Raw genomic sequence first — 288,358 nt, 5'->3', positions numbered from 1 at the left:
ACATCCTATCCAGCTAATATCCGAATCACAAGAAACATTTTTAGGGTAGAACTACCATGGATGGAACACTTCCTTCAGTGGACCACCCTGACGAAAACCTGCGTATTTTCATGATATAAATCGGAATTTGAATTCACACGATGATCACTGCACGTGAACGAAAGTCGAACTAATTTGAATACTGGTAATTTGATGATCACGGCAAGGTGGCGAAAGGTGAATCTTTTTTTTTTCAATATCATCGTATGGCCCTGCCATCAAGTTTTTAATATCCTTGCACGGTGCGGCCATCTAATTTTCAATAACTTTATATGATGCTGCCACCTAGTTTTTATTTTCATCTGGCGGATTATGCACGATAAATCGATTTTGCTAATAACCAGTTTTATGCGCATTCAAGTTATCAGATGGCAGCACTAATCACTGTAAAGGTGTCGTGAGCAAAATGTGTGAAAAAACTGGAACTGGAAATCCTTCAAATTTTGGCTTAAATTGAGATAATCACTTTTTTGCGTCACCTGAGGATTCGCTAATAATAATAATTTACTTTTAACCGTTGATCTAGTTGTTAATTTAATTTATTAAGGCGTCGTACGCAAATTACGTAACGCATGAAGGGGAGGGGGGAGGGGGGTTGAGGCCGCGTTACTTACATAGGGGATAGGGGCGGTAGTTGAAACAGTTACGTGACTGTGATGTTTGCTCAAACTTGTAAATTGTTGTTAAGTGTTAGGGGCCATTCACATACCACGTGGACAGAATTTTAACGATGTTGACCCCCTTCCTCTCCGTGGACAAATGCCCATATAAATTCTTTTTTTTTAGTAGGGACCGTGGACATTACACAACCCCCCGGGGGTATTTTAAGAATATTTTTCTGTGGTTGTAGAAAATAATCTCAAAATGTACGCTGCAAATTGATAGGTATCTAAAATAGGACAGTTTCCTACCCAAATTTTATGATGTTTAGTTGTGAGCTTCACCGTAGCGAACAAGGTATCTCGTTTGCTGTAAAAATTGATTTCATTAATGACATTAGAGGCTGTTTGAAAGCCTTATCAAGACTTTGCTGTTTTTAGTGCTCTGTCATCGTCACCGCCAACGTACAACACCAATAGTAAGGAAATTTAAGCAATAATCAAATTATCTGGTGAACTGGGGTTTGATGATTCTTGATTGCAATTCTATTCGAAAGTGATAATAACATCAAACTGGGCGAGATTGTTGTGAGTGGATCTCCTAAAATTATTTATATTAATTTGTTCTATTGGATGTTTTGTGTACGATCAAGTTAATTGATTGATCGAGATAAAAGATACAACCTTTTGATTAGGGCTATACAGAATAAACTGTTTCTAACTATTTGTTGTGCGTAGGGTTGGTCTATAATTTGGAAACATTATCTGAGTTTTGTTCTCAATCTAACTTTTTTTTGGTAATCCACATTATATGTTCAATTTTTGAATTGACGTTAATGTTCGACATTAAAACCTCCAAAAGCACATAGGACAGTTATACTTCCAGCAGTGCATGAGGTGATCAAACCAAGAAAAAACTAGTTGCGATTTATTCGTCATGCAAAAGTGGGTTGGGTGCGAAGATTACATATATAACTGCGCACCTTTTTGAGGCAAATTGCTGTGCAGTGTCGTTCATAAACAGCCACTCTGTCACCTTCGGAAAGTTTTACAACCCTAGCAAACTACTCGTCCGTTTTATATCCGGCATTTCCTAAGCTGACAGCCACTAGTCTTATGGTGAAACGAGAAAATTATGAGAAACCGCATCAGGCCGAGATTTACGGGGGCCTCGTCACATGTTTTGTGCTCGCACTAGCACACATTTACACGAATAAGGTGCTAGGAAACGGGTGATTTTTTTTTCTGCTAAATCGAGTTAATTTTCCATTTTCTTTTCATTAGGCTCAGGAAACTGGATTCCGTAAGTTTCCTCCGAAGGGAGCAGCCTTTACGTGTGGCTGGAATACCATCTCGCAGTAATCCTGAAGGCTAGACCTGATAAATTGTGATATTTGTTAGACCGTTAAAATAAGCTTGAAATAAACGATGAAACGCTTGTTAGGGTAGCCGAAACTAATTAAAATCAAACTATCAATTGGCTCGGAACGCTGTGCACCAAAATGGAATTTTATTTTTAATTCCGATACAACATGAAAGCAATTTGCCTGCACAGAAAAAAAAATAAATTTTTTCACCAATTAGTTGAAATTAGTGTAAGCTACCATAAAGGAGGCAGAGGACTAAATACGATTGCCGCTGAGAGCGCTCTCGGGACCGTTGACGGACAAATCTGCACCGTTTTTCCGTTTAGTTATCCGCATCACAGTGCAATTAATGCCGCACTACGAATGACTGCTTTCGCAGTTGTTGAAGCGGGAGCTGGAGAGACCTTTTCCGATCCGCTACCCGTAAAGTCAAATTATATTTTTGTTAATTAAAGGCTTTCTCATTCGAATGCTGACTTTTTTTCGTTCGTTCATTTTTGGAAAGGATTCATCCTGAAGAAAATTGTGATTTTGAAGCAGAATACTTCTCTCAGGAAGTTCGGCTACATAGGGATGTGAAATGAAAATCTCAAACTGAACTAAGTGAGAAATATGTCCATTTTCAAATGCTAATAAATCGGTTAGTTTTCGATGGATTTCCTTCGTTTTTGCAGCAATCAATTAGAAAATCTTCTTAGATTCCTACCGGATGCATGGAATTGCAATTTTATTATTCGAACTATTGTACTATTGAAAATCCTTAAGCCTATTCAAAACACAAAATTCGACCTCTGATTGGTCGTTATTCGATTGCCTTCCCAAGCACGGTCGGCAGAGTTATGGACCTAGTAAATTGGAAATGCATCATTTCATCGGATATTAAATTGAACAACTGAAATTTGAAGAACACAAATGAATAATTGAAGAGTTAAAATTTTCTCGTTTTGCGGTATTATCCAAATTAAATTATCTTCATCTACATGCATACTCTGACTATTATTACGTGTTACGTGCGTCGCTTAGTGTTTGGATACGGTTATGCAGAACGCAAATAACGGCGCGATGCGGTTCGACAAGACGAAATCTGTTGAAATGTATAGCTCTACTTCGCCTTAAAAAGACCTGTATATTTCACCACGGTAAGGCAAATTGCATCGCGCCGTCATTCGCGTTCTGCATAACCGTAGCTTTTGTTCGTTCCCGTTCAATGATGTCGTATTAAATGTGCATATTACAATTCGGTAGCACTTCAACTTCTCATTTGCACAATATTTAAAAATATTCAATAAACTTCATTCAAAATATCAAACAAAAAGAAATTACAATACTGCCAATGAACGGTCAACGTTTATTTACTAGAAAAAATGACTGACACGCAAGCAGCCGAGTTATCTTTCTTGTAAAAGTATTCTACTTCAACCTTGCGGTCGTGGCTTTGCATACAACCTTCCTGTGATTTTTTTTATACCGATGACAGTTATGCGTCAATACCTAGTTCTATTTTGAAAAAGAAAATTTTCTATTTATATTTGCGAGTGGGAATTGATGTGAAATATTCATAAAAGTTTGAACAGTTATACTAATTTGTCATAGTTTGAACAACATTTATCATTCTGCAGTTTTATTTATCCAATTCCGCTCAAGTATTTGCTTTACTTAGTACGAACGCAAGTTTTTTTCCTGCACAAGTTCCGCAGTAAGTACACTTCTCTGGTATGTACGGGATGACATTCAATGATTGATGAAGGTAACGGGAGCCCAGGTCAAACGAATGAGGATGTTGTACTGTAATAAGATTTCCGTCCTCTAATGAACTTCCCATGGGCAGCCCGCACCGGTTTTGGACAAGTGGTTTCAGTTGTAATTTCCTTCTTGGTTTGCCGCCTGCCGGTTGCTGAAAGACGCTGTAAATTAGGATGGTTCAAGCCAATTATCATTGCGGTGCGAAAAAAAGCTGAAGCAGTGCATATGAAACACGTTACTAAAGTGAAATACGTTCCGAGTATTTCTCATTAGATTATTCCTCTTCTTATGATCCAGTTTATCCTACGCTATGCGCTATGACAGTGGAAAGATATACGCAGAAAATTTGATTTGGTCAAGGTATTCGCACGGTGGAATTGTAATGCTCTCATCGCTCGTCGCTTTCTCATTCAGGATACTACGCCGGAATGGAAAAGTCTCTTGATAATAAGTCTAATTAATTATCGCATCATCTTCTTCTTCCGACTATCGGTCAATCTCTTCTTTTCCCCAACCCCAGGTGATCTGAGAAGGACAAGTCCGCAAACATCGAATCTTGTCATCCGGAATCAATTCGGATCGGGATAACTTCCTTTGCCCACGCAAACAAATTTGCTAATGAAAGAAAAACAGTGACAATTCGAATAGAGTTAGGTATTGCATTTTTTTGTGGCCAACAGAGTAACGTTTTAATTTTCCTAACCCAATGTCAATTATTCATAAACTTTCTGTCAACCCTACTTTGTTTGCAGATTGTTTCTGATCATAACCCTTCGTTATGGTAATCGAAATAAACAATGAAAGAAGAAACACAGCAATATATGTGTAGAGAAATGAGAGCAAAAAATCGGGAAAAAAAATGTATAGAGTAGATGTAAAAAGGCACCGGGAAAAATAAATAAGAAATGATAAATGATGGAAAAATATAAACGGAAAAGGAAAAGGAAAATTTAAAGCAAAAAAATAAGAACGGAAAATGCGAACAATAATTTCTGAAGGAAAACAATAATTTCTGAAGGAAAAAGAAAAACCGAAAGTAGAAATAAATCGGGAATGGAAAACAGGAGAGTAATCAGAAACGGGAAAGTGAAAAACAAAAAAGAATTAGAGGAAATGGGAAAAAGGGTTGCAAGCAAAATGAAAAGGCAAAATAGAAAAAGTGGAACCATGAATAAGTGGGAAAGAGAAATGACTTTTTGGACACATGAAAATGAGACCGACAAGAGGAACTTGAGCAAAGGAAGTAGGACAAGTGAAAAAAGGAACGAAATATGGAAATAGGACGTAAACGTTAGTCATGGGATTTGTGTTGGAAAACAAACTTTAATGAAAATGAACATGAATAAGTGTAAACGGAAAGGTAACAGGTAAAAGGGAAAAAATAAAATAATGTATTAAAAAGATTAATAGGTGAGCGAGATTGCAGAAACAAATGGCAGAAGGAAATAAGATAGGGAAATTAGAAAAGGTGCTGCAAAAAAAAACAGCAAAGGAGAAACGGAAAAGAGAAAGTCTATTGGAAAAAGATTTAGGAAATTGAGAAACAAGAAGAGAAAAAAGAGATGGAAGAGAGAAAAATGGCGTAGTAAAATCACAAAAAGGAAAAGGTTATTGGAAGAAAAAAGGGAAACGAAAATCGGAGAATGATATGGAAAGGCATAGGAAAAAGAGATATGGAAATTATGTGATAAAGGAAAAATCAATGAAAATCTGAAACTGTAAAATTTAAATAAAATGGAAATGGGGAAGCAAAATGGGGAAATAAAATAAGATAAAAAAGGGTAAAGTATGAAATGTTAATGAGGAAGACAAAAAATTGAAACAATAAACGGAAACTTCAAAGAAAGGAAAAGAATTTTTTTTCTTTAAAACACCAATGAAAAATGGAAAAAGAAATAGAAAAAAAACTAAACGATTGAACGGAACAGAACAGGGGTAAGTAAGCAAAATATGTATCAAAATACACGCAGAGAGTATGGAAAAAAGAGCTGATAAATAAAAATAAAAAAAAAGAATAAAAACAATGAAACACAGAAATGGAGAATAGAAAAAATAATGCAAAATTCCAAGGAGAAATCATAAAAAAATAGTAAAAAGGATACTAGAAAATGAATATGAGAAAGAAAAATAGTAAAAGGAACCTAAGAAAACTGGACTACAGTTATCTGCAAAATTAAATCTAAAATGAATTTGAGAAAGGAAATAGCAAAATGAGTTCTTGAAATTTGAAAGGAAACGAAGAAAAATTAGAAAATAAAGATAATAAACGAAATAACACGAGCAAAACGAGTAGAAGAAAGAAAACGAGTAGAAAGTGGGAATAGAAAAAGAAAAGAAAAGGAAGAGAAAGAGAAGGAAATTGGAAAAAAAGAGTTATGTGGAATTGAAATGGACAAGGTAAATGGGGAATGGAAAAACCAACGGGAAAGAACTATAAAAAAAATCAAAATGGCGAAAAGACTTATTCTTGTTGGGAATAAATAACGAGCAATAGAAATCAGGAGTGGATAATGATAACGAAAAACAACAGGAAACTGGAAAACCGAGAAGTGTGAAATTTAAGCAGAAAAAAAAGAATAAAATAAAAGTGGGGAAGCCAAATGGTAAAATAATATATGGTGATGAAATGGAAATTATGAAACAAAAATGCGAGACAGAAAAAAAGCAATCGAAAAGCAGGGACGCACATAGGAGAAAATACGTTTAAAACCTGATCAAAAGTGAAAAATTCAGAGTGAATCAACTTGAAATTGTAGTGGTTGATTTTGAAGTGTGATGTATGCTTGATCACTTGATCATCAACTTGCTCATCAACATCCAAAAGTTATGCAATTCAACAGTTTTTTGTGCATGATAATGACGCTTTGATACCGTGAGCTAAAATATAACGTTCCGCAGATAAACAAGTGATTTTTAAATTAAACAACGATGGAGATTGTTAAAGAATCGAACAGAAATGTGTACTTAGTACGTATGCTAGTCTCTCCAAATACCCAGGTGTTTGTCAAAGTCAATATAACAAAACTCAAAATATTTGTTTTTATAAGTTAACTCAAAATGGGATATAACGTTTCCGGCAAAATCCGGTTGAACGGCATATGTTACGTGAAAGTGCTAATATTTTTGGTTATAATGGTGAAGAAAAATCTTCCGGATGCTTCCGGTTTCGTGTTTAATCGCTATGTGAAAATAATCAAGAATTTCTTATTTTTTCGTTTCTTGGATAGTTGTAGCCTTGGTTACCCAAATGAAACTTTGTCTAACGACTGAAATGTGTACTGGAAAGTCATTTAATGATAAATTCAAATATTTGGATGACCCGAATATGACTGAATTTAAATTTCATTATAAGAAATGTCATCCATCACTTCAAGGTGGGTTACTCCATGCAAAAAATTATCCAGATCCCACCATTAGTTTTTATTATCACAATATGATACGATTTCAGTGCAAAAATTTTTTTAAAATAACTATGATCGGGTTTGATATTCTAAGTGTTCCACTGTGGGACGTGCAGGAAATGAGCAATAGAATAGAAACGCAAAGAGATAAAATAAAAAGTAAAGGATATGAGGAAATTTATAAAGAGCGAACAATGAGAGAGAGTGCGGAAAAAAGGAAATTGATGAAAAGGGAAATTGACAAGGGAAAAGCGAAAGATAAATGGAAATAGTAATTGGAATCCCGTAAAAAATAATTGAAAAGAGAACGAAATATTGAAACCAAAAAAAAAATAAGCAGGGACAACTGGGAAGAATAAATTATACATAGACGGAAAATGAGAAAGAAAATCTGAAAAAATATATCAAGAAATGCAAGAGAAAATGTAAGGGAGATTGAAAAAAAAAACAGAGGAGCGTATTTATAGGAGAAATTTGAAGTAGAAAAGTGTGAAGGGAAAGTAGAAGAAGAAAATGGGGAAAAAACAGGCTGCATGATTTAAAATAGGAAACAGCAAAACTGGGAATATGCGAAAGAATAAAATTTAAAACGAAAATGAGAAAAACAAAATGTGCGAAAGGAAAAAAATAGATATATAGAAGAAGATTGTGTGAAAAATGTGATGTCTGTGTGAAAAATAAGGTTCAAGACATGTAAAAGAACATAAAAAATAGAATCTGCAGAAATGTATCAGAAAAGGTGAGAGGGAATGAGAAAGAAAGGGAAATTGGAAGAGTTATGAGAATTGGAAATAAAAACATGTTATGGAAAAGGAAAATGAAAGATGAGCAAATAAAAGAAAAGAGTTATGGAAATCGGAAATAAAATAAAAGAGAAATGCGAAGCGGTATATGAAAGAAAAAATGGACAGATAACTGGGAAAGAAAATAGTTGAGTAATATTAGAAGAGCAATAGGATTTGGGATACGGGAAAGAAAATTGGATGCAAATACGAATTCCAATCGCGATTAAACACGAGCAACAGAAATTATGTAAAAATACTGGGAAAAAAACAAGAAACGATAAAGAAACTGAAAAATGTGAAATTAGAGTGGAAGGAGATAAATTAGGAATAGAAAGTAATAAATGAAGAGGCGAATTAAATTAGAAAAACCTAAATTAATCCACCTAGCGGTCAGACCCAGCCTTTCTCATTCAAACTTTTATTTGTAAAAATAGATTTACATGAACGCTTCTAACCAATAAATGTATATTCACTCTTCAGGTTCTAAAACATTGATGTTGTAATCTATACATATAAAAATGTAGTCCGGTCTGTCTGGCAGTCTGTCTGTCTGTTTGATCTGTCACTACCCTCTAAGTAGGGTAGCTTCCCGACAAACTTCAGCAGCACGAGACCTGGACTTAGTCACAAGGCCGGCGCGCTACTTGGCAAACTGGAGGGATTTCGCGATACTAAATTTCACTGAAACGCTCAACTTCTTTAAAAAGTGTTTTATTGAACGGTGTGGTGTGTGCTTCGACGGGTGTCACGACAGGTACGTACCGCTACTTCTCTCGACTCTCCTGGCTCGATGTGCGGCGTCCCGCGTCGAACGATGATTTTCCGCCGGTCAGCGACAGGGCGGCTGCAACTGCGTGGGTGGTGTGTAGGCGACCTGGAAAGGCGTTCCAGGCAAGGGTCTTCTCAGGCGCTTCCTTCGTTGGCGTGGATCGGTTGGCGACGGACGATACCGACTTCTGCCGAACCGAGAAGGGAATCCTCTCCTTTACGGTTAGGGCCGTTGCCCGAAAGCTCGTTGGTCTTTTACGGTTAGACGTAGGCAACTTAATGCTGCCTAGGCCGAAGCGGGTGCCGAGTGCTATCGCGATCGCCAATTGCAAATTTATTAAATGCAACAAAAAAGATCCTATGGGCGGGAAATTTTCCCAAAATTAGCCAGGTTCAGAGGTATTTTACGGTGGCGAATGAATTAATCACTTATTTCCGTGGTTACCTGAATAATTCTTATGATTGTCCTCTTTTACTCCTCGGTTTCTCCGGTTCAACAATCAATTACCACCAATTACCTCTTTTTTTTAAAAAAACTCGCACCTCTTTATCATTCGCTCGCCTGAATTCAAATGCGCTGTTGGTGCGTACTCGATAGCCGCCAATGCTCGTAGTTCAAATTTGGTATGGCGGCTAGTCGACTCATTTCGCCCCGTATGCGACAGCCCATCGATTTTGTGTAAGAGTTGAACTGTGGAAGCTTAGTACGTTACATGAAAAGTAGGTGAGCGTTTACTAGGTACATTTCATACAATTAAAAAAACATTTGATTTTACTGTAAAGATCGGTTACAGATCCATATAGGCTCGAAAACTACCGAACCGATCGACGTGAAAATTTGTATGCAGGGGTTTTTGGTACCGATAAAGATTCCTATGATAGTTTGAGACCCCTCCTTCTTCTTGAAAGGAGGGGTCCAATACAAATGAAACATACATTTCTGCTCAACTCAAGAACAAACCAAGCAAATGAAACCGAATTTGGCATGTGGATGTTTTAAAGGGTAATAAATATGTCCATAATGGTTCGACGCCCCCCTTCTTTCGGAAGCACATATTTCTGCACAAATTTCTGCACATCTCGCGAACTAATCAACTAAATGGAACCATATTTGGCAGTTAAATGTTTTCAGTGGTAACAAATATGTTCCAAAATCGACCTCAGGCAACATTTTAGATTGTAAGTTGGCAACTTCCGGTTCCTGGAAAACAGCCAAAAATGGACGATTTCCACCCAATATAATAATATCCGGATAAAGAAAGATACACAGGAGCTAAATTCGACCACAGATACCATTTTGAATTCTAAGATGGCGACTTCCGGTTCCGGAAAACAGCGTCAAACGACCAAATACCACCCAATATGGGTATTTTCGGAATCGCAATGATGCACTGGAGCCACAAATCGACTTCAGATACGATTATGAATTGAAGGATGGCAACTTGTGGTTTCTGGAAAACAGCCAAAAATGGCCAATTTCAGTCTAACATGAGTATCTCCGGATCTAGAATGATACACAGCAGCTGAAATTGACCACAGATCCCATTTTGGATTCTAGGTTGGCGACTTCCGGTTCCTGGGAAACAGCGGAAAATGATCGAATTACACCCAATATGGGTGTTTCTGCAACCAGAATGACGCTCAGAGGCCAGAAATTATCTTAAATACCATTTTGAAATCCAAGATGGCGAATTCCGGTTTGTGAAAAACAGCCCAAAATAACCAAATACCATCCAATATGAGTATCTCTGGAACCAGAATGATGCAATGAGCTAACAATTGACCTCAGGCACCATTTTGAATCGCTAAATGGCAACTTCTAGGAAACAGTCGAAAATGATCAAATAATACTCAACATGGATATTTCCGTAATCGAGATGATGCATAGAAACCAAACATTGACCCTTGACACCATTTTGAATTTAAAGACGACCACTGTTTGTTTCTGGAAAACAACCAAAACAACTAAATACCTCCCAATATGAGTATTTCCGGTGTCAGATTAAAGCCAGAAAATTTGCTGAAAATGACCGAATACCACCCAATATGAATATATTCAGAATTAGGGCGATGTACAGAAGCCAAAAGTCGAGGATGTTGTCATTTCGATAAAACCAATCATTTCAAACGATTTGTTATTTGACTTTGATCATATCCTTTGGCCGATTCTTCGTGTATTTGCGGACTTTAAACACATCGCAAGGAATCAATGAATTTGGAACGTTCAAATAGTACAAAACCACATTTAAATTATGTTTAGACCACATATATCAATCAAAGCAGGTATAGTTTCAAATAGCCTTTGAATTTCTTTTCTGTCCATAACTTTTGAGCCACAAATCAAATTGTTATGAAGTTTGTTATTTGTAAGTTTGAGAGATGACTCGTTCGTATGACACTAGTTATGTTCAAATAAGTCATGTCATCTTTGAAATAGTAGACTTTCGTTGTTTTATTAACAATTTAACTCATAACGGTGGCATAAGTTCAATTATAATCGAATGAAATGGGAACTTATAGGGCAGCCAAACCACGCGTTCAATCATAATTCATCAGTTAACTTTTCACTAGCCCGCTCATCTGATAATAATATTGATCAAATCGGTTGTGTAGTTTCTGAGATAATGAAGTTTCGTGATTTTCACTATTTGGTACTTTACAGACGAAGTTACAGTCCGATTACAGTAAAATTCAATAGGGTGTTACGAAGCAGCTAGACATATTATTTGACTTTAATTTTGTGTAAATTGGGTTAGCCATCTCTGTTAAAAGTGAGTGAGTTCAAGTAGTCTTCGGAATATGTTCCTTTTCATAGCTGGATTTCACATTTTGAAATATAACAGGCAAAGTAATAGTCTGATTGCAAAACAAATCAATAGGGTCTTATGGGGCAACTAGACCTTCCATTTGACACTGATTTTATGAAAATCGGTTCAGCCATCTTTGAGAAACATGAGTGAGATTAAGTATTCTCCAGAACACGTTTCTTTCCATAACTTTCGAACCACAAGTTCAATCTTTATAAAATTCAAAAGTTAAGGGTTCTGCATGTAGCCCGTTCATTTAAAACCAATTTCGTTCAAATCGGATGAGGGGTTTTGGAGATATTGATGTTTCATGAATATTGATACATAACCTCTAAACTAAAAATGCGATTACAATAAAATTTAATAGGGTCTCATGGGACAACAAGACCTGTCATTTGCAATTAATTTCATGAAAATCGGTCCAGCCATCTCTGAGAAAAGTGAGTGAGAATAAAAATCTGCACATACACACACACACACACACACACACACACACATACACACACACACACATAAGAAAATGCTCAGCTCGTCGAGCTGAGTCGAGTGATATATGCCATTCGGCCCTTTGAAGCACTTTTATACTTTCGGTTTTGCAAGTGATTGCTATACCTTTTTAGGAGAAAGGCAAAACGTGTTCTAAAGACAGTTTAATCTCACTCATGTTTCTCAGAGATGGCTGGACCGATTTTCCTGAAATCAGTGTCAAATGGAAGGTCTAGTTGCCCCATAATACCCTATTGATTTGTTTTGCAATCGGACTATTACTTTGACTGTTATGATTAAAAATGTGAAATCCAGCTTTGAAAAGGAACATATTCCGAAGACTACTTGGACTCACTCACTTTTCTCAGAGATGGCTTAACCGATTTCCACAAAATTAATGTCAATTGATAAGTCTAGCTGCCTCATAACACCCTATTGAATTTTACTGTAATCGAACTGTAACTTCGTCTGTAATGTACCGAAATGTGAAAATCACGAAACTTCATTATCTCAGAAACTACACAATCAACATTATTACCAGACGAGCGGACTAGTTAAGCGTTAACTGATGAAATGGTATCTGTGGTCGATTTGAGCTCCTGTGTATCATTCTAGATCCGGATATTATTACATTGGGTGGAAATCGGCCATTTTTGGCTGTTTTCCAGAAACCGTATGTTGCCATCTTACAATCCAAAATGTTGCCTGAGGTAAATTATGGAACATATTGGTTTCCACTGAAAACTTTCAATCACCAAATATGGTTCCATTTAGTTGATTAGTTCGCGAGATGTGCAGAAATTTGTGCAGAAACATGTGCTTCCAGAAGAGGGAGGGGCGTCGAACCATTATGAACATATTTGTTACCTCTCAAAACATTCTCATACCAAATTTGGTTGTATTTTCTTGATTGGTTCTAGAGCTGTGCGAAAATTGTGTTTCATTTGTATGGGACCTCTCCCTCATAGAAAAGGGAGGGGTGCCAAACAATCATGCACATATTTGTTACCTCTAAAAATATTCACCTGCCAAATTTGGTTACATTCAGTTGGTTAGTTCGCAGGATATGCAGAAATCTGTGTTTCATTTGTATGGCAGTCCTCCCTTCCAAAAGAAGGAGGGGTGTCAAAACATTATGAACATATTTTTTACCACTAAAAACATTTACCTGCCAAATTTGGTTCCATTTAGTTGATTAGTTTTCGAGATGGGCAGAAATTTGTGTTTCATTTGCATGGGACTCCCCTCCCTTCCAGAAGAAGTAGGGGTCTAAAACTATCATTGGAACCTTTATCGGCACCAAAAACCCATACATACAAATTTTCACGCCGATCGGTTCGGTAGTTTTCGAGCCTATATGGGTCAGACAGACAGACAGACCGGACTGCATTTTTATATGTATAGATTACAACATAAATTATGTAGAACCTTAAGAGTGAATATAGATTTATTGGATTGAGGCGTTCTTGTAAATCTATTTTCATAAATAATAAATTTGAATGAGAAAGGCTGGGTCTGACCGCTAGTTGGATTAATTTAGGTTTTTTCGTAACTTTTGAACCACTAGTTCAGTCTTTATAATATTCAAAAGTTAAGGGTTTTTTAGGTAGCCCGTTCATTTGAAACCAATTTTGTTCAAATCGGTTGTATGGTTTTAGAGATAATGATGTTTCATGATTTTTACATTTTGATACATAACCTCTAAACTAAAAATCTGATTACAATTAAATCTGATAGGGTTTTATGGGACCTTTCATTTGCAATTAATTTCATGAAAATCGGTCCAGCCATCTCTGAGAAAAGTGAGTGAGAATCAAAATCTGCACATACACACACACACATACAGAAAATGCTCAGCTCGTCGAGCTGAGTCGAGTGATTTATGCCATTCGGCCCTTTGGAGCACTTTTATATCTTCGGTTTTGCAAGTGATTGCTATACCTTTCTAGGAGAAAGGCAAAAATGCAGTCAAGTCTGTCTGTCTGTCTGATCCATATAGGCTCGAAAACTACCGAACCGATCGACGTGAAAATTTGTATGTAGGGGTTTTTGGTGCCGATAAAGGTTACTATGATAGTTTGAGACCCCTCCCTCTTCTGAAAGGGAGTGGTCCCATACAAATGAAACATAAATTTCTGCACAACTCAAGAACAAACCAAGCAAATGAAACCGAATTTGGCATGTGGATGTTTTAAGGGGTAACTAATATGTCCATAATAGTTGGATGAAACACAAATTTGTGCACATCTCGAGAACTAATCAACCAAATGGAACAAAATTTGGCAGATAAATGTTTTTAGTGTTAACAAGTATGTACATAATGGTTTGAAACCCGACTCCCTCTTCTATAAGGGAGGGATCCCATGAAAATGAAACACAAATTTCGCACAGCTCAAGTACCAATCAAGAAAATACAACCAAATTTGGTATGTGAATGTTTTTAGAGGTAACAAATATGTCCATAATGGTTTGAAGCCCCTCTCTCTTCTGGAAGTACATGTTTCTTCACAAATTTTTGCACATCTCGCGAACTAATCAACTAACTGGAACCATATTGGCAGGTGAATGTTTTTAGTGGTAACAAATATGTTCCATAATCGACCTCAGACAACATTTTGGATTGTAAGATGGCAACTTGCGGTTTCTGGAAAACAGCCGAAAATGGCCGATTTCCACCCAATATAATAATATCCGGATCTAGAATAATACACAGGAGGTAAAATCGACCACAGATAGCATTTTAAATTCTAAGATGGCGACTTCCGGTTTCTGAAAATAGCAGAAAATGACCAAGTACCACCCAATATGAGTTTTTCTTTAACCAGTATGCCGTTCAAAATCCAGAAAATTGCCTCCAAATGCCATTATGAAATCCAAAATGGTGACTTCCGGTGTCGGAAAAACAACGGTAAATGATTAAATGCCACCTAATATGGGTATTTCCGGAACCGTAATGATGCACTGGAGCCACAAATCGACTTCAGACAACATTTTGAATTGTAAGATGGCAACTTCCGGTTTCTGGAAAACATCCTGAAATGGACGATTTCCATTAAATATTAGTATTTCTGGAACCAGAAAGATGCACAGAAGCTAAAAATTGATCACAGACACATTCTTGAATTTTAAGATGGTGACTTCCGGTGTCTGGCAAACAGCCGGAAATGACCAAATACCATTTAATATGAATGTTTTCGGAACCAGAATTACGCCCAGATGACAGAAATTGATTTCACAGGCAATTTTAAAGTCCAAAATGACAACTTTCGATTTCTTAAAAACAGCCCAAAGTGACCAAATACCACCCAATATGAGTATCTCCGGAGCCAGAATGTTGCAAGAAGCTTAAAATTGACCTCAGACACCATTATGAATTGCAGGATGGCAACTTCTGGTTTCTGGAAAACAGCCAAAAATGGCCGATTTCCGTCTAACATAAGTATCTCCCCCCGGATCTAGAATGATACACAGCAGCTGAAATCGACCACAGACCCCATTTTGGATTCTAGGTTGGCGACTTCAGGTTTCTGGGAAACAGCCGAAAATAATCGAATAACACCCAATATGGGTGTTTCTTCAACCCGAATGACGCTCAGAGGCCAGAAATTATCTTAAATACCATTTTGAAATCCAAGATGGCGACTACCGGTTTGTGAAAAACAGCCTAAAATAAACAAATACTATCCAATATGAGTATCTCTGGAACCAGAATGATGCAAGGAGCTAACAATTGACCTCAGGCGCCATTTTAAATTGCTAAATGGCAACTTCTAGGAAACAGTTGAAAATAACCGAATAATGCTAAATATGGATATTTCCGTAATCGAGATGATATATAGAAACCAAACATTGACCCTGGACACCATTTTGAACTTAAAGACGCCCATACAACACTGATAGAACGAACACGTAAACGGGACCAGACAACAACACTTATTGCTCTTACTTACTAGTGTAAAGATGACCACTTTTAGTTTCTGGAAAACAACCAAAATAACTAAATACCTCCCAATATGGGTATTTCCGGTGTTAGATTGATGCCAGAATATCTGCAGAAAATGACCGAATACCACCCAATATGAATATATTCAGAATTAAAACGATGTACAGAAGCCAAAAGTCGAGGATGTTGTCATTTCGATAAAACCAATCATTTTAAACGATTTGTTATTTGTCTTTGATCATATCCTATGGCCGATTCGTCGTGCATTTGCAGATTTTAAACACGCAAAGAATCAATGAATTTGGAACGTTCAAATAGTATGATACCACATTTAAATTATGTTGAGGCCTCTTTATCGATCAAAGCAGGTATAATTATAAATAGTCTTTGAATTCCTCTCCTTTCCATAACTTTTGAGCCACATAACAAATTGTTATGAAGTTTGTTATTTGTAAGTTTGTGGGATGACTCGTTCGTATGACACTAGTTATGTTCAAATAAGTCTTGTAATCTTTGAGATAATAGACTTTCGTTGTTTTACTAATAATTTAATACAAAACGGTTGCTTAACTACGATTATAATCAAATGAAATAGGAACGTACCGGGCAGCCAAAATTTTTTGAAACCACGTGTTCAATCTTAATTCATCAGTTAACTCTTAACTAGCCCGCTCATCTGATAATAATATTGATCAAATCGGTTGTGTAGTTTCAGAGATAATGAAGTTTCGTGCTTTTCACATTTCGGCACATTACAGACGAAGTTACAGTTCGATTACAGAAAAATTCAATAGGGTGTTTTGAGGCAGCTAGACTTATCAATTGACATTAATTTTGTTTAAATCGGTTAAGCCATCTCTGAGAAAAGTTAGTGAGTCCTAGTAGTTTTCGGAATATGTTCCTTTGCAAAGCTGGATTTCACATTTTTAAACATAACAGTCAAAGTAATAGTCCGATTGTAAAACAAATCAATAGGGTCTTATGGGGCAACTAGACCTTCCATTTGACACAAATTTCAGGAAAATCGGTCCAGCCATCTCTGAGAAACATGAGTGAGATTAAACTGTCTTTAGAACACGTTTTTTTCGTAACTTTTGAACCAGTAGTTCAATCTTTATAAAATTCAAAAGTTAAGGGTTTTGCATGTAGCCCGTTCATTTGAAACCAATTTTGTTCATATCGGTTGTGTGGTTTTAGAGATAATGATGTTTCATGATTTTTACATTTTGATACATAACCTCTAAACTAAAAATCCGATTACAATTAAATTTAATAGGGGCTTATGAGACAACAAGACCTTTCATTTGCAATTAATTTCATGAAAATCGGTCCAGCCATCTCTGAGAAAAGTGAGTGAGAATAAAAATCTGCACATACACACACACACACACACATACACACACACATACATACAGAAAATGCTCAGCTCGTCGAGCTGAGTTGAGTGATATATGCCATTCGGCCCTTTGGAGCACTTTTATACTTTCGGTTCTGCAAGTGATTGCTATACCTTTCTAGGAGAAAGGCAAAAAGATATGAATAGAAAAATTGGAGATGAAAATCGGAAAGTAAATAGAAAAATAAAGTGAAAGGATTAAGAAAATTTCAATGAAGAATTTGTATGGCAAAATGTAATTAAAAAAATATAAATGGGAAAACAAAATTGGGGAAACGAATGAGATAAAGAAATGCAAAATATTAAACGATAATGAGAAAAAGGAAAAAAAGAAAAATGGGAATGGGACGGAGATATGTAAGTCGCTTGAGAAATTGAAAACTAAACATAACAGAGCAAAAAAGAAAGAAATCAGGAAAATGAATTGGAGAGAACAATGGGGTAAAAAACACAAAAAGGGATAAAAATGTAAAAACTGTTGAAAAATATATAAAGAAAAAGAAATGAAAGTGCGGATAAGTGAAAGGAAAACGGAAAACGAAATCGGAATCAAGAAAAGGGTACTGGAAAAGAAAACGTAAAATTGTAAGAAATAAGTAGGAGGTTGTATCCAAGACACGACCGCATAATTGACGTAGAACTTCGTACACTATTAACAAATGCATTGAGTTTTTCATTACCCTAGTAACACAACTGGTTTTATCATAGTTTCATAGCGCTTTTTTGGCTGTATTGAGCGCTATAAAACTTTGATAAAACCAATATTTTTACTTGGGTAATGAGTTATAATGTCTACTTATGAAGGGTTGTGAATTTCGTGAACCGGATTCAGCAGTTAGCAGAACGTGCCGAGTTGAAAACCATACACAGCACACACAGTGTGGTCCCCGTGGCTCTGTGGTTAGCGATGTCGGTCGGCTAGCTCTCCTACACGGTTGCGATATCGGATTCGATTCCCGATCGAGTCGACGATCTTTTCGAGCTGGAAATTTTCTCGACTCAGCACTGGGACACGGTGTATCGTTGTGCTTATCCTGCACATGCAATATGTGCCTAAAACAATATCGATAACGAATTCTCTCAACTAAAATCGAGTTGATCGAGACCGCTTTTAGCCCCCATGCTAAGCGTGCGATATTGTTGCTGTTACACACACACACACACACACACACACACACACTCACACACACACACACACAAATCATACCATATCATAGACACACACACATCATACCATATCATACAGACGCATTTTTTTTTCTGTGTGGACTCATCACTGCGACCAGAGATTGGATCTCTTGTTCTATTGATATTGCCCAGGTGTTTTCTGTACTCCGCACTTCATATTATTAGCAGTATCACTATTGAAGTAAGTGATACGTTTATCGTTCATATCCGTGCTTGTGTGTAAGTTGTACCTTTCCGTTTCAAGCTTACTGCTGTACTATACCGAGCCTCTATCCATCCCAACAATATCGCCTAATTACAATTCCCTGGAGAGAACTTTCATATGTTACTCACACCAGTTTTATTATAACAGGGACTTATTTTTGTTAGAAGGAGAGTCAACAGTGGTACTGTAGAATTCAGATTGAAGGAAGGGTACAGACGCATACACATCATATCATATCATAGAGACACACACACATCATATCATATCATACACGCACACACATCATACTATATCATCATACCATACACACATCATACCATATCATACACACACAGCAAGCAACCCTAGTAACAATATTGGTTTTATAAAAGTTTTAAAGCGCGTAGTACTGTCAAAATAGCGCTATAAACCTTTAATAAAACGAGTTTTGTTACTTGGGAAGCGACCAATCAGAGGACGTTATTTTTATTTCAACAAGGATTGACAATTTTCAATAGTGCAATAGTTCGTAGATTCAAACAACATTTTTCTGCATTTGGGCAGATGCGTGTATAATTTTCCAATCGATTGCTGCAAGAATGAAGAAAATCGGTTGAAAACCAACCGACCTATAAGCATTTGAAAAGGGACAAATTCCGTCCCAGTTTTTCAGTTTGCATCCCTGTGTGGTATGTTGAAGTAAAACATAGTTCTACGCCAAAAAGGCATTTTGTTGTTCAAAATCGGTTGCTGATCGCAACCTTTGTGCTGCCCCAACAGTGGGGGAGTTAAGATACACGGACAACATGCACTGTGGAAGCTATTTCACCTTCTGTAAATTATACGGCCGCGACAGATGTAACTGCTAGAATCCGCACAGAATGCTTGCTTACGTTGTCAAAAATTATTAAATTTCAATGACTTGTTTATTTTCCTTGAAAAAAGGCATTTTGCTGTCCAAAATTGGATTTGGTGATGACGATCTTTATGCTGCCCCAACAGTGGGGGAATGATGGCAGTCTGGCAAGGCACGCTGAGAAGAACCGCGCTGCTACTGAGACATGGTGACCAACCACAGCGCAAGTGATTGATTTATTTGAAGGCAGCCACAGGCGCAACGCGCTGTTACTTCTGAGTGCTGTATCTGCTTCTAATGCTGTCAACGTTGTGGACGGTCCATCCAGCTCACATTCCGGCTAATGAATGTAGCTAGTTTTCCCAGAAACACTCTTTTATAGCCGAAGGGTGTTACGTAATAGGCCACGCCCTTCTGTTCAGTTGTCTAATTCTCTAATATTCTTTAGATGAATTATTCCACAATTCGCATTCGATATTTGTTTCCTGCGAATAAACATGGGTGGTGCTCCCACGCACGCAACGGTTTTAACCCGTATTTTATTGCGGTTTGTAACATCAAGCGATTTCGTTCGCTCGTTGTTGCGTGTTGCATCATGTTGCAACTTGGGAGCTGGGAGACGACGAAATTCTGTTAATGCTGATTGATAGAATCGACTTCATATTAGCTCTGCATATTCGAATTAACTGCCTTTGTGAATGCGTTCTAACAGGGCAGTTTGTTATTCAAAATCGGTTATGTTGATCGCAGCCTTTGTGCTGTCCCAACAGTGGGGGTATTAACTAAATAAACTACAACAGAATTTGATTGCTAGGATCCCGCGAAGAATGTTTGCTTGTGTTGATGCTAGGAAATTTTCACCCTTCAATTACTTGTTTATTTGCCTTGAAAAAAGGCATTTTGCTGTTCAAAATCGGTTGCTGATCGCAACTTTTGTGCTGCCCCAACAGTGGGGGAGTTAAGATACACGGACAACATGCACTGTGGAAGCTATTTCACCTTCTGTAAATTAGACGGCCGCGACAGATGTAACTGCTACAATCCGCACAGAATGCTTGCTTATGTTGTCAAAAATTATTAACTTTCAATGACTTGTTCATTTGCCTTGAAAAAAGGCATTTTGCTGTTCAAAATTGGATTTGGTGATGACGATCTTCATGCTGCCCTAACACGGGGGAATAATGGCAGTCTGGCGAGACACGCTGAGAAGAACCGCGCTGCTCCTGAGACGTGGTGACCAACAACAGGGCTAGTGCTGCTGCTAAGGAAGGACGACTGCTGTTGACAACTTGTCGCTGTCCAGAGCTATTATGAGCGGCTTCGGCTGAAACAGGCTCTTATATAGGCCAAATAGCATGTTTTCAATTGCAAGGTATATGATTCTGTCGACCGTGCTTGGGAAGCAATCATATAACGACCAATCAGAGGACGTAATTTTCGTTTAAACAAGGCTTGACAATTATCAATAGTACAATAGTTTGCATAATCAATCAACAATTTTCTACATTTGGGTGGATGCGTGTATAATTTTCCAAACAATTGCTGCAAATGAAGAAATCGGTTGAAAACAAACCGATTTATAAGCATTTAAAAAGGGACATATTTCGTCCCCTTTTCGTTAATTGTTTTCCTATTTACATTCCTATGTGGTAGGCTAAAGAAAAACGTAGTTCTACGTCAAAATGAAAACGAGCAATAGGAAAAGATACTGAAAAAGGAAAATGAGAAAGAGAAATCTAAAGAGGAACCTGAGAAAATTGAGAAGGATGAATTGTATAAATGAAAATGAAACGATATAAACAATATCGCACGCTTAGCCTTGGGGCTAAAAGCGGTCACGATCAACTAGAGATTAGTTGAGAAAATTCGTTATCCATATTTTTTTGGCACATTTTGTATGTGTACATCGATAGACCGTGCCCCAGTGCTGAGTCGAGAAAATTTCCAGCTCGAAAAGATCCTCGACTCGATCGGGAATCGAACCTGATATCACAACCGTGTGGGAGAGCTAGCCGACCGACATCGCTAACCACAGAGCCACGGGGACCACGAAAATGAAACAACATGGACATATAAAAGAAAATAAGGAAGGAAACCTGAAAAATGTATTAAGAACTGCGAGATGAATTGAGAGAGAAAGCGAAATTGAAAAATCATGAGAAATAGAAATAAAAAAGGGAAAAAGAAAACGAAAATTTGAAAATACAATGAAAAAAGTTAATAGAAAGTGAGAAAAAAAGATTAGGTTACAGAAAACGAAAAAGAAAAGAGTTGAATGATATTAGAAAAACAATAGGGAATTTGAAAATAAAAATATGATGAAGGAAAGACGTAGGGTATTCGCTCCATTATTCATCTCAATAGCCAGGTGCACCCATATCCATCTTATTTCTCTCATTTGTCCAATTTACCGTCAAATTTCTACATATTTTGGAAGTAAATCTATTTGCTTCTCGATTTTGTTTGGATTTTAAAAGTTTTACGTTGAAAATATGGTAACATTTGACGATAAATTGATCAAAAAGGCGTGATGAGATAAATATAGGAGTGATTACCCTATTGCAATTGGAAATGAATAACGAGAAACTGAATTTACGAAAATAAATAAACATGAAACGGAGAAGGGACCGCGAACTGTGAAATCGGAATGGGAGAAAAGAAATGAGAAATAGAATTAGAAAACGATAAATGATAAAAGGCAAGAAGCGAGAAAAGAAATCAGAAAAATTGATAGTAAAAATCGAAAAAAGTGGTTAAAACCTTATTAAAGAAACGAATGGGATAGAGAAAATAGAAAAACAAAAATAGAACAAGTAAGTAAGAGACAGAGAATTGGAAAGGAAAAGAGAGAAAAAGTAACGAAAAGGAGAAATTGATAGCGTAATTGAATAGAGACATAGAATGACGAAACAGGATGAAGAAATGTCACGTAATGGACAAAGGAAATGGTAATTTAGAAATGAAGGGAAATTTCTCTATTTTCTTGCACAGAAAGAAAATGAAGATAACAATTGGGTTGGGCAAGTAAAATTAAAAGAAAACCGGAAGGAAGACCGGAAGGAAAACAAAGAGAGGAAGTAATGAAATGGGCAGTTATAAAAAGAAAATCGAAAATGGACAGGAGTAATTGAAAAGGGAAAATGAAGAGAAACCAGAGAGAGAGAGAGCAACTAAATTTGAAAGATAAAGAGAAGAAAATGGGGAATGGGTATGAAAAAAGGGAGAAGAAAAGGAACATGAAAATATCATTGAGAAACTAGTATTGCAAAATATGATAACAATGGAAGTGGAAGAAAATATGGGAAAAAATAAAAATAAAAAATAAATTATGAAACGACAATGAGGAAGAGAAGAAACAGAAACGAAAACGGAACTCTTTTCTGAAAGAAGGATGTAAAAAAAAGTTAATTTGAAAAACGAATAAAAAATGGAAAAGGAAACAGAACAGAAGAAAAGAAAAAAAGAAGACATCAGGAAACAAGAAGGTAGAGAATTAAAAAAGGTAGAAGGAACGGAAATGAAAAGAGACAAATGGGAAATGAAAGAGGAACCGAGAAAAAAGTGATGGAAAAAAAGAATGCAAAATTATAAGGAAAATGAAAACGAGAACTGGGAGAAGATACTGGGTAAAGAAAAAGAGAAAGTGAATTAGTAAAAGGATCTTGGAAAAAAATAAAAATGAACTTCAAAAGGAGAACACTAAAGTGAACTATGTAGATAAGGAGAAAAAACAGGGTAAATAAAAACTAAGACCAAACACAGAAAACACAGAAAAGCGCATTTGAAAAAGGAACATGACAAAAAATGCAAAATGAAAAAAAGAAAGGGGAACATTACTTACAAATGTAAACCGAAGAAAATTAGAAAACATGATCTACTTGGGGACTAGGAAAACTGGCAAAATGGAAATAGAAGTTTCGAACGAATGTAAGACAATCAAAAAGAGCGAAAAAAATGAACAGCAAAAGAAGAAAACAAATCCGCGTAAATTCTGTAATCTGCGTAAAACATTTTCATATTCAAAAGCCTTTTAATTATTTCTATCAAATATTTTGGAAAAAAATCAACAGTAGTATTACTTGACCTACTATTTGAGATGAAAATCAGGGAAAAAAAAGATAAGTCAGATTAAATCGGTGAATATTCAGAAATTTTAAAAAGCAAACTCATAAGCCACTATAAATAACCGAAAATAAAAATCCATTGAAAACACGCTGCGTAAAAAAGGAGGTTTCCTGGAAATTTCACCCAAAACAATTAAATAATATTGGGACGGTAACTAGGGAAAGGAAAAAAATAAAGTGATATGAGAAAAGCAAAAATGAATAGGAAAAAGTATATTAGGATGAAAAAACGTGTTCCAAATGGCACTGAATAACGAGCAACGTATATTACGAAAAAAATACAGGTCGGTCTCGATTATCCGGAGACTCGATTATCCGGGGGCCCGATTATCCGGGGCTCGATTATCCGGAGAAAATGGCTCGATTATCCGGAGTATTATTTTTCTTCTGTATTTCTATAATGTACTTTTGTGTTCCGGCTCATTGGGAGTTTCGGGGTTGTTCAAAATTGTAACAACAATGCCTCGTTTTGTTTAGGTAGTTCGTTTTTAGCAGTTTTCTCATCGTTCCTTCAACCAATTCTTACTGAACTGTCTCCAAAAGCGAGGTATTATGGTTTTTAGTTGCCGATGAGGACAACCACTATTGGTCAACCGGTTTCGAATTTATGACCGAAAAATATTTCTGTAATATAATGGCCATGATCAATGCAGTACTTAGAGCTACAAGCTGGCCTTTTTCGGTGGTGTCCCGAATACTCCTGGATTATTGAACCAAAACTCATCAAGCGAAATCAATAACGGTTTGAAATCCGCAATGTAGCCCATTGGTAGTCAAACGTCTAGGTCGTTATAGGTCACTTAGGAAATAAAAAAAATCATGAGTGTTGTCAAAATCGAACAGGGTCTGTATTTTTTTTTTCTTCATCTATAGTTTATTTGACACGGCACGAATACAATTCAATGTTTAACGGCGCCAATTATATCTGGTAGCTTACTTTCTAAAGTATCTTAATAACTAAAAGCAAATTTTTTATCCTCGCTGCCGACTACGAGCTGAAACTAAATCTAACTTAAAGCTAGAATATTTTGCATTAAAAGCACAGGTTTGCTGTTTGATGGTTTTCATTGCCATAGGTAAGCAGCATATTAAATTTGTTCCGCTGCTGGGCCAAGATATTACGGACTGGCATATTGGGTGCGGGTCTGATTGCTGTTTGGTTGGGTGTAGGCGGAAGGGGTTTGGTTGGATGTAGGCGGAAGGGGATAGGACTAAACTGGGGCGTGGATGGATTTCAGGAAAACGTATATAAGGGACATGTAGGATAGGTCACGGCTCGCCAAGACATCACGAACAGGAACAGCCGGCTGCCTACCTTCGGCCTGCAGGGAAGCTATTAATCTAGACCTGGCGTCACGGTGTACAGGGCATGACCAAACAACGTGCTCTATGTCGCGATAACCTTCACCACAGGCACAGATACCACTCTCCCCGAGCCCAACACGACGGAGATGCGCGTCAAATCTATAGTGATTGGACATAAGCCGGGACATCACGCAAATGAAATCCCGACCTACATCCAACCCCTTGAACCACGGGTTCGTCGATACCTTGGGAATTATGGAATGTAACCACCTTCCCAGTTCCCCCTTGGTCCAAGAATTTTGCCAACTGATGATCGTATTCTGACGTACAAATGCGAAAAATTCATTAAAGGCAATTGGTCTTACATAAATATCACCGTTTGTTGCGCCCACCTTAGCCAAAGAGAGGGTCTGTATTTGTAACTCCTCAATTCTTCTTAATATTTAAGATAATAAAACAGATAAATACCCAAATCAAATCAAATTCTATTATATTTTCTGGAAAATATTTCCTTTAATCTCTCGAAGCAAAAGCTGTCTTTCAAATGGTAGTTAAAACTCCGGTTAATCGAGTCCTACCTGTATTTAGAAAAGGAAATACACAAGAACAAACACGAGAAATGTGAAATTGGTATGTGCAAAACGAAATGGGAAATAAAATGAAAAATGGTAAACGAAAATAGGAATCGAAACAGGAAACTGGTAAAGAAACCATAGAGAAATGGAACTCGAAGAAACTACGTGGTAGAAATATTGCCAAGGAAAAATGGGAAAAGGAGAAGAAAGTGATTGTCAGGAAAAAAGAGTAGAACAAAAAAGAAAACTGCGAAAGAGAACTGAATAGGAGAAACTGGAAGCGCAAGTTGGATAGAAAAATAGAAAAGACAAACCTAATATGGGAATGCGAAACAGAAATGGACGAAGGAAATGGGAAATCTAATGAGAAAAACAAAAAAATGGGTACGATTAATTGAAAGGGTAATGGGAAAGAGGAGCCTGGAAAGGAAAATGAATTTGAAAGATAAAAAAGTAAGGTTAAGAGATATGGGATATGGGATAAGGAAACCAGAAAATGGAGAGAGTTGACGGGAAATAGAAAGAACAGTGGCTTATGGGAAACGAAAATTCGGAAATGTAAATGCCGAGGAGAGCTAAGAAAAAAAAAGAATTAGAAAAAATATTGAAAATGGGAATGGTGAATAGAAATAGGGAAAGAATAGTAGAGGGAAATGGATAAACGCAATAGTGAAAAAATGGGAAAATGTAAAACAGAAAACCCCGTTCTGGGAAAACGGGATGCGACAGAGAAGTGTCAAGTCTGAACGGAAAATGAGAAAGAAATAAAGATAAGGAAGATGAGAAACGGAAACAGAAGAAATTGGAAATCGAAATGGAAATGAAAAAGAAGAATGCCGTATCTCATTAACGGTAATACAAAAGTGAAATAGGAAAATAAATCAGTCAACAGGATACAAAAATATGCAATAGAAATAATGAAGAAAATAGGAAATGAATACAAAAAAGGGAATCCAAAGAGGATAAATGGACCATAAAGAGATATAGAAAACATAATAAAGAACTGCAAAATATAAACTGGAAATCGCAAAGCAGATGGAAAATAGGATGGAGAAATGTAAGAGAAAAGTGAACAAAGTTATAGTAAGGTCGCAGAGAAAGTAGGGCAAATGAAAGTAGGGGGAAATGAAAAGGGGTAATGGAAAAAGTATTTGTGAACGGTATCGTTGTGACATGGGAAAAATATGAAAAGAAAACTATGGAGAAATGTTTAAAGATGGTAAAAAAAAGCAAACATCAAATAATGCAACCGAAACTAAAGGATAAAAAATGTATACCAGAACAATTTTGCAAACTTCAAGTTTCACCGGTACAACGTGTAACCCATATCATATTGTTTAAATGGACTTTTTCATTTACTGCATTGAATAGCTGGGTTTTTTTTTACTTCGCCAAATGCCTCATTACAATCCATTCTTCAGTATCGAGTACCGAGCTCTACGATAAATATTCTGACATACATGTAATTCAACACGGTACCGATAATTGCACAACAGCCAGCAATATATAGCAATTTGACCTTGAGGAAAATATCTCATTTCTTTGCATCAATTTAAGCTATTAGGCTTTTCCTATGCCTTCCGAGCTTAATTATCCCTTCGAATATTATTCTTATCACGCAAACATCAACAGTCGCGTCATCATGCATTGAATGCCTTCGAATTGATAGCCATAGCCAAGCAGCTTAACGCAGCTTCGATATTCATGCTGAGAGCCCTCGTATCGAAAGCCCATCAGCAAACGACCAACGGCGGTGACAACAACGACGATGACGACGGCGAATTCCGTGTCAGAGTCGTTTATGATCTGGTACTCATGAAACGAAATTCCCACAAGCCTCTCATATCATTTTCCTACCACCAGTGGCAGGGTGGAGGAAAAACAAACTGCAGAAGTCCGCAGTGTTCTCAGCGCCCAGCACCCAAAGTGCCTCTAGAAACTTTCACTGCTTGCCAATTCGAGTGGACATGTGTTATTATAACTGAAGGCTGAAGGAGGTATTAAATGGCGCCATTCGAGGTAAATTGATATCATCTTCTCGTGCGCTTCGTCTGCCTTCATCCCTCTCTGCTTTCATAAATAGTCCTCTGGGTCTGTTTTCTGTCGGCTTACACGTGTGGAGCTCGACATTAGGGAGTGATTTGCTGGTAATCAGTACTGGTGGATGGCATGATACACGTGATCAAGGCGCAAAACGATGTAGTTCAATGTCCGGTGTGTACGATAAGCGATCTTAATCATATGTTGTTTAGTGGATTTCAATTACATTTTGCTCAACACAAATGGGTTGAATGATTTTGTCTCGGTTTTTCTGTGACACTCTATTTCTTTAATTTCTTTTTTAGCTTTTTATAGACATAGTCAAGCGTCTATTTCCAACACATCGAGGAATTTGCATTTCCATCGGAACGGCTTTGAAATCTGGTGATTATTTAGTACAAATAAAAAAAACAAACTTGAAGGCTGCTTTCATTGGGTGCCGACAGCAGCTCGCAAAATAAGACAAAATATTAGTCCAAACCGTGCTACGAAATCATAAAACCTTGGACAGCAATCGTAAAAAAACAACAGATGAAGAATCGGCGATAACATAAATCTCCCAGATGGCGGAGCAAAGTTGTTCGACTTTCAACTCAAGTCATTTGAGCGCCCTCGTAATCGTAATCGCTTAAGTTCCCATAAAGTTTTCCGCATCTGGTTGCCGGAGTGAGTGACTCCAAACAACAGCGCGTTGATTGATTGGAAAAGTGATATGTATCTGTTCTTTATTTTCACTTCACTATCGTTTGTTCTTGTTCCCTGTGCGGAAAAAGCTGATCGTCGTCCGAATGCGGACTTGGGCCGCAAATTTTATTGTAGAATGGAAAATTATTTTACTACACCTGACGAAACGACATTCAGCTCAGATTGGTTCAAGTCAAGTGGAATGGATCACGTCGACACAGAACCCACCGCCGGCTGCTAACTACGCAATCAGTTTTGGAACGCTTTGATACACTCCATAAATGAAATTTAATGGAGCTTTAAATGCGGACAAATTGCCTGCCATCTACACGCAGGTAGATAGTCCATGGCAGTAATTTGAAGTGGTTACGGTTCTAGCCGGAGTTTGAACACCTAACTGATGATGGGAGGCTTTACTATTAATGCATTTGGGCATAAAAAAGGCATTGGTCGAATGGGAATGGGGGTTTCCGTATGAGTTTTGTCACACTTTAACGTGGACTAAATTATACACAGTCACAGTTCAAACATGTTGAACAGAGGAGTATGTTGAAGTGTTTCAGAACTAAGAGCTATAATCGATTATAGTTTTTTCATTTATTATTGATTAGTTCGCTCCTAACTGATCTCAAGGTACGATGTTGGCCTAACAAGCCAGTCGTCGTATGCTCGAATCCCGGCCCGGGAGAGACTGGTGGTGTCAATAGGAACATAGCGCTAGCCCCACAATCGTCCTCTACACAAACAGTTGACTACGGAGTCTGTGTATTATAAACAGCAGGTCGAGTTCCGATACGGAATGTAACACCAGGGCTTCACTATGCTATTGTGTTAGTATTTGTTTTCTTCTCGTTAATTTCATCTACAAGCTATAAATATAATAATATCAGCTTTTGTTTTTTATTTTTTCTCTCACTCGTAAGTTGAGAGCAATCAATAGCACTATAACTACTTTGTAAGGAGGTGGAACCAAGAATGCAAAACTAGTTGACGCAACATTCTATTCATGAAAAGTTTACGGCGGCTTTTATAAATTCTCCACGTAAAAGTTCGTGCAAAAGTCCGCAAAAAGAACAAAAAAGTCTCACAACGTTCTGCAAACAATTACTGGGAATGAAAAAACAGAAACTTTACAAAATCGAAAGAGTAATAAGTTATCCAACAAAGGGGCACCGAGTTTCAATTAGATAGATGTCCGGTACCGGGCTACGTTAACGATTGTTAACATTGTAAATTTATTCAAGTTTCCCCTTTTTGTACTCTTTTGTGTACTCGTCTCTGATACTATGACTTCGAAGTAATTTTCAGGTACATTAACCTGCTGGTTATTTTCGTTCAATTCTTACAAAACACACGTCTAGGCGATTGAGAAAAAAACGATGTGGTTTTCTCAGATAATTGTATTTTTCATTGTGTTATTCAGCGGAGATTTTCAGCAAAAACTACTCTCGCACCTTCGGAAGGAATATCGGTTGTTTGGTCTTGTTGCGAGACCTTCGTATGCACACATCAGTTAAGGCATTGACATGTGCATGTCATCAAAGTCAGAAAGAAGTGTTATTTTTCAAATCACGAAGCTTCAATCCAACAACAGCTATATTGTAGGTTGAAGGTATAATTAATAAGATCAACAGCACTAGCTTTCTGAATTCAGTTTTTGAGGAACAAATTGGGAAACATAACCTTGCAACTAGGGGGCTTTTCCTCAAATAGCGTTTTAATAGTGATGCGATCAACAATTTATTAAACAGTTTTTCGGCGGGAAATTAAAAAATAGGTATGTGAAGAATGATGCATTCAGAATTGCTCTTTACAAATGAACGCCAATAAACGAACCCTCATTTTATCATGTCGATTTTAAATGGAATCCACGGTATTTTGACGTGTTTTTGCATTGTATTATGAATGTTTGGAGATTGAATTCGGTATGCATGACATAGCAAACCGAAATGTGGAACACTTTATTTTGTGCTGTGTCTGAACCGCAAGTGTATTTCACGTAAACATGAAATATTTAAACTATTAGCACAGTGGAGGTGGAATCCACTTCGCAGTAACGTGTTTATATTTTAAATTGTACTTTAAAATTGCTTTCTCAACATGAAAATGTCGAATTCAGTGTTTTTGAAGTAGAATACTTCTCTCAGGAAGTTCGGCTACATAGGGATGTGAAATGAAAATCTAAAACCGAAAAAAGTGAAAAATATGTCCAATTTCAAATGCTAATAAATCGGTTAGTATTCGATGGATTTCCTTCGTTCTTGCAGCAATATATTGTAAAATCTTCTAAGATTCTTCCCAAAAGAAGATAATTATAATTTTATTATTCACACTATTGTACTATTGAAAATAGTCAAGCCTTGTCGAAAAGAAAAATTCGACCTCTGATTGGTCGTTATATGATTGCTTCCCAAGCACGGCCGACAGAATCATATACCTTGCAATTGAAAACATATCATTTGGTCTTTATAAGAGCCTGTTTCAGCCGAAGCCGCTCATAATAGTTCTAGACAGCGACAACAGCAGTCGTCCTCCCTTAGCAGCAGCACTAGCAGTGCAGTGGATACCAGCGATGGCGGAAAGCGGCCACAGCTGTGGCGTACCAACGGCTAGTGCACTAGTTGCAGCGGATTCCAGCAACGATAGCAGCTGGGCCAGCTGATGCAGGAACAGTGGATACCAATGGAAGCGTATAGCGGCCACAACTGTTGCATGACTACGGATAGCGTAGCAGTTGCAGCGGATCTCAGCATCGAAAGCGGCTGATGCAGTGGGGCACTTTAGTGAAATGCAGTCTCTGTGCGATAGTGGGCACTAGTAAATGCATTCAATGAAAAGTTGACTCATTGTGACAACACGTGAGCCGTCTAGTTTTGAGTGTTATATCAGTATTTCATTGTTTACTTTATCACAAGGAATATTTTATTCACCCTGTCAGTTATAACGAAAAGATGTGATCGGCATCTTATCCAATACTAAAATGAACAACAAATTGTCCTTTTCAGGATGAAATAAAAACTTGATTGAAGAGTTAATATTTTGTATTGAGTTAATTCACATTTTTAAATTTGTACAAGTTATAAATTTTACTTCACCTCCGTGTCTCAGAACGTACTGAATTATATTTTCCTTCAGTTATGAGCACGACATCCGAAAAAATTTCATCTCAAAATTTAAAAATTGTCAAGCCCCAACCATGACAAGCAACTTACTACACGCAAAAGTTGGATGGTGCGAAACCAGTACAAAATTGTGCGTTTCAGCGCAATTGTTGATGTAATTCAGAACCAGTACAATGATTGCGTGTTGGGCATAACGCAATTAATGCTCTAGTGTTTCTCCAATGTATTTGGCAGCTCCAAACTACTACACCTAAACAGTTTCAACTGGTATCAAGCAGCATTGCAAAGCGAGCGAGAAGCAAAACCATTCTCTTCCTTTCTGCTTGAGGACGAGACATATGCTACGCTTTTCAAGTCTTTTGCACACACGCTTTCGAGATACCTACTTTTTCTTCTTCATGCATTCCTCTGAATAGCAGCAAGCACGCACCGACAGTATGAGTGAGACTTACAACATTGGTATCAAGTATGTACAGCACGGGTGTCTCGCTCATTTCGTGAAGCAACGAGATATCGCCTTGCGCGTCGCAATCCGAGAAGCGAAAGAGCAACCTGCAAATTGTATGTGACGGTTCTAGTCTTGTCGCACATACATGGAAATTCTACGAGCGAGAGAGAAACTTCTCTCGTTGCTTGAAAAAAAGCGCGTGCAAAGGATGACAAATAATAATTATTCACAATTTACAAGTGTTGCCATAAAAATCGGCAACTCTTTTGTGACTTTGTGGAATGAAGGGTTTTGCTAGTTTTGCGGTGAAGCTAGCGTTGATTACAAAATGCTGTGAACAGAATTTTGTTTCGTTTTTTTTTTGCAAATCATTCAATGGTACTTTTTAATGACCAAATCCATCGAGATAAATCGATCGAGTATTATAGCTATTTAAATCTAGTGAGTTCACAAGTTGTTGTTTGCTGCTTGCACTGCTCCATGAGTAGCAGTCACTAATACACTCGAGAAATAAAGTGTCGGTATATGATACATATTCTGATTTCATTCTTTGTCAATGTATTCGCAGTACAACTGTTGCCTCATGCATTTCACACATTTATTGTGCGATTTCTGTGCAACATTTGTGCGAATCGGGAAGACACAATGATTGTACAAGACTTCAACTTTTGCGTGTATGTTATTGAAAATGGTCAATCTTTGTTGAAACGCAATTTACTAGAAAAAAAGACTGACACGCAAGCAGCCGGGTTATCTTTCTTGTAAAAGTATTCTACTTCAATCTTGCGGTCGTGGCTTTGCACACAACCCTCCTGTTGTTTCTCCCCCACCACCTAACGCTGCACAGTGTTTTGTTTTACTGATTTCGTACTCTAAATTAATAGCATCCCCACATTGGTTTCTGGGGATGTAATTTATTTGAAAACGTTGTTTTTTGGCTAGCGAGGTTTACAGACAGTGTCTTTAAAAAAAGTGTTGCAGATGCAGATATAGCAACTTTGTCGAAGATGTCGAATTTATATTTCTTAGATTGAAAAAGACATAAATAGTATTAAATAGCATGTTTACTCAAATAAGAATTTTCAATAAAACTTTTTTCAAAGATTTTCTGTAAATTTTATGTCTTTTAAAAAGTTATTTGAGGCAGTCGTCATGTGCTAAACTCTGAACAAAAAAATCGCATTTTTTGTTATAAATTTTTCTCACGTTTTTTTTTACATTTTCAGTTCACGTAACCTGTAAAAAAACTGAAAATATCTAGAGTGTCACGAAAATCATCCATTCTCAAATGTTTGAAACTCAGTTAGTTTCCAACCGATTTCCTTCATTATTATAGTAATCGATTGCAAAATCATCTATGCACCCACCGAAACGCAAAAAATTGTCTTGGATGATGCAAACTATTGTACTATTGAAAATTTTCAAGCCTTGTTGAAACGCCGGTTTCGACCTCTGATTGGTCTCTTGATGCACGCTCGCCCTAGCACAGTCGATAGAATTATATAGCTAGTTGATCGAGAATTCACTATTTGGGCTATATACGAGCCTGCTTCTGCTCAAATAAATTAGTTTACCAGTGGATGGGCACGAGCACGGTCCTAACTATTCCTAACTACTATATACTTTTTCATCTGTACGTTTACTTCCGAAAATCTGTACCAAAATCTGTACCTGTAAAATGCATGGTGCTAAGAAGGATCACTTTTGTTAACCTTGAAAAAATGCAGAAGTGGCAAGTTTTTCATTCAGTTGATGTTGCTAATACGTATTTTTATTGAATTTGGAATTTATTCTAATAGTTTAAACATTAAAAGATTCAGCAGCCAAAGAGGCAGTTTTCCATGGTTGCCCTTGCAAGCAGATTATGTTATTGGGAAATAAATTTGGCTTCAATTGTATGTTATGTGAATTTTCAGATTTCTTGGCTTATTATTACTCGTCTAGCGTTCATTTTTTCATTGATTTGAAAGTTTGTCTGTGTAGTGTGTTCTACAAAACAAAAAAAATAAAGACTAGAGTGAAATAACTTCCCAAATTTGATATCAATGCGCTTAGCTGTTCAGAAGTGGTGAAAAAATATTTCTACCCAAATTTGAAGCCGCTTGAACGTAAATGGGTAAAATAGTGTTTGGGACACATAAAAAAAAAAAAAAAACATTTTATTAAAAAAATGTCAGGGTGAACTGATTTTCTATTACGCTTCAATATTTAAGATATTTTTCATAATTCTGTGTATCATTCTGGATGCAGTTGGATGTAGTTCTGGATGTTATCGTGCGAATAATTGAATAGTGATACAAATGTTTATTATAACCGTATAATATGTTCGGAGAAGTTTCAAAATATTCGAAAACGCATCTTTTGATGTCGAAAGCTGGGTGATCAATCCTCCTAAAAGTGAGATAGAACATTTACTTTTTCATTAGATAAAGATAGACGCTTGGTGTCTTAGGCAAAGTATTAGGTGATCTCAAAACAAGAAACTTTACAGAAGACATCATGTTTCTATCTCTTACATATTGCAAGCAACATAAAGTTTTCTATGAGAAGGCATTAAAAATCGTTATTTACATTTTAAGATTTTTCTGGTTGCAATATGTGAGAGATATCAGCATACTGTCTTCGACAAAGTTTAGTGTTGTGAGAACATCCAATATTTTGCTTATGGTGCTGTGCTACAAAAAAGCAAGTAATTCATTTTACCAATTCAAACAAAAACATGAACGAATAAAAAACTTAATTGTAATTTATTTGCAACTTTACATCAATATTTTTTTAGGTTTTTAATTTTTTTAAGGTTTGTTCGGAAAAGTTTTAGGCAACTGAATTATCTATCTAAAAAAATGTTTTAAAAAAATAGTGATGATCGATTTTTTATAGTCACTTTTTGTTTTTGATTTTTTTTCAGTACAGGATCTCAAATTGAATTTTTTAAATATTTTTTATAAAAGCTCAGACAGTTTTCTCAAATTCATCCCTTGATAACTTTTCTCTATCTTTTGTCATTATTCAGATATATCGATTTATGAAAAAACAACCGCAGCTTTTTTCATATGTTTGTACAGATAAATTTTCCAAAAAAAATTAAAATCGCTGATTTTACGTATTTAGTTATTGATTTAACATCTTCAATAAAAAAAAATAAAATTCTAAAAATTTCACGATTTTATCACTTTCCCTATTTTATCACGCCAAAAATCATCAGGGTGAGATTTAATCGGGTGATCACTGTATTTCCGGAATTGTTATGTCGCACTGAAGCCACAAATCGACCTCAGACAACATTTTGGATTGTAACATGGCAACTTCCGGTGTCTGGAAAACAGCCAAAAATAACCGAATAACAGTAGGTTTTTTTATATCAAAAATACTAACTTTTTTGTTTTAAAAGATAGTGGAATGATTTATTTGGCAAAGTCTTAGAACGTGCAAAAATATGAAAATTTGCTGAACAAACAAAATTCCTATCTTCATTGGGTACAGGGTTACAGAGTATTTTATAAGAAAGTAACTCAAAATTTAAACTTTTATACTTAACTTTTGTTAGTTACATTTTACAAGAAAACGTTGTTCTAGAGAAGCATTTTGGCATACAAAACACACGCTCCAGGACTTTTCCTTACAAAGTTATAGCATATTTTAGTTTATTTTTAAATAAGCTAAAATATGCTATAACTTTGTAAAGAAAAGTCCTGGAGATGTATGACCTGCAACAAAAACGTGTGTTTGGTATGCCAAAATGTTTCCTTAGAACAACGTTTCATTTTTTTTAACGTTTTAAAACTTAGCTGGATGATCCGTTCCTCTATCTCTTAACACAAAAAAGTTAGTATTCTTGATATATGAAAACCTTTTGTGAGATAAGGGTGGATTAGGACAAATGGAACCTGAAGAAGTTTATGATACTTCAGCTTAATTTCAAGGAGAAATTTTGACATCATGATTCCACTTGCCCCTATTTAACCTATACGTTCTTGAAGTTATCGAAAAAATAAGCTAAAATATGATATAACTTTGTAAGAAAAGGTCCTGGAGATATATAGTCTTCGGCAAAAATGTGTGTTTTGTGTGCCCTAATAATTCCTCCGAGCAACACTTTCGTGTAAAATGCAACTTACAAAAGCTAAGTACAAAAAACAAATTTTTAAGTAAGTTCCATACAATATAACACATAACTTTGTGCCAAAAAGAGATAGAATTTTCATTTGTACAACTAAGTTACATATTTTTGAATCTTCTACAACTCTTTTGAACAAACCATTCCATTATCTCTTAACACAAAAACCTAAATTAATCCTCATAGCGGTCAGACCCAGCCTTTCTCATTCACTCTTTTATTTGTAGAAATAGATTTACATGAATGCTTCAATTCAATAAATGTATATTCACTCTTTAGGTTCTAAAACATTGATGTTGTAATCTATACATATAAAAATGCAGTCCGGTCTGTCTGTCTGTCTGTCTGTCTGATCCAAATAGGCTCGAAAACTACCGAACCGATCGACGTGAAAATTTGTATGTAGGGGTTTTTGGTACCGATAAAGGTTCCTATGATAGTTTGAGACCCCTCCCTCTTCTTGAAAGGAGGGGTCCAATACAAATGAAACATACATTTCTGCTCAACTCAAGAACAAACCAAGCAAATGAAACCGAATTTGGCATGTGGATGTTTTAAAGGGTAATAAATATGTCCATAATGGTTCGACGCCCCCTTTCTTTTGGAAGCACATGTTTCTGCACATCTCGCGAACTAATCAACTAAATGGAACCATATTTGGCAGTTAAAAGTTTTTAGTGGTAACAAATATGTTCCAAAATCGACCTCAGGCAACATTTTAGATTGTAAGATGGCAACTTCCGGTTCCTGGAAGACAGCCAAAAATGGACGATTTCCACCCAGCATAATGATATCCGGATAAAGAAAGATACACAGGAGCTAAATTCGACCACAGATACCATTTTGAATTCTAAGATGGCGACTTCCGGTTCCGGAAAACAGCGTCAAGCGACCAAATACCACCCAATATGGGTATTTTCGGAATCGCAATGATGCACTGGAGCCACAAATCGACTTCAGACACCATTTTGAATTGTAGGATGGCAACTTGTGGTTTCTGGAAAACAGCCAAAAATGGCCAATTTCAGTCTAACATGAGTATCTCCGGATCTAGAATGATACACAGCAGCTGAAATTGACCACAGATCCCATTTTGGATTCTAGGTTGGCGACTTCCGGTTCCTGGGAAACAGCGGAAAATGATCGAATTACACCCAATATGGGTGTTTCTGCAACCAGAATGACGCTCAGAGGCCAGAAATTATAAATGGTGAAAAACAGCCCAAAATAACCAAATACCATCCAATATGAGTATCTCTGGAACCAGAATGATGCAATGAGCTAACAATTGACCTCAGGCACCATTTTGAATCGCTAAATGGCAACTTCTAGGAAACAGTCGAAAATGATCAAATAATACTCAACATGGATATTTCCGTAATCGAGATGATGCATAGAAGCCAAACATTGACCCTTGACACCATTTTGAATTTAAAGACGACCACTGTTGGTTTCTGGAAAACAACCAAAACAACTAAATACCTCCCAATATGAGTATTTCCGGTGTCAGATTGATGCCAGAAAATTTGCTGAAAATGACCGAATACCACCCAATATGAATATATTCAGAATCAGGGCGATGTACAGAAGCCAAAAGTCGAGGATGTTTTCATTTCGATAAAACCAATCATTTCAAACGATTTGTTATTTGACTTTGATCATATCCTATGGCCGATTCTTCGTGTATTTGCGGACTTTAAACACATCGCAAGGAATCAATGAATTTGGAACGTTCAAATAGTACAAAACCACATTTAAATTATGTTTAGACCACATATATCAATCAAAGCAGGTATAGTTTCAAATAGCCTCTGAATTTCTTTTCTTTCCATAACTTTTGAGCCACATATCAAATTGTTATGAAGTTTGTTATTTGTAAGTTTGAGAGATGACTCGTTCGTATGACACTAGTTATGTTCAAATAAGTCATGTAATCTTTGAAATAATAGACTTTCGTTGTTTTATTAACAATTTAATTCATAACGGTGGCTTAAGTTCAATTATAATCAAATGAAATGGGAACTTATAGGGCAGCCAAACTTTGAAACCACGCGTTCAATCATAATTCATCAGTTAACCCTTAACTAGCCCGCTCATCTGATAATAATATTGATCAAATCGGTTGTGTAGTTTCTGAGATAATGAAGTTTCGTGATTTTCACTATATGGTACTTTACAGACGAAGTTACAGTCCGATTACAGTAAAATTCAATAGGGTGTTACGAGGTAGCTAGACATATTAGTGGACACTAATTTTGTGTAAATCGGGTTAGCCATCTCTGAGAAAAGTGAGTGAGTTCAAGTAGTCTTCGGAATATGTTCCTTTTCATAGCTGGATTTCACATTTTTAAACATAACAGGCAAAGTAATAGTCTGATTGCAAAACAAATCAATAGGGTCTTATGGGGCAACTCGACCATACATTTGACACTGGTTTTATGAAAATCGGTTAAGCCATCTTTGAGAAACATGAGTGAGATTAAGTAGTCTCCAGAACACGTTTCTTTCCATAACTTTCGAACCACAAGTTCAATCTTTATAAAATTCAAAAGTTAAGGGTTTTGCATGTAGCCCGTTCATTTAAAATTAATTTCGTTCAAATCGGTTGAGTGGTTTTGGAGATAATGATGTTTCATGAATTTTACATTTTGATACATAACCTCTAAACTAAAAATGCGATTACAATGAAATTTAATAGGGTTCTATGGGACAACAAGACCCTTCATTTGCAATTAATTTCATGAAAATCGGTCCAGCTAGCTCTGAGAAAAGTGAGTGAGAATAAAAATCACACACACACATACACACACATTAGAAAATGCTCAGCTCGTCGAACTGAGTCGAGTGATATATGCCTTTCGGCCCTTTGAAGCACTTTTATACTTTCGGTTTTGCAAGTGATTGCTATACCTTTCTAGGAGAAAGGCAAAACGTGTTCTAAAAACAGTTTAATCTCACTCATGTTTCTCAGAGATGGCTGGACCGATTTTCCTGAAATCAGTGTCAAATGGAAGGTCTAGTTGCCCCATAATACCCTATTGATTTGTTTTGCAATCGGACTATTACTTTGACTGTTATGTTTAAAAATAAGAAATCCAGCTTTGAAAAGGAACATATTCCGAAGACTACTTGGACTCACTCACTTTTCTCAGAGATGGCTTAACCGATTTCCACAAAATTAATGTCAATTGATAAGTCTAGCTGCCTCATAACACCCTATTGAATTTTACTGTAATCGAACTGTAACTTCGTCTGTAATGTACCGAAATGTGAAAATCACGAAACTTCATTATCTCAGAAACTACACAATCAACATTATTATCAGACGAGCGGACTAGTTAAGCGTTAACTGATGAAATGGTATCTGTGGTCGATTTGAGCTCCTGTGTATCATTCTAGATCCGGATATTATTACATTGGGTGGAAATCGGCCATTCTTGGCCGTTTTCCAGAAACCGTATGTTGCCATCTTACAATCCAAAATGTTGCCTGAGGTCAATTATGGAACATATTGGTTTCCACTGAAAACTTTCAATCACCAAATATGGTTCCCGTTAGTTGATTAGTTCGCGAGATGTGCAGAAACATGTGCTTCCAGAAGAGAGAGGGGCGTCGAACCATTATGAACATATTTGTTACCTCTCAAAACATTCTCATACCAAATTTGGTTGTATTTTCTTGATTGGTTCTAGAGCTGTGCGAAAATTGTGTTTCATTTGTATGGGACCTCTCCCTCATAGAAAAGGGTGGGGTGCCAAACAATCATGCACATATTTGTTACCTCTAAAAATATTCACCTGCCAAATTTGGTTACATTCAGTTGGTTAGTTCGCAGGATGTGCAGAAATCTGTGTTTCATTTGTATGGCAGTCCTCCCTTCCAAAAGAAGGAGGGGTGTCAAAACATTATGAACATATTTTTTACAACTAAAAACATTTACCTGCCAAATTTGGTTCCATTTAGTTGATTAGTTTTCGAGATGGGCAGAAATTTGTGTTTCATTTGTATGGGACCCCTCCTTTCCAGAAGAAGGAGGGGTCTCAAACTATCATTGGAACCTTTATTGGCACCAAAAACCCATATATACAAATTTTCACGCCGATCGGTTCGGTAGTTTTCGAGCCTATATGGATCAGACAGACAGACAGACCGAACTGCATTTTTAAATGTATAGATTACAACATCAATTTTTTAGAACCTTAAGAGTGAATATACATTTATTGGATTGAAGCGTTCTTGTAAATCTATGTTCTCTCGTACTTTCTATTTTCTCTCGTACGAAGAAGCCAGGAAGCTGGCCCTCCTTCCAACAGAGCAGCCTGCCCAATCGAACCAAGTCGCCGTCAAGCGACAGCGGTCGGACGACTTGGTGTCCCCAAATACCAGTACTAAGTGTCCACAGCCTAAAAAACTGCGGAACGGCACTGGTTTGGGGTCATCGGGTACGAAGCCGCTCTTGAAGGCCACATATAGGGACATGGTGGGAGCTATAAGCCTTGCGGTTACTTCCCACTACCCACCCCAGCTCCCTACTCACAACGGACCAGCTTCAGGCTGTCCGGACCTCCATCCTCGATCACATTGCGGACCAGGAAAATCCAACCACCAAGCCCAAGTTTAACGGTTGCCATCTAAAAAATGGCTTCCTGCAACTTGCCTGTGCCGACAACGACACAGTGCAGTGGTTGGAAAGGGAGGTACCTTCTCTCGTACCATGGGAGGGAGCACAACTTCGTGTATACCACATGAAGGATCTGCCGAAGGCCAGACGGTATGTCGGTTACTTCGCGGACAGTGCGAACTCTCCGGACGAGAAGATTCTTCGTTCACTCCAGAATCAGAACGACCATCTCTCTACCAAAATGTGGCGAGTCTGTAACCGCAAATTGGTAAAGACCTTGGTCGAACTAGTTCTGGATATTGACGTAGAATCGGCCAAACTCGTTGACAGTAGAAATAATGAACTGCACTACGGTTTCGGCAAAGCACGCATCCGAAAGGTAAGCGGAAGGCCGAACGTCACAGGCAGGAAAGACTCCGTCGCAACGTCAGGGAAGGTACGTGCGGGTAACTCCTCCGGGAGTACTCTGCCACCACCCAGGCAAAGCGATCCTGCGAATGGGCTAAAGGTTCGCGTGGGAAACTCCTCCTGCCCCACAACCACCCAAACGCAACCCTGCGGTTGGGAAGGTACGCGCAGGATGCTCCCCCGTGAGTGCCCTGTCACCACCCAAACAACGCAACCCCGTGGCTGCTCGGACGGTTCCGCCGAAGACTCGCAAGAGTGTGAAGCATCAACCACCGAACAGTCGCACCCCCCGGAGTCAAAAACCGCCACAGTGTGCGCGACGACCTTCTGTTGCCAATCGACTGCTGCAACCGAAGCCGAACAGTGAGGAATAGCAACTTCCATCAACCAGCCAATCCGCTGTTGGCAGCCGTCAGCCAATACCAGGATCATCTTCCGATTCGGACAAAGACGGCAACTTCACTGCAAAGTGAGCAGCCTTCGCTGCGTGCAAGCGAATCTCCATCACGCAAAAGGCGCCTCGGGTGTTCTTTGCAGGAGATTCGCCCAAGAGCAGCTAACGGCTGCATTCATCCAGGAGCCGTGGATCAACAAATCCAAAGTTCTCGGACTTAACGCTCCTAACGGTAGGTTAATCTACTGTGACACGCAGTCCAAACCAAGGACTGCAATTCTGCTAAATAGAGAACTAAAATTTTTACCTATTACAGAATTTATCCAACGCGACGTCGTTGCCGTCACGGTTGAAGTACCGACAACCAGAGGAAAGCAGGAAATGGTTGTCGCGTCGGCCTACTTCCCGGGCGACCAAGGTGATATACCGCCATTCGAAGTTGCTGCGCTCGTGCGGTACTGCAAGGCCATCAACAAGCCGTTTCTGATCGGCTGCGATGCCAACGCTCACCACACGATCTGGGGCAGCTCGGACACCAACACCGGGGGTGAGTACCTACTTGAATACCTTACTTCTAACGATGTCAATGTATGTAATGTAGGGAATAACCCCACTTTTATCAACGCTGTCAGACAGGAGGTCCTTGATCTCACTCTGTGTAGCGCCTCTATTTCTGAAAGGATTAAAAATTGGCATGTCTCCGATGAAACTAGTTTGTCGGACCACAGACACATCGTTTTTAAAATAGACGCTAACCCTCTGAAAAGAGAGTTGTTCAGAAATCCTAAGAATACAGATTGGAAATCCTTTAAGGAACACCTGATCGATTCACGAACTTTCAGTTACAGCAACATTCGAAATTCAGTTGACCTGAATTCGGCAGCAAATGATCTACAAAACAGAATCATGGAAGCTTTCGACGCTAACTGTCCACTAACACAGCGGTCAGTATGCCGTGACGTACCCTGGTGGAATGATCAACTTAGTGACCTTCGTCAGAAAACTAGGCGGTTGTTCAACAGGGCAAAAGTCACGTCTAACTGGGACGACTACAGGGCGTCCCTCACTAAGTACAACGCCGAGCTACGCAAGGCTAAACGGAAATCCAGAGTTAGTTTCTGTGAAAGAGTCCAAACTCTGCCGGAAGCTACGCGGCTCCAAAAGGCGATGTCCAAAGACCATACTAACGGTTTAGGACAAGTGAGGAAAGAGGATGGATGCCTTACTGTCACTACCAAGGAAACGCTGGAGGTTCTTATGAACACCCACTTTCCTGGATCGACAGAGACCGAAGAACTGAATAGTGATGGGTCGCGACAGGACAATTCGAGACATATGGCGTCTCCGGAGTCCATCCTGCTGGCCCGTCGACTGTTCACGGATGCTTCAATAGGCTGGACTCTAAGCTCATTCGACCCTATGAAGTCTCCAGGTCCAGACGGCATACTACCCATCTTTCTACAAAAATCGGCCGCAGTTATCATGTCCGAACTCATCAACCTCTTCAGAGCCAGCTTTATCCTGGGCCATATTCCGGATAACTGGCTGAAGGTGAAGGTAGTGTTTATCCCCAAAGTAGGAAGAAAGGACAAAACCCTACCTAAAACTTTTAGGCTCATAAGTCTGACTTCATCACTTCTCAAGTTGATGGAGAAAATAATGGATAAATATATCCGTGATGAGTTTCTTAAAGACTCCGCGCTGAACAGGAACCAACATGCCTATCAATGCGGCAAGTCAACAGAAACTGCTCTTCACAGCTTAGCGACGTTGATTGAAAAGTCCCTGAGTTATCAGGAGACGGCGCTATGTGCCTTTCTTGATATTGAAGGGGCCTTCGATAACACGTCCTTTGCATCAATTGATACGGCTCTTTCTCATAAGGGAATCGACCACACTTCAAGGAGCTGGATACACGCAATGCTCTCTAGCAGAGTGATCACAGCAACCTTGGGAGATTCGTCTGTAACAATGTCAGTGATCAAGGGATGCCCGCAAGGAGGAGTTCTCTCGCCCTTATTATGGTCACTAGTTGTCGACGCACTTCTCAACAAGCTTTCACAGCTTGGTTACGAGGTCATTGGATACGCCGATGACATCGTCCTCATCGTCAGAGGTAAAGATGACGCAACTCTGTCGAGCCGAATGCAAACGGCTCTGAATACCACCATGTCATGGTGTTTACAGGAGGGTCTAAACATAAACCCCTTAAAAACAGTCATAATTCCATTCGGCAGACGAAGGAAGATCTCCATCATTCCTCCAATACTGAATGGAGTTAGACTGGGCTTCAGAAATGAAGTCAAATATCTCGGAATTATTCTGGACAAGAAACTGAACTGGTCTGCACAACTGGATCATGCCGCTAAGAAAGCGATCTCAGCGATCTGGGCCTGCAGAACTCTGTTCGGTAAGACCTGGGGACTGAAACCAGACTTGGCACTCTGGTCTTACAAGACCATTGCCCGACCAAGAATCACCTATGCTGCCCTAGTGTGGTGGCCTTTTTTTTTTTTTTTTTTTTTTTTTTTTTTTTTTTTTTTTTTTTTAAAGGTGGCGGGGAAATCTGCAAACAGACACCTGAGAAGAGAACTCAGGGTGTGGGGATGAGACTAGGGGAGAGATGCTGGGGTAGTTACACTCCCCCAGACACCTACTTATCCCTGTCCCGACCCACTAAAACCCCTCCAGTCTCCAGCCCTGGTCTTCCCGGAACGACGGTTAAGTATTACGTCGGGAAGTGGCTTTTGTGCGTGATGCACCCTCTTTACTCTTATAACCTCCTAGCTAACTACCTGGAGACTGGTAATTAGCTACCACTGGCGTGTTGGTGGTTGACCCGCCACACACGTTGCAGCTCCAGAACAATCTGAGAGGCGGCCGCACAGACCGCGTTCCAGATGTCCGGGTCGTCGCACATCCTCCGGACTAGATTGTCCGGAGTAGTGCCAGGCCCGCTCACAGCCATCATGTTGCTCCTCGCTCTTACGAAACGGGGGCATACGAAGAAGACGTGCTCAGCAGTCTCCTCCTCCTCCACGCACTCGGGACACATGGGGGACACCGCGTGTCCGAACCTGTGCAGATATTGCTTGAAACAACCATGGCCTGACAGGATTTGTGTCAGGTGGAAGTTCACTTCGCCATGTCGTCTCCCGACCCAGCCGGATATCTCCGGTATGAGTCGGTGCGTCCATCTGCCCTTTGTGGAATTAGACCATTCCCTCTGCCAACGGAGCATCGAGAATGACCTTCTGGTACCTCGTATGCCCCTTGTGTCACGTTGGTCGAAACACTCTCTGTCCTCCTTGATGGCGATGCTGATAGGCATCATGCCGGACAAGACACATATTGCATCGTATGACACCGTACGATACGCACTCGCAACTCTCAGGCACATGAGCCTGTAGGTACTTTCCAGTTTGCCACGGTAACTGTTAGTACCTAGCGCTCTGGACCACACTGGCCCACCATACCTAAGTATGGACGAAACCACGCTGGCAAGAAGTCTTCGCTTGCTGCCATAAACCGCTGAGCTATTGGACATCATACGAGATAGTGCTGCAATAGCCGATGAGGCCCTCTTACAGGCATAGTCGACGTGACTCCCGAACGTGAGCTTGTCGTCCACCATAACCCCCAAGAGCTTCAGGGATCGCTTCGAGGTGATGGTGCAGTCTCCGACTCTGACCACCGCCTGTTGCTCCGATTTACGGTTGTTCACAACCATGACCTCCGTCTTATGATGCGCGAGCTCCAGTTTCCTGGAGCGCATCCAGTCCTCGACCTTGCGTATACAGTGCGCGGCCGTCAACTCGACCTCCTCGATAGACTCGCCGTAAACCTCCAGCGTTATGTCGTCTGCAAAGCCGACGATCACAACCCCTACAGGGAACTTGAGTTTTAACACTCCGTCATACATGACATTCCACAACACCGGGCCCAGGATAGAACCTTGCGGAACTCCTGCGGTAATTGGGACGCACTTCTGACCCTCCTCTGTGTCGTAAACAAGTACTCGATTCTGGAAATAATTTTCCAGAATCTTGTACAGCGACACCGGTACATGGATGCTCCTGAGCGCGAGCGCTATGGAGTCCCAACTGGCACTATTGAACGCATTCTTCACGTCGAGCGTGACGATTGCGCAGTAGCGTATTCCCCTTCTCTTGCGCTGGATTGCTACCTCCGCCGTCTTGATGACGGAAGAGATTGCGTCCAGCGTGGACCTGCCCTTCCGGAAGCCGAACTGGTTACTTGCCAGACCGTGTACACCCTCCGTGTACCTCACCAGTCTGTTGAGGATGATCCTCTCAAGCACCTTGCCCGCGGTGTCCAGCAGGCAGATAGGCCTATATGCCGATGGGTCCCCTGGCGGTTTCCCAGCCTTCGGCAATAAGACCAGTCTCTGCCGCTTCCACCTGTCCGGAAAGAGACAGTCATCCAGGCACCTCTGCATGACTGCCCTGAACAGCCCGGGGGCCGTTTTTATCGCCAGCCTGATCGCCAGGTTAGGGATACCATCCGGTCCCGGTGCCTTGCTCACCTTTAGGGATTTGGCGATCACGATGAGTTCCTCATTCGTAACCCTTGCCTCCTCCCCTGCCTCGACACGGCTGTCGTCGCTCACGGATTGGATGCTCGGCAGGTTGGCCGACCATCTCTGGTCTATGTCTGAGATACTGGAACGTCGGACGTGAGACTCGCCAGCCGGAGGCCAAGGACTTGGCTCGTGGCGTGGAAAGAGTCCCTCGATGATACGCTCCAGCATCGCTGGTGATCGCTCTGCAGGCGCCAGCGCGCCTTTAGTCTTGGCCATTACGATCCTGTAGGCGTCACCCCACGGATTTGTATTGGCACTCGCACATAGCCTATGTGTGGTGGCCTAAGGTGAACGAAGTGACTGCGCAAGCCAAACTCAAAAAAGTTCAAAGACTTGCATGTCTTTCGGTTACCAGCGCTATGCGAACAACTCCAACTGCAGCCATGGAAGCTATGCTTTGCCTACTGCCTCTACATCTTCATGTGAAAAAGGAAGCAGAGCTTGGCGCTCTAAGGTTGCAAAGGAGGAAAACTATACTTGAAGGGGACCAAATCGGCCACCTTCGCATACTTAGGGAGTTCAAACTAACTCCGCTATTAACCACAGTCTCCGACTGAATGGACGTTAGGAACAACATGGATATTCCATATAAAGTGATTGAAACAAACCGCTCTATGTGGGACAATGGAGGGCCTAATCTTCCACCTGGCATCGTCAGTATTTATACGGATGGCTCGTAAATGGGATCCCTAACGGGATCTGGTATATACGGACCCGGTATCAGGGAAACGTTTTCCCTGGGAAAATGGCCCACCGTTTTTCAAGCAGAGGTATATGCCATATATATCTGCGCAAAAATATGACTGCAACGCAACTACAGACATGCGAAAATCGGTATATTCTAGGACAGTCAAGCAGCACTACTAGCACTTAAGTCCGTCAAATGCGCTTCCAAACTTGTTTGGGAATGCATTGAAACTCTACGGGAACTTTCCCGACAGAATTCAGTTTTTCTGTTTTGGGTGCCCGGACACTGCGGAGTCGAGGGTAATGAACACGCTGACTACCTTGCAAGACAGGGATCAGCTCAGCGGTTTATTGGCTCCGAGCCGTTTCTGGGTACGTCCATTTTCGCTATAAAAAGCGATCTACTAACTTGGGAAGGGCTAGAAATAGTATCCCAATGGCAACAGGCACAGGGCTGTAGACAAGCTAAACAGTTTATCTATCCGAACCCTTGAACCGCCAGAAAGCTACTTAGTCTAAATCGTAGTGACCTACGGATAATCACGGGACTCCTCACCGGACACTGTCCCGCTTTTTATCATTTAAAGAAAATCGGCGTAGTGTTGAATGACACCTATCGATTCTGCAAATCTGAACCAGAGAGTTTAGAGCATTTGCTTTGCTCTTGCGAATCTCTTGCTTCCTCTAGGTACAACTTCTTAGGAAATTACCTTTTAACTCCATACCAAGTATGGAGCTCCAATCCCAAGCAGGTCATTAGTTTCATCAACTATGTTGTACCTAATTGGGGTACAGGTTTACAACAAAACAGTTCTACTCCATCAATGAGTACGAGCAATCTGAAGCCTGTGCACAGCAATCGTGGCCCGCCACGAAAGACAATCAGCAAGAATGTCGCAGTGGCATTTCAGTACCCAGTACCCTTCAGGCATACAGCAAAAAAAAAGTTTGAATGAGAAAGGCTGGGTCTGACCGCTAGGTGGATTAATTTATGTTTTTTCGTAACTTTCGAACCACTAGTTCAATCTTTATAAAATTCAAAAGTTAAGGGTTTTTTAGGTAGCCCGTTCATTTGAAACCAATTTTGTTCAAATCGGTTGTATGGTTTTAGAGATAATGATGTTTCATGATTTTTACATTTTGATACATAACCTCTAAACTAAAAATCCGATTACAATAACATTTTATAGGGTCTTATGGGACAAGACCTTTCATTTGCAATTAATTTCATGAAAATCGGTCCAGCCATCTCTGAGAAAAGTGAGTGAGAATGAAAATCTGCACATACACACAAACACACACACACACACACAAACACACACACACACACAAACACACACATACACACTACACGCATACAGAAAATGCTCAGCTCGTCGAGCTAAGTCGAGTGATATATGCCATTCGGTCCTTTGGAGCACTTTTATATCTTCGGTTTTGCAAGTGATTGCTATACCTTTCTAGGAGAAAGGCAAAAATGCAGTCAAGTCTGTCTGTCTGTCTGATCCATATAGGCCCGAAAACTACCGAACCGATCGACGTGAAAATTTGTATGTAGGGGTTTTTGGTGCCGATAAAGGTTACTATGATAGTTTGAGACCCCTCCCTCTTCTGGAAAGGAGCAGTTCCACAAATGAAACATAAATTTCTGCACAACTCAAGAACAAACCAAGCAAATGAAACCGAATTTGGCATGTGGATGATTTACGGGGTAACTAATATGTCCATAATAGTTGGATGAAACACAAATTTGTGCACATCTCAAGAACTAATCAACCAAATGGAACAAAATTTGGCAGGTAAATGTTTTTAGTGGTAACAAGTATGTACATAATGGTTTGAAACCCGACTCCCTCTTCTATAAGGGAGGGATCCCATGAAAATGAAACACAAATTTCGCACAGCTCAAGAACCAATCAAGAAAATACAACCAAATTTGGTATGTGAATGTTTTTAGAGGTAACAAATATGTCCATAATGGTTTGACGCCCCTCTCTCTTCTGTAAGTACATGTTTCTTCACAAATTTTTGCACATCTCGCGAACTAATCAACTAACTGGAACCATATTGGCAGGTAAATGTTTTTAGTGATAACAAATATGTTCCATAATCGACCTCAGACAACATTTTGGATTGTAAGATGGCAACTTGCGGTTTCTTGAAAACAGCCGAAAATTGCCGATTTCCACCCAATATAATGATATCCGGATCTAGAATAATACACAGGAGCTAAAATCGACCACAGATAGCATTTTAAATTCTAAGATGGCGACTTCCAGTTTCTGAAAACAGCAGAAAATGACCAAATACCACCCAATATGAGTTTTTCTTTAACCAGTATGCCGTTCAAAATCCAGAAATTGTCTCCAAATGCCATTATGAAATCCAAAATGGCGACTTCCGGTGTCGGAAAAACAGCGGCAAATGACCAAATACCACCTAATATGGGTATTTCCGGAACCGTAATAATGCACTGGAGCCACAAATCGACTTCAGACAACATTTTGAATTGTAAGATGGCAACTTCCGGTTTCTGGGAAACAGTCTGAAATGGACGATTCCCATTAAATATTAGTATTACTGGAACCAGAAAGATGCACAGAAGCTAAAAATTGATCACAGACACAATCTTGAATTTTAAGATGGTGACTTCCGGTGTCTGGCAAACAGCCGGAAATGACCAAATACCATTCAATATGAATGTTTTTGGAACCAGAATTACGCCCAGATGACAGAAATTGATTTCACAGGCAATTTTAAAGTCCAAAATGACGACTTTCGGCTTCTGAAAAACAGTCCAAAGTGACCAAATATCACCCAATATGAGTTTTTCTTTAACCAGTATCCTAAATACCATTTGGAAATCCAAGATGGCGACTACCGGTTTGTGAAAAACAGCCCAAAATAAACAAATACTATCCAATATGAGTATCTCTGGAACCAGAATGATGCAAGGAGCTAACAATCGACCTCAGGCACCATTTTGAATTGCTAAATGGCATCTTATAGGCAACAGTCGGAAATGACCGAATAATACTCAATATGGATATTTCCGTAAACGTGATGATGCATAGAAACCAAACATTGACCCTGGACACTATTTTGAATTTGAAGACGACCACTGTTAGTTTCTGGAAAACAACCAAAAATACCTCCCAATATGGGTATTTCCGGTGTCAGATTGATGCCAGAAAGTCTGCTGATAATGACAGAATACCACCCAATATGACTTTGATCATATCCTATGGCCGACTCGTCGTGCATTTGCAGACTTCAAACAAACCGCAAGGAATCAATGAACTTGGAACGTTCAAATATTACGACACCACATTTAAATTATGTTGAGGCCACATATATCGATCAAAGCAGGTATAGTTTTAAATAGTCTTCGAATTTCTCTTCTTTCCATAACTTTTGAGCCACATATCAAATTGTTATGAAGTTTGTTATTTGTAAGTTTGAGAGATGACTCGTTCGCATGACACTAGTTATGTTCAAATAAGTCATGTAATCTTTGAGATAATAGACTTTCGTTGTTTTATAAACAATTTAATACATAACGGTTGCTTAAGTTCGATTATAATCAAATGAAATGGGAACGTGTAGGGCAGCCAAACTTTTAAGCCACGTTTTCAATCATAATTCATCAGTTAACCCTTAACTAGCCCGCTCATCTGATAATAATATTGATCAAATCGGTTGTGTAGTTTCTGAGATAATGAAGTTTCGTGATTTAGTGATTTTTAGTAGTCTTCGGAATATGTTCCTTTGCATAGCTGGATTTCACATTTTTAAACATATCAGGCGAAGTAATAGTTCGACTGCAAAACAAATCATTAGGGTCTCATGGGGCAATTACACCTTCCATTTGACACTGATTTTATGAAAATCGGTACAGCCATCTCTGAGAAACATGAGTGAGATTAAACAGTCTTCAGAACACGTTTCTTATCTTTTGAACCACTAGTTCAATCTTTATGAAATTCAAAACTTAAGGGTTTTCTAGGTAGCCCGTTCTTTTGAAACCAATTTTGTTCAAATCGGTTTTGTATTTTCTGAGATATTGATATTTCATGATTTTCACATTTTTAAACATAACCTCTAAACTAAACATCCGATTACAATGAAATTCAATAGGGTCTTATGAAGCAATAAGACCTTTCATTTGCAATTAATTTCATGAAAATCGGTCCAGCCATCTCTGAGAAAAGTGAGTGAGAACAAAAATCTGCACATACACACACACACACACGCATACAGAAAATGCTCAGCTCGTCGAGCTGAGTCGAGTGATATATGCCATTCGGCCCTTTGGAGCACTTTTATACTTTGGGTTTTGCAAGTGATTGCTATACCTTTCTAGGAGAAAGGCAAAAATGTAAAATCTATGTTGTAATTGTGGCTGAGAATATTTCGATTTATGCCCAGTGTATTTAAAGTAAATGTGCAATTCACAAGTGTTTAGCGGTTTATAATCCTTTTCTGCTTCGAAATTGGCTGCCTTGAAGTTCAGTGTTGTGTTCGTGATTTTTAAGGGAGATTTTTTTTTCCTCTCTAGTGCATTGTATAATCCGACAGACAGCAAGCTAAGAGGCAGAACGCGGAGTGAACCATGGAAGGGGTCTACTTATGTTTGGTTCTGTGAAGGCAGCGGAAAAAGTCTGCGCATACGTTGGATTTGATGGTGCGCAATGAAACAGTTCGTTGCGACTAGAATGGTTATACCCTATATACCTATATACCTATGTACCTATATACCTATATACCTACACGAAATATTTATTTCTAAATTTCTAAATTCAGGTCAGCTTCAGGGTCAGCTACAATAATGGGTCACTATTACGCAAATACGTCTATCCTCAATGGTATTTTCTATAACTCACTTGTACTGTAACTACAGGGTGACAAAAAAGTCCGGTCACACAGTAAAATCTCAATATTTTAAAGTATAAGAAGAAGAAACTGAATCTGGCTTTCATAGCTTTATTCAGTAACTCATAAAGATACTTCACAGACGATATCTCAGAATTACACCACCTTTCTCTGATCGAACCAGCTTCAGACGACTCGGAAAGTCGTCGCAAGCGGCGCGCACGTGCTCCATCGGCATCTCGTCCCAGATTTTCGTGATAACTCGCTTGAATTGCTCCAAATTTGTTATTTTATAGTCGTTCAGCTTCGACATCATGTATCCCCACACGAAATAATCCAGTGGATTCAGATCCGGAGACGACGGAGGCCATTCATTCTTCGAAATGAAATCGATCAAGTTTTCCTCACACCACGCGTGAACAACCTTTGCGGTGTGGGATGGGGCGCCATCTTGCTGAAAGCAGTAGTATTCGTCTTCAAACAATAGTTCAGCTTGAGGCAGAACATTTTTATTCAAAACCGTGTCCAGGTAGTACGCTGCGTTGATTTTGACCCCTTTATCGATAAAAATATGAGGCAGTTTACCTCTCTTGCAAATGGCTCCCCAAACCATCACTGACATCTTATTTTGGAACCGGGAAACGTTCAGCTTGTCCGCTGGAGCTTGCTGGAGGCTCACACTCCAAACTCGATCATTTTGGCGATTAACTGTTTGCTCCAAAACGAACAGCTTCTCGTCCGAAAAAAAATCTCGTCATCTGCGCGCCAACCGAGCAACTCCCGCGACCGTTGGTACCTCTTGTCCTTTGTAGCTTTGGTAACCCCATGAACCACCTGTTTTTTGTACGGTGTAAGTTATAAGTTCTTGCGCAGAGGCAGGCGGATTGATTCTCGGTTCATTTTAAGGTTCCTGGCCAGCTCGCGTGCAGATTGGGCGGGATTCCGGCGAATTCGGTCTCGTATAATCTTTTTCAGCCTTGGAGTTCTCACAGACCTTGGTCGTCCAGATCGTGCCTTGTCCTCGGTGCCTCCGGTCTCTAGGTAACGATTTATGGTCCGGTACAGGAATTTCTGGTTGATTCCGAGCGGTTTTAGGTGTTTGAATATGTGTCCGGGTTTGTACCCTTTCACATATTCAGCTGCTCTTAACTCTATTTGAAGGTGAAAATCAATCTTGAAAGTTTCATGAATATGATTCGCGAGAAAAGATGGAATAATAGAAAATTTTACAGATGAATATTCAAACGATGGATCAATACACTGTAACATATATAAACTTTAGATTTTAATTATCTTTAAGGACATGAAAATGTAAAACTGTCAACTGTTATTGTAAATATTTTTGTAGAATGAATAGAAAAAAAAACCTCTCGAATAAAAAAAAAATAAATTGCCATGGCTCACAACTCAACGTAAACAAACTGCTCAGAAACGAAACTCTGCCACTTTGGGCAGCAAAGTTAACCCTTTCATTTGACATATAGATGGCACCGAGAGATGCAACGTGTAGGCTACAGGTGACCCCAAAAAAGTGACCGGACTTTTTTGTCACCGTGTAAACTAGCTTTCTTCAAAGAAAAAACAATCGCATATTTTTAGGGAAAATGGTTACCAATGATCACATGCTTGCTTCAAAGATGTGTTCGGCAGCATAGAAATCCAAACAAGCGGGAGTTGAAATGCGGTTTTGCTTAAAAAACAGTATACGCAGGTAAACATTAAATTATTTATTGAGGTTTTTATGTGAACGTAAAATTTATTAATAAAAGCAAGAGAGCAAATCATGCTAAACTGGCTGTTAATCCGGAGCCGTAATCTATCTTATTAAAAACTTATGTTACTAAGTGATTTCCCAGCACCTAATCCGTGAGATGAATTTAAACGACTAAATGCATCCTTTTTCTCTATTAGGAAGGTACGGAAAACAGCAGAAACCATATTTACTTGGAACCTCACATTTCGTTTTGAAAAAATCACAGGAGGGTTGTGTGCAAAGTAGCATTGGGCGATACGACGGAGAGACGAGGGAAATTTTTTTCTAATTCTAGTCACACCTTTTATTCCCGTTCATCTCCGCATTCCCGCGAAACTACATACATTGCCCGCTTTACTAAACTTAAAATGTAAGTCAATATCACAAAAAATGAAATCAGTTCGTAAAGCGACTTTTTGTTGTTTTTCTGGTATCTTTCCGCATTCTCTAGAGCAGCATGAATCAAATGACTTCACAAACAAATACATACAGGTAATGCAGAAATTCTGAGCCTCGGCAAACAAATGAATTAAACAACTTATATCTTCAAGATTTGTATTCACTGGCCCAATGGGCTGTGAAGCTCCCGTCTTATTTGTATAAATTATTGACACACTTCCATAATAATTGATGAGAAAGTTGATGACATAAAAAAGTTAGATATGTCTACCGCTGAATTTTTCTAACTAATAAATATTGCAATTTTTTTTTCTCTTGTACTCTAACTTGTGTCGACGGAAAGCATGAGTTAGTTTCCGCTTGCAAATATTCGATCGGAACAGTGTAACCAGAAAACTTATATTTGTTTTTAAAATACAGTCAAATTTCGCTCGTTGGACTATGTTTAGTTGAACTACGTTTTAGTTTGGCTCCCGCTCGTTGGGTAATAGCCCAACTAAATCGAAGCCAAACATCATTTCTGATAACGTTGAATTTCGTTTGAGGGGTTTGTGGATGCATTTAAACGCAGAAAGTAGAATTAATTGAAATAAAAACAAATGAAGCTGAGTATAAATGTAAACAAACAATATTTTAATCAATTGTCAGAGAAACAACATAAGTTTTGTGCCTTAATAATGCAACGTAGAGCTATGCCTATTTTTGAAAGTATTTGAGAACACGTTATTATTGAGCACTCCTTTTTGGCTTTATATGTGTGACAAATTTCGAATTTGGCCCTATGCTGCGTTTGGCTCAGATTTTGACAGTTCGTTTGGCTCACAACATTCTCTCTATCTATTTTTCCATCTAAAGCCTGTAGTACACTCTTTGTCTAATGGTCAAATTTTTGACCTTCTGACATAATGGTCAAATTTATTTGACATCATGGTTGTTGTTTGCCTCATGTTAAAATTGGAGAGTGACAAATAATTATCTTCGACCAAATTTTTATCTGTCAAAAAGTGCCAAATATTTGACGCTTGGTCAAAGAGTGTAATACAGGCTTAAGTTTTGCTAGTGCAAATAGACTTGTGCGATACTTATACTGACAGTGGCAGCTTTTCAGTGGTTCCAGCTCGTATCAACTAGCTGGCATCTCCATCCGATTTGCTTTGCTTTATCGCAGCCAACATCGAAGCGGTTCTACGATGTGTGGGCTCCACTGACGCTGACAGACAGCATAACATAGCGTATCAAAAGTGGCGGTGATCTCGTGTACACATTGAGATGTTAGCCCTTGTAACATGTCAGCTAGCTGGTCCGTATGCATAAAAGAATATCGATACAAATATCGCGGTTTTCAGTATCGATACGGTCGAGTATCGGACGCTTGTGTATCGATCCAAAAAATCGAAATATCGTCACAAAAGTATCGATATTTCCGATACCGATACAATATCGCCCATTGCTAGTGCAAAGCCACGACCGCAGGGTTGGGGTTGAATACTTTTACAAAAAAGATAACCCGGCTGCTCGCGTGTCAGTCATTTTTCCTAGCAAATAAATGTTGACTGCCCATTGGCAGTATTGAAAATTCTGTGCAAATGAAGTTGAGTTGAGTTTGCACATATAAATGCGACCTCACTGTAGGGAAAAAAACAAACTCTTACGGCGCAAACAAGTTTCAACAATCAGAGTATATGTACATGTGAATTCAAATTAAGATATATAACTTTTGGTTAAAGCTCAGAACGAGAAAATATTAAATCTTCAATTCATTTGTTTCGTTGTCCTAAAAAGGACAGTTTGTTGTTGAATTTAAAATCGGATATGACGCTGATTGCATCTCTGTGTTACATCGATATCGGGAGTTATGGTGAACTTGCGTATGACGAAGGCATCGTATTACCTATTTGATTGAATGGGAGGAAGAGGAATATTGTAAAATTTTGTAAACATTTAACTCAAACAATATTACCAAATCGTAGTCAGGCACTCTGACAACAAAGTTGAAGGCTGTTTTCACACTGAAAATCAGACAGCCAGCAGAAGTTTTGATTGCCAAAATTCAGAATGCCGAACAGCCGTAAAGAGAGCTGTTTATTCACCTACGGCAAGTTTCTCGCCTCATCGCTCGCGTTCGCGTTAACCATGGCAGAGGCCTAAATGTCTTTGTGAATGCGTTCTAACAGGGCAGTTTGTTATTCAAAGTCGGTTATGCGTATCGCAGCCTTTGCGTTGCCCCTACAGTGGGGGGTTTACTAAATAAAGTAAAAGTAAAAATTAGACAGCTACAACAGAACTTGATTGCATCCCGCACAGAATGTTTGCTTGTGTTGATGCCAGAAAATTATTGACCTTCAGTTATTTGTTTATTTGCCTTGAAAAAGGCATTTTGATTTCCAAAATTGGATTTCCTGATGGCAATCTTCTTGTTGCCCCAACAGTGGGGGAATAATGGCTCTGGCGACACACACTTAGAAGAATCGCGATGCTTTTGAGAAGTGGTGACCAACCACAGGGCAAGTGTTTAATTTGAAGGCAGCTACAGGCGCGACCCGCTACTATGGTCTGTTACTACTGAGTGCTGATATCTGCTGCTACTGCTGTCAACGTTGTGGACGGTCCATACAGTTCACCTTCCGACTAATGAATGTAGGCAGTTTTCCCAGAAACACTCTTTTATAGCCGAAGAGTGCTACGAAATAGGCCACGCCTGTCATTTCAGTTTTACCATTTCCCAATGTTCTTTAGACGAATTATTCCACAATCCGCATTTGATTTTTGTATCCAGCGAATAAACACCAATGGTGCTCCCACACACGCAACGGTTTTCCACACGTATCTTATTGCGGTTTGTAACATCAAGCGATTTCGTTTGCTCACTGTTGCGTGTCGCATCATGTTGCAACTTGGCAGCTGGGAGACGACGAAATTCTGTTAATGCTGATTGATTGAATCGACTTCATATTAGCTCTGCATAGTCGAACTAACTGTCTTTGTGTATGCGGTCTAACAGGGCAGTTTGTTATTCAAAGTCGGTTATGCGTATCGCAGCCTTTGCGCTGCCCCTACAGTGGGGGGTTTACTGAATAAAGTAAAAATTAGACAGCTACAACAGAATTTGATTGCATCCCGCACAGAATGTCTGCTTGTGTTGATGCCAGAAAATTATTAACCTTCAATTATTTGTTTATTTGCCTTGAAAAAGGCATTTTGCGGTTCAACATCGGTTGCTAATCATAACCTTTGAGCTGCCCTAACAGTGGGGGAATTAAGATACACGGACAACATGCACTGTGGAAGCTATTTCACATTCAGTAAATTAGACGGGTGCGACAAATATAAATTGCTAGAATCCAACACAGAATCTTGTTTGCGTTGTCAAAAATTATTAACTTTCAATGACTTGTTTATTTGCCTTGAAAAAGGCATTTCGATTTCCAAAATTGGATTTCCTGATGGCAATCTTCATGCTGCCCCAACACGGGGGGAATAATGCTCCTGAGACGTGGTGACCAACCACAGGGCTAGAGCTGCTGCTAAGGAAGGACGACTGATGTTGTCGCTATCTAGAACTATTATAAGCGGCTTCGGCTGAAACAGGCTCTTATATAGGCCAAATAGCATGTTTTCAATTGCAACTTATATGATTCTGTCGACCGTGGTTGGGAAGCAATCATATAACGACCAATCAGAGGTCGAGTTTTTCGTTTTGATAAGGCTTGACTATTTTCAATAGTACAATAGTGTGAATAATAAAATTACAATTATTTTATTCTATGAAGAATCTTAGGAGATTTTCCAATCTATTGCTGCAAGAACGAAGGAAATCCATCGGATACTAACCGATTTATAAGCATTTGAAATTGGACATATTTTTCACTTTTTTCGGTATTAGATTTTCATTTCACATCCCTATGTAGCCTTCCTGAGAGAAGTATTCTACTTCAAAATCCACAGTCTCTATTCTGCGTGTATCGCGCGGTCGTCGGCTGCTTTGCGTTTTGCTTCCTTCTCCGTTGTTGCGATGAATTAAAGAAACTCATACTGTAATTAAATCATTAAAATTCTACTTCATAGAAAGCGTTTGCCGCCTTCTATTGGATAATTGTAGTACCCCTGAGGCGAACTTTTCCAGCCCAACAGGATGAAAAAAATTTTCGTTATCTCGAAGAGCCGTCCACCGTTCGGAGTTGGCTATTGGCTGCTTTCGAGTCTGCTGACACGCTGAATGAAGAAGCACTAGCGCGTAGTTGAAGGTCAAATAGTTTTTCGTTTCATCTGGTAGAAAAGACCGACCGCGTGCCGAATGGAATCATGCAGAGCGGAATAAATCAACTATCAGTGTCATTATCGATACCATCACAAATTAACATATTTTGTAGTCAATCTCGATTATTAATCACAGCATATTAGACGCTGATTCACATCACCAAAACATCTTTCCCCTGAATGCCAATGGTACCGTTGGAAAAACGATCATCCATAGATGAAGTCAACTTTTTGTCTTTCGGTTGGCACTGCATGACTCGACCGAACCGTTGGCGTTCACTCCGCTCCGGAATCAACGAGTAACATCGCGGAAGGCTCGTCTGCTCGTTTGGTTTGGCTATGTGTTTCGTCGGGTGATTATTCCTCATTTTCCTTTGGGGCTCAGTTTGTAAATTCGACGTCGTCGCTGCCTCGGTGTTGCCAGCTTAGAAGCTAGCGGCGGGTACGCGTGTGTAACTATTAATAAAACTGCCGAAGCTGATGGGCTTTGGTTGCTTTTTTTTGCTTTCTGTCTGTGAGTAACGTTTTTCCTCGTTGGTCCCGGTTGGTGGTGGGCTGTTCTGGTCATTGTTGCTGTTTTTGTTATGCCATGCCGAAGTGAAAAAAGAGCCGAGTGGTTTGAAATATTGCTGCCGTTGGCTATACGTCTCATTATTATTGGCTATTTCAACGCACTTGTATTCAGTGACTGGATGTTGACTAAGCAAAATTCGTCCGTGGTTGATCCACGCTTCACCAGTACAGTAACTAATCCAGTAATCGACTCAATAAAACAAAACATTATTCACACTGATTGGTGGTGAGAAATAATGACTTAGAATTTCAATTATCATTACCAAAAATTGAGCAATCGCCGCCAAATGCTAAGTGAACAAGTGCCATTAATTTCTGCAAATGACGCTTTTTGATTGCTCCGGAAGGCATAAATCAATCGCATGATTCTGAAACCGGAGCTTTATAAGCGTTTAAGCAAATGTAACTCCTAGACTGGTTTGAAATTGGATCACGCACACAGATCGGTTGTATTGGCAAGTCGAGGAGGAGGTCCATATACTTCAGGCCTGCGAGCTGATACAATGGAATGATTAATTCTCTCAACACTTTAGTTGTAAGAATCAGTATGAGTCGTAATCAATTATGGTGTTCTAGTGAAATGCACAAGTTTTCATCGTACAATAATTCTGCTAATCTGCTTCTTCTTTTCTATATAATAGAAATGGTCGGGTTTGGCTTTTTTCAAACCCAAACCCGACCCGAACCCGAATTCCAAACCCAAGTTCGACCCGAACCCGACGGGTACTCGTAACGTCGCAACAAATTAACACGTTGTGTCGTGTTGCGGATTGGAAAAAAGATAATGATTATTTTCTTTGCTTCTAACGGAATCAAATACCAGCACTCCCAGCTACGCAACAATTTAACAGGTGACAACTTAAGTTTTATTCTTGTTATTACGTTGTTGAAGCTACCATCTACCATGAATCTATCATGAAAAACATTGTCAGTAACTTTTAAATGTATGGGAAAAATGCAGATTATTTTTTCGCGATTTTTTCTAAATAACGCGAATTATTTTTATGCGATTTGGAAGATTATTTTTACGCGATATCAAATAAGTTTAGTAAAAGTAAATCTAGTAAAGTAAAAAATCAATCGTATGGTTCATGACGAAAAGATTTTCTGTTTTATCAATTTGAATAATGCATATTTTTAATATATTTGCTGTTTTTATAAACTAATAGGAAATAGGTTGATTCGAGAAAAAGGAACAAACATACATTAATAATTGTATAACGATAAGAGTCAGTGTCGTTGCCGATTAACTTTCGATTGAGGAACGAAAGCTTAAAAGTATGGCGAAATCATTAGAAAAAAGGTATTGTCTTGTAATTCAATTAATTTCTTTTTTTTCGTAGCTTGAAATATATTTATTTATTTCGTCAATCATATGTAGACTGGTTACATTAGTTTCTTAACTATACATAAAACCATTTAATTTTGTGTCCTCAGCCTCAAGGACTTAAAATACTGTTTCAGTTTATACCGGGACATCGTAAAGTCAATGGCTCCGCAGTGTTGCTCATAAGAATTCATTATACTATTTATAGGTCCATTTTTGGCGCATTTAGTACGATGATGGAGCAATTAAGCTACGGTGTCAAAGTTTTCGAATGGGTACATAAAACTTCAATTTAGAAAGTAGTACTGCTGAGTCAACGTGCTGCGAAACGATATCGTTTACAAATGAAGCCATCGCGTACTCTCGCCGTTCTTTCAATGTTTGAATGTCAATCAACATGCAGCGAGCTTCATATGAAGGAAGAGGGTGTGAGGTCCAACCTAGCTTACGGAGAACATATAGTAGAAATTGATTTTGTACTAATTCTATTCTTTCTTCATGTACGCCAGGACGAGGAGACCACACAATGTTACAATATTCCAGTATTGACCTTACATAGGCAATATACAAAGTTTTGATAGTGTACGGGTCTTAAAAATTGTAGCAGAGGCGTTTTATAAACCCTAACATGTTGTTTGGCTTGTGTATAATAGTGTAATAGTGGTCGATGAAATTAAGTATAGAATCTTCGATTATTCCTAAATCTCTAACTTTTCCACTTTTTCCTACATCCTGATTTCCTGGTGCAATAACAATTTTGGGCGTTGTTAATTTTCTGCTAAAGGATATAACATTGCATTTTTTCACATTTTATTCAAGTAGGCTTTTATAACACGAGATGTAAAATGTGTGGATTTCATTCTGAAATATATTGATGTCTTCTTGATTTTTCATTTCCAAAAACAGCTTCATGTCGTCGGCATATATTAGAACTTTGATATTATTGAGGATGAAGGAAATGTCGATTACGTACAAAATAAAAAGAAGTGGTCCTAAGTGGGAGCCTTGGGGAACACCTGAAGTAACTTGAATGGGATTTGATTTTTTTCCATTGAATTTTATTATTTGTTGCCTGTTCGTTAAACATGATTCAAGCCACTTTGGGAGACCAGACTCAATACCAATTTTTTTTGAAGTAGAATACTTCTCTCAGGAAGTTCGGCTACATAGGGATGTGAAATGAAAATCTAAAACCGAAAAAAGTGAAAAATATGTCCAATTTCAAATGCTAATAAATCGGTTAGTATTCGATGGATTTCCTTCGTTCTTGCAGCAATAGATTGGAAAATCTTCTAAGATTCTTCCCAAAATAAGATAATTGTAATTTTATTATTCACACTATTGTACTATTGAAAATAGTCAAGCCTTGTCAAAACGAAAAACTCGACCTCTGATTGGTCGTTATATGCTTGCTTCCCAAGCACGGTCGACAGGATCATATACCTTGCAATTGAAAACATGCTTTTTGGCCTATATAAGAGCTTGTTTCAGCCGGAGCCGCTCATAATAGTTCTAGACAGCGACAACAGCAGTCGTCCTACCTTAGCAGCAGCACTAGCTCTGTGGTTGGTCACCACGTCTCAGGAGCAGCGCGGTTTTTCTCAGCGTGTGTACAGCGACAACAGCAGTCGTCCTTCCTTAGCAGCAGCACTAGCCCTGTGGTTGGTCACCACGTCTCAGGAGCAGCGCGGTTTTTCTCAGCGTGTGTCGCCAGACAGCCATTATTCCCCCCGTTTTGGGGCAGCATGAAAATTGCCGTCAGGAAATCCAATTTTGGAAATCGAAATGCCTTTTTGAAGGCAAATAAACTAGTCATTGAAAGTTATTATTTTTTGTCAACGCAAGCAAGTATTCTGTGTTGCATCCTAGCAATTTAAATTTGTCGCACCCGTCTAATTTACTGAATGTGAAATAGCTTCCACAGTGCATGTTGTCCGTGTATCTTAATTCCCCCAATGTTAGGGCAGCTCAAAGGTTGTAATAAGCAACCGATTTTGAACAGCAAAATGCTTTTTTGAAGGCAAATAAAAAAAGTAATTGAAGGTTAATAGTTTTCTGGCATCAACACAAGCAGACATTCTGTGCGGGATGCAATCAAATTCTGTTGTAGTCGTCTAATTTCCACTTTATTTAGTAAACCCCCCACTGTAGGGGCAGCGCAAAGGCTGCGATCAGCATAACCGACATTGAATAATAAACTGCCCTGTTAGTACGCATTTACAAAAGCAGTTAGTTCGACTATGCAGAGCTAATATGAAGTCGTTTCAATCAATCAGCGTAAACAGAATTTCGTCGTCTCCCAGCTGCCAAGTTGTCACATGATGCAACACGCAACAGCGAGCAAACGAAATCGCTTGATGTTACAAACCGCAATAAAATACGGGTTAAAACCGTTGCGTGTGTGAGAGCACCATCGGTGTTTATTCGCTGGATACACTATCTACTGTCTACTGAACGCAATAATCTGCTCACATGCGACACGGGGACGGGAACATTTTCTTCAACCAAGCTGCACAACACGACACAAAACATGTTATTTTGTTGCTTCAATGAGAGTGCTATCGGTCCGGCTCGACAAGAAATCATTTTTGTGCATCCGTGCTACGAAACTGAGGAAAAACTTTAGAAACTGAAAAAAGAGGTGGAGCTTATCAAATGATCGCTCTGAGCCGGAATGAAGTCACACATATTTTTCAAGTTATATCATTCCACCACGTACGTAAAATAATTCATTCCTATTTTCATCCTTATATAAGAGCCTGTTTTAGTCGAAGCCGCTCATCCTTCGTCTCACGCCTCTCAGACGTGTTTGTTACAACAACTGAAAGTTTTAGTTTACCTATCGCATTCGTTATACAACAGTACGTTGTCGTGTCCCAACGAAATGGGAAAAACGGGTTCCAGTAAGGAGCAAAACAATAAGCGTACTCGTGACCCTGCTGAAAAGGATGATGGAATCGCCAAGAAGATACTAGCTGCTAACAAGTTTGCATCGCTGGCTGACCAAACTACCGAGAAAACGGAAAAGAAGGAGAAAATGCCGCCTTTCTACGTAAAAGGTTTCCCGCCTGGACTAAGGCAACACTTCAATGAACTTATCAGCAAAGGGCTGATAGCTACCCTGAGGCTATGCACGGACGGTTACAAAATCGTCGTTCCATCCACCCCACATTACAAGGCAGTAGAGGCTTACCTGAAGCAAACAAAAGCGGAGTATTTTACTCACGATATTGCAGCTACAAAACCATTCAAAGTTGTACTGCGTGGTTTACCGGAATTGGAACTGGACGAGTTAAAAACGGAGCTTGTCGCTTGCGGCCTAGAAGTGGAAGCAGTATACAAAATGATAAGACACAACAAAGCCATCAAGTATCGTGATCAGTTATACCTGATCCACCTGACCAGGGGTTCAACTACACTGAGCACAGTGAAAACAATCACCGCCTTATTCAACATCATCGTGCAATGGGAGCGATACAAACCGATTCATCGCGATGTCACGCAGTGTTCCAATTGCTTGAACTATGGACATGGCACAAAGAATTGCCACATCAAGAGTCGCTGCATTAAATGTGCAGGTCCGCATCGAACAGTGGATTGTCTTGTTGAGGAAGCCGAACAAATCAAGTGTCTCAAGTGTGACAAAGAGCATGCTACGAACAGCCGTTCCTGTCCAAAACGAGCAGAATTTATCAAAATTCGAAGTGAAATTGCCAATAGCCAGCGACCGTCGAATAGAAAAAGTGTACAACCTAGCGTTACACCAACCCCGCCAGCGACTTCAAGTACGTTGCCGTTTCCACCTCCTCCAACTGGTGGTGTTCCTAGCCGGGACCCCCCCGGATTTTTGAGTTATGCACAGGCTGCCAGCATGCCCCCAGCAAGTAGCAATTTGTACTCGATGGAACAGCTAGCTACGCTGTTTCTTAGACTCGATCAGCAAACAAAGGCTTGTCGCACCAACCAGGAACAGATGGCGGTCATGATGACTTTTTACTACCGTCATGGATCCATTCTTTCGAATCCTTAACTGGAATGCCCGCTCTGTGGCCAACAAGAAGTTAGAACTTCTACATTTTCTGAACACACACCACATCGATGTCGCTGCAATAACCGAAACACATTTGAAGCCGAACATAAACTTCTACCTGCCGGAACACTCGGTAGTCAGACTGGACCGCACAACCTCAGCTGGGAGCGGGGTTGCAATCGCCATAAGGAGAGGACTAACATACAAATCACTACCGAGTTTCAACACAACCTTTGTCGAAGCTGTAGGAATCGAAATTACCACCACTGATGGACCACTCACATTTATTGCGGTCTATTGTCCGAAGCAGTCTCGACGGGCAAATGGAACTACGGTGAAATTGAAGAACGACATCCAAAAGCTGTCTAGAAGAGGAGGCAATTTCGTCATCACAGGTGATCTCAATGCTCGCCACTCCGCTTGGGGTGACTCCAGGTGCAACTAGGGTGGTTTACCGGTAAAACAAAAACCGGTAAAACCGGTAAAACCGATATTTTTTTCAATACCGAAATACCGGTATTGGAGAGAGGAAAAAACCGGTATTTTCGGTATTTTTCTGAAAATGGAAAAAAAAACTTCCCACAATATTCATAAATCTTTGTTAGGCTAATGAATGCTTCTCACTTAGGTAGTCGTTACAAATCACATGACGATGTATACAGGGTGTAAGGTAGCTCACTTTTAATCAAATCCTTTAAGGGATAGAGGACCCTATTTGATGAAAAAAATTCTGCGCATATGGTCAAAATTTAACTACTGCAGAGTTATTCTCTTCTTCTAGTTTTCGGTTATGTTTACCTTTAACGAGGTCTATCACAAGAAGTATGATAGCTAGCTCAATTCTGTTGGTTTTCTTGAAAAGCTGAGAAAATTTCGTAATCAATAGTGTCTCAAAAATGTCGAATTAGGAAGAACAAGAAGCCTTTAGAAAGGAACAAATATGAAATCAAATGTTTTTGAGAACTTAACAGCAATTTTCTCGCTGAAATGTGTGATGAACATGGAGTTTGTTGTTAACCAAATTAAACATTGGTGTCTACTCTACTAGTTGTTCTCTGACACCAAGCACCTAATTCTTTTAGTTTAGATACTATTTCACTTTAAAAGCAATCAGCCGCACCTTCGTTTAGTGTGGTAGAATTCACAATTTTCTGCTCGTTTAAGGCAAACATAACCAAAAACTGAAATTAGTGAATTACTCTGCAGTAGTTGACTTTTGACCATATGAGTAGAAGGATTTTTTTCATCAAACATGGTCCTCTATCGCCCCTTGAGAGATTTTATGTGAGCTCTCTAATATAATAAATACATTTAGACAGAAGCAACATTATATACATTAATTTTCCCTCACCTATTTACCAATTTTTGTTTGTTCTGCTCGGATTCAGACAATGTGTTTGTGTGTATCGATAATATGTCAAAAACTTCAATAAGGCATTTATTTTTTAAGTATAACAGCTTATCTCTTCACACACTCATACTCACAGAGGCAACGCGTGGGTAGGTTCAAAACCTACCAGTTTAACTACAAATTATGAGGCAGTAATTACCATTATATCAGCGAAAAAACGCAAGACATTATTCATTTTATACTATTTAAAAGTAAAACAAAAAAAATATAAATAAATATAAATTTGGATTAGGAATTTATTAATATTTTGTTGAGACAAAGTGTTATAATCAACCAATAAAGATTTTATCCTAAAAATTACTGCTCCTTGAAAAAGTGAAATATAAATAGCTGTAGCATGGTCAAAGCTTCGTCGCCCGTACCGCAGCGGGCTTTTATTAGCAACTAGCTGAATGTGCCCGGCCTCACTCGTGTACAAGTTTCTGCTTTTACTATTTCAAATATTTATTTCTATTTCAGTTATTTCAAATATTTATTTCTATTTCAGTTACAAACTTGTTCATATGCCACATTTTTCGTTTCTCCATTAGAAGCTAAAGTTAATAGAATAATAATAATAGTAATAAATAATTTGGACGAATTGTTTAAAGAGCATCGAACAGAATAAAGAAGTATTTACCTTCGATTCATTCGGATTCGTAAAAAGAAAATTCTGGTCTGATCGTGATTTCTTTTTTTATTTCATTCATATACTCTACTCAACAGTTTCAAATATTGTTTTTCCACGAAATTTAATGTTGTTCACTAATTTGAAACTAAGTTTTGCGATGTGAAAGAAAATTTAAATAAAAATCTGCATGTTTTTTTTCATGTTTAGTTTCGAAATTATGTTCTTCGTAATCATATCACTAGATTCATTCATTGGAGTTTTTCAAACACTGTTATCCAGTGTTGTATCTGGATCGTATACCACAAGAGATCTAAATAATGAACGCAGAGGTCCTAATCTTAGAAAAAAAATCTGGATCGTAATGAAGCAGAGGTACTCATAAATGCAAAAACATAATCATGCAGCGACACGTCCATACATAGATGCAACCTGAGACGCTAAGCAAAAAATAAATTTCAAATCCAAATTTATGTAGGTAACGTTTTCGGCAGTGGCTTATTTCGGCAGGTTTTTGCATAAGACTGCGGCAGAAAACCACTACCGAAGACGTTCGGCACCCCATATCTTTAGTTATTTTTCAGTTTTATTTTTAAATAGTACAGGGAAAATGACTTGCGTTTTTTTCCGCGGACAATCATCATTACTTCCCCGAACTATGATTTTAAGAACTTTGAAGTTGAAAACGTAGGTTTAAAGACCACGAGTCACCCCTGGTTTGTACTAATCCGGAAGAAATTAAAATACCGGTTTTATCGGTTTTTATTCTTATGAATACCGAAATACCGGTTTTTCGAAAAGTCGGTAATACCGACCACCCTAGGTGCAACTCAAATGGTAACATCATCGTAGAAGATTCCGAAGCTGGATATTACTATCCCGCTCATCCGGAATTGCCAACTTACATCTCTCCTGGTGGTGTAGGCTCTAAGCTTGACATTTTTCTGACCAACATCACCGATCGATTTTCGATTCCGAAAACCATAACAGAGCTCTCCTCGGATCATCTTCCGGTCATCGCTGAGATTGGTGCTAACGTAGAGCGGCGTCAAGTTCAACAAAGAAGAAATTACCATCGTGCAAATTGGGTTCAGCTGCAGCTGCAGCTGTTGAAAACCATCTTGAAGCGGACATCACTTTGAACAGCACTGGAGACATCGATCGTACTCTACAGTCCATGATAGACGTCATCCAGGAAGCAGAGTGCCGCTACATCCCATCTGTTCCAGTGACACGTAAGTTTGCGCAAATCGACGATAACACCAAGCGCATAATTTCCTTGCGAAACTCGCTGAGAAGGCAATATCAACGTACCCGCAACCCTAGGCACCGATTCTACGCTAGACAGCTGACAAAAATCGTTCAAGAACGTTTGGAGAAAGTGAAAAACAGACAGTTTGCAACCGAATTACGTAATTTGCCCAACTGCTCACGGCCATTTTGGCAACAAACCAAAACCCATTCCGCCATTAATAGTGAATAGTGAAACTTTGCTAACTTCCCGTGAAAAGGCTTGTGCTATCTCTCAGCATTTTGCCGCTTCCCACAATCTTGGTCGTGATATTGTGAGTGGAATCGAACCAGCTGTCAGTGAATCGATAGTAATTCTGGCCCGCACACCGAATATCTTACGACTTGATCAGCGGATAACAGTGGACGAGGTACAAAACAACATTAAATTCTCCCGGAGCATGAAGGCTTTCGGATTTGACGGAGTGTTCAACCTTGTGCTCAAAAATCTTGGACCAACAGCCTTGTCTGTGGTGGAAAAAGTGTTCAACCGATGCCTTGAATTGGCGTACTTTCCAACAAAGTGGAAACTGGCGAAAGTGATTCCCATTTTGAAACCAGGAAAGGATCCCACATGCCCCAAAAGCTACCGTCCCATCAGTCTGCTTTCTGCCCTCAGCAAGGTATTCGAACGATGCATCTACAGCCGTATTCTGTGCCACGCAGAAGTGAACAACATATTCCTGGACGAACAGTTCGGTTTTCGCAGAGGCCATTCAACAACATATCAACTGCAGAGAGTAACAAAACTCATCAATCGGAACAAGGAGCTATCTAAAACAACTGCCATGGCCTGCCTGGACATAGAAAAAGCATTCGACAACGTGTGGCACGACGGGCTTATCTACAAGCTACAGCGCTACAACTATCCCGTTTATCTAGTGAAGATTGTGCAAAACTATCTTACGCTGCGCAAATCTCAGGTCTGAGTGCTGGGTGGCCTGTCTGACCCATACGACGTAGGAGCTGGTGTTCCACAGGGCAGCATCCTTGGTCCTGTTCTGTACAACTTATTCACATCAGATATTCCTGAACTACCCAATGGAGGCATCTTGTCGCTGTTTGCTGATGATACCGCCATTATGTACGAGGGCAGACAGATCAACCAAATAGTTAAAAAACTGCAAACTGGGCTTAACGTCTTTGTGAATTACCTCACCTCATGGAAAATTTGTGTGAATGCAGCAAAAACTCAGACCATAGTCTTCCCACATCGGAATAGTCAACGTTTGGTGCCGACAACAAAGATTCGGTTGAACAATGTGGATATTCCCTGGTCGTCAAATGTTCGCTACCTTGGTTTGACCTATGATCATAAGCTACTTTATCGCCCCCACATTGCATGAAATTGCAATTTTATCATTCGAACTATTGTACTATTGAAAACTCTTAAGCCTTGTCAAAACACAAAATTCGACCTCTGATTGGTCGTTATACCGCGCTTTCCCAAGCACGGTCGGCAGAGTTATGGACCTAGTAAATTGGGAATGCATCATTTGGCCTATATAAGAGCTTCATCAGATAATAAACAAACATACTGAAATTTGAAGAACACAAATGATTATTTGAAGAGTTAATATTTTCTCGTTTTGCGCTATAATCCAAAGTTAATTATCTTCATCTACATGCATACTCTGACTATTATTACGTGTTTGCGTCGCTTAGTGTTTGGCTACGGTCATGCAGAACGCAAATAACGGCGCGATGCGATTCGGCAAGACGAAATCTGTTGAAATGTATAGCTCTACTTCGCCTTAAAAAGAGCTGTACATTTCCCCACGGTAAGGCGAATCGCATCGCGCCGGTATTCGGGTTCTGCATAACCGTAGCCTTTGTTCCGTTCCCGTTTAATGATGTCGTATTAAATGTGCATATTACAATTCGGCAGCACCTCAACTTCTCATTTTCAACGTTTATTTACTAGACGTTCAACGTTTATTTACTAGAAAAAATGACTGACACGCAAGCAGGCAGGTTATCTTTTTTGTAAAAGTATTCTACTTCAACCTTGCGGTCGTGGCTTTGCATACAACCTTCTTGTGATTTTTTTAGTTGAAAAAGTAGCATTGGTATATCAATACGATCAAATGCTTTGCTTAAGTCTGTATAAAGAGCTTCCACATAGTTCCCATTATCCATTGCATTCAATGAATAATCAACGAATTCAAGTAAATTTGTGGACGTAGATTTGCATTTGATTTGCATTTGATTTGCATTTTGGAAGCACTATAAACTCATTTTGTGGTTTTTGTTACCATTTTTATATCATTTTCCCAGTTTATATTTACTTTCAGGCTATTATTTTTAATCGGACCTTTTTATTGAATGAAGGTTTTTTACGCGATTTTTGCATATTACGCGGAATTTACATACGCGGATTTTTTCAACGCGGTACGACCAACCGTGTAAAAAAAGACCCCAGTGTGATTCTATTCGTATTGACTGGTGGCATACCTGAGAATGGAGTTCGAAATGCTGCTGTAAAGTCGAATTAATCGTCTTTTTTAACCCGTTTCTAGATTTTGAATTTTGCAGTGTAATACATTTTCCGAAAGAGGATCAAAGCTAGCGTTCAACGCGATCAGACGTCTTTTATTTTTCGCGTTTGCGTTTTCACAGGACTAATTGAGAAAAGTATACACATAAATTTACCACTAGTACCAAGTGTCAAAATTTATTGCGCAAATAAGCCAGTAATCTGTTAAACGTGTTAGTTTTGTGAGTGAGTGGAAGCTTCAGGATCGTGGAAAAGAACAATTTCGAATTGATGTTCGTAATAGAACCCTAGACGGCGCAAATATGGTTTATAAATGAGGCTTACTATTCTTTCTTACATAATTCTATTTTATCTTGGATTTCATTGATGGGAATGCAGAATTATTCACATAACGCGTTATTGTCGTAAATAGAAGAATTTTTGCGTAATAGTTAGGTAGTATTCAGTACATTTGAACATTTTTTAGTAATTGATATGTGATAGTATAATGATATGTGATTAGTAATTGATAGTGAAAACTGGTGATGTTGATGTTATTGAGTTAGTGAATATCTAGAATTCTAAAAAATCGAGTCGTAATAAGGATTATATGTATCAAGAGTTTAATCAGTCAGTGTATGGAGGCGGGAACGATTTTTCAACAAACCAAACTGTTTTAAGAGCAATACCAGATAGTTCGCGAATTAGGTGTATTTGGTTCGAAGGAAAAACGATTCATATTTAGAGGTTATAATTTTTTTTATCAAGTATTTACGGAAATACTTCGCGCAACACATATCGTTTACAAGATAATGTAGCCCAAGAGCGGTCTCTAAACAAAACGAGAATCACTATTCCTTTCCTTATCACGTAGTACCGTCTTTTGGTTGTGGCCGGCGTCATTAATGGTCAGTTGTAAAAGTATTGTGAACTAGATTATCCGTGCGTTTCGTCTTCGACTCATCAGTATGGGACAGTTCTACTTGAACCGTCCATAGACACAATGTCTTATAGGTAATACTACTTGTATACCATGTAAACGAATGGCTTCCGGTGGATGAAGCAACTTCGTTCCGATGAGATCCAATAAGATCGAAACATGGGTTCGACTTAAAGCCTGACACTTATACCACTTGTGAACCAGTAAAAGTTGCACAATGAGAATGTTATGCTAGTCCTAGGGATCATTCATCTGGTTCATTTGCAATTTTGTTGGTTCGACTAATCATGGAGTGCAGCTACGGACAGTCTACCTATGCTATGCTATGCTTTGAAGTGTAAGTGTCATGATCGATTTTAATCATTATTTCATTTCGATTCAGACCAATATTGTAAATACGATTGCGGCTGAGTTGTTATTCCTGTAAAGTCGAACTATGACCGTTTTTCTTTAATCTTTTCAACATTTTGTGTGAAGTGCAATGATTTTGTCAAAACGACGCCAACATTTTTTATAGTGAGTGACCATCGTTTTTACTATTTCTGTCCACCAGGCTCATTACTATTTCTTTCCACAAGATTCACTTTACTTCATATTTGCGATGAAAGATCAGGCTTCGAAAAAGTACCGCGGTGCGACCTTATACTGACGACCGGGCTCTCTTTTTGTTGGTTTGTTGCAATTACACAGTGCATCAAATATTTACTATTTCTTCTGCCTTGGCTTCTATATATGATTTTTTCATGTATTTTGACGCAAAAACAAATTCCCCGAGTTTGAATACATTTCACCTTAAGGGTTAACAGTGGTGCCATTTTCAATTTTTGAGAAATCGGGAAAATTCTATGTTTTTCCGACGCCATTTTTTTTAAAGCAAAATATCAAAATTCTAAGAGTTTGTCCACATATAAGCATTTTCTTATCAATCTTATTAATAAACAGATCTTAAATCGGACAAAAACTGAGCTCAAAACGGTGATTCTACGAAAACGGTTTTGGCATGGTTTTAGTAAATTTCACAAAGCGAAATGATATCGAGTATGTCTGAGCATTGATGGTAATGCGCTAATATCTAAAAGTGGTAGCCGAATTGTGTCTTATATTGAAGAAAAAAGGCCCAGGAATCGATTGGTAGGTGTCTGATCCACGTAAAATGTCAGCAACATGTCATGTTTGCCCCAGATCCTCTACAATACTAAAATAGGTTTATCTCGACGTGAGATAAATTTATTTGAAATCCCGTAAAAAGATTGGAAAATTTGTCTATTTTCAGTATACGGGACCTAAAGAGCCATTGGTCAAATATGGTTCCCGTGAATCCGGATCTTCGGGACCAAGTTCAAGATCAGAAATCTGCTCCGAAATGACCATTTCGGACAACATATCAGATGGACTCAAAATGAATGAAAATCAACTCCTGGAGTGATTTCATAAATTTTGATACCAATTTTGTTCGATTTTATTGATAACTAGCTGACCCGGCAAACTTCGTCCCGCCTATTTTGGTGTTTAATTTAATAATTTTAAACATTTCGAACTCATTGATTCCTTGCGATTTGTTTATAGCGTTTGAAATGATTGGTTTTATCAGAATGACAACATCCTCGACTTTTAGCTTTTGTACACCACCTCTATTCCGGAAATATATTGGGTGCATTTCAGTTATTTTCGTTGTTTTCCAGAAACTGGAAGTGGTCATCTTCGAATTCAAAATGGCGTCCAGGGTCAATGCTTCATTTCATTACATCATTTCGATTACGGACATATCCATATTCGGTTATTTTCGGCTGTTTGCCAGAAGTTGCCATTTTGCAATTCAAACTGGTTATTTTTTATATTCTCGCTTATTTTCCGTCGGTCTAGTTCCGCCACTGTTGTTGTGTCAATCACCGACGCCCGGAGAGGCGACTCCACCCAGGACTCTAATTCACGACCCGTTGGTTAACGGACCGGCGCCAACGGCTTTACTTCCTCATGCAATGGAAGGCGTGATCCCAGAGATTTTTCGCCTCAGAAAATCTCCCGGTGTCGGCTAGGATTGAATCTAGACCAGTTGGGTTTGTTGTGAGTGGATAACGCCACCCCGCAACCATCGACACCTATGTCGGCGGTGGAATTCGAACCCAGGCGTCGAGCGTGGTTGGCGGAGACGTTACCAACCCCGCTATGCCTCCGCTACAATTCAAACTGGTGTTTGAGGTCAATTTTTAGATCCTTGCATCATTCTGGTTCCGGAGATACTTATATTGGGTGGTAGTCGCCAACTTACAATTCAAAATGTTGTCTGAGGTCGTTTTGTGGCTTCAGTGCATCATAACAATTCCGGAAATACTTATATTGGGTGGTATGCGGCTGTTTTTCAGAAACCGGAAGTCGCCATATTGGATTTCAAAATGGCTTTTAGAGACAGTTTTTGGCCTCTGAATTTTGATATTTGGCTTTATATCAAAATGACGTCGGAAAAATATCGAAATTTTCCGATTTCTCAAAAATTAAAAATGGCGACACTGTTGCCCCTTAAGGTGAAATGTATTTAAACTCGGGGGAATTTGTTTTCGCGTCAAAACACATGGAAAAATCATACATAGAACCCAAGGCAAAAAAGTTGTTGCACTGTGTTATCGATGCGGTGCCGAATTTAGAATACATCGCCATGTGACTCTGTCTCGGGCTGTTATCCTCCGATCGCGTCTACTACTACCTACCTACTGAGCGGGAATCCTCGTCGACAGCATATATCCAACGAACGCGAAGTCTGCTTCGGTGTCAGTCATGCGTCTGCGCCAAACATCATTTTCCAGTTCGCCGCCAAGGATTTGTGGCAAAATTCTACGCTCGGAAACACCGTGAGCTCGCCGATCAGCCTTCTTCAATGTCCATGCTTCATGGTCATAGAGGACCACCGGGAGAATCAGTATTCTATAGAGTGCTAGTTTTGTACGGGTTTGCAAGCTGCGGGACCTCAGATGGTTATGCAATCCGTAGAAGGTCCTATTTGCGGCCGTTATCCGCCTCTTTATCTCACGGTAACCTCGTTGTCGCACGTCACGAATATACCCAAGTAAATAAATTCGTCGAATTCTTCAAATGATTCCTCATCTATTACCACTGCAGCAACAACATCCGACGGGGTTACACGCTCTTTACTAGCCACTATGTAGTTCGTTTTGGCAAAGTTTATGACAAGCCTTATTCTCGCAGCTTCCCTCTTGAGAAGTTCAAAGGCCTCTACTACCGCTCTACGGATAAAACAAATGATGTCAATTTCGTCCACAAAACCTTGGAGCATGTGAGACTTTGTAATGATGGTGCCATTTATCTGCACGCCAGCAACCCATATAGCATCTTCCAATGCGATGTTGAACAATAAGTTTGGCAGCTCGTCACCCTATAGAAACATCAAGGATGGCAGGAATCAATCTAATTAGTTTTGTAGGAAAACCATGTTCGAGCATTATAACTGATTTCCTGAGTTAAGAAACTGAGTCGTACGCTGCCCCGAAGTCTATGAACAGATGGAGAGTCTGCAAGTTGAATTTTCGAAATTTATCGAGAATTCTTGATGTCATGTCCTGGGCATTTGCTGTACACCTTTATGAACTTCCCCTTCTCGTCATCGGGTTTATCATTCGTCGATACGTACACATGGATTAGACTGTGATTGAAGAATTGGGTTGTTCAGCTATTCACGGAATTCTGATTTTTATATATCAACAAAAAGAGTGTAACTTTTTGAGCAAAATGTGTTTTTTTAAATTTCATATCATTGTCCTTCGATTTTAAAAATCGCTCCAAACCGCTGCAATGACAGTTGATACATGGGCAAACTGTCATTGTAGCGATTTCGAGCAATTTTATTTCGGGATATATTGTCTGAAAGCCAACGATAGAAAATTTTTGAAAATTACGTTTTGCTTAGAAAATGCAGGTCTTTCAGATGATATAAAGACTGATATAGCTAACCAACCCAATTCGCTACGTTAACTCTCAACAAGCATATACGGTCACTGATCGACCTTAATGACACGCTTCATCGGTTTCCCAAGTAACACGAAACCGACCCCTCTTTCTGCTAACATTGCCTCACTGTAGTAGATGTAATACTCAAGTGAAGTGTTCGTAATAGGATCTTCTGCCCATAATTAACGTTTTCCCATTTTCGGTCACTTCACCTTCTAGATAGCAGCGATCTTCATATTCACCTTCCGCAGTAGAATCTCTACATTCCGAGTACCGAGTCTCCGACAATCGTTGTCCTTTTTCAATTGCCTAGGTCCAAGCCGAGTATTTCTTTTCGTTAATATTGTCTAGATTGTTAGTAATTTATATTTGGTATGCTACCTTACATGGGCTGCGATACCTAGTCTGGCGATAGAGCTGCCGTCTTAGATATCCAGTTTTCCACGAGCGGTAATGGCGGATGATGCACGCAGCCCATTTTGATGTCAAATAATTTTTACTCGCAGTAGAAAATAGAACAACTTCGTAACGCAGCATAGCAACTATAACAAACAATGGGAGGTTTGTTAATTAAATTTCGTCGTGCGCATGCGCGGGAAAAAATAAACAAAACTGTTATTCAAAGTTGCGATGCTACGCTGCAACATTTTTATGATTTCCACTCCGTCACTGCGATTGAAAATCACTTGATCTACAGAAAACCGTCAAAACTGGCTGCGTGCACCATTCGCCATTACCGCTCGTGTAAAGCTGGATAGCTGGCATCGCATTTCATGATTGAGGCGCTCGTTCTGGGTCAGACGTTGTTGTACGCCGCCCCTGACATGAGAACACAGCCATGTACAACCCCCCCCCCCCCTCCCCCAGTCAACATACGAACAAAGTTTCCGCCGGGAGTTGGTTAATCGATCCCCACGAAGACCACTCGTATCCCAAACGGCGTCCCATGGAGGTTGGGATAGGAGTTACTGAACAGCGAATGACCGCTATAGGGACACGTGACCAGTCGTTTATCAACATTAATCCACGAAAACAATACCAAATATGATGAGACAATTAGGCTTCGTCAGAACTTGGGTTTACAGTTTCCGGATCCGTAGCTTTCTCACCGTATTTTACCGATCGTCACGATTCGGAGTCCATTGCAGTTTTTACGTCCCTCCCGGTCTTTAGTTATTCGAACGAAAGACTTGAACAGAACCTCAACGACACGCTAGTGATCCTTATCACTAATAGAACACCAACCACTTCTCCTTCCATTCGATGCGCAGAGTTTCGTAGTAACGTTTAATCACAAGACTCATCAGACTTGACTGATAGCCATGACTTGACTGCACTATTCCGAGTTGTTTTCCGATGTCCCAATGAGAGAATTGAGGATCGTTGAGGTGCTTGTGCAAAATTATTTCGCGACGTAGGTTTTCGGGTTACGCCACTTTTTCCGATTTTCGATAAACTAGCAACGATAAAAATACCGAATAATACACTCTAAACTACTTCTATCGAAATTTTCAATAGAAAATATTTAATATGATTATTCCGAAAAGAAGTGGGTGATCGAACACTTTTTATTTACATTTTGTACCCCTTACAAGCCTCTGGATATTGTTAGGGTCAGAAGCACAGCAAGAAGCCTCTCACATATTTCAGTTGATGGGCCTAGAAATAAAAACAGATTCGGCTCAATCCATGTGTGAATGGAATAAAATAATTTGAATGCGCTAGACAAAAATTGTGGCACATTCCTTAATTTCGTACATTATAGATATGGTTTCGCACGATTTATTTTGCGTGGACTACTTTCTGTATTAACACTGTAACAATAAAATACTGTTGTTGGCTTTGAGAGATTTTCAATTAAATTGGTTACTTCATGTAACAGTTCAAACATAACAGTTCCATGTTTGTCGGAATTACAAAGTAATCCACAATTTTTTTACATGAATCAAAGAAAACTCAGAAAAGTATCTTCTGCTGTCATCTTTTAACTGTTTATCTTTCAATAAATGTTTCATCTCGTATGTGATAAATTTGTCTGTGGTATGATGCCACGTTAAAGCACATACTATTTATGAGCGATTGGAGTTCGGTTTACCATTCAGAAGAAGTAAAAGAGCAACCTCATACATTATGTATTTCCTAATTAAATGTAACAGAATGTTTTGTGAATCTTCTGCTGAACCCTTTCCCTCCCCGGATCAAATTTATGGCCATGTTTCGCACAACTATCAGAAATGGATTTGCTACACTTTCTGCCGCGACAAGGGTAAGTGTAGTGGACTGCTGATAAGCTTTATGGAGTGATTAATTACGTCCTTTCCTATTAAGTACATGGCAGCCGTAACACAGAAGTGATGGGAAAACGTCCACATCTTGACATTTTACCCACCGGGCAGCGAGTAGCAGCACGCGATGAGTGCTTCTAAATTAATCGATCCCCCCAGTCAAGTCATAGCATAGCTTCTGTCGCTCACGTTGGGACCAAGAACAGGTCAATTTTCCGTTACAGTACGAAATGTTTTACTGGGACCTCAGCTGATTTTAAAACGATTCAATCGAAAGCAATTTCTTCGGAGGAAAACCGAAAGAAAGAATAGAATATGATAAATAGATAATATAGAAATAAGATTCATAGAGTACTGTTCAAGTTAAAGGTTTAAGTTTAGATTATGTCAAAAAAGTCAAACTAGACAAAATTTCAAAATTGATAAATATATCAAGAACAAAAATGAGTTCGAAAGAAAAAAAAATATCGAGAGTTGAATATTACATACTCTTCCGATTTGTAAATGAGTCTCACAATTTGTAACTTAATTTTTTTAAATTTTTTGTTGATATATTTTTACAAAAGCACACAACAAAAAGAATAACGGTGTGAACTGGCCGGAAACCAATTCGATAGATAAGCTAACTTTCCAAATACACACGAACAACAAATTCAACACGAACAGCAGTATTGCAGGCGGCGAATGAACATCGCCAGAACGTGCGAGAGAATGAGCTCTCACTGGGAGACGCTCATAAATTGCACGCGAGCAGATTCAATCCTTGCACAGTGCAGTGGGTCGGGGTTTGTGGATGTTTTACTACATTGCTGGCAGCTGTCGAAGCCGGTAGTGTACACTGATTTGGCGCTCCATCGCCAGTCATAGACGCGCACTCGGTCGGATCGCACGTACGAAGACTTGGTTGATGAGTAGTTCAAAGTGCGAGGACTATTCTACCGTTGAAGCTTTGCAAGTACTTATAACTCCATCAACAAGCTGACCACTTGGACAGCTGGCGTTCGAACTTTGTTTCTTCGGAGCTCGGCTCAGGGGAACCCAACCAAAACGTGTGGTATTAAGTTTTTTGGTGTGGAGTTTGGTTGAAGGACAAGCTGCTGGTGGCGTACGATGGAAAAGATGAAAGCTCATCCACCCCGTATTCTGCCAACTTTGGATGATGGTGGCGCCGATTCATACTAGATTTGCATTCGAAATGCTATATCGGTAGTGAAAGATGCACCTGCTTAAATAGAATTGGAAATTCGCTCGTCGAGCTTCGTGCAGAGGAAGTGAAACGTATCAGTCAGAATAAAATCTGCCAGTGCAGTGGTCGCTAAAGTAGTTTATCAGGATGCAATTGTAATTGCAGCGCTAAAATACGGTTGTGTGTGGGGCGAACTGGATGAAAGCGGGAAACTTCGAATCATGCTGATAAATAAAAAAGTGATGAGAAAACGTAGTTTTGAAGTGCTGGGGCGATTATTGAGAAAATCATAGAAGTTGTTGACAAGCAATGAATCAGTAAACTGAGTGAAAGATAGTTGAAACGATTTGTAACGAATTTTAGTTTTCGAAAAACACCCTGTGTTGGTGAACGCGCGCCAAGTGAAGAGTTTTGAAACAAGGATGTTCTCATAAGAGGAAAAAAGTATAATTTACGAATTCAAGTGCGTTTCATTATCAACTTCATAATCAAAGTGAGGAGTTTGAAAACAAAGTTTCTCGACAAAGAGGAAAAAAATATTTTAAAAAAAATTTAAGTGAGTTACAACTGATACCTCTTGCCAGCGTTTGGATGTTCTAGTGTGCTGCGCAGTGTAACGAAATTAACGAGAAAAAGTGTAGGTGGTGAATAGTTGAATTCAGTTGTGTGCAAAACTAGACCGGTAACGTGTGACCAGTGAAGTTTAGTAGTTCAGCAGAATATAGTACATTTGAAATGGAAATCATTTGTTTGTGAATGCGACTATCAGCGATTCGTCATGATCGGTGTAATTTAATTGTTTTAGCAGATGTTTTAAAGGTAATTTATGTTCATATGTGTAAACAGATTAGATCAGTTTGCCGTAGGATTTTAGCACAGAAATATTATATAGAGTGAAAAGTAGAGGTTTTGAAAGAAAGAACCATGGCCTAATCAGACCAACTTAAAATAATTATATTCATTGTTATAACATGGTTTGTGTTACTTTTGCGAGAAAACACTTTATTGTTACGGAAAAAAGTGATCAATTGAGTTTTAGAAGCATTCCATTTCCACTTTTGCAGGTAAGAAGAGAAATTATCCTAACTTTTCTGCAAGCGACTAACTACACTGTAAAAAATCGTCACGATACTGCGAAGTAGATTCCTCTTACATCTGTGCTAATAGATGAAACATTTAATATTTACGTGGAAATCAAGTGTTCTACGCTTCACCTTGCGATATCATGCATACCAAAATCAATCTTCTAACACTCAGATTTTAATGCTTAAACACGTCAAATTTCAAACCATGTTAATATACCGTGGATTCCAATAAAAATTGGCATGGGTCGACATAATAGAATGATTAGGCTCGTTTATTGGCATTCGTATGTAGAGAGCACTAGGGATTAGCGTGCGATTTATTTTCAGTGTATGGCACGAAGACTCATCATAGAACATTGACTCTGGTCATCTTGGAGATAAATCAGGGAGTTCTTAAGCAAATATGTTATACGGGACAGGGCCCAAGGTTGAACTTAAAGGTAAACTTGCTCTGAGAGAAAATCTATCAGATTTCAAATCCTGGTAAACAATCTGCAAAGTTTGACCTTTTTTTTTAATTTGAATATAAAAATAAGAGAATTAAAGATTAACAATTTTGTAATTAAATCTTTATGTAGAACACTGTCGAGTGCTTTTCCTATGTCTAGAAGAGCAGCTTCAGTTGAATAACCTTTAGATTTGTTTGCTTGCTTGTGTCATATAAATCTGAAAAAACGGATAAGTTGTGGAATGGCCGACGCGAAATTCAAGCTGTTCATCTGCACAAATTCAATTTTCGTTGAAATGTGGAATCATTCAAGAATCTCAATCAGTTTACTAATCGAGGGAAGCAAAATGATTGACTAATCACTTAAATCTTCTGCTCCACATATACTCTGCGGTACTGTTGCTTTAACCAGCATGTTTTCTTTCAAGACATCAGTTTTTATCACGCTCTAACAGCAGACTTAGAAATTGTTCAAGAAGAGGGGTTGTTTCAAACTTTTCGAAAAACCTGTACCTTCGAGACATCAAATTCGTCTAAGCTCATGGAAGCGAACATTATTTGACCTATTGGGACGGGGAGACTAAGTCAGATTTTTTTTTGGATATTGATACAGAGAATATCACAGAGAATGGTTGATGTCTATTCATGTCGTCTGTGCTGGGAATGCTCGCATGTGATTGGTTCATTGTTCGCGTAAATTTGTCCTTGACACTTTTTATCGATTTTTACCGCTTTGCAATGGAAAAATAATGATAACTAGTGTATTAAAAATTGTTCAACATTTTTATCTATCCAACAATTTATTGGTTATAGTTATCCATCATGTGGCTATGCTGTTATTATCGTTTGGAATCTGACGCAATATTTGCCAGTTTTATTTCCATTTTCATAGAATGCATACCAGTATAGAAAACAAACGTAGTCCCACGTCAAAATCTTTCTTTTATTGCGATATTTCCGTTTAACGGCGGTCCCTCGAGATGTCGCTGTAGATTTGACTGTATTGCAAATCATAATTAAAAATTCCATTGTGCTCTCAAAGAGATGTTTATTAGGGATGTAGAAATCCCATCGTTACCAGGAAGTGCTTCTACAAACTTTTGTATTCCTAATAACTAATCATGTTTTGGCTATTTTAAAAATGCCTGGATAGAATTTTTTTATTTAAATTTGTATCCTGAATACTCTTATACTGCTTAGTAAATCTTTGAGCTTTGACTAATTCCATGCAACATAGGACAACGATTTTAATAGGATATTTTTATTCTGGCTGCATTTTGCACAGACGTTTCTATGGACTATAGATGATTTTGTATTATTAGTGTTTTTTGAATCACGGTTTATTTTTGAGGATGGCTCATTTGAAGAAGGTATCGATAATTACAAAAATTTTTACAACCAGAACGGTTTGTTTGATCGATGTGACTTCTTCGGCAAAGCTGTAGATAAATATTTTGTCCTTAAAAAAAAAAAAAATACTCACTGTGAAATAAAACATTTTCCAAAAAATATATTTTTCTTTTTTTTTTTGAAAATTATAATATTTTTAAACGTTTTTATTCCTCCATGTTGGAACAATCATTAAACGATAGCTAGCCATGTGTAGTTTTTGTGAAAAAACTCAGATATTTGAAAAGTGAACTTTGCGAAATATTTTATTTGAAGTTACAGTCAGGTTTTATTTACGCGGGGGATACGTACCTCGTAAAAAAACCGCGTAAAATCCGCGTTAATTCGAAAATCCACGTTAAAAAAACGCGCTTATTCAAAAATCCGCGTTAATTCAAAAATCCGCGTAAAAAAACCACGTTTTTTTTAAATCCGCGAAAAGTAGTCCAGCAAGAAGGGCTTTAGAAAAAACCCGAGACGCTCTAGAACCAGTATTTAAAATTGTCCTCTTTGGCAGTTATTCCGGATCTTTCGGTGGGCGGAGGGTATTTTTTGGACTAAGTCTTTTACTAGATGAACACTTAAACGTTTCTGGTTCCAAACGCACGTTAATTCGGAAATTTGCGAAATTTTTTTTTCGAATTAGCGCGGTAACCGTGTTAATTCAAAAATCCGCGTAAAAAACCGAGTTAATTAAAAAAAAACGCGTAAAAAACCTGACTGTATATATATTTTTTTTAAATTTATTTTTCCACCCAAAAACGGTCGAATAGTCATCGATTCAAAACAAAACAAAAAATAAGTAGTAGCACAAGATCGCATTTCTAGGTCATAGGAAAATCTGTGCCAAGTTTCAGCCAAATCAAAAATGACAACTAAAAAATACAATAAAATTGTCCTGTGTTGCATGAAATTGCTCTTTTTGCCTTTCTCCTAGAAAGGTATAGCAATCACTTGCAAAACCGAAAGTATAAAAGTGCTCCAAAGGGCCGAATGGCATATATCACTCGACTCAGCTCGACGAGCTGAGCATTTTCTGTATGTGTGTATGTGTGTGTGTGTGTGTGTGTGTGTGTGTGTGTGTGTGTATGTGCAGATTTTTATTCTCACTCACTTTTCTCTGAGATGGCTGGACCGATTTTCATGAAATCAATTGCAAATGAAAGGTCTTGTTGTCCCATAAGACCTTATAAAATTTTATTGTAATCGGATTTTTAATTTAGAGGTAATGTATCAAAATGTGAAAATCACGAAACATCATTATCTCAAAAACCACACAACCGATTTGAACAAAATTGGTTTTAAATGAACGGGCTACCTTAAAAACCCTTAATTTTTGAATTTTATGAAGATTGAACTTGTGGTTCGAAAGTTATGAAAAGAAACGTGTTCTGAAGACTACTTAATCTCACTCATGTTTCTCAGAGATGGCTGGACCGATTTTCATAAAATCAGTGTCAAATGGAAGGTCTAGTTGCCCCATAAGACCCTATTGATTTGTTTTGCAATCGGACTATTACTTTGCCTGTTATGTTTAAAAATGTGAAATCAGGCTATGAAAAGTAACAATTCCGAAGACTACTTGGCCTCACTCACTTTTCTCAAAGATGACTGACCCGATTTCCACAAAATTAGTGTCGAATGAAATGTATAGCTGCCTCTTAACACCCTATTGAATTTTACTGTAATCGGACTGTAACTTCGTCTGTAATGTATCGAAATGTGAAAATCACGAAACTTCATTATCTCAGAAACTACACAACCGATTTGAACAATATCGATATAAAATGAACAAGCTAGTTAAGGGGTAACTGATGAATTATGATTGAACACGTGGTTTAAAAGTTTGGCTGCCCTATACGTTCCCATTTCATTTAATTATAATCGAACTTAAGCAACCGTTATGTATTAAATTGTAAATAAAACAACGGAAGTCTATTATCTCAAAGATTACACGACTTATTTGAACATAACTAGTGTCATACGAACGAGTCATCTCTCGAACTTACAAATAACAAACTTCATAACAATTTGATATGTGGCTCAAAAGTTATGGAAAGCGAAGAAATTCAAAGACTATTGAAAACTATCCCTGCTTTGATCGATATATGTGGTCTAAACATAATTTAAATGTGGTATCGTACTATTTGAACGTTCCAATTTAATTGATTCCTTACGATGTGTTAAAAGTCTGCAAATGCACGACGAATCGGCCATAGGATAAGATCAAAATCAAATAACAAATCGTTTAAAATGATTTGGTTTATCGAAATGACAATATCCTCGACTTTTGGCTTCTGTACTTCGCCTCAAGTCTGAATATATTCATATTGGGTGGTATTCGGTCATTTTTAGCAGATTTTCTGGCATAAATCTGACACCGGAAATACCCAAATTGAAAGGTATTTAGTTATTTTGGTTGTTTTCCAGAAACTAAAAGTGGTCATCTTTAAATTCAATAAACAATAAACAATAAACAATAAAATGGTGTCCAGGGTCAATGTTTGGTTTCTATGCATCATCTCGATTACAGAAATATTCCTATTGAGTATTATTCGGTAATTTTCGACTGTTTCCTAAAAGTTGCCATTTAGCAATTCAAAATGGTGCCTGAGGTCAATTGTTAGCTCATTGCATCATTCTGGTTCCAGATATACTCATATTGGATGGTATTTGGTTATTTTAGGCTGTTTTTCACAAACCGGAAGTCGCCATCTTGAATTTCAAAATGGTATTTGAGATAATTTCTAGCCTCTGAGCGTCATTCTGGTTGAAGAAACACCCATATTGGGTGTTATTCGATCATTTTCGGCTGTTTTCCAGGAACCGGAAGTCGCCAACCTAGAATCCAAAATGGGATGTGTGGTCGATTTCAGCTGCTGTGTATCATTCTAGATCCGGAGATACTCATGTCAGACGGAAATCGGCCATTTTTGGCTGTTTTCCAGAAACCAGAAGCTGCCATCCTACAATTCATAGTGGTGTTCTTGCAACATTCTGGCTCCGGAGATACTCATATTGGGTGGTATTTGGTCACTTTGGGCTGTTTTTCAGAAACCAAAAGTCGTCATATTGAACTTTAAAATTGTCTGTGAAATCAATTTCTGTCATCTGGGTGTAATTCTGGTTCCGAAAACATTCATATTGAATGGTATTTGGTCATTTCCGGCTGTTTGCCAGACACCGGGAGTCACCATTTTAAAATTCAAGATTGTGTCTGAGATCAATTTTTAGCTTCTGTGCATCTTTCTGGTTCCGGAGATACTCATATTTAATGGGAATCGTCCATTTCAGGCTGATTTCCAGAAACCGGAAGTTGCTATCTTACAATCCAAAATGTTGCCTAAGGTCGATTATGGAACATATTTTTTACCACTGAAACATTCACCTGCCAAATTTGGTTCCATTTAGTTGATTAGCTCTCGAGATGTGCAGAAATTTGTGTTTTATTTGTATGGCATCCCTCCCTTCCAAAAGAAGGAGGGGTGTCAAAACATTATGGACATATTTTTTACCCCTTAAAACATCTACATGCCAAATTCGGTTTCATTTGCTTGGTTTGTTCTTGAGTTGTGCAGTAATTTATGTTTCATTTGTATGGGACCCCTCCCTTCCAGAAAAGGGAGGGGTCTCAAACTATCATGGGAACCTTTATCGGCACCAAAAACCCCTACATACAAATTTTCACGCCGATCGGTTCGGTAATTTTCGAGCCTATATGAATCAGACAGACAGACAGACCGGATTGCATTTTTTAATGTATAGATTACAACAGCAATATTTTTTAAGAGTGAATATACATTTATTGGATTGAAGCGTTCATGAAAATCTATTTTTACAAATAAAAGTTTGAATGAGAAAGACTGGGTCTGACCGCTAGGTGGATTAACTTAGGTTTTTATTAATTCATCACAAGAAAATGATCACCATTTTAACCTACTGGAATAGACTTTGAAGGTGTTTTGAGAGTCATCGACAGTCTTCAAAAGGGTTTTTTGGTGGCGGTTTTTCTTAAATTCTAATTTCTCAAAAGAGTGAATCTTTGTTTAATCCCTTTCTGTAAATCTCAAAATCTTCATTTAGCGCAGGGTTCAAAATTCTTAAAAAATTTTTTTAGGGAAAGCACCAGATTTCTACGATTTTACCACATTAAAACGATTTCTAAGACATTTGGCATAAAAAATCGATATCGAAAATTTCACACTTTTTTCATGGATCAAAAAAGCGCAGTCGTCAAGACTTTGATTGAGGTACGTCTTTCCGAAGTCCGATGACAAAGGCTACGTTAATTTTCTAGACTTTGCCAGAAACTTGTAATACATGAGTTTCTGTGCGTACGTAGGAAACAACAACCGGCCGGAATGAAGTAGATTGATTTTATTAAACAAATTTTACTTAAACCTAACTTTCTGAAACCTCGGTGAGAAACAATTTTCTTTTCCGTTTTTTCCCTGTCATTTTCTAGCTTTATCTATGTTTGAGCAAAACAACAAGGATCTAACTCACAGTTTATCGGCCCAGAACCTTTCTGCGGTATATCAAACTGTGCAGTGGAAATGGAGCTTAAACGCTGGGAGGAACAAAAGGTGATAACCAATTGGTTGGATGTCAAAAAGTGTTCCCAATCTGAAAGATTTTTAACACTAAACGAGAATCATTCGAAAAAGCTCCTAGAGCTTAACAAAAGAGCTCTTTGTACATACGTCGGCACTACTAAGTGGGGCACTGTCCGAGTAGATATCATTTAAAGAACATCGGCCGGGTTCAGGATGATATCTGTCGCTTTTGTAATATGGAAAGCGAGACATCGGAACATCTGCTGTGCAGTTGTGGTGCATTATTTAAACGCAGATCAAGGTTTCTTGGCAGTGGCTGTTTACAGCCCAAAGAGATTTGGTCTTTGAATCACCTGACTGGGAGCGTGTCGGTGCAGATACCTGATCACTCAACAATAGTGGTCATTTTATTTTGCAAGGGGCACGTATAGCAATTGACTGGGATATATTGCAAAAGTTCACATCAATGGACAACGTAATTCTAATTCCCTAACAAAAAAAATGTTTGAGCAATAGTTACCAAAAAAGGAAACTTTATCACTACTTCCTTTTGACGCCTCTTGTTTCGCTACCATGCGGCCGTCATTGTTTCTCCCGCGAAACAAGGTGTCTAGTATCAGAACTTTATTCCGACGATGGAATATCGAGAAAATATACTGTCTATATATGTTTTTCTAATCCTGTTTTGTTACATGATAGTCATTGATTTAAGTTGCGCCAAAAACGGCCGAATACTAGCTAATAACGGTATTTCTGGAACCAGAATAATGCCTAGAAGCCACAAATACACTCGACATGGCGATTTTAAATACAAGATGGCGACATCCGGGTTCTGGGAAACAGCCGAAAATGCTTAAATACTATCCAATATTCAATATGTTAACATGCAATTTTTCAGTCCAGAATGACGACTTTCAGTTTCTGAAAAACAGCCGAAAATGATCGAATATCACCCAGTATGGGTATTTCCGTAACCGGGATGATGCATAGAAGCGCATAAGAATTGCCAACATGTGCTTGAACGGGAGTAGAATATGTAGGCGGAACAATTTGCTGAAAAGGAACTGAGCTATTCCACAAAAAAACGGGCAACCAATTTAATCGACCATTTTTGACATGACTGAAACTTTACATAGACGTTTCTTTAGGCAAAAGATGTCATTTTGTGCTATTGGTTTAATATTTTGGAACACGACTCATTTTTGAGAAGCTATTGAAAAATCGATCAATCGAATCGAATCAATAACGTTTGTTTATTAACAACCACTGCAACACCAATTTTTGCATGATTAGTATATCTCATTCAGATGCATTTTAAATGCAAGTATGACAACACCACATACCTTGCTTTTCCTATTTGTGCTCTCAAAGGTGCCACATAAGTTAAAACAATCAAAATTAAGACATTTCTTTTCCTAATTAGAAACGAAACATAAACAAACAAGGGAAAGTTTGCTTCCTGTTGCCTAGTGATGCGTCGTCTCCAACCCTCCGAATTGAAAAAAACACTTCCTCACCCCGCACAGTGCAACGTACCATAGACAAAAATCAAAAAAGTGGATTTCTTATTGAACCAACTCTATATGCTGATATGTTTTTTACATGTTTGAGACATACTGTAATGATATTATCAACCTCGTAAGTTCACCAATATGATTATGAAACGCATCTACTGTGACGTGGTTTCAACTATCAGAGACACGTTATTTTTCCAAAAACTTCTCTTCAAATTAATTTTTCAATATACTCTATATCTTCTCAAGTTAAAACCCAAATGGCAACGGTAGAGGAATGTAACTACTACACTCTAAATGTTTTATTATATTTATTTATTTCGTATACATTCATCGGACAAACAGTCTAAATGAACACTTAAAAACAAATGACTAGAACTATAACTGCACATAAAAGTTTGTAACACGATCACGAAAAACAGTAGAGGAAACATTAAAGTCGAACAAATGATAAAATCTGTTAAAAAGAACGCACATAGTTCTAATAGGCTCGTTTCGTGAGTAGTCCGTCCTATGTTGTTGGAGCCTCAAAAAACTTCGTTGACGCAGTGGATGTGGCAGCACGTTCACATCCATTTTATCGAGAATCCAGGGCGCGTTGATCTATCCTAGCAGGGTCTTTCCGACGAAAACCGCTTTTTGCACATTGCGTCGATTTTTGAGAGTTTCCATTCCTAAAAGTCTGCACCGGGCTTCGTACGAAGGTAGCGCATCTGAATTTCTCCAAGGAAGTAGTCTTAGAGCGAATTTTATGAATTTTGATTGGACTTTTTCGATTCTGGTTATCCAGATGCTGCGAAAAGGGCTCCACACGACGGCAGCTGTCTCCAGAACAGACCACACTAGGCTATAGTTCATGGAGCGTAGGCAGTAAGGATCACGAAATTCGGTTGTCATCCGGAGAATGAACCCAAGATTCCGCCTAGATTTGTTGATTATATGACTGTAGTGTTCCCGGAAGTTTAACTCTGCATCAAGCATAACCCCAAGATCTCGCACTACGTTAGCTCTGGTAATGGTCTCATCGCCTATACGATAGTTCCACTGAATTGGTTGTTTTTTCCTCGTAAAAGTAATCAATGAACATTTCGGTACACTGATAACCATCATGTTGTGTTGACACCAGTCGTAAAATCTGTTAATTACCCTTTGCAGAAGTTCACAGTCGGCGGGAGTTTTGATTAGGTAATACATTTTTAAATCATCGGCATACAGTAATTTACAGTCTTTTGGCAGTGCTAGACAGACGTCGTTGAAAAAAATGGTGAAAAGTAGTGGCCCAAGTTGCTGCCTTGCGGAACACCTGATCGGTTAACGAATTCTCCTGACTCCACGGAACCCAGTTTGACAGATAGTCGGCGATTGCTTAAATACGATTCAAACCAGTGGACAACGTTCGAGGACACACCAAGCCGGTCCAACTTAGCAAGCAGGATACGGTGGTTTACTCTGTCAAAGGCCGCTTTCAAGTCGGTATAAACTGTATCAATTTGATACCCTAGTGGCATGGAGGTGAAACACAGTGATGTGAATTGAGTTAGATTAGCTACAATGGATCTGCCAGGGAAGAATCCATGTTGCTCATGCGAAATATATGACTCTGCTGCCCGGAAGAGTTCTGCGTTCATAAGTATCTCAAACAGCTTTGAACCAGCACATAGTGAGGTAACTCCACGATAGTTAGATACGTCGCTTTTATTACCTTTTTTTAGAACTGGAAACATTATCGACTTCTTCCAACATTCTGGAAATAGTGCTTGTGATAAGGATAGGGTAAATATGGCTTTCAATGGCGCACACAGTTTAACAGCGCATTTTATCAAAACTGTCGAAGGAATTCCATCCGGTCCAGGCGTTTTCGAGGACTTCAATTTTTTAACAGCTGCTAGGATATCTGTGTTATTAAAATCACGGCAGTGCATTGGAACCATACCAGCAGGGACATTGGCAAGCGCGCTCTCAATTTGTTGATTGCTGCATACTGCATCATCAAATATACTAGCAAAACGTTTCGCAAACAGATTACATATTGCTTGAGTGGAGCTCGCGGTTTCGCAGCCCAAAAACATGCTTGAAGGCAGACCATGTTCCTTCCGCTTCTCGTTAACGAAAGCCCAAAACCGTTTTGGCTGAGTTTTTAAGGTTTTTTGCATTCGCATTACGTACCGTCCGTAGAGAGCTCTGTTGTAAAATTTATATTTTGTGCTCGCTTCAATGAATCTCTGTTTGGTGGCGGAATTTCGGTTGTTTGAGTAGAGCCTCAAAGTTCTAGAGCGTTGTTGTTTCAAATAACGAAGACGTCTATTGGTCCACGGAGGTGACATTCTTGGGCGACGAACTGGTACGAATCTTGGAAAAAGCTGCGTGAGCGTTGCGTTGAAGAATTGAACCGCCTCGTTTACGTCGGAAGCATTGTAAACTGGTGACCAATCGACAGACAAAAGAGCTTCTCTAAGGCCTTCAAAGTTGATGCGGGCGAAATCAAGGAGTTGATCGTCAGGGGGTTCACTGAAGCGTATGGGAGCTATACAATGCAGCTGTGTCAGGATTGGAGGATGCAAAACATCGACGGGAATAAGCGCTTCAGGAGGATCTGAAAGGTGACACATCGGTACAGCCTCTTCATCCACAAATATTAGGTCGAGTATTCGGTTCAGATTATTGTTCCTTAAGTTGAGTTGTTTCATATGTATCAGCGACATATTATCCATAAAAATGTTACTAACGGAGGCTGATTCGCTGGGCACAATTTGGGCGTACCCACCAGTAGCGGCCCGCCAGCACAAATCCGAAAAATTGAAGTCACCAAAAAGCATGTGAGTGTCGCACACATTTATAGATTCTGCCACGGATGAAATCGAACTGTTGAGTCTCTCTATGACAAAGCGGTTTCTTGATAAGTCCGGAGGAACGTAAACCACGCCTAAGCAAACCACTCGTTCAATGCAGTCAACCTTAACCCAAAGATGCTCTAGACTGTCGTCGATACGAACCGTGCAGAGAGTGGAATTAAGTGAGTGCTTAACAGCTATGAGAACGCCTCCTCCACGCGTTCTACCAGTCACTTCGGGGATGCGATCCTTCCTATATACACAATAGCTCTGGTTGAACAACTGCATAGAATTGATATCGTCTTTCAACCAGGTCTCCATCAGAATGATGACGTCGTACTCGCAGTCAGAAACAGCAATGAAAAAGTCGTCGATTTTCGTTCGTAGACCTCTAACATTCTGGTAGTATATCCTGATAGGTGTCACGCGTTCGGTCGGAGCTACTTTGAGCGTGCCATGGAGTAAATCTGAATCGAGCGAAGTTCTACCAGTAGTCTGTACCATATAGCTTGGAGCGGAGTTGGATTGGCTTTGAAGACTGCAGCGTGTCGCAACCTGATTGCAGGAAAAATCGTCGCACAGAGATAAATTCTTATTATTAATATACTTGCCCATGCAAGCACGATGGAAGACCTCCATGCACTTTAACACTCTTTCCTTCAGTTCGTTCACAGATTTCTCGTTCAGCAGTTCTATCACTAAAGCCCCATCTTGCCGTGTTTTCACATCTTGTATATTCAATGATCTCCGATCGACCTTTTCTCTCATCACCTTGCTAATATTCGATATATCACCTTTATTTTTTGCTGCAATCACTATCTTTGGATTGGGCTTTTTCATATCCACTGTTACAATTTTATTCCTCCTGTTAGATCCGCCTGCGGCCCCAAATTGGGTCTTGGAATTGCGTTTAACGACATCCGAGAATAAGGTAGACAAACTAGATTTGGGTGTTTCATTCGCTACCTCCACATCAGCAACAATCTCAGCAACGTTATCTCCTGTCTGGTCCATCATTTTTCGTTTTTTCGAGGAACGCAGAACTCGCCCCGATGTCGAAGCATCGCTGGCATTAAAATCAGACTTTAACTTTCCGGTCAGAATTTTTGAACACTCTTCTCTAATTATTTTTTCCATTTTCGACTCAAAATTTTCAGCAAAATCGATCAAGCACTGTAATTTTTTAAGATTTGATGCCACCTCATTCATGGTTTCTTCGACTTTTGCCCTGTCGTCATACCCGTGTAAAGTAAAACACACATCGCAAACGTACACCGCATTTTTATTCTTCTGTAGCACCTCAATCTCGTGTTTGGGCACGTTCAAGCAACTAGTATGCACTTGTTGTTTACATCGGCCAAAACATTCTAAACAGTCATCCGTATCAGTTACCGGATTGCAACATACAAGACATATGGACACTGTGAGCGAAATCAATTCAGGATTAACGCTTCCAGCAACGGCATTAGCGTCTGCTCCATCACCACCGAACGTCCCGGCGCTTGGCATTTTGCCACGCGCTGGAAGACAATGCAACACAGATGGCTTTGTTCTTTGCTGCTAGTCCAGAACAGAGTAAAATTTTTCAAATGGTTTCACTATTTGTTCAAAAATCTCAGCGGGCCCGCACTGGATCACGAAACTTTTAGCATGAGAGCAATCAGCAAATATTCTTACACACGTGAGTATAAATATGTCTTCACTACGTACAGAAATACCTAACAAAAAACGATTTGATACGGTAGTGCAAAGCAGTTTACATCTGAACACGTTCAAATTCTAACACAATATAGATACTGCGATTCTGAATGTTACTATTGAGATATAACGTAGCGCATTTGGTAGTTAAAGGCTTCTTGGTCGTGCTTCTTTATGCTTAGAGAAAAAAGACACTTTCGATTTAAAATCGATCGTCAAAAAAAGTACCCCAAAGTACCTTTCTGAATTTCACTTTTTGCCCTTATTTGGAATATCCTTCAAACTTTGGAAGTGATTGCCATTGCTCAAGTTTGCTCTTTCAACCGGAATTCGCGTTTTCGAATGATACCTCTAAAACCAAGAGTTAGCCATTTATCGTACATCTGTCCCTTATTTTCATTTATAACACGTTATTTATGTGTAAAACACATAAAAGATTCCTGGATTAATGATGTCTAAATGATTTGCAGCAGTAAACCGTATATAAACATTATTAAAAAGGATATAAATGAAAACAATAATGAATACTAAATGTGATGGCGTTTAGGTCACTGTTTTATCGCTCAGAAATCATTTGAATTGGCTTTTCAAGCCTTTTATCTCGAAATAGATGATATTCTTAAAAAAATATCATTTTATGCTTCTGTACAAAAAATAGTGTTTGAGAGATTTTTGCGATTACGTATATGGTATTCGCCAATTATGCAAAAAGTAGCTCTCATCGACAGTAAACACATTTTATGACACACCAATTGAAAACAAATACACCAATTGAAAACAAATACAAATAGAATGGCTGTTTTACTTTTTGTCCCTCGTTCCCATACATTCAACGCACCGTGCCCCGTGCCGGCAGATGAAACTGACATAAGACGATAGTGAGCTGATAACGTTTAGTGACTATCGTCATCGCCGATAACGTTAATGTTTGAAGACGCTTTTGTTTTCGTCAATAACGATACCATACGTTATCGGTAACGGGGTCAAATCGGTTTGTTTGATCGGTGTGACGTTCTCGGCAAAGTTGTAGATAATAATTAAGTTTTCCGAAAAAAATAGGCACTCTGAAAGGTTATTAATTTTTTGAAAAAAAGTTTGAAGAAAAATTTAAAATTATTTATCTAAAAAAACTCATTTTTCGAAATCCAATTTTTTTTTATAAAAATTTCAAAAGATTAGCTAGACAATGCAATCGGTCCGATCATGAAGAAATAAAAAAAGTTATGAATTTCTGAAAAAAAAATATTTTTTTTCGGAGGGTACTTTTTTAATGGAAGGAGAGAGAGCTCTTTGCTCAAAAGCATTATTTTTGTTGTATGATAGAACAATTCCGGATTGATTCGCGTTCAGGGCGCAACTAACAAAATATAAACAAATCGTTTTATTACACCATTGGTTTCGAAAGGACTCACACAATTCATGGCAAGAATCCTTTCTTTTGTATAAATCGATAAAATTATTCAAATCAGGTTTTTAGTAAAAGGCAACAAAACAGTTTACCCAAAACAAAAGATACTTTGGAACTAGGCCCTTTACATTGTTTTGAAACAACGGGCTTACTTGCGAAATATTCCGTAAACAGGCGACAGTAAAGGGCGGATCAACTTTTGTTTTCAAAATAAAGGCGCATTTAAACAGGCGCAACTGAAGAAAAAATAAAAACAAGGCGAAAGAAAGATGGGCGTATCTCGTTGTCAGAATGCTTTAAGGCGAAATAGAGGTGGGCGAATCTCGTTGTCAGAATGCTTTGAAGCTCATTAGGAAAAGGTTAGAAGAAAAGCGCAGATTTAAGCCATAAACGCACAAATTTAATGTAGTATTGTTAGGAAATTATAAGCCAGGTTTATTTTACGTCGATTTTTGGTATTGATGTTAAATGTTAGTCACTTCCTTTGAAATCACGATTTGAAAATGTACTTGTAAATTTTCAAACTGATATTCCCTAATGTTTATCTTTTGCCAGTTGCGCCCTTATCGCAAATCACCCCGGAATTTTGTTCAACAATTTTTGAGCAAAGCGCCAAGTAAAAGTAGAAATAAAAACACCTCACTCGATCAGAAGCGGTGTATCGAAGGGATTTCGGCTAATTATTTTCGAAATCAAGATTACTTTAGCAGTAAGCATCAGCATATTTACCTAACCAAAAATTGTCTTATTTTCACGTCGAAGATTGTTTTCGATCGAAATACATTTGTTTCGATGTGTGAGTTGTAGAATACGAGCTGGTAAGCAGTGTTGCCATAATTTCTTCTGCAGTGGACGCTGTAAAAATCTTTACATCTGCACTATTTCCAGAATGAGCTGTTATCGACTGTCAATTTGATCCTTGTGAACAAAGCATCTTTTAGTAGAGTAATGCTGTAACATATCATTACGAAGGGGATGAAAAAGACATTGTTTTGCATATATATTTTGTCTTAATTCTTTTAATGATTCATATAAATATTCGGCTCCTTCACTCTTAGTAACCTTATAATTTCGTTCACTTGCTCATCGTTGTTTGCGCCAGCATCTACTTCCGATAAAACCTCTATATCGCTAATGTCTTCCGGTGCGGGTTGCATCTGCCTGCAGAGAAGACCCACCCGAATGCGACAACTTCCACAAATCATATCATTTTACGACGGATTAGTCACGGAGCCAACTGTACTTGATTTTGCGCCCAGTTGAGTTATCACTTTGTCAATTAAATTGGTTTTATCCGCCGGTTACATTGATGATTTGCAAAGGCGTTGAAGCAAAAAGCGTTTGGTATAGTTGTTGGTTAAACCAACAATTATATAAGCCTAGAACAAGTTTAGAAATAGATTTCCTTGGTTATGAATTACGCTTACGTTTGGTGCCTCTGATTCCGTTTTCCAGTTTTTATAATTGGGAAACTTTAGGTTAACCTTTGCGGTTTCTATTATTAAATGAGTCAGATTGATAATTGTAACAATAATTTACCATAACTCCCTAACCGAATAATAATTAATTAGTGAATTTCAAATAAATTGAATAAATTTGATAGTAATTGTAGAGATGCGCACAGATTTTCTTCATACTTCTAACTCGCTAAAATGAAACGCACGTTCGCCCGCTTCCATCCGATGATAGGCCACGTCAGATTGACCGTCACTAATCTTGACAGATTGACCGTCACTAATCTTGACGGAAAATGGGATGCAGTCGCTTCGATTCGAACGGTTGCATTTTTATTTTATTTTTTTTTTGCTACTGTCATCGAATCACGTTGAATATTTTGCTGTCAAACAAGTTTCAATATAGGATTCTTAGACGTCGGTTAATTTGAAAATAAAAAAAGAGTTGTGGAAAAATAAACAAATGATATTTAATTGTGTCGTATACCAACTCTTTTGTACGGCACCGTAAACCATAAACAAACAAATTTCGATTCAAACCACTGACCCGCGCAAGTAAGTTACGTTACTTACTGAAAGCCTAAGCGTTACAGCACACTCGCTACCATGCCTTGCTGAGTGTACCGCAACGTTTGGTGCCTGATTCATACAGCACGCAAAATGCAGCGTTGCAATTTTAATGCTCGTCTCTCCAGCTGTTTTCCAGTAGGAGCCCAAGTTGGCCATACATGTACACTCATAGAGTTAAGCATTTCGGCAATTGCATTTGCCTATAAAAGCAATAAATTTTCAATAAAGAATCAATTATTATTTGGCATTCCGAAGCGACTGGTCTACTCCAGTTCGGCTCACCGGATTAGCTTAAAGGACAAAAGGGTCTTGTCAATGCGAGCGGTTTTGACTTTCGTCAACTCCGTCACCGCCAAATGAGAAACCTCCCGTCCTAGTTCTCCCAAAAATCCGCCAATCGTTCTTAAATAGTACAGTGCATCGTTTTAAATAGTAATAGCAATAACATCGTTTTCAGATAGTACAATAGTACTTGTAAATAGTACAATTGAAAGCGAAAGTTAATAGCGTCACTATCGCCTGACGATTTTCGATTGAATGTCTTTTTCATCCTCTTCGTAATGATGGACATATTCTATAAAGAACATTATGTGTTACAGCTCCAATAAATTGTCAGTGATAATGCTGACTGGCAGCATTACTGTGATTTCGCACACGCACACGCTATGTTACTTTAGCGATGTTTATGTGGTTGAGGATGTCGATGCTTGCCTATTTTATCGACATCCTGCAATGGATTAGCTCAGATCAAACAGTTTCTGTATTAGTTAACCCTCTAGAGCCCAGTGACGCCTTTAGACGGTCTTCAGTTGAACCTCTAAAGAGCTTCAATAAATACTTAAACAATGTATATAAAGATTCATAGTGATTTTTTCGAAGTCCGTCTAAAAATTAATTTAGGCACTAGAGGGTTAAGACATATCATTCATATCACTGACACGATATTCAGTGAGAATTGACACGGGTGACAATCAATATCAGTGTGATGATAGTGGAAATGAAATTGTTGTTGTTTCATTATCATTTTGCAGTGTCGAAATTTCGTAACACTGGTTACAGCATTTTCTTCAGGTAATATTTAATGATAAATCAAACGGTCGAATTGAACAAATTTTGGTAATTTTTGTCGAAAAACGACGGATCGCAAAAAGTTTTGATTTCCAGTAAACGAGGGGTTCGTCAATTTGATCAACCTAATGCAGTTTCTTTACTTATGTTGAAGTGCTTCCAAATAAAAAACTCCTTTTATCGATAATTTATGGTACTTAAAAGAACCTGTTTTGACCTAAATGAAGTTTCTAGCAAATAAGTGATAATCATTAATCGGCAGTAGTTTTCCTCGGTGAATAAAGACTGCATGAAGAAGTTTGAATCGCTGTTGTAAAGTCAAATTTACAACCGTGTTCGCTCAGGCGTTTTACTCTTATTAATGAATGTTAATGAACAAACGAGAAAATACTAAATCTTCGATAAACACCCGCTAAAGCTACTCATGCGCGTAAAATAGTAATCCATACATATGAAAGAATGAGAAATTTAATTCGATAGTGTGCGGTTTTATAACCGACTAATATTTTCCATCACCCGCTTTCTGTTGCTCCAGAAAGAACCGTCCGCTTTACCGGGAAAGATGACTAGAACAAGATACCTGACTTCCAGTTTTTTCATACATTTTGCCCACGACACCTTTACAACAGTTAGTGCTGCCATCTGATGACTTGAATGCGCATAAAACTGGTTATTAGCAAAATCGATTCATCGTGCATAATCCGCCAGATGAAAATAAAAACTAGATGGCCGCACCGTGCAAGGATATTCAAAATTATATGGGAGGACCATACATGGATATTAAAAAAAATGGCTTCACTTTTCGCCACCTCGCCGTCATCATCAAATTACCAGTATACAAATTAGTTCGACTTTCGCTCACGCGCAGCGACAATCGTGTCCGATGCATACTGCAGGAGTCAGGTATCTGGTTCTAGTCATCTTTGTTGCCGGTCAATAAATAAAAGAGAAATGAGCTTTTAGAAGCGACCAAAATTTGCCCCCCCTGCTGCTCCAGAAAAAACCGTTCGCTTTGCCGGTCAACGTACGAATAAAAAATTAAATTCGATGTCGTGCGTATGATACCGGTAGAGTTTTAAAAAAGTAAATGATGGGGAGAAATGTTCGCATGGTACCTTATATATCAAGGTTTCGTCAGTTATTTGGAAAGAGGGAGGAGTTTAGAAGAATAGGGAATGGTAAGGAAAGTAAAAAAGTAAAGGAAACAGTAACCTCGAGTAAAACAACAACAACAAGTGTCAAATAACTATTATATGAAAAAAAAGCAACAACAACAACAACAGCAGCAGCAACAACAAATCGTTTTCAAAGTAAGATCGACGAAAAAAGAAAACCTGTACGTTTCCTGATAAATCTGTGCAGTTGGCAACAGTGCTGATAGATATTCCAGATATTCCAGATATACAGATAGCGAAAATCGGTGTTGTTGCTTTAGATTCTGACTTTTTTACAGATAGTGGTTATTTTTCTACGTCGAGAGCAACCGTTGTCCTGATACCTGATACCACACACACACACGTTTGGGTGACAATCAGAAGGATCTGCCAAAATCTTAAACAAAGCTGCATCGCCCGAAAGAAAACAAAAGAACCAATATCTGTCAAACTCAGATGCGTGTCGGTTATTTCAGAGTTTCTACTGGTTTCTTGTGCTTTCGCCAACTCACTAGTAAAACTTGAATTTCGCACATATTGCTATAAAAATTGCTGTACGAACTCGTAAAATAAATTTGCTTGACTTTTGCTTTCAAGTAGAACTTTTCACATGACATTTGTGTTGGTCACATTAAATTATCATTATCTACCCTGCTAGAAATATCCATATGTCTGGGAAGATTGTGCCAAATATTTGTGTCTACTTCATAAATGCATAACTTTTTAGACAATTAGACTAAACGATTGAAGATGTCGGCTTCAAAGTTTACAGCTCAAAAATCTGCGCGTTCTATCGAAATGGGTCTGCATATGGCGAGAAACTTTTCGCATTCTGTTGAAACGATTCCTCCTCTTGGCGAAAGTGCTTTTGTTTCGTGTTATTTTCACATTTCTTACGAGTGAAATGCGTTTCAATTCGCCCTGCTCCACTGCAGTGATTTTATGTGTGGAACACTTCCGATTCATATGTTTTATTTTCGCAAATCATACGATGCTGATGGCTTGTTAATCGTATGGATGGAAATGGTCACCACCGTGTTGATGCCGAGGGTGCGACTCGGAAAGCGTCGGAAAAGGTTACCACAGACTAACATACATAACACTTTGAACAAATTTTCAATAAAATCATCGTTCGAATGATTGCAGTACTATACGCTAGCACCACCTGCTGCCGTTTTCGCGCTGCGACTTGTTTTTCGACATCAGCGCCAGCGTACGTGCAAGTGTCAATTTGGGAACTATGAAATATGTATGGGATTGCATGACAGCACCCCAAACGGCGTTATCGCGCGATGACAGTTTTTCGATTAGAAATTTGAAATGATCTTTTTTGCGGCGATAGAACTAGGTTCCAATGTTACGTCCGTTAGTCTGTGAGGTTACTCCAGCTGTTGAGCATGAGCATGAGCATGATTGACCGCCCGCGGTTGCTACTCCGTTATTGCCAGATCAGCTGTAATTACACAGAGAACCAATAGATGATGCTTGGGATTAACATTCATCCTCAATGTGTAAAAACTGGTGACCTTAATCTTTATATTAGGCAATACCAGTGCCGGCCGCATCCGAATGCAGGTTAAAGAAGGAGTGTGTATAGGAATATGTTGACGTGATACTCGCTTTATTGGAAGCCGAGAACACCTCTGCACTTCCACGAGAAATCACTGGGATGTTGGAGAAAAGGGTAAGGTTTGCAGCAGATTTCGTTTTGGTAAACGATGCGCTGAGTTCTAATACCGGGTTCATAATACCAAATATCGCGCGTACGAGTTCATTATATCTTTTACGGAAATCATAGCGCGATCCGAACTCATTCCGGTTGATGATGTAACACCGCAAAAATAATGCGCACGCAAGGATACCGGACCTATAACCTAATCAAGACAGACTCAAATATTCGAAAATCTGTTTATGAAGTCATTATGCAACTACCGAAACGTATCTCTCATTGATTTATCTCAGCTGACTACACAATGTTACGAAGCAACCAGATATGCATTAACCGAAAACAAGAAAAAAGTAAATATTTAGGCCCTTAACACATACTGCAAGCGGTCAGCAAGAGAACTTCAAAAACGGCCTATTTGCTTGGCCATCGCCGTTTGAAACGAACGAAAAAAGAAAGAAAAAGAAGGATGTGTGCGTTGACAGACGAGTCGCGTATAATCCTGATATTAATTGCAAATAATTGCGATAGTTGGTGGCGATTAATTACGATATTTTGTCGCGATTAATTATTTACGATATTTATCGAACGAACGGAACCTACTCCGAATCACTGCGTGCTGAAATAGAACCTACGGGTGGAAAAAATGGTTTGGTACACCTCGGCAGTCACAACACACCGAAAATCCATAGTTGAGCAAAGCTCACCTGGGCCGAAAACACGTTTACCCCGGAAAGTTTTGCGCGACCGCTCTATTCCCTCTTACCGACGCATACGCGGAGACACGGTATTTCGCGTTGATTACCACTTACTTCTTGAATAATGAAGCGAAGATACCTACTGAGTACGAAAAACTGGCAAAGTTTCATGCATTCATAGCTAGAAAATTTAAAAAATGCAAATATGCATATCTAACAAGACCGAGCACTAATTAGATTCAACAAAATGCCAAAACAATCGCAATCAAAATTTATTTGCCATGCTGACCGACAAGATTTCTACTTAATTAAATTAAAAATTGTCTATGTGTTTCAGTATTTACTCAAAAGCTAGAAAAATCATAAAATAAGGGCATAAAACTGCTCAAAATGAAAGCAGAGAAAAAAAACAAAAAAAAAACATTGCTTCCCTTTTGCCATGCAAATCAAACAAAAAACACAGGCAAAACGTCACTAACACTAATACTTATCCTTTAATTCCCGCGTCCTCTCTGAACCATCATGCTAGTGCGAGAAAGTGCCGCACGCAAGAGCAACGGTCATCCTGCACTCGCACTTCTCTCGCTTTTCCTTGTTCACCTTGCACTTACTCACACACACTTATGACAAGGCAAGGGCTAGCGGGAAACGTGCTCCGCCACCGAAAAAGAAATGCAGCTCTCACAAATTAGCCACAAAATTGCACGAATCTTTCACGGATTTCAACATTGACGTCACTCTCACCGATAATACGAAACCGCCACATTTCGTATTACCTTTTACTCCACCCTTTGCACTTAAAATATAACGATTACGCGACGGGAAGGCTAAATAAAACATGTCGACATTATTGCACTATCCCCAACCGTACTCGACAACCCTCGGAACACTTCATCGCGATTCAAATCAAACACTCGGAATTCACACCGAAACAACAGCGGCCTTCATTCAATAAACGTAGACACATTCCTTTTCCAGATAGAAAATATATAACTTATAAAAACTTGAAAAAACGATGAAAAATTCCCTCTGTGAGGTTACTCCAGCTGTTGGACAAAAACCCCTTTTCTCGTTTTGCACTCTATTCTTATTTTGCTGGACAATCGTGACAAAATTAATACAGTGCCATTAGGTTTAATTATACCAAAGATAATTTGAACAGTGGTTCTTTGATAGTTGAACAGTTTTTTGGTGTTTTTAACATTTGGACATGCTGCAAGTATAACAACGAGACGAATAACAATAAACCAAACTAAAATATTTCACTTTTGGGTAAAATACTTGACGTTTCGTTGATAATGACGAAGCGATACCAAAATTTAGGTTAAGTACGCAAATGTGAGTTCGTACAACTCACCCGATAGGATAAAATAATCCTCATCGCCGGAGGAACAGAAACTGCGGTTACGGAACAGTTAATGCTTTACAGAGCTTGCTTTGTCATTCCTACCTGTTTCGGTGTAGTTTTGTCTTCATTTTTATCCTTCGTTTCTTGGTTGAAAAATATTGAAGTGTTCTATATGACAGGTTTTAAGCTAGTGAAGCTAGAGTAGAGAAGCTAAGTGTCTACTCAGGAATAAATCCTTCAAAAATGCTTATGTAAAAGATAAAATTATAACAGCTGAGCAATTCTCGCTGAAACCGTCCCACTAGTGACATGAGGTCTTTCAAAAAGGATATTTTTATGCCTAAATGATTGAAAGTAGCGAAAAAATGAGAAAACCACTTTGGTTAGTTCATATTGATGGACCCCTCGGGCACAAATCGGTAAAACGGTTTTTACAAAAATTGATTTTTGAGCAATTCTTGACTTTTTTATTGATTTATTTCTCTTGAATTTGTCATTGAACCCCCTGCAACCAACACATCTTTTTCAAGAAGAATGATAGAGCTTTCATTTAAAGTAGAAAAAAAATTTCCGCCATCTTGTATCTCGCCGCCATCTTGAATTTCATCAGAAAAATGTGTTTCTGAGCAAGTTAGCAACCACCGATTTTGAATTTGACATCACCATTGGAAAGCTGAGAAAAAATGCTTTAAGATACATTCAAAATATTAGGTGAGCATTGAGGTTATCTTGTCATTCTGGTCACTTTTCAAAATCGAGCTTCAAACAGTACAACGCATGACGTGCCAATATCAAATCATGCTGAGCCTGTGGTGTGTGTCTGTGTGTAGTGTATATTAGGGACCATCCATGTTCCACGTGGACAGATTTTTAAGGATTTTGCTACCCCCCTTCCTTCCCCTCCCCCACAACTTCTTAGATGAATTCTCAAAATTTTGTATGGACCGTGGGCATCACACAGACCCCTCTCCCCAAAGTTGTCCACGTGGAATGTGGATGGCCCAATGCCTGTGTGACTTTGGGTCTGTTCACAAATTACGTAAAGCAAAAAATCGTATCTTTGATCCCTTTTCACTGCATTCACATTATTTATTTCTTCACTCCCTCGCTCCTCCTTGAGTGTAACGTAATTTGTGATTAAGCTTTTCTACGATTTTTTTGCTAGAACAAAGTTTGGTTCCCTGGACGGAGGACAGTTTTCGCGTGTTTAGTAATCAAACAAATTAATGTTATACGTTGTTTTTGCTACTGTTATATACTGTTGTTTTCATGCATTACGGTGGTCCCTGTGGTTCTGTGGTTAGCGATGTCGGTCGGCTAGCTCTCCCACACGGTTGTGATATCGGGTTCGATTCCCGATCGAGTCGAGGATCTTTTCGAGCTGGAAATTTTCTCGACTCAGCACTTGGGCACGGTGTATCGTTGTACTTATCCTACAACATGCAAAATGTGCCAAAAAAAAAATATCGATAACGAATTCTCTCAACTAATATAGTTGATCGAAACCGCTATTTGCCCCAAGGATAAGCGTGCGATACTGTTGTTTGTTTTCATGCATTAAACTACTATCAACAAACTTAGGTTTAGTATACCAAGGTATAGTATAAATCAAGTATATCCCGAGTAATCTGGAGAAGATTTGTGTATGCCAGCGTAAATAAAAAAAGAGTAGAATCACTTTTTTGATCCCTAACAAATTCTTATCGACGAAAAGGGTACGTTTGCTACCTCACGAAACTCAGCCAATTGATTAAAGGTTATTCAAAAATTACGGTGTGTGGGTGCACTTACTACCTGTAAACTAGGAATACTGACTGTCCACATTATACGCACACCACAGGCTCAGTATATTGCGTTGATTTGATATTGGACGCGCGTCATGCGTTGAACTGTTTGAAGCTCGATTTTGAAAAGTGACCAGAATGACAAGATAACCTCAATGCTCACCTAATATTTTGAATGTATCTTAAAGCATTTTTTCTCAGCTTTCCAATGGTGATGTCAAATTCAAAATCGGTGGTTGTGAACTTGCTCAACAACACGTTTTTCTGATGAAATTCAAGATGGCGGCGAGATCCAAGATGGCGGCCAATTTTTTTCTACTTCAAATAAAAGCTCTATCATTCCTCTTGAACACGATGTGTTGGTTGCAGGGGGTTCAATGACAATGACAATGACAAGAGAAATAAATCAATAAAAAAGTCAAGAATTGCTCAAAAATCAATTTTTGTAAAAACCGTTTTACCGATTTGTGCCCGAGGGGTTCATCAATATGAACTAACCAAAGTGGTTTTCTCATTTTTTCGCTTCTTTCAATCATATAGACATAAAAATATCCATTTTGAGAGACCTCATGACACCAGTGGGACGGTTTCAGCGAGAATTGCTCAGCTTCAAACCACTTAGTAAACAAGGGCCACAGGCTGAGAGATGTAACATTGGAGGCCTAAAAAGCACTAGCGTTACGTTATAATTAGCAGTTTGTTCGTAGTGTTACGTCTGTAAATCTGTAGTAGTGGTATCCGTTTCAATCATCCCTAGTAATTATTTGCATTATCATTTTTTTCGTTGTGAGGTACGGACAAGTTGGGAAATTCTGATACAATATTCAATCCTCAAGCATGTCTCATATTACTTCTTTCCACATGTTAGGGAACGTACCAAGCTTCAATGTTTTTCAAAACCTAATTCGCTTTATGTGCACGAAAAGAACTTATAGTGCGGTAGAAGCATTCAGCATCCTGTACAGTAATCGCTCCCATGGAATTTCCACCACTAATTGGAATTAGAATTTTTCGTGGAATTCGCAGTGACTATATACAATCGATTTGATCCACCATGCTTTCATAGTTGCATGTGCACGAGATTTTTCCCTCAACTGTAGAAACCAACGGTAGTTGATAGTTTTCCAGGAAGGCTGATGCATACTTTTTTCAGTAGTACAAATCATGGCAACCTAGTGCGATATGTCGATTCAACCAGTTAAATTGGATGGAAATATTCTCGATAATATTTGTTGTGATTCAAAAATTTCAATAGAAACTTTTGAATTTTTATCACCGATAAGAAAAGTCCAGTAGCCTTGAAAAAATATATTCCTAAAATTGTAAAATTATCACATATACTTAAAAAATTACTCAAAATCAAGAAAAAAATACAGGGCAGATATTTTAGCACTCATTTATTTATTTTTGCTACCATTGCTTGCATACAACTTGAGTAAATTGATCAATTTCCTGACAATATTTATTCCCAAAATAGTTATCTGCTTGTTATTAAACTAACTTAAACACTATAACAAAAAAAAAAAGCACAGACTAACAGGCGTTACACTGAAGGCTAGCTCCATCACCAGAGAAAACGATCGTAGCAAATTTCCAGTCAAATAAAAATCGTTGCACGACATCACTGTGTGATGCACTGTTACGCAATCTAATACATTTTTGTGGTTCCAAGTTTGACACACGCACGAACGCTAGCGCTGTTGTCGAATTGAAAGAAGCACTTCGCGCAGCTTCAAGTGTTTTGATATAATAATATTGTAATATATAAAAGTATGATAGAATCAATTATTGTGCTGCTATTGGAATACGTTCTTTAGTTATTTGAATGATTTTCAGTTCGTTTGGATAGGTATTCGCTTACGATTTTTTGCAAAATATATATATATATATATATATATATATATATATATATATATATATATATATATATATATATATATATATATATATATATATATATATATATATATATATATATATATATATATATATATATACATATATATATATATATATATATATATATATATATATATATATATATATATATATATATATATATATATATATATATATATATATATATATATATATATATATATATATATATATATATATATATATAACACCGCATCATAAAGGTAGTTTGCAATTACTCGCGTCATTAGCCGATTTTCACCTTGAGCTTTAAAGAAACTGCCGGTCTATCCCTCGCGAGCATTCTTCGAGGGGGAACAAAATCAAAAAGGCAATTAAGCAGACATAATGTATCTCAGTTAATACAGTTATATTTTTTATGTAATCTAGTTTTTCCGTCTCTTCCTGATTGTGAGCTTCCAGCAGATGTATTGGACTTTCGTCCGATTACGCTTCGCCTTCAAAATATATGACCGCTGTTTCTGATCTCGCTCAACAATTTTAAAAAGCTATCGTTATTCGGTAAATCTTTAATTTCTGTGAATAGTTTTCCTGAATAGGTATCTAATTTAATATCAAGAAGTTTTGTAATAGTTTGTAATAGTTTGCATTGTTTATACTTGGTTATTCTTATATTTTGTTATTCATTCTTTTGCTTTTTTTACTTGCATCGATAAATTCCGGAAAATTACTAAAAAAGTAAATTGCAATAATTGCAAATCTTTCATTTTTTCGGTAATGGACAAACATTGTTGAGATCTCACTGGTGCTAAATGTTATTTTTAGGGATTAAAGATTGTTAGAGTAGCTTTATATTTATTTTAATTTTTTGCATCAAGGAAGAACTCAATTCCTATTTCGGTATCTTAATTAATACCTTTCAAAACCAAAACTAATTTTAATCTGTATCCTGTATCCGAACTTTATTGTGCATTATTTTTTTTAAAACCATTTGGTGTTGCAGGACATTAGAAGTAAAAACAAAAATTCTATTGAAAGTCAAATTGCTTCCGAAGCGGGAATTTAAGTCCAGTGATATAATCAACCTATTTTATTAAAAAAAAATATTCGGGAAAGTTTTTTTTTCATCTATACTTTATAAAAATTCTGCTTATTCTCACTCGGCGATTAGTGGTTACCTGCGCTAAATATTTGATTAGTTATTGCTATTATAAAACTCAATAAAAAATCTGGCTTGGCAAAATGGAAAGTATTCACTGTTCCAGCTGAACTGCCGGAATTAATATTCAAAGGCGTTAGACAATTTTGTTCGCACATATGTTGCCAATCCCTCGAGTTGATAGAAGCTGAATACGACAGCACTATTCGAATGCCTATTCTTAGAACAAAACATTATTGTCCTACGAACAAGCCGACTTGCTTCGAACGCAGTTTCATGGAAGAATAACTATGCCTATGTTGTGTATCCTCTTAGTAATTTCCTCCAGTAGATGCTGCTTTTAACGACGTGTAGTCAGAATTTTCGTTCACACTGTGATGCTAGAAGCCAGAATTCAGTGACCGAATACTTACTGAGAAAGGAAGAATCTCGATCAGAACAATGCAATAAAAATAGAACAAAATTTATAGCTGTAATTTTATTTCTGGATATGCTGAAAAAAAAACTATCTAAAGAAATCGGTTATTCAAAATGTCAACTGCGGCAAAGTGAATTCGATTATATAATGTTTGTTATCTCTTGCGTTTCAGGATAGCCCTAGCAAGATGTTTCTTGCAAACCAGCCATAATCAGAAACAGATGGTGTGATAAGCGCTTTATCATTTTCCACCCTTATTAAATCAAAGATGCATCTTCGGTCAATATTGGTACGCTCTAAGATCTGCTTCCAACGGCTCGGTTACGTTGAGAAACAGCTTGTGTAAACATGCTGATCTGGTAAGAGCATGAGTTATATTGTTTTAGTATATGAAAACATACCATAAGGTCGATGCTGCGTAATGATGATGGGAAAAATCCCTCTAACAGTGAAAGGATCTTTTGCAGTTATGTTGGATCATTTCAGTTTTGGATCTATGATAGTGGAATGAGACGAATAATAATCAAGACAACATTCTTTATTGACATGAAAATTTGATCATTTATTCATTCGCGTCATCATTCGCGGCTTAATATAACTACATTGGGCACTACAAATCAGTAGCTTTGCATGTAATTACTTCACAAGAATTACCATATCCCAAAGCATATTCTACACAAATCATAACCAGTGTTGTTAGTCTCACTCATAAACAGCATGCAACACCTCATGTGAGGCTGTCGGTGAACGAAGCAAAACCGGGCAGACGAAGAAAGCATTTTCGTTTTCGAGCTCGGTTTTTCAAGCACACCTCCTAGTCGAGCAATTTTATTCGAGTACTCCTACTCGCAAGCAGGAGCTCGCGTACTCTTTCACAGTCACTGAGTAGCAAAACAAAAGAGTTTTTGCGTGCTGGTGCGGCAACAGCAGATACTCAGGCGGGTACATGAAGAAGAAAGAGTATCTCGGAAACGTGTATGAAAAAGACCTCGTTCTCAAGCAGAAAGAAGGAGAAAGGTTTTGCTGCTCGTTCGCTTTGCGACACTGAGTGACACAGCAGTGGTATGATGTTAAAATATGTCTAGACTGTGAAGTTTCTTTTCGTGATATTTTCTTTCTAACAGAAGAGGTCACTTGATTCTTTTCCGCTACACGCAAAAGTTGAATGATTCTCCCAAAATTTACATTTTCAGTAAGCCATTTTCGTGTTTTGTGGCACTCTGTTTAGTTGGAAGATTAAATGACCTTCTTCATCTACGGGACAACAATAAAATGCAAAACCTTCAAATACACATCGGCTGAATTCGTTTTGGCGAAGAATTTGCTTGATAAAAATACTCGTTTTCGGGGAGTCTCTCCAGGAATTTTTTATTGCGAAACGCTGGTCTCACTTACACCTCTCTCGTATGTAACAAATCGTAACGCTCAAGGATACCTTCATCTTCTCTATGAGCGCAACGTAATTCATGGATACCGCCTTTAACCGTTTTCTTTTTGGACCCTGTTCCATTAAGCAGTATTAAACCGTCGCTTGTATTTCTCCCTAAGTCTTCGTTATATAATACACAGTTCTTTTCGACACTTTTTCCGAGCAATCTATCTTTTCTACGCTTGCTGCGGCGTGCAATAAATCGGTCCTCTATTGTTTCAACATCATCAAGTTTACTCAACGCTATTTGCTTACATACTGACAACCAACCGTATAAACTTTCCAGTGTTACCAGATATCTTTGAATTTTGTTCCGCAAGCATGAGAAATCACTATTTGAAATTTACTGCAAAAATTCTTCACGCTCCCTGTATATTCTGTACATTCGAATACAAATTTTCGTATGTTCCGTCTTTCGCATTCCCTTTGTGTATTATAAGAAAGGATTAGGAAGAGCTCTTATTGTATGTATTGGAGGACCAAAGAAGATCTGATCGACCAGTTGTTAAAAATGTGAGGGAACGTATTTCTGCGAAGCTACGCACTTTATAATACATTATGGTGTGTGGAACACTTTCTTAGTTACTACAGTACTTACAGTCAGGTCAGGTCATATCGTCGGTTTCGTGAAACACCAGCAGAATTTAAATAATTTTAAACGCTAATTGTTCAATCCGTTTCAAAAATTCTGTGAATTTTGAGGTGTGCCAGTGCCGCAAGAAACCTACAATAAGGAAGGAATGTTAAAATGTATTCCGAGTATACCTTTCATCCCCACAAGACAACGGAAGGGAGTTTTTGTTAGTGGGGTGAGTAAGTGGTATGACCACGACTCAATGGGATTAATGTAACAATATAGATATGAGCATGTACATATAATGTGAGATTAATGAAAATGAATTATAAAATACAACAACAAGTATAAGGGCACGTAAAGAAGATCTCGGTTGACTGCCTTCCATAGCTGAAATTGTCAAACTTTTAACATAAAAAACGCAAACATTAGTTATAAATAGATGCAGAAAATAGGGTATTTGTTGAATTGTTCATCTCATAAGGTCGATATTGACGAAGAATGCACGGATTGAACACCAAATTTTCACGAAATCATTGAATAAATAAACGAAATACGCTTACATTCTTTTATGGAATCGCCAGGCATTGGAAATTTAATAAACTTAGCAAGATTTATCCTGAATTTTGTAGCACAAACCATTTTTCACAACCCTATATTCATCTCAAAACTTAAAGCACTGCCCAATTATTCATCTTACACGCCCCATATTCATCACACTGTTAATCATGAATGAATCACACTTTCATGAATGAACGTAGCCGCAAACCGTCGTACTAGGTTACCTAGGTATCCGCTGTAGTTGTTTACGTGCAAAATTGGTAGCCTAGGTAACCACTGCAGTGCTGTCGATTTTGTTTTCTGAGGTAGGTGATTGAAATAAATGAGTTTTCGAGCGCAGATGCCCGGCTATAATATCAAATTTAGAGCTTTAAAGTGAGCTTTTGAGGATTCTATTTTATGAGAAAGCTAAAAATGAACTAAGAAGAATCCATTTCATGGATTAGTAGATTAGTTTAGTTAGAAAATCTGCGTTTTTTTTTGTTTTCAATTGTGTTCTCCATTATGGAAAGTGTCCATTTTATTGTGTTCCCAAAAAAAAACTGATGAACTTTTATGAGACTGATTCAAGACATATCACTAGTTGTTGTTTTCCTTTCTGCGGCTGAAAACATGAATTGAAATTTTATTACAACATTGTATCGCTTCCACAGTCGTGTCGCTCCTTTCTACAACTGTTCACCGCATGAAGTCATCATAACAGATTATCCACACGTTTAAGCATCTACTACAACTACTACAACCACGAACGCTATCGGCAAAAAGTGCAAAAATGAGAGCTCTGCGACTAAAATATATGAAAAAGATTAACTTGGTTTTCAGGAGGTGAACAGGAGGATTCAATACCGTTTTACCTTAACACTACCAACTAAGCTGTTTAACTTGTTTGAATGGCCTAGTCAATTATGAGCAAGATCGCGTCAAATGACCTATGGTCGAATATCGACCATTTTTGATTTGAATGAAACTTTGCACACGTATTTGGCTTAGCAAACTGAGCATTTTTCACAGATGGAGAGATTTTTTACACCCATGAGTTTCATTCTAAAAGGGCGTATATCTTTTGGCATAGGTTTTATTCGAAGCATTGTAGTCCAGAAACCGTTGGTTGTATAGAAAAACTGTCTGAGAATGAGTTGTAGGGAATTAAAAATGCACCATAAAAAAAATATACACTGTACACAAAAAAAATTTTTTGACCAAAAAAATTAAAAATAAACGTTAAATTTCAATTTAAAAAAAAAATTGAATTTTTATTTTATTACCTTTGTTATACTAATAATAATCGGTCGAAAAACGCAAAATAGATCCAAGATCTGGAGGGTCGAATCGTATATACCATTTTTTTTTTAAAGAAACTTGACGTTAATACGCAACTTTAAAAAAAAGTCCAGGATGGAGAAATGAAAAGTATTTTTTTTATGGTAGATTAATTTTTTCATAAAAATTCGAATTTTTCTGATGATTTTAAAAGATGCAGAGTCATTTTGAATCAAAAAGCTTTTAGTAGTCAACATTCTTAAGGCATCGGTTTTCGAGTTATTTTGAATTTAAGCTCGAAAAATTCTTAATATTTCGGAAAATACACGTTTTTCTTAATTTGTCCATGGTTCTCCAGCCTGAACCATACGTTCATTGAAATGCTTGATCAAAAATACACAATTCATTCTTTGACAACAATACGATTGGATAAATAACTCAAGCGCTAAACCTTAGGCTACCTACACGTTCCCCCTTGCCAAATGTTTAATAACAAAATGTGTTTGTCGTGCAACACTACCTACTTGTTTACTAATAATAACTGTTTGTAAAGTACGCAACGAATAACTACTGGGTTACCTAGAATATCTGTTTTCGTATATAAATACGATTGCACTACTCCAGATGTGTTAGTAACAGTTTGCATTTTGTGAAGATGAATAAAGCGAAAATGGAATACACCAAAGGGGCCATCCACATACCACGTGGACAGATTTTCAACAATTTGAACCCCCCCCCCTCCCCCTCCGTGGACAACTGCCCATATAAATTCTAAAAAACTTGTATGGACCGTGGACATTAGCCAACCCCCCCCCCCCCCTCAAAGCTGTCCACGTGGTATGTCGATGGCCCCAAACCCAAATGCTGTAAATCCTTTCCTGATCATGCTCATCAAGCTTACGCAAATTAAACGAAAACGTTATTGCAAAATTAAAAATATTGAACAGTCAAGCTCATTTTAATACGTCTTTATCAATTTGTGATTCGTGTAGTTATTGGAATAATAGTAAAGCCACCATTCATCCCTTCGTTGTTTACTATTCAGAATCTGGAACACTTAAGAATATCAGGTTCATCATAATATCGGAAGTACTCCATCATGATACTGTTGCGGTTTGAGTGTTCATTGCCAAATTAATGAGTTTTTTTGAAAACAACAATACAGTTGAAAAAAAAAGCGATATTTATGTCTGATGGAGCTGCCTCACAATATAAAAAAAGGACAAAAACTTTGCAAGTCTTTGCAAGTTCAAAACAAAATATAACGTCGATGCAGAGTGGCATTTCTCTGCGACTTCTCATGGTAAAGGCCCATGCGATGCAATTGGTGGCATATTAAAACGAATGGCAAAAAATGCAAGTTTAGCTAAAGAACTTGAACATCCCATTACAAGCGCAAAAGAATTGTATGATTGGTCTAATCAGTAAAGTAATAAAAATTCATCAAAAATTTCATTTAGTTGGGAATCATATGAAGAATATGAACAAGGAGTAACAGAATGGAGCAATATTTTCAAAAAATTCGATTTGAAATGATTTTGCTCATATGCGAATCTCTCTGCTTATGTCAGTTTCAGGATCTCTGAAGAATTGGAAACACAAATGTTGCCAGATACATTTTTCGATTATTAAAATACATGAAGACATCAAACTGACGTATGCATAGTTGTCAAAAGGGTGGGTAATTATTGCGAATTTTGCATTATAGCGTCCGCTATAATGGCGCGTAAAAAGCTGGATATGTAGAATTCTAAAACTGATTGAACTTTTTTGCAAATCTATAACTACGTTCGGTACCACAAATCCCAAAGCATCTTCTACACAAATCATAACAGCAGTTAAAATATGTCTAGACTCTGAAGTTTCTTTCCGTTATTTTTTAATTTTTAACAGAACTTTAACTAATTAAGCAAATGAAACCAATTTGGCATGCGGGTGTTTTTGAGGGTGATTAACTTTTATGTAGTGGTTCGACAACCTTCCCTTGTCTGAAAGGGAGGGGCCCATACAAATTAAACACAAATTTCTGCATAACTCGAAAACTTATCAAACAAATGGAATAAACTTTAGCGTCTGGCTGTTTTTGGAAGCAAAAAATATTTTAATGGAGGCTCGACACCACCCCCTTTTCTGGAAGGGAGGGCTGCCATACAAATAAAATAATTTTTTTTTGCACAGCTCAAGAACTAATCAAGTACATGAATCCTAATTTGGCATGTGAAGGTTTTGGGAACAATAATTATTTTTGTAGATGTTCGATATTCTTCCCTCTTCTAGAATGGTCTAGAATTAGTTTTTGGTTTGTGTAGGAGCCCTATACAAATCAAACACTAATTGCTGCAAAACTCGGGATATAATGAAGCTAATGGAATCAAATTTGACATGTGCAAATTTTTGATGACAAAAAAATTTTTCTATGATAATTTGACACCACTCCATAGTTTCAAAATGACCGAAATGATGTACAGCAGCCAAATATCGATTACAGTCGCTATTTTTCAACGCAAGACAGAAACTTCTAGTTCTGGAAAAACAACGAAAAATGACCCAATACCATCCAATATCGGTTTATCTGGAATCAGAATAATGCCTAGATGCCAGAAATGGACTCTACATGCCATTTTGAAATTCAAGGTGGCGACTTCCGATATCTGGAAAACTGCTAAAAGTGTCCAAATTCCGACCTCCGACATCAGTTTGAATTCAAAGATGGCGACTTCGGGTTTAAAAATAAATAGCTCAAAAAGCCCGATTTCCACCTGATTTGGTTTTTTAGAACCAAAATGATACACAGAAGTGAAAAATCGACCACATACACCATTTGGAACATTTGGGATGGAATACTCATGCAAGTCGTGCGTCAGTTTCGAAAAGCGTTTGGAGCTGGTGAAGCTAACTCAGGGAGGGGTCATTCCAAAACATCTGCCATAGATGTTCACCATGAAGAGTGCTCAGAAACTCATTTAAATGATTTACATATCATTTTGGAATTTTGAAATAGAAAATCTTGAACACGGTATAATGTCACGAACGGAGTTTTTTTTGTCTAGACCGATACAGTTTACATTATTCACCGATCTAATTTGCCAAAATATCACGATAGAATCACATGAAAACAGTGTTACTCAAATATATTTTCGGAGCACTGCAAACGAATTCCACCTAACCATATTTAAACATAACCACGTACCGCTCGTTAAATCCTAGTTTCAATGTTCGTGCTTCTATGATAGTTTTCATCAAAAATGAACGGTTTAATAAATTATACATGAATTTAAATAAAACGCTTGCCTACGTGTCTAGCAAAAAATTGTTAATTAACAGTTCCATTCATCAAATGTAGGAGTCGCATACGAGAGGCAATTGAGCTTTCTAGCCATGTTTGTATTGGTTCATTATATAGAGTATTTTAATGCGGCTGATAATGTGGCTAGTGCAATTCTCTTTGTTCAATATAGGATGTGAATTGGATTAGGTGTTATGTAGATCGCGTGAATTTCACCCGGATTGAATTGTTCAACTCGAATATTTACTGTGCAAGAAGGGGCAACATAAATAGTTCCGAATTTTATTTTGGCTGGTTTGGTTGCTCAATCTAGCCGCTAGAAAAAGTAAGTCCGGATAATTTATGAGGTAAATAAAGCCGCACATTTGCATACATTGTGTTTGGATTGCCAAAGCTGGTTTGTGTTACTGAGCTGTCAGGAAGGTCTGCATGATGCTTAGCGGGAAAACGATTACAAAGAATTCGTGATGCCAGTTTTCAAAGTCTGTCGTGGCTCGAATTCCGAAAAGATTTACTAGAAATGAAAAATATTTTAGAAAATCGAAGAAAGGTTTTCATATTTCAGCTCATGTTTTGAAAAAATCTGCGAAAACCCGAACACAAATGTATTAAAATTGCAATTTGTATCAAAGTCAATGACAGACAAATGTCGTTAAAAACAGGTACAAAAAGAAGATATTTGTTATTTTTACTACCAAAATGACCACATTTATAAAAAGATTATTTTTTCTGCCTACAATCAATTTTGTTATAATTTTTCAAATCAAATTTTGAACTTTTTTGTAGTATGGATTTCAATCCTCATAATTTCATTGAGCGCTATATTTTTACATATCTTCGTTAATAGCAGGAAATACTTACTATCATTCAAACTGTATTCTCAAAATAATGACTATAATGCTGCAAAGATCATACCCCTTCCTTTTTAATCACATTCATCCGTTTCCATCTAAGGTAATTGGATTACAATACCTTTAATGTCGTATGATGACGGTAACGAAAATCACCCAAGCTGTTTCCAAATGCAGATGACATATTCCATAATATTGAACCTCATATCTGCTCCGTTCTGCTGATCCAACTCTGGGGTTATTTCTCTATAATGTGATGTATAATGACAGCATATGAAACGTGCGCAATCAGATGCATAAATAAGATTTTAGAATCCATCTTGAACCGCCACCATTACCGGTTTTGAGAGGATAATTAAACATTTGACATCAAAAGCCACATCATCATGCTGGAAAATGAATGTTGATGTTGCACTCCGAATGTGCTGATGAGCTAGAAAATTTACCACCAGCACACCTGCAGCAAGTTTCGTTGAGATAATTTAATGGAAAGTCGATTTTACCGGTGTGAACACGACGATCCAGAGGGAAGTTTAGGTAGCGCCAACGCCAAGAGGAAGGTTTTCGTTGTGAACATTGCCATAATGGTGCGTCAGTTTGAAGTGTTAGCAAATAACTAAATAAACACAATTTCGCTTTTTGCATCTTTCGTTAAATTTGATGCGAGTTAGGAATTTTGCATGTTGAGATTTTAGGTCTTTGTTCTCTTACTATTTTCAGTTGTGTGGAAAGAATTTAGGCTTTTATTTAATAGCAGGCTATAAGTTCTTGGAACTACTGCAGTTAATTTAAAAGCATCAAACTACAATTTTACTGCTTATCCAATTCACTTTGTAAATTAATAATAGCACATCTTAGATATAAACTTTCTCACGGTTACATTACTGACTCTTGTTTTGAGAAGGTGTAAAATAACATTACCCACACTACATGGAGCCATGAGTACACAATCATTAAATACTCCTGTTAGCTTGGAAAAAAATGGAAAAACTATCGTAAACGATATCGATTTTTTATGGGTGCCATAAATCTGAAGAGCAAATTACTGGTTTTTATCGAACCTAAAGATACGGTATCAGAAATGCAATTACCCATATCTACGAGCTACGAAAATATGCTGCCGCCTTTGTTTCGTTGAATCGCTATACTTGCTATACATGGAACTGTGATCTGTGGAGCCGTTCGATTGTAGAAAAAGGACCAGTTTTGCTGAAACTCAGTTAACGAGAGTCAGCATGGGCCGGTTGAAATATTGTACTCAAGGGAATTAAGACACATGGGGGTCAAGCAAAAGTTGTCTTTGCTGACGTGGTATATGAAACACCCGAAATAATATTTAAATAAAGTTAGGTAGTATTTTCCGACACCAAAAAGTTTTCATTCGATTAAACTTCGAACTATTTCCGTACAATGGATTAGGTTTAGGGTACAAAGTAAATTTTGAATATCGAAAGAAATAAGAATAGATTAGTGCAAAAGTAAGCTTATAACATATAATTTCGAACTATGGTTCAATATATTCAAGAATTAGACAAATTTTCACAGTTTCAAGTAAATAGCAGTGATAATTATTTAATTACAGACTAATCATAAACGAATTTGATTGGTTATAGTTAATCACTGACTACAGTAATTATAATTATAATAATTATTTTTCTAGGTGTGTAATCAATTTGTTTAAAAAGTCAGTTTTCCGTGCGAAATGATATTTAATTCAACTAAAAGCTAGAAAAATTTGCTCTGCAAATATGGGATTTTTCTCCTGATTGACTTCATAGACAGGTGATTATTTAACTCAAACGGACAAATCAAAAATTGCCTATGAAAAAAAAACCTTTATAATTTAAATTACAGATTTGCTTCGCTGGAAACCAAAGTGTTGTGTTTAGGTGTGTCTCTGCGCGTAAGCGTGCATCAATGTGTAACGTATTTCAATCTTAGTAAACTGAAAGGTGTTTTAGATCCAAAATGGCGACTTCTGATTGTATGAAACTATGGGAGAAGTACACAAACCCCTCGAGAATAGTGTTTTGGGAACCAGAATGATGCTAAGATACTTTGGTGTTTGACGCTATTTCAAACTTCACAGTGACTCTCGGCTTCAGGACTAATAAAATTGAGCAAAACGTTCCAATATTCTCCAATGTTGGTATTTTCAAAACGGTATCCGATTAAATTTAAAAAATTGGAGATGGCGATTCCCAGTTTCAGGAAATCCACGGAAAACGTCCATATATTTTTCAAATATTTGGGAAATCAGAATAATGTCCCGAGAACAAATATTGATGTCTGATACCATTTGTGGAGCCAAGATGGCTGTTTTTGCTTTCTGGAAAGCTGGGCAACCCGCAGCGCTTTTAGAATCATATTACATTATTGGAGATTCTATAGAACTGTCAACAGAGTCAGAAGCAGGAATTTCCCTGTGCCGATCATGTGTAATGACAAGGACGGCAACCTGCTTACTAGTAAACCGACGGTTGCAGCCAGGTGGAAGGAGCATTTTCAGGCGCTATTGAACGGTGAGGAGCCGGATGAGCAGAGCAGGAACAGGATGACGATTATGAGTGACGAACAAGCTGCGGAGCCACCGACACAGGAGGAGGTAAAAAAGGCGATTAGGGAGCTGAAAAACGGCAAGGCCGCTGGGAGGGACGGTATCCCGGCCGAACTTCTAAAAGCGGGAAGCGAGCGGCTGTACTATGCGATCCACCAGATAATACTAAGGATCTGGGTGGATGAACAAATGCCGAACGACTGGTTGGAAGGCCTCATATGCCCTATCTATAAGAAGGGCCATCGATTGGATTGTGGCAACTATCGAGGGATAACGTTGCTGACTCCGCATATAAAGTGCACTCCCGTATCCTGTTCTTTAAATTGAGACCGTTAACGGAATCCTTTGTTGGCGAATACCAGGCTGGTTTTCGACAGGGGCGTTCCACGACGGATCAAATCTTCACCCTGCGACAGATCCTCGATAAGTTCCGGGAGTACAACTTACCGACTCACCATCTGTTTGTGGACTTCAGGGCGGCACACGACTCAGTGAAAAGAAACGAGCTGTGGCAGATCATGCTGGAACACGGTTTCCCTACGAAACTAATAAAGCTGAGTCGTATGACACTGGAGGGATCAAAATCGTGCGTGCGGATAGCTGGCGAGACATCAGCCGCGTTCGTAACGTTGGATGGACTGAAGCAGGGGGATGCGCTGTCCAACCTACTGTTTAACATCGCTCTTGAGGGTGCAGTGCGAAGAGCAAACGTGGAAAGAAACAGTACGATCATCACGAAATCTCACATGCTTCTTGGTTTTGCGGACGACATCGATATCATCGGTATCAACCGTAAGGCCGTGGAGGAGGCTTTCTACCTTTTAAGAGAGGGCTTGTCATTAACTCTGCCAAAACGAAGTACATGGTAACTGGCGGAGAGCGTGGGAGTCCCTGTGGTTTTGGTGCTAAGGTGGAGATAGATGGGGAAGTGGTTGACGAATTCGTTTATTTTGATTCGCTTGTGACATGTGACAACGATATGAGCCGTGAAGTGAAACGACGAGTTGCAGCTGCGAAGAGGGCTTTCTACGGACTGCGTAACCAGCTAAGGTCCCGTAGTTTGCAAACTCGCTCAATACTAGCGCTGTATAGGACGCTGATACCCCCGGTGGCCTTTACGGGCATGAAGCATGGACGCTGAAGGAAGCCGATCGACGAGTGCTCGGAGTTTTTGAGCGTAAAGTTCTGCGATCGATACTTGGCGGTAAACTGGAAGATGGAGTGTGGCGCAGACGCATGAATCACGAGTTGTACCAGGTATACAAACATGCTGATATAGTGAAGGTAATACAGCGGGGCAGGCTTCAGTGGGCTGGACATGTAGCCAGGATGCCTGACGAGAGGAAGAGGCCGTCGACTCCGTGGTAGGCCTCGCACGCGGTGGATGTGCGTGGTGGAAGAAGATGCACGATCTGCTGGTGTACGGGGAGACTGGAGAACGGCTGCCCAAGACAGAAGAAGCTGATCATCTCTAATTCGTTCGGCCCTAGACCGGTGAACGGTCCGTTAGCCAAGAAAGTATAGTAAAGTAAGTATTACATTATTGAAATTCAATTACTCTGAAAACAAACCGACTTTAAAGTAAGAATTCGTCTTACATTCCTTCATCCAAAACTTTTTATCAAATGTTTGTATACGTTGGATAACGTCAAGTTTCATAAAAAAGTAATTTGGGATATTTTTTTTTTGCTTTTTTGATAAAATGTATAGTTTAGTGTTTAATTTTTCATTTGATATTAAAGCCATAATAAGGCCGTTACAAATTTTATTTTCATTTTATGTCACCTCCCCCTTCAAAAATCTTGAATATTGGAAGGGGAAGAAAAAAATCACAGGAGGGTTGTGTGCAAAGCCACGACCGCAAGGTTGAAGTAGAATACTTTTAGACAGCTCTACTTACGGCTGTACATTAACCTACGGCCGGGCGAATCGGTCCGCGCCGCTTTTCGCGTTTAGCCTGGCAGAGGCCTAATGCGCACGGCCAACACAATAGAAAGGTGTTTTCACATTGAAAATTAGACACGGATTTACTGGAGTAAGTGTTAGCAAATGCATCTACCGCTAATACCGCCGCTATCGTACGAAAGCGCGTCGTTTCATGTGGGGAATAATATCAACAACGAAAATAGACGCGCATCTTAGCACACCCGAACTGGTTCGCCGTGCCGCTTCCATTTACTTCCTTATAACATCGGCCTCAGGGAAGTACCGGCTGCACCTACCGCTGAGGCTGTTACAATACTGCTCCTGGTACCCAAAGCTATTAACTTTTCAAATTAAGTGTTTTATTTGTCCTCAAAAGAACAATTGCTCAATTCCATATCGGATATAATGCAATCGCATCTCTGTAATTTAACCGACAGTAATATTCTTCTGAACAAAATGATCCAACTTTTCCATTAGAGGAAGTGCCGGCTGATGTACGGCAAAAATCTGACCCGATCGCTCGCATTGGCGTTCAGCCTGGCAGAGACCTGAGGCGTGGTGACCAACCACAGGGCAAGTGATTTGTTTAATTTGAAGGCAGCCACAGGCGCAACCCGCTGCTATCCTCTGTTACTGGTGAGTGCTGATATCTGCTGCTACTGCTGTCAACGTTGTGGACGGTCCATCCAGCTCACCTTCCGACTAGTGAATGTAGCTCTTTTATAGCCAAAGGGTGCTACGAAATAGGCCACGCCTTTATGTTCAGTTTTACCATTTTCTAATATTCTTTAGACGAATTATTCCACAATTCGCATTTGATTTTCGTATCCAGCTAGTAAACACTGATAGTGCTCTCACACACGCAACGATTTTACCCCTAACCGTATTGCGGTTTGTAACATCAAGCGATTTCGTTTGCTCGCTGTTGCGTGTTGCATCATGTTGCAACTTGGCAGCTGGAAGACGACGAAATTATGTTCATGCTGATTGATTGAGTCGACTTCATATTAGCTCTGCATAGTCGAACTAACTACTTCGGTTATGCTGATCGCAGCCTTTGCGCTGCCCCTACAGTAGGGGGTTTACTAAATAAAGTGAAAATAAGACAACTACAACAGAATTTGATTGCATCCCGCACAGAATGTCTGCTTGTGTTGATGCCAGAAAATTATAAACCTTCAATTATTTGTTTATTTGCCTTGAAAAAGGTATTTTGCGGTTCAAAATCGGTTGCTGATCACAACCATTGAGCTGCCCTAACAGTGGGGGAATTAAGATACACGGGCAACATGCACTGTGGAAGCTATTTCACATTCAGTAAATTAGACGGGTGCGACAGATTTAAATTGATAGGATGCAACACAGAATGCTTGCTTGCGTTGTCAAAAATTATTAACTTTCAATGACTTGTTTATTTGACTTGAAAAAGGCATTTTGAAATAAGGCAGTCTGGCGACACACGCCGAGAAGAACCGCGTTGCTCCCGAGACGTGGTGACCAACCACAGGGCTAGTGCTGCTGCTAAGGAAGGACGACTGTTGTTGTAGCTGTCTAGAATTATAATGAGCGGCTTCAGCTGAAACAGGCTCTTATATAGGCCAAATAGCATGTTTTAAATTGCAAGGTATATGATTGTGTCGACCGTGCTTGGGAAGCAATCATATAACGACCAATCAGAGGTCGAATTTTTCGTTTTGACAAGGCTTGACTATTTTCAATAGTACAATAGTGTGAATAATAAAACTACAATTATCTTATTTTGGGAAGAATCTTAGAAGACTTTCCAATCTATTGCTGCAAGAACGAAGGAAATCCATCGAATACTAACCGATTTATTGGCATTTGAAATTGGACATATTTTTCACTTTTTTCGGTTTTAGATTTTCATTTCACATCCCTATGTAGCCGAACTTCCTGAGAGAAGTATTCTACTTCAAAAAAGCTCAAACCGTTTTGTTCATTTCATTGGTTTTCTGATAGCATAAATGCTTAATTTAGCAACAAATAAGTCATGTGACAGCGAGAGTGTCGTCGAAAGGCAAGCGAAATAAATAATTTCAACATTTATTTGAGTGCAAGTTACAAACGTCATAACTTGCAAACAAACTTTGATCAAAGATACCGTGCTGGATCGGAACCCGTACAGTATCGAAATCCGTACACCTTGATGTTTTTTTTTCAGTTTTATGCATTATAAAAATGGAAATTCATAGGATAGTTACATGTACATATCCGTTGAACTGTTGGCCTTCTGTTAAATTAAACTATGCGCCAGTAGGCCATGAAATAAAAATATTAAAAATAAAAATCAATCGTGTATCGGTTTCAGCTGTCATTTCGTTGTATCGTTAGAGAACTAACTAAGGAAACGTTCTTCAGATAAAAACGTTTTTCAAGTGGGATATAAGTGTTATAATCTGTGAATCTTTTTGAAATTGATAGAAAAGGTAAGTCTTTGTCATTTTCGAGCTGTATATTGTCTGGTAAATAGTGTAAATTGTATTTATTCAACATAAACTGTGCCGTACGGATTTTGATTCTTGTTATTCGCTTGAATAGAAATCCGTACAGCGTGTGTATCATGCATATATTGTTGAACTTTCTTCTTGTTTCCAGCATATAATGGAAGAAAACATATATAAATATACGGCAAACAATTTCGAACGAGCTGTGACTGAGGTGCACAAGGGAAAGTCGTACCGGGAAGCTTAGAGAGGTTCCGGCGTTCCAGTTACTACGAAACGCTACGAAAATTGCACTATTTCAGCTGATATAAAAAATTAGGATACCGTGTGAAACTTTATGAACGAATTGATCCTCAAAATATATTTATTCGTAAATTTAAAGATAAATTATTAATAAAATATGTTCATTTTCGTACTTCTATAACAATACGGATTTTGATTTATTGTTGTATGGACTTTGATCCAGTCTATATCGCGTGTGTGCGGATTCCGATTCAAAAGTGTACGGGTTTTGATTCAGACAAAAAACTGTGTACGGATTTCGATTCAAAACATGTTCTATTTAAACTTGATTTTTTCAAGTTTCGGAGTGATTTTAATCATTTTGCTTGAAAATAGTGATAAAACAAAAGTAGGCCTATAAGTAAACATGTCAATTTAAAGCAATATGTGATTTCTTGATTTTATATTGACCGTCGAAGATTATCATGTGCTTAAGTGTACGGATTTCGATCCAGCACGGTATTTCTTTTCTTTCGTCTCGGTGTTATTTATTTTTTGCCACCCTCTCTGCTAACTTTGATAACCTTGGACATAAAAAGAATTCGAAATTTGTATCAGCCTAACTTGAAAACGGACGCATTCACGATTATTGTTATAGTCTTTTCGATTTATAACGACTGTTTCACTTGTTTAAAATCGTTGGATTACATATAATTTGAAAAATGTCAACAACAAATATTTTTCAAAAAACCTAACCTTCTATACAAAATAGATTTTTCATTTCTCCATCCTGGACTTTTTATCATAAGTATAACATAACTTCCTAAAATGGATTTTTTTTTTGGAGCAAGAACAAAAAACAAAATTCAACTATTTTTTGGTAATTAAAATTAAGTGTTCATTGGGATTTTTTTAAAAGTACTTTTAGTTCCCTACAATTCGTTCTCAGACAGTGTTTTTGTATAAACAGTGGTTTCTGAGCTACAATGCATTTAACAAAATCTATAGACTTATTCACGTACAAATATGTCAGTGCTTCATTAAAAATCGCTGTTTTGTTTGCAATGCTATGTTTTTAGCAGCTGGACAAATATTCAGCTGAACACATGTTTTATGTTTTGAACTCAATTATGAATAAATTTTTTATTCGCGACTTATTCAACTTTAGACGGTTTGACACGTTTACTAGTGTGCGCATGTGAAAAGTCACTGATCTCTAGAAATCCATCGTTGGGGTGACAACAATAGTTTCCGTAACTAACACTAGCACCATCTAATGCCGTGTTCGCGTTGCGGTCTGTTTTTCGACAGCAGCGCTAGCGTACATGCATGTGTCAAATTCAGAACTACAAAATTGTGTGAGTTTACATGACAGCGCACCAGATTGAACGTTTTGTTGAAATCGTCAAGATAATATTTGCAAAATTCGACAGCGCGGGTCATATTTATAAATGAAAACCATATTAGGAAAAGTTGCTGGAGCTGAACTATTAACTAAATGAAAGTCGAACAAGAAAATCGAAGTACAGTCCCTCTACAACTATGGGTCAGTCAACGTGTTGTCTGAATGTTCAAAAATGGATATAAAATCGGAAATATTATCAACTACGAATGTTTTACTACCTATCTCTGTGTTCTGATGTGTACTTCCGATCAAGGATGGAAAAACTGTATCGCATAACAATCATTCGGGTATCATTTCTGAACGTGCTATTTATAAGCTTTCAATCCTAGCAAACCATCGCTATTAAAAGTTACACATTCTCAAGCTTGCAAGAGATAACTTAGAGCAAAGAAATATATGGTAGCTTTCTTTGATGATTTTGTTTCAGTATTGTCTGCTTTAGGCGAAGCGAGCAACATATAGCGAGTGTTTCACGAAAGAATCGTAAACGATTGCACTCAAGCGATCGAAATGATTCTTTCAAATGTTGATTGCTTGTAGGCGTAATTCGGCTACTCCACGTCGTGCTTTCACCGTGATATACCACGATGATTCTTGGTGATTTCAAATATCACATGCTAATGCACCATGCTACAATTTGCGGTAGCTTGCTCCGGTAAGCAAACAATTGAACGCAATCTAACGTTCATTTGGATTCATAATTTTGTATCACTGGCGATAATATCTCAAAACTTCTCGCGATAATGTTGAATGCAAGTGAACTTGGATACAATAAATACTATCGTGTTTGAATCATTCTCCTTCTATGGTATTCGGAACTCTTAGAAGCGAAAAACAATCAGCAGCGTTTCTATGGAAAACTTGTACGCGAGTGGAAATAGTTGAACGATAACTGATAAATCAAAGAACACATTTGCATGGAATATTGCTAGTGAGTGAACTTTTCCATGCTTGCTTCCGATCAACAATCAGTTTCACTGCAGTTGATGCGTGGAAATCGTTAGGGAAGAAAAATATCACTTACATATCAAAAGACACAATTATGGGTCACTTTTGGCATTCAAAATGATTTAGTCTATGAAATCGTCAAAATATACAACGCAAGGTATTTTATTGTTTTAAAAGCTTGATAACAAGTTATTCTATTCAGTTTTGATGCATCATCATGTAAAAGTAATAAAAATAGCCAAAATATGGACTGACCCACAATTGTGCACCGCAAAATGCAACATTACTACAATTATGGGTCACTTCACTTATTGCACCGAGCAGAATTATAGTTTTAGTGACATTTTCAACTTTTAATCATTTTAATCGCATTAATGAGGTTATAAGTGAGTTACAAAAAATACCACTGCTAGTAAATTTTTTTTGTTTCTTGAGAATAGACGTATTTGTGTAAAAGTGACCCATAACTGTGGAGGCACTGTACTTTACTTACTTTTATGGTGAAACATCCCTCTGGATTTTAACTGCGTCACAATGTTACGCCAACGCACTTGGTCCATGGCAGCTTGTTTCCAGTTTCTTGAGCGTGCCACATTTCCGAGATCTTGATCTACTTGGTCCAACGAACACCACTTTTGGTGGAATTGATGTCCGGCATCTTACAACATGTCCCGCCCATTGCACCCTTCCAGCTTTAGCGACTTCATGGATACTGGGCTCACCGTAGAGTTGCGCCAGTTCGTTGTTCATTTTTCGCCTTCATACGCCATCGAAGCGAAGCGAAGCTTGCCGGATCTAAACTTCTTGCGAAGTCCGTAGTAGGCACGGCTCCCAGCTACAATACGTCTGCGGATTTCTCTGCTGCAGTTGTTGTCCGACGTTGCCAATGATCCGAGGTACACAGATTCGTCAACCACCTCGAACTCACCTTCGTCGATCACTACGCTACTGCCTATGCGAGCCATCGCGATATTCCCCCTGCTAGCAGATACTTGGTCTCCGACGTATTCATCTTCAATCCAATTTTTTCTGCTTCACGTTTCAGCTTGCTGTAGCAACCTGGAACTTCCTTCCGACGGTCGTCAGCGGAACAGATGAACTGGCTGGATGCACCGCACTTTACACCATCCCTCGTGGCCTTAACCAGTTTTGTTAGTTTTGCAGAGGAGCCATTTTCGTCCATAACTTTCCATAGCTTCACACGGTCAATGGTATCGTAAGTGGCCTCAAAATCAATGAATAGGTTGTGTATGGGGACTTGGTATTCGCGACACTTTTTTAGGATCTGCCGCAGCGTGAAGCTTTGGTCCGTAGTCGATCGCCCATTCACAAAACCGGCTTGATAACTTTCCACAAACCTCGTGCTAGCAGCGAAAAACGCGAAAGATGATCTGGAAGAGCACTTTGTAGGCTGCGTTGAGAATCGTGATCGCTCGGTAGTTGTTCTCACATTCCAATTTGTCGCCTGCCTTGAATATTGGGCATATTTCTCCCTCGTTCCATTCCACCGATAGCTGTTTTGTGTAACAGATCCTGACTATCTGCTGATGCAGACGGCTCCCTGTCCTACCCGGGACCAGCTTGGTAAGCTACCCTGTGACGCCATTCTGTCCAGCTGATTTGTTGTTCTTAAGCTGCTTGATAGCATCCTTAACTTCACTCATCGAAGGGGGCGGTATGTCACTCCATCCGCTGTGCTGACGTAGTCGTTCCTCCAACTGTCTTGGTCCTTCGCCCCTAAGCCATTCAAGGTGTTCGTTGTAGGGTCGATCGCCAAACGTTCGGATGTTAAGATTCCTCCATTTTTATCCAATTATCTTATTTACATTTCAGCTCGCGGCACGAAGTCTGCGCGGGATGTTTTTAGTGTTTTGTAGAACCTACGTGTTTCTTGAGAACGATGAAGCTGCTTCATTTCCTCACACTCTAGTTTTTCCAGACGGCACTGTTTGTCCCGTTATGACAGGTTCTTTGCTGTAGCGCAGCATCAATGCCCGCACTGCATTCTTCTCGTCTAAAGTCGTTTAACACTCCTCGTCGATTCCTCTCCAGTAGTCCATCAGAGGGACTTCGGGAAACTCTCTCTCATTTAGCAATCTCGCCTCAAGGCTTCACACTTACTCAGTAGCTACTTCGGGGAGTTTTGTCCGTTCTAGATTATACCGTAGCGGGCGACGGTAGCGGATATTGTTGACAACCGAAAGTCTTTGGCGCATTCTGACCATCAGGAGATAGTGGTCAGAATAGACGTTTTCTCCACGATAACAGCCGAGAAGTGCCTTTCGTCAATTAAAACGTGATCGGTTTGTGTTTCAGTCTGTTTTGGTAATCTCCAGGTATACTGCTATAGGAGGCTATGCTGGAAGTACGTACTACGTACGGCCATGTTCTTGGCGGCAGTGGAGTCAATGAGTCGAAGGCCGTTTTCGTTCGTGAGCCGGTGTGTGCTGAACTTTCCTATTCGTCCTCCTGGTCAACCTGAGCGTTGAGATCTCTGAAAACGATTTTGACGTCATGTTTTGGGCAGCTATCGTATGCACGCTTCAGCTGCGCACAAAAGGCATCCTTATCATCATCGTTACTTGATTGGTGAGGGCTGTGCACGTTAATGATGCTAACGTTGAAGAAACGACCTCTAATTCTCAATTTCACATTCTGTTGTCGATTGGTCTCCACCCAATCACGCGCTTCTACATTTAGTCCATGACAATGAAAGCTGTGCCCAGCTTGTGTGTGTTGCCGTAGCTCTGGTAGCTGGTGTAACCATCTCTGTACGTATGTTTCGATACTCCCTTCCAGCATACCTCCTGTAGTGCTGTAATGTCGAACTTGCAAACCCCTTAAAAATTTGGAAAGAATGCGAGTACTTCTCAAAAAAATAAGAGATTTGCAGTTCATGATTTCAATTGTTAGTCCATTTTTTTGCCTAGGTCTATGCCGATTGTTCCGGTCTGTATTAACATTTGCTTGCTGTACTGATTGCTTATACGGCTGGAGTGTAAGGTCTGCACCAACCTTCAGTTTCGCTGGGTCACGATGGTCCATCGTGACAGCACTGTTTAGAGTCCCATGGTGGCACCAGAAATAGGTGAAAGCAGGGTGACAAAAACCTGAAAAATCGTGTAAAATCAGGGAATCAGGGAATATCAGGGAAAGCTGAAAAACAATCTGGAAAAAATTTTTGAACGAGACGTGAATATTTTTAAACGGCTCATTTGCGCTAGGAAGGATTTTTACAGCATAAAAGGCCAATGGTGTACCTCTATTGTTTGTTTTTACATCCGATCGAATTCTTTTTTCACTGGGATTTCAGAGATGCGTCATTACCATTTAATTTTTTTGTGCTGAATTTTGAAAAAATCAGGAAAACCTAAATTTTTACGATAGAATGTTTCTGTCTGAGGTAAATAAACTTTAAGTATATATTTACAATAGCTAAAACCGGTGAAAAAATTTTTTTCGTTGTAATCTTTGTATGATCCATTACGCTTGTGTTTATTTGTTATAACTGTTTTTTTCCTTATATATCATTTATTTGAAACGGCACAAATGACTTATGACTTAAAAAGCAAATTTTTAATCCTCGCTGCTGACTACGAGCTGAAAAGTCTAACTTAAACTAGCATGAATTTTTCAATCAGTGTTTTGTTGTTGAATGGTCGTCTGATGCTCCTCGAATGGCCGATGTCATGAGCTGGGGTAGGGGCTTGTAATCCTCGGGTCCTAGAGGTATTGTGCGGGGTCTAGTTGCTGGTTATGGTTCGTTGTTGTTGTTCGCTAGTGTTCAAGTGGCCATATGGTATGTGCCGCTGATCCAAGATATCACTTAAGGCCTCGGGTTCTCAGGTCCTGGCGAATTCGAGTGGGGTGCAGTTGCTGATTCTAAAATCTGTGCTTAAGGTTTAAACGTGTTCTTGTCGTTTCGTTGGGTGTAGACGGAGGGGAACGGGACTAGACTGGGGCATGGATGAATTTTAGAAAAATGTATATAAGGGTCATGTAGGGTATGTCACGGCTCTCCAAGACATCACGAACAGGAACAGCTGGCCGTCCACCTCCGGCCTCAAGGGAAGGTACTAATTTAGACCTGGCGTCACGGTGGACAGGGCATGACCAAACAACGTGCTCTATGTCGTGATCAGGGATGTCATGTAGAAAACCTCATGTAGTTTTCGACGAGTTTTCTACGTAGAATACCTCTGGTAGAATACCTAACCAAAAATAAGTATTCTACGAGTATTCTACGAAAATCCGCAGAGAGAGATTTGTGGTGAATTACATGAAGAATAAACGAAATTTAAGTTTAAATTGATTTTTGTGTGAATTGAGAACGAATTTGACATTTAAAATCGTTGCTTTTAATCTCCATCGATTGAATTTGTTTTTGATGTGTTTCATAAGTTTCCAGATTAGAAATATACTAAGGTCGCTTATTACGCGTTTTTTACGCGGCTTTTTTACGCAGATTCCGGAAGTTACGCGGCGGTTTGTTGTTTTACGCGGATTCCGAAATTCACGCATTTTTTTAGCGGATTCCGGAATTGACACGTTTTTTCACGCGGCACGTACCCCCGCGGAAAAAGCGACTTTAGTGTACCACCCATTTGCAAAATATTCTAGGGCTTTCTAGCCAGTACAAACAACAAACCCAGGTATGTTTAATTTTATCTTCCAAACTTTATATAAATTTGTAAATTAAATTAAGTAGCAATTCAGAACCCAGTTTTTAAAACGCCTTGTTTCTCAATTATGCGTATTTACGAAGTAACTCAGTTTATGAGTTGTTCCACTTTTTACGAAAATGCGTCAAATCTTACTCATTTTAGAGTTATTTTTCCCGAGGGTGTAGAGAATTCTTTCTGCAACCGTTTAAAGTCGCATGGAATTTTTAGTGGGCTTTTTTCATATATGCCAGGGGAACCATGAACCATTGAGATGTTGGGTACGTTACAAACATATGAGATTTGACAGCGATAGCATAGTTCTGTAGAAATGAGGCCTTAGATGCGCCTTTGCTGTTGCACTGATTTTGTATGTGACATATTTTATGCGATTTTGCTTTGATTAGCAATTTTGGATGACAACTAATATGTTGTTGAACCGTGAATTACGATTGAAATTATTGAGTGAAAACTTTGTTTGTTTTTTTTTTTTGAGTTTCTTCATCATTACTTGTTTCGTCATAATCACAAAGTAGTCCAGAAAAACACTTTCTTGCTTCTTCGTGTTTTTTTTTTGTTATATTAACCCTCTAGTGCCCAATGCCGCCATTTGGCGGGCTTCAGTCAAACCTCTAAAAAGATTCAATAAATTTTTAATGATTCATAATGATTTCACTAAAGCCCGTCTAGATATTAAAAGGGTTATTTCTCTCGTTACTTTAATTTAATACTCTCTCGTTACTTTAATACAGCGAATGGCATTTTATGACTCATACTGTGAGTTTTCGAGTGTTTGAGAGTTTTCTACTTGCAAGAGGCTTTCTACCGTAGAAAACGTAGAATACAGTTTTCCACGTAGATTACTTACGAGTCCCGAAAAATCGCGTAGAAAACCATCCCTGGTCGTGATAACTTTCACCACAAGCACAGATACCACTTTCCCCGAGCCCAACACGACGGAGATGCGCGTCAAATCTGTAGTGATTTAGACATAAGCCGAGACATCACGCAAATTAAATCTCGACCTACATCCAACCCCTTGAACCACGGGTTCGTCGATACCTTGGGTATAATGGAATGTAACCGCTGGAATGTTCCCCTCTGGTCCAAGAATTTTGCCAACTGATGATCGTATTCTGACGTACAAATGCGAAATATTCATTAAAAGCAATTGGTCTTTCATAAATTTCACCGTTTGATGCGCCCACCTTAGCCAAAGACTTAGCCAAAGAGTCCGCTTTCTCATTGCCCGGTATCGAGCAGTGAGAAGGGACCCACACTAAGGTAATCTGAGAAGATTTTTCGGACAAGCACTCAGATGTTCCCGTATTTTTTCCCAAGAAATACGGAGAGTGCTTAACATCTTTCGTCGATCGGAGAGCCTCAATAGAACTATACCCGTAAAGATGAAATAATGTTGTAACTGTTGTTTTTATAAATTTAAACAAATTTGGATTCTCCTGTTGGTACACAGTAAAAATTTCTTAATACTAAGCAACGTAGTTTGTAATGTAACGTAAAGAATACAAACGTAATTCTTTATCAAACATAAGTTTACGTTCTTACATACTTAACATTGAAGACCAGCAACCATCACTGGAATTTTAATATCGTCCCATTTCATTTTACTGGAGTGCTATAAAAGTAATAGCTGCGCCACCTTATTTTACACGAACTGTCTTATTTTTAAATTGGATGTGTTTTAAATTTCAACGTTCATCACGTAAAATTGACAACCGAGCAGCACTCTGCTGCCGTGCGAATACTTTTCTGGCGGCCATTGTCGTGTTTACATTCGTGTGGAAAGGTATGTATTACGATTTTTTTTTAAAATGTTGTGCAAAATTTGCAATGTGCATTGTGAAAACATGCCATGTTTCATGGCACACATCCGGATTCACCGGAGTTATTAAGTATATGAGTACCCGGTCGCCAGTTGCGGATTGGTTTCCGAAGGCGCGACGAATATCCTCAGTGCGATTCAGGATTTAATGTGCGTGCAATTCGTACACAGTTTTGTGTACATTTCACAGGCTTTGAAGTTTCTGGAACTTCTACAAGAGTATTTCCTTAAACTCTTTCCCGCAAAAGGGTCAAAGTCCAGAGCCACTCGTGTTGGAAAGCAGCAACGGCAAGTACAAAGGGTCATTGCGGCCTTGTCTAATCATCGATTGCACAATGAGGCAGATCCGTTACACTAAGATCTCTATGAAATGCGATAATAAAACAAGTTAACACACATAATAATATTCTGCATTTTTTATTCGTTTTTTGAAAAGAAATATGAAAATTATTCCTGTACGAGTTCTGCGTGCATTGAAATGCATCAGACGACAAACTCTCGAAACAACTTATTTTCGAAAAAAATAAGGGATTCGAGCTATTCGAATATTACGTGTGATTTGAATTTTACAGTACGCGATATACATTCAATTATTTGAATTTTACTGCTCACGTAATTCTATTTCGAAACATTTTTTTCCTGTAATTTTCAAATCTCACGTAAAATTGAGTTATACACAATGGAGGTAATTCTTTATAGGCGATTCGACGTTTCAATGTTTATTTTTAACTGTGTAGATATATGATTTCGGTAGATTAAAAAATCAATATTGCGGTCATTTTGAATCTCTATTTCCTGTGCTGATGTTGAATACGGTAGCAGATGGTAGCACTACAAAAGGCGGTTAAGTAATGGTATCATCCGAATATTCCGAATGATGATTTTACTGGAAATTTGTTCAAAGTGTTATGTCTGTTATTCTGTGCTAGTATCATCAATGGTTTTCATTTAACTTGGTTTCAACTAACCTTACCTAACACTACAAAATGTTTATTTCGAATTATTAAGTAGCGAATCACCTTAATAAATAAATAAAAAAATCGAACTATCATTAGAACGAAATTTTACTGAGTTAAGTAAAACTTAAAGTTTTTTGTACTGTATTTTACTCTAGAATTTTTTTCAATATCGTATCTAGAATTTTGCCGATCAAAAAATTTCAACTAGATTAGTTGTTTTAAAGATATACCTATGCTGAAAAATTAAACGTTTATGGAACATTACAGTCTGTAATTGAATTTATGAATCGAGAAATCGTGTTTAATCTGCGTATCAAAGGAGGGATGAATCGAATTACTAACTGTGAGCAACACATTGCACTAAGCGAATCAAAAGTTATGCGTACAAGTTAAAAACCGTTCCGGATTCTACGAACTATGAAATATGAATGGGTACCCATTCCTGTGGCACACTAATTGTATACGATCCCAAACCGAATGGTTCGGTGGTGGTAATGGTGGTAGTGGAAGCAATAAAAAGTATTAAGCCTCTGCAGCTACCAGCATCCCGGCCGACCTACCTCCCCGCCACCGGATGGGGCAAATGTATTTCCCCAATGCATTGAATTTGATGTACGGTACTCTCGAAGACAATAAAAACACCCTCATTAATCATCCTTTCGATCCTCTCCGAGCTCAGAGCTCAACTCAGTTACTGCTACCCGGTCAGGTTGTCGAATCAAATATGAGTATAAATTGAATATAATGCAAAAAGTGGCACGCTGGAACAACAGTCTCATTGTTCGTTTGAATATACTGATTGCCATCGCTCTTTGTGCATCGGTTTTTCGTGCTTCTTAGCCTCCACAAATACGTTGTATATATATATAAATAGGAAGCTTAGTTTACACAGGCTGTCGAACTCGAATCACCCCATCCCCTTTACACAATCCTTTGTGGGGTGGTGGGATGAGTTTTATCGGGAAAAACAACAGCACAGCAAAAAAAAAGACTTTGAATCGGTCGTACTGCGTGAAGCTTTGGTATCAATAATTTGGTTCTTTGTTTTGATTCGACCAATCTTTTCCCGCCTGTTGTTGACTTTCGGGCGCATTATGGATGGCGAAAATAAATCCCACTAGCTAAAATGTGAGGGGAGAGGAAATAACAGTCGCAGTGTTGCTGCTACTGGTGTTGTTCGTTGTTGTTGTTGTTGTTGCTATAAATGACCAGTAGCTTTCGATCGAACGATGGCTGTCCCGTAATTAGCAAGTCATGCTGAATCGGCCACAGAATTTGTGCATGATGTGGCGTAAATTTTGAACTATTCATGCACACACTTTTTTCGCCTCTGAAGCCAGCTCAATTGGCCGTCATCTGCTTCTAGCTTCGGAGAAACGTTGCGTGCTGTCAGATCTTATTGTCTCGCTTGGTTCAGATAGAAATGGATTTTAATTCTTGCAAATACGGTGGTGAGTTTATTGAATGGAAGGATCGAATTGGCTTTAATTAGTTTTTGGAAAGTCTGTAGTGCATGGTGCTCCGAAGGAGCAAATAAATTTAGCAGCGATAAACTAGAAGTGGCTCACAAGTCTTGTATTTGAGAAGATGTTAAACAAACTGCACATAGTAAATGGAAGGATGAAACCTTTTTAGTTCACTGCATTATTGAATCCATTGTGTAGCAGAGGATTTTGTAACAACCGGGTGTCATCGTATTGCGATGGTAATAAATACAAGCAGATTTTTATGAAATAAATGGACAAACATTGCAAACGGAATTTTTGTTCGAGCTTGTTTTTGCGTTATTTCATCTCAAGTGTGCCTAACAAACTACAAACGTGCCAACGACCTCCTACCTTAGAGACGTTAACGTAGACGCCAAAATGTTAAAAAGGTTGGTTAACAAATAGGGTAGCGAACGGCTTCGGCAGTGGTTTTCTCCGGCAGGTTTTCTGCAGCAATCTCATGGAGACGTAATTAAATTGATAGGAGCTTTTTATTGGGTGTTACCAAGCTTCGAATGAGGTTTGTGTTTTGACGGATGTGGAAAATCTTGTTAGGCTTCAAGATAGCTTAAAGGGATCAGCTTTGGAAAGCGTTCGGGGACAGTTGCTGTTCCCAAAATCAGTGCCAAAAGTCGTCAACAAACTTCGCCAGCTGTATGGGCGCCCGGAACAGCTACTGCAATGCAACCTTGACAAGGTACGGCGCTAAGAAGCCCCGAGGGCAGACAAATTGGGAATGTATGTCCCTTTCGGTAATGCTATAGAGCAGCTGTGCGACCATCTAGAGGCAGCGAATATGAAGCAACATCTGATCAAACCTATTCTTATCCAGGACTTAGTCGATAAACTTCCGGCTCACGACAAACGTGAATGGGTCCGTTTTAAAACCCGAAGGAAGAAAGTGAATCTTCGTACTTTCACCGACTTTGTATTGAAAATCGTCGCAGAATCTTGCGAAGCCAACGTGAATATGGAGTTCAGATCGGAAACGTAACCGATGACTCATGGAGTATACGGGAAAAAGCAAACAAAGGAAAAGGGAGCACACGCTTATAATTACAGCGCAGGGGAAAAGTCAAACGCAGGACCCAGTGGGAATCATCCCAAACCATGCAGAGCGTGCAAAAGGACTGATCACCGTCTCAGATTTTGCCAAGATTTCAAAGCGATGTCTCAGTCGGACCGTCTGAAACTGGTCGAAAAGGGAAAACTCTGTTTTATTGGCTTGAACGATCACGGTAACGCTCCGTGCAAGTTCAAAATTCGTTGCAAAATTCGTTGCAACAATTGCAGAGGGCAACCCAATCCTCTTCTTCATTCCATCACCTAGTCCGTGGCAATCAACGCACACTTTCAGGGTACTACAACCATTCTATTCCGTATGCTCCCTGTGACGTTATATTGCGGTGAAAGGTCAGTTGATACCTTGGCGTTCCTGGATGAAGGTTCGTCTGTAACCCTCATCGAAAATGTTTTAGCCGACCCAAGCAGCACGCATTGTTGCAATGAAGCAAATGCAACTCTCAATGCAGCATTCAAATATTGTAATAAATCGCATCCGTTACTTCTATTCAACTTGTAAATAACCGAATAAGCGCAGGAGGTGGAGCCTATATGCAACTAACAGTGCTATGTGAACCATCATCTGCATCGATAGCCGCTGCAGTATAGGAAGAAAAGAGAGGAGAAATAAAGTTAAGTTTGTTTACCTTTACTGTCATTACTCTTCGGTAATGGTGTCGCGAAGTTTAATATAACTACATACATTAAAAAAAACCTTTAATATACCGAACTTTTTCTCTACTTAAGCTTCTGATAAGTATGTTATTCTACCTGCGATTCAAAATTTACCGTGCAAAAAATGTGTTTACTTCGTAATTATTCACGCGCCTTTTATAAAGTGTTGTAAAAGAAATTTTATGGTTAAAACTCGCCAAATTATAAACAATGTTTTGGGAAACGATAGTTCAGAAAACCTTGCAGCAGTGTTAATCATGCGGAATATGGAATAACAAAACCATATTTCCAACAAAAATCATTTATCATTCGTTTATATTAGAGATGGCTGTTTACTGTGTAGTAATTTTAGCAAATATATGGTTCAATAAGATGTTGCTATACATTTTCATCACTAGTTTGCTTTCCTTTGAAGAAAACGTTTGTGAAACAACAATATGCAACATCATGTGACATTATCGTTATTTAAAAGCATCATGAAATATGCAGTTGGAAATAGATTGCAGAAAACTATTAAGCAATTTCTAGTTTTCAGTTACGAGAATGATGCACGTAAATAACAAAATGTTGCTAATTTCTTTTATATTTCTTCAGAGTAACCGAAAAAGTTTCTTGCACCGTTAAAAAGTTTTACAACAACAAATATTGAGTAGTCTCATTTGAAAACATGTTGCAAGTGCTGCTTGGGGAGCAACTCGGTGCTCAAGGTACGAAGGAAAAGCTGACTATTAAATAGACGGCCGACATCATGCGCGTTGAGAAAGAATCACGGCGTATGAGCTTGCTGATATCCAGACGTGAAAGTACGGAGAAACATCAAGGCAGCGTAGTCAGAATAGTCGAAGAGCTGTTCTTCTAGAGCAATCGTTCGATGCTTCCGAGGTAATCAGCCGTATGAAGAAACCTCGGGAACTTCCAATAGCATCGTACAAAAATCAACGTCCAGGTTTGTTAATCGGCCTAAATAACCTGCATCTCTTAGCGCCGATTGAAACAAGGATTGGTGAGCTCGAGGAACTCATAGCGTATGGTCCAAGCTGGGCTGGGCGGTTTACGGTCCAAATCAGTTGCAACCATCGAATGCAGGGGCGTATCTAGGGTATCACGACGCAGTCAGCAATCAAGACCTCACGATTTGCTGAGAAGTCATTATTCTCTAGAGAACTCCGTGGCCGTGAAGCTACCAGAATCGGACGAGAATCGTAGAGCCCGCGAAATTATGGAAAGGACACTAGAAGGGTTGGGGTTCGATTTGAAACGGAGTTGATATGGGACGACGAAGATGCTGAGCTTCCAGACAGTTATCCGATGGCTCTCAAGAGGATGAAATGTTTAGAGCAACGTCTTCTGAAGGATCCCGCTCTGTTCGAGAACGTATGCAATCAGATTGAGCACTACCAGCAAAAGGGCTACGCGCACCTAGCGACCGCTGAAGAACTGGCTGAAACCAAACCAGGCAAAGCATGGTATCTTCCACTCAACGTCGTGGTCAATCCCAGAAGGCCCGGAAAAGTTCGTATTGTGTGTGATGCAGCAGCTAGCGTAAGAGGTATATCTCTAAACTCTCTACTCCTCACGGGTCCTGATCTTCTTGTGTCCATTCTGGCGGTGTTCTGTCAGTTCCGGGAACGACCAAACGCTATTGGAGGTGATATCCGCGAAATGAACCATCAGATGCTGATTCGTTTGGCGGACAGAAGGGTGCAACGGTTTTTGTTTCGCCGAAGCACCAAGCACGAACCTAGTATCTACTTGATGGACGTAGCAATTTTCGGATCAAAGAGTTCTCCTTGTTCGGCCCAGTTCGTCAAGATCAAAAACGCGATGGAATTTGCAGTGCAATATCCGGAAGCCGCTGCAGCAATCGTTGAGAAACATTACGTCGATGACTACTTCGACAGTGTGGATACCATCGAAGAAGCGGTTCAGCGCGCAGAGCAGGTTTTTTTTTTTTTTTTTTTTTTTTTAAGGGGGATTTGTTAGTAGCTTTAGTATTTATGATAAATATAAGTAAATAATGAGAGCAGGTTAAACTCATCCATTCCAAAGGGTGATTTGAAATTCGAAACTGGGTTTCTAACTCAGGAGAAGTTCTCAGCAGTCTTGGGGAAACGAGAGCCGTCCAAACAATACATTTCAACCAGGACAAAGAAACGGGGAATGAGCGGGTGCTTGGTATCATTTGGAATACAATTCAAGACGTTTTATTTTTTTCGACCGAGCTCCGTAAAGATATGCAAGATTATTTGCAGAGCCGCAGGATCCCGACCAAGCGCATCGTCCTGAGTTGTGTCATGGGTTTTTTGATCCACTGGGACTTCATTCATGTTTTACCGTGCATGGAAAGATGCTGATACAGGATTCGTGGTGTACTGACTGCGAATGGGACCAGGATATTGACGACGAGAGTTTGGTTAAATGGAAGAAGTGGATAGAGCTGTTACCGCTTGTGGAGCAGATTCGTATGTCGCGACCATACTTTTGCAAAACGCCCTCTTCAGAACTTAAATGTCGTTGGTAATGTCCAGATCTAAAGTAGCTCCTCTGAAGCTGCAGTCCATTCCCCGGTTGGGACTGAGGGGAACCGTCCTTGGGGTAAGAATGCTACAAACTGTCAAAGCTACTCATTCAATTCCCATCAATCGTTGCTTTTTCTGGGCGGATTCTTAAACCGTTATGAGTTGGCTGCGGTCAGATCAGCGGAAATATCAACAATTCGTCGCCTTCAGAATTAGGTAGATTTGGGAGACAACCTAATTAACTGACTGGCGCTGGATTCTGTCTCGGCTCAATATCGCAGATACGCTGACAAATGGGGCAAAGGACTACCGTTGATTTCCGATGCAGAGTGGTTTAATGGTCCAAGTTTCCTTTATCATTCGGCAGATAACCTGCCAACAGCGAAACTGCCGCAATCTAATACAAAAGTCGAAATGAAAGCATGTCTGTTACACCACGAAATAAAGGAACTTTTTGAGTCCGTAATCGACGTGGAAGTGACGTGGTGCTAGCGTAAACTATTGCGAATCGGTGCGTGTGTCATTAGGTTCATTGACAATCTCCGTCGCAAAGTGGAGGGACTTCCAATACGTACGCTGCAGGCAACTGAAAAGCTGAAGAAGTTGTTAAAGTCGAACCGTAAAGGAACGCTACAACCATTACAGCAAGACGATTTTCTGAAGGCCGAATTAATTTTATGGAGGCAGACACAACTAGAGGCGTTTCCAGATGAGGTAGTAATGCTTTTGGGAAATGAATTATCGAAAGAGAACCGGAAATCAATGCAGATCGGAAAACGAAGCTTATTGCATAAACTTACTCCGATCGTTGACGAGAACGGTGTGCTCAGGATGGACGGTAGGATGGCAAATTCGAAGACAATATCTTTCAACACAAAGTTTCCTATTATTTTACCGAAAGTGCATGCAGTAACTAAGCGATTAATATAACATTACCACGAAAAGTTGGCCATGCGAACCGGGAAACGGTCTTCAACGAGCTTCGGCAGGAGTTCTATGTTCCAAATCTGCGAACTGAAATCCGGAGAGTCGCATCTTACTGCATCTGGTGCAAGGTGAACCGTTGTTATGCTGATTCCGGTTCAGCGAATTAGTCAACCACTTCGGCCATTCAGTGCTATTGGTATCGACTATCTAGGGCCAGTGGAGGTTATCGTGGACGCAAAAGAGAAAAGCGGTGGATAGCACTGTTCACATGCTTGGCTATCCGCGCAGTGCATCTAGAGGTGGTGCATGCATTGTCGACGCAAGCTTGCTTGATGGCCATTCGACGATTCATTCGTAAACGCGGGGCTCCAGACGAAATCTTCTTTGACAACGGGAGCTGATTGCGTGGGTGAAAAGGATTAATTTGTAATGTCCCGATCCAGTAGTTAGTAGCCAACTCAAATGGAATTTTAATCCTCCTGGTACTCCACACATGGAAGGTATTTGGGAGAGGATGGTTCGTTCAGTTAAAGAAGCGATGAAAGTACTGGATGACGGAAGCCAGCTGACGCCTAAAGTATTGCTGACTACCTTGGCCGTAGCGGAAGACATGGTGAACACTCGACCGCTAACCTATGTTTCCCAAGATTCAGCAGACTTCGAAGCGATAACACCGAACCATTTCCTTCGAGGTATTTTCAAGCCTTGTGGATAAATCAACAGACTACGGTGAAGCGTTGCGCGATCTATACAAACGTTCGCAATATTTGGCGGACCGGATGTAGCGCCGTTGGTACTTACTTTACTTTACTTTGTTGGCTAACGGACCGTTCACCGGTCTAGGGCCGAACGAATTAGAGATGTCCAGCTTCTTCTGTCTTGGGCAGCCGTTCTCCAGTCTCCTCGTACACCAACAGATCGTGCATCTTCTTCCACCGCGCACATCCACCGCGTGCGAGGCCTACCAGGGAGTCGACGGCTTCTTTCTGGTTCTCTACTGAAGATAGTTTTGGCGGCTCTCTCCTCAGGCATCCTGGCTACATGTCTAGCCTACTGAAGCTTGCCCCGCTGTATTATCTTCACTATATCAGCATGTTTGTATACCTGGTACAACTCGTGGTTCATGCGTCTGCGCCACACTCCATCTTCCAGTTTACCGCCAAGTATCGATCGCAGAACTTTACGCTCGAAAACTCCGAGCACTCGTCGATCAGCTTCCTTCAGCGTCCATGCTTCATGTCCGTAAAGGGCCGCCGGGAGTATCAGCGTCCTATACAGCGCTAGTATTGAGCGAGTTTGCAAACTACGGGACCTTAGCTGGTTACGCAGTCCGTAGAAAGCCCTGTTCGCAGCTGCAACTCGTCGTTTCACTTCACGGCGTACCAAGATAAACGAATTCGCCAACCACTTCAAATCGTTCCCCATCTATCTCCACCTCAGCACCAACACCACGGGGACTCCCACGCTCTCTGCCAGCTAACATGTACTTCGTTTTGGCAGAGTTAATGACAAGCCCCAATCTCGCTGCTTCTCTCTTAAGAGGTACGAAGGCCTCCTCCACGGCCTTACGGTTGATACCAATGATATCGATGTCGTCCGCAAAGCCAAGAAGCATGTGAGATTTCGTGATGATCGTATCGTTTCTTTCCACGTTTGCTCTTCGTACTGCACCCTCAAGAGCGATGTTGAACAGTAAGTTGGAGAGCGCATCCCCCTGCTTCAGTCCATCCAACGTTACGAACGCGGCTGATGTCGCGCCAGCTATCCGCACGCACGATTTTGATCCCTCCAGTGTCATACGACTCAGCTTAATTAGTTTCGTAGGAAAACCGTGTTCCAGCATGATCTGCCACAGGTCGTTTCTTTTCACTGAGTCGTATGCCGCCCTGAAGTCCACAAACAGATGGTGAGTCGGTAAGTTGTACTTCCGGAGCTTATCGAGGATCTGTCGCAGGGTGAAGATTTGATCCGTCGTGGAACGCCCCTGTCGAAAACCAGCCTGGTATTCGCCAACAAAGGATTCCGTTAATGGTCTCAATCTGAAGAACAGGATACGGGAGAGCACTTTATATGCGGAGTTGAGCAACGTTATGCCTCGATAGTTGCCACAATGTTGCTGAGCTTCAAGTTACGAAAAATTGGAATTCATTCACAATTACTCAAATGGATTGAATCGTATCTGACAGATCGTCAACAAACAGTCAAATTTAAAGGTAGACTTTCTAAACCTATTCAGTTAACCTCAGGAGTTCCTCAAGGCTCTCACTTTGGCCCTCTACTATTTATATTGTTTGTAAACGACATTTCCTTTATTCTAAAACATGTAAAAACTCTTATTTATGCCGAAGACATAAAACTTTTCATTGAAATTAAAAACGATGATGATGTAAAAATTTTTCGTAACGAGATAAAATATTTTTATATTTGGTGTAAAAAAAGCCTTCTTCAGCTAAACGTAAAAAAATGTAGTTCTATTGCTTTTGGCAGAAAAAGAAACATACCAAGCATTATTATTTCCTTAGGAAATCAGGTGGTAGAGAAATGTGAACGAGTTAGGGACTTGGGAGTCATACTCGACTCAAAATAGACATTCACTGATCATTACAATACAATTATTAATAAGGCTAAAACGTTTCTGCTATAACTTCCAAGATCCATACACAATAAAAACACTTTATAATTCCTATGTCAGGTCAGGTAGAAAGAGTATTTACCGACAATCAACAAGCGCACCAAGTGGTTTGCTGAACGTAGGTCGTTGAAGGAGGAAGATTTGGTTTTCGTTGTGAATGGACAGAATCGTAAAAGTTGGGTTAGAGGAATAGTCGAAAAAGTAATCGTAGGATCGGATGGCAGAGTTCGGCAGGCAGATCTTCGTACAATGAGTGGCATATTTCGCCGTGGCGAAGCCACCCAAGTAACACACAAAACATGTTAGAAAATAGATTACAACGAAAGTAGTCATATAAGTGTACTACAAGCGCAATTAAAAACTTGTGTTATTATATTGTGTTTGAAGTTGTTTTTCATCAGTGATACAACCGCATTTCGAAAACAAGCTTATTTTTTATGGTTTTGGAGATGTTTTTTAATAACATGAGTTCAAGAATAATAATCACTATCACTTGGTCTTTTCGTAAGACGTTACACCATCTAATAACAACATTACGTACCTGTAAAATGCTTTTCCTTAGTACAACAGTCGTAGCATTCAACACTCAACTTAAAAATACTTGATCAAATTAATATTAAATTATATGAACGATTTCTATATTTATTCGAAGCGGGTTAAAACGTGCCATCAAAAGATAAACAAAACGCTTGCAGTGTAACCAATATCAATTCAGTTCTTTGTTATTGTTTATCTAACAACGTTTTCTAGTTTTGTTAGATTTTATATCCAGATAACGTTGAACTATGCGAAAACAATTTTAATATTCAAGCAAAAGAAACAACTCTTTTTGAAAGGTTGAAAATTATTTTTTGTCATCAACTGCCACTGATAAAAGCTACTGTCGATCTAGTTGCACTGCGCCGACACAACACATTTGCGCATGCGCTGGTTAATAGTTGTCATAGCAACAGATTTGCGCATTGCCGTATTAGTACTCGAGATGTATTTTGCCACTTAATTCTATCAAGTTGGCTTGCGTTGATGCTGTTATCGGTACTTGTTCTATTAGGCTTCATGTTTTGCGCTTTTCTGGTGATAGAGATGTCATGGAATAGGTAACGTCAACTATTCTATACCAACGTGTGTTACTTGGGCATTCTTGCAGTGCTGGAGGTTCGTGGTAAATCCGAAACTTCTGAAGGAAGGGTGCCGGAGTTACGGGCTGGGGTGTGTGAAACTACCGAGCATCTACTGTACTCACGATCAAAATGATAAGGAGTGAGAAGTGATAGAAGCTAGATCTATGCGACGCCGGTCTACAATAGTAACGTCGTCGTTGGGTGTTTACATCTAAAACAATAGCGATCGAAAAGCAAAAACGTGTCGGATAGAATATTTTATTAATTTGTCTATATTTACCGTAAAATGAGATTTAAATAATACATAAAATAATAGAAAACAATACTCACAGATAGTGATTTGCTAATTATTGAATGCTGCATAAAATTGGTTACATTTGGTATGTGGTAATTGATAAAAATAATATTGAAATAAATTCAAGTTACACTGCTTATATTTAGGTTATAAAATACTGAAAACAACACACAATAAATACATGAAAGTTCCTTAAACTAGTGACTAGAAGAGTAGACGAACGTCGTGACTAGAATAACTCGTGTCGAAGCATTGACAATTAATTATTGAAAAATCCTCATTGCAATCGTGTCAAGAGGTGAAGAAAAAAAAACTATCAAATTGTAAGTAAATAAGCTTAATTAAGTGATTTGAACTAATTCGAATATTAAAACTTGCAGTTTGAGCTGCATTAAAGCTGCTTCAAAACCGGTGGTGTAATTTCATTAAAAAAATTCCCGAACATAAATATTAGAACATTTATGCTAAGTTTCCCTGCTTGGTATACCATCACATAAAACCAAAAATTTTCTTTCGTAGTACAAATTTTACCATCGATTTTTTTTATTATTTTTTTCTTCACATAACATTTATTTGACACGGCACAAATACAATTTAATGTTTAACGGCGCCAATTATATCTGATGACTTAAAAACTAAAGCAAATTTTTTATCCTCGCTGCCGACTACGAGCTGAAATTAAGTCTAACTTAAAACTAGCATGGGATTTCCAATCAGTGTTTTGTTGTTCAATGGTCGTCTGATAATCGTCGAACGGCATGTATGGATTCGTTCTGCTGAGCCACGATGTCGTGAGTTGGGACAGAGGCTCGTAGTCCTTGGGTCCTGGTTCTATTGTGCGGGGTCTGGTTGCTGGTTTTGTGCTTAAGGTTCAAACGTGTTCTTGTCGTTTTGTTGGGTGTAGACGGAGGGGAACGGGACTAGACTGGGGCGTGGATGGATTTCAGGAAAACGTATATAAGGGACATGTAGGATAGGTCACGGCTCGCCAAGACATCACGAACAGGAACAGCCGGCTGTCTACCCTCGGCCTGCAGGGAAGCCATTAATTTAGACCTGGCGTCACGGTGTACAGGGCATGACCAAACCACATGCTCTATGTCGTGATAACCTTCACCACAGGCACAGATACCACTTTCCCCGAGCCCAACACGACGGAGGAGCGCGTCAAATCTATAGTGATTGGACATAAGCCGGGACATCACGCAAATGAAATCTCGACCTACATCCAACCCCTTGAACCACGGGTTCGTCGATACTTTGGGGATTATGGAATGTAACCACCTTCCCAATTCCCCTCTGGTCCAAGCATTTTGCCAACTGATGATCGTATTCTGACGTACAAGTGCGAAAAATTCATTAAAGGCAATTGGTCTTTCATAAATATCACCGTTTGTTGCGCCCACCTTAGCCAAAGAGTCCGCTTTCTCATTACCCGGTATCGAGCAGTGAGAAGGGACCCACGCTAAGGTAATCTGAGTAGATTTTTCGGATAAAGCACTCAGATGTTCCCGTATTTTCCCCAGGAAATACGGAGAGTGCTTAACATCTTTCATCGATCGGAGAGCCTCAATGGAACTGAGACTGTCCGTAAAGATGAAATAATGGTCCGTGGGCATTTTTTCGATAATCCCTAGGGTGTACTGAATTGCAGCTAATTCTGCGACGTAAACAGAAGCAGGATTATCGAGCTTATGGGAGACGGTTAAATTGTTATTGAAGATACCGAAGCCAGTGGACCCATCAAGAAGTGATCCGTCAGTGTAGTACATATTGTCGCAGTTGATGTTTCGATATTTATTGGAAAAAATTTTAGGGATCTGCTGCACGCGTAAATGATCCGGGATTCCACGAGTTTCTTCTATCATGGATGTATCGAAAAACACAGTAGAATCAGAAGTATTTGATAAGTCGACACGATTTGGAATATTCGAAGAAGGGTTAATATTTTGGGACATGTGATTGAAATACAATGTCATAAAACGGGTTTGAGAATTAAGTTCGATTAACCTTTCAAAATTTTCAATCACGGGACGGTTCAAGACCTCACATTTGATTAGAATACGAGAAGACAGGCTCCAGAAGCGGTTTTTCAATGGTAGTACTCCAGCTAAAACCTCCAAACTCATCGTATGGGTCGACTGCATGCAACCTAAGGCGATACGCAAACAACGATATTGTATTCGCTCCAGTTTGATCAAATGTGTGTTTGCTGCGGAGCGGAAGCAGAAACACCCGTATTCAATAACAGACAATATCGTTGTTTGGTAAAGCCTTATAAGGTCTCCTGGATGGGCTCCCCACCATTGTCCGGTTATTGTACGAAGAAAATTCACTCTTTGTTGACATTTTTTCATCAGATACCTCACGTGACAACCCCAGGTGCCTTTAGAGTCGAACCAGACACCAAGATATTTGTGTACCAAAACCTGAGAAATCGTTTTACCCATTAATTGTGTTTGAAGCTGAGCAGGTTCATGCTTCCTAGAAAAAATTACTATCTCAGTCTTCTCCGGAGAGAATTCGATACCTAGCTGTAAAGCCCAAGCAGACAAATTGTCCAAGGTATCTTGCAATGGTCCTTGCAAATCGGCAGCTTTGGCTCCTGTAACAGAGATTACACTGTCGTCTGCAAGTTGTCTTATCGTGCATGAATTTGCCAGACATTCGTCGATGTCATTTACATAAAAGTTGTAAAGAAGGGGGCTTAAACATGAGCCCTGGGGAAGACCCATGTAGCTAATGCGAAAAGTTGCCAAATCGCCATGCGTAAAATGCATGTGCTTTTCGGACAACAAATTGTGCAAAAAATTGTTCAAAATTGGAGAAAATCCTTGTCGGTGAAGTTTACCCGAAAGAATGTCAATAGAAACGGAACCAAAAGCCCCCTTAATGTCCAAGAACGCAGACGCCATTTGTTCTTTACGAGCATACGCCAGCTGAATATCTGTTGAAAGCAACGCAAGACAATCATTCGTCCCTTTGGCACGGCGGAAGCCAAATTGAGTTTCTGATAGTAGACCATTTGATTCGACCCAGTGGTCTAAACGACGGAGTATCATTTTTTCCATCAATTTCCGGATACAGGATAGCATTGCAATCGGCCTATAAGAGTTGTGATTAGAAGCTGGTTTCCCTGGTTTTTGGATGGCGATCACCTTCACTTGCCTCCAATCCTGCGGTACAATGTTTTGCTCCAGGAACTTATTGAACAAGTTCAACAAGCGCCTCTTGGCATTGCCGGGTAGATTCTTCAACAAGTTGAATTTGATTCTATCTAATCCAGGCGCGTTATTGTTACAGGATAGGAGGGCAACTGAAAATTCTGCCATCGTAAAAGGTGATTTTATCGCGTCGTGGCCCGGAGACGCATCGCGAACAATATTTTGCTCAGGAACAGAGTCCGGACATACTTTCCTGGCAAAATCAAATATCCACCTACTTGAAGACTCCTCGCTTTCGTTGACCGTTACGCGATTCCGCATTCTTCGGGCTGTGTTCCAAAGAGTGCTCATCGATGTCTCCCTCGACGTCTCGTTCACGAACCGACGCCAATATCCACGTTTCTTTGCTTTAGCCAAGCTTTTAAGCTTGGTATCAAGCTCCGAATACCGTAAATAGTCGCCAGGTATACCTCCCGTCTGGTAGGCCTTAAACGCGTCGGATCTTTGCGTGTAGACATCGGAGCAATCTTGGTCCCACCACGGAGTGGGAGGCCGTTCTTTGATCGTTACGCCGGGATATTTTTTCGTTTGGGCTTGCAACGCGGCGTCGAGAATCAAGCCCGCGAGGAGGTTGTATTCTTCAAGTGGTGAATGATGTTGAATCGACTCGACCGCTTTTGAAATCATTTCCTCGTATAACTTCCAATCGACATTTCGTGTGAGGTCATACGGAATGTCAATTGGTCGCATGCGAGTTGACCCGTTAGTAATTGAAATAAGAATAGGCAGATGGTCGCTACCGTGAGGATCGAGGATTACCTTCCATGTGCAATCCAACCGTAGCGACGTCGAACATAAGGATAGATCCAAAGCGCTTGGGCGCGCTGGAGGTTTCGGGATACGTGTCATTTCACCGTTGTTTAAAATAGTCATGTCGAAGTCATCGCAAAGGTTATAGATTAAAGAGGAGCGGTTATCATTGTATGGGGAACCCCAAGCCACGCCATGAGAGTTGAAGTCTCCCAAAATCAAACGTGGCGAGGGAAGAAGTTCTATTAAATCAAAGAGCAGCCGTTGCCCAACCTGTGCTCTGGGGGGAATATATATTGAGGCAATACAAAGCTCTTTACCTTGTATTGTCATTTGACATGCGACAACTTCGATGCCTGGAATCGAGGGGCGGTTAATACGATAGAAAGAATAGCACTTTTTAATCCCTAAAAGTACTCCTCCATATGGGGTGTCTCGATCAAGGCGAATAATATTAAAATCATGGAAGTTGAGATCAATATTTGAAGTAAGCCAAGTTTCACAAAGGGAAAATGCATCGCATTTGTTTTTATTTATCAAAACTTTAAACGAATCAATTTTTGGTAAAATACTTCTACAATTCCACTGTAAGACAGAGATAGAATCCTTCATATACGCAGTTGAATTAGGCATCGAAGGATACAATCGCTGCAAGGAGAGGCCATTGGGCAGTCAACTGCTTCAAAAATGATCTAACTGTTGGGAGAAATGCTGTAAGAAAAATTTTAATTGGATCGGGTACATTGAAAGTTTCAAAAATCCAGTCCACAATGTCAGAAAATTTCACTAATCCAGAGTTTGTTTCATCAACTGGGAGTGTAAAAGGAGCAACTGGGGTTTTAGATGTTCCTGGCAGTGCTGGGAACTCCTTCTGGGACTTTAAATTTGCCAGCCCAGGAGGAGTTTGCTTCGGTTTTTCCGCAGCACTGTTTGGTTTGTTTGTAACCTTCATTTCACTTTGAGATATCTTAGGACCTTTTCTGGGAAGTTTAGGAGAGGAAACACTTTTCCTCTTTCTAGACTCCCCAGGATTGGCGTAAGATGCTCCCGCTGGTGAATCGTCAGAATCGGTTTCCTCAGAGGGCAACAGATCGAAGGGGTTCGAAGTAACGGGAGAAGTGGTAACGGTCTTCTTCAGCATGTCAGCGTAGGAACGCTTTGAACGCTCTTTGAGAGACCGTTTTATTTTATCCCTGCGCTGCATGTACACCGCACATGTCGAGAGCTCATGCAGATTTTCTCCGCAGTGAATACACTTTTCAGCGTTAACACTGCAAGAATCTTCCGCATGAGACTCCCCACACTTGCCACAACGTGCCTTATTGCAGCAGTAGGCGGCTGTATGGCCTAACTGCTTGCAATTCAGGCAGTTCATGACGCGGGGCACGTAGAGCCTCACAGGGAGACGAACCCGGTGGATCGAGACGTGGCTTGGTAGTGCAGACCCGGCGAACGTAACTCGAAACGAGTCTGACGGAGTGTATACTGTTTTGCCACCGATGATCGATGCTGACCGCAATTGCTTGCAGTCGAGCACCTTTACTTCGGGACACGTTTTGTTCTTAAAGCACCCTTTGGCACTTTGCAGTATACACTCGACGGACAGACTCGAATCGGTTATGACACCGTCGATCTCCACGTCTCGTGCGGGTATGTAAACGCGATACTCGCGTGTGAAGAGCTCAGAGCAAGCTATATCGTTGGCCTCTTTCAGGTTACCGACCACGACACGGAGCTTGTTAGGCCGGACCTTGGAAATTTCGGTCACGCCCTTGTACTCCTTCGTCAGGTCTTTAGAAATCTGCAAGAGGTTCAACTTTTTCGATTTCGGTCCTGCCTTTGGCCGAAAATAAACAGTATAACTGCCCTGGGCTCCGTCTGGGTAAAGCCTGGGGCGAGGGGGGACTGAAGAATGAGCAGGGGAGGGGGTAACAGAAGGGTCAGGGTCAGAGGGAGGCGAGGGATCTACATCCATCGCGCTAAGTCTAGCGCACTAGCGCTGACAAGAACACGTACCTTTTTATTTCTCCCTTCCAGTAAGGTTGGTTGTCCGATCGTTCGAAGTAGCAGCCGTTACAGCCAGCAGCACCAATACAGCAGCACCAAACAGCCACCAGCAGCGAGCCAGGTGTGAGATCACTCCACACAGCGATGCAACTCGCTGACACTGATGGCTTCTTCTTTTTCCTCGTTTGTGTCTCGTCCACTGCTGTAGCACAATCCAGCCAGCAGCCAAATCGGCTTACGCACCAGCTGGCAGTCACGATGCGAAACAGTTGCACAAAGGCACGACCTTGAACCCGGATTTATTTCACTCGACCAGGCAAACAATGCCAACACTTGTTCACACGTCTTTTGTTTTATACTCTATCGGACCGATCACCAAACACGTCCAGTACTGATGCGTGTTCGGCACAGAATGATTTTTTTTATTAATTAATGTTCCATATGTTGTTGATTATATTCCATAATTATTTCTACTGTCTATTCTGCGAAGTGACTACTATGCCAAACATCCATTGTGCTTATCGACCTTTATGCGTTAATTTCAATTTTGAATGGAACATTTCCATTTAAACGACAGCAATTCCGTTGCTAGACGATGTTAGTTTGAATTGCAGTTGAATCGGTTGAATTGTTTTTCATGTGAATTTACTCAGTGCAATTGCAATAGCTTCCATGTATATAAAATCGTTTGCCAAACGAACCACTTTGGCACAGATGAACTCTCTCGTCAAACGGAAAGCAAATTTCAATAGTGGAAACTATTTCACGCGAAAGTTCGCACTAACACTTTTCACTCACGGTTTGCTGTTGCTGTTTAATCGTTTCCTAACCAATCTGGGTCGATCTGCGACTTATCCTTTTGCGGATACATTCGGGTTGGGATACACTGTCAATAGTGCATGTAGACTCCGTACATTATAAGGCATTTCATTGACGCACCATTAAATTCACGCTATTTTTCCATTGCCAATTGTTCGGTAATTTTAGGCTAAAAAAATACTCACAGGATCGGATTTTCATAGGTGTTGTAACAGTTTTCGGTACTTTTCAAAATCAAAAGCAACATTGTTGAATGAAGAAAATGTTCTCTCTGGTATCACAACTCAATTGCCGTGCTCAACTTGACAATAATGGGTGATCCACTTGTTTATCTTGCAGCCAACTTAGAATGCTAACATGTGCTCGGAGTCCACATAGAGAATATGGTTTGAGTAAATAGTATGTAACATTTCTCGTTTTAAGTTTGCTTTACGGTTTACGCCTAGGTTTACGGTTTCTGCTCCAACTCATAATTAAATGTGTAAATGTTAGTCTTCTTCAAAACATTATTGTTTTCTGATGATGGCTGTATCCAAGTTCAATGCTTCTGAATCATCAGCGTTTGACATGCAAAGATTAGTTAATGAGGAATGCCATTTGGAAAGGCTATTTGTAAGTGTTTTTTCTGAACTTTTTCCTATACATAATTTCATAATAAAATTTATTTTTGAAAAGCGTACACTTTGCATTTAAAAATCATGATCGCATAAATTCTAGAAAATATTTTATAGGATGCGTTTCGAAATGCAAACAAATGAGACAAAACTAAACCAATTTGTGTTATGTAGCTTGACAATGACTATTTATAGGGTTGCCCTTGAACCAACCAGTCGAAAGCACTGCAGTAATAACAAAACTCAATTGTACATTCATTTAAACTCCCGCTTGTAGTAGATAGCGATACTCTAAGATGCTCGCTACTGTTGGGTTGTCAATCTGCGGTCTGCCTTACATAATCTCGTAAGTAATTCGATCCGCTTTTACACCTCCACAGACGTGTGCCAACCTAGAAAAACATACGCAGGCAGACGGTCTGTGGTGTAGGCATCGACAATCCGTTGCTACTTCTATGAATGGAAAAACCACAATATTGTTGAAAAAGTTACTTTATGGCACCAATCGTTAGTCAGATCATAATTTACTTTTATTACTAATCTGGTAGTAATGATGCTTTTATCAAGAATTATGGTGAACCAGCGCAACAGTTATGCTAATAATGGCGGTTGAAGGATGAATATTGATGGGATCTAAAATATTTTTGAAATACGCTAACGACGATATTGCTCTCAAAAAGGAAGAAGAGCAGAATGCAGCTGCAAGGAAGATTTCCAAATCGTATCTCTTACATTGATTGTTATTTTTTTTACCAACTTACGCGAAGTTGGTCTGATGAAAAAAGGTCGTAGCTTAGTATCCCCCAGCCATTGGTAAACACGTTGTCGTTATCTCGGCAATGTAATCACACCGAACCGAACTAATAACTCATCAAAATGATACAATTCTACCCGATAATCAAAAGGAACAATTGGGGCACATTCCGAAAGGACCTCGCTGGCTATTCAATCAACAAGTTGAATGGGGAGAAAAAATGCTGAATCGAAATAGAAGATTTTTTTTCTATCTTTTAGTACAGCTACGCTTGGCACAATTTTCATAATTCACCCTACAACCCGAACGTAGCATACCCAATAAAATGGTACATAAATCAAAACCCCAAAATCGGTAACGAGATCCGGTTGCTACATGTTTGTTCCATCGTTCCGTTCCGAGTGCTAACGGGCTGCTCAGTGTATTCCACTTGCAAGTTGTTCCACCATTAGGACAAAAAATTTGGATACGAGAGACCTTTCGGCACGATATGGTAGCATAATGTTCCTTTTTGTGCAGAATCTGCTCGTTTCCAACTGTTTCCCAACGGTATCACACGGAGGTGACAGCTTCTCTATCTGCTGGCTGTCCACCTCGTATGTTGCAAGTGTGAAATAAACAGAACAAATGCTCTGGTATCGTACCGGCACACTTGCAGCATCTCGTGATGTGAAATATTTTATCGTCACAGCGCTACCAGCGCCACGTGAAGTGGTCGTTTGTCATTTGTGACTATTGTAACGTTACATACGTGTTGGAAGAAATGCGAATGAAAATCGTAGTTTTTTTTTCCTGTTTGGAAATCGTTCTCGTGTGCAGTATTTTACTCTCCAGTTATCACTTATTCGTATGTTTTCAGCACCGTGAATAATGCATTTTTTGTCCACAAATAAAATGCAATGCTCTAATGGGTTCGAGTTCATTTTTTGTTAGGTGGAGCTTGTTTTAACCTTTATACCATGTTCGAAAAGGGTTACGGTTTTACATTTGTGTGTAGGTTTTTACGCCTAAGGGATTCCAGTGGCACATGGATGGATGTGAGAAGAGACTGTTTGTGTCCCACTTTTGTTCGAATTTCGTATCCTCGTATTTATTTTAAACATGTTTGACCGACAGTTGTTTGCCTTCAAGATGCGTATTTTTAGTGTAGTTTTAATACTGCGTTGCAGCAAAATTTACATTAAATTTAAATCGATACTTAACTAATCTTCAAATATTATTTTGCTACCAAAATGCTATTGAGAAAATATTTTCCATTTTTGCTCTAGAACATTTTCAAATATTGAAAATCAGATTTGTACACACTTTGTTCGAAGAAATTCAAGGATCAAGGCGTTGTCTTATCAGTACGTTGGACACGACAAAGTAGATTTTTTTGTGGAACCCCACTCCTCAAATTAGTTTTTTGTCTATAATTATGTCTGTAATGGACAAAACAATGCAAAATGTTCTAAGATTTTATTCATTCAATTAAGCTTCCCTCAAGACTTTTTAAAATTTATTGTTCTGACCATTACAGACAAAGTTATGGACAAAAATCTAATTTTCAGGAGGGGTGTTCCACAAAAAATTCTATTTCGTCGTGTCCGACGTACAGATAGGACATCGCAGTATTCAGCAATTATTTTTCTTTTAAGCTTTTCCACAACTTTGCTGAAAGAAGGAATCTGGTATATTGAAAATTAGAAAAAATATTATTCTTATCTAACTGTTAGGTGAATTGATCAAAAATCCAAAAACGTCGAAAGTAAGGCCTTGCTTCATGAAACAATTTTGCCGAAGACATTGAGTACATAAAATCAATTTTTCACAGTCAAATCTAAAGCGGTCACAGTTTTCCGAATTTAGACCACTGTGGGATTTTCAAATAAATCCTTTTACCAATTGTTAATGTCTTGAAATATAATACTTGGAATATGTAGAAATTATTTTGGCAGTTATTTCATAAAATGGTGGTTGAAAAACGTACTTGTTATAGTATTTCGTCTTTTTTGTATCACTTTTTTGTACTGTACGGCTTTCAACAGTGCATTACTCAAAAACGTACCGTACGATAATTTTGAAATTTTTACCAGAGATTCTGGACGTCATAACGAATCGAATGGTGTACTCAAATTCTTTGGTGCATTTTTTTATAATAACGGTCTGTGGGAGAACCGTGCGCCGGTTTTGTCGAAATCTGCGTCGAAAATAAGGCTCTACTATTGTGAAGTATACAATAGTTGGCATAATAAAATCACAATTTTGCGTATTTTAGGAGATGCGTGGCAATTTTTCCAATCGAATGTAGCAAGAATCAAGAATTCATTATTCATAAGTCTAGAGGTGCTTTCAGCAAGCATTAAAAATACTACAAGGTATACAGCCCTAGGGTTGTATGAAATGGTGACGTGGGGCTAAACACTGTAATTAGGGAATTTTTTGTTACAAAATATACAGAGTCTGCAGACAGAATCAATGTCAGCTCAGCAACTGTACATATTTTTTTATTATTTTACGCGACTGTACGTATTTTTATTTTTAATTTTATTTTTATTACCCCTGGAAATTAATTTTTGAAATATATTCAACAACACTCGAAAGAATATCGTTTATATTTGGTGACAATATGCCTGTAGTATTTTGTTGTGCAAACAACATGTATTTGACAAGGCACAAGCGTATCGTGCTTGTTGAAGAAGCACCAAGAATAATGCGTCAAAGTCAGAATTAACTCTATATTCTCAAAAACCAAATCCAATAGCACTTACGTTATCGTAATGAATGGTTTTGTTTTATTTAACTCTGATCAAATCAAATCTATAATATGGATACTTTCAAAATAATATGGAAGCCCTTACAAAGGTTAATTAATAAGCAAACATAAGAAGATATGTCAAACAAAATTATTAACAAGTTCCAGCAAAAAATCGTAGCAATCAGCAATTCCATTTCTGTTTTTTGCTTGAAATTTTTTTTCATTTGCCTACAACTACATTGGCTGTATTACGGAAACAGCTAATATACATTTATTATGGTAAAGCTTAGAATAATAATATATAATCTAACATTTTTGAAACGTAAAAAGAGATCCTGAATGAATCTTAGTAAATAAACAAAAAATTCACAAGCATTCGCAGGCTCTTACTCTTCTATAAATGTAGACATTTGGGAATTTATTCTTCCGATACTATCCGGTTAGGGGTCATCCACATACCACGTGGACAGCTTCAGGGGGGGGGGTCTGGCTAATGTCCACGGTCCATACAATTTTTTTAGAATTTATATGGGCGGTTGTCCACGAAGGGGGAGGGGGGGGGAAATCGTTCAAAATCTGTAACGCTTAAATGCATGCATGTTTGTTCTGGTTTTTGGTCATTGACTTGATCGATGTGAAATATTATAGAATTGGAGCGTTTTGTTATCAAAACTCGAGAAATCTCGAAAAACTTTTATGAATAATGCGTTGTGTAGTGATTTTTTACCCATTATTGTTTGTAGTTACCAACGTCCTGGACCAACAAACGTCATGGACCAGAGCTGATCTGCGATAACGCACACATATATGAAATTTGACAGCAGTGAATCCCCTCTGCTTAAATGTACGAATAGAAGAGTACCGCTGCAATCATAGACGACGAAAGACCTGCGGTTCGTTACTCCACTGGTATTGTTGTTTTTACCGGCATGTTTTCTTTCAAGACATCAGTTTTTATTAGGTTCTGAAAGCAGGTTTAGAAATTGTTCAAGAATGGGGATTGTTTAAACTTTTTGGAAAACTCTTACCTTCGAGACATCATATTAGTCTAAGCTCATGGAAGCAAAAACAAATTGACCTATTGGGACGGAAAGACTCTGTCAATTTTTATTTCGATATTGATACTGAGAATATCACAGGGAACGGATGATGTCCACGTCGTTTGTGCTAGGAATGCTTGCATGTTATTGGTTCATTATTAGGGTAAATTAGTTATTGAAACTTTTTATTGATTTTACCGCTTAGCAATGAAATTAGAGTGATAACTATCATATTACAAAATTGTGATACATTTTATCTTTCCAACATATTAGTTATTGTTAACCATCATGTGGTTATGCTGTCATTACCGTTTGAAATCTGATGCAACATTTGCCAGTTTCATTTCCAATTTTACAGAATGCATCCCAGTATAGTAAACAAAGACGTAGTCCCACGTCAAAAATGCCCGTGATTGAAAAAAAATCGACTCGTATACTACAGTGATTACTCTCACAATATTTGCGAAAACCACGTCGAGTTTCGACTGATATATGGTTCACCCTCTGGAAAACTATCTCTAAATTTAATTTGAAATTTCATTTTAATTTAAATTTGATTTGATCTAAATTTGATCATAAAATTTGATTTCTATCAAACAACATGGTTTGGTTTGGTCATACTTGACCGACAGTCACAAAAAGTAATATTTAAAAGCAGCTTATCATCAGTGGTGAATGTGACATCCGGTGTGCTACAAGGTTCTCATGTAGGTCTACTACTATTTATTATGTAAACGATGTTTTTTTCGCTAATTTTTTTCAACTCGAAGTCTACTGCGTTAGACGTTCTTGTGGACTGTATCAATTTGACGACGTTTGTGGTTACTCCTGCAATGCTTATCTCTACTGTGAAGAAGATCAAAAGATCACATTCTCTAGGACCCAACCTGATCCATACAACTCAACCGCTGAATTGATTCGCAAAGAAGTGCAAATTTATTGGAGTAGATAATATGTTATTTGTATTTGATTGGATACATCGCGCCTTCTTCAAAGAGACAATGTTCTCACTGGATGTGCATTTGATTTGTTATGTATATGGAAAAGAAGAGTGAGTCTAATGAGGTCTTAAAGAACTTAACTCTCAAAGTCTTTTCCCTGCTCCAAATAAATGAAAAATGAAATGTTGAAAAAACCTCCATTGATCATCTCGGAGTGAATTCCTAGCATTTCAGCGTTACAATCTGTCTAACTGTTCGGTTGAATTTCGAATAAGGTAATTTAAAATTTATGTTGAAAATTTTCGACACTGCGCGGAGGTTGTCTTGGGTGGGCAGAATTATTACGGTTCACAGTATTTGATTTTGGAAACACGATCCATGAATTCTCGCGTATATGAGATCAATTTCAAAAATCAATATAATAACCAGATAGAGAACTGATCATTTTTTGTCTACTGAAATAATTTGTTCTCAAAGTTGAGCTTTTATTCTTATTGAGCTTCTTAAAAACAATATAGAAAAAATATTTGATTGACCAAAAGGTTTGGTTTGATGAAACAGACGTTCCTGGTCAATTTAATAGAAGCCATTATTGGACATTTTATCGTATTGTTTCAATAAAATCTGTTCATTTGTTTCAAGTAAACGATTTTATTGAATTAAAAGAATGATTTCATTGAGGAAACAGTCTAAACTTTTGATTAAAGCAAACCAAAATTTATTAATTTTAATTACATTTTTTTTCTGTGTGTAATATATTGTTGGCCAAACTCGTCTTGGATCTTATTTGAGGCTGGTATCGTGATTTAGGGTTTACCTGACTGGTCATAAACTCCGCGTTAAAGTTGAATCCTGCTTGTCCTGAAGTTTCTTCATTTTAACCAGAGTGCCTCAAGGTAGAAACTTAAGCCCGCTGTTAATTACGGTATTTTTCAACGATGTTGCTACGAAATTGCGTTTGGGTTGCGAACTCATTTAGATCGATGACTCGAAATTCGTTTCGTTATACGTTCAAGCTGAATCTGTTTTAAACTAGCGTATTAAAATACTCCGTCATGACGTTCCATCGCACAAAAAACCTCACAAAGAATTTAGGAAACAAACGACCTGGAAGTCGTGTTGGTTCCAACATTTTATTAAATTTGGATGTTCTTATAAATCGATTAGAGAACAACGGTAGTTTTTTATAAACAATGTAATTACACGATATGAAACAGCACTAAGCACTAAGAAATAGACACTTGTTTTACATCAGTGATTAACGGCAAAAACGAAAATGGTCTACTTAGGATTGACGACAAATAAACTGAACTAAATTTATTTCACTCATCATTGAGATCTGACGGCTTACGTTGGTATACGATTTGTTGTTTAGTAGTAGTTAGTATAACAAAGGTTTCTGCACCGCTAGGTGGATTAATTCTGCTATTTTTCTAAATAAATCCTAAGTCAAATAGTTCAGGAGCTCGAATGGCAAATATCAATAAGTCGTGATTAAATAGTTGAAATACCTTTTAAATGTTCTCTAGTAAATAATAAAATTCATTGCAATCAAAAAGGTATAGGGTGATTTGTGGTAATTTGGCCCCCTAAGAAAAACTCCTGTTATTTCGTAGTCTGTGTTTTCTATCCCATGAACGTATAGTATCATAGTATTATTGATTTGTTTTCTATGTTTTTACACAAAAAAATTATGATACCGGGGTAAAAAGAACAAAAATATAACAAAACTAAAAATAATGATTTTCGGGCATGACAAAATCGTTTGGAGTGTAATGGCCAGCTATTTGGGTAATATGAACAGTGTTTGGGGTTTTGTGGACAGGGTAACAAATGTGAGTTTTCTAGTAACACAGGTAATATTAGTCATACGGAGTAATGATTGCAATTCTTAGGAATTGCACAGTGAATTTATCCTTTCCGATTTAATCAAACTGTGTGTGTGTGTGTTTGTGTGTGTGTGTGTATTTGTGTGTGTGTGTTTGTGTGTGTGTTTGTTGTGCGTGTGTTTGCATGTGTGTGTGCGTGTATGTGTTTGTATGTGTGTGTGCTTGTGTGTGTGTGTGTGCTTTTGTGTGTGTTTGTGAGTGTGTGTTTGTGTGTGTGTTTGTGTGTGTGTGTGTGTTTGTGTGTGTGTTTGTGTGTGTGTGTTCGTGTGTGTGTGTTTGTGTGTGTGTGTGTGTGTGTGTGTGTTTTGGTTATAAACCCCAGATTAGCTTCAGTATTGACCGCCGATCGATAACTAGCAAAGAAGAGCTTTTAATCCATTGTCCCACCCAAGTCATTCATTTCATCACGACTCCATCGATTTGGTAGTTGAACATTATGAGCTGCGAGTTCCGATGAAATGTCATTAGAGTGCATGCTGACAATCAGCTTATTACGATCTACAAACATATCCAGTAACTGTTGTAAACGGTGACAATCTTTTTTGCACTTCAAGACAAAAAATAGTTTTAGGTCATCCGCATATATAGGTAACATCCATCACCGAGCAAAATACTCATTTATGCTTATTGTAAAAAGCAACGGTCCCAAGTTACTTCCTTGAATTACACCACTCAAGTTGACGAGCGGAAATGAGATGCACGATCCCAATTTCACCCGAAAAGATCGTTCACAAGGGTATGAACTAAGCTATGCGTAAATTCCAACAAATTCCTGGTCACCGAACGTTCAGCTATAAGACTCCGATTGACGATAATTTCAAATAATTTCGATGCAGCCGAGAGATTTGTAATTCCACGGTAGTTGCGGATATCACTTTCATCTCCAGTTTTAAACACTAGAACCAGAAATGATTGTTTCCATATTTTCGGGAATTTACGCTGTTCGAATGAGCTATTAAAAATTAAGCAAAATGGGAAAATTAACCTAGTGGGGAAACATCGAAAAAATTCGCAAAAAACCTTGAATACACGAACGCAACACATACAACTACATCAACTTTTGATGTTCCCTTTGTTTACATTGGCTCTGCGGTGCACCTATCACAGCAAAACAAGATTTTGAAGTAGAATACTTCTCTCAGGAAGTTCGGCTACATAGGGATGTGAAATGGAAATCTAAAACCGGAAAAAGTGAAAAATATGTCCAATTTCAAATGCTAATAAATCGGTTAGTATTCGATGGATTTTCTTCGTTCTTGCAGCAATAGATTGGAAAATCTATTGTAATTTTATTATTCACACTATTGTACTATTGAAAATAGTCAAGCCTTGTCAAAACGAAAAATTCGACCTCTGATTGGTCGTTATATGCTTGCTTCCCAAGTACGGTCGACAGGATCATATACCTTGCAATTGAAAACATGCTATTTGGCCTATATAAGAGCCTGTTTCAGTCGGAGCCGCTCATAATAGTTCTAGACAGCGACAACACCCTTCCTTAGCAGCAGCACTAGCCCTGTGGTTGGTTACAACGTCCACTGCAACTAGTGCACTATCCATTGCTACGCTACAGCTGTGGCCTCTTTCCGCCATCGCTGGTATCCATTGCACTGCTAGTGCTGCTTCTAAGGGAGGACGACTGCTGTTGTCGCTGTCTAGAACTATTATGAGCCGCTTCGTCTGAAACAGGCTCTTATATAGCCTAAATAGCATGTTTTAAATGGCAAGGTACATGATTCTGTCGACCGTGCTTGGGAAGCAAGCATATAACGACCAATCAGAGGTCGAATTTTTCGTTTTGACAAGGCTTGACTATTTTCAATAGTACAATAGTGTGAATAATAAAATTACAATTATCTTATTTTGGGAAGAATCTTAGAAGATTTTCCAATCTATTGCTGCAAGAACGAAGGAAATCCATCGAATACTAACCGATTTATTAGCATTTGAAATTGGACATATTTTTCACTTTTTTCGGTTTTAGATTTTCATTTCACATTCCTATGTAGCCGAACTTCCTGAGAGAAGTATTCTACTTCAAAATAATCGAAGGTTAATAATTTTCTGGCATCAACACAAGCAGATATTCTGTGCGGGATGCAATCAAATTCTGTTGTAGTTGTCTAATTTTTACTTTATTTAGTAAACCCCCCACTGTGGGGGCAGCGCAAAGGCTGCGATCAGCATAACCGACATTGAATAATAAACTGCCCTGTTAGAACGCATTCACAAAAGCAGTTAGTTCGACTATGCAGAACTAATATGAAGTCGATTCAATCAATCAGCATAAACAGAATTTCGTCGTCTTCCAGCTGCCAAGTTGCAACATGATGCAACACGCAACAGAGAGCAAACGAAATCGTTTGATGTTACAAACCGCAATAAGATACGGGTTAAAACCGTTGCGTGTGTGAGAGCACCATCGGTGTTTATTCGCTGAATACAAAAATCAAATGTGAATTGTGGAATAATTTGTCTGAAGAACATTAGGGAATGGAACAACTGAACTGATAGGGCGTGGCCTATTACGTAGCACCCTTCGGCTATAGAAGAGTGTTTCTGGGAAAACTAGCTACATTCATTAGTCGGAAGGTGAACTGGATGGACCGTCCACAACGTTGACAGCAGTAGCAGCAGATATCAGCACTCAGCAGTAACAGAGGATAGCAGCGGGTTGCGCCTGTGGCTGCCTTCAAATTAAACAAATCACTTGCCCTGTGGTTGGTCACCACGTCTCAGGCCTCTGCCAGGCTGAACGCCAACACAAAACAAATAAAACACTTAATTTGAAGACCTAATAGTTTTGGGTACCAGTAGCAGTAAGGTAACAGCCTCAGCGGTAGGTGCAGCCGGTACTTCCATGAGGCGGATGTCATAAGGAAGTAGGGGTAAACAGGGTAAGACCGCCCTGCGGGGTAAGACCGCCCACCGTAGTTTTACTACCAAGTTATAAAATAATTGAAAAATTTCTTTAACGTGTCTATTACAGTATAATTACATAACATTTTGCACGTTTTTCTGTTCTCATAGTGCACGAACGGTCGCAGAAATAATCAAAAACAACCTTTCAGCTGGCAACTAGTCAATGCGCTATTGTTTTGCGGCAACGGGACTTAAGGTTTTTCAGTCTAAAAATCTATTGTTTTGTTCGTGAATATACGTTTAATCGCTTGCCTGAATCTATCTTCTTTCGGAAATATCGAAGGCCGTGAGTAATCATGTAATTTTGACTACTTTTTCGGTCAAATATGAAAATGTTCCACTGGGGGTAAAGTCGCCCACTATACAAGGGGTAAAACCGCCACGAATACAACTGCTTGTTGTTTTACTTTAAGACCCAAATGCCTCGACACTACAAAGGGAATATTTACAGGATCAGTAAAGCAACTTCAAGCCACATAAGACATCGATGTTAATCGACCATTTTCGATTTGGTTTAAGGCTTTCTAGTAATATATTTTAACAAGACTTATTTTTGAAAAAAGTAAACCTGTGTGAAAATGGTGTTAATGAACCAAAATAGTTTTAGAGCCAGGACGGTGTGTTTGATAGGTATGACGTCTCCGGCAGAATTGAAAATAGTAGTTTTTACTTTCGAAAAAAGTACACACTCTAAAAAAATTTGAAGAAAAAATATAGAAATAGAGTTAAACATAAATTTTTTTCTTCAAATTTTTTTGAAAAAAAACATGTTTTTGCCTGTAAAATCTACAGAAATTAAGCTAAAATTTAATGGTTGTTGGATCATGGAGTTATAGAAATATGAATAGTTCAATTTTTGTGAAGAATTTTTTTTTTGACGGTTTATTTGGTGTATAGAGTCGTTGGTAATTTTGTTCTTAAAAAAAAAAACATAGAAAATTGAAAATATAAATAAAAGAAATAATAATTATTAGTATTTTTCTATACATAATAAGTCTTCAAAAGTATTATACAGATAGGTTTAATGAGTTTTAATTTTTAGCTTAAAGATAGGTATATTATGAATTCATTATCTTGAAAACCCCAATTCTGAAAAATATATTTATTTTGAAAACCAAAAAAGTTACCTAAACATTGATTTGAGCTTGAATAATCAGAAAACAAAATAAGTTAAAACTTAGAAAAAATTTTTTTTTCAGATATTTCACAGTGTATATTTTATTTAAAAAGAAAAAAAATACCATCTACAACTTTGTCAGAGACACTATACCGATAGAATCAACCGTTTCGTTTTTTAAATGCGGGTATTGAATAGAAGAACCTCTTAGCGAAGAAAAAATGAAATTGCAGCCGCAACTTTTTTTTCTATAAACAGAATTGCTTAAGGGGGCGGTCTTACCCCGCTTACCCCTAAATGGAAGCGGCATGGCGAAACAGTTCGGGTGTGCTTAGACGCGCGTCATTTTTCGTTGTTGATATTATTCCCCACATGAAATGAAGCGCTTTCGTACGATAGCGGCGGTATTAGCGGTAGATGCATTTGCCAACACTTACTCCAGTAAAGCCGTGTCTAATTTTCAATGTGAAAACACCTTTTTATTGTGTTGGCCGTGCACATTCGGCCTCTGTCGGGCTAAACGCGAAAAGCGGCGTGAACCGTTTCGCCCAGCCGTAGGTTAATGTGCAGCCGTAAGTAGAGCTGTGTAAAAGTATTCTACTTCAACCTCGCGGTCGTGGCTTTGCACACAACCCTCCTGTGATTTTTTGTGTTGTGTAGGGTTTAGTAGGTCAAGAAAAGGATGAAGTAGTACATGGAACCTAAAAAAGTAATACTTTCCAAGATAAAGCACCTGTCTATTTCATCACAGGGGTTTAAATTACCCCGAACTACCCTATGTTTTATTATTTGCCTATTTCTCGTGGAAATGGACGGTATATTTAAAATTCTCCTGATGAGTTGTTTCATCTACATAATATAGTTTTGTTTGCGATTCGTTCTACAATATTAGAAAGATAAGTATAACAAAATCTTAAACTTATTTAATGGTAATGCAGGGTTTGAAACATGTTTTAGAGTTTGAATCACTTTGATTTTTGAGTCACAGTTGGTAGGCTCTCTTTACTAAAGCAAGCTATATTCTGTAAAAAACACCTAAAACAACTGAGTTCTCAGACAGCAAAACACCAATATTGGCTCTGGCAGGTCATCTTTCACCCGTAGCATCACAAAATCGTTTCTAGTCTCCATCAAATTCAATTTCTCACCAGCACATCTCTTGTTATCAAGCATCTTCTGTAGACGGGAAGCAGAACCAAGCTTATGAATCTGTTTTCGTTGGTTATTTTCTCAACGTGTGATCGACGGGTTGACATGAAAGAGTACAATTTTGTAGTGATTACCTACCTAGTTTATGGAAAAAGTCACACTGCTAGTTGCAAGTTCAATTTACCCCTGAAATTAATTTCATTCTATCTGGAAATAGTATTGCTAGATAAGCATGTCGATGTAAATATTATAGCACCAGATATTGAATTCAAATTTTACCCGATTAGTGTATGATAAATCCATTCTACAGAGTTAATCGTATCGCCCGACGACCGGTCAAATAATATGTACAACCGTAATAGGGTTTGCAATATTCCCGGGATTCGATTTCCCGGGAAACGGGAATAAAAAATCACATTTCCCGGGAATTCCCGGGAACCGGGAACAGACAAATTTTTTAGCAAAATGAGATTTTTAATGAAGTTGATTAGTAAAAGGTAACAAAAAATTGTTTAAGTTTAATTCTCAATTCGCATGAAAAACAAATGAAATAATGAAATAAATATTCAAGTTAACATCAAAAATTCGTGATCGATTTTTGTAGCATATTTTTGCAGAAGAGGAAAATTAAAGGGCTTCATGAAACTTTGCTCAAGTCTGCTGAATCACCGCTGATGTTCGATTTCTAGAATACTTTCGAATCACCGATTACAGCTTTTGCTACACTTAATTGAAAACTAGTGTCCAATTCTTTCAGTTTGTTGAAGAGAAAACTAAGTGTTAGGCAGGCATTGGACGCGGAAAATATTTGCTATATTCGGTAGCTTTTTAGCAGAATGTTTTTTACACTACAGTAAATATTTACTGCTTACTTGAGCGATGGCAAACCTATTCGCAAATTTTTTTCATTTAAATATATTTGCTATGCTATTGTGATTTTTTTAAATAAACTGCATTTTAAATCTAGTTTTCATTGACAGAACAACATTTCAAACCCTCTTGGAGTTTATATCATTATTTATTAGAACGTAAGATTTCGAGGAAGAATTTTGGTTAATTAACTACGTTATTTCGTTATTTCGCCGTTCGGTGGTTTTCTGTGACCGAGACAAACCGGAAGGAAACGATAAAATACTAAATAATCAGTTCAATACGAGTCAAAATAAGTCAGTCTTAGAGCATTTGAAGGCTTACTAATAAACATGCAAAGATGATTTTTACGTTGAAATACTATACTGATTTTAAGTTTTATGAAATGATTTATTTCAGGTCGCACCAGTTTGACGTATTTAATTTTATTGTTATATTGCATGAGAAACTATAGTGAATCATACAAAAATTTTCGCGCAAGTCGGGAATCCCGGGATCCCGGGAATCAATATTTTTGTTCCCGGGATCCGGGCATCCCGGGAAAAGCTATTTCTTTATATTTATTTATATATTTTAATACTAATTCACACACGCCTCCCAAATTGGAAATGCATAATTTATTCTTCCATACCTTACAGGTGGAGTGGAAATGATTATGCTATGGGCCCGAGTCAAGCGAAACGGGCGCCCTCTGCTGCCTGTTGGTGAATAGCGGTGTCCTCTTCCGCACGATGAACGAGACCCAGCTCTGGTCAGCCGACTGGTGCTTCGGAAACTATTGGCCAACATTTCGCTATTTGGTATCGTGCACCAACTACAACAACACCTGGACCTCCTACTGGGGACCGGATATTATCTGCGAGTACGGCAGTACTCTTTCCGGCTCATTTTCGGTGTCAACAAAAACGGCCACACATCCAGCATCTGCCGTGTTGTCCGCGACAGCAACCCGCAATCCGCTGAGAAGTGGAACAGGCAACGGAGTACCCGGCGTTGCACTAAAATCCAGCTCGTCGCTCATCGATTATAGTTCCGCTCTCGGCGCTGTTACGGTGCAGTGCTATCAGAACTTCAAGTGCGTGCTCAAATCAATTATCAGCAGCGATTCGTCCCGGTAAGTGTTAGACAATATCGGCTTAATTCGGTTCACGGTTGATTAATTTTTGAACACTTGTACGGCTACTAACCGGTGGTGTAATCTTATCTGAATTGCTAGTTGTTTGCGCGGAATCAATGCTGCCTCCGACATTAAAGTTTACCTTAATTGTTAGTCGCAGACATCGCACAAATGATAACTCCAACCACACTTTATTATTGATTACAAATCTGGTTTCTGCCAACAACACAAAGCTTCGCTTCACTGCAAAGTGGATCTATTAGATTTTAGCTGTAGTCTCGTTATTCACACATGCAGTACTGGATGAATCATATTAAATACGTCGCTGATTCTGGGAAATCGCACTCTAAAATTCATTAAATTCTACTTTGTTGAAGTGCAAAATTTTAAGCTTTAGGTAAATTTAAATTGCAAATTGGTTAAACAACTGCCTTTGTTATAGGTACAGTTTTAATTGTGGACCCAAACGATGGTCAAGCACCAATAAATCAATAGCCTGATAATGAGGTATCACTTCAAATCGTGTCAGCGGACATAAATTTTTAATAAATTAACCACGTTATTAGTTGTTGACACGATGGCACTCCTCTGAACGGTTGGTGTACACCTGGTGTCGCATTTCAACGCAGGTATACAGCAGGTTATCATTTTGTAAAACAGATTTAACAGAGCGAATTGTGGTTGCTAGTCGACATGCATATTATGTCAGGTCGAGTGTTGCGGTTTTTGTCAGACCAAAATGCTGTAGTTGAATTGTCACCAGCAGCATATTTACATTTCAGACTCTTGTAACTGCATCTTTTTGAAAGTGATTACTTACTTTACTTTACTTTTACGGCGACAAACCGATTATCGATCCAATGCCGAATCCAGAATACGTCGCCATGTCACTCGGTCTTGGGCTGCTATCCTCCAATCTCCTCTAACACCTATTACGCGGGCATCCTCGTCGACAGCACACATCCAACGAGTACAGGGCCTACCTCGAAGTCGACGGCCTCTATCGGGATTTCTGCTAAATATAGTCTTCACTGGTCGTTCTTCCGGCATTCTAGCTACATGCCCAGCCCACTGCAACCTGCCGTGTTTTATCCGCTTAACTATATCCGCCGATTTGTACACCTGGTACACTTCATGGTTCATGCGTCTGCGCCAAACACCATTTCCTAGTTTGCCGCCAAGGATTGAACGCAAAACCCTACGCTCAAAAACACCAAGAGCTCGCCGCTCGGACTATTTTAACGTCCATGCTTCATGGCCGTAGAGAGCCACGGGAAGAATTAGTATTTTGCAGAGTGCAAGTTTAGTATGGGTTTGCAGACTACGGGACCTTGACTGGTTAGGCAATCCGTAGAAGGCTCTGTTTGCAGCTACACGCAAAAGTTGAAGTCTTGTACAATCATTGTGTTTTCCCTATGCGCACAAATGTTGCACAGAAATCGCACAATAAATGTGTGAAACGCATAACGCAACAGTTGTGCGTTATATACCGACACTTTATTTCTCACGTCGAGTGTATGAGTGACTGCTACTCATGGAGCAGTGCAAGCAGTAAACAACAACTTGTGAACTCACTAGATTTAAATAGCTATAATACTCGATCGATTTATCTCGACGGATTTGGTCATTAAAAAGTACCATTGAATGATTTGCAAAAAAAAAAAAACGAAACAAAATTTTGTTCACAATATTTTGTAATCAACGCTAGCTTCACCGCAAAACTAGCAAAACCCTCCATCCCACAAAGCCACAAAAGCGTTGCTGATTTTGTATGGCAACACTTGTAAATTGTGAATACCGTAAACTGGGGTGACTTTGATCACCGGGGTGACTTTGATCACTATACCTCTTTTCTGAAAATGTGGTAAAAAAGCGCTCGTAGTGCTTGAGATTTGTCGTAATCTTCACTGATTGTGTGGATATATGTTCGCATTGCTACTATTCATGCATTTCCTGCTATTTAAAGAGTGTTTTTCATGCTAAAATATTATTTGAAAATAAAGTGTATTTTTGGCGATTTTTGTTGCATACAAACAATCGGTTCAAGCAGATTCAAAACAACAAGTTGCAATACGTAAAGTATTTTTATTTTGTTCCCAGATTAGTTCTTAAGATAATCAAATATTATAACAATACATTTTATTGTTATTTTTGCAAGTTTTTCCTCGAAGGCAATGTTGAGTCCCAATTTTCTCCACAGCGTATTACATATTTCTTCTTAACAAAAACCCAAGACGTGAAGTAACATGCAAACTTGGACAATTTCATAAGTCATATTCCTCGTGGACTAGTTTTTGACGATTTTAGACCACTTTCTCTCTCAGTGAATAATCATTCATATATATTCTAAAAATTTTTTATGAACCTTGGACATTCGCCATTATAAACTGTTCACGTAGAATGTGAATGGCCCCCAAATTGCTTTCCATATTTATAAACTCGTTTAAGTCGTTTAAGGCTGTTCAATTTAGTGAAAGTAGCAAACTGTTACTCCAAATTCATCAAAACAATGAAGTGATCAAAGTCACCCCGGAATGATTATTGGTGTAAAATTTTTAGAGCATATTTAAAAACAGCAAAATTGTTGCTAAACTTTTGAAGTAGTGACTGAATCTTTTTCAATGAATGCCAGTACTTATTTGAGAAATATCAAAGAATATTGTTTTCAGTATATTCTGAAAATATTTGAGATACAATCAAAAAAGTGATCAAAGTCACCCCAGTTTACGGTAATAATTATTTGTCATTCTGTGCACGCGCTTTTTCTCAAGCGACGAGAGAAATTTCTCTCTCGCTCGTAGAATTTCCATGTATGTGCTACAAGACTAGACACGTCACATACAATTTGCAGGTTGCTCTTTCGCTTCTCTTTCGGTTCGGATTGCGACGCGCAAGGCGATATCTCGTGGCTTCACGAAATGAGCGAGACACCCGTGCTGTACATACTTGATACCAGTGTTGTTAGTCTCACTCATACTGTCGGTGCGTGCTTGCTGCTATTCAGAGGAATGCATGAAGAAGAAAAAGTATCTCGAAAGCGTGTGTGCAAAAGACTTGAAAAGCGTAGTATATGTCTCGTCCTCAAGCAGAAAGGAGGAGAATGGTTTTGCTTCTCGCTCGCTTTGCAATGCTGCTTGATACCAGTTGAAACTGTTTAGGTGTAGTAGTTTGGAGCTGCCAAATACATTGGAGAAACGCTAGAGCATTAATTGCGTTATGCCCAACACGCAATCGTTGTACTGGTTCCGAATTACATCAACAATTGCACTAAAAACGCACAATTTTGTACTGGTTTCGCACCATTCATCTTTTGCGTGTACTATCCGCCTTTTTATCTCACGGCTAACCTCGTTGTCACATGTCACTAGTGTACCCAGGTAAATAAACTCGTCGACTACTTCAAAAGTTTCCCCATCTAACACCACCTCAGCACCAACATCCGTCGGACTACCACGCTCTTCACCAGCCACCATGTATTTCGTTCTGGCAGAGTTAATGATGAGCCCTACTCTCGCAGCTTCCCTCCTGAGAGGTCCGAAGGTCTCTTCCACAGCTCTACGGTTGATACCAATGATGTCGATATCGTCCGCAAAACCTAGAAGCATGTGAGACTTCGTAATGATGGTACCGCTTCTTTGCACGCCGGCCCTCCGTATGGCACCCGCCAATGCGATGTTGAACAATAAGTTCGACAGCCCGTCACCCTTCTTCAAACCATCTAACGTCACGAACGAGTCCGATATCTCACCGGCTATCCTGATGCATGATGTAGAGCCTTCAAGGGTGGCACGTATCAGTCGAACTAGTTTTGTTGGAAAATCATGTTTGACCATAATTCGCCATAACTCATATTCCTTTACTGTATCGTACGCTGCCTTGAAGTCAACGAACAGATGGTGCGTCTGCAGATTAAATTCTTGAAATTTATCGAGGATCTGACGCAAGGTAAACATTTGGTCCGTAGTGGAGCGTCCCCCTCGAAAATCACATCGATAATCGCCAACAAAGGTCTCCGACAACGGCTTCAGGCTGTGGAACAGAATACGGAAGGAAATTTTGTGAACGGTGTTGAGAAGAGTTATACCCTGATAATTACTACAGTCCAGGCGGTGGCCTGTTTTGTAGTTTGGACATATGAGACCCTCCAACCAGTCCGAGGGCAATTCTTCATCGGACCACACTCTCAGCATGATCCGATGGATGGCACGATACAGCTGTTCCCGACTTTAAAAAGTTCGGCTGGAATGCCGTCCTTACCAGCTGCCTTGCAGTTCTTCAGCTCTTTCACTGCCTTCTTAACCTCGTCCATGGATGGTGGGTCCACAGCTTTGCCATCATCCTCAATCACCATCCTGCTCCTTTGGACTACGCTGTTTTCTTTACCATTCAACATCACACTGAAGTGTTCCTTCCAACGCCTGGCCACTTCCGTTCTACCGGTAATCAGGTTCCCCTCCCTATCGTTGCACATGACAGGGGCTGACACGTTCCGGTTCCTGATTCCATTTATCTTCTTGTAGAAGCTTCTCGCATGGTGCCTAGAGCAGCAACCTTCCGCCTCCGCAAGAATCCGCTCCCAATGCTGTCGTTTCTTCCGGCGATGGAGTCTTTTTTCAGCAGCTCTAGCTTCCCGGTATCTTCCTACGCTCTGACGAGTCACAGCCGTGGCTAACATGTGAACTCTGAACCACTCATTGGACGTGGCCAGTGATGAGAATATTCACTGTCATGATATTCAGAAGCAGCGATTTTCAGCTGTGTTTATATTGATAATCATACTATCCATGCGACCGTTGATATTCATGATACCAGACAACCGGTGAACACCGACAAGACAAGCTTTAACACTCGTGTTGATATTTTGATCGTCAAAAATAAAAATCATATCAAAATAGTAAAAATCAAAATTAACCTTATTCGATCCTTATTTTCGATTTTGATTTCTTATTTCAATCAAAACACCATTGATTTTTTTCAGGATGTCGATAATGAATATCTTCTGCAGCCTGTCTTAGGTGAAAACGATATACTACACTTCATTTTTGTTAAAATCATCGAATTTATCAAATCAACCATGTTCGTAACCAACTTAACTGCTATCTGGATCTTTTATTCACCAACTGCACTGTAGATTTTTGTATTGATGCCGCCGTAGATCCATTATGGATAAACGAAAAATGTCATACTGCCATCGAGTATTCACTGTTAACTGCCTCTCATAGACAGCGCCCTGGCGATACCGACTTTGAGCTTGTTCACAATTTTCAAAACCTAAATTATCAAGAATTTGATAGGAGACTGAATTATGTACACTGGCAAAATTTACTGAAAAATGAAAAAGATATAAACAAAACTGTCGGTATATTTAGTAACAGCCTCTACTCAATTATAGATGAACTCGTGCCCAAGAGAAAGAAAAGGATACAGGCAAACTATAAACATCCGATAAGGTAAAATAAATAACTATATAGAAATTTGCAGAGCACTTGACGTAGAAATATACTTAGCGTATGAGAGTTTTAATGCAAAAATAGAAGCCAACATAAAATCCGATCCGAAAGCGTTTTTTAGCTTCGCGAACGAAAAAATGAAAACTTCTAATTATCCATCCCGCATGCAATTTGAAGAATTTGATTGAACTAATAGTGGTGATATTTGTAACCAGTTTGCGCGATTTTTTCAAAATAATTATAAAACATCAGGGGATACTCCAGACATAAACTATTTTTCTCACCTAAAAGAACTATAAATTGACATATCAGTTGACAATATTACTGTACAAGAAATCTTAATGTCGCTTTAAGGCCTTGATGCCAATAAAGGACCGGGTCTCGATCAAATACCGCCATCTTTACTTAAGAAACTTGCAACTTCATCTGTTAAACCCCTTTTTGGCTCTTCAACCTGTCTCTCGAGTGAGTCGTTTTACCGCTAGCATGGGAAGAATCATTTCTGATCCCTATATTTAAGTCTGGTAAGCGGTCAGATATCAAGAATTATCGAGGAATTGCAATCATCTCGTCGTTCTCCAAGATGTTTGAGGCAATCGTAAATCAAAACCTAAATTAATACACCTATCGGTCAGACCCAGCCTTTCTCATTCAAACTTATTATTTGTAAAAATAGATTTACATGAACGCTTCAACCCAATAAATGTGTATTCACTTTTTGGGTTCTAAAATAATGATGTTATAATTGAAGTATAAAATATGAAATTTGACGTAATGTAAATGCTCAAGAAATAGCGAAATAAAAGAAATGACTCTCAATTTCGAACAATTCAATCACGAGCGATACCGGGAACATTCAAATGGTACGATACCACATTTAAATTATATAGAGGCCACATATATTGTTCAAAGCAGGTATCGTTCTAAATAGCCTTTAACTTCTTTTCTTTCCATAACTTTTGAACCACATATCAAATTGTTATGAAGTTTGTTATATGTAAGTTTGAGAGATGACTCGTTCGTATGACACTAGTAATGTTCAAATAAGACTGTCGAATAATAGATTGTCGTTGTTTTATTAACAATTTAATACATAACGGTTGCTTAGTTCGATTATAATCAAATGAAATGGGAACGTATAGGGCAGCCAAACTTTGAAACCACGTGTGAAATCAAAATTCATCAGTTAACCCTTAACTAGCCCGTTCATCTGATAATACTATTGATCAAATCGGTTGTGTACTTTCTGAGATAATCAAGTTTCGTGATTTTCACAATTCGGTACATTACAGACGAAGTTACAGTTCGATTACAGTAAAATTCAATAGGGTGTTATGAGTCAGCTAGATCTTTCATTTGACACTAATTTTGTGGAAATCGGTTCAGCCATCTCTGAGAAACATGAATGAGATTAAACAGTCTTCAGAACACGTTTCGTTTCATAACTCTTGAACCGCATGTTCAATCTATATAAAGTTCAAAAGCTAAGGGTTTTTAAGATAGCCCGTTCATTTGATACCAATTTTATTGAAAGTATTATAGCTATACCTTTCTAGGAGAAAGGCAAAAATGTTCAGTCAAGTCAAAAACAGTATTTCCAATAACCAACATGGGTTTTTCAAAGGTAGATCTACCACTACAAACCTATTAGAATTTGTAAACTTTTCCTTGGGGGCGATGGACAGAAATAACTGCATTGAAACTCTATACACTGACTTTAGTAAGGCGTTCTATAGAGTTGATATTCCGCTGCTACTTTTTAAGCTTAAACGTATGGGATTGAGAGCCACACTACTACGATCGAATCGCACTTGACGAATACATAGAACGCAGTTTGTTCGTTTTAAAGGTAAAACCTCGACAGCAATTAAAGTCACTTCTGGTGTTCCACAGGGTTCCCACTTGGGTCCATTATTATTTATTATGTTTGTCGACGATGTCAATCTTGTACTGAATCGCGCCAAAGTACTCATCTATGCAGACGACATGAAATTGTACATGGAGATACGTAACAACGTAAATCTGCAACATTTTCAGGATGAAATTAACGTTTTCTTCAATTGGTGTGCCAAAAGTCTACTGGAGCTTAGTATTAAAAAATGCAACATTATATCCTACTCGAAAAAACACACTAATCATGATTTCAGTTTCACTTTAGGAAATCAGTTGATTCAAAGGAGTTACAAGTTTAAAGACCTAGGCGTAATACTTGACTCAAAACTTACATTCGTGGAACACTATAATACAATGATCAATAAAGCCCTCAGTATGTTAGGATTCATCAAAAGGTTCAGCTACAATTTTAAAGACCCCTATACCATTAGGACACTTTATGTATCGTATGTAAGATCTGTTCTTGAATTTGGTAGTGTAGTATGGAGCCCATATCTACCCACACATGTAGCAAGAATAGAATCAGTTCAAAAACAGTATTTGTTGTATGCATTCAGGAAGCTAGGTTGGAGTTGTTTGATACTCCCATCATATGAATCACGGTGCATGCTAATTAACATTGAAACACTTGCAAAACGAAGAGAAATCGCTAAGGTCTCTTTTATCAACGACATAATCTACCATCGTGTGAAATCAGAATACTTACTAGAGAGCTTGAACTTTTATGTACCTTCACGCATACTTAGAACTAGAAATTTGTTTCAAGTGGCTCCTCAACGAACAATGTATGCAACTAACAGACCCTTGAACCAAATGATGAGCACATATAATCAATACTGTATACACATTGACGTAACTATGTCTAGGGCAGCAATAAGAAATGCTTTGAACAGAAGACAAAATTAACAACTGATCATATATGTAAATAAAACTGCATGTAGTCTACCTGATTGACGAAATAAATAAATAATTAAATTTCGTAAATTGACGATAGACATTGCCTTGCGCGTCGCAATCCGAACCGAAAGAGAAGTGAAAGAGCAACCTGCAAATTATATGTGACGTGTCTATTCTCGCGCACGTACATGGAAATTCTACGAGCGAGAGAGAAATTTCTCTTGTCGCTTGAGAAAAAAGCGCGTGCACAGGATGACAAATAATAATCATTCACAATTTACAAGTGCTGCAATAAAAAATCAGCAACGTTTTTGTGGCTTTGTGGAATGGAGGGTTTTCGGTGAACCTAGCGTTGATTACAATATGTTGTGAACAGAACTTTGCTTCATTATTTTTTGCAAACCATTCAAAGGTACTTTTAAATGACCAAATACATCGAGATAAATCGATCTAGTATTATAGCTATATAAATCTAGTGAGTTCACAAGTTGTTGTTCGCTGCTTGTATTGTTCCATGAGTAGCAGTCACTAATACACTCGACGTGGAAATAAAGTGTAGGTATATGATACATATTATGATTTCAATCTATGTCAATGTATTCGCAGTACAACTGCTGGGTTATCCTTTTCACATATTTATTGTGCGATTTTTGTGCAGAATTTGTGCGAATCGGGAAGTACATTTAATTCGACCTCTGATTGGTCGATTATTGCATGGGTTTCCTAGTACGGTCGGTAGAATATAAAATCTAGTTAATCGTGAATGCACTCTTGGGACAAATTAAGGGTAAAAAATCTCTCCATGTGTGAAAAATGCTCAGTTTGTTTAGCCAAATCTGTGTGCAAAGTTTCGTTCGAATCAAAAATGGTCGATTAAATTTTCGCGTATTTCCAGGTCATTTGAAATGATTTTGCTCCATAGTTTTTAGTTTCCTAAGAACAGATGAATTCTACAACTTAGTACTGGAGAACTTTAAAAAAAATATCCAAACATTTTGCTTTTTCTTTCGCTTGCCAACTCTTATAATATGATGGACATGCATAGCAGCAGTTTATTGGTAATTCTCTGGTAATTGTTTAGTTTAGGAAAAGACTGGCAGCACAGTACTGGCCGGCTGCAACGTGCTTTTCAATCGTTCCGATAACTAGTGATTTTTCAGTGATTTTGGTGTAAATATATCGTTAAATATATGTAGGGTTCTCTAGTTCGGGTCGCCGCGTGGGAAATGTGTAGAGTTCGTCCAAAACAAGCTGTCTTACAAGCGAAAATTGAATTTAAGAATGTGTTTTTTCGGCTTGTTTTTTACTCTTTTTTTCGTTACCTCAGTGACGGTGACGGTGTGAGGTGTTAGTGTGCGAGCGAGAGTAAGAAACTAACAGTGACGTATTTGGCAAAAAAAAATAAACCGTTCTATACCAAAGAAAAAAATATTTCACAAGAGTTTCTCGTCTTAAGAAATAGTATTCTCAGCCGAACATCTGAAAAGCCCAAAAGCTAAGTATTTCTTTTTATCCATTCAATGTTTTTTACTTACACTCATATTCGTCTTGTCATTTCCCATCACAATGTGAAAATATTCCAACTGAACGAAATCTTATTGGAATTTGTTTTGCTATAATCAGTGATGCCGAATTGTGCCATAATCATTGAACATGTTGACTCGCACACGACTTATAATTAATACATGCAGTTTAGCCGAAGTCTATCAGTTAAACACTCTGCATAGCTTTCGTTTGCTTGTGTGTGCAAATCTGATGTTATTGATGCTGTTTTTTTTTCTTCGTTCGATTGCTTGGTTCAATTGTTCGATAGTATGTGTGTTGGCGTTGTTCGAGTGGTTTTCGGTAAATAAGATATATCATATATAATACGTTGGCTGCTTGTTTTCATGTCTCTGGTACGTGGTTTATTCATGTCGGCAGAGAACCTAGTTCATGAATAATTCTTCCTCTCAGTACCACGGGGGGGCTAGAAACATAGCAACAAAAATTTCTTAAATCTTAAATTCAATCTGATGACTTTTGTTGGGCTCGTTTTATGATTAGTTTGGCTTTTGAAAAATGAGCTATAAATACATGACACTCTTACAAGACAAAATAGGCAGTTTTACAATATAGTTTAAAAATAGTTTGAATATTTAATATCGCGCTCCACAAGTATTTGATCCTATCGCCTACCATGCCCTAACTGGTCGGTCACAGACATTTCACTTAGTTCTATGCTTTTATTTTATGACTTTCCTAGCTTTTGGGCAATTGTAATACATATAAACAATTTTTATTTAATTATACTTTAACCGTTTTGGTCGGGCTGACGATAGTCCACGACAACTAAATTTTGTTTTTGATTGCGATTGTTTTGGCATTTTGTTAATAAACTTAGCACTTTGTTTTGTTTGATATGCATATTTGCATTTTTCCTAGTTTTTAGGCTTTGGAGGCATGAAACTTTGCCAGTTTCTGTACTCAGTAGGTATCTTAGTTTAGTTTAGAGAACTGGTACGAAACATCGTGTCCCTGTGCGTTTGCGTCGGTAGAAGGGAATAGTGCTGCCGTGCATAACGCTCCGGTGTAAACGCGTCTTCGGTTCGGGTTAGTTAAGCACATCTAAGGGTTTTCAGAGTGTAGTGACTTCCCGATGTGTCTTATTTATTCATGTCTCACGTTGACCATTTAGTCGGAGACTGCTCGTTCGTCGGTTTTATTTAATCACGTTGCAAACCGGAATAGGTTTCGTCTGGTCGATAAATATCGAGATTAATTTAATAGCTACGCGATGTTAATCTTATAAAGGACCACCTCTGCCGAAGTGCGCTTGCTTTCTTGAAGCTATTCAGGATTATTAGTCACATATATTGATACTTAGATGCTTCGGGTTGTATATGATTTTCGCGCGCGTCATTCACATAGGATCGCGGGGTTTGACAAGAAAGATATTCTCGTAATGAGCGAGAACCGCGCGCAGCGGTGTTCGATTCCGTCAAATATCGTGAAGACATGACAACACAAACCTTTCTTTCCGCCGCAGTAGTAGAAATTCAGAAATAAACTCGGTCTCGGGCTGTCCGTTTAGCCGGAGATTGTTCACCAATTGGTTTGATATAAGCGTGTCGCCAATCGGAGTAGGTTTCGTTCGGTTTATGAATATCTTGAATAATCTAATGGCTACGCAAAGTATACCTTTGAAATGGCCGCGTTTATCGACGTGCGTTTCTGCGTTTCTGATACTCATGATTGGCCTCTTTGTGATTTATTGGTTTAAATCAGATTCACATCGTGTAGTCGTATATGCGTGGCTCCAATAAAAATCGGTCAATTTTGTGCTCCATTGAAATAAACCATGCACACCTGTGTGCGGCCCCAAAGGCATTGGTAATGTCTCTTGGTCTAAACCGGTACCAGATATGAATAAGCTAATTGTGTTTCTCTAGTCAGCCGGCTGACTATAGAATAAGCCGAAAATAGCTTAATAGACGGATAGGAGTTATATGTATGATCGCATCACTTATCAAAGTGAATCCTGATCCAACGAGCCCTCCCCTACTAACAATAACCTCCTTCCTGTGACCTTTGTGGAAATGCAGAGGTAAACACGGTCTCCAAATAGCAAGAGTCACACTAACATCCCTTACCTCTTCCCACCTGATTGCAAGGACGTGGCCGGCGTCGTTATTGATCCTTTAAAGTATTGAGTCACTAAAACTTGTACAATGAGAATGGTCGGTCACTCCCAACCCCATTCAGTTGATTCACTGTACAATTTTACTGATTCGGATCAATCACGGAGTGCAACCATTGATATGTGCAGTCAGTCAAGCTGAGCTAAGCTAAGCTAATGCACTCTTGGGACTATTTAAGAGATTGTCTCTGCTAAAAATGATCGTTTTACTAATGGATGGTGACTAGCACAATTAAAATCCATCGGCCGTCAAATTTTCAGTGTGGAAACAGCGCTTCACTGTGTTATAAGCATCATTCCCAAATGTAAATTAAATAACAAATTGTCCTTTTGAGGACAAATTAGAAATCCAATTGAAGAAATAATATTTTAGCGTTCATTCAAAATACAGTTGTTATCTCGTACTGTTACCACAGACCGTGTTTACCTCTGCATCTCTAACGAAGGAAGGTACTTTTCATCACCGGGGTCAGTGACGGTTTTTATACTTTTACCTTTCCCTCTACTCCCCATTTTTTATAGACTCTATTGCTCCTCTTTACCGAGCCTCCCTCGGTAATTACCCTAAAAAGTATCGGCAGTTATAACTGCCCTAAGACGTATTCGCATTATACTGTTCCACTTTTTTCTGAAATTTAGCGTGAGGGAAGGGTTAAGTAGGGGGGTGAGAGGAAGCCTGGAAATAAACCCATGCGTAGAAGTCCGTTTGACACCAGACAGTTTGATTCTACTAAGATTCGAGCTCATGACCAGACATTTTGATTTTGATAATCACACTTTTTAACGTTTCAACGCGAATTATTTGTTATATTTTGATTTTGCAGCTAGTTGTCAGTAAATAAATATTTCGTAAGATGTCGTACATAAATTACGTAAAACTTTTGGCTTACATACAGATAAAATACAGATTACATACAGATAAAACGAGATTAAATAAAAAAAAACCAACACGTGTGTCTTAGTTTTCGATGGAAGCGTAATAAAAAAATCATGGTAAGAAGGAATTTTTTTTCTGAGAAAAAATAAGAAGAAATTACTCTCGAGCAACCACGATGCTAGATGCAAATCGTAAAATAAATGCCTAGAGCCTTCTTGTATCAATTTTTGTTTACACCACTCGAAGCATCCAATAGTCGTAATAATGTTATATACCAGCTTGGCACGCGCATAAAACGTTCATAACAAGCGGTTGCGAATAAATCCTAATGTTTCTGTTTTCCCCCTCTCGTTCTGCTTCCCCGTCAGGTTCAACTCAACTTCGGTGAAAATCCCATGGACAGATGCTCTGTACGAGTGCAGCCCGCTGAAAGTGATGGACGGCGCTGACAGTCTACTGAAGGATTGCATCGCGAAGTATAACACCACGGTGCTGGCGCGAAACATTGCCAGACCGGTGTCGGAGCTGCTACTCAAGCTACCGCAGCTCTCGCTAGAGATGCTCGCTGTGAATGGAACCACGCATCCCTGCATCTCACCAACCATCGAAGGTGGCACTAGCGATGAGGACGGTGTTAACGCATCCAGCCGAATCGGCCACTACCGGCATCAGCTAGTGTGCAACAACAGTGCCGGTCAGTTTACCTTTTACGAGAATGATTCGTTTGATCTCCTAAATTCGTCCGCCAGCGTCCTGGAACCGATTCAGTGCTTGCTGAACGTAGATTATGGTGAAATTGTGCGACAGTTGGCAGGCATGGTTTTGGTCACAAACGGTTCGGTCAACGGTGCCAGCACTCAGATGGCACTTGAAACCGGCCTCGCGGTGCGCTACGAATGGAGCTTCCTGTTCGTGATGCTGTTTATATTTGCGGGTGGACTCGGCAACATCCTGGTCTGCCTCGCCGTGGCCCTTGACCGAAAGCTACAAAACGTTACCAATTACTTTCTGCTGTCGTTGGCCATTGCCGATCTCCTCGTTAGCCTGTTCGTAATGCCGCTCGGTGCCATTCCTGGTTTTCTCGGTAAGTATGCTCTCTGTCACCTGGCACAGCTTAATTTGAATTGTTTTCCGCTTCGTTATGTGTAATCTAGGCCAGTGAAGTATTGTTTTCATTTACATCATTCTTAGTTTGTGTCGATGAGAGAAATGTAAAATAATTGCATATCATGAATTTTCAATGATTAAATACGTATTGTAAAACAGCTGACAGATGCTAGGAAAATTACTCCTGAGCTTGACAACACCTTTTCGTTTTTCAATGTTACTTTGTGTGTTGAACGATGTTGGTATTTTAAGGCACTGTGTCTACCGGAGATCTAGAAAAAAAAGTGTTGTGAAATTTAATTTTTAATTAATAACTCGAATTATTTACTTTTTTAAGGCAATCTGTTATGTAATCGAGTGCATTATAATTGAAATTCTGGATGCTATGCAGTGCAAACAAAAAACTCGCTAATTGCAACAAATTACAGCAGAGGTGTAATATCAGTTCGGACCAACCGTTGATTCGATTTACTCGCAAGCACTAAATTGCTCGCGAAAGCACAATAAACGCATCGCAATCAAACGTTTATCCTCTGATGATAATTAATTACCACCAGTGCGGGATATCGTAAATCATTGAGTAAACTTCTCTTCAGGCATTTGTAACATAATGGGCTGCCAGCCGTGTTATTGACGGTGGCCGATTTACTTTAACTGCACAGCGCGGACAACAATTGCATAATATATCAGGCGCGTTGTATTCAATTACTGACCGATTACCGCAGCTTGTGGGGGGTCACAGGACCCAACCGTAACATATGTAGTGGCCTGGGCGACAAATATGTTCGCAAAAATAGCAATGTCGGTTCCAATGATTTATGTGCGGTATTGCTTGTGGATTGTTGTTCACATTTGGGCATGCAATAACGGTAGCAACTGGTTTCATTATTTCATGTTAATATACCAATTTCTGGATCCAATTTTTTTTTTGTTATGATAAAGCAAAAATATCCGCTATTTCACACAAAGTGTGTAATTTCTATTCTATGTAGGATAACGAACTACGAGAAAGATGAGAAATTTTTACGTCAAACTTAGATATTAAACTGAAATAATAACATTACATTTGTATGGTATTATTGGATGATCATTAATTATATATTTTTCATAACATCTAATCTGAACAGAGTTTGCACAAAGGTGAAACAAATGAAATTACGTTGACATTCGGTGATCCGTGCAAGTTCGCTGAGCTAGAAATGTGATAAGCGGGACTGTCAAAAGCGGAAACGATTGCTTTTGTTCCTGTGCAATATGACCAGCTTTCATTAGTGCACGGCAATAGGGCACTGAACTTTGCACCTTCCCAATTAACCCTATCTACCAGTTTGCTACCTGAGCAATAACCTAGTGATGCACTCCAATGTTCCGGTCAGATCATCGTTGAACCGCAAGAGTATCAAGAGTGAAATAAATGACAATAAGCAAAATGAATTTGAAAAGATGGCTTCATATAGGTACTCGGAATAAATTGAGATTCATTATTTTAAATTTTTGCATTTAATATTCTTAGTTTTCATATAGTTTTCATGTCAAATCTTTCATTATTTTCTGTTCACGGAATATAACTAGGAAGAATTCATAGCATAAAGGTTCAAGGTGAAAACTTGCAGCAAGGCTGGTTTCCTATCTGCAACCGAAAGGAATGGTACCTAACACCTCAAACCATTCCTTCCAGCAAGTGGCATCTTTTCACCATATGATCCACTGTATGGAAACTCTACTTTTTAGTGGAGTAGCCAAGCAAAAGGAACGGAAATATATTTTCGAAATTGCCAACTAAATGGCTATAACGAATGTATCATCCAAGCCAATTTTGATAAAAAGAAGCGTGCTCAATTTCGGAAATCTATTACAACACTCAACCACCCAATAGCAGAAGATCTGAACAGAGCAGTAGAATACCTCTGGTAGAATACCTACCCAAAAACGAGTATTCTACGAAAATCTGCAAATTACATGGGGAATAAGTGAAATTTAAGTTTGAAAATATTTTTTATTTTTAATTGCGACGATTATTTTGTGTGAATTGAGAGCAAATTTGACATTTAAAATCGTTGCTTTTAATCTCCATCTAGAATTCGTTTTCGATGTGTTTCATAAGTTTTTGGATTGGAAATACCTCCCGTTTGCAAAATATTCTAGGGCTTTCTAGCCAGTACAAACAACAAACCCAGGTATGTTTTATTTTATCTTCGAAACTTGGTATGAATTTGTGAATTAAATTTAGTAGCCACTCAGAACCCAAAAAATTAGTAATTACTTAACTCAAAACTGAGTAATACTGTACCCAAAAAGTGAGTAACAATCACTTAGTTTTTAAAACGCCTTGTTTCTCAATTATGCGTATTTACGGAGTCACTCAGTTTATGAGTTGTTCCAATTTTTGCGCAAATGCGTCAAATCTTACTTATTTTAGAGTTATTTTTCCCGAGGGTGTAGAAAATTCTTCCTGCAACCGTTTAAAGTTGCATGGAATTTTTGGTGGGCTTTTTTCATATTTGCCAGGGGAATCATGAACTATTGAGATGTTGGGTACGCTCTAAATATATGAGATTTGACAGCGATAGCATAGTTCTGAAAAATTCAGGCCTTAGATGCGTCTTTATTGTTGCACTGATTTCGTATGTGACATATATTATGTGATTTTGCTTTCATTAGCATTTTTGAATAACAACATATATGTTGTTGAACCGTGAATTACGATTGAAATTATTGAGTAAAAACTTTGTTTGCTTTTTTGAGCTCTTTATCTTTATCACAAAATAATCCGGAATAACACTTTCTTGTTTCTTCGTGTTTCTATTTTTTTTGACGTAGGACTACGTCTAACCGCACTATATCGAGATACATTCTGCGGAAACTAAAACCAAGGTGTAACGTTGGAATGAAAGATTTTAAAAGGTGATACTGATGTAACCACATGATGGATTACAATAACCAATATGTCGTTGGATTGATAAAATGATGAACAATTTTGCGATTCCTCAGTTATCATTATCATTTCAATGTTAAACAGTGAAAATTTCATAAAAGTTTCAAGGTCGAGTTTTCACGTACAATGTACCAATCACATGCGAGCACGCCTGGCACAGACTTCATGAGTAGACACCAACTGCCTGTTGTATAGCACTGGCAAAAAAAAATGGACAGAATCTCCCCGTCCCAATAGAGGTCAACTAATGTTCGCTTCCATGAGCCTATACTGATTTGATGTCTTGAAGGTGAAGCTTTTTCGGAAAGTTCGTAATCACCTTCACTATCAGACAGTTTTACGTTCTGCTGTTAAAATGTTATTAAAACTGATGTCTTAAAGGAAAACATGCTGGCACAGGCAACAGTACTGCACCGAGCAATGTATGAATAGAGCGCTGGTCACTCGTCGTCTAACAGTGCAGTAGAACTCGATATTCATTTGTGTGCAGCCAAGCCAAGTAAAGACTACATTGCCGCTGTCGAAGCACAGTGCGGCGTGTTGGGTTAACGCGTAGGTATCGCATTGCGAACTGAAACACAATCGATTTGCCGTTTGATTTGTTTGATTGAATTGTCTTACTGTTTCGTATAGTATCAAATATCAGAATTCATTATGATCATTCGGGTGCCGCAAAATACGCTGCCCCACCGGGGACAGCAAAATTCTGTACGTGTCGGTAGAGGCAGGTAACAGGGTATATAAATTCGGTTCATTGTACAGATAAAATGCGTTGTTTATTATTGAACTCTACACTCTGTTTCTCTCATGTCCATTTTAAATGTTTTGTGAATATACATTTTTGTTTAAAAACTGTAATTCTTTATCTTTTTTTTTCCATGAACTTGTAACTGCAGGAAAATTTTATTTTGTGACATCTTTGCCGCTTGGTGATCGGAGAGTGAGCCATCGTTCACAAGACAAATAAATATTGCTTTATTTCTACTAAATCGTACTCAATTTAGGTCTGAATAAAAGCTTGCCTTTTTGCGTATTGAAGAAAATTGACTGTATTAGAATGAATGGCATTCATCAATGTTAAAGAGAATATTTTGTTTTCTAAAATAGAGTGCTGCAAATGTATAATCAAAATACAGACCGAGTTCGATTTTGCCAAACACGACACGGCAGAATTTTCCTGTTGTCAAGATTGAACCATGCCAAAAATAAACGGTTCTCTTTTCATGACTTTTTTTCATAGATATTTCTACCAATGAACTAGTTTTAGTTCCAAGTCGTATGAGGTGTCGCTTTATGAATTAAGGCTGACGACCGAGATACTTGATATTACTACCCGAGTAATTAGAGGCTTAGTGTTGCTTTGATCATGATCATTATATTACCGGCACATGTTCCGGTCATATTCCGTTTTACCGATTCCGATCATTCGCTTCGGAAACATAAAGAACCAAAATACCCTTCTTTGGAAGGATGTTGAGTTTAAATTGGTTGAAATAATCAAGAAAACTAGGAAATGTGATTAGACACAATCGCTCGTTTTTGGCACATGTGTGCCAAATCTAACCGTGCTAAAAGTAAAACAAACTCAAATCGAACAGAGCCTCAAAGGGAAATATAAAACTATTGTAGTCCTACGTCAACTATGCGGTCGTGTATTGGATACCACCCTCCTACTATTTATTATAATAATTCTCTCGTTACTCTTAAATACACCTAATCAGCGCAGCGAATGGAATTTTATGATTCATACTGTGAAATTTCGAGTGTTTGAGGGTTTTCTACTTGCAAGAGGTCTTCTACCGTAGAAAACGTAGAATACAGTTTCCTACGTAGATTACTTACGAGTCGCGTAGAATACCACCCCTGGCTGGTTTGTCACTTCTCCGTATTTTGGTCTGGGAGGTCTCCCAAACAATTTAAACAGATATTACATCCAGTTTTTCCGGAAAACAGCCTTAAATGTTCGGGATGATGCACAGGAGCCAAAAATCGACTCCAGACGCCATTTTTTAATTTAATATGGAAACTTTCGGTTTCTGGAAAATAGCTGACAATGAACGATGCTTTCACACCCCTCTCCTCCTCTCCTCTCTGGAAAAGGAATCTTCCATTCAAATGAAACACAAATTTTTGAATGACTTAATGAAGCAAAGTGAACTGAATTTGGAATGTGAAAATCTTTGGAGGCAAAAAATATTTTTATGTTAGTTCGATTCCTTTCCCTTTTCTGGAAGGGAAAGTTCTCATACAAATAAAACACAAATTTCCGTGTAACGTAAGAACTAATCAAACAAATAAAACTAAAATTGGCTTAAGAAATTTTTCGGGGGCAATAAATACCTTCATGATAGTTCGACATCCCTCCCTCTTCAGAAAGAGAGGGGTACCATACATGTGAAACACAAACTTTTGCATAACTCGAGAACTAATCGAGCAAATGGAACCAAATTTGGCTTGTGACAGTTTTTGGGAATGATGAATGTTTCTTTGATGGTTTGACCCCCTTCCCCACTTTAGGAGTAAGGGGGTTGGAAAACAGCCGGAAGTGACCAAATACCACCAAATATGGGTATTTTCGTAATCGTGATGATGCACAGAAGCTAAAATTTAACCTACGACACTATTTCTAATTCTAAGATGGCGTTCCGGTTTCTAGGAATAAGCCCGAAATGACAAAATATCACCCAATATGGTTGTTTTCGGAACCAGAATAACGCTCAGAGGCTAGAAATCCAAGATGACAACTTTTTTTGGAAATCAGCTGAAAACGACAGAATGTCATTCAATATGGGTAGTTTTAGAATCGAGGTAATGTACAAAAGCTATCTTCAAAGTATGTTCTCATTTCGATAAAACCAATCATTCCAAACAATTTTTTTTTTTTGAGTTTGAACGTATCCAATGTCCGATTCGTTATGCATTTGCAGTCTAGAAACAAATCGGAAGTTGAATCTTTGAATGTATATAAAATCAATTTAGAGTGGTTCAAATCATTTGAAGAAAAAAAATGGCGGAACGAAGTTTGCCAGGACAGCTAGTACTTAAATAATTACGTTCTTTAAAAAAATTACACTGTAGTTTGAAAAAATTTTCCGTCTGTTGAAAACACTCATTTGATGTGTCTATAACGTGCAAAGATGTAATTCGTATGAAAGATGTTCGATTAAAATTTTGCTTATTACATATTAGTAATTTTTCAAGCAAACATTTTATACTTATCTACCTCTCGATTGATTCTGTTGCAAAGGAGACGCATTGACGCATTTAAAAAAGTAGGAGGGTGGTATTCAAGACACGACCGCATGACGTTGACTACCGTATTCTTAAAAAAAAAAAATATTCCATTGAAGCAAATAGTAAAGGGAATTGCAACGCTTCTTTTACAAAACTTCTGTAACAAAATTTCGAGGCTCCAAAAAGTACCAGTTTCCGATTATTCTCGTCCAGAATTCCAGCCATTTTAGTATTTTGCAGTAGCCATTTATTACTAACAGCCACCAGCATAACGGGTGAAACCGGCACGAGATGACCGGTACTATTTTGTCTTTCCTCCTTACAGCTGCTAACACCTAGCGCTGTCGTGAAATTAACATCAACAACAACATAAACATGCATTTTTGCAAGGTTTTTTTTCCGCTAGCAACAGCAATTGTAAAACATAAAATTCAACTAACCGCTTCTATTATAAAACTGCGAGGCACCAAAAGGTGCCAGTTGCCGATTTCTTGTTTACTGGTTTCCGTCCAGAATTCCAGTCATTTTAGTATTTTGCAGTAGCCACCAGCATCACGGGTCAAACCGGCACGAGATGACCGGTACTATTTTGTTTTTCCTCCTTTTAGCTGCTAACACCGAGCGTCCGTATGTATCCGGTACGGTTTAATAAAGAAACTGATGGGGTGAAATGTTCGAACGATACGTTTTATACCAAGGCTTCGTCAGACAATTAGAAAAAGGGAGGGGCTACATAGATGATGGAATGGTAGAGACAAATGTTTCTTGAAAGCTGCGCCGGCCGCTGTCGTAATATTAACACCAACACAAACATGCATTTTTGCAAGGTTTTTTCCGCTAGCAGCAGCATTTGGTAAAACAGAAAATTCAATCAGCCGCTTCTGTACCAAAATTTCGAGGCACAAAAAGGTGCCAGTTGCCGATTATAGTTTCCTGGTTAGTCCGTCCAGAATTCCAGCCATTTAAGTGTTTTGCAGTAGCCATTTACTACTAAAGCCACCAGCATTACGGGTGAAACCGGCACGAGATGACCGGTACTATTTTGTATTTCCTCCTTTCAGCTGCCATCACCTAGCGTCCGCATGTCACTGGTGCGGTTTTGGAATCAGAATGATGGGGCGCCGGCCGCTGTCGTAAAATTAACACCAACAAAAAGATGCATATTTGCAAGGTTTTTTCCGCTAGCAGCAGCATAAACATCGGAAACAGAAAGTGACAACAACAATAACAACAAAGTCAGATCGATTGTATCCGTTAGTGTCGACTGTGCTTGGGAAGAGAGGTAGTGATTGGCTGCGCGGTATGATTTAGACAATCGATATTAATTACCAATTTTTCAATAGTGTATTTCAAACAATAGTTTGTTTTTGTTACATAAATTTAACCGTAAAAGAATTTCTGATCGATTGATGCCAAAACCTCGAAAACCTGATTATAGATGACTGCAAAATAAGCGCTCAAAACCTGACCACTTTTCTCTGGTTTTCCATGGTTGAATTACTAGATTTTCAAATTCAGGGGCCTAACTTCGATATAGACGTTAGTCAACGTCAAAAAACTTTTAAATTCGGTATAGTAAATTTTAAAATATTGTTTTTCGCCATCGCAATCACCGTTCGACTTAAGTAAAGCGTAAATCAGGCTACTACTTGAAAATTTTTTCCATCGTGCGGCCATATGGAATTAAATTAGTTAAATTTAACCAGTTTTTATCCAATATGGTGCAACACGTGCATCGCTTTGGCCTAAACCACGAATAATTTTGAACAACTTAAACGGAAAGTATGACAATGAACTTTACAAAAAGATTATTATTGGACATTACATTGATTTTGTCACTGGTGCCCATGTTATGGACTACTGACAGAAGAAAAAACTGCGGGTATTCTACGGATTTTGTACTTTGCTAATCCTGATTTGAAATCAAATGAAAAGTATGCATACGGACGGAATGTAATTTTTGCTGTGAAAAGCATTCATTTGGTATTTCGTTAAGTATTGTAAACTATGCTAAAATATAATTATATTTTTCTCAAATCTACAGGCTACTGGCCCTTCGGCGTGACGTGGTGCAACATCTACGTGACCTGCGATGTGTTGGCATGTTCCGCGAGCATCCTGCACATGTGCTTCATCAGTCTGGGCCGATATCTGGGCATCAGGAATCCACTCGGAAGTCGACACCATTCAACCAAGCGGCTGACTGGCATCAAAATTGCGCTGGTGTGGCTGCTGGCGATGCTAGTTTCCAGTTCTATTACCGTTTTAGGTGGGTTTCGCGGGAGTCATGTGGTCGAATTTCCACAGATTGCTTGCACATGACCGCACTAATGATAGTTTCACACGGAAGTTTTAATTTTTATACTCTACCAAAACTTTTGCGATCTTTCAGGTATTATTAATAGGAACAACATAATGCCCGGTCCGCGAGAGTGTGTTATAAACAACCGGGCGTTTTTCGTGTTTGGCTCTCTAGTAGCCTTCTATATCCCTATGGTGATGATGGTTATTACGTACGCTCTAACGGTGCAACTTTTACGGAAGAAGGCTCGATTTTTGGCGCAACATCCGGAAGGGGAATTATTTCGAAGGTATACCATCTCGGGTGACTAATTGATAGGCAGGAAACAACATGCATTTTGCACTCTCACTTCTTCCATAGACTTGGCGGCCGGATAGCTGCATCTAAGCAATCCTCAATGATGGACGGCGTAGGATTGGCAGGCCAAGCGGACACATCTTGTTCGATCAGTTCCCAGGAAGCACTCGAACAGCTGCGAAGAAATAGTTTAGATAATAATAACTGCAAGCAAGCGCTACATGGTGGAATTAGCCCTTGGAGGCTACATGGCACCAACCTGGACAGGTAGGTAGGTACCCGCTGCTGGAGGGAGTAACGGACTTGTTTCGCGTACTATCAGTTTAAAGTTAACTTTTTTTTTCTTTCATCATAATTGTAAACAATCCCGTTATTCTTAAATAAAACACACAGCAATATGTTATTACTCGCAAGCTAAATTAAAAAACTTTTGCTGCTGGCATGGAAGCCAACACTTACAGCAATAAAATATCTATTGTTTTTACCGGGTGTACTGTTCCGGGAACATAAATAATTGGACGCTCAACATTCAAATAAATATAAAATTAGTTCACGCGACCAGTGAGCGGCCGTAAATGAATTTTAAACATTAAAACACGTGATTTTGTTTTACTTCCAGGATTGGTATCATCTCAACGTCACATGCTGGCGCTGTCTACAGCAACGGTGATCCCTCCCCTCCGAACGGTGGCTCAACGGGCCGAACGATTCTGAAACGGAGCCAAAAATTGCTGCACCAATATCATCCCCAGCACCAGCGGCCGCACAACAACCACCGCCAACATCGCCGCCATCAGCACCCCCTGCAGCTAGGTGGTACCTGCGATCAAAGCACTCAGACGCCCGAAAGTATCGAGCGGGAAACGCGACGGCAGCGATTTCGCTCCTTTCGGCTTAACTTCAACAGCGTCCCGACGCCGAATATTAATTTTAATTTGAAGTTTTTGGCCAACAAAAAACGCAGTAACCTGTCCGCGAATGCCGTTGCCAACGAGCAGAAAGCAACCAAGGTACGGGGCAGGAGGATTGGTGAAAATTGTTTTAAGTATTTTGGACAGCTTTTTTTTCTCTCTCGCGAAGGCTTATGTTATAATGTTTAATAATCAGATGAAAAAAATTAATTCAAAGCTTCACGTACAGCATTGTCTTGTATAATTAATGGGTTCTACCTATTTTCAGTATAGGTACTCTTTGTTCATTTGCACTTATAAAACTTGTTTTAGAATGAATTGAAAATTTTTAAATTTAGTTTTTGTATTCTGTATTGGTAGAATTTGATTTCGAAACCTAAAATAGTGAAGTATTAACAATCGGATTAAAATTTACATTTTGATCTGTTTCACTTGCTCATGTAGTTGACTCAGACTTTGCTTTTTACTTGTAGGTACTGGGACTGGTGTTTTTCACGTTTGTTTTCTGCTGGGCGCCGTTCTTCATCCTTAACATAATTTTTGCGGCATGTCCTGAATTGAAGGTTCCCGAACGGATCGTGAACATTTGTCTTTGGCTGGGGTACGTTTCATCGACGATCAATCCGATTATTTATACAATCTTCAACAAAACATTCAGAGCCGCCTTCATTCGACTGTTGCGGTGTCGTTGTGAGAGGTAATGTTCTTCCTATAATTATTACCTAGTGTTAAATTAACATGCTTTCTTTTTAGATCGGGTCGTCCATCGCGGTACCGGTCAGTAACGGACAACCGGGGAACGGTAAGCCTGTGCACGCCGTCCGCTCTTCCGTTGGCCATTTCCATGCAGGGAGCTCCCCTGCTGACGCCATCCAGTACTCAAGTAACCCCACTCAGTGACTTTCGTGGAAGCTACGAAATCACCGATGACGATTGCTAGAGTCCCTCTCATCGTTGTACCTGTTCTATCTAATAGAGTGTCGGAAGATTTGCTTTTTATTTCGGAAAATGGGCCAAAGGCCTATGGTATTCTAGACTTATTGTGGAAATAATGGCAATCGTTGAATTAAGAATAATATAGCTAGTTTATTTAGGTGTACTCGCACAACTAAGTACAAGCGTGAAGTTTATTCACTAGTCAGATGTGTGGAAAGCCGCAACTTGAGCAATACAAACAAATCGTGTCACAAATAACGAGCTGTACTCAATAATCTTATTGTAAAATCGATGTTTAGAACGACAGGATGTTAGTTAATAAAATGGAATTCCCTTGATTAGAAAGCAATATCTGATAACGAAATCCTTTTTATTTTATGACGCATTATTTGACATTGAGATAGACTCGAAAAAATATTTATTCATGCTTGGTAATACTTGAAAATAACAGAACGAGAGATAATATCTAGAACCTGGTAACTTGAATGTTCGTGACTGAACTGTGGAATGAATGAAAATCCTGATATTTTTCATGATGAAGCATTACAATGGTGATTTGAAAAATTTCAACATGACAGCTGACATTCAAGCACTTTTCCTCCATAATACAACATTTCGCAAAAATGTACTACGAGGCATTCTAATTTTCAAAATTTTGAAAAGTAACAGAATTTCGAAGCTTTTGATAACAAAAGGATTTTAACTTGATGGTTCTGGCAAAGAAACTCATCCTCAAAGTTGAAAAAATCCGTTCATCATTCTACACAACGATTCGAACGCTTTTTTTTTCCACTCTATTATTTCACAGTGGCCTCTAACCAAATTCAACTTTCAATAAAAGTTCGAAATTGGAAAATGGATTATATTTTGCATTACAAATAGCCTGGGTAAACCAGAGTTAAAATTATAGTTGTTTAACTCTTTTATATGCTCCAGAAAAAAATCGTGATAAGTTTTTACATATTTATTGCCGGCAAATCACTTTTCCTGTTAGCGAGGCAGAGGCAATAAATTTTTCAAAAAATCGCAACCCTGAATCATTTGATGTTCTGCGATTAAAAACACATTTTGACGAAGTCTCATATCCCCGATTTGAAGATTTTACAGTCTTTTGAAATTTTATTTTTCACTTGCTGACCTGGTAAACTTTGTAATTGTTTTTAAATGGTGAATTTGGGTTGAGATAAGGACAATTGAAAGTCAAATAGAAAGGTCTATATATATATATATATATATATATATATATATATATATATATATATATATATATATATATATATATATATATATATATATATATATATATATATATATATATATATATATATATATATATATATATATATATATATATATATATATATATATATATATATATTGTGTACACATTCGCACGGGTGCGAAGAAATATGCCAACGCTCGCATACCTTTTACACTACAAGGCTGCAGAAAAAAATAGAGCTATATCCCATACCATATCAGTTCTTCATACTGACACTCCTTGCTGAATAAGATTTTGAGTCACTTCTGTGAGGGTATATAAAACATGTTTCTAAATGGTTTTTGTGGCGGCTAACTATTTGAATCTTGAATTCTGAGGCATTGTACAGTGCATATGTACTAGTCATGTATTGGGCGGGCCTAAGTACTCCATATGATAAATACGGATCGTCAAGAGTAATCTCTATTAAATAATTGATTTGGCCCATTTAAAAGAATATCATGCATTACTTTTTGACACAAGTTTACATGTTTGTCTATTACTTAACAAATTTGTTTTGATTATTGAAATTCGTTGCGATTTAAATTTGGCAAACTTTGTAGTTTTTTTTCCTCATCTATAGTTTATTTGACACGGCACAAATACAATTCAATGTTTAACGGCGCCAATTATATCTGGTAGCTTACTTTCTAAAGTATCTTAATAACTGAAAGCAAATTTTTTATCCTCGCTGCCGACTACGAGCTGAAACTAAATCTAACTTAAAGCTAGAATATTTTGCATTAAAAGCACAGGTTTGCTGTTTGATGATTTTCATTGCCATAGGTAAGCAGCATATTAAATTTGTTCCGCTGCTGGGCCAAGATATAACGGACTGGCATATTGGGCTGTTTCCATCGGGCCTTGAGAGTATCGTGCGGGTCTGATTGCTGTTTCCGGATCCGGGGTCTTAACGTGTTCTTGTCGTTTGGTTGGATGTAGGCGGAAGGGGATAGGACTAAACTGGGGCGTGGATGTATTTCAGGAAAACGTATATAAGGGACATGTAGGATAGGTCACGGCTCGCCAAGACATCACGAACAGGAACAGCCGGCTGCCTACCTTCGGCCTGCAGGGAAGCTATTAATCTAGACCTGGCGTCACGGTGTACAGGGCATGACCAAACAACGTGCTCTATGTCGTGATAACCTTCACCACAGGCACAGATACCACTCTCCCCGAGCCCAACACGACGGAGATGTGCGTCAAATCTATAGTGATTGGACATAAGCCGGGACATCACGCAAATGAAATCCCGACCTACATCCAACCCCTTGAACCACGGGTTCGTCGATACCTTGGGGATTATGGAATTTAACCACCTTCCCAGTTCCCCCTTGGTCCAAGAATTTTGCCAACTGATGATCGTATTCTGACGTACAAATGCAAAAAAATCATTAAAGGCAATTGGTCTTTCATAAATATCACCGTTTGTTGCGCCCACCTTAGCCAAAGAGTCCGCTTTCTCATTACCCGGTATCGAGCAGTGAGAAGGGACCCACGCTAAGGTAATCTGAGTAGATTTTTCGGATAAAGCACTCAGATGTTCCCGTATTTTCCCCAGGAAATACGGAGAGTGCTTAACATCTTTCATCGATCGGAGAGCCTCAATGGAACTGAGACTATCCGTAAAGATGAAATAATGGTCCGTGGGCATTTTTTCGATAATCCCTAGGGTGTACTGAATTGCAGCTAATTCTGCGACGTAAACAGAAGCAGGATTATCGAGCTTATGGGAGACGGTTAAATTGTTATTGAAGATACCGAAGCCAGTGGACCCATCAAGAAGTGATCCGTCAGTGTAGTACATATTGTCGCAGTTGATTTTTCGATATTTATTGGAAAAAATTTTGGGGATCTGCTGCACGCGCAAATGATCCGGGATTCCACGAGTTTCTTCTATCATGGATGTATCGAAAAACACAGTAGAATCAGAAGTATTTGATAAGTCGACACGATTTGGAATATTCGAAGAAGGGTTAATATTTTGGGACATGTGATTGAAAAACAATGTCATAAAACGGGTTTGAGAATTAAGTTCGATTAACCTTTCAAAATTTTCAATCACGGGACGGTTCAAGACCTCACATTTGATTAGAATACGAGAAGACAGGCTCCAGAAGCGGGTTTTCAATGGTAGTACTCCAGCTAAGATCTCCAAACTCATCGTATGGGTCGATTGCATGCAACCCAAGGCGATACGCAAACAACGATATTGTATTCGCTCCAGTTTGATCAAATGTGTGTTTGCTGCGGAGCGGAAGCAGAAACACCCGTACTCAATGACAGACAATATCGTTGTTTGGTAAAGCCTTATAAGGTCTCCTGGGTGGGCTCCCCACCATTGTCCGGTTATTGTACGAAGAAAATTCACTCTTTGTTGACATTTTTTCATCAGATACCTCACGTGACAACCCCAGGTGCTTTTAGAGTCGAACCAGACACCAAGATATTTGTGTACCAAAACCTGAGAAATCGTTTTACCCATTTATTGTGTTTGAAGCTGAGCAGGTTCATACTTCCTAGAAAAAACTACTATCTCAGTCTTCTCCGGAGAGAATTCGATACCTAGCTGTAAAGCCCAAGCAGACAAATTGTCCAAGGTATCTTGCAATGGTCCTTGCAAATCGGCAGCTTTGGCTCCTGTAACAGAGATTACACTGTCGTCTGCAAGTTGTCTTATCGTGCATGAATTTGCCAGACATTCGTCGATGTCATTTACATAAAAGGTGTAAAGAAGGGGGCTTAAACATGAGCCCTGGGGAAGACCCATGTAGCTAATGCGAAAAGTTGCCAAATCGCCGTGCGTAAAATGCATGTGCTTTTCGGACAACAAATTGTGCAAAAAACTGTTCAAAATTGGAGAAAATCCTTGTCGGTGAAGTTTACCCGAAAGAATGTCAATAGAAACGGAATCAAAAGCCCCCTTAATGTCCAAGAACGCAGACGCCATTTGTTCTTTGCGAGCATACGCCAGCTGAATATCTGTTGAAAGCAACGCAAGACAATCATTCGTCCCTTTGGCGCGGCGGAAGCCAAATTGAGTTTCTGATAGTAGACCATTTGATTCGACCCAATGGTCTAAACGACGGAGTATCATTTTTTCCATCAATTTCCGGATACAGGATAGCATTGCAATCGGCCTATAAGAGTTGTGATCAGAAGCTGGTTTCCCTGGTTTTTGGATGGCGATCACCTTCACTTGCCTCCAATCCTGCGGTACAATGTTTTGCTCCAGGAACTTATTGAACAAGTTCAACAAGCGCCTCTTGGCATTGCCGGGTAGATTCTTCAACAAGTTGAATTTGATTCTATCTAACCCAGGCGCGTTATTGTTACAGGACAGGAGGGCAACTGAAAATTCTGCCATCGTAAAAGGTGATTCTATCGCGTCGTGGCCCGGAGACGCATCGCGAACAATGTTTTGCTCAGGAACAGAGTCCGGACATACTTTCCTGGCAAAATCAAATATCCACCGACTTGAAGACTCCTCGCTTTCGTTGACCGTTACGCGATTCCGCATTCTTCGGGCTGTGTTCCAAAGAGTGCTCATCGATGTCTCCCTCGACGTATCGTTCACGAACCGACGCCAATATCCGCGTTTCTTTGCTTTAGCCAAACTTTTAAGCTTGGTATTAAGCTCCGAATACCGTAAATAGTCGCCAGGTATACCTCCCTTCTGGTAGGCCTTAAACGCGTCGGATCTTTGCGTGTAGACATCGGAGCACTCTTGGTCCCACCACGGAGTGGGAGGCCGTTCTTTGATCGTTACGCCGGGATATTTCTTCGTTTGGGCTTGCAACGCGGCGTCGAGAATCAAGCCCGCGAGGAGGTTGTATTCTTCAAGTGGTGGATGATGTTGAATCGACTCGACCGCTTTTGAAATCATTTCCTCGTATAACTTCCAATCGACATTCCGTGTGAGGTCATATGGAATGTCAATTGGTCGCATGCGAGTCGACCCGTTTTTAATTGAAATAAGAATAGGCAAATGGTCGCTACCGTGAGGATCAAGGATTACCTTCCATGTGCAATCCAACCGTAGCGACGTCGAACATAAGGATAGATCCAAAGCGCTTGGGCGCGCTGGAGGTTTCGGGATGCGTGTCATTTCACCGTTGTTTAAAATAGTCATGTCGAAGTCATCGCAAAGGTTATTTAAGAGGAGCGGTTATCATTATATGGGGAACCCCAAGCCACGCCATGAGAGTTGAAGTCTCCCAAAATCAAACGTGGCGAGGGAAGAAGTTCTATTAAATCAAAGAGCAGCCGTTGCCCAACCTGTGCTCTGGGAGGAATATATATTGAGGCAATACAAAGCTCTTTACCTTGTATTGTCATTTGACATGCGACAACTTCGATGCCTGGAATCGAGGGGAGGTTAATACGATTAAAAGAATAGCACTTTTTAATCCCTAAAAGTACTCCTCCATATGGGGTGTCTCGATCAAGGCGAATAATATTAAAATCATGGAAGTTGAGATCAATATTTGAAGTAAGCCAAGTTTCACAAAGGGAAAATGCATCGCATTTGTTTTTATTTATCAAAACTTTAAAAGAATCAATTTTTGGTAAAATACTTCTACAATTCCACTGTAAGACAGAGATAGAATCCTTCATATACGCAGTTGAATTAGGCATCGAAGCATACAATCGCTGCAAGGAGGGGCCATTGGGCAGTCAACTGTTTCAAAAATGATCTAACTGTTGGGAGGAATGCTGTAAGAAAAATTTTAATTGGATCGGGTATATTGAAATTTTCAAAAATCCAGTCCACAATGTCAGAAAATTTCACTAATCCAGAGTTTGTTTCATCAACTGGATGTGCAAAAGGAACAACTGGGGTTTTAGATGTTCCTGGCAGTGCTGGGAACTCCTTCTGGGACTTTAAATTTGCAAGCCCAGGAGGAGTTTGCTTCGGTTTTTCCGCAGCACTGTTTGGTTTGTTCGTACTTTTCATTACACTTTGGGAAATCTTAGGACCTTTACGGGGAAGTTTAGGAGAAGAAACATTTTTCCTCTTCCTAGACTTCCCAGGATTGGCATAAGATGTTCCCGCTGATGAATCGTCAGAATCGGTTTCATCGGAGGGCAACAGATCAAAGGGGTTCGATGTTATGGTAGAAGTGGTCACGGTCTTCTTCAGCATCTCAGCATAAGAACGCTTTGAACGCTCCTTAAGTGACCGCTTGATTTTATCTCTGCGCTGCATGTACACCGGGCATGTGGAGAGCTCATGCTGGTTTTCCCCACAGTGAATACACTTTTCAGCATTAACACTGCAAGAATCTTCCGCATGAGTCTCCCCACACTTGCTACATCGTGCCTTATTGCAGCAGTAGGCGGCTGTGTGGCCTAACTGCTTGCAATTGGTGCAATTCATAACACGGGGTACATACAATCACACAGGCAGACGAACCCGGTCGATCGAGACGTGGCTAGGGAGTGCAGATCCGGCAAACGTAACGCGAAACGAGTCTGACGGAGTGTAAACTTTTTTACCGCCGACGAGAGACATGGACCGCAATTGCTTACAATCCAAAATCTTCGCCTGTGTTTCGGTATTTTTGAAGCAACCGGTTGCGCTTTTTAGGATACACTCGACTGACAGACTCGAATCGGTTATGACACCGTCGATCTCCACGTCTCGTGCGGGTATGTAAACGCGATACTCGCGTGTGAAGAGCTCAGAGCAAGCGATAGCATTGGCCTGTGCCAGATCACTGACCACGACACGGAGCTTGTTAGGTCGGACCTTGGAAATTTCGGTCACGGCCTTGTACCCCTTCGTCAGGTCTTTTGAAATTTGCAGTATGTTTAATCGCTTTGAATTCACTCCTGCCTTTGGGCGAAAATAAACAGTATAGCTGCCCTGTTGAGATCCGTCCGGGTAAAGCCTGGGGCGAGGGGGGACTGGAGAATGAACAGGAGAGGGGGTAACAGAAGGGTCAGGGTCAGGGGGGTTCGGGGATGGTGGCACGGGAGGCGAGGGATCTATATCCATCGCGCTAAATGTAGCGCACTAGCGAACTAGCGCCGACAAGAACACGTACCTCTTTACTTCTTCCTTCCAGCAGCAGTTGTCCGATCGTTCGAAGCTGCACCCAAAGCAGCCAGCAGCACCAGTACAGCAGCACCAATACAGCCACCAGCAGTGAGCCGGGTGTGAGATCACTCAGCACAGCGACACGGACTCGACTGTCAACTGATGGCCTTGAATAATACACTCTTTTGTTTGGCTATTCGTACACACGGACCGGATTGTAATAGAACGACCACTTTGCACGTCCGTTTCTGTCGAGTGTTCGACGCGGAATGAAACTTTGTAGTTGTTATATTATAATAAGGCAGCGGTTCTCAACCTGGGGTACGCGTACTTCTAGGGGTACGCGAGAGCCTCTAGGGGGTACGCGAAAGAAAAATCAGTAATGGCGGACAAAGCAATGTTTTTTTGTAATACTTCAGTTGTTGTTCAAACTTGCTCTCAAAACATGACTGTAGCAGTAAAACAAACTATAGTCCAATTTGAAACCTGGACTAGACTACCACAACGTGATCTACCACTGCTTTCTCCCACTCTGTGAGAACATTAGAAGCCAGGGGGTACAATTAATTTGGAAAATATTGCCAAGGGGTACGCGGACAAAAAAAGGTTGAGAACCGCTGTAATAAGGTAACGGATGGCTTCGGCAGATGCTCTGCAGCAATCTTTTGCAGAAACCTGCCGAAGAAAACCACATTATTTCCACCATTAACTCGAGTTGGGCAGAAATCTGTTTTTATTTGTGTTCACTCTCTTTCTGAAGAGGGATGAGTGTCAAATTTCAAAGATAATATGTTTTGCCTCCAGTTCTCGCGGTGCCCCGCTAAACCATTATTATAAAAAAATTGTCCATCAAATCCAAGTATAGGGGTCAATTCTTGAGGTCATTTTACACCTCTGGTTAAATTTTTAAAAACATCCACCGACTGGATCTCGAGAAATCTCAATTTTAGTGTGTTAGTTAATAAATTTCAAAATAATTCTTTTTCGATTCATGCAATATCATCGAAAAACTTGCACAAATCATTTTATACCAAAATATACTTGTTGGTGTTGTTACAATTATGATAATTCACCACTGACTTAACTCTCCAAATTGACTTAAGTATTTTATTTGTGTGGCTTAGTAGCTTTAGTTTAATTTAAATGTTGCTCTCTGTGAAGTGAATGGGGAAAAATGAATCATTGTATTTTATTACAAATCCACACACAAACGCTCACAAACACACATAAATATTCACACACGTATACATATAAACACACAAATTATGAAAATCAGCTATTATATTTTCTTTATTAAAAAGACAAGTGCTACTAAATGTTTGGCTTCTACTACCTTATCAAATTTTTAATTATTAGTGCGATTTCCAGGTTCTGGATAGTGGAAGAACAGCGTTTAATAAATGGTTTTCTTTTTGTCTCGAGCATGCGTTCAAGGAGACAAGTTCTGATTTTGCCAGCAGCTGAGAAAAGCTACAACTTCCGTTCTTTTCAAAATACCACATCACTAACCCTAGAAAGATAGTCTGCGTCAATTTGAGTCCTCGCTTTAGTGACATTACCCTCTTCGTTTTCAAATAGTGCGAATATGTTCACGTTTTTCAAAAAACTGAATTCTGGTATTTGTTATGTATCGATGTGTTACCACCATAATGATCACTCAATATCAAATTTTAAACAAAAACTTGCATTTCAAAAGATTTGAAATTTATGCATCAATTTCACGTCAAAATAAGATTATCTTTCCAGGGCTATGTAAGTACCCTGTACCAGAGTTCTGCAGAGACACTGGAAGAGGTGTTGGCCATCACAATGAACAAGCTTCCGAGCCTGCTCATTTCAACGTGATTTGGCAACTGAAAAAAACTCCAGATTCACAACGATTGCTTATTAAGTACCTACCTTGATTGAGTATAACAGTAATCACAGTAGCCTATACTGCCTTTCTTGCATGGTTGACGTAAAAGCCAATATGTCCAAAATGCACTTTTTTGATGATTCGATTTTCTTGTTCTAAAATTAATACAATAATACACACTAAAATAAACTTTTTTGTTCTGTAACATTCGAGAAATATACGTAACTAACGTAACTAGGTACCAATTGGTTTTACTCCGTGCGAAATGCAATTGTTTAAAAAATCGTATTATTTGATACACAAGCCAGAAGAAAGAGACTAAATGCTCTTATTGTATATAAATTTTTTTAAATCACTCTTTCTAATTAAGAAAATATAATAAATATTTTTCAAAATTTGTGTGTAATATATATGTATACGTGTGTGAATATTTGTGTGTGTATGTGAGTGCCTGTTTGTGTGGGTTTGTATGAAACACAACAAGCTTGAATTATTTTTTTCCCATTCAATTCACAGAGAGTTACATTTAAATTGAACTAGAGCTACTAAGCCATACAAATAACATACTTAAGTCACTTTGGAGAGTTAACTCAGTGGTGAATTATCATAATTGTAACAACACCAACAAGTATATTTTGGTATAAAATGATTTGTGCAAGTTTCTGGATAAATTTCGATGATATTGCATGAATCGAATAAGAATTATTTTGAAATTTATTAACTAACACACTAAAATTGAGATTTCTCGAGATGCAGTCGGTGGATTTTTTTAAAAATTTAACCAGAGGTGTAAAATGACCTCAAGAATTGACCCCTATACTTGGATTTGATGGACAATTTTTTTTATAATAATGGTCCAGCGGGGCACCGTGGTTCTATTTGCTTGAGTAGTTCTTGAGCTGTGCATCAATCTTTGTTTTATTCGTAAGGGATCCCTCTCTAAGATAAGAGAGAGGTTTGTCAGACTACAATATAAATATTTCTTGTTAAAAAAACATACATTCCCAACTTGGTTATGTTTGCTTGATAAGTTCTCGAGTTATGCAGGAATTTGTGTTTCATTTGTATGGGACCCCTCCTTTCCAGAAGAGGGAGGAATCTCTAACTATTCCAGTCATTTTCCCGGCTTAAAACCTCAAACTACAACTTTTCGACCGGTTCAGTAGTTTTAGGCAAACAGACAGACAGACAGATCTGCATTTTTATATGTTTAGATAGATAAGATAGAAATATATAAACAAACAGATGAATGAATCTCAATTCGCTACAAAAATCTAGTCTTTCAGGTTAAGTAAGCAATTGTCGTATGGAAAGAGAAGAAAGCTCTGGAGAAACGAAACAGAATACTTTGGGTTACGTTCTTTTCTCGCTTTGAATTCTGCTTGAAATTCTGGTTGGCAATGAAAATCCACCTTAAAGAGAGGCTATGAAGCTTGATGTGATGGCTAAGAATTTTAATTTGTACCCTGTTATCCTATTATTAGCAAGTGTACATTACAAACTTCTCTTGAGGGTTGAGTTCGATATGTCTATTTTGTGAATGTTCAATTGATTCAAGTAAAGCTTCGTAACATTTTTCGTTTACATAAGAAGACTCGAGAGTTAATGTTTGATGAACACACACCAGTAGCGGGGGCCTAGCGTTGTTGGTATCGTCTCCGCCAACCACGCTCGACGCCTGGGTTCGAATTCCACCGCCGACATAGGTGTAGATGGTTGTGAGGTGGCGTGATCCTCACAACCAACCCAACTGGTCTAGATTCAATCCTACCCGACACCGGGAGATTTTCTGAGGCAAAAAATCTCTGGGATCACGCCTTCCATCGCATGACGAAGTAAAACCGTTGGCGCCGGTCCGTTAATTAACGGGTCGTGAGTTAGGGTCCTGGGTGGAGTCACTTCTCCGGGCGTCGGTGATTGGCACAATAACAACAGTGGCGGAACTAGACCGACGGTAAATAAGCGAGAATAAAAAAAAAATACACACCATAGCTGATTGCATGCAAGCATGAAGAATAGATGCTACTCTTGTATCCGCAACCTTGCATGAAAGTCGCTCACATAAATTTGATAATGCAAACGATTTGATGAACCAAAAATGTTCGAAAGTTGGGTTTCAGATAGTCAGTTGACCTATCTCCGTTTATCACCAGTTTTGAATATCTGTTCACGAAAATCAACACAGCGTGGTACACTAAACAGTGCTGTCATGATGGTCTTTCGGCAAGACAGATGGTTGGTGCAAGGTGACAAGCCAGTCTTAAAAAAATCAGCATACGAAGCAAATCATGTAGGTTCGGACCGGAAAAAACGACAACTATTGGAAATTCTGAACATGGATCTGCATGTCAATGGAATTTTTCGTACCTTCATTTATTTCGACTTATTGAAGGTACGTAGAAGAGTTCTGGATTAGAGGCTGTTTATTCAATGTTAGCATTATTAACGAGCGCAGTTCCCAGTATGATGTATGAAGACATGGTGTAACGGTATGTCAAAAGTAGAATCGGCCATATTGGAAAAAAACAATTGCCAGAGACTAAGTTTGTTTATAAACACTAGTGCATAAAAATTATTGCATCTCATAATATATCATTTGGATGCATTTAAACTATAAATATGGCAATGCTACAAACCTTACTACCCATATTCATTTATATAAGAAACACTTTTCAACTTGAATACCTAAATTTGCGGTACTTTTTTGCCTAGTTAGTATCTAAGGATATATCAATAAACACTTAAATGTTATTTGCTGTTGCATAGTGATAGGTACTTCGTCTCCAACCCTACAAAGGAAAGTCGCCCGCCACGGTTGAAGGTATGATGTAGAGCGATTTGAGCTACCTAAAGTCGCTAATAAGTACACACAAAGCCTAGATGCAGCGCTGCCGGTTGATGGAGAGCTCATCGAAGCCCCTTTAGAGGACTGCTGGAGTAGAGTCAAAGCAGCCATTAACAGCGCAGCGGATTCGGCGTGAGTGTCAGACGATTTTAATCGAGAAGAATGCAGCGCGAGCATTGATGCTTTTTACAAACTGAGCAGTAAGCCCTCCCAAGAAAGCTCACAGAGCGAGAGCCCGTACATAGATCTTGGATCACCGGGCCGGTTTGCTCCTGGGTAATCGGAGGGGCTGCGTAGGGATTAGTTATGCAAGAACAGCCGTTTTTTATAAATTCAAAAACTGTCGATTTAATTACTATAAATTGAAACTTTAATTGCGTATCTTGGGAGGGTGTGTGCTTGGTGTAGGCGCTTGCGGTTACTTTCTGCTCACGGTACGTACCGGCTATTTCGAAGGGCTATGCTATGCATTGCTGGTTGCGGGCGAGGGGGGAAATAGGTTGCTGTTTGTCGCTGATCTTGTCGGCAGTCTTTACCCAAAGTCGCAATGGCGGATGCGTGGCTTGGCGGGGTCTACGTTTCTTCGGTGTCTACCTTCGTTGGCAATCGATCGAGGGTCGAGGGTCCTCCTTTGCTTTAAGGGCCAGTTGCCCAAGGATTCAGCTGGCTCGTAGCTGTCCGAAACTCCTATTGAATTACTTGCTTACTTACTTTTATGGCGACAGATTGTTGAGATCCTATGCCGAATCCAGAATACGTTTCCACAAAACTCGGTCTTGGGCTGCTCCTCTCGAGTCTCCCTTCACATCCACTGCACTGCCATCCTTGTCGACAGCACACATCCAGCGCGTGCGAGGTATGTCTCGAAGTCGTCGGCCTCTATCCGGTTCTCTGCTAAATACAACTATGTGGCCAGCCCACTGTAACCTGCCGTATTTCATCAGCTTGACAATATCAGCGTGTTTGTATACTTTGTACCAGTGTTGCGAAATTTCGACACTGCGAAAAGAAAACGATACAACAGCAATATCACTCTCACTCTCTCCAAACTGATATTGAGTGTCCCTCGTGTCAATCATGTCAGTGACATAAATGATAAGTCCTAATCAATACCGAAATTATTTGATCCGGGCCAATCCATTACATGAAGTCAATGAAGTAAGTAGGGGAATTGTGGGTAAAATGAACAGGGGTGGTAAAATGGACACCCGTTTAAATCTCGACTATTACGTTGAAAAATAGTACAAACTTTTTCGGCACCTTATCTTAGAGGCACTAGAAGCTATTTGAGACAAAGTATGCGACATGAAACAGTCAAACAGTCAAAATAATAAACAAAAACAAAAAACACGTGTACATTCGTGGTGGTGATTTTATTTTTGGCTCTCAACAAATAAGGTTTTTTCTAGTGTGAAACAGTATTTTATAACGATTTTTCTGCCAATATCTGTACTCAGACTCCTAACCAGCAGAAATCATCAAAGGTTAGTAATTGTTTAAATGATTTTCTCGATTTATTCAGGTATTTTCATTAATATGTATGTGTGGGTAAAATGGACATCCCATGGTGATGGTGAAAAAATTGTGTTAATTTCCATTAAAAAATCTAGATGCTTCGTGTTTATATCAGAAAAACGCAAAGGTAAACTCGGACCGATGAACAGATGACCGCGGCTAAACGTACCGTTGAATGCGGAGTGTCCGTCAAAAAGCTTCCGCCATTTCTCAGTTTCTTGCGGATTAGGTCATTATTGTTATTAATTCTACGACAAACGGTGAAAATTGAATTTTTGGTGAATGCATAAGTGTGTCACGTGGTATGGAAGTATGAAACAACATTTCACTATCTGTAAAGGGATAATTAATGTTCACGCCCAAGGTGTTCATATTACCACCTCCCTATGTTCATTTTACCCACACGTGTCCATTTTACCCCCAAAAAACTGCTTTCGAAAATGCTCATGAAAACTACGAAAAATACTATATTTGAGTACTTCTTATTATTTTTTGTATCAACCATTTGTGGCTCAGTTGACGTGCGCTATCGACTTATAGTTGTAGTGTTAAACTGTGGAGGAAATTGGGAAATGGCTTAGGGTGTCCATTTTATCACCCCTTCCCCTAGGTATCTTTATCCTCCACCGCACCGCACTAGAGTAACACAGCGTGTGCGAAATTACAGTAATGCTGGCAGTCAGCGTCGCACGTAACAGTTTAATTAGTTTTGTTCGGATACGATGTGCATTATTTACCACAGCTCGTTGCGTTTCACTGTATCGTACGCCGCCTCAAAGTCAATAAACAGATGATGTGTCTGCAAGTTGTGTTCTCGAAACTTGTCGAGGAACTGTCTCAAGGTGTTTATCTTGAGTCCGTTGTAGATCGCCCCATTTGAAAACCGCGATGGTATTCTCCAACAAAGGCTTCCTGCAACGGCCCCAGTCGTTGGAACATGATACGGGAGAGAATTTTATAAGCGGAATTGAGGAGGGTTATGCCTCGATAATTAATACAGTCGAGTCTATGTCCCTTCTTATAGAAAGGGTATATGAGTCCTTCTTTGCAAGCTTTCTTCACCTTTCCAATGTTGGTGGGTCCACAGTTTGTCCGTCCTCCTCAATTTATATCCTGTTTTTCTCGACGACTATCCTACCTTACTTACCGTTCAACACCACTTCAAAATGTTGCTTCCAACGCCTGGCCGCCTGCGATTTATCGGTAATCAGGTTTCTCTCCCTGTCATTACACGTAGCACATAGGTACGGTCCGGTTCGTGATTCCGTTGATCGTTCTATAGAAGCTCCTCGTGTTGGGCCTGGCCCTGATGAAGCAATTCTCCGCCTCCGCGAGGACGCGATCGTAGTGCTCACGCAGCTTCTGCCTCCCGGTATTTCTCCCGCATCTGACGCGTCACACGATTAGCTGCTTCTCGTTGTCATGCCTATCACTTCTCAGGCTGTTTCGCTGATCGCATCATGGGCATGAGCTTGTACTGTTCGTTCAGGTCCACTTCAGCTTGTTCACCGACCCATCTATCAACTTTCCGAGTACATATACTCTGCAGCAACTCCTTCCGCTGATAACCTCTGGATATCCAGACGTATCTTCCTCGCCGATCTCGATATAAATACGTTGGGCAACCGGACGCGCATCTTACCTACCACGAGATAGTGATCCGAGTCGATATTCGGCCCTCGAAAGGGCCGCACATCTATGACGTCTGAAAAGTGCTGGCTATCGATCAGCATGTGGTCGATCTAGGAGCAGGTTTCTCCACTGGGGTGTCTCCAGGTGTGCTAACGACGGTTGAATACTGATTCATAAACAGAATCGATAAAAGGTCTTTATCGGACAAAAATCATTAGCAAGTGGTAACTATAGCCGTCGGTGGTGTTTCTGTTGCCTGAACGATCTTCACCTTGCTCATAAGCAAATGGGACCTAATAACTTTAATTTCTTTTTGAATTTTTCACTCACTTCTAACTCACACGAAGACCTCGGTACTTCTAACCGTTTGACGGGTTTTTTCAATCCACTCAGGGTTGTATTTCTGTCCGTGTATAACAGTTTCCTAACCGCGTTTAGTTTGGCCCATTTCAGTGTAACAATTTCTGTTTGGAGCTAGCCACTAGCTCTCGGTCCCCGTGGCTCTGTGGTTAGCGATGTCGATCGGCTAGCTCTTCCAGACGGTTGTGATAGCGGGTTCGATTCCCCAACCTGAAAACTAAAAATATTTATATTTCTCTTATATTTTGATTTCTGCATCCTTCCAACAAATACCATGAAATAAATAAGAAACACAAAAGCAACAAAATACATAGAGCATGTTTCGAAAATTACTAAGGAAAATTTGTATTAACGGTATGCTCAAGCAAAAAACCGTCAAAACTTTATGTGACATAAAAAAAACGAAGATAATAGGCCCATTCTTTCCGGGATAAACAGAGCCGTCTAGAAGAGCTGAAGTGGGGAGATATGGAGTAGCAGAGGATGAGGGAGACATACCGACCTTCACGATAGGTGAAGTTAGGGATATCATTAAGCAACTCAAGTTCAACAAATCAGCTGGAAGAAATGGCAGCGCAGCTGAGTCTGGAGAGGTTGGCTTCTTGAGCGATCACGATCTTCAACGTAGCCTAGAAAGTGCTCTCCCAGACCATCTTTTGACGTCTTCCGCCGCTAGCAAGAAGGTTTATGGGAAGTTATCACGCCGGTTCTGTGAATGGACAATCGACAACGGATCAAATCTTCACGCTGCGGCAGATCCTTCAAGCGTTTCGCGAATGTCAAGTCCCCATGCACTCCTTTCTTATCTCTGCCGCTTACGATACCGTCGACCATGTAGAGCTTAGGAAAATTATGGACGAAGATGGTTTCCCTGAAAAATAACAATGCTGATCAAGGCAACGATGTATGATGTACAGTGCTGTGTAAAGATTTCGGGTGCGCTGTCAGGCTCGTTCAAAACGCGCAAGGGATTTCGACAGGGTGACGGTCTTTCCTTTATTGTGGTTGAAAGTGTTATGAAATGACGTGGATCATGTCAGAAGGATGTTCCAGCTGAACAGTAAACCAAGTTAAAACGTGAAGCAGGGAGGGTTCGAGTTTGCACTTTATCTGACTTTATTGACGACCGCACATTTCGTGGTTGCTATTCCGTAATGGATCTGAGCTAGTGAAGTTGCACAGAAAACCACCATTTATACTGGGGGTTAGATTACCATCTTCAATATACATACAATAATTCAGTAGCGGCGCCAGCCACGTCCCACAGTGCGTTGAATGTATGGGAACGCGGGACAAAAATCAAAACAACCATTCTAGTTTTTTTTTCAATTGGTGTGACACGAAAAATGTTTAGTACTGATGAGAGCTACTATTTGCATAATTGGCGAATGTTAAATACGCAATCGCAAAAATGTCTCAAGCGCCATTTTTTGTACATAGGCATAAAATGATAATTTTCCAAGACTATTATCCATTACGAGATAAAAGGATTGAAAAGCATATTCAAATAATATATAAGCGATGAAAAAGTGACCTAAACGCCATCACAATTAGTTTTTATTATTATTGCAAAACGTTAAGACATCATTAATACAGGAGTCTTTCATGTGTTTACATATAAATTACGTGTTATACATAAAAATAAGGGACATATGGACGATAAACTGCTCACTCTTGGTTCCAGAGGTATCATTCGAAAACGCGAATTCCGGTTGAAAGAGCAAACTTGAGCAATGGGATTCACTTCCAAAGTTTGAAGGATATTCCAAATAAGGGGAAAAAGTGAAATTCAGAGAGGTACTTTGGTGTACTTTTTTTGACGATCGATTTCAAATCGAAAGTGTCTTTTTTATTCAAGCATAAAGGAGCATGACCAAGAAGCCTTTAACTTCCAAATGCGCTGCGTTGTGTCTCAATAGTGACATGTAAAATGTAGTAGTTACATGCCTCTACCGTTGCCATATTGGTTTTAACTTGAAAGGATATAAAGTATATTGAAAAAATAATTTGAAAACTAGGAGAATTTTTCAAAAATAACGTACCTTTTGAATAGTTGAAACCACCTCACAGTAGATGCGTTTTATAATCGTATGGGTGAACTTACCAGGGTAATAATATCATTACAGTACGTCTCAAACATGTATAAAACATATCAGCATATAGAATTGGTTCAATAAGAAATCAACTTTTTTGATTTTTGTCTATGGAACGTTGCACTGTGCGTCCTTGCGATCGTTAGGGTACAGAAGGAAATTGCAAGGATGGAGGTGTCCCAGCCGTTGTTGTCGTTGATCGAGTTTACCTCTGCATCTCCACAACTGCGACGGAAAGGTAGTGATGAATCGAACAATGTTGCGAGCGAACTCATTACGAAGTTAAATAAAGGTATATATTGCTTACTCGTTAGATTAATCAAGATATTTATCGACCGAATGAAACCTACTTCGATTTCAACACGCCTAATAAAAACAACAGGTGGGCAGTCTCCGGCTGAAAGGTCAGATCGAGACCGAGTTCATTTCTAAATTTTTACGACTGCGGCGAAAAGCGAGGTTTTCCAGTATGTTGCAGTGGTAATTGACGAAATCGTACGATGTTGCATGCAAGAACAAAAACGAACGAACGTTTCAAACACCGCGATCCTATGCGAATGACACGCGCAAAAATCACCTACCACCCAAAGCATCTAAGTATCTATATAAATTTCTATTAACAATCCCGAATACCTTCGAGAAAGCAAACGCACTTCAATAAACGCGGTTCTTTTTGAAAAGTATACATCACGTAGTCATCAGAATAATCACAATATTTATCGACCAAACGAAACCTACTCCGGTTTGCAACGGTACATTAGTCCAAAAGTACGGAAAAACCATAAAACAAGAGCATATAACTTAGTAAAATATCCGTAACCGTTCGGTTAGGATTCACCATAGAAGACGATACGATCAAATACTTGTCGCGCCAGGACAGAAGTCGAGCGAGAGAATCCTAAAATTGACCTCTCCAAAGTTCATAAAACAAAATTTTTCTCTTCATGAACTAGTTACGTTTTTGTCCTAGGACTTATATTTTTTGTTATAAAGTAGGCAATGTAGGGTAACCGCTCCTGTATTCATCTCAGTACCTATATTCATCTCATCACGCCTTTTGGATCAATTTATCGTCAAATTTTACCATATTTTCAACGTACAACTTTCAACCACTTGACAAAATCGAGAAACAAATAGATTTACTTTCAAACATTTGTAGAAATTTGACGATAAATTGAACAAATGAGAGAAATAAGATGAATATAGGTGCAGCTGGCTGTTGAGATGAATAATGGAGCAGTTCCCCTATGTGATTTTTTCGAGGATGCTTATAATGAACACGGGCTGGGTATGTGATATAGACTTAGAAAAAATCCCCTCTGGAAGAGAATTTTTTTTCTAAGTTCATATCACATCCTCAGTCCGTGCTCATTATTAGCATCCTCAAAAAAATCACATACATTGCCTACTTTATAACATAAAAATCACTCTCGCTCGACGCTGCAGTTTAAGTCAAACGAAAAATAGATGTGTGCGTTAACATAGTCACAATCGTATTTCAATCCCATTTTAAACTCCACTTTGCACTGCACTGCATGTAAAATATCATCAACACCAATGCCAATTTATATCTTCTGATTCCTGTCTCTCCTGTGGACCATGGTATTATTGCGAGCAGCGTCGCACGGGCAACAATAGTGATGGCTGATGCAAAATAGCATTGTTCGAAAAACTTAAAGAAAAAAAAACAACAGACCAAAATATACACGGATACACAGGCCGATTAAACAAACCGATAAAAACCCGCAGCACTTCGCTTTTCACTTTCTGTTTTGCATCTCCACACCACTCACCATGGCACTGAATGCGGATGGAACAAAAAAGGTTCCCCTCTATCTAATACATCAGAAATCCTCAGAACTTTATTCAATAAAAATCTGAACGAATCACTTTTTCACTGATTTTCAACGGTAAACAGTTTTTTTTTCTTTTTTGTCGACCAGTGTTCGTTTTTCGTGAAAGCTAATTTATAAAAAAAAAAACAAAGCAGAAACCAATTCCAAAAGTCATTACTTTCGAAAATAATTAAAAAAAAAATCGTTCCTGCGTGCCTAAGGCTTTCTTTCCCGTAACGGATATTTAAGGTACCTGCCATGACTGAAAATTTTCACCAAACAAACTATTCAGTGAATGAAATTACAATGTTTGAGATGATACGAAGTTCACTGCGAAATAAGCTAAGAAGCCTTTCAGCTGCTGCAGGGTTAGAGTTGATTATTTTTGCTTGTTCACAACACTGGAATTGTTGCCATTATGGCCTTGGTATGGCTATCATCCACACATAATTCGATTGAAGCCGAAATCTTGCTACAGGCATGGTGCTACTCTGTGAATATTAGCATATTAAATAGACTTTCAAATTTTACTTCTCTCTTACTAATTCATTTTGTCCCAGTGATGTAAACAGAAATGAATTAGTTTTAATCTTAGATTTAACTTCAACACGTAGTCGGAAGCGAGGATATAAAATTTGTCTTTAGTTTCTAAGATACTTTATGAAGTAATATTCTAGTTATAATTGGCTCCGTAAAACATTAACTTGTATTGTACCGTGTCAAATAAACTTTGATTGAACAAAAAAAAAATCACAAGAAGGTTGTATGCAAAGCCACGACCGCAAGGTTGAAGTAGAATACTTTTACAAGAAAGGTAACCCGGCTGCTTGCGTGTCAGTCATTTTTTCTAGTAAATAAACATTGACCGTTCATTGGCAGTATTGTAATTTATTTTTGTCTGATATTTTGAATGAAGTTCATTGAATATTTTTAAATTTTGTGCAAATGAGAAGTTGAGGTGCTGCCGAATTGTAATATGCATATGACCGTGGTGAAATGTACAGCTCTTTTTAAGGCGAAGTAGAGCTATACATTTCAACAGATTTCGTCTTGCCGAATCGCATCGCGCCGTTATTTGCGTTCTGCATGACCGTAGCCAAACACTAAGCGACGCAAACACGTAATTATAATCAGAGTATGCATGTAGATGAAGATAATTAACTTTGGATTATAGCGCCAAACGAGAAAATATTGACTCTTCAAATAATCATTTTTGTTCTTCAAATTTCAGTTGTTCAATTTAATATCCGATGAAATGTTTGTTCATTATCTGATGAAGCTCTTATATAGGCCAAATGATGCATTCCCAATTTACTAGGTCCATAACTCTGCCGACCGTGCTTGGGAAAGCGTGGTATAACGACCAATCAGAGGTCGAATTTTGTGTTTTGACAAGGCTTAAGAGTTTTCAATAGTACAATAGTTCGAATGATAAAATTGCAATTTCATGCATTTGGTAGGAATCTTAGAAGATTTTCTAATCAATTGCTGCAGAAACGAAGGAAATCCATCGAAAACTAACCGATTTATTAGCATTTGAAATTTTTCTCACTTTGTTCAGTTTTAGATTTTCATTCCACATCCCTATGTAGCCGAACTTCCTGAGAGAAGTATTCCAATTCAAAATTAAATCTTCATTAATTCATTTGTTGTCCTTATAAGGACAATTGTTCAATTTATCATAGGATGTAGTGTTTATCTTACATCTCTGTGTTACCTTGATAGTGAGGACTAAGGCGCACGGTCAACACAATGAGAAAGGTGTTTTCACATTGAAAACTAGACACGGCTTTACTGGAGGAAGTGTTGGCAAATGCATCTACCGCTAATACCACCGCTATCATACGAAAGCGCGTCGTTTCACGTGGGGAATATCAAGAACGAGAAATGACGCGCGTCTAAGCATTACCCTAACTGTTTCGCCGTGCTGCTCCCATTTACCTTTACATCGGCCTCAGGGAAGTACCGGCTGCATCTGCATCTACCGCTGAGGCTGTCACTATACTGCTATTGGTACCAAAAGCTATTAACTCTTCAAATAAGTGTGTTATTTGTTCTCAAAAGAACAATTGTTCAATTCAAAATCGGATTTACGCAATCGCATCTCTGTAATATTACCGACAATAATATTCTTCTGAACAAAATGATACAACTTTCCAATTAGGTCTCTGCCATAATAGACGCGAAAAGCGACGCGAACCGTTTCGCTCGGCTGTAGGTTAATGTACAGCCATTAGTAGAGCTGTGCATAAACCTACGGCCGAGCGAATCGGTTCGCGCCGCTTTTCGCGTCTACTATGGCAGAGGCCTTAGAGAAAGTTGCTGGCTGATGTTTTCACTTCATGCAAGCCTGCTGCTGATGCTTCCCGCTACCACGCTGAAACAGCATTTCAGTGAAGGGAGTGTCGCTGCATCAGCTGACCCTGCTACTATCGATGCTGATATACCCGCTGCAACAGCTACGCTATGCATAGCCATGCCACAGTTGTGGCCGCTATACACTGGCCCAACTGCTGAGCAACTGCAACGCTATTCGTAGCCATGCCACAGTTGTGGCCGCCATTGGTATCCGCTGTACCTGCATCTGCTGGCCCTGCTGCTGTCGATGGTGAGATCCGCTGAAACTGCTACGCTTATCCGCAGCCATGCCACAGTTGTGGCCGCTATCTGCTATCGATGGTACCCACTGCTCGCTCCCGCTGCTGCTAAAGGAGGACTGCTGTCGTCACTGTTCAGAACTATTATGAGCGGCTTCGACTAAAACAGGCTCTTATATAGGGATGAAAATAGGAATGAATTATTTTACGTACGTGGTGGAATGATATAACTTGAAAAATATATGTGACTTCATTCCGGCTCAGAGCGATCATTTGATAAGCTCCATTTCTTTTTTCAGTTTCTAAAGTTTTTCCTCAGTTTCGTAGCACGGATGCACAAAAATGATTTCTTGTCGAGCCGGACCGATAGCACTCTTATTGAAGCAACAAAATAACATGTTTTGTGACGTGTTGTGCAGCTTGGTTGAAGAAAATGTTCCCGTCCCCGTGTCGCATGTAAGCAGATTATTGCGTTCAGTAGACAGTAGATAGTGTATCCAGCGAATAAACACCGATGGTGCTCTCACACACGCAACGGTTTTAACCCGTATCTTATTGCGGTTTGTAACATCAAGCGATTTCGTTTGCTCGCTGTTGCGTGTTGCATCATGTTGCAACTTGGCAGCTGGGAGACGACGAAATTCTGTTTATGCTGATTGATTGAAACGACTTCATATTAGCTCTGCATAGTCGAACTAACTGCTTTTGTTAATGCGTACTAACAGGGCAGTTAATTATTCAATGTCGGTTATGCTGATCGCAGCCTTTGCGCTGCCTAACCTTCAATTATTTTTTATTTGCCTTGAAAAAGCATGTTGCTGTTCAAAATCGGTTGCTAATTACAACCTTTAAGCTGCCCTAACATTGGGGGAATTAAGATACACGGACAAAATGCACTGTGGAAGCTATTTCACATTCAGTAAATTAGACGGGTGCGATAAATTTGAATTGCTAGGATGCAACACAGAATGCTTGCTTGCGTTGACAAAAATTAATAACATTCAATGACTTGTTTATTTGCCTTAAAAAAGGCATTTTGCTGTCCGAAATTGGATTTCCTGATGGCAATCATCATGCTGCCCCAACACGGGGGGAATAATGGCAGTCTGGCGACACACGCTGAGAAAAACCGCGCTGCTCCTGAGACGTGGTGACCAACCACAGAGCTAGTGCTGCTGCTAAGGAAGGACGACTGCTGTTGTCGCTGTCTAGAACTATTATGAGCAGCTCCGGCTGAAACAGGCTCTTATATAGGCCAAATAGCATGTTTTCAATTGCAAGGTATATGATCCTGTCGACCGTGCTTGGGCAGCAAGCATATAACGACCAATCAGAGGTCGAATTTTTCGTTTTGACAAGGCTTGACTATTTTCAATAGTACAAAAGTGTGAATAATAAAATTACAATTATCTTATTTTGGGAAGAATCTTAGAAGATTTTGCAATCTATTGCTGCAAGAACGAAGGAAATCCATCGAATACTAACCGATTTATTAGCATTTGAAATTGGACATATTTTTCACTTTTTTCGATTTTAGATTTTCATTTCACATCCCTATGTAGCCGAACTTCCTGAGAGAAGTATTCTACTTCAAAAACAGGAATGAATCTGTTGAAAACTTTAAACATTCTCAAATCAACTAGTAACATGATCCAATATCGGTAATATAAGTAGTTATTTTGTTTCAAAAAGATAAACCCCGAGTTTTTCAATTGGTTCATAATTGTAAGTTCTATCTAATTTTTTCCAAGCCTTGAAATCTAGTTTCTACAACTCGTTTATAGACAATGTTTTATTTTTTAGATAGGGGCTATAGACATTTCACGTGCACAGATTTCTGACGATTTTGGCCACCGTCTTCCTCCGTGGACAACCTCCCATAGGAATTATAAAAAAATGTATAGACCGTGAACATTTCAAGTCTATATTCATTCAGTAACAGCTATTTATCAGTTATCTTGATCTTTGTATATACTGTTAGAATCTATTTGTCCTGTACGCCTCGCAGTGTTTTTTTTTCTTCCAATAAACTGTTATAAACTAATCACTCCGAACCAACAACTGCGCAGTTGAATTACCACCGACGACACACTTAAATAAGTTGATCCGGGTTGATTTATGTTACCTCTGGAACCGAGATGTTAGTTTATTAAAAGGCAAGTTGCGTTTCTTTTGCCCGTACGATCTCTTTTAAACTAAACAGCACTGCCGTTGTGTGATCGCCGTCCGAATTTATTTTGCGTTCTCTGCCCAGTTCAACAAACTCAATGCATTGTAATACACTGATACAGTGTTTGCTCATGTTATCGCTCGAAAACGGCAGCAATGGTTTTCCTCCTTGGAGCTTTCAGTTTGGATTTTGGGTTGAAGTAACCGCATTCAATGTCCATTTTTAATTGACTATAATGTCAAACAATGAATGAAAAAAAAAATAAATATATCTCAATTTAGAATCGTTCCACGGATTTCGTTTTTTCCTATATTCCACTGTAGAAGTAATTTTGACTAACTTGCTATAAAAGTTAAATACTTATTTGAAATTGAAAACGGAAGGTCACAATCCTGATTCCATGGATGTAAAATTAGAATCGTTGCACTTTTATTATTATTATTATTATGTGATTAACCAAAGTACGGCAAAAATGGTGGAATATTCCTCCTTCGATAGTCTGTAGTAATGCACACCAAAATTGTTATTTTCACAAGAATTTATGTATTCTTTTCCTTTTAAACTTAATTATTCATTTATACAAAACAGTGTAAAGTGGAAAAGAACTATAGGATTTTTTCATTATCACTTTCACTCAATGAAAGAGACTGAAATAGAAAAGTAAAGATGATTGAAGGTGTTATGTAAAAGTGTAGAGTGGTTCTATCAACAGCTCTTTGTCTGTGAAAATTATTGAATTTTTAACTGTAGGATTATCTTAATAAAAACAATAGCTTATTGCTTATCAACAAAGATAAAGCTATAATTTCCCTGTCGTTTAGACCAAACCAGATGTTTATTCCCCGTGAGCCTCAATAAATTAGCAGAAAATGATCGCAAGTTTCACCCACTCCTCAAACGCAATTGACTGACAATAAATAAATAAATTAAGCAACAATTCGGGCGGATCCACTAGCTAATCGTCGAGGGCGGCTGATTTAGACGTAAAAACAGCAGCATTCAAAAGCATAAACTAATAAAATTCAACCGATAAAACGGGATGCGATGCGTCCCCACAAGCGAACCAGGCAGCCTTTACGGCCAAATTTACGCCGTTTGTGGGACGTGCCTGAACTGTTGGATTAGCGACAACCACGATGAGTTGTTTTACACGGATGGACCTCATGTTCCTACTAGCTATGCTGCGGTGTACGGTAATTTGATGGTTGTCGGCACATTCGATGGTTAACTTGGAATAGAAGAAAGCTCCGTTTGGAATGGTAGGATTTGTAATATATATGCTGTTGGTGTGCTCTCGAAACGAATTAAAATACTGGGCGCCTTTCATATTTATGAAATCGGGCTAATTTGGTAGTAAAAATTAAACATTAATAGTACACACGCGCATTTTTTCTTCATAAGTCAACTAAAGAAACTAGGCTATTGCGGATGCCCCATGCTTCAGAAGGTTGTATGGTATCAGGCGGCCCATAAGAGCTCTTTATTAACACACCAGCCGTAAGTCCAGTTCGTAAGTCGAACCAAAGTGCGTATTTTTTTTTGCAGAACGGATTTTTGATGAAGTTTCGTATTTACAGCACAAAATGCAAAGAAATGCGCCAACAAGCGTTAACTGAATCAAAAATCAAAAGTTAATGTTTGTTTGAATATTTCACCATAACTTTGAAATGCCTTAACCGATTTTTAAGAATAGATGGAATGCTTCGACAGCATCCGAAATCGTAGAAAGGTAAGACACTTTTTAAAGGAGGACCACAATAAATCCACGACTTACAATACGATCGCTCGGTTCTAAAATAAGCGCCGCCAAGCGGACGAAATTGAAACCTGTAGCAAAGAACACGATTCGCCTACACCAGGAAACTGGCCAAGAAGTTCGACATTAGGATGGGACAGAAAATAAATGTTAGCTCCCATGCACTTTTCGTGTTCCTTATGGGTCCCATTACAACTGTGTAACTTTTCAGATCGATCGGTGAAACGCCCGATTTGCGCAGATTTTTAAAGTTTTTATACGATTTTATATGGGGAAAAATCCACTTTTTCAATACTTATTCTCTAGAGATGTCAAGTTGGCTCTTAAAAAACATCAATACATGATATTTGTAGGAAATTTTCCTGGGAAAAACTCTTCTGGTGTTTCACCGATCGATCTGAAAAGTTACACAGTTGTTATAGGACCCATAAGGAACACGAAAAGTACATGGGAGCGAAAAAATAACACCATCGCTGTTTTCCCATATAACCGTGTCCCAGTCTAATGTACATAGAGGAGAGGTACAAGAAATCCCAGGAAAAAGACAACAAGACAATACCCCAAACGTACTCCCGGCGCGGCGTGGCCAATCGAGTCGTATTGGCCCATATTGTTCCAATTGGTATACAAAAATGATTTAGAAGCCACCACAATTCAACAATTTGATTGTTCCGTTGAATAAAAATAAACATTTCAAAAACATTAAAATTCCTCTGGTTGCACTGGACACATGAAAATAATTTTCAACCAGGGATAGATTTCATAGCAAAGGAGAAGTCAGTTGGCCATTCTTTTTTCATGTCGGATTCGTTTTTGCTGTGGTAGTTAACCGTCCCAGACTACACTTTTTAGCTCGAAAACGAATACTCGAACGAAACTACAGTTGGGTCAGAATTCGTGAAACGGATCACTATGTCACCGATGTCAATTTTTTCAAATAAGTATTAAAAACTTCAAGAGTTTTTTTATTGAATTTGAGTAAGTTTACAAGTTGTTATTATCATTTGAAATTTAGGTCAAAATTGTTTTTAAATAGACATAGCTTTAAAAATATTGCATCGAACTTGATGAAATTTTCACAGCAGATGCATCTTAAGTTGTAGTTTACGAAAATATTTTTTTTTGAAGAAAAAAATATTTTTTCAATAGTAACTATTTAAAACAATATGTTGAAAATCTATGTTCTGGGGCACTGAAAACTCTGAAAAAAATCACAAGTATTGTTGACGAAATTTCGAAACTGCTCTGAAAATTTCGCGGTGGCGTTATTTTTTGAGCCTTCAAAGTTGGTGCCGCAACGCATTTTCAAGCGAGAAATGCTCCTAAACCAAGTTTTCTCCAGTTCTCATACCAAAGAGTGCACCATAATGACTAAAAGTAATAGCACGGGCGATCTTACCCCGCTGATGCATTCTGTATTTTGCATTATTTTTTAGTAAAATGTGTAGGTAGGCTTGCGAGTTGTTAGGGGCATAAAATAAACTGTCTTCATCGTTAAGTTGGACAACAGACTAAGCATATTTTGACTATTTTGCGACTAAAAATCATTTCTATTAAACTAATTTTACAAACTTTACAGAATTTTTGCATATAACTGAAACTGGGATTGTCAATAGTAGTACTGCTCACTCGCTTCTCGCTTGAAAATGCGCTAGGCACCAACTTTGAAATCCCATATCTTTTGATCAAAAAATAACACCACCGCGAAATTTTCAGAGCAGTTTCGAAATTTCACCAAAAATACTTCTGATTTTTTGCAGATTTTTCAGTGCCCCAGAACATAGATTTTCAACATATTGTTTTAAATAAATTTTCCAAAAAATTTTCCAAAAAAAATATTTTCGGAAACTACAACTAAGGATGCATCTGCTGTGAAAATTTCATCAAATTCGATGCAATATTTTTAAAGCTATGTCTGTTTAAAAACATTTTTGAGCTAAATTTCAAATGAAAATAACAACTTGTAAACTGAATCAAATTCAATAAAAATTGGAAAATCAACTTCCCGGGTGAAACTCTTGAAGTTATTAATACTTATTTGAAAAAATTAGACATCGCGATTTTTGGTGATCCGTTTCACGAATTCTGACACAGTTACTTTCGTACGGCATTTTAAAGCATTTGATTTTGTTGTTGGAGTCTTCAAGCTACACCTTGTCTCTTTCGGGTGTAGTCTGGGACAGAAAAAGTGTAGCTTTGGTGTAGCTCGGAGAGTGAAAAAAACACCTTACAGGGCAAAAAGGTAGTCCTCGTGTATAGAAAAGCAAATGCTACGATAGGCTTATTTGGTATATAATATGTTAAGTTGTGATCGAATTAAAAGAATCAGTGATGATACAGCATTTTAAATGCATTTGAGGTTTTATATAAAACAACATGTCGTCTTAAATGGAATAATGCCAAATTATGTAATTAAATCTAAAGTTATCATTCTCTTTCACAATGTTCACGATACCACGCATACATCTAGTAAAATGCAAATCCTGGCATTTACTCAATAATCACTTTAGTTCAGGAGAACTCAATTTTGAATAAATATTAATATTCTGCAGATATTCGGCGGCGCACAGCGTTCAGGAGAAAATTCGTGGCCGGTTTCACCATGAATGTTCCACGGCATGTGTTTTTACATGCACGAAAACTATTTAAAGGACAACAACATATTCAATTATCAATTAATCTGGAAATAGAACTTTCTGTTTGCAATGCCGGAAGAAAAATGTTTTCACTGAGGAACGAAACCAAGACAAAATTTATTGCACCACACTTAATTAGGAGAATATATCTCTGTTAAAATTTCGAGGCCATTCTATGGCAATCAAATTGGGTTGTAAAAAAACATATGATCCTATGGTGGAGCGCATATGAAGTTTTGATTACTTCAATAGAGCTGGGCCAACTAGCCATGACATATGTTTATAACTTTTGTTATTAGGTTGTTATAACTGCGAAGTAAGCATTGAAGGTTTTATGTTTCGGTTGTATGAACTATTAAAAACTTTGATATAAGCTATTTTGTTACTTGGGAATGAACATCGAAGTTTTTGGAAAAAAAATTAATAACATATCTGTCATTTTGAAAAATTTTACTTGAGTCAGAACGGTTTAAATATCTATGGAGTTATTCCCTAGTCGAAAATAAATAATAAAATCAAAAATTTTCGTTTCAGATTTCAGATTGACGAAACTTATAAAAACAGAAAAGTTGTGTGTAATGTAACGACCACGAAGTTGTCGTAGAAGTACAAATAAATGTTTGATACATTAACTAGGTACTCGCATCGCTGAGTTTGAAAGTGATCGTTTCTCTATTTCAAAAACAAACAGTTTGTGTTGTTCATAAGTACACGCAAAACTTTTCCTTATTACTTTAGAAGCAATAGCGCAAAATTGCCTTTTAGGTAACAAATCCATTACTTAAAAAGCAATAAAATTCTTCCCCAGTCAAGTAACAACACATACTGTCATATATTTAGCACGTGTTATGAGAGTACGACTATCTAATAATGGTCGTTTCAACCACATGCAACGTTTTTTCTGTCGAAAAATGCTCCCTTTCCACATCAAGTCAAAAAAAAAATCACACACCGTCGCATAAGTTGCACATGTTACAAGTTTTTTCAATCTCCAATTCATCCGGTGGGCGTGTATTAGTTCGCTCGTTGTATGCATACGGAGTAGCGAAAAAATATGACAAGAGCTGCCAAGCAACATTTTCCCCGTCATAGAGTATGGAAACGTTGATGATTTCAAAGACTTGAAATGCGCCTTGAAATGACATCACGATCTGTAAACTGCGTTAGAGAAAAATAAAAACATTCGCTTTCTTGCAAGCTATTCACAGCACATAATCATTGGTTCTTGGAAACTCTTTTGGGCCTGTTTGAAAATACAAAACTTGTGCCCATCCAGAACAATATTCGCAACTTCGGCAACTCTGGTCAGACAGTATTACATATTTCCATTTCAAGTAAACACTGGCGGACGAAACGAAATTGGACATTTGAGGTTGGCGGTTGAGCTTCTGATTATGTGTGGATGAAGGGGAAAAAATGAACCAGATCGTTGCATCAATACTAATGCAGCGAGTGAAGTCTTGCCAACATATGCATTGCGGTGCTTGGCTGTATGTTCTCCTGCAGAAACACATACAAGCATGTGGCCGTCATAATTTTTATTACTTTTTGTTTGTTACTTTTTGTGTATAATGCGCAGTCATAAGACACAAAAAGTAATAAAAAATTGCCCAAAAGTAATAAAATATTCCCCGTTTGCGTTGGGTGTATGAATCGTATGTTCGAAGTAGTGGTGTAAAAAGCCATGACCACAAGGTTGACGTAAAAATACATGAGACTGTTTGTTACATCAAACACATTGTTGCATTCGAGAGTGATCTCAAATTATAAGTTCGAAATAAACTTCTCCTTCTCAATTATTTTTAAAATCTAGACCTAATTATTATTTCTGACTATTTTGTATCAATTGTCAATAATTTCTATCTTACACTAAAATATAATTCTTCAAAAATAATATGGTGGCCCTGAATCAAATCAAAATGGCATCTGGAGTTAACTTTTGGTTTACCCTGTTTCCAGAGAGCGGATGTCGCCATCTTAGAATTCAAAATGGAATGGCCAATTATTGGCCACTAGGTATCATTCTAATTTCGTAAATACATATTTTGAATGGTATTCGGTCGTTTTAGGCTGTTGTGGAGTAAAATTTTGATCTGTGGGTATCATTCAGGTTCCAGAAATACTCAATTCGGTCATTTTGGGCTATTTTCCAGAAACCAAAATTATGAAAAGGTGTACGAGGTCGATCTTTGTCTTCTGTGCATTATCCCGATCATTTTAAGCTGTATTCCAAGAAAACCTGTTGAAATATGTGTTCCATTTGTGTAAGATCACCTCCCCTCTTGAGTCAGAAGGGTTGTCAAACCATCATAGAAACATATCTTGTACTCTAAAATCCTCCTCTAGTTTTTGAGTTATGTAGAAATTTATGCTACGTTTGTATGAAGAGGAAGAGGTGTAAAACTCCCATAGAAATATTCCTTGCTTTCAAATGTCAAATTTAATTCAATTTGCCTGATTAGTTCTCGAGTTATGCAAAAATTTGTCTTTCATTTGTAAGGAAACCCTTCATTCCAGATCGAACCATAATCGGAATATTTCATGCTTCCAAAAGCCATACCATATTTGGATTCAATTGCTCCCAAAACCTGCACATGCCATACTTGGTTTCATTTGCCAAATTAGTTCTTGCGTTATAGTATAGATCTTCCCTTCTAGAGCAGGGAGAGGTGTCAAACTGCCATAGAAATATTTCTTGCTTCCCTAATACCTAATTTGGTTCCATTTGCTTGATTATTCCTCGAGTTATGCAATAATTTGTGCTTCATTTGAGGTGGGAGGAGGGAGGGGTCTCAATCTGACAGACAGACAGACAGGCAGACAGACAGAACTCCATTCTGATATATATCGATTTGAATTGATTTTAGTGGAGTTTTCCACAGACAAAACAATTTCGATCACGTTATTGGAAGAGCTTTAGAAACAGTGTGAATTCTATAGCGTCGACCTGTGTTTAGTAAATCATATCTCGAATTTCATGTGCTTGTGGTCGTTGTCCGACTCCGCGGTTTTTTGACGTCTTAAATATCTGAGCGAAAGGTGCTGGTCCATTATCTGGTTGATCCAGTTCCTGGAGACCAACTCCTTACCAGAAAAAGCTTCTCCAAAACATGATGTTACCTCTTCCGTGTTTGAACGCTTTTGTCATAGACACTAAAGTCGCTTTTTATTCGAGGGATAGTTGCCACGTAAAAGGAAACCGCGTAAATCTGGAATTCGCGTAACAAAAACGCGTAAATTCCGGAATCCGAGTCGATCACAAGAAGCAATCAAATAGATGCGGCTATTACCACGATAAAACACAAAACAGGAATCCGCGTGAAAAAACCGCGTAAATTCCGAAATCCGCGTAAAAAGTGACCTTGTACCGTGCATTGAAGACTCATTTAATCGGAGAATGTAACCAATATTTTACATCAGAAACGATCAAATTTAATTCGACCACAGCATATTTTGTATTCTCGGGCTATTTTCTGGGTCTTATCACTCAGAAAATAGTTTGGCTAAATATAACCTCGTTAACAGATGCTTTTGTGTGAGCGTGGAAACTTTGCTGGAGTTTTTGCACCACAAACCGTCTGTGGATTGTTTGGGAACTTTAAGACAAATTCAGCTCATCTCTGATCTTCTTTGCAGGCTTGAACGGATCTCTCTTAGAAATACGATTGATTTGAGCATCCTTCTTGGCTGTCGTTTTCGCTATATTTTTCTTCAGGGTTTGATTGCATTCGGACTAAATATAAGAGAAAAGTTCTTAAGTGTGAGCCTCAGGGAACATCTGACGCGTCTAGAAAAACACTGTTTTTGGTTATTGAGTATTTGCTGGGAGTATATTAAATGCGGCTCAAACCAGTGAAAATGTCTCTTATCAGTCATAATTGAGCCTACCAATGGCTCTGCTGAAGCTAGTACGAAAAAGATTTTAACAGTGATTACGGTGTAATCACACGATTTTTTTTCCTGTTGGGTGCATTTTCCACTGCGACCAGTTATTTGATCTATTGTGGCGGGCCCCGTTTAATGTAAGCCTCATCAGAGTGTCCTACCCCTATTTGATTGACTGATTTCCACTTGCTGATTATAGGCATCGTCCCAATAAGGTATTATTGAACGAATAAAGCTCACTGCCTAATTTGGAGAAGTCATCCAAACATCTAATGGTTGTAATATGTTTATATCAAAAAATTGCTTCCTCTTTTGTAAGAGTGCTTCGCAGTCACACAGTAAATGTTCCGAGGTTTCTCTATCTTGGTTACAGAAGCGACAGGCATCATCATGCAACTTACCTATCTGCTTTAAGTAATATTTGCTTGAGCAGTGACCCGTCACAAGGCCACTGAAGGTACAAAGATCTTTTTTGGAGATATTAAGTAGTTTTGGAGTTACTGTTTTGTTGGGTGATATAAATCTCCTCGATTGTCGAGCTGTTTCATTTTTTTCCAGATGATATCTATTGTTGATTTTCCCCACTTCTTGAGTTCCATTTTGAGGGCACATTCTAAAATCCCACAAAATGGTTCTGGTTCTATGAATGGTTGCGTTGATCCATTTCTCGCCAACAGATCAGCTCTTTCATTCCCCTCAATACCACAATATCCAGGTACCCACAATAATCACACGATAGATATAAATTATTAATACCGTTTTGATTCAAACTTCGAACACTTTACAATAAAAATCGAATAAGCTAGTGTAATAAAAAGAATTATTATTATTCGTCATTTCGTTCCTTGGAATGTCCTCCACTCAGTGATGTATAGCTGTAGGGCCACTACCGGGCAATCAGCAGGCGTTGAAAACGTGACAGTCAGTATTCAAACGGTTTGCCTTTCTATCTCTTAGCGATTACAAAACGTGTATAAATCTATATAAATAGCACTTTATTGCAACAACAATAAAATAACTAACATGCTAATCCTTCAAGATCGATGAGAAAGTTCATTTTTCGAAGATTTTTTAGTGCAAGAAGTTACATCATAGCTTAAGTTTTCGAAATTTGATGCAATACGGTATATAATTGGACAGATAAAATGATGGACGATTTTGTGACAGGTCAATATAATTATTATTTCATGGCTCAGCAGTGAAAATTGATACAACATTTTAAAGTCGAATTTCCGCTAGCATAGACTATATATGTCTCAAAGGGAATTTTTTTTCTAAATTTCGTAACAACCACCTTCAACAGACCATTCAATCATCTGCTGTGATAATGTTATCAAAACTGTTGTCTTGGAGGAGACATACTGTTACAGGCAATAACAAACTTGATAAAGCACGCACAGCACTAAGAACGATGCGTGCTTTTTACGAAGCCGAGTCCAAGATGAGCATCAAGTAATCGGTGTTCGACGCTCGTCTTTGGCTCGGCACGCAACGAATGAAAAAAAACAGAACCACACACAAGATACCTCATTTTATTCTCTATTTTGATGTTTAAAAATTTTTTTCATGATTTTTGGTATGAAAATCTATAAATTTCGTGAAAACATGTAGGAATATGTATGTATATACAGTAGGGTGGGGAAAAGTGATCGATTTTCCAGAACCAAGTTTTTTTGGTTCCTTTTGGGGCCCCAAACAAACCTGAACTTATCAGAAGACGATTGGTTTTGTCTCCGCTTGGCGCATTGCATTTCAAATTTGTATGAAAATTTATCTGAGAAAACCTACTTTTTTGCATTCACCTTTCTAGAGAGCTCAATAATGATCCAATAATGCACTACATTATATTAAAGTATAGTATTTTAGATGCCTAACAACTTTGCAGAAGGCGTTGAAGAGCTAAGATGTCCCCAAGAAGAGCTATAGCTGTTCAAAGTTGGGCATGTCGATTTAAATGCAGAAAATCTTGTTTTCTGCCAACATTACCAATGTACCGGTGCCAGTAGGAATCCCATTAGAAATAACCTGTCGTAACAAGTTTCTACGCTCAACTGGATCAAACAAACAAATTCAGGTCAATATTCTAGGTGTAGGTAGAATCTACAACATGTTTCAGAGGTTACTTCTGGTGGAAATCTGACTGACGCCGGTACACTGGCAGTGTTGGCAGAAAAAATGATTTGCAACATAAATTTCAACATACTCAACTTCGAACAGCTCTAGTATTTTTTTGGGAAACACTAGCTCTTTGATGTCTTCGGCCAAGTAGTTGTAATGGAAAATGCAAAAACTTTGGTTTTTCCATACGAATCTACTATATAAAAATGGAATTCCGTAACGCTTGATCTTGTTGATATTATTCCCTCAGTTTCTGAGGTGTACAGTAATCATCATCATTTTGAATCGTTCTGAATCAAAAATATTAAGCGGTGACATGTAGGTTTTTTAACATCAAAATGTTCGCTGATGTTCAGGAAAGACATTTGAGAAAAAATAATAGGTATCTAATAACTAAAACTTGAGATATTATTCACAAAACTACGTAAAACATGCGAAATTATGACTTTCTGTGCTAAATTTGCCTCTAAAGCAAAATTCAAAGCGATGACATATGATTCTTTTTTCACTAACATGTTTGTTAATGTTCAGGAAGGACATTTGAGAAAAAATAATTAGTATCTGATCACTAAAACTTGAGATATTATTCACAAAACTACGTGAAACCTGCAAAACCATGACTTTTATGCTGAATTTTCCTTTAAATCAAAACTCGAAGCAGTGATCTGTGATTTTTACTATAATAAAATGTTCGTTGTGTTTAGGAAAGATATTTGAGGGAAAAATAATAGGTATCTGATTATTTGAAATTTAAATATTTTCCACAAAACCAACTGGAAAATGCAAAATCATATTTTTTTAGGCTCAAATCTCTAAATCAGAATTCAAAGCGATGACACGTGATTTTTTTCAATAAAATGTTCGTTGATATTCAAAAATGACATTCGAGATAAAAAAATTGTTATCTGATAACTGAAAATAGAGGTATTATTCACAAAACTAAGTAAAACATGCAATATCATGAATTTGTCTCTAAATCTTAATTCAAAGCTATTATATATGATTTTTTCCATTAAAATGTTTGTTTATGTTCAGGAAAGCCTTTTGAGTAAAAAAACAAAGTTTTGATTATTGAAAATTGAGATGTTATTCACAACACTACGTTAAACAAGCAAAATCATGAATATTTGAACTCAATTTGCCTCTAAATTGAAATTCAAAGCTATGATATGTAATTATTATTCATTGAAATGTTTGTTAATGTTCAGGAAAGACATTTGAGGAAAAATAATAGGTATCTTTTCAATAACAAACTTGATAAAGCACGCACAGCACTAAGAACGATGCGTGCTTTTTACGGAGCCGAGTCCAAGATGAGCATCAAGTAATCGGTGTTCGACGCTCGTCTTTGGCTCGGCACGCAACGAATGAAAAAAAAACAGAACCACACACAAGATACCTCATTTTATTCTCTATTTTGATGTTTAAAAATTTTTTTCATGATTTTTGGTATGAAAATCTATAAATTTCGTGAAAACATGTAGGAATATGTATGTATATACAGTAGGGTGGGGAAAAGTGATCGATTTTCCAGAACCAAGTTTTTTTGGTTCCTTTTGGGGCCCCAAACAAACCTGAACTTATCAGAAGACGATTGGTTTTGTCTCCGCTTGGCGCATTTCATTTCAAATTTGTATGAAAATTTATCTGAGAAAACCTACTTTTTTGCATTCACCTTTCTAGAGAGCTCAATAATGATCCAATAATGCACTACATTATATTAAAGTATAGTATTTTAGATGCCTAACAACTTTGCAGAAGGCGTTGAAGAGCTAAGATGTCCCCAAGAAGAGCTATAGCTGTTCAAAGTTGGGCATGTCGATTTAAATGCAGAAAATCTTGTTTTCTGCCAACATTACCAATGTACCGGTGCCAGTAGGAATCCCATTAGAAATAACCTGTCGTAACAAGTTTATACGCTCAACTGGATCAAACAAACAAATTCAGGTCAATATTCTAGGTGTAGGTAGAATCTACAACATGTTTCAGAGGTTACTTCTGGTGGAAATCTGACTGACGCCGGTACACTGGCAGTGTTGGCAGAAAAAATGATTTGCAACATAAATTTCAACATACTCAACTTCGAACAGCTCTAGTATTTTTTTGGGAAACACTAGCTCTTTGATGTCTTCGGCCAAGTAGTTGGAATGGAAAATGCAAAAACTTTGGTTTTTCCATACGAATCTACTATATAAAAATGGAATTCCGTAACGCTATATTAGAGATATTACTTTAAAAACTACGTATGTTTGAAGATGATTTTTTGCATACAGAAAAACACATTAAAATACTCTTTTTAAAATTTATATATATTATGCATATAATACATGCAAAATTTTGACTTTTTGAGCATGAACTCAATTCGCCTGTAAATCAAAATTTTTTTCAATAGAATGTTCGTTGTTTCTTTAACATCTGCAAATATTTTCTTGCAGAAGAATTTATGTTTTAATTTGGTGCGAGTCGAGCAGAAAAAAATTACATTTCTGATGTTTTCGTAGTTTTGTGATAGTTACACATTACGGGATTCGAAATACACTCAGGTCGCTTTTTACGCGGTTTTTTACGCGGCTTTTTCTACGCGGATTCCGGAATTTACGCGGTATTTTTTAAGCGGCACGTATCCCCCGCGTAAAAAGCGACTTTAGTGTACTCTTTTACTTTTACTAAAACTAGATCTTGGGACTTTTGGCTGGAGGAAAGGCCGCATTTCATTGATTTAATCTTTTTTTTTTTTTAATTTCTACGTAGTTAGGTGGATTAAACCGTTAACTTCTTCTCAGACGTGTTCCTTGGACACCAACAAACATTTTCGTTATAAAAATCACATGTTATGTAAGTGGTATTCTGCCAACCATTTCAATACTTCCGAAACTTTCGAACTCCATACGTCATTTTTAAATCCGAAATGGCGACTTTCAGTTTCTGTAAAACATCCCCAAATCACAAAATGCAATCCAATATGGGTATTTCCGTTCTGTGCGTTCTCAGAATGTTAAAGTACTTGAAGCGTCGTTGGATGTATAAGATGTGAAATATTTTTGAAGTGAGTTGTGCTAATAATGCAATGAATTATAAAAAATGATTTTCAATTTTGAAACTTTTGATCCCGAGCATCGTCGGGAACGTTCAACTAGTATTCATATAAATTTGAAATGCAATGCGCCAAGCGGAGACTAAACCAATCGACTTCCGGTAAATTTAGGATTGTTTGGGGCTCCAAATAGAACAAAAAAAACTTGGTTCTGGCTTTCTGCTATCAAGTTTGGTTTTTTCCATATAACAGATATCTAAATGGATATAGCATCAGGCATCTATATTTTACGAATAATCTGAATCAGTGGCATCCCTGACCACACAGCGAACATCTTTTTCATGGTGCCTTTTCTACGGTTATATGGAGCGTCGTATAGGGCTCTTTTTTCTCGATTTGTGTCTGTATTCTAATTTACGTTCGTCACTTCGTGACGTTGCGTTGTCTGCCATTTTGTCTCGAACTTCGAACACGTGTATAAAAAATGTTTTAATCCATACAAATACCAGTTTATTGTAGCAAGCATAAAATTCCCAAGATGCTAAATTTCTAAGATTAACGATTTCTTGTTATACTTTACATCGATTGTTTATTGCAAGAAGTTACATCATAACTTTAATGTTCTAAATTTGATGCAGTTTGGAATGTATTTTGTGTTGTTTTTGGAATTTCACGAGTATACTGTACAAACATGCTCGGTATAATTATTGGGCTAGAAACTGGGAAATGTTTGTATTAATTTACACTAAGACTTATTCAGGGACTTCTAATCTTATCAGATGGATCTTATCAGATCAGATGACATTTCATAACAGTTAGAAGTTTTTTTAACTTTAAAAATAATATACATATTTTAGTCGCATTCGTTATTAAGCGAAAGCTTTGAAATCATTTTCATAATAAGATCTCTAATAAGTATAACATAAATCAGTACTAAAGATTTGACTGGATCAACCCAATATAAGACCGCACTGTGAAAAGCTCAGGTTTTGAATCTCGAGGAAATAGAATTAGTTTTGTTTCATTAGGTTAAATTCCTTGTGCTAATATAACTGCCAAGACAGGCACAATATCGAAAAACGTTTACAAAATTCATTCAGGCGTTGTAAAATTTATTATGAAAGGACTCATGGAAAGTGTGAGAAAAAATCGTTTGACAAATTTGACACTGTAGCTTTGTAACTAAAAAATAACACTATAATAACTAATAACACTGTTCAGTCCTACGTCACCATTTCATACAACCTTTAGGACTGTATATCTTTTAGTTTTTTTTCTATTGCAACTATCATCACTAGTCACCTCTCGGCAATCTGCAAAAAAAACAACGTGAGACTAATAATATGGGAACATTGGTTTGTTGTACCAACCACAGGCGACAAGGAAGTTTAAATTTTTTTTTAGCGACAGCCACGACGAAATCCAATAAAATAAACTGTCCAAGTGGGAAACTGAGATGTTTTTATGAGCGGATTCTATTTACGGAATCACGCCGAGGCTGGAACGTGCCTGAACTGTGAATTAAGCGCAACAAATAAAACACGACGAGCTGCGTCTTTCTGAACCACTCTAGGTACGGAGCTACCGGAGGAAAACTTTTACCGAATCGCGGTTTTCCGATGTGGAGTAAAAGCTCGCCCTCTTGGCTGATGGAGCTTTCACCGAAAGCACGATTTTCCCCTCCACCGGATGCAGCCGAACGGGGCCCGAATGGGACAAAAACAATGGCGAACTTGTTGCAACTTCGCCGGGCAGAATCATGTGCGGGAAAGTCGCCGCCAGGCCATTGGGCTGATTGTCGCTATCGGAAGTCTAAACAGTTTTCGTCTGACCGTAGTACGCTTCACACGTTCTCGGTCTTATCCTCCAGCGGTAGCGACAGTTTTTAGTGCCCCAGTGCAAACGGTCATCTGGCCGTGCGTTTTCTTCTTACTTGCGGGGAGTTGAAAGTTAGAGACGCGCGCGCTATTTCGAGCGACCGTTCCTTTTCGGTGTTGCAAGTGCAAGTGCAAGTGTGTCTTCGGCGGTGTTTAGTACAGCTGTTACAACTGTGGAATGAAGGATTACACGGACGTGTGCATGAAACAGTTTCCGTTTTACGCACGCCGCTGAACAGTTGCAATCGCTGAGGGGATTTGTGTCCGGATTTGCATACTGTGCTGCAGTACAGTGCAGTGTCTGTGTGCGTGTGTATCTGGAAATGTGCATCTAGAGCAGTGTGATACCAAATGCTTGGGTCGTTCTTCTTAAGTTTTTTTTTCGTCATGGTGCTCAATATATAGACCCCCCGGATAGATATGAAATGAAATGCAATTGCAGACTAAGGACATTATGCAGATATTAAGTGTGTCGCGTGGCATATATAGGACTTGCAGAACAACCCGTGGTGAGATAATTTTCCAAGATTTATAGCTTTAAGAAGAAAAATACCGGCTTTATTAGGTTGGTTTTAATTCCGTTCCATTCCTGCTGGCATAAAGATATACTGTTTTAATAGCATCATTTCTAAGCTGAGGGAAGGAGATTATAAATAACGTACATTAACTGTGTCCAGTATGAACTTCGCAAAACAGCTGTTATGTGTTTGTATCTCGTAAAGGAAGAGATAGCATGATGTTTGATGGAAGTTTCTCTAGCGAGATTTTAGGGTCATGCATAACTTTTCGTTTGCGGTTGAGTTTATGAGGGCAGAAGCGGCTTAAGTGGTAAGGACTAATTACAGCTGGCGTTGTGAGTTATTCAGCAGCTAGAAATTTGTTTCATATAAGTTTGGTTTGAGTTTAATTTCATTTTCAACTGCGAAAACAAATAAAATAAGAGATTATGTTTGTCATCCCAACTTTGTGCGCCAAAGAAGAGGTTTCATGATATTTTGCATGTTTTTACTGAACATTTTTAAGTTTTTGGATTGTGTGATCCTTGTAGGATCAAGTTAAAATAAGAAAAATATAATCCCTAATTCTTCGAACTAGTGGATCAAAGTGGGTATTTCAGATATATTTTTACAAATTAAATATATTCTAGCTGAAGCTTAACATTACATTTCGTCGATAAGGAAGATGCACTTGAATTTGAATTAATAAGAGAAATGGTCACATATCCATGAAATTAATGAATTCATTTTTTTTTATAAATTTTATGTATGTTATGAGTTTTTTGGATCCCAGAAATACTATGAATTTTAAGAGTTGTGTGAAATCCAACATTCCTTTTAATACAACAATTCTATGAAATCTGGAAATTTATTCATTCCTGAACTTTGTGCGAGTTTCTTATTCGTTGAATTGATTCTAGGTTTTTACGAATTAAAAATATATCATGAATTATTAGGTTCTATGAAATCTACAAATTTATTGTATTCCATGCATTCTAGCAATTCAATCAATTCTATTATTTCTACGAGCTACTTGATTTGTATTATAAATGTTTATTAATTTTATGAATTATATGAATCCTATGAATTCTATGAATTCTGTGATTTCTATGAATTTTATGAATTCTATGAATTCTATGAATTCTATGAATTCTATGAATTCTATGAATTCTATGAATTCTATGAATTTTATGAATTCTATGAATTCTATGAATTCTATGAATTCTATGAATTCTATGAATTCTATGAATTCTATGAATTCTATGAATTCTATGAATTCTATGAATTCTATGATTCTATGAATTCTATGGATTCTATGAATTCTATGGATTCTATGAATTCTATGAATTCTATGAATTCTATGAATTCTATGGATTCTATGAATTCTATGAATTCTATGAATTCTATGAATTCTATGAATTCTAAGAATTCTAAGAATTCTATGAATTCTATGAATTCTATGAATTCTATGAATTCTATGATTCTATGAATTCTATGGATTCTATGAATTCTATGGATTCTATGAATTCTATGAATTCTATGAATTCTATGAATTCTATGAATTCTATGAATTCTATGAATTCTATGAATTCTATGAATTCTATGAATTCTATGAATTCTATGAATTCTATGAATTCTATGAATTCTATGAATTCTATGAATTCTATGAATTCTATGTATTCTATGAATTCTATAAATTCTATGAATTTTATGAATTCTATGAATTCTATGAATTCTATGAATTTTATGAATTCTATGAATTCTATGAACTCTATGAATTCTATGAATTCTATGAATTCTATGAATTCTATGAATTCTATGAATTCTATGAATTCTATGAATTCTATGAATTCTATGAATTCTATGAATTCTATGAATTCTATGAATTCTATGAATTCTTTGAATTCTATGAATTCTATGAATTCTATGAATTCTATGATTTCTATGAATTCTATGAATTCTATGAATTCTTTGAATTCTATGAATTCTATGAATTCTATAAATTCTATGAATTCTATGAACTCTATGAATTCTATGAATTCCATTAATTCCATGAATTCTATGAGTTCTATGAATTTATGAATTCTATGATTTCTATGAATTCTTTAAATTCTATAAATTCTATGAATTTTAGAAATTTTGTGAATCCTATGAACTATATGAATTCTATAAATTGTATGAATTCTATAAATTCTATGAATCCTATGCATTCTGTAAATTATATGAATTATATAAATTATGTTGTAAGTAATCGTAACGCGATAGATACAAATGATCTAAAGTTCGCACTCGAAATGTTTTTGTAAATACAGGTCGGACTCGATTTTAGCCCCTTTTCGCCTCAGAAATAACTTCTGGTTACGCCACTGCATTAGACAAGTAACATAAAGAAAAGGAATATTCATTTTCTGTTCGTTTTTTGAAAGTAAATCAATTTGCTTCTCGATTTTCTCAAGTAGCTAAAAGTTTTACGTTGAAAATATGGTGAAATTTGACGATAAATTGATTAAAAAGGCGTGATGAGAAGAATATAGGTACTGAGATGAATATGGGAGCGGTAACCCTATCAATATATTTTGTAAGATTCGATTATCCGGAAAACTTGATTATCCGGAATGAAATTTTATTTTGATGTTCCGGATAATCGAGTCCGACCTGTAATAATTTAATAAACATGACGATATCTTAAGAAAAAATGAATGCTATGAATTCCATGAGTTATTTGATTTATATGAACTCTATAAATTCTTTGAATTCTATGAATTCTATGAATACTATGAATTCTAAGGGTTCTATGGATTCTTTGAATTCTATGAATTCTATGAATTCTATGAATTCTATGAATTCTATGAATTATATGAATTCTATGAATTCTATGAATTCTATGAATTCTATGAACTCTATGAATTCTATGAATTCTATGAATTCTATGAATTCTATGAATTCTATGAATTCTATGAATTCTATGAATTCTGTGAATTCTATGAATTCTATAAATTCTATGAATTCTATGAATTATATTAATTCTATGAATTCTATGTATCCATGATCTCTATTAATTCTATATATTCTATTGGTTAAGTTAAAAAAAGCTACTAATTGCATGAATTCTTTGAATTCAATGCAAACTGCGTTTTTCATTAACTCAATGATTGTCATGAATTCCATTATTTAATTAAGTCTATGTAGATGCAATACATTTTACAAGTCATATGAATCATATTAATTGAATAATTAGAAATTGAGCAAAAATTAGTTCGAACCCAGAAGTTCTATATTAAAAATTACTACAGTCATACCTCGATATAAGGCAACCGCGATATAATGTAACTTTTTTTTATATCTCTAAATTAAAGTACAGCAATAATTTTTGGGGTGTATAACGTTTTTTGTAAGTTTTAAAACTAATAAGTACAAGTAGTGAAATGGGGTAAATTTTACATATTTTTTTCAGTGTTTCGTGACTGATTATGTTTGTCTACGAAAATTATCTTAAAGGGGCATAAGATAGGTTTATATATACTGATAGGTGAAGGGAAATAAGTTTTTACGCACATTTGAGTAACCATAAAAAATTTTGCATCAATGAAAATAAAATTTTTTTTGTGCTTCGATATAACGTAACGAAAAAAAAGGTTGCCTTATATCGAGGTATGATTGTACTTTTATCAGCTTTGATGTGTACATCAAATAACTAAAAGATGACAGCTGGCAACTTAATAAATTGCAGCTATTGACAAGGGATGGCGAGTGAAATTAATAGAAGTAGTTTTTGTCTGGAAGCTGAAATTGAATGCTCCGTCAGCTGTGGGACAAGACAGCTTTACGATTCGTTTGCCTAAAACCAAATATCTTAAAATAACAATATAGTTCACTCTCGAATTTTCCATATATTTCCGTGAAGACAGACAGGGAACACCCCCTCTTGTGGTGAAAAAGGTAACTAAACTCATTGCACAGTGGTACAGTAAGGCATTTTAGGCGGACATAAGCTTTTCGTTGCGATTTTGGTTTGCGGTTTAAAGCCATAGTTTTTGTAAAAAGTTGTTTTTTATACATAGTCTTCTATTTATGTGCAAATGAAAATTAGGGTGGTCCTGAAATCAACGAAATAAAAACAAACTAGCTGGTTTTTATTTGCATAAATAATTGTAAACATTCTTTGGCAAACTTGTAGATCAACAAATTCTAAGTAACTTTTTTGTAGACATTAAATTTGGCTTTCAAAAACAGTCTTTTCGCTCTATTTTTTTCAATTCAAATTTAAAAACAAAGTTTTCTTCGGTAACTTTAATCAAAAATACGCCAATTTTGACGAAAAAACATTGTCGATATATTGTACAGATGAAGAGTTTTCACTATTTCTATTTTAAAAATAGGCCCTTTTAAAATATTAATGTCTCCGTTTAGGGCAAACATAGATAATATTTTTTGGTATCATTTGAAAGAACAAATATTGTATAAATATTGTGAAGAAATACCGAAAGTTGCTTAAAATTAGTTGATCAACAACTGTGCCGATGAATGTATACATTCATTTCTGCAAATAAAAAAGTTAGTTTTTTTTATTTAGTCGATTTCAGGAACACCCTAATTTTCATTTGCACAAAAAAAGTAGACTAAATATAAGAAACAAGTTCTTAGAAAAAAAATTTTACTCTAAACCCACAAAATCGCATCGAAAAACTCATGTCCGCCTACATTGCCTTACTGTACCACTGTGCATTGTTGTTGAATTTCTGTGAGCGTGTGACATTCTCACACACGAAACTGAGTTTACTCAATTTTAGATTTAGTTGACTCAATTTCATACTTTCACAGAAAAAAATATGTTGTAGATTTCGTGCGTATATTGTTTGTATGTAAAATGGCGTTATCCGGGAGTTAAATATTGATAATATAATAGATGTAGCTTATCGAGGCACGAAGAAGAAATATTCAAATAATCAGGCCACGACGTGTAAATGTAAACTAATCCCAAGCAGTGATGGAAACGAAACGAATGTGATGCAATCATCGTTTAATCGGCAGTTTCCCATTCACCGGAAGTCATCATTTTACAATTCATAATGTTGTCTAAGGTCGATTTGTAGCTTTAGTGCATCATAACAATCCCGGAAATACCCATAATGAGTGTTATTTGGTCTTTTGCCACTGTTGTTTAGGAACCGGAAGTCGCCATATTGGATTTCAAAACGGCATTTGGAGACAATTTCTGGCCTCTGAGCATCATTCTGGTTAAAGAAACACCCATATTTGGTTGTTTTTGGGTAATTTTCGACAGTTTTCCAGTCACTAAAAGTCGCAATTTTACAACTCAAAATGCTGTCTGAGGTCGATTTGTGGCTTCAGTGCATCATAACAATCGCGGAAATACCCATATTTGGTCATTCGCCGCTGTTTTTCAGAAACCGGAAGTCGCCATGTTGGGTTTCAAACTGGCATTTGGCGACAATTTCTGGCCTCTGAGCGTCATTCCGGTTAAAAAAAAAAAAAAACACCCATATTAGGTGGTATTTGGTCATTTTCGGCAGTTTTCCAGTCAACGGAAGTCGCTATTTTACAACTCAAAATATTGTCGGAGGTCGACAAGCGTACAAACCGTGGAACACCACCCATGCATGGATTGCCTCATACATTGACGAAGTTTACTATTATAAAATATTCGGCCGAGTCCACTTCACAATAAAATGAGCATTTTTTTCAGTGTACCCATTAGGGTAATATTATTGTCAAAAGTTACTCTATTTCGCATGTCGTGTAGAACAAAATCAGAAGTGGCGCACCTAGCGGTCGAAAAGGTGACTAACGCTTCTGTCATTTTCAATTTGTCTTCATAATTTCACGTAAGTGAACTATATTGGTATTTAAGATATTTGCTAAAACATATTTCGTTGATATAATACGATGTGGGTTGACATATTTTGGTATTTAGCTTTTATTTTATCATTTGAGCTGCGATATTAAAAAGAAAAAATCAAAGTTGGGACGGGTTTATTTATTTAATAATATCTGCGGCGATGCTCTAAGGATTACGTCTGTCTATATAATAGAAGTTGCACAAGGAAACTGATATCCTCGGAGGTGTATAATCATCAGTAACCTATCTCTGAAACCTACAAAATACATATCTGCAGCTTTTCCAGAGTAGGTCATAAATATTAAACGCTGCTTGTGTTCATCAAACATCGTTCCGAGCGAGCGCGATATGCAGCAAAGCTAATTGCCATTATGCGCTTGGCAGGAGGCAAAATTTAATAGTTTTCAGCTTAGCAGCAGCTGGCAGCCGGGGGGTATCTGATAGAGAAAATGAAGGTCAACGCTAATCGTTCGCTTTATCGCACACCGGTTCTGCCTGGTGACATCCATCGCATTATCCAGCCTGTAATAACCTTAATGGCGTACCGATATTCCGTCAGTGATTGATTTAGATTGGCATCAGAGCGCTGTCAAAGAGGTTCAAATCCTTGGTCATGACAAATACATACTTTTGTGGATATTTTGTTATGAAAATCAAATGCCGTTATGATAAACCATGTGTTAAGAAAATGTCTTTCAAATTTTGGGAATCAAACTGTTATCTGTGAAATTTTCCAAAGTGTCCACAACTAAAATCTCAAAATCTGGTGAAAGTTTTGCAAAATTGTCATCTTGAATTTTTTTAATTGGGTATTGCAGACAGATATTCAGTTGCCTAAAACTCTTCTGAACATTTCAAAATTATTAAGATCATGAGCATGAGCATTGACGAGCTGAGCTAGTATTTCAAATTGGTACCTTCATGGGAAAAAAAGTTTTTCTGAGAATTCTTTTAAAACTAGTACTTACCTTCTCAAATGTCCGTTGCTCTCAGTTCCCACGACTACCACGAACTCATCCTCGTCGATTGTTACCGTATTGCCTAATCGTACCCTCGGATCCGCCTACAATCATATATTTTGTTTTAGACGTATTAATCTTCAATCCCATAACATCCTCTAGCGCTATGTTGAACATTAGGCAGAAAGGACCATAACCTGTGGGACTCTATGAAGTTCGACGTTTTACCCGAAATCATCACACAACACTCCACATTCTCCATCATAACCTAAGAAAGGTTTGGCAGCTTCCCCGGAAAACCATTTTCGTCAAGAATTTCCCATAGCTCTTGTCGGTTTATTGTGTCGAATGTGGCTTTAAAATCGACGAAAAGATGGTGTGTAGTAACTTTTAACTCGCGGCATTTCTGGAGAATCCGCCGCAGTGTAATGATTTGGTCAGTCGTAGACCGTCCTTCCATGAAGCCGGCCAGGAAATTACCTATAAATCTGCTGGCTAATAGTGACACGCGTTGGAAGATGAGCTTGGATAACAATTTGTAGGCGGCATTCACAGGACTGTGATTGCTCGATAGATTTCGCAGTTTAACTTGTCGCTCTTTTTGTAGATGAGGCAGATAACTCCTTCTTCCCAATCCTCCGATAACTGTTTTGTCTACCCGATCTCGACGACCAGCCGATGTCGCCATAGACATGCAGTTTTACTTCTGGTTTCATGTTAGACATAATAGATTCTAGAGTTTTGAAAAATAATTCATACGAATGTTTATGAGCATGTTCCGGTGGAAAGATATGTTCTTCGCCAGCAATAAATGCTTTGGCAAATTGAACGCGTGCAGCAGCCAGGAGGTCTTTGTCCGAGGGTAGTGGTTGTTTTGGCATTTCAGCAATTTGAGTTTTCTTTGAGTTGCAGGCGAAATGGTTTATTCCGTGTTAAAGGTGTTGTTACTTATGCTGATAGGGTTTGAGTTTTCCTGCTGACGTTTGCGTCGCTGCATACGTTTACGAGCGGCCTTTTCTGCTTGCTTTTCCTGCATGCGTCTTTTACGCTGTCTGGCGTCATATTCAGTCCAGTCGCGTTTCCATACTTTTTTATTGCCAATTAGGCGCCAGCCTGATGTGAAATTTGGAGTACGGTGTTCTTCTGAGTCCGATTCTGGAAGTGGCAATGAAAGGCGAAGTTCTTCAGCCAGACTGGGATGATTGTCTGTTTTTGGCTGGAGTGAATTCGATTCTTTGAGCGCTTTTAATTCATTGATTAGTTCCTGCGCCGTTGTACTGCAGTTTGTTTTCTTATTTTGTATAGCTTCTAATTGGTGTTCCATATTGTCAATTTTTGATTCTATATTAGTAAATGCTTTTTCCAGGTGCTGTTGTATGTTCTTTGTGTGCTGCCGATTTTCTTTGCTAATGTCCGATATGTCCGATATGGAGTCATGGCCAAGTTCGCCGAACAGCGTCGAAATGCGATTTATGGTTTTTGCCGACGCATTGTTTGTGTTGATATTTACTTTTTTAATTTCCGTCTTCAATTCAGAAAGCAGTGTATTGATACTGTCCAGTGTGTCGTGCGTTACAGTCAGTTTAGGAAGTTGACTGATTATTGAATGATTTGATTTGATTTGTGATTCAATACTTTCTGTTAAAATTTTCTGGTGCTGGATGAGCTTCTTCAGTTGGAGTTGGTCCATGAGCTGTTCCTGGCATTCTATGCATAAGGGCAGCATAAATGAACGCAGTAGTTCTTCTTGGTTTCTACGGGTTCCTACGCAGGCAGCGTGGAAGTGCCTTTTGCATATTCCTTCGCATTTTCACAGGAAACGGTTGTCGGTCGAAGAACAGTTGGTTATGCCACACTTTTCCATAGCACTGTTTAAAATTGTTACGCGGCGAGTACGAATTGTCGAGAAAAGATTAGATACACGCGGTAGCGCGACGGTCAAAGATTGTTTATAAATAAATAAATTGTTGCTTACGTGCACTCGATGCAGCGAGCTGATAAATTTTTCGGGACCCATTTTTGTAACTTCCGCTCCGATGCCGTCTTTCCGGCCGCTTTGTTGTTCCTAAGCTACCGGATCGCATGCTTAACTTCGCTTATTGTTGGGCGTTCGTTGCACCGACCACGTCTCCTCTGTTTCTGTTGTGCTCTTTTGCTTGGACTCCGTTCAGCTGTTCATAGTAGCACTGCTTCCACCTTTCGATTATTCGTGTTCTGTGAGTACGGGTGAGTTTCTTGCATTTCACGTATTCCTTGTGGCGCTTTTTTCCTCAACAATTGGACTAGCTGCTTCCGTTTCAATCAATATCGATCCACATTCTGACGGGTAACTCCACGCAGCATTGTTGCTCGCGGTGCGTTCTTCTGGCTCAATTTCTGCGGACATTCTTCGTTACACCTCTCGTTACGTCGATTCGGTTGCACTTGTTCCGGGACTTCCTCCACAGCACTGCTGATAGCTGTTTTAACGGCGTTCCAGCGATTCTTTAGAGGGACTTCTTCAAGCTCACTCTCTTTTGGCAGCGCAATTTTGAGCGATGACGCATACTGTGCTGCGACGTCGTGTTGCTTTAGTCACGCGAGATAATACTGTGGGGGCGACGATACTGTATATGATTATATTATATTATATTTGTCAACCATCACAAGTAGACCATATTGTTTACAATTCGTGCTTAACTGGCTAATCTTGAAAAACATATTTTCTTAAGTGAAGTTTTATTCATTGTTATATCGATTAATTCACAATGTTTGTTATAACATGACATCATTCTTTTAAGAGGTTCATTTTGGCCATAGTTTGTTCTTTGATTACTGATATAACACAAGTTTCTATTACTTCATGAACTAATTACATTTTTTGTCCTATTACTTACATTTTAGGTTATAAAGTAGGCAATGTAGGGTATCGTTCCATTATTCATCTCAACAGCTAGGTGCACCTTTATTCATTTTATTTCTCTCATTTGTCCAATTTACCGTAAAATTTCTACAAATTTTTGAAAGTAAATCTATTTGCTTCTCGATTTTGTCAAGTGGCTGAAAGTTTAACGTTGAAAATATAGTAAAACTAGACGATAAATTGATCAAATAGGCGTGATGAGATGAATATAGGTACTGAGATAAATTAAGGAGTGATAACCCTTTGTGATTTTTTCGAGGATGCTAATTGCATTGCCTACTTTAAAACTTAAAAAGTTTCTATTTCTTAGAGAACGAGTGGGAGCATAATAGTACAAATTCGTTAGAATTGATGTGCTATTTACTCTTTGTGCAATTATATCGTTTATAAAAGCCATCATTACGATTTCTCGTCGCTTTTTAAGTTCATTTAGATTTATTAACATGCACGTTGCCTCATAGGGAAGTAAAGGTAGAATGGTCCAATCTTGCTTTCGTAAAGCATTACCAGCAAGCATTATTATAATGATTAAAAAAAATAATTTAGAGTCGAGTGTGACTCCTTGATCTCTACCTTGACTGCTTCTTTTAACTGTTTTCATGTCTATAGTGATCGCCCTATGTATTATTTTATGTTTCCTGGTGAAAGAAATAAAATAAAATTTTTTCACATAGAGTTCCAACCAGCTCCTTATGCACCATGTGTGAAAATTATCAACTTCACGTTGAAATACCTCAAGCTCAGAATCTTTACGTATTTTAAGAAAAAGTTTCATGTCGTCTGCGTATATTAAAACATTCAATTTGCTTAAAATATGTTCTACATCGTTTACAAATAAGATAAATAGCAGTGGACCTAGAATAGAGCCTTGTGGCATGCCGGATGTTACATGTGCTATAAGCTACTTTTGAACCTTACTTTTTGTGTTCTATCAGTCAAGTATGACTAGGCTGACCAGATTTATTCGGGGCGAAAACGGGAAACGGAAAAATTAGTATTTACAAATATTTTTTAGATACAGCATACAAATAATTTATCATTGCTTTGGTAATTCTGCCGCATTCTGTACAATACTTCATTGGCGTTTAATGAAATTTTACGTAGATAAGTGTATTTTGGTTTTTTGTCGTGTAATTTGTGATTTTGCAGACCACATACCGTTTGCGTGACAGACACGAATGCACACAATATGTGTAAAGTGTCTTCAATAAAATTAATAATAATAATAATAATACCGTTCGCGTGTGAAGAGGTCGTTTTCAGTGGCATGGTACTGTCAGGAATGCGCAAAATTTTCACAGTGAGCAATTCTCGCTGAAACCGTCCCACTGGTGACATGCGGTCTTTGAAAAACGATATTTTTGTGTTTAAATGATTGAAAATAGTGGAAAAATGAGGAAACCACTTTGGTTAGTTCATATTGATGGACCCCTCGTGCACAAATCGGTTAAACGGTTTTTACAAAAATTGATCTTTGAGCAATTCTTGATCTCTTTATTAATTTATTTCTATTTAATTTATTAAAATTAATAACACGGTTAATAATACGGTTACGGACGGTTAAGAATGGTTGGAAAAACGGTACTGTCCCGTTTAAAACGGTACATCTGGTCAGTCTAAGTATGACTGAATCCATTTCAAAAGTCCCGGAATTAACCCTATCTAAGATAATTTGAAGAGCAGGTGAGGGATGTTAACTCTATCGACTGCCTTACTAAATTTAGTATATAATGCTTCAACTGGGTTACCTTTATCCGCGTGAATAGTAAAATTTACAAAATTTAACAAATTTGTGGTCGTTGACCGATCTTTAACGAAACCGTGTTGTTTGTAGGAAATCGATTTTTTGGCTTGTGAAAATATACGTTTAGGTATTGATTGTAGCCTCGAATAATTTAGGAATGCACGAAATTATAGCAACTCCGCGATATTTTTTAACATCTGATTTTTTACCACTTTTGAAAGTAGGTATCAAAAATGACTCTTTCCAGACCGATGGGATCGTGCCGCATTTTAAAGATATTTACAACAGTTAGTTTTTGGCGTATCTTAACCCTAGAGAGATAGTCTGCGTCAACTTGATTCCTCGCTTTCAGTGACATTGCCTTCTTTTTTTTAAAATAGTGCAAATTCGTCCTCGCTTTTCTGAAAACTGAATTCTGGTATTTGTTATGTATCGATGTGTTAACACCGTGATGATCACTTATTAATAAATTTTCAACAAAAACTTGCATTTTAAATGATTTAAAATTCATGCATCAATTGAGTGCCAGAATAAGATTATTTTTTCAGGGTCCCATCACTAGCGTCTCAATATGCGCTGACGTGGAAAATGTCCGAAAAGTACCGACCATCTATCAAAACGTGGTCGATTTGTGTTTCTGTTCTGTTTAGTGATCTACAGGCGAATCTATAGTGAAGATCATGCTGGAAGAAGGTGCTACTCATGGCCATGTTCTAGGAGGTGGCAAAGTCCATTAGTCTGAGGCCATTTACAGTCGTCAGTTGCTGTGCAATGAATCGGTCTATACTCCTTCTCCTGTCCAACTTGAGATATCATGTTAGTCCGTTCCGTTGCCTAGTTTCTAACCGATTGTTCCGGTTCGTAATTAACGTTATTGCGTTCGTTGCTGTTATTTTTTCGATGGTGCAGGCCTTGTAAGGCCAGCGACCAATTCCACTATGTCGCAGCCATTGTTAAAGTATTGATATTGATAAAAAGCTATTTTTTTTTTCAATAAAAACTACAGAAGACAAGCATAGAGAAATGAGAAACAATCGAGTGGATTAGGTGGACCATCCTATAGTAAAATGATTTATATGAGCAGAAGCAGGATCTTTTATAGCCCACAGAGATCTATTTCTGTGAGACGTGGTAAAAGACCACACGCGTTTTGGAATTGGTTCTTTCTTTTTGTTAGGTTTTGCATTTTCCGAGTTTCGCTAGACGCAATGTTTCGCATTTCAGTTTGGCAACGATCGATGATACTCTCACACACACAACAATTTAAGCCGTATTTTTGCTGCTTGGAACTCCAATGGTTTTTTTTTTTTCCTTTTTCTGACGAATGGACGCAGATGGCAGAAGCTGCAATATACTTTCAGCTACGCAATAGTTCATTGGGTTGTAGCGTGTTGCATTAGGGTGGGACAAAAAATAAATGTTAGCTTCCATGCACTTTTCGTGTTCCTTATGGGTCCCATAACAACTGTGTAACGTTTCAGATCGGTCGGTGAAACGCCCGATTTGCGCCCGATTTTTTAAATTTCCATACGATATTATGTGGAAAAATCCACATTTTCAATACTTATTCTTTAGAGATGTCAAGTTGGCTCTCAAAAAAATATTAATTCATGATATTTGTAGGAAATTTTCCTGGGAAAAACTCTTCTGAAGACCGTAAGGCGCTACGATGATTGTAGAAACAGCTATTCACCCCAAACTGATTGAATGTCTGACGGACGGCTCAACATTGAAATTTTCCAGCAACACTGCTACAGCATGCTGCTATTGCAAAGTTGCTTAAGTATAAGAAATAATTTCGTGTGGAATTAATTTTCAAGGTGTGATTTTTGCTCATAGTATCTTCGCCTCCAAGATAAATTTAAGCGATATCATTTCCCATCACAGGGTTGAATTTGCAACAACAGCATGCTGCAGCAGTATTACTAGTAAAATTCAATGATGAGCCGTTCGTCAGATATTCAATCAGTCTGGGGTGAATATCTTTTTTTCACAAGCAAGGTAGCGCCTTACGGTCTTCAGAAGAGTTTTTCCCAGAAAAATTTCCTATAAATATCATGTATTAATATATTTTTAGGAGCCACCTGGACATCTCTATAGAAAAAGTTTTGAAAAAGTGGTTTTTCCCATATAAAATCGCATGAAAGCTTTAAAAATCGGGCAGAAATCGGGCATTTCACCGATCGATCTGAAAAGTTACACAGTTGTTATAGGACCCATAAGGAACACGAAAAGTGCATGGGAGCGAAAAAATAACACCATCGCTTTTTCCCAGTGTTGCATATTGCAGCCATGCGGCTGGAGGACAACAAAATTTTGTTCGTGCTGACAAACATGTGGATGAAGTTAAAACTGCACTTTGAATGAGGTGCATTTAATATTTGTGAAATGTTGTGCAAATGAGGAGTAGAACTGCTGCCTAATTTTAATTTGTACATAAAATACAGCAATACTTGGAATGGAACAAACGCTTTGCGAAGCAAACAAGTTGCAATCGAGGAAACAAAAGTTTTACTTTTAATTTTAGCACAAAACTTTTTGAGAAAGTTTTTTTTTCTCTGTGTGGACACATCACTGCGACCAGAGATGTTTGATATTGTCTGTGCTACCTCTACAGTGGGAATAAGGCACAATTTTCACACTGAAAACTAGATGGCCGGCATCTCTTAAGCTGTTTTTCAGAGAACCATAATCACGGTATTTTCGAAGAAAAACACCATTTCGATTTAATCGCGTCTGAAGTTTCAAGTTCAGTTTATGCGGCTGTAATGAGACGTACTTAAACCATGTTTAACCTTCAGAAAAAAGTATTCCAGTTGAAAACAAGTCATAATCAAATATGTTCGCGCCAGTTTTCAGCAACATACGGCCAATATCAAAATATTGCTTAGAATATTAGTTTATGTGATTGCATCTTCTCCAGAACTTTATACACGAAACTATGGTTGAACCATTTGTATTAAACAGTTAACTCTGAAAATTCAAATCTAAAAATCCATTCTGCAACAGACCTTGCACCATCCTGCGCACGGCTGTGGCATTCAATTTCGATTTCGCTGACACCATGAATCTTCTCCGGGCAATAAGATCGAACTCGAGAGCTTAGGCTGTTAGATTATTAAACCGAACATCAGCCTCTGGTTGTGAAGTCAAGACACGCTGCGCTGTAGAGGTCTGCCTTAGTTTGTGGCTCGCCTAAATTGCCGAGTAGAAATAATAGCTTTTTCCCTGCGAGCCACATTCAACTGCAGTCGCTTTTCCTGTAGGTAATATAGCCCACACTACAAACCATCGTTGACCGCATTCATCCGGGTCCATTGTTTGGCTTTTTCCAATTTCTATTCAGGACAATTTTTCCCGTGCCTCGGTTGTTGTAACTTACTTTCTTCAAGTTGCAGGTGTTTGTGCATGATTGAATAATGCAATAATGATTCAACAGGGTAGAAGCGAAAGGTGAAGTGCAATATCCTTCCGCCACCGCTCGTAACGTCGTTTGTGCCAAGTGCTACCATTTGCGAACGTTAGGCTCTGCTATGTGGAATGATCGTTATTATACGCCGGAGGGTAACCACGGCGTTGTCGGTACTGGTGTCCTGTCTACGATTCGAAAAAGACAAGCTATTAGTTCTACATGACTAGCAAAACGTCCCGGGGAAGCTGTGGAACAGATTGGTTCACCTTTTTAATGTGTTCCGTTTCCCTTTACAAAGTTTCTCTTTTCTATGGGCATTACATTATCGGCTCTTGTATAGCATTCCTAACTAACTAACGTTGTAACTCTAGAGGCTAAAAAATAAAACTTCACCCTAGCTATTACGAACGTTTTAAAATAGATGCACGTTGTACACGTACTTGTCGGAGCGGATGTATTTTCGCTCGATGCCGCAGTGGAAAGCCGTGTGTGTTGTATGTGCCTTGCCTATACCTAGATCTAAGAGTGGGAGTGGGAGCAGAAATGTAAGGACACAAGCCAACCGCAGGAAAATTGCTATTGCCGCCAGAATGGTTTCAAAGCCACGTCACTTTTCGCCGCTCTCTAAGGATATTTTCTTTTCTTTGCTTTTTTGCAGACTGATACGACGGAAATAGTAACTTATTTTTGTCAAACAAGAATTACTGGAGCAATGCGGATCAGCACGTCTGGCAATGTGATTGCAGTGAAGATGCAGAAAAATAATATTAGGTGAAACGATTATTTTTGTACCGCAATGGTGAAGTGAACAGCCACATACAATTCGACACCCGTTATAGGTACGTGAAATAAATATAAAAAACTTTCTTCATATTATCGATACCGGTAGTGTTAGTTGCTAGAATCGAGCCAGTTAAGCGACAAAAGCACGTAAGGGACACGTGTAATGTTCCGATGGTGCAGTGAAACAGCTTGACGGTTCGCTAACGTTACACACATATAGGAACAGAGGGTTGGTTCGATCCTGGTGAAGCACCATTCATGCGAGCGATTGTGCGGATAGTGATGTGATGACTCCTCGATGGTGTTGGAAGAGTGTTAATGTGATGGCAATGATGAATCATTAATGCTTTTATGACGATGTCATATGACTTTCGATTGGCGGTCACTGCCGTGACGGTGAAGAGCATTGCTCTCTGTGTCTGTCAGTGTTTCTGTGATGCCGGTGGGAATTGCAATTTTCATTTGCTGTAAACAATCTGTGGCCCAAGTCGTGCCGTAGTGTGCTGTGGGTGGCGCTTTCGCCGTTTGTCTTCGGTCGCTGTCAGATTCAGCAGACAGTTGGGTTGGACACCTAGAACAGCTGTCATAAGGTAGGTGCAACATGGTCTTCGTAGAAAGTGAGTAGAGGTGGACAACCTGTTCGGTCAATTATTTTAGCACATTTTGTTGTTTGCAAATTGAACTGACAGTTGCCTTACTGGTCAGGGGGGTCAATGCACATTTGTTATCGAGCTAAACTTCTGTGATCAATTAATAAATGCTATTTCGTTGATTTCTTTTCACACAAGGTTTTGTTTTTGGTTTGATGATTTGATATGGAATTTTAACATTGGAACAAAATTTATTTAGAGAAATTCTTAGCTTTTCCAAATTTGTTTTGAATTAAAATAACATAGCGATAGTAGTAACCGCTACATCACACAGTGGATTGATGAACCGTTTTTTGCAGTAACGTTTTCAGAAGTCTTTGAAATGATTAAAACATACATATCTCAAACTGCCGCCGTTGATTTTGTTTAGTTTTGCAGGTATTTGCGTTTTATTGTATATAAGTACAAACAAAAAACGCCTTCAATTAAGTTCTGTTTAATATACTTATAAATAATTAAAGAAAAAGCAAAGCCTTGGTGCTACATTCCGTATCGGAATTCGACCTTCTGTTTATTATACACAAACTTCGCAGCTAACTGTTGAGTGTACAGGACAATTGCGGGGCTAGCGCCACGATCCTACTGACACTAACAGTCTCTCCCGAGCCGAGACTCGAACCTATGACGACTGGCTTGTTAGGCCAGCATCGTACCTCGAGACCAGCTGGGAGCACTTTCTATGTATGAAGCACAATTTTGGAAGTAACAAAAAGATCACTTTTAAACTACCTCCCACATGTGCACTATACTTATCTTTAACAGCATCGTTTTAGTTTTCACCTCCACTATCACACGTGGTTCCGTACACACCAAATTCCCGACGGCCAAATTCAGTAATCTTTACTGAATTTCAACAATAAAAACCTGAGAATAAAAACCATATATTGAAATTTTCAGCAATCTAGTATTGTACTGAAAATTCAGCAGCTCCTTTCGCTTTACTGACATTCAGCATTCTTGCATAATAGGACACCCGAAACAATGTTCAATTCTAAGAGATGGCGCTGCAGCGGTAGTGGTAGTAGAATCGAAATTTCAACGAGCATTTTGCTTAATGACCGGAAAACTGCTATTAGATACTCTATTTTTATAATATTCTAACTTCCTAGTACTTTTTTTACTATATCTAATCTATTTTTATCAAAAAACTTAATTTTACTGTACTACTATATTGAGTTAACGGAGTTGTATAAGAAAATCATTTTTTTTTATAAAAATAGGTTGCATATAGTAAAAGTAACTACTAGAAAGATAGAATAATATAAAAACAAGGTAACTAGTAGCAGTTTTTTTGGTCAATAAGCAAAATGCTCGAAGAAATTTCGATTTTACTACCACTAACACTACAGCGCCATCTCTCAGAATTGAACATTGTTTCGGGTGTCCCATTGCTGAATATTCGGTATCTGTCATCGACTGATACGTAGTGCGGCTGTAAAAATGAGAAAAAAAAGTTTGTTGTAATTTTGTTTAGTGTGCGTGAAGATTGGCCGGGAAGAAATTTATTTCAAAAACGGGTCCGGACCACATCCATGTCACGAACGTCGTTCCCATACATTTTGCTTGAAGCCAATTTTCTCTGGCTCTCTGGCTCGATTTTACGTCAAAAGGCTGTCAGTGCCTTCGAAACAGCCGAATAAGCTTCGTTCATGCAAGATCAGCTGTTGCTGCAAGTGGTGTGTAGAAATCTAAAAAGCGAAGAATGTTTTTTTTGTTTCGTTCGTTCTCTAGATGTTGTGCAGGACATAAATAGATATGTCCAGACATGTTTCAACACGTTCTGGATCATAAATTCAATATCCATATTGATATGTATCCATTAAAACTTTTCACGCGAAAAAAATGTGCAACAGCCTATGCGGCACAATGAACGGAGCTTAAGATCATATCATTAACAGTAGCGCCATCATCATCGGCGGCGGCTTCAGGAAACAGTCGCCGTGACATGGGTCTGGTCCGGACCTCGAGGAAGTACTTCAGAATCTGAAAGTCGTCTGTTGCGACGTGGAGAAACTATTTGGTAAGTAGGCGAGGGCGATGGCATATATTCTTAGGCCATCCGATGGATTTCGGCGGCATATTTTACGAGAATAATGCTCATTTCTTTACAACAAGGATAAAATGAAATAAATCTTAAGAAAGAATCAATTTCAAACGTGTTTTAAACCCCATACGAAGAATGCCCACTTAAATGACATTTGAGTAATCTGACGGACCTTTCCTGTATTGTATCAGCAAGGTACTGTCAAAATATGCGTGGCCGACATTACTGAATGGTCGGCAATGCTTTGAATAATGCTGGAAATTCAATAAAAGTCTGTCAAACTGAATAAGTCCCAAATACATTATTAAAATTAGTTTTTCCGAGTCGATGCAGGATTGACAATGCAATTTTAAAAGCAGTGTTGCCGAATCCTGAAAAATTGAATTTGAGATTATACACTGAAAAGAATTGCTGAAACATTCAGGTTGACGCAAAATGCATCTAATGTAACTTGAAAGAATACAGAATTTTTTATACTTTACTGAAACTGAGTTTGTTATATATTGTTAGAGCGTCGTATCGTTTTTTATTAGGTCAGCCGTAATATGTTCGCATCTCAGCTGTTATTTAGCTGTGCATTAGCTTCAGGCACTGATAGGAAAAAAAATCATTCGAAAACTAATTCCACAAAATGTTGTGTAGTGTAATGTGCATTCCTAGAGTAAGAATATATGTGTGCAGCTGAAGGTAAAATTGGTTGTTTGATTTTGAATTATGCAAAACTTCACACTTAGTTCTCTGTAGGGTGAAACGGAGTTAACATTGATCAGTTCTTATACCAGTATATCGACGATTTTGATCTTTTTCGATGCTATCCAACTGTCATGCTGATCAACATGAGATTTGGATGAATTAGTGTAACTATCGAAATTACCCTTTATCTTTTATTGACCATAAGGCTAATAATGTCATTTCTTAAAATTTTTATCAGGGCAATAAATATAGGGATGATGAATAAAAAACAAATAAGTGGAAAATCTTCGAAGTTCTCAATATCATATTTTCAGCTAATTTATTTTTCTAACATCAACTTTACATCAAACACCCTAATAAAATATCGAAACCAGCCTAATTGTGTTCCATGGTGATATATGTTAATAATCATCAACGAATACCGGCAAACAAATATGAAGTATTGTTTGTCTTAAGAATCACTTTACGGCATATAACCGTAATCAAACCGTAATTAATACGGTAAATCGAAATCCGACTATGTTGCTCCCAAAAACCGGAAACGTTACAAAATCATCAGTAGGTACTCCATTTGGGCGAAAACTATCCTGGCCCACCAAGCTACTTTGTAATTAGTTAGTTCCCCTATGCTAGCAAAACAGGGAAGCTTCATTAGCACACAAGTACACTACATCCTGGGCGGATCAGGACAACCGTACACGGAACGGACGGACTAAAAGCATGTAACCTAATTAAAGGCAATATTGATGTAAATTGAAGGACGATGTTAGGGATGTTGAAAATGTTTTTTTGAGACCCGTAATTATAAACTACATGTAGATTAAGTATGTCTGTGTTACATTTGTTTTAAGTGAAACTTCAAGAATCTCACAGAACTTTAACGCTTGTGGGTCTAAAACGTTTCCCTTTCCACTTTGCCGAGTTTCGCTGAAAAGTTTATTTTGTTAAAATTGCAATCCGAACTACTAGAATTTATCTTTCGCTGATTGTTTTCGTGTCACTTAAGCACTGTCATCTGCCTCGGGTACCGAAATGTTTCTGCATTATAATGATTTTGATCTACTCGCTAGCTCTTCCCAGCTTCCGTTTCCGTAACCTAGTTAATTTTCTGCACCAATTCAATCTAAGAATACGGCATACATAAAGCACGGTGCACCGTATAACTTTTCTCCACTACTCCCATTGGGGCATCTATTCGTTTTCCGTATATTAGCAGTGCAAGATAGTTAGGAAACCAATCAATTAAGCCATACCGTCTACATACACATCGTACGAAACTCATGCCAAAAGTAACAAATTGTCGCTGTAATGTAAACATATCGTTCTGTTCTGAACACATCATTAAGCAATTCCTCTGTATCGTGTTTTACGCGTGAATACATCAACCGTTCTTAGTCGGCTTGCTTCCGGTATCTCATTCATCGCGAAAGACCCCGGCTTGCATCCGTAAGCTGGCTGTATGCCAGCTGGAACGGTGACTTTCGTTTCCAATGCGGCCTCGTTTCAAGGTTGCACAGCGACCGAATCAAATTATAAAGGTTCCCTGCTATCCTTGGGCGCTGCTACGGAACCGAGCCGGGTAAGTGAATGAAGACACACTAACGGACATCATTTTCATCGGTTGCGAAAGGTCAGACCTTCAGTCGACTATCCTGCGATCATTACTTTGGCCTTCGTGGTGGTAACAATCGAAAATTTTCGCCGGATTTTTTTCTTCCATGGCCAAATAAACCCTGCCCGAATAGAATTGTTCGGTGTACGGATTGAAAACACTTCGTTTTCTACGTACGGGTAAATCTATTTTGACGCGGCAAATTTCATTTGAATGGATGATGATGATGATCCAGTTTTGCCAGCTGCCGTAAGATAGTAAACATATATTTATGCCTAACAGCAAGGTTCACGCTGTAAATAATGCGGGATTTCATATACGGTGAAAATAATACTAACGGCGAGCGATACTAGAAAGTTAATGAAATCGTTGGAAATCGATTAGAAAGGATCTTAAGAAGACACGAATAAACAGGGTGGAACAACCTTGGACGGACCAATTCCTTTAGTGCACCGCCCTGACGAAAAACTTTATTCTCTTGATATAAATTGGAATCGTAGGTGAATCAACCTATAGTGGATCCCTTTCTTGTAGTGGACCTCTCATCAGATTTACTGAATTTTTCTTAACATAAACCGGAATTTATAAATGTTTTTTTCTGATTCCGATGCAGATTGGGTAGATAAGTTGTTAAGTTACTAACCTATAGTGGACTCCTTTCATGTAGTGGACCACTTGCCAGATAAACTCAGTTTACGCGACAAATCAAGGGATTTTCAAAAACTTTCCATCGGGAAACATCTTATCCAACCAGTTTGTATCAGAAACATTTATAAGTTCCGATTTATGTTCAGAGAAATTGATTTAATCTTACGGGTGGTCCACCATAGGTCTATCATGCAAAGGGGTCCACTCTAGGTTTTTACCCAATGCAAAAGCAAAAAAAAAACTATGGCTATCTCGGGTTGACTTCGACACAAAGGAATGTATCTTATCCATTTAATTTGCACTAGGATCACGAGAAAAATTTTTAAAATCCGTTTAGGATAAAATCATCTAGGATGGGCCACTCTCCTCAGTGAACCACCTTAATACAAATTATAATTTACAAATGTTTCTCGTGATTTTGAAGCATATCCAGGATGTTTCTTGATGGAAGTTTTCTAGAAATTTGTCTGGTTATTGAATAAATTGAGTTAATCTAACCTAAAGATGTTTCCCACTGTGAGTTTTCTAAAAATCCCTCGAGTTTTCGCATAAGTTAAGTTAATCTGGCGGGTGGTCCACTATAAGTGAAATTACTCTATCCAAAAAATCGTTCGACTATTTTTATTCGAAGTTTAATTTTGCCAATATGTAAGGTATATTTTGAGGCTTCAATTTACAAATCAACCCATACAAACTCCTCTTCCATAGTGGAAAACTCGTCAGATCAAAACAATTTTTGCTGAAACTCGAGTGATTTTCAGAAAACTCACAGTGGGAAACATCTTATTCAGCCAATGTGCATAAAAATCGCGAGAAAAATTTATAAAATACGCTTTATTAGAAACAAAAATTTGGGTTATCTGACGAGTGGTCCACTATAGGAAAAGTGTCCTATACTTCACCCTATTTTGTTTTCGTTTAAGTTATATTTGAACTTGAAAAGAGCATTTTTAAAAAGATTTTTCAAATATAAAGTGAAACTATCTGTTTCTTCGGAACTCAGCGAATAAAAATAAACGTAATGGACTGTATTTAATTTGCGACTATATTTCTCGAAATCACGTTTTTAAGTGTTTTTCTTTCTCTACGGTGTTGCCAATCTTACAATGCGCGCAACAAAACCCACTGCAAAAAGCTTACATATGAATGACCATACACTGACGTAAATTATCTCCCTGAAACTATACACCGTAACATACACCCCTCGGAGCCGGATGGCTCTACTCCACATCATCGTGGACAGGTAAAACAGCGATCTGGGTAGTTGGCCGTTTGAATACAGAAGTACTCGTCTTAACGGTAACTACACGTACAATCCCGTCGTTGCCGGGGTGCGTCTCAACAATCCTTGCTAATTTCCATGTTTGTGGGGGCAGGTTTTCTTCCTTGAGCAATACAAGAAGTTCGTTTCGCAGTAGATCAGGATGTTTATACCACTTCTCACGTTTCTGTAACCCAGTGATGGATTCGTTCGACCACCTTGACCAAAACGACTGCTTCCGATGTTAAACCAGTTCATACCTAGAGAGCAGCGATTCCTTCCGATCAGTATACAATGGCTCAGCAACCGCCGTTAACTCTCGGCCGACCAAAAAATGTCCAGGGCTAAGAGCTTCGTAGTCTGCTGGATCATTGCTCTGTTCAACCAACGGTCGTGAGTTTAATATGGCCTCGATTTGGATTAAGAGGGTGTTCATTTCCTCGTATGGCAAATACGCCTCCTTCAACGTTCGGTGAAGGTGAGTTTTCATGGCCTTGACACCAGCTTCCCACAGCCCACCCTGGTGAAGAGCCTTCGGTGGTACCAAATGCCAGTTTATTACACGTGGCTGACAGAAGCCTGCTATATTCTCTTGCAGAATTTGCGACTTCAGAAGCTGAAACAATTCCTGAAGTTCTCGTTTGGCCCCAATAAAATTGGTGCCATTATCAGAATATATGTCTGACACATTTCCACGCCGTCCAACGAAACGCAGCAGAGCCTGTAAGAACCCTTCTGTCGTCAATGAAGTCAAAAGTTCCAAATGAATAGCCTTCGTACACATGCATACGAAAACACAGACATACGCCTTGCACGGAGCCTTCGATCGCCCTCGCTTGATGAAAAAAGGGCCCGAGTAGTCCACACCCGTACGTGAAAATGGTTGGGTGATGGTGACTCGGACACTGGGCAGATCTCCCGTGAATTGCTGCACATCCCGAGGATTCGTACGAAAGCATTTCACACATCTTCTGACTACTCGATTGATTGTGCCTTTAGCGTTGACTGGCCAGAATTGTCTTCTTATCTTTGCCATCAGGCCGTTCGATCCGACGTGCAGCTCCTCTTGGTGCAGCGCCTCAATAACGATTTCTGTGAAATGGTTACGTTCAGGGATGATCATCGGATGTTTCTGATCTCTCGGCAAATCGGAGTACTTGATCCGACCGCCGACTCTCAGCAGTCTCTCTTTCTCATCGAAGAAAGGGTTAAAGTTTCTTAGTTTTCCTTTCACACGTTCACCTCGTTGAATGTTACTGATCTCTTCGTAGTACACAACCCGCTGAACTATGCGTACCATACAATATACAGCGTCACGCCTATCCATCACACCAATAGCTCTGGATCTCCTTTTCTTGCCAAGCCCTTTCGCCCGACAGTTGTAAATGAACCGACACACGTAAGCAAATCTTCACTGCAGCCTTCTGAGGCTGTTACACGCCATGATAAGCTCGTATTGATAGTTACCGTTGGCCGAAGCCGTCACTATTCCAACCACAACACAATCTTCTTTTGAAAGGTCATCTTCATTATCTTCGGCTTTTGGATCCGACATATCGTTAGTAGCACGGAGAAAACCCGGCCCGTTCCACCACAAATCACTACGCATCAATTCATGTGGTTGCACACCACGCGATACCATGTCCGCCGGATTTTCCTTCGTGCTAACATAGTTCCACTCAACGTTGGGGTTTAATCTTAGTACTTCATTCACACGATTTCGCACAAATACTGATTGTTCTGGTTTCGTCTTCTTCAGCCACGAGAGCACTATTTTCGAGTCTGATCATAGAACAACTCGACTTATGTCAGAGTCTAGGGTTTCGCGCACTGTTTTGATCTGCCTGGATAACAATCTCGCAGCACATAGCTCCAACCTGGAGATAGTCATTTCCGCTAATAATGCTCCATCCCTTTCCATCCTCTCCGACTCCTTCAATGGAGTAACTCTCGATTTCCCGCAAAGAAGCCGCACTTCGATTGCACCGTTAGCAGTTACGTTCTTCAAATATACGCAACATCCATACGCCTTCTGAGATGTCCGAAAAACCATGGAGCTCCAAAGCTATCGTATTATCCACAGTCACTCGTCTCGGGATCTTCATATCGTTGATGTGGCACAATTATGTCCTCAGTCTGCTCCAGACGTCGAGCTCCTCATCAGGGATCGGGTCATCCCAATCCACATTTTTACGCCAGAGTTGCTGAAACACCAACTTGGCAACTACTACTATCGGCCCTAGTACTCCGAGGGGGTCAAATAATTTTGCAATTTCGAATAGTACTTCACGCTTCTTTGGTACTTCTGTACTAGTCATTGTTCTAACGCGAAACAGGAAGCTGTCTCTTTCTGAGTCCCAAAGAAGCCCCAGCGTTTTGATGACCCCGCTGGTATCGTCGAAATTAAGCTGTTTCTCTCGATCCTCTATGAGCACCCCATGAAGTAACTGTGGATAATTAACGCACCAATTATGCAGTTTTAAACCACCTTTGTTTAGTAGCTGCTGTAAATCCTCTCCTCTGCTCCCGAAAGTACGTCATCTACATAAAAGGACTTCATCACTACAGCGCATGCTTCAGGAAAACTGTTCCGCTCATCCTGGGTCAATTGATTCAGGCATCGTGTTGCCAAGAATCCTGCTGGTCCAATACCATATGTCACACGCAGCAGTTCGATATCTTGAATGGGCTGAGTCCTGTCGTCTCTCTACAAACATCGCTGATACCTTGTATGGGCGCCGTCTATCTTCACTTGTCGATACATGCGCTGAGCGTCCGCCGTAAAGGCGTATTTAGGTAGCCGCCACTGCAGCATGATATCAAAAAGAGGTTTAGCACTGTCGGAACATCCATCAAAATGTCATTCAATGATGCACCGTTAGTGGTCTTTGCGGAGGCATTAAATACTACCCGCAACCTTGTCGTTGAGCTTTCAGGCTTCAATACACAATGATGCGGAAGATAATATCCTTTTTCAGGGTTTACTTCTTTAGGATCCAGTATCCTAGCATGATCAAGCTCCAGGTACTCGTGGATAAAATCCGAATACTGCTTTTTCATTTCAGGCCGCCTTTCAAGCCTGTTCTCCAGCGCCTTGAACATCTTCTCCGCTTGATTCCTGGAGTCTCCAAGCTGTCCAGGATCGTCTCGAAATGGTAGCTGAACGGTATATCGTCCATCCTCTCCTCTGGAATAAGTTTCAAGGAAGTGTCTTCCACAGTCATTGTTCAAGGGCTCGGCCGTTTGTTCATCGATCATCCAAAAGCGTTCCAACAGAGTGTTAAGTTGTTCGTCCCTGGGATCGGATGTTGTAGCTTGCAAAACCATGACACTGCCATCGTTTCGATCGGCGCTGACTGTTCCAGCGACTAGCTATCCTAGAAGGCTATCCTGCAATAGCGGAAGATCGTTTGACATCCGTATCTTGCCGCTTCCCCTCAGGTCATAGAAAACTTCGGCTCCAATAAGCATGTCCACTCGGCTGGAACAAAAGAACCTTGGATCTGCCAACAGTATCTGCTTCGAAATCGGCCACTTTAAAGCATCCAGCTCCATCGGAGGTAGCGCACCAGTTATACGAGGTACTATCAAAAAGTCTACAGAGAAATCGCAATTTTTTCTCCTGGACTTCACGGTGGCGTTCACTTTGAATTTCACCGTTGTTCGGGTTCCGTTCACTCCAATTACTGGCACGTTTACACATTTCTTATGAAGACGCAGCACATCACTCATTCTCTGGGATATGAAGTTCGCCATTGCACCAGAGTCTAGCAACGCACGACATCTATGCGCTACACCGCTTCTGTCAATTACATCGATGACTGCCGTTGCCAGCAACACCTGCGTATGCGCCGATACCGTCAAGGCTGGAACTTCGCATTTCGCAATGATCTTCGGTGTCTCTTGTGTTGTAGTAGAGCTTCGAGCGATTGGTCTCGTCTCAGCATTGCTCGTTGCTGTCTCCATCTTCTCGCACTTCTCCTCGAAGTGCATCAGGGGATGGTGTTTCTTCTGGCATTCACACAATCTGCTGGTATCAGTCTTGTCGAAATCACCAAGTTGACTACGATTGCCTCGGACAACTTGTCTTTCATTTTCAAATCGTGAAACGCAAGAGATTCAAGGCGCTTCTCTACGACGTCCAGCAAATTTCGCAATCCTACATGCGTTCCCTTGGGCATCGGCTTCACATTCAGCAGTTGTGTTGTATGCCCCTTAACAACCATACGAAGATTCTCAAATCGTTTCGGCAAAATCCTCCAAGCACCTTCGGCAAAATCCTCCAAGCAATTGTTATCATTCAGCGTTTGCTGATCAATAGCCCCTGCTGCTTTTCCCACCAGGGCTTTATCTAGGTAGGGGAGCCTTGTAGCAGGAGAGTCCCCAACACACTTATCAACGATATCTGTAAACCTGTCTCGAAATTTGTACCAATTTTCATACCGACCGTCAAATGTTGGCAGAGGGGTTTGTTGTAATAAAAGAAACGGTACAACTCGGTATGGAACACTCCCACCGCCGCCATACTGCCGCTAGGGTGGCTAGTGGTTGCAACCTCCATCAATTTCCGATTCGTCAACTTCTGATTAACAATTACTTGTTGGTCCTTTTCGTGAAGATCAATCATTTCTGCTAGCGAGATCCTTACAAATTCATACACTTCCTCGAAATCAACTAATTTTTGCTCAAACACATTTCTTTTTGTAGGATCCGCTAGGTAAACTCGGTTCAGTGTAGCATTGAATTCCGTTCCAGCATTCGTTACAGTTTCAACATACAATTTAAGAACGTGTATATTGAACTTACCATGATCCTGGTCCACGGCCCGTATAGCACGACTAATTCGTTCTACCTTACCCTGTGTTGACGCAAGGCACTGCTCAAGAGCAACCACCGATTCGGCCATCTTAACTTGGTCTCGATGGTGTTTCTGCAGCTCTTTCTGCTCACAAATACTCACGAATGATGTCGCTTCGTCAATCGGTGTGTAGAATATAGGCGACGCCAATGGAGAAACAACGGGCGACGAGAACAAAATTCGCTTTATCTTGCCAGACTGCAGTTGCATATCACTACACTTCTTTCGTGTTCGATTTTAGCTTTCACGTCGTTGTCGAATTTTTTGCAAATCACCACAATCTAACATCAGTGTTAAATTTCCTCCACTCTGTAAAAAGGATCACTAAAACTGATGTCACACATACCACCACCAAAATGACGTCTTATTCACTTCTGCAAATATTCTTCCGAGCAGCACCACTGCTTGCTTCGAATCACTATATCCAGCATACAAAATTCTGAATCAACAGTTTCTTAGCAACTATCACTTTTCCGCTGTGCTGTTACACGATACGGAACAACTTTCTGTTCGCCACGTTACTGACGGTCAAAACAAAATCAAATTCTCGACGCACACACACGTTTGCGTCGAAATCAACCTTCACTAGTATAGTAGGCAAGCGATCCGAAAGCGCTCATTCTTCAAAATGGCTACCACGCTTCACTATTCGGTTGCTTTCCGGTTAAAATGCTTCTGAAATTCGCCTGCCCCTGTGGTTAGCTTCTTTCTTTCCTAACTTCTTCCAGCGCCAGGAATCACAATTTTCTTCAGAAAGCAGGAATCACAAAATCACTTTCACTGAATTCGCGTAGAATATCCGGCTCTGACGGACCATGTTTCTTCGGAACTCAGCGAATAAAAATAAACGTAATGGACTGTATTTAATTTGCGACTATATTTCTCGAAATCTTGTTTTTAAGTGTTTTTCTTCCTCTACAGTGTTGCCAATCTTACAAGGCGCGCTACAAAACCCACTGCAAAAAGCTTACATATGAATGACCATACACTGACATAAATTATCTCCCTAAAACTATACACCGTAACACTATCTTAGATGGACCGCGCCCTTTAGTGGACCAGATTATCTCAATTTGTGCGAAAACTTGAGGAATTTAGGTATCATGTTATCCAGCCAATTTACACCAGAATCACGAAAAACATTTGTGAATTGCAATTTAGGGCAGAACTGATATCTAGGATGGACAACTTTCTTCAGTGGACCATCTCGACAAAAAACTGTTTTTTCTCTTGAAATGGATTGTAATTCAGAATAGTTTCTCGTGATTTTGATGCAACTTAGCTGGATAAGATGTTTCTCGATTGAAGTTTACTGGAAATCTATCAAGTTTTTGCATGAATTGAGTGAGTCTGACCGGTGGTCCACTGAAGGACGTGGTCCACCCAAGGTAGTTTTCCCCTAAATACAGTTTTAGCGATAAGACATTAAATTATTGTGAGAGTGAATTGTGTTGTTGATTTTGGCTCTACTTCTCGAGCTGTTTTTGTTATGTTTTTGGGCAATTAAAGTCAGTTACGCTTGCTATAAGTTTCGTCAATAAGTGTCTGTGCATAGTCCAACGACTGTTAACTATTTGTGAAGTACTCAGTGCCGTAGAAGCAACTTTTTAGTTTCGCGTACCAGCGCTTTGTTTACTGCTGCTGCCTACCTATACCTACGAACGATTTTTTTTACTCGAAACGCTATCTATCAGCAACCATCGGAAGCAGTGTCAACTTTCTACCAAGTTTCGTGCTGGATGATTATTATTTTATTACATAAACTCAGGCGTAATATCTCTCGTGTCTGAGAACCTACCGTTCGAAATGTGTCATATTTGCCATTCGTGCAACAGTGAAATCACGGAGGGGCAAGTTATTTGTCAAGGATTTCGCAACGCTATTTTCCATCCAAGATGCACTGGTATTTCGGCTGAAGCGTTTGGAGAGGTTATGAAAAATTGCCAAATATTTTGGCTGTGTCGAGATTGCACTACCTTGATGAAAGACATCCGTTACCGCAACTCTGTTCGTGCTGCTCAAGAGCTCGGGCAAGAGCATGCTTTGAACTCGCATAGTGACATAATGCGTGGTCTAAAATCTGAAATCCTGAGTGAGCTGAAAAATGAAATAAGAACCAATTTTGCCACACTTATAAATTCAAGCTCTCTTACACCGAAGAACACTCAACTTAGTGGTATAGAACCACGGCTCATAAGAAGCCGGCGGCTTTTTAGTGTGACCAATGATAGTAAAACTAATCGCAACCGTCCGATTCTACAAGGCACCCGAAGTACTCCCTCGCCGTCTTTGGAAATAGCAACCGTACCAGCAGTTCAACAGAAATTTTGGCTGTACGAATCGCGGGTTGCACGTGATGTTTCTGCTGATCAAATGTGTGCTTACGTTAAAAAGCGCCTAGGAACAAACGACATCCAGGTTACTCGGCTAGTCGCCAAAGGAAGAGATATAAGCAGTCTATCTTTCATCTCTTTCAAAATTGGTATGGACACGAACTTGAAATCAAAAGCACTCTCTACCTCGACCTGGCCGAAAGGCATCGTTTATCGTGAATTCTCAGACAATAGAGTGTCCGAAAATTTTTGGCGGCCGGTGATGCAACCGGCAGCGAACGACCCCCTGTGCACCCCAACGGACGCGGACATGATAGCGACGGATTAATCGATGACTGGACACTGGGATGCACATTTATTGCAAGCAATTTGGAAACCCCTTATCCCCCCATCACAGTCGAGCCATGCCAGCCAGCGTTCAGCAGTCGTCCCGGTCCTGTGTTTGGAATGGGAGAGGGGGTTCTCCGTTAATGTAAACCCAGGCAAGTATGCAGACTTTCTGAGCGCTTCGTATTCTGAATCGTTTACTGTTTCTAGACCTCCTCGCCTACAACAACCGAGCCTTTTTTCCTCCTGTCTGACACCCGGACATGATTTTGCCGCCAGCACTGTCGAAGCCGTTGCCGTCCCCAACGCAGCTGAGGAACTCCAGCAAGCGACCTGCAGTCGCTCCTGTCCTACCGTAACGCTCACCACCGATGCTTCATCCGAACTAAAAATAAACTACCACAATACCAACGGCCTCAGGACAAAAATTGATCAACTGTTTCTATCATCCACTGAGTTAGACTACGACGTGTACGTGTTCACGGAGACTAATTTGGACGATCGCATTCAATCTTGTCAGCTCTTCAACAACGATTTTTGCGTTTATCGTGTTGATCGTTGTGCCTCTAACAGCCAGCGTCAATCGGGCGGAGGCGTGCTCATAGCCGTAAAGCGGTTATATGCGTCATCTGTTGTCCAGCTCACGGCTGCCGATAACATTGAGCATCTATGGGTAAAAAATCGCCATAGAGCCACTGCCACTTTTCATTGGTGTTCTGTACTTGCCACCAGATAAAAGCCGAGACATTAACTTTGTGATGCTTCATATTGATGCTGTCTCTGAAATCAGCAGAAAGTTTAGCGATATAGGAAAACTCGTCTTGCTGGGTGACTTTAACCAACCGCGCCTAGCTTGGAAGAGTTCTGGTAGCGGGTATGCCTTTGTTGATCCTGTACAGTCACAGCTTTCCTTGGCCAGCCAATCCCTTCTCGATAACATGGCGTTCCTCAGACTACGGCAGTATAATTTAATACGAAACAACTTAGACCGTGTTTTAGATCTCGTATTCTCAAGCGACTCCGTTATGAAGAATGGCGCCGTCTCTTTAGCTGTTGAGGAAGTTGTACCAATTGATCCTTATCACCCACCTCTTTGCTTCACTGTTCTTTGTGAGCCTACTGTTTCTTTCCACCAAGATATCGATCTAACTGAACGTGACTTTCGTCGTGGCGACTACGACACTCTAAACGAATTGCTGTCCGAGGTTGATTGGTCTGAGGTGATTCCAAATTCTGACGTTGACTGTGCAGTTAGCTGTTTCAATCGTACTATTCAGAATTGCATCGTTCAAGCTGTACCGCTAAAAAGGCCGCCGAAGAACCCTTTATGGTCCAACAAGCACCTTCGCATCCTGCGTCGACGGCGCTCCAACTTGCTGAAACAGTATTGCCAGCATAGGAGCTTGTATGCGAAGCGACATTTTGACGAGGCGAGTCGAACCTACCGTGGTTATAACCGTTTCCTATACAAAAGGTACGTGAGGCGAAGAGAGGAGGATCTCCGGCGAAACCCTAAACGTTTTTGGAGCTTTGTAAACTCGAAGCGTAAAGAGAATGGTCTTCCTATTCTGATGCACCTAGGGAATGTTAATGCCGCTTCTACGGAAACCAAATGGGCTCTTTTTTTTCAACAATTTGCTAGCTTGTTTGAAAACCGAGTGCCCACTGCGGAGGAAATAGACAGCTCTGTCAGTCTAGTACCAAGAGACGTGATAGATTTCGACATATTTAAAATTAACGCTACGATGGTTGAAGCTGCATTACAGAAACTGAAGCAGTCCAATAAGCCAGGCCCCGATGGTATTCTCTCTTGCATCTTCAAAAAGTGCAGCGCTTCTCTGACTGCTCCCCTCTAGGCGATTTTCAATAGATCACTTCAACATCAAGTATTCCCATCGGAATGGAAGATTTCCCATATGCTGCCGGTGCACAAGAAAGGCGATAAGTCCGACATCGCTAATTATCGTGGCATAACCTCTTTATCAGCTGGATCAAAATGCTTCGAGATCATCATGAAAGATATGCTATTCGGCTCTTGTAGGAGTTACATCAGCATTGCTCAACTCCATGTTCTACCCTAAACGCTCCGTGGACACTAACCTGTGCGAGTTCACATCATTTTGTATCGGTGCAATGGATGGTGGAGCTCAGGTTGATGCAGTATACACCGACATCAAAGCCGCATTTGACACCGTTAATCACGATATCCTCCTTGCTAAGCTGTATCGTCTTGGAATGTCCGACAATATTTGCAGCTGGCTTCGCTCCTACCTGAGCAACAGACAGCTCTTCGTAAAAATTGGATCAACAGTATCTGAAAGCTTGACCCCCTCCTCTGGCGTGCCTTAAGGAAGCAATCTGGGTCCACTGCTGTTTGTGATATTTTTAACGACGTGACGACACTTCTTGCGAATGGTGGAGTACTAATCTACGCTGACGATTTGAAAATCTACCTGATCATACGAAATGAAGCTGATTGCAGAGAACTCCAGAAGCTACTGGATAAATTCGTTCATTGGTGCAAGTCAAACTTCCTGGTAGTGAGTGTGGCAAAGTGTTACGTGATTTCATATCGACGACTTAAAGGACCTATCCTATACAACTATGTCATCGGTGATCAGATACTCGAACGGGTTGACGAAGTCAGGGATCTTGGAGTATTGCTTGACTACCAACTCACATTCAAGCTGCATTATTCCGCGATAATCCAAAAAGCCAATCGTCAACTAGTTTTTGTTCTGAAAATAGCAAACGACTTTATTGACCCCATCTGCTTACGTGCCCTCTATTGTTCCCTAGTTCGTTCGATACTCGAGTTCGCATCGGTCGTCTGGTAACCTTATGAAGCTGTGTGGAAATCCAGAATCGAATCTGTTCAGCATAAATTTGTCCGTCGTGCGCTAAGAAGACTTCCATGGCGCAATCCCAACGACCTGCCCTCTTACGAACATCGATGTGCCCTATTGGGTATAGAGCCACTGGAGTCCCGTCGAAATATAAACCAAGCTGTGTTTGGCGCTAAAATACTGCGCGGAGAAGTCGATTGTGCCTGCTTGCTGGAGCGCATGAGAATTTATGCTCCCGCACGTGTACTGCGTCCACGGCAACTTATTTTGCCAGAACCAAGGAACACCGTATACGGTGATAACGATCTAGTCAACACAATACGGAGACGTTTTCAAGAAGGCTATCACGTTTTCGACTTTAATGTTTCTTGTTTCAGTTTTAGACAACGCTTGCGAACTGTATTTTTAACTTTAGACTAGTTTTAAAACCATTCATTAAGACCACGATGTCAGATGAAATTTAAATAAATAAATAAATAATTAAATAAATAAATAAATAAATAAGAAGAATAATCTACAAAATTTCGGTTATTATTACAAAAAAATCCATATATTAAAATAGTACAAAAAATACAAGTAATCCAGACTTTACAAATAGTTTTCAACTAACTTTGCTATAAAATCCTATTTAGTGTAGTCATTCACCCGTTTTAACAAACTTCTAATGAAGAAATAAAACTTTGAATGAATCTAGTGGAATCCTTTTCTGTAGTGGACCACTCGCTAATATCACTCAATTTTTCTTAGCATAAATCAGAATTATTAAATGTTCCTCGTAATTCTGATGTAGATTGGCTGGACAAGATGTTTCATGATGAAAGTTTTCAGAAAATCCCTCGAGTTTTCGCATGAATTAAGGTAATCTGCCGGGTGGTCCACTATAGCAGCGGTTCTCAACCTTTTTTTGTTCGCGTACCCCTTGGCGATATTTTTCATATCGGTTGTACCCCCTGGCTTGGAATGTTTTCGCAGAGTGGGAGAGAGTAGTGTTAGATCATGTTGTGGTAGTCTTGTTGAGGTTTCAAATAAAACTATGGTTTGTTTGATTGCTGCAGTCATGTTTTAAGAGCAAGATTGAAAAACAAACGAAGTATTTTAGAGAAAAATTGCTTTGTCCGCCATTACTGATTTTGCTTTCGCGTACCCCCTGAGGGCTTTCGAGTACCCCCAGGGGTACGCGTACCCCAGGTTGAGAACCGCTGCACTATAGGAAAGGGGGCCACCACAGGTTAATTTACCCTAGCATGAAATTCTAATTTTTGCCGGTTTCCTATGAATCAGTGCTGCGTCTAGACATTCTAGACAGAAATAAGGCTGTTTGCGAACGATTTTAGAGTGTGTTTATTTAGTGAATGTTTAATTAATTCAAAGTGAAACTTCATCACGCAAAAGTTGACGATCACAGTAAATCAAATGAACTAGCCTTCCACTCAGCTTGACTGCCGACAGGCTTTCAATGACTTTTGAACCTACTCGAAAAAAAGATTCAAAACTATTCAAAATTGAATTTCTTTTCTCAGTTCACTTGATTACTTGAATCTTACTTGTTCAAATCTAAGATGAGTCAGCTAAAGCCAAAGTAGCAAAATTTTCACCAAACTGAAATAAACAACGTAATTCGAAGCCTAAGGTTTCAAAGGATGATTTGAATAAGGTCACTCGTTCACATTTCAAACAACAATAATACCCATTTAATGTCACAGGAGGTGCGTGTGTTTTCTTCCTTTTATTTTCATCTAAATATTATTTTCAATACGGTCATTAAATTTCCAGCAAAGGTCAGGACGAAATTGTGTGTTTTGTCTCTTCGTTTTTGTTCTATACTTTCATTAGAATGGTTTTCAATTTGGGTTGCGATGGCTTATATTCTATTCATGAAAGATTTAAAAAAATAAAGAAATTGGCACCGTGACTATTTTGGGCGGAAGGACGAACTTTTTACCTTCAACAGATGAGCGACAGAAAGGCACGAATGGTGGGCGATAAATACAAAACGAGCTGCTCAAATTGAAAAGGTAAAAGCAGTAGCAGGTAATGAAGCAAACCATCCACGCAATTCACAGCGATGATCATTAATGGGGGAGGTCCGTATTTCATCCCACGCTCGGATGGCATTGATGAAAGATTAACGAAATTGGGTCGAATGTGGGCGAGAGAGAGAGGGAGTTGGAAAATCACTAAGCTAAATTACTGAATGCCAAACTGTTTGCTAGCATTGAGTTGATAAAATTTCGATCCATATCAATTTTAAGTGCAAGAAAACAATGTTTTGTTTATGGTGAATTTTCGCAGAACTCATTTCAGCTCGTATTTCGTTTCTGTTAAGATTACAGTTTCTGTTGAGATTACATTAAGATTCTGACGTTGGTCGCCATGATAATTACAAATTAGACAGCAGATAATTAAATTAAATGTACAAGCCAGTGGCATGAAATGTGGCATTTTTGGCACAGTATTGCTAAGCTTATGACAGCGTTTATAGGTTTATATTTCTGCATTGTGTTTATTGAAGAGGTTTTTAGTCACTAGGCTGGTTCAAAGAGGTAAAAATAAGTTAACACAATTTTAGTCCAGGGAAAAATGTACAACTTTGACGAAATAAAGAATCTTTGCCTAAGTTTCCTTTTTTTGTTGGAAAACATATTTTTTGTATGCCTGAAGGGCATGAGCCAAAAGTGCCACTGTAACAAGAATGGCTGTCTTTTGTAGTTGGCGCCGATGGCTTTACACAAATTACAAGATGCTCGAACTCATTGATAAAGTTATGCTTGTTGGTTGTAAGCTTTTGCCCCAATTCTAACATGGTTGATGAAACCAGTGACTGTTATGGTAACCGCAAAATTGGGGTAGATGAACTGTTTGTATGCAACCCAGCGCATGTTTGTTCGCCTTTAATGGTGGATGTGAAGGTACCCAGAAACGACTGTTTGTATGCAACCCAGCGCATGTTTGTTCGCCTTTAATGGTGGATGTGGAGGTACCCAGAAACGATTCGATTATCGATTCTGCAGTGACCGGGTATCCAGAGTAGTATTTCTTTGTTGAGGCAGAAAAGTTCCCTGAGTGTTGCCATGCACCTCCAGAATATTCTGAAAACAGTCTTTAATGCCAGTATTGCAATATGACTATCTGAAAAGATTCCTGTTTTCTGATATTCTTGATATTGATATTGTTGCGCTTTGGACGTACTGCGTTAACCTCTGCTTGAATGAAGGTTGGCCACTCACCCTGGAGGCCGCGTAACGCAAATAACACCGACCAACCAACCTTTTGCTTTTCTACCTTCAGGGCAAGATTTACATCTGCCGATGGAAGTCGAAAAGTAGCCACCTGGATTCTCGGTGGCCAATTCCACCCGCTCCGCACGTCCACACGCAACTCCTTGAGCTTCAAAACTGATCGTATCGAGCTCTTTAAACAACGCGGCTTTTCTTGGTTTCATGTCCATCGTTAATGGGCTCCTTTCCTTGTCCATACTGGAGTAGTATCCTATATGGTCCCATGAGAGTCTATGTCCAAGCAGTGAGATCATGGCTAGGGTAGGCCACCATTGCGCCTTATGGGCAACTATGTCGCCCCGATAGTCCTACTCCTGCCTGCATCGGGTACCATCTCGCTGTTTGAAGCCGTTGTATCACGGGTCGTTGTCAAACTCTGACTCATATCCGTTTCCTTTACTACCAATTGCCATAATTTGGATTTTACTGGCATCCGTTTCATTGGGCGGTTTAGTTCATTTGGATGATGGGAGCGGCACTACACGCTCCGTCTGAGATGCTTCCGGGTACATGTGGCTTTTGCGAGGAATCGACGTTCCAATGTCCGAGCCTCACCACCCATAGGCAATCTCTCGTTTCAGGTCCGGGACTTAGCCACCACTGGCGTGTTGGTGGTTGGCCCGCTCCAGCGCCAGCAAACCCGACGATCATAACCTCTACAGGGAACTTGAGTTTCAACACCCCGTCATACTTACATTCCACAACACTGGGCCCAGGATGGAACCTTGCGGAACTCCTGAAGTAATTTGGATAGCCTTCTGACTCTCCTCCGTGTCGTAAACAAGTACTCGATTCCGGAAATAATTTTCCAGAATCTTTTACAGCGACACCGGTACATGGATGCTCCTGAGCGCAAGCTCTATGGAGTCCCTACTGGCGCTATTGAACGCATTCTTTACGTCGAGCGTGACGATTGCACACTAGCGTATTCCCCTTCTCTTGCGCTGGAGTCAGTGGCGTAGCTATGGTTTGATGGGCCTGGTGCGGTAACAAAAATGTGGGCCCCCAATAAAAATGACTGGGCAGTTTATTATTTTATAAAAGGAATTGAGACAAACAAAAAATTTAGATTTTTCTACTTATGTATTTCGTTTTCCGCAAAATTGAAATAAGTGTAATCTAGATACCTACTATAAGTGTAATCTAGATACCTACTATTTTGATTGGCAAAATCAGAAATTACAGATTCAAAATCAATGGAATCAGCAGTTGTGGTATCATTCCGCTAATTCGCTAATTGCTAATTAGCGGCGTTAATATCCAGTTAGCGATTTAGCGTATTTGCTAATTTTTGAGCTGAATAGCGGACTGTTAGCGTCGCTAAAATTTTGGCCTTTGAATCGCTAATCGCTAATTCGCGAATTAGCGTAAAGTAGAGAAGCGACGAAAAAACTATTTTCAAGAACTGTAAGTCGCTGATGGCGTACATAAATTGCTTAAAATGATGAACATTATTACTGCAAAAGTTACTTTAGAACAAATGTTTCATACGAACAAATTTAATTGTGATAATTGTCTACGCACTTAAAAATTTATTGCCGGGTCTCGGTAATTTTTGCCAAGAACGGCACCACTGAGTGCTCGCTTAAAAAATTTATGGCAGCAGCTTTTTCGTAAATCTTGATTCACTTAACTGAATTTCGGCACAAAATATCCGTAATCTCGGTAGTGATAGCTCGGTATTATTTTGTGCCAAAATTTCAGTTAGGTTGAGCCGAGATTTACGAAAAAATACGACAGCTGTCGTTAATTTTTCTACCGAACACTCAGTGGTGCCGTTCTCGGCAAGAACTACCGAGACCCGGAAATAAATTTTAAGCGTTTAGAATTCATTAAGCAGACAGTATGTGAAGTAAAGAGAGCGAAAAACGAGCGAACTGGAAATGTGTAGAGTTCCTTTCTTTACGACACAATTGCAAGTCATTTTTTTTTTAATTTTTACTCTAGGATTCGAGCTATCGTAGAAGCTACAGGAGCAAGCTCAAGGTGATCTAGATTAAATTTTTGGAATGCCAAAAAATTTTGCATATTGCCATGCGCAACTTCAGTTCTCCTTTTTCAATCAAATAATTTTTGAGATTTTAAAAACATTTGTATTATATACAAGCAGAATCACTTTTGTTGCTCCGCATATTCACAATATTCTCAAGTATGACTGTTTTATGAATTTTAAACCACTTTTTATAAATAATACTTAAAAGTAATTATTTTTGTTTGTTTTTATAAGCAATAAACATATCTATATGACAATCTCTGTACAGTCAAATCCCTCTATAACGACACTTTTCATAGTGACAAATCTCGCTATAGCGACATTCTCAACAGTCCCTTCTGTTATATACTAAAATTCTTCGTTTTATTGCGACATTTCGCTATCACGACCTTCCTCTATAACTGCATACCAAAACTAATACTTGTCATTCTTTATTGCGACAATAGTACAGACGAATCTCTCTATAACGACATTGCTGAATCTATAACGACATTCTCAACGGTACCTTCTGATCTACATATGCAAACATTCTTCGTATTATTGCGACATTTCCCTATAACGACAGTCCCTTGCGATGTCGCTATAAAGGGATTCGACTGTATTAATAAGTTAGCGATTAGCGAAAGTTCCGCTAGTATGGATTTAGCGTTTCGCGTTTAGTGATTATCGAGCCAAATCTTCCGTTAGCGGTGCCCACCACTGGAAATCAGTGATTTCACGTTCGTATGATAAAATGGCAAGGTTTGTTAGTCTCAAGTTACTCATCCTTGACCTCAAATAGTTCTTGATCAATTTGAGAAACTTCTATCGCAAGCTGCAATACTAAATCCAATAATTAAAAAAATCTGAGAGCGATTTCTATGTTTGGTACCGAATCGATCAATTTATAACTATGAATAAAATTCAAAGCTCTATTGCTCCACCTAGATGAATATTGTTGAATTCTGTTGAAACCGAAACGTAGTATTGGAGCCGTTTTCTTTCATCAATGAATTCGTCTCTATCGATTTCTCCTGAAGCCTTTTCTAGATTCAGCTCCGCAACAGGATCCAAAAGAATGTCGAGTGTTAAAAAAGCGTATTCCTCTGCGCGTTCATTTATCTGTTGAGATCTTGTGGCAATTTCCTGGATAATCCTGTCAACTGATGATATCATTTCTCACCTGAATTCTTTCTTATAGCTTAGTCCAGCGTCTGCGCTTCTTCACCTGGCATTCTCTTCTTTCGACGAACACGTTATTGTGGGTCTGGGTCAATTTCTAGTACAGTACACTTTTTTGCATACTTTAGAGCTGATTCCACAATTTTTTTCTCGCTCTCGGTCAAAAACTTATGTAATGCCATCAACTTGTTAGCACATTCCTGTATATGAAGACTTTTTTGCTGCAAGTCTTCCAGCTGGTCTCTAAGTACAATGCTGGCCTAACAAGCCAGTCGTCGTATGTTCGGGTCCCGGGTCGGGAGAGACTGTTAGTGTCAGTAGGATCGTAGTGCTAGCCAACTTAACAATCGGCTGCGAAGTCTGTGTGTAGTAGAACAGAAGGTCGAATTCCGATACGGAATGTAGAATCAAGGCTTTGCTTTGCTTGATGCAAGTATTTTTGGGTATCGTTGATTTCAATTAGAATTGAAGCCCAAAAACCAAGAAGATGGGCATGTTGACCGGTTCGGTGTTCGCAAGATTTTGGAGCCCCTTTGGGTGAGGGCCTGGTACGGACCGCACCAACCGCACAAACCGCACCCCCCTAGCTACGCTACTGGCTGAAGTGCTACCTTAGCCGTCTTGGTGACGGAGGAGTTGGCATCCAGCGTTGACTTGCCCTAATGAAAACCGAATTGGTTACCTGTCAGACCGTTTACACCCTCCGTGTACCTCCCCAGCAAACCAGAAGTCGTATAAGAATGTTAATTCTAAGTCGCTCAAATGTGCATGCCAAGTTTAAAATTACTTAAGATGCAACATAAAATTTGCTTATATCGTATAAAATTTAAATCCTATAAAACGCAATATCAGATTATATATGAAGTAATTTATCGTGTCATATAAAATTGTAGAACGCGTCATTCCTCTAAGTCGTATAGAATGCAATTTGAAGTTTCAAATGAGGCCATTTAAAATAGCCTGCGAAGTTATACAAAATCGTAAGACTTTTGTTTTTACAATACACGTATATGGCCTCCAGATTTGTATACATAGGTGCATTTCATGCGTCTTATATGGTCATTTTCTACCAAATAAGAATTCACTTAACAGAGTTGAGTGCAAGTTATATGAACCAATTTGTTTGCTGGCTCACTAGTCTGTTGAGGATAATCCTATCAAGCACCTTGCCCGCTGTTTGGGAGAAGGGAGTTGCATTTTCAGAAGACGCGATGATTTTGTCTCATAGCTGAAGAGCGATTTTTTTGTTTTGACCGATCCTGGCCAAAAATGCGACCCCCTCCTTGCAAATGGGGGAGGATCATGTGAAGATCAATTCGTATGTGTCTTAAAGTATCGCTCTTGGTATTACATGAAACATATTTTAAATAAGTTAATCAAACGTCGAGATAAACCTATTTTAGTATTGTAGGGGAATTGAGGCAAAATTGATATGTTGCTGACATTTGAGCTGTTGCGGAACAGAGTGGTCTAAAGACCATTATTTTCGAAAATGAATTTTTTGCATACACTGCATCTACTCAAGAAGCTGAAGTTGGAAAATTAGGAAAATTTCTAAACATCGAACTTTAAAGCTGATTTATACCGTGTTGAAATTTCGTCCGAAACAGAAGGCCATTCACTTACCAGGTTTGTGTACATAGACCACTCTGTTCCAAAACGATTCGAGGATTCCAGTGAATTTATATGTGAAGTCAGAGTGGCTTATGTGCATTGGTGAGATAAAATCACTTATTTCGCAAAGAAACTGTTAATTTTATGTATTCCCTTGTTAAACTTATTCATAACTTTTATATTAGAACATTTTGTTTGAACGAGTCCGTTGAACAGGCACATAAACCACTCTGTTCCACAACGGCTCATTTTACGTGGATCAGACACCTACCAATCGATCTCCGTTTTTTTACTAGATATAAGACATTACTTAAATACCACTTTTAAATATTAGCGCATTACTATTAATGCTCTATATACTCGATATTATTTTGCTGTGTGGAATATAGTAAAACCATGGCAAAACCTTTTCTGTAGAATTACCGTTTCGCGCTCAGTTTTTGTCCGATTTAAGATCTGTTTTTTTTGACGTAGGACTACGTCTTTGTTTTCTATAATAGATTACATTTTGTGAAATTGAAAATGAAACTGGCAAATGTTGCGTCAGAATTCAAACGATTATAACGAGCGAACGACTTAATGCATCTTAGTCATTCATATGTCGGTGGATATATAAAATGTGTAACAACTTTTTGATATAATGTTCAACATTGTTGCTTTACTGCTTAGTGGTGCAAAAAGGTGAAAAGCTCCAAGGTCAAGCTTTCCCATATATTTCCCTCGTAATTGACTTGCTTCCCAAGCACAGATAACAATAACACGGACAAGATAAATTCCACTGCCTACATATTTTGACTCAAAAAAGTGTTTTGGTTTGTTCCTCTTTCTCCAAGCTGTGTGGCCACGCCCTAATGGCAAAAATCTACGCTGAACTCGATAGAAAAGACTGCGTGTAGAAAATTCAGCTTCAGTCTAGTTTGTCACACAACAGCGAGTGGAGTATAGCTGTTAGAGGTACGTGACATTGAGAAACGAGAGCTGCATACGAGTTAACTTGCAGGCACCGCGGAGCATGTTACCTTTATTTTGGACACGGCAGCAACAGTTATCATCGTACGCTGCAGGATATTTTGCTGGCACAGCTACTGGAGGGCATAGCGGAGAGCAAATTTTATGCGCGGCCAACAAAATATTCAATATTAGCGGTGGTGGTGCGATCATCAGCGCTCTATAGCACACATTTCGAGCTGAAGATTATGGAATCGGTTCTTTTCAGAGCTGTAGATGCTTCAAGATGAGAGTTACGAGAATTTTCGCAACTACTACTAGTGTAAAATTTTCATGTATTCATGCATCGTTAGTTTTACAATAACGACCATCAAATAAAAACAGTAGTGTTGCCTATGAACAGTTTATCGCAGCATATAATGCTTACATTTAGTCCTACGTCACCATTTCATACAACCTCTAGGGCTGTATACCTTGTAGTATTTAAGATACAGACCGGTTTTTTTAGAGATACAAAGTTTCAGAGTTTGCTTTGACAAGCGGTTGGTCGTGGGTTCTAAACTCTGGGTTTATCTTAACCTTTCTTCACGTTGAATTCTACATTAATTTTGATAACAACCTCTTGATAAAAGAGCATAAAAGAATGAAGGGATGATGGCTAAACCTCGAGTTGGTGCAAACATTATAAAAATGATAGGTTAATTTAAAAATGGAACACAGCTTACAATATATTCCCATTGAATGAATGACCAGCTTTAGTAGGTTAGCATGTTGTCAAAAGTGTAACGAAAAACTGTCATTTTCAAAGGTGTATAACCTTCTTCACAGTAAACAAATTTCACACGCCAATATCTTTATTGATAGCTTTTTTTCCTATATAGACTTACTCAATGCAACCAGAATCGTTGATCTACTGTGAGAAAATGTCCGAGTGTCCGCTCTATCCCGCACTTCTATTATCAACAATACCGCTATTGAGAAATGACATGCTTATTATTTATCCGTGCTTGTGCGTAATATGATTTTACACTTTCTTTCACGCTTACTGCTCTACTATACGGATGGAGAAATTTAGTTGTGCGTCTTTCTGGCCAGTGTTATCATAAAAGCGACTTATTTTGTTGAGAAAAAATTATCGCCAGGTATTGTGTAGAGTTCAGCGTGAAGGGAGAGTAATTGAGAAACCTGAGAATATACCTATGCTTAGATTTTTTTAACATCGAATAGCCTGATAATACTAAAATTCGAACCCAAAGTGAACGCCATATAATTGGAATGCGTGAAAAGTTAATTTCGTGTTAGCAGCTGGAAGGTGCAAACGGCCTGAGTAGCGCGCTCTCAGCAACACGGTATTGCTATCCGTAATGTCATGTTGCAGCATCATTACTATCGGCACACACACAGCACAAAGGTTTATAAAAAACGAAATTTATTCCTTATTAGCAGTCATGGAATGCAGAGTGAAGAGTGTGTGTGAAGATCTCACAATGATAGGACTTACAGATAATCCGTCGATTATCTGTAAGTCCTATCGACGATTACATCTTTTCAAAAAACCTTAATGATGTCCTCCTATCGTATTCTTCGATTTTAACAGAATGTAGCCAATCTCAACTGAAATCGAGTTCGTATTTCGTATATAACATAACAATTTTCATTCATATAATGGGTGACAACTGAAATTTTGGAATATTTTTGAGGTTGTTATACTCAACAACAAACACGCTCAGGGAGAAATAAGGGTACGTAGGGTAATCGCTCCATTTTGCACCTCAACAGCTAGATGCACCCATATTCATCTTATTTCTCTCATTTGTCAAATTTACCGTCAAATTTCTACAAATTTTTAAAAGTAAATCTATTTGCTCCTTGATTTTTTTCAAGTGGTTATAAGTTTTACGTTGAAAATATGGTAAAATTTGACGATAAATTGATCAAAAAGGCGTGATGAGATGAATATAGGTAGAAAGATGAATATAGGAGCGATTACCCTATATATAAACTCTCTCTCTTTCTCTCGCTTTTCTTTATGCCTGTATTTTTTGTTTTGCTTATGGATGCATGCTCAGTTGTGTTCTAAAAGGGTCGAAACAATAAGCAAAACTGCTGATGGAATGTATGCTTTTTATCCAGATGCAGTATCATTACATTGCACCATTTCTGCCCCACTTCATTTCTACCTAAAATACGCAACCCAAGAGATGCATTCGATAAGTTGACGTGAAGGCCGTACTCTGCTTTCTTAAATGTTCTTCAAGTTTTTTACGTTAGGTAACATATATAATGTACGTACGAAAATCTCAGAGAAGACCATAATTGTATTACAAAAACGAAAATTTTTATTAAGCGATTTTTCGCAAGTTACGTAATTTTCATGAGGAAGTAGGTGGTAGCGTTAAGTTTCGTTACAAATGGGGAGCTCGTGAGTGCGTCTTGAACTGTCCTACAGGTCAGACGTTTTTTCGGTTGCTTGTGGACTGGTCTTTGACTGCCTATAGCTTCAAAGTTTGTGTTTTGTCAGTGTGTCTTTTAAAGACTACCTGAAAGTTATTTCCCATCAGTCTTTCTCAAGACTACCTACTTTTGAATTTAACATTTGTTTTAACTTTTTTCGTACCACCTGAAATGGCTGGACGGAAAAAGAAACCTCGCATCGCTGCGGGGAGGAAAAGAGAGGCATCTCTTTCTGACACTTCGAGTGTCTGTAGTGACAATCCTTTTGATATTTTGCCTGAGCAAGAAGCTGGTGAAATGGAAGTTGTTAATAATGAAACTATACAAAATATAAAATCTTTAAAAAAGGAGAAAGTTCCACCTATTGTGGTAACTATTTCTTCTGAATTTAATATATTCAAAAAGGAACTTTCAACGTTTGTTTCTGACGTTAAAGTTACCTATCAAATTGGCCGTAGAGGTGAATGCCGCTTATTAGCCGACTCAGTAAAGGGTCGTGATCGTCTTGTCCAGTATTTAACTGACAAGATGTACAAATTTTTTACATATGACACCAAGAACGCCAAGCCGTTCAAGGTTGTCTTGAAAGGTCTCACCAACGATCAAACCGTTGATGAGATCAAACTTACTTTAACAGAATTACTTGGCATAGCCCCTACCCAAGTAATTCTAATGAAACAAAAATCACGAGGCGAAAACAGTCAGAGAACTGGAATTTCCCTTGTTAATTATTTAATTCATTTTAACCGCAATGAGGTTAACAACTTAAAATTTTTTGAAAAAGCACATGCTTTGTATAATGTGCGTGTAAAGTGGGAAATTTATAGGAAGTATGGCGGAGGTGAAAAGCATATCACCCAATGCCGTACTTGCCAACGTTATGGCCATGGTTCCAAATTCTGTAACATGGACCAAAAATGTCTTAATTGTGGAGACTCTTCTCACAAAAAGGACACATGTCCTGTGAAAGAGAGTAAAAATTTTCGCTGTGCGAATTGTAACGGCAACCATATGTCAAATTTTTATCAATGCCCAGTCCGGTTAGCAATTGTTAAGGCAAGGCAAGGTAAACAAAATTCAATTTCTCAATTAAAACCAACTTCAAAACAAAATTCTCCAAGCGTACCAGTGACGCATAGTTTACCTACTCCTTTGCATACCCGTTTAACTTATGCACAGGTTACAGGTAGTTCGAACATTATACCGCCTAGTGTTGGTAGTTCGAAAATGACCGTTAATATGGGTAAGCAAAACACGCTAGAAAATAATTGTACACCTATCACTCCAGCTAATATTGCTACCGAAAATATTTTTTCTAATGTCAACTGCCTGGGGCCTATTACGGCAGGTAAACTTTCTTTTTTGCAACAGGCAATGTTCGATCTTATGAACGCCATGTTGCAGGCAAAATCAATGTTTGAAGCCATTCAAATAGGCACAAATTTTACTATTAAAATTGTTTCTAATTTAAAATTTAGCAATGATTTTAAATAAAACAATTAAAATATTAAATTGGAATGCTCGCTCAATGAAGGCCAATGAGAATGAGCTTTTTAATTTTTTAACAGTAAATAATGTGCATATTGCAATTATTACTGAAACATTTTTGAAACCTAACATAAAATTAAAATATGATCCCAATTACGTGGTTCATAGATATGATAGGATTCAGGGTTCCGGCGGTGGAGTTGCAATTGTTATTCATCGCCGAATCAAACATCGTGCTCTTCCCCATCTTGAGACGAAAGTTATTGAAACTTTGGGAATTGAAGTTCAAACTGAACTTGGGATTTTATTTATTGCCGCAGCATATTTACCATTTCAATGCACACGCGAGCTCAAAAATTATTTTAAAGGTGATTTACAAAAACTCACCAGAAATCGTTCGAAATTTTTCATAATCGGCGATTTTAACGCTAAACATCGTTCATGGAATAATTCTCAAAGTAATTCCAATGGAAAAATTTTATTCAATGATTGTTCTTCAGGATACTATTCTATTTTGTCTCCGAATAGTCCTACATGCTTTTCTTCTGTAAGAAACCCTTCAACAATTGATTTGGTGCTAACAGATCAAAGTCATGTGTGTAGTGATTTGATCACACATGCTGACTTTGATTCTGACCATCTTCCAATAACTTTTTCTTTATCACATGAATCAGTTTTAAACCCTATGAGCTCTGTTTTTAATTATAACAAGGCTAATTGGGAAAGATACAAAACTCATATTGAGAGAAATTTCAATAATGAGCTTGATTTGCAAAACGAAGTGAATATTGATTCCGCTTTGGAAGCATTAAAATGTGCAATTGTTGATGCCAGGAATTATTCTGTTCCAAAGGCTCAAGTGAAATTTGATTCATCAATAATTGACGAAAATCTTCAACTTCTAATTCGTTTGAAAAATGTCCGCAGACGTCAATATCAACGTTCTCGTGACCCTGTTTTTAAAACTATTTATAAAGATTTACAAAAAGAGATTAAACATAGATTTACTCTTCTGAGAAATCAAAATTTTGAGACTAAAGTTGAAAAATTGAAACCATATTCAAAACCATTTTGGAAGCTGTCGAAGATTCTTAAGAAACCTTCAAAGCCTATTCCAGTTTTAAAAGATGGTGAACGTTTTCTTGTATCCAATGAACAAAAGGCTCAAAGACTTGCTCAGCAGTTTGAGAGTGTTCATAACTCAAATTTGAATTTTGTGAGTCCAATTGAAAATGAAGTCACACGTCAATTTGATTTAATTTCTTCCCAGAATTTTTTACCTGCAGAAATAATTGAAACTAACTTGAATGAGATTAAATCAATTATTAAAAATTTCAAAAATATGAAAGCACCTGGTGACGATGGAATCTTTAATATACTAATCAAACATCTCCCTGAGAGCACAATGGAATTTTTAGTGAAAATTTTCAATTGCTGCTTCAAAATTGCATATTTTCCCAAATTATGGAAAAATGCAAAAATTACTCCAATTTTAAAGCCGGATAAGAATCCAGCTGAAGTTTCAAGTTACCGACCAATCAGTTTGCTTTCTTCAATAAGTAAACTGTTTGAGAGAATTATTCTTAACAGAATGATGTCACACATCAACGAAAATTCAATTTTTGCAAATGAACAGTTTGGATTTCGCCATGGGCATTCCACTACTCATCAATTGCTCAGAGTTACTAATATGATACGAGCTAACAAATCTGAAGGTTATTCCACTGGAGCTGCTCTTTTAGACATAGAAAAAGCATTCGACAGTGTTTGGCATAAAGGTTTGATTGCGAAATTGCAAACTTTTAATTTTCCGATTTTCCTTATCAAAATTTTAAAAAATTATCTTACTGATCGAACTCTGCAGGTTGTCTATCAGAATTCAAAATCTGATAGATTTCCTGTCAGAGCAGGTGTACCTCAAGGTTCAGTCTTGGGGCCAGTCCTGTACAACATATTCACTTCAGATCTTCCTGATTTGCCTCCAGGATGCACAAAGTCATTGTTCTGCGATGACACAAGCATTTCCGTAAAAGGCAAAAGCCTTCGTGTCATATGCAGTCGATTGCAGAAAAGTTTAGATATTTTTTCTTCCTACTTGCAAAAGTGGAAAATCTCTCCCAATGCTTCTAAAACTCAAATGATAATTTTTCCGCATAAGCCTAGGGCGTCTTTCCTCAAGCCAAACAATAATCACGTTGTCAAGATGAATGGGGTTATTTTAAGTTGGTCCGACAAGGTTAAGTACTTGGGACTAATTTATGATAAAAAACTTATTTTCAAAGAGCACATTGAGAGTATACAAGCCAAGTGCATCAAATATACGAGATGTTTATATCCTCTCATTAACAGGAATTCTAAACTTTGTTTAAAGAACAAACTTTTGATTTACAAACAAATTTTTAGACCAGCAATGCTTTATGCTGTACCGATCTGGTCAAGTTGCTGTTCAACAAGGAAGAAAACGCTCCAAAGGATTCAGAATAAAATTCTGAAAATGATTTTGAAGCGTCCTCCTTGGTTTGGTACACTCGAATTACATAGACTTACTGGTGTTGAACCATTAGAAGCTATGTCAAATAAAATTATTAACAATTTTCGACAAAAATCGTTGCAATCCTCAATTGCTACGATAAGCTCTCTTTATAGCCAATAAGTTAGCAATTAAGTTAGTTGTAAGTTTACTTCCCCTTTCCTGACAAGTAGGTTTAAATCCCTACGAATGATAAGTCCTTATTGCGAAAGCAAACAAATCCTAACAATTAAAATTTCAAATTTCTAACAGTGTTGAGAAATCACCATTTGTGATTGGACACACATACTCATTATTTACTAATATTTATCATAAATACTTAAGCTACTAACAAATCCCCCCTTAAAAAAAAAAAAAAAAAAAATACAAATGGGGAGCTGGGGGTAAAAATTGGGTTTTGTGCGTTACGTAATTTATGGATGTCGCCATAATAATGAATGTATCTTCATGAGGGATAAATCAGTACCTCATTAGGTACATCTACCTTTTTTGACAGCAGTAGAAGTGAATTCCAAAATTTTAGTCATCACCCGTTACACAAAAAACGGTCCTTTTCAGAGCCACGACTTATAAATATCACTGAAGAGTTTGAAGAATGACAATTTGCATAGTCATGCATTCGAACTAACTACGGGAAAAATGAACCTGTTTTAGCGATTTGTAGAGAATTTAACGAAGTGTACCATCTATTCTATTTGTCAATCCTGTGAAATTTTCAAAAACCGTCTGAAACTATTCAACTTGGCCGCTTAAGTGTATTTGTAATAGTTAATAGTTTAAGTTTTATTCATGTAGACAAATGTAGTCAGATGAATTAATAAACCAATAATAATAATAATAATAAAAATAATAATAATAATAATAATAACAATAATAATAATCATTCCGAGTCGAACAACTAAGCGCATCGGTTGTATTTATCGGTCGTCTCGATATATTCGCAAAAAGTAATCGAATGTCCCGGTCTAACGAGTGCTGTGCAGTGCCAAATAATTCCGCTTTGAAGGTCATCCGCTATTGTTTGCTTTGTTGCTGCGTAGCTGAACCGCCGCTGCTGAACCGATCGTTTCGGTGTTTAGCTGTGTTGAAGACAACCAGAGCTACAAACAAAGAAGAAAGTGTAAATCCGCACAGCTGCCGGCTGCTGCACCCAACGATTACGTGACCACATTGTCGAAGACAACTTGAGCATTGCTCGAAATCAAGAAAAGGTACGTGTTTCTTGTCGGTGTTAGGGCGCTAGCCTTAGCACAATGGAAGTCGATCCTCCGACACCGAACCCTCCTGACCCTGTCCCTCCTGCTCCTTCCCCCGCTGTTCACTCTTCAGTTCCCCCTCGTGCCAGGCTCTACCTTGACGAAACAGCAGGTTCACGTTTCGTTGTATATTTCCGGCCAAAAGCAGGACCTAAGTCGAAATCCCTGAACATATTACAAATTTCGAAAGACCTGACGTCACGCTTCAAGGCCGTGACTGAAATAATCAAGGTCAGACCGAACAAGCTCCGTGTTGTGGTCAATGACCTGAAACAGGCCAACGATATAGCTTGTTTCGAGCTCTTTACTCGGGAGTATCGCGTATACATACCGGCCCGAGACGTGGAGATCGACGGCGTCGTGACCGATCCGAGTTTGTCCGTCGAGTGCCTCTTGAAGGATGCTGTAGGCTGTTTTAAAAACAGCAGCCTTCCTGAGGTTAAGGTATTAGAGGTTAAACAACTGCGATCTGTGTCGCTCGTCGGCGACAAAAAAGTATACACTCCGTCAGACTCGTTTCGTGTCACGTTCGCCGGGTCTGCATTGCCGAGCCACGTCTTGATCCACCGGGTTCGTCTTCCTGTGCGCTTATTTGTGCCCCGTTTAATGAACTGCACCAATTGCAAGCAGTTAGGTCACACAGCCGCCTACTGTTGCAATAAGGCACGGTGCGGTAAGTGTGGAGAGAACCATGCCGACGATTCCTGTAGTGCGAATGCTGAAAAATGTATCCACTGCGGGTAGAATCAGCATGAGCTCTCCACATGCGCGGTGTACATGCAGCGCAAGGATAAATTGAAACGGTCTCTCAAAGAGCGTTCAAAGCGTTCTTACGCTGATATGCTCAAGAAGACCACGACCACTTCTACCATATTAGCGAACCCCTTTGATCTGTTGTATTCAGATGAAACCGACTCTGACGAACCAATAGAGGGAACTTCTTTTGCCAATCTTGGGGAGTCTAGAAAGAGGAAAAATCTTTCCTCCCCTAAGCTTCCCAGAAAAGGTCCTAAGATTTCCCAAAGTGGAAAGAACAGTACAACCAAAACTAAAGGTGCTACGGAAAAACCGAAGCAAACCCCTCCTGGGCTTGGCAATTTAAAGTCTTAGAAGGAGTTCCCAGCACTTCCAGGAACATCTAAACCCCAGTTGCTCCTTTTGCACATCCAGTTGACAAAACAAATGCTGGATTGGTGAATTTTTCTGACATTGTGGACTGGATTTTCGAAAATTTCAATATACCTGATCCAATTAAAAACTTTCTTACAGCGCTCCTCCCAACAGTTAGATCATTTTTGAAGCAGTTGACTGCCCAATGGCCCCTTCTTGCAGCGATTGTATCCTTCGATGCCTAATTCAACTGCGTATATGAAGGATTCTATCTCTGTCTTACAGTGGAATTGTAGAAGTATTCTACCAAAAATTGATTCGTTTAAAGTTTTGATAAATAGAAACAAATGCGATGCATTTTCCCTTTGTGAAACTTGGCTTACTTCAAATATTGATCTCAACTTCCATGATTTTAATATTATTCGCCTTGATCGAGACACCCCATATGGAGGAGTAGTTTTAGGGATTAAAAAGTGCTATTCTTTCTATCGTATTAACCTCCCCTCGATTCCAGGCATCGGAGTTGTCGCATGTCAAATGACAATACAAGGTGAAGAGCTTTGTATTGCCTCAATATATATTCCTCCCAGAGCACAGGTTGGGCAACGGCTGCTCTTTGATTTAATAGAACTTCTTCCCTCACCACGTTTGATTTTGGGAGACTTCAACTCTCATGGCGTGGCTTGGGGTTCCCCTTACAATGATAACCGCTCCCCTTTAATCTATAACCTTTGCGATGACTTCGACATGACTATTTTAAACAACGGTGAAATGACACGTATCCCAAAACCTCCAGCGCGCCCAAGCGCTTTGGATCTATCCTTATGTTCGACGTCGCTACGGTTGGATTGCACATGGAAGGTAATCCTCGATCCTCACGGTAGCGACCATCTGCCTATTCTTATTTCAATTACTAACGGTTCAACTCGCATGCGACCAATTGACATTCCGTATGACCTCACACGGAATGTCGATTGGAAGTTATACGAGGAAATGATTTCAAAAGCGGTCGAGTCGATTCAACATCATCCACCACTTGAAGAATACAACCTCCTCGCGGGCTTGATTCTCGACGCCGCGTTGCAAGCCCAAACGAAGAAATATCCCGGCGTAACGATCAAAGAACGGCCTCCCACTCCGTGGTGGGACCAAGAGTGCTCCGATGTCTACACGCAAAGATCCGACGCGTTTTTGGCCTACCAGAAGGGAGGTATACCCGACGACTATATACGGTATTCGGAGCTTAATACCAAGCTTAAAAGCCTGGCTAAAGCAAAGAAACGCGGATATTGGCGTCGGTTCGTGAACGAGACGTCGAGGGAGACATCGATGAGCACTCTTTGGAACACAGCCCGAAGAATGCGGAATCGCGTAACGGTCAACGAAAGCGAGGAGTCTTCAAGTCGGTGGATATTTGATTTTGCCAGGAAAGTATGTCCGGACTCTGTTCCTGAGCAAAATATTGTTCGCGATGCGTCTCCGGGCCACGACGCGATAGAATCACGTTTTAAGATGGCAGAATTTTCAGTTGCCCTCCTGTCCTGTAACAATAACGCGCCTGGGTTAGATAGAATCAAATTCAACTTGTTGAAGAATCTACCCGGCAATGCCAAGAGGCGCTTGTTGAACTTGTTCAATAAGTTCCTGGAGCAAAACATTGTACCGCAGGATTGGAGGCAAGTGAAGGTGATCGCCATCCAAAAACCAGGGAAACCAGCTTCTGATCACAACTCTTATAGGCCGATTGCAATGCTATCCTGTATCCGGAAATTGATGGAAAAAATGTTACTCCGTCGTTTAGACCATTGGGTCGAATCAAATGGTCTACTATCAGATACTCAATTTGGCTTCCGTCGCGCCAAAGGGACGAATGATTGTCTTGCGTTGCTTTCAACAGATATTCAGCTGGCGTATGCTCGCAAAGAACAAATGGCGTCTGCGTTCTTGGACATTAAGGGGGCTTTTGATTCCGTTTCTATTGACATTCTTTCGGGTAAACTTCACCGACAAGGATTTTCTCCAATTTCGAACAATTTTTTGCACAATTTGTTGTCCGAAAAGCACATGCATTTTACGCATGGCGATTTGGCAACTTTTCGCATTAGCTACATGGGTCTTCCCCAGGGCTCATGTTTAAGCCCCCTTCTTTACAACTTTTATGTAAATGACATCGACGAATGTCTGGCAAATTCATGCACGATAAGACAACTTGCAGACGACAGTGTAATCTCTGTTACAGGAGCCAAAGCTGCCGATTTGCAAGGACCATTGCAAGATACCTTGGACAATTTGTCTGCTTGGGCTTTACAGCTAGGTATCGAATTCTCTCCGGAGAAGACTGAGATAGTAGTTTTTTCTAGGAAGCATGAACCTGCTCAGCTTCAAACACAGTTAATGGGTAAAACGATTTCTCAGGTTTTAGTACACAAGTATCTTGGTGTCTGGTTCGACTCTAAAGGCACCTGGGGTTGTCACGTGAGGTATCTGATGAAAAAATGTCAACAAAGAGTGAATTTTCTTCGTACAATAACCGGACAATGGTGGGGAGCCCACCCAGGAGACCTTATAAGGCTTTACCAAACAACGATATTGTCTGTAATTGAATACGGGTGTTTCTGCTTCCGCTTCGCAGCAAACACACATTTGATCAAACTGGAGCGAATACAATATCGTTGTTTGCGTATCGCTTTAGGATGCATGCAGTCGACCCATACGATGAGTCTGGAGGTTTTAGCTGGAGTTCTACCATTGAAAAACCGCTTTTGGAGCCTCTCTTCTCGTATTCTTATTAAATGTGAGGTCTTGAACCGTCCTGTGATTGATAATTTTGAAAGGTTAATCGAACTCAATTCTCAAACCCGTTTTATGACATTGTATTTCAATCACATGTCTCAGAATATTAACCTCTCTCCGAATATTCCAAATCGTGTCGACTTATCAAATACTTCTGATTCTACTGTGTTCTTCGATACATCCATGATAGAAGAAATTCGTGGAATCCCGGATCATTTACGCGTGCAGCAGATCCCCAAAATTTTTTCCAATAAATATCGAAACATCAACTGCGACAATATGTTCTACACTGACGGATCACTTCTGGATGGGTCCACTGGCTTCGGTATCTTCAATAATCATTTAGCCGTCTCCTATAAGCTCGATAATCCTGCTTCTATTTACGTCGCAGAACTAGCTGCAATTCAGTACACCCTAGAGATTATCGAAAAAATGCCCACGGACCATTATTTCATCTTTACGGACAGTCTCAGTTCTATCGAGGCTCTCCGATCGATGAAAGATGTTAAGCACTCTCCGTATTTCCTGGGGAAAATACGGGAACATTTGAGTGCTTTATCCGAAAAATCTACTCAGATTACCTTAGCGTGGGTCCCTTCTCACTGCTCGATACCGGGCAATGAGAAAGCGGACTCTTTGGCTAAGGTGGGTGCAATAAACGGCGATATTTATGAAAGACCAATTGCTTACAATGAATTTTTCGCATTTGTACGCCAGAATACGATCATCAGTTGGCAAAATTCTTGGACCAAGGGGAAACTGGGAAGGTGGTTACATTCCATAATCCCCAAGGTATCGACGAACCCGTGGTTCAAGGGGTTGGATGTAGGTCGAGATTTCATTTGCGTGATGTCTCGGCTTATGTCCAACCACTATAGATTTGACGCGCATCTCCGTCATATTGGGCTCGAAGAAAGCGGTATCTGTGCCTGTGGTGAAGGTTATCACGACATAGAGCACGTTGTTTGGTCATGCCCTGTTCACCGTGACGGCAGGTCTAAACTTGTAGCTTCCCTTCAGGCCGGAGGTAGACGGCCGGCTGTTCCTGTTCGTGATGTCTTGGCGAGCCGTGACCTACCCTACATGACCCTTATATACGTTTTCCTTAAATCCATCCATGCCCCAGTCTAGTCCCGTTCCCCTCCGTCTACACCCAACAAAACGACAAGAACACGTTTGAACCTTAAACACAAAACCAGCAACCGCAACCCGCACAATAGAACCAGGACCCAAGGACTACGAGCCTCTGTCCCAACTCACGACATCGTGGCTCAGCAGTACGAATCCATACATGCCATTCGACGATTATCAGACGACCATTGAACAACAAAACACAGATTGGAAATTCCATGCTAGTTTTAAGTTAGACTTAATTTCAGCTCGTAGTCAGCAGCGAGGATAAAAAATTTGCTTTAGTTTTTAAGTCATCAGATATAATTGGCGCCGTTAAACATTAAATTGTATTTGTGCCGTGTCAAATAAATGTTATGTGAAGAAAAAAAAAATAATAATAATAATAATAATAATAATTATAATAATAATAATAATAATAATAATAATAATAATAATAATAATAATAATAAAAATAATAATAATAATAATAATAATAATAAAAATAATAATAATAATAATAATAATAATAATAATAATAATAATAATAATAATAATAATAATAATAATAATAATAATAATAATAATAATAATAATAATAATAATAATAATAATAATAATAATAATAATAATAATAATAATAATAATAATAATAATAAAATATTAATAATAATAATAATAATAATAATAATAATAATAATAATAATAATAATAATAATAATAAAAATAATAATAATAATAATAATAATAATAATAATAATAATAATAATAATAAAAATAATAATAATAATTAATAATGCGGTCGTGTCTCAGTTACAATACCGTACTTTTTGCTTCAAACGAATCGATACGCTTAATCAAAAATTAAAAAAATATATAAAAGAACATGAATGAAAAACATGAAAAACACTACTTGTAGAAAACAAAAGTTAGCATCTAATTGTAATCCATCGGTTCAATTTAACCATATGTTAAAAGTTTTTGACGAATATCGGCAAAGAAAAATGTTTTGATTCAATCGACCGAAACATTATAAATTCTATTTTTTTTTGTTTAAAGATATGTTGTGGAAAATCGGCTCTAATTGAATTTACGCCTTGGTGCTACATCCTACTGACACTAACAGCCTCTCCAGAGCCGACATTCGAACATCAGGACACCATCATACCTCGAGACCAACTTGGAAGATAGTTATTATATCACAAAATTAATAATTGGTTACTATTGAATTTAATGCGAGATAAAAGCAATAGAGAGAATGACAAAATGTTGAAATTTGTTTAGTTTAATGACTGAAAACATTTTGAGAAGGAAGAAAAAACATGATGAACTATTTTTGAAAGTCTCGAGGTATGATGATTGAATAAGCCAGCCTTGGACCGGGGGCCTAGTGTGGTTGGTAACGTCTCCGCCAACCACGCTCGACGCCTGGGTTCGAATCCCACCGCCGACATAGGTGTCGATGGTTGTGGGGTGGCGTGATCCACTCACAACCAACCCAACTGGTCTAGATTCAATCCTAGCCGACACCGGGAGATTTTCTGAGGCGAAAAATCTCTGGGATCACGCCTTCCATCGCATGAGGAAGTAAAGCCGTTGGCGCCGGTCCGTTAATAAACGGGTCGTGAGTTAGGGACCTGGGTGTGGAGTCGCCTCTCTGGGCGTCGGTAATTGGCCACAACAGTGGCGGAAATAGACCGACGGAAAATAAGCGAGAATAAAAAAGTTAAAAAAGTAGGAGGGTGGTATTCAAGACACGACCGCATGACGTTGGACTACGGTATTCTTATATTCCATTAAAACAAATAATAGAGAGAATTGCAACTCTAGTATTTGCTGCAATTTTATCTAACAGTGCATTTCTGGATGCTGAGACGTTAAAACGTTATAAATAATAATATATACTAAAAGAATGGATATCTTTTATTTAATCGCTGTCATTTCATACATATTCTAATCAACCCTTTGTTTGCTAAAATTTTCCTATCTAAGCAAAAAGCAAACTTTACGAAACTATCTGAAATTGGAGCCCAGAACGATTCAACCGAAAATTTTAAATTTGAAAATTGTTTGACATTTAATCGATAAAACTCATGCTAGGTTAGTTCCAGCCCAGCATATAACTTCATGTATTTGAAAAAAAAACGTTTGGTTCAATAACTCTATATAGCAAGAGCTCAATCACACGTTTTTCGGTAGTTGTTATCAAGGTTGGGGCGAGTGACAGGAAAATATCTTAACTTCTTCAGTTGTGATTTAGAGCATTTCTAATTGTTTTGTTATTTTTCACGATAGCGACAAGTTTGTTTCTTTCTCTGTGTGCGAGAAACAAAATCAAAACCGCGCACCGAGAAACAAAAACGAAAATTTAATGAATGCTCATTGAGAAAACTTGCAACTTTTTTTTACCAATAACTTATGATACTCAAAAGAACCCGTTTTGATCTAAATCAAATTTCTAGTAAATAAGTGTTGATCATTCATAGGTAGTAATTTTTCCTCGATGAATAAAGACTGGCTGAAGAAGTTAAAATCGCTGCTGTAAAATCAAATTCACAACTGTGTTCGTTAAGACGTTTTAATATTTTCAATGACAATAATAATCTTCGAAAAACACCCGCTAGTTATTCACACACATGCTATAACTATCTAAACACGCGTTAAAACTATTCATACACACGCTGTAGCTATAGCTATCCATACACACGCTATTCCTTTCCATACATCCGATACAACTATCTATACACACGCATAAGCTATCCAACCATGTGCTATTACTATCCATACATACGCTATAACTAATCATTACACACGCAGCAGCTATCCACACACAAGCTATAACTATCCGTACACACGCTGAAGATATACACGCAATAGCCATAATATGCTACACATGCTAGTGTCTTACAGACGCTATAGCTAGACATACACACGCAACAGCGCCATCCCTATCATCGCAAATGTCATAGCAATACAGATGCACATACGCTATATGTGCACACTGCACACACACCCAACGTTTTCACCCAACGATATCTGAATTGGATTACCGCTGGTGGGGTCCAACTCAGATCGAAGGAGCACCGAACTGAATGAAGAAATGCAGCTTCCCACTACCTTCGCCGCTGCTGCCTGATACCACCGCTCTGGTTCTGCTGCAGCTCAGTTTGGCCGCTGGAATCAGCCACCGCTGCTGATTATACAAGACCGGCCTGGTGGCCTTTCACTTGTTAACTGAAGACTGCTATGAGACGACACAGGCTATTATATAGCCCAAAGCAAAAATCCATCCGCGAGCAAACAAGAAGCGAGCTTGTGATTGGTTGAATGTGCACGACTTTTAACACAACTTTTAACTAGTTTAGTATCGAAAACATATTTAAATTACTATATGACAATCTTGCGCAATATTTCCCCTATCAATCAAGCCATTGGTGTTTAGAATCTGTTCAGTGGTAATGATAAAAGAAGCATTTTAAAACGGTGTTGAAACACCTGTTGCAGCTACCGAAAGCGAGCTCGTTATTGGTTGAAAGCTGTGAGACTGTTTACAAAGTCAGATCGGTTGTATCCGTTAGTGTCGACTGTGCTCGTGAAGAGAGGTGGTGATTGGTTGCTCGGTATGATTTAGACAATCGATGTGATTTATCAATTTTTCAATAGTGTATCTCGAACAATAGGTTATTTTTGTTACATAAATTCAACCGTAAAAGAATTTCTGATCGGTTGATGCCAAGACCTCGAAATTCTGAAAAGAAATGACTGATATATAAGCGCTCAAAACCTGACCACTTTTCCCTGGTTTTCCCCGGTTGAATTACTAGATTTTCAAATTCAGGTGCCTAACTTCGATATAGACGTTAGTCCAACGTCAAAAAAAAAATAAGCCAGCCTTCTTATATTCGAATCCCGGTTTACACGTAGTATTTGATTTTGAGGCAAATTCAGCAAATGAAGCAAACTCTGATCGAATATTTGTCCCAGAAGAAAAATTCTGTTCGTTTCACAATTTCCCAAAGTGGGCTGAAATTTTCCAATGCCTAGCCAAGTGGGTATCAGAGGTTGATTTCCACAGGCACTTCATCTTATTGTCACATTCGACAGCTGGTGTTTTTGTGTGTACCAGCCAAGCTTATTTTATCATCAAGCATTTCTTTTCACTTGATAACTCATCCATTTTGATACTGCGATAGGCATGTCAATTAGGTTGCTAGTCATGGTTTTACTATATACATCTCCATGTAAACATTTTTTATCTATAAGACATTTCCAAGTGGCCAATAGCAGTTCTTCAAATTCAACAGAACGTGAGTCGTTTATTTGTCTCGTGATTCATCGCATTTTTTTCACAGGCGAAGAACGAATAAATAAAGCGACCAAACAAATTTTACATAAAATAGGCTTTCAAGAAAAACCATTGACGCCAACAGAACAATATGCCGAACAAACAAAATGCAAAAAAAGACTGACGGAACCTCTGGATTTGAACGCTACTCGGGGGCTTCCCTCTTACAGTAGGCACAGTAAGTCCGCAGCAGTGGCACATCAAAGCCCCACAACTGACAACTGACTGCGACAGACACAAAACCCAACACGAAGGATATTTTCGCACGCATCTCAACAGGTTTCGTTCGCAGCAGATGAAGAGGACAGTCGACGCAACGTTCGGTTGTGTGGTAGTAAATCAATCATTTGTGGAATCCCTCCCTTTGTTGCCGGGAACAGACTGGCAGTCCTCCCGGCTTGTTGATATCAATCAGCAGCCTCTTCCGGTTTTTGTGTCGACTCGGTGCTACATCCTCAAGGCAGGGCCTCGTCTGGCGCTGGAAATGGATGTGAAATTTTATCCACTCTGCCAATTATTGCGGGGGTCAAAGAGACGGAGGCTTTAACTGCCTGTTTTGTTTTTAGCCATTTGGTGACTTCGGGGGATATATCGGACAATTCTATCGTTCCATCATTTTTGGAATGCCACAAGCATTAATATAGATTGAATTTCCATCCTCCAGCCCCAGGAAGGCAGCTCATTATACTCTAAGGGTCATTGCCGACGATGATCCAGGTGCAGATATTTTGAATTGAAAATTTCCGTTTCGACCATTTTATTGATCGTAAATTCGGTACTGCTAAAAGTGTACAGTTTGGAAATTGAAACGAGTAGCTGGAAAGACATGAATGCTAAGCAATTCCGATCATGAAAGTGATTGTCCACGTTTTTTTACATCACAAAAAGAATGCGGTTGCAAAATTGTATCACAAAAAATGAAAAATGGAATTAAAAGACTGTAAAAACATAAATGAAATCGCTAATTTTCCGTCGGTCTAGTTCCGCCACTGTTTTGGCCAATCACCGACGCCCAGGGA

The 288,358-nt window shown here is 38.8% G+C and overlaps 4 protein-coding genes across 5 annotated transcripts in view; 2 read left to right on the top strand and 2 right to left on the bottom strand.

Annotated features, from left to right (window-relative positions):
- Positions 1 to 77,688: 77,688 nt before the first annotated feature.
- Positions 77,689 to 188,664, top strand: LOC129727186 (D(2)-like dopamine receptor). Of its 2 annotated transcripts, none has more exons than XM_055684742.1 (9): positions 77,689 to 78,875; positions 163,319 to 163,794; positions 176,962 to 177,677; positions 185,914 to 186,138; positions 186,262 to 186,460; positions 186,532 to 186,735; positions 187,088 to 187,478; positions 187,853 to 188,076; positions 188,133 to 188,664. In XM_055684742.1, the coding sequence occupies exons 2-9, from the start codon at positions 163,412 to 163,414 to the stop codon at positions 188,317 to 188,319; spliced, it is 2,529 nt and encodes an 842-aa protein (XP_055540717.1). In that variant the 5' UTR covers positions 77,689 to 78,875; positions 163,319 to 163,411; the 3' UTR covers positions 188,320 to 188,664. The 2 variants fall into 2 exon arrangements, with proteins under 2 accessions (XP_055540717.1, XP_055540718.1); XM_055684743.1 differs by lacking the exon at positions 77,689 to 78,875 and adding an exon at positions 78,902 to 79,120.
- Positions 188,665 to 227,786: 39,122 nt separating this feature from the next.
- The window catches only part of LOC129727187 (uncharacterized), a 280,609-nt gene continuing 220,037 nt past the window's right edge, over positions 227,787 to 288,358 (top strand). Inside the window, exons 1-2 of the mRNA XM_055684744.1 lie at positions 227,787 to 228,339; positions 243,863 to 244,577. The gene's annotated coding sequence lies outside the window, so the exon portion shown is untranslated. The remainder of the gene's footprint in view (positions 228,340 to 243,862; positions 244,578 to 288,358) is intronic.
- Positions 251,140 to 252,222, bottom strand: LOC129729053 (uncharacterized). Its single transcript, XM_055687533.1, has one exon. It carries the CDS (start codon positions 252,220 to 252,222, stop codon positions 251,140 to 251,142), a length of 1,083 nt encoding a protein of 360 aa, XP_055543508.1.
- Positions 253,644 to 254,222, bottom strand: LOC129729052 (uncharacterized). Its single transcript, XM_055687532.1, has one exon. It carries the CDS (start codon positions 254,220 to 254,222, stop codon positions 253,644 to 253,646), a length of 579 nt encoding a protein of 192 aa, XP_055543507.1.

Source organism: Wyeomyia smithii, chromosome 3 (assembly GCF_029784165.1).
Source record: "Wyeomyia smithii strain HCP4-BCI-WySm-NY-G18 chromosome 3, ASM2978416v1, whole genome shotgun sequence".
Classification (NCBI taxonomy): Eukaryota; Metazoa; Arthropoda; class Insecta; order Diptera; family Culicidae; genus Wyeomyia; species Wyeomyia smithii.
Note: the sequence above shows the minus strand (reverse complement) of the source record. Positions and strands in the feature narration are given on the sequence as shown.

Coding starts and splice junctions, on each gene's coding strand:
- LOC129727186 (XM_055684742.1), top strand. CDS start 163,412: ATGAACGAGACCCAGCTCTGGTCAGCCGACTGGTGCTTCGGAAACTAT. Junction 163,795..176,961: donor ATCAGCAGCGATTCGTCCCG/GTAAGTGTTAGA, acceptor CTTCCCCGTCAG/GTTCAACTCAACTTCGGTGA. Junction 186,139..186,261: donor CAGTTCTATTACCGTTTTAG/GTGGGTTTCGCG, acceptor GCGATCTTTCAG/GTATTATTAATAGGAACAAC.
- LOC129729053 (XM_055687533.1), bottom strand. CDS start 252,222: ATGGATAGGCGTGACGCTGTATATTGTATGGTACGCATAGTTCAGCGG.
- LOC129729052 (XM_055687532.1), bottom strand. CDS start 254,222: ATGGTTTTGCAAGCTACAACATCCGATCCCAGGGACGAACAACTTAAC.